This window comes from Phodopus roborovskii, unplaced genomic scaffold (genome assembly GCF_943737965.1).
Source record: "Phodopus roborovskii unplaced genomic scaffold, PHOROB, whole genome shotgun sequence".
In the NCBI taxonomy this organism is placed as follows: Eukaryota; Metazoa; Chordata; class Mammalia; order Rodentia; family Cricetidae; genus Phodopus; species Phodopus roborovskii.
In genome coordinates, this window is record NW_026126482.1 from 7292110 (window position 1) to 7580467 (window position 288358).

The 288358-nt window shown below is 47.6% G+C and overlaps 8 protein-coding genes and 1 pseudogene across 8 annotated transcripts in view; 2 read left to right on the plus strand and 7 right to left on the minus strand.

The window, feature by feature from the left end:
- The first annotated feature begins 59485 nt into the window (after positions 1-59485).
- Pitx1 (paired like homeodomain 1) lies at positions 59486-64573 on the plus strand. Its single transcript, XM_051194195.1, has 3 exons — positions 59486-59815; positions 61922-62154; positions 63978-64573. Exons 1-3 carry the CDS (start codon positions 59647-59649, stop codon positions 64518-64520), a joined length of 945 nt encoding a protein of 314 aa, XP_051050152.1. The 5' UTR covers positions 59486-59646; the 3' UTR covers positions 64521-64573.
- A 220-nt stretch (positions 64574-64793) lies between these two features.
- Positions 64794-111530, minus strand: Catsper3 (cation channel sperm associated 3). The gene is made up of 10 exons (XM_051194545.1): positions 111414-111530; positions 105705-105858; positions 95770-96009; positions 85856-86038; positions 85017-85157; positions 84495-84614; positions 83612-83766; positions 82659-82754; positions 65302-65395; positions 64794-65195 (listed from the first exon to the last, which is right to left on the minus strand). The coding sequence occupies exons 1-10, from the start codon at positions 111509-111511 to the stop codon at positions 64794-64796; spliced, it is 1683 nt and encodes a 560-aa protein (XP_051050502.1). The 5' UTR covers positions 111512-111530.
- A 6307-nt stretch (positions 111531-117837) lies between these two features.
- On the minus strand, positions 117838-167574 carry Pcbd2 (pterin-4 alpha-carbinolamine dehydratase 2). The gene is made up of 4 exons (XM_051194084.1): positions 167488-167574; positions 163143-163274; positions 119191-119271; positions 117838-118013 (listed from the first exon to the last, which is right to left on the minus strand). The coding sequence occupies exons 1-4, from the start codon at positions 167566-167568 to the stop codon at positions 117918-117920; spliced, it is 390 nt and encodes a 129-aa protein (XP_051050041.1). The 5' UTR covers positions 167569-167574; the 3' UTR covers positions 117838-117917.
- On the plus strand, positions 167567-172661 carry LOC127229417 (40S ribosomal protein S19-like; annotated as a pseudogene).
- Positions 172662-175211: 2550 nt separating this feature from the next.
- On the minus strand, positions 175212-186727 carry Txndc15 (thioredoxin domain containing 15). The gene is made up of 5 exons (XM_051194202.1): positions 186617-186727; positions 182986-183464; positions 179950-180113; positions 176656-176786; positions 175212-175566 (listed from the first exon to the last, which is right to left on the minus strand). The coding sequence occupies exons 1-5, from the start codon at positions 186681-186683 to the stop codon at positions 175370-175372; spliced, it is 1038 nt and encodes a 345-aa protein (XP_051050159.1). The 5' UTR covers positions 186684-186727; the 3' UTR covers positions 175212-175369.
- Positions 186728-196508: 9781 nt separating this feature from the next.
- On the minus strand, positions 196509-200825 carry CUNH5orf24 (chromosome unknown C5orf24 homolog). Its single transcript, XM_051194207.1, has one exon. It carries the CDS (start codon positions 200790-200792, stop codon positions 200226-200228), a length of 567 nt encoding a protein of 188 aa, XP_051050164.1. The 5' UTR covers positions 200793-200825; the 3' UTR covers positions 196509-200225.
- A 15201-nt stretch (positions 200826-216026) lies between these two features.
- On the minus strand, positions 216027-261886 carry Ddx46 (DEAD-box helicase 46). Its single transcript, XM_051194196.1, has 23 exons — positions 261737-261886; positions 259616-259804; positions 257853-257996; positions 251513-251609; positions 250295-250460; positions 247060-247211; positions 246485-246598; positions 245720-245885; positions 245037-245157; positions 243844-244019; positions 242905-243026; positions 240829-240907; positions 239167-239249; positions 234958-235122; positions 234094-234256; positions 232683-232876; positions 227152-227289; positions 226654-226803; positions 222898-223071; positions 220912-221130; positions 220007-220151; positions 219436-219509; positions 216027-218476 (listed from the first exon to the last, which is right to left on the minus strand). The coding sequence occupies exons 1-23, from the start codon at positions 261751-261753 to the stop codon at positions 218429-218431; spliced, it is 3096 nt and encodes a 1031-aa protein (XP_051050153.1). The 5' UTR covers positions 261754-261886; the 3' UTR covers positions 216027-218428.
- Positions 261887-270118: 8232 nt separating this feature from the next.
- Camlg (calcium modulating ligand) lies at positions 270119-278053 on the minus strand. Its single transcript, XM_051194205.1, has 4 exons — positions 277866-278053; positions 275890-276350; positions 273697-273762; positions 270119-270669 (listed from the first exon to the last, which is right to left on the minus strand). Exons 1-4 carry the CDS (start codon positions 278029-278031, stop codon positions 270478-270480), a joined length of 885 nt encoding a protein of 294 aa, XP_051050162.1. The 5' UTR covers positions 278032-278053; the 3' UTR covers positions 270119-270477.
- A 9632-nt stretch (positions 278054-287685) lies between these two features.
- Positions 287686-288358, minus strand: part of B4galt7 (beta-1,4-galactosyltransferase 7) — an 8367-nt gene continuing 7694 nt past the window's right edge. The window contains exon 6 of the mRNA XM_051194203.1: positions 287686-288358. This exon is cut by the window's right edge and continues 104 nt beyond it. Coding sequence (XP_051050160.1) covers positions 288307-288358 — 52 coding nt within the window. The 3' untranslated portion in view covers positions 287686-288306.

Consider the following 288358-nt stretch of genomic DNA (forward strand, 5'->3'; position numbering starts at 1 on the left):
TGCCTGGTGTCCAGCACCCAGGGCCCAGTGAAGGAACAGCAGGCATGCCCTGGGCACACTGCACCCATGTCTCCCTCCCTCCATGCGGCCCTCCCCAACAGTCCTGGGCTCAGTTTGCTATTAAGGGCAGAGTAAACTGATAGCAAGATTCTGAACCCACATCTTGTTGGCCTCAACACCCATGCTTTTCCCTCAAGCCTTGAGGAGTCTCCCTGGACACTTGGGGCCTAGTCGTCCTGACAGGTAAAGGAGACAGGGAGGGTCCAAACAGAGAACTCAGCACGAGTGTGCCTACATAAGGCCAGCAGTGAGCACAGGAAATGCAAATGCTCAGTGGACTGGCAGGAGGTTCTGAGAATAGAGACCAAGAATTCAGAGCCCCCTTTGGAGCCACGGCATCACTGCGTGCCAGCCTCGGCGCCTACACGTTATCCTGGATGACAGTGAGCCATGAACTTAAGCCTGCCCTCCATGCCAGAGACAGTCACCAGCTGCTTAGTCACTGGAGCAGCTGTGGCCTGTTTGGACCTTTCAGCAGATCCTCACATATCACCAGCCAGCCCAGAATGAACAAACACGCAGCAAATGCAGGGCACGCCCAGGACACTTCTCTGGAAAACGGGGTTAGCATTAGCAAGTCCAGTCTCTTTAGGACCTATGGGGGGAATAACATCTGGCTTCTGGCACAGTCAACCCTACCAGGGAGATGAGGGTCCTAAAGGGACCTCACCCACTACTTTGTCCCAGGTCCTCGGCTTTCCTCCAGGAAGCCTTCCAGAGTTTAAGATAGCAGTGGAGCCCCCTGCCGTCTAGCCTAAATGTACCCTCCCTCACCTTCTCCTCTCACCCACTGCCCATGCACCCACGTCACAGCAGAAGAGAAACCGCCAGATGTTGACAACAGCTCCAACCAGATGCTGACAGCAGTTCCAAGCCACCCTGTTTGTTAATCGCCACCCTCAGCATTTCCCACTGGCCATGGACACTGCAGCTTTTCCGGGATTATAACCTCCTAAGAGGGCTGGAACAGGCCCACTTCACCCCTTGGAGTGGCAGCCAGCATGCACAGGCAAAGTACCTAATGCCCACTGAGGCCTGAAAACCTTTCAGATTCTGATGAAGTATTGGCTAATTCCAAAACAACCAGCAGCCAACATTGCCTTGGGGGGAACATGATGGTGGGAATGGAGTTTGTCCCCTAATTGGGCCAACCAGACTTCAGCTCATAAAGGGACCAAGGCAATGTAAACAGCATTTCATAGCAAGATGAAGGCTGGGAGAAGGGTATCGGGAGACAGCAGGAGCCTGGGCATCACTTGAACAATGGAGAGGAAAGCTCTGAGCCTCCAGGAGAGGGAAGAGGCAGGCTGGGTATGAGGCTGGGAGAGGAGACTTCACAGAGCCAGAAAACCAGCCAGATGATGATGTGTGGAGAAAGGGAGTAACGAAACAGCTGGCCAGAAGAGCTATGGCTAACACAGGAGAAAAGACCATGGTGAAGGAAGGTTAGCGCCAGAAACTGCACCACAGACAGGTGCATCTGTGATTGGTCCAGACATCACTGCATACCCCAAAGATTCACACAGCCCGTGTGTGTGTGTGTGTGTGTGTGTGTGTGTGTGTGTGTGTGTGTGTGTGCACATACATAAGCAACATATACATGCTATGTTCTGTATATGTTCTGTACCACTGGCCAAAGGGATTATGTAACTCTGAGACTTGGCCTTTTCTCCCATGGGAACTAGCTAGCAGGCAGCACTTGAGACTCAAAGGACAACTAGGAGGTGCCAATCTCAACAGTGATGCTTATCTTGTTCTTGGCAAATGCCCATGGTGTCAGCCACCAAGGCTATAGGAACATGAAGGTCCAGACGAGGAGCTCCATCACGTCATGGTACCAACACCTTCCTAGCATGGTTTAGCAAGGCCCGTGCTCAGAGCCATGCCATGTTCCAGGAGATTAGGCTATGGCTCTACCCAACACCTGCAACCTTCTGCCGCTGACAGCCGGGAGCTGGTCCAATACAGTGCTTACTCAACAGTCTCATTACAAGCTGTGGACCTTAGAGCATGCCCAAGCTCCCCACAGCACTGGGGAAGGTTGCCACTGCTCCCTCAGAACAGGGGATTTGGGGGGACTTTCTTTCCCCTCTCTGGGAGTCAGCCTGATCATCTAAACATGGCAGGTTTGGATTCTGTGATCTTTAGAACCAACGTTGTCTACAACCCCGAGGTCCAAGGGAACCATAGCATTCCTATAGGGCCAGAATGTGCTTGCTTCTATGAGGAAGGCTGGCCAGCCAGCTGTGTCTGCAGAGAGACTTGCCTGTGGTAACCGTTCATCATACATAGTCCCATCCCCTTGCCAACAGGTGGGCTCTGTTTGGAAACTGATTTAAGAAGCAAGGTCAAATGGCCACATCCCAGACTCAGACCTCCTCTAGCCATGCCTGTGGACTAGAGAAAGTCTCTGCCCCACAACTTAAGAGTTCAATTGTGTGGCGTGAGTGCCAGCTAACATTCTGCTGATGTCTCTAAGCCCCCTCACTTCCATTGCCCCAGACAGCAGAGGCTCAGAGCCTGGCAAAGGACATAAGCATGCCATTCATAAAGAGAAATACAAAATGGCTACTAGTAATCAAATTAATGTAAACAGGCTCAATAGTCTATGGCCTTCTACTTCAGTAGACTTCCTAATCCACAGTCTCCATAGTTTCAGTGACTCGGTCAACCAAAGTCTGGAAATATTAGATGGAAGATTACAGAAATAAACAGATGTTTTAAATTGTGTGCCACTTTGCTCTAGGTGGCATGAAGAGATCCCATGCCATCCCACACTCTCTCACCTGGCACATGACTCACTTTGTCCATTGCATCCACAAAGCATACACTACTCACCCACAGTCACTATCATTGCATAGCATGAGACCAGCTGTCATGGTGTCCTACCCAAGCCAAGAAGTAATGACACCGGCAGTCACATTTCCCAAAGAGAAGGCATGGAAAAGGTAAAAGTATTGAAAGTTATTCTGAAAGTGCGGAAGACCACATTCCATAAGCTTTATTATGGTGTAATTCTTCTATTTTATTATTAGCCACTGTTGCTAATCTCTTACCATGCCTAACTGATAAATTAAATTTTGAGCTGGAGAAATGGTTCAGCATGTTAAGAGCAACCATTGCTCTTGCAGAGGACCCTAGTTTAAGTCCCAGAATGAATGTTGGGCAGCTCACAGCCACCTGCCACCCCAGCTCTGGAGGATGGGACTCCATCTTCTGGCCTCCATGAGCACCTTCACTCACATGCACAAACTCACACATAGACACGTAATTAAAAATAATAAAGTAATTTAAGGTTTATCAAAGCTTACATGTATAGTCTGTTGTTATCCATAGTTTTAGGTATCCAGTAGATAGCTCAGAATCTCTATTTCCTCGTGGCAAGAGAACTATCATCCCAGATTGGTGAAGATAAGAAGATTAACAAAGCCAGGTTGGTCAGGATTATGGAGAGAGAGGATTCTCCTTCAGTGCCAGTGTCCTATGTTGGGGGCAATTTGGTATTATTTTCAAAATGACAACTATGCAAAGCCTTGCAAAGAGATGTGTCAACAAATATGCTTGCTGAGGCTTGCTGACACAAACAGGTTACAGACAGAAACCTAAATGCACACGATGAGAAGGTTGCCCAGAGCCACTCTGGTAGTCACAGAGCACCATAACCCTGTCAAGCATCGTGGAATTTCTGAGGCTGAGGCAACAGGGTTACTCACGGGCTCTCACGGCAAGTTCATGGCTGAACATTTAGTGGAGGGTTTCTACTTCTGCCAGCAGAAAAGATTCTTGTGGTATAAAATGTCTTAAAACTGTGATCTTGATGGATATGGGGAATTCATCATATAGGGTGTTTGTAAAGGAAGCAAGTTATAAACAACAGGATACAAGTCCCTTAAGGTATGCATTCATAAAATAGTTATCAAAATGGAAGCATGCCTATGCCAAGTTTCCATTTTTGCTTAAGTTTTTGTGTTACAGTTCTGCCAGCTGAAGCTAAAAATGTCTGAGTTACCCATGTATGCTCAGACAGCAGCCTCTCCCTTGCATAGGCCCCTGCAATGGCCCCTTCTGGACTTTCACAGACCCTACCATCTTGCACTGATACTGCATTGTATCATACTGGACATCTTCACCATCTGCTTGGACCAAAGAAGAGGCCGTCCAGCAAAAGGCATTAAAAGGGAGGTAGAATGGGGCTCAGGGTCCAGCATCTCAGTCATCGTCCTGGGCGCCCATCACTGAGCGCTGAGGCTCACAACATTTTCCCCTCACAGCATGTCAGTTATTACTGAATGGATGAGGAAACAGGATGTAAGGAGACAGTGCTGCCCAAAGCCACCAACTAGCAAGCTGAGATTCAAATTCACGCTTCACAATTCCCAAGTCCATGTTCTCGAGCATCGCTGTCTCGGGAAGGGCAGAGAGTTGGAAGTCATGGCTCCATCAGCAAATGCAGCAAATGCAGAAGCAAGATGGAATCTGGGAGATAAGGATGTGTTTGAGCACAACACTCAGACAAAAATGAAAATATTCTGTTCTGCTCATTGGTCAGGGTATGTGGGGGTGACAGAAAGTGGCATCTTCTGGACCCTGGAGACCCATCCAGAAAACAGGCTGCATATGTCCAAAAAGGACAGCCTCTAGCTCTAGAATGGAAGGAGGGAGAGCTTACAGATCCCACCATGATTACCCATCTGCCCCAGCGGTGAGGAGCCAAGGGGTGGGTGCTCTCTCTCCATCTTAGTCCAGGAGACTACCCGTCCAAGCCAGGTCAAATGTAGGAAACAGTCACAGTCGATTCAAGAATTAGGAGAAGCAGCCACAGGACAAGCCTTAGATGAGGTCCTTGCCCAGAAGGAGCAGAGTCCATCATGGTACCACAGAAATAGGTAGAACCATGTGAACATGTGAGGGACGGCAGGTAGGACGTGAACAGCCACTGGGACAGAAGGTACGGGGACTGCTCACTGATTCTGCCCCCAGATGGAAAAAACCAAGGGGTGGAGCATGCAAACATGCCCCCAGTGAAATCAGTGCCCGCAGATTCGGTGCCTGGGGACACAACAATAGGACAGGCAGAGGACAGGCCCTCAGCGGGTCCCAATGCCTGGCTTCAAAAGACTTTGTAAGTCTGTAGAGGAGAACCAGGCACAGAACTCCGTCACACAGAGGGCAGCCAGGTACCTCTGAGGAGTTCGCACAGTCCTGGACTTACTGTGGCCAGCTAAGGGGACACGAGTAAAAGGGGGAAGTCAGTGTGGCAGAGAGTCCAGTGGGGCCAGAGAAGCATGTCAGCCATCAAGAGCCACGTGGGGGAAGTGAGGTGGCTCAAAGGACAAAGGTGCCTGCCATCGGCCAACTACTGTGTTTGGTTCCCAGGTCCCTCCTGGTAAAAGAGAGAACCCATTATCCTTTAATCTACACACACACACACACATAGATATACACACATAAACATACATATACATATATACATACATATACATATATACAAACACATACATACACACACACATACACACATACACATACATACACATACACACACATTCATATACACACACATACATACACATACATACATATATACAAACATATACATACACACACATACACAAACATACACATACACACACATTCATATACACACACATACATACACATACATACATATATACATACACATACATACACATATGCATATACACACATATGCATACACACACTTACACATACATATATACACATGCACACATACAATCATAGACATACATATATACACACATGTACACACACATACATATACACACAAACACACACATACAATCATAGACATACATATATACACACATACACACATGTACACACACATACATATACACACAACCACATACATACACACACATATACATACACACATACATACACACACATACATACACACACATATACATACACACACATACATACACACATACACATATACACACAAATAACAACATTAATCAATAAGTAAATAAGTGAGAAGAAAGAATCACACGGAAGCAGTGTACGTACCCCATCTTCCTTAAGCTAGTAACCAGGCTCTTTTTGTCTCACCCAAGCCCTTAGTCTACCTGGCCCCAAGAAACTCTCGTTGGAGGACAGCAGGCTCAAGGCATACCCACACAGGGGCAGGGCACGCACTGCTATGTTGTGCACACATTGTATGTACACTTTAACCACCTGAGCCATGACACTTCAATGTCATGTTTCCAAGCTGAGTGATATGCACAACTGTCCAGCCAGAGAACCTAGAGTTAGTGGTAAAGATAACAGAGGGCCACACTTTCCAGGTCTGAGGAACTTCTGGATACCAATCTGGAGGTAAATTAACACAGTCATCCCACATACCCTGAAATAACCTGTTATCATCCTGGTTTATGAGAGAGGAAACTGAGTTACAAAGAGGTTAGGTCATTTGCCTGGGGCCACACAGTTAGAGCATGGTAGAGGCAGTACTGGGTCCCAGCAGGCGGCCGCTTTCAACTACAAAGCTATAGAAATTAAAGCCAGGAGAAAGGAAAGCACCAAGGACAGAGACCAGGGCACAGGAGAAAGCTGGGAGCCTTTGAGACCAACCCACACAGCAGAAAAGGGGATCAGGAATGGGGAGTCTGCACTGCATACAGTAAGTGCTCACTGTGTGCACAGGTCAGTGAACCCAGGAGTAGGTGATGGCAACACCACACAGCTAACTCGCAGAAGGTGGGCGTGCTCAACTAGACCTCACATTTCCAACTGTTTAGACGCTGCTGGGCCCAGCCTGTCCCAGAACACTGGACCCAGAGCTCAATCCTGGATCGGCCTGCCAGGAAAGAGAGGCCTCATCGCACTCCGCTAGGCTTCAAAACAGACGCTTTCTCTCCATCCTCTGGCCGCTGGCTCTCCCTTCCTTTCTGCCAAGTTCTCTGGGGTGCGAAGGGGATTTGCTTCCCAAACAGCTTTCAGCTATGCCTAAAGTGCACACTATAAGATGATGCCTATTTATAACTGCAAATTCCCCCAAAATCAAACAGGACAAAGAAAAGTGGACACTCTATATTGCCTTTGATTTTTGTTTTAAATAAGAGCTCAGAATCGCATCCTTGACTGCATCCAAGTTACTCCTTTTCCCCATATATGGCCAGATTCACTGTTTGCCAGGACAGGCCATGTTTTCCTTATTAAGCAATACACAAAGTTAGCAAACAGAGTCTGCTCATTGTTCCATAGCCCAAGCCCAGTGGTCACAGCTGGGACAGGGGCCTGACCAGGCTGTAGGCATTGCAGTGAGGTACAGACCAGAGGATTGGGTGAGGACCCAGTCACAATGTGCTTACCCAATGGGGACCCTGGGTATCAATAACACACAACCCGCTGGTCCAGGCTCTGGGGACATTGGTGTGCAATCCTAAAACAGCAATGAGATATAGCTGCCTTGAGGAGAAACAGAACAGGCACAGAGGTCACACTGGGTCAAGGTCATCTGTCTAGGAGGGTGGAAGTGGACAGGTCCATTTCTGTCTGGCCTCCCAATCCATCTGCACTTTCCGTGAGTCCTCTGCCCTTTCTGGGCTTAGTTTCCTCATCTGTGAGCTGAGTCTCCAGCCCCTCTGGATCTCACAGAGTATTCACTCTGCTGTAGGACAGCAGGCCCTGGGGCCCTTTGGTCAAGGTGTGAAATGGATAAAGAGTCACAGGTATATGAAAGCAGACACCCACCTCAGCCTAGGGCAGACTGCCACCACCTGTCTAGCTCTGGGACCAGTGCTTCACGGTTCACAGAGCATCCTTGATCTCTCTAAGCCTACCTCCCTCCACAGCCCACACCGTGCCCATGGCCTACTGCCTGAGCCTGACTCTGATTGCCAAGCCTCTCATATTCGACACCAAGGACATTTGGAGCTCAGGGAAAACTTCCCTCTCAAGTGCCTGGACCTAGTGGCCCCAGAAATGGCAGAATCCATGCTCTATCTGGCATCTATGGCAAACGTGAAAATAACCTGACTGCTCCCGGGAACCCGCTTCGCCTGAGGACTACCCAGGAGATGCAGACCGAGTCTCTGAGATGGGTAGTGACCTTACTTACATGCTTAGCCAGTGCAGGATTTCATGATGACATTAATGAGACCCACCCCTCAGGACAACACCCACCGGCTCCTCCCCACCTCTCAGCTCACACCTGTATACTTCCTATCTCTTCCCTTCTACACACACAGACCCAAAGCTATGGCCTAGGGATGTTCCACAGACCCATGGCTTGCCCTTGTAAGCTGAACTCTCTAATGTGCTAACCATTAATTGAACAATATCGAACACCATCAACCTGCACTTTAAGGTACTTTTTGTACCACAGAGAACTACAGTGTCTTACTCTACATGGGTCTAGAGCATGTAGAGCAGCTATCAACCTGTGGGTTGCAACCTCACAGGGAACGCATATCAGATATTGTGAATATCAGATATTTACGGTACGAGTCAACAGTAGCAGAATTACAGTTATGAGGTAACAATTGTTGGGGGTCAGCACAACATGAGACACCGTATTATTGGGTCACAGGGTTAGGGAGGTTGAGAACCACTGGTCTAGAAAGCAGATTCTAGCCCTCTTCTGCTCATTAGAGGTGTTATGATGTTAGGTCAGTAAAGACAGGGATGAAGAAACAACCTTTAATAGAGCCAGCATCCAGCAGGTGATTTCACACTGGTGAGATTTTAAAATACTAGTAAATGTTCCAGGCCACGGCTGTAACACTTGGATCAAACAAGGCTTTTAATCCATTGTGAATGGGCACTGAAGCTGTCATCTCAGACTGCAACCAGACACCCCTGACCCACTCCACTTGGAAAGGCTCCTCGGGGCTCCGCCCCCTGCATTTGATTGATACCTAAGTGCTTTCCAACATCCTGTCTTCTTTAGTGTGCATAATTAAAACTAAATGCCGATCACATCAATTAGTGGTGTGGTTCCTTATAAAGACGCTGGGTGATATGGGAGTGAGTCTGGGCTAGCATGCACTCTGAGGGGCTAAGTGGCAGCATCCCTTCTCAAGCCCCAGCATTCTGACAGCCCTTTGGAAGTCACTGAATGGCTGGCACAATCCAGTTCTACCTGCAATTGCTGAGGAGCCAAGGGCCACCAGGTGCTGGATGGCCCACGACACTGCTGTCCTTGACACAGTCACCTCTTCCCTTGTTATTAGTTTACTTTTGATGCCTGATGACCTGTCAAAAATAGCCGCTGACCTCGCTGCTTCTAGCTGTTTATTCCCCATCACAGAGAGAGTTCTATCCTCCCAGGCTCCGGCCGCTCTCCTATTGCAGACAGTAGTCTCCTCTTTGGCCCCTGAGCATCCTCAAAACCTCCTGCTGGCTTTCCTAGGAGCCCTTAGTTTCCTATCTTCCTAAAGCTGCACAAGCTGTCCCCACTGGAAGTCCTCTCTACCTTTACTTCCCAGGACCCAGTCCCTTCTCACATGACAAGACACCCCAAGGCCACCTCCCCCATAGAGTCCTCCCTGAGGATTCCTGAAGAAAGCAAGAGCTGACTGCTGCAATGTACCATGAGGAGTCACCTACCCCATGCCCAACCCATTGGGTGGACATGAGCTCCTTGAGGCAGAGACTAAACCTCATATACTTGATGTTTCCATAAACCCTACTATGTGAAAAATATGTAGCAAGTATACAAACCATTCAATAACAGTGTGTGGATAAATGGAGCATGAAGTCATGTGAACTGCAAAAGATACACACTTGAGGACCATTTTAAAAGATGCAAAATGCCAAAAGTCAGGATTTGATGAAAAGGGATGAGCTCAGGCTTGCAAGGCACATCCCCTGAGAGGCAGCATCCCCAGCATGGTGAGACTTGGAGGGAAGAAGTAATGGAAATTAGCCTGGGGACCAGGCCGGCTCTGCTCGGAGGAGTTTGAAACTATTGACTTCTCAGCCAGACAAAACTGGATCTTGACCTCATCTCACTGCAGCACAAGACTTTCTGCCTGAGGTGAACTCTATTACTTGTTCTCTGCAGGAGCCACTGTTCCTGTCCTCCAAGGTTCATGCAAAAAGCCACCTTCTCAGTGAAGCCAGTGATGGGCAAGTAAGACGTGTGAACTCAGAAAGTTAAAAACAAAGCAAACAAGTTAACTGGCAAGAGGATTGCAACAGAGTTGCGCTTTGTTTTCTCTTGGTTCCGCAGGTCATTATTTCCTGACACGGATGGTCACCCCCAACATCGGAAGACACAAAGTCTTGTCACATGAGCACACACTGACAACTGGCAGCAGAACCAGAGTGCAGTGTAAAATGGGAAAACAGTTGCTTGTCTGAGATCTGCATGAAGCCCTACTGTGTGCCGAGCACTGAGTGCTTAGACATTGGCCAGCTGGTAAGAGAATGTCTTAGAGGCATTTAATTTGGGGTTCACAGTTCTGGAGGGTTGGGGTCCATGACCATCACAGGGGGGCCATAGCAGCAGGCAAACAAGCACGGGAACAGAGCAATGGCTGGGGGCTTCCATCTGATCCGTAAGGACAGGCAGAGCCAGGGAGAGCCAACTGGGAATGGTACGGGCTTTTGAAACTCAAAGGCCACCCAGTGACACTCTACCTTCACTAAGGCCACACCCCCAATCCTTCCCAAGTGGTTCCGCCAACTGCAGACCAAGCATTCAAATGCATGAACCTATGGGGGTCGTTCTCATTCAAACCCCACAACATTCTAAGTTTTAAGAAGCAGAAAACAAGAATCTGTACAAAGGGCAAAGATGAGTCCCAGGACCTGGCTGGCTGCCCCACGTGCCAGGAGGCCACATGGGACCGAGCCACACACGATAAACAAGCAGTGGCCACGGTTCGTGTGCAGGGAAACGGACTTCCCGTGGGAACAAGCATGGGCAGGCTCCACAGGGCTGACTGGTACAGAGAGTGAGGCAGGACATCCTAAGCACACGCGGCCCTGGGGTGAGGCTTGTCAGTTGGCATCCCTCTACCCATCCCCTGCCACACCAAAAGGCAGCACCAGTACCTCAGCCTAGCTGTCTAAGACCCCTGACCCTTCTGCAGCAGTCAGAGTGGACGCTCCCTCCCAGCCACACACTCCTGGGGGTGGGGCACAAAATACATCTAAAATCTTAACCAGACACCCATGGCAGGGCATCACACGCCTTAACATGGCCATGTATTGAGTGTTGGTCTAGTCACAGACTGGGCACAGGCTGGCAGCAAGAAGACACTGTGAGGTCCTGGCACACTCAACTCTTTAAACCAGACTCATCATGGACTGAGTCAGGCTCTCCCATGGAGCACTGCTGTAAGCACCCCATAGCTAGGGCTCAGCATTAATACCAAGGAGAAATTAGAAGGCAGAGTTTGGGGCTGGGACAGCCCTCCCCTGGCCAGCGGCAGCTGCTTTTCTTCAAATGAACCTAACTTGACACAATAAATTCACTTTCTGGAGTGGGTCTCATCTTTACATGATGGCATTCTCTACTTCCAACCCTCTTTAGCCTAACTTTGAGCCAAAAAAAATGCAAAATCTCATACTACACAGATACATGCATGTACATGTCTGCGCACACACACACTCACATGTACACACACGTACACACACATACAAACACATACACACACATACACACATACACACACACACATACACACATACACACATACACACACACATACACACACATACACACACACTCACATGTACACACACATACACACAAACACACACACAGGTGTACGTGTAGGCAAGCTGTGGTACCTCCTGGTCAGCACCACCCCCTTCCTAGGCTGGGCAGGCCCAGGGTAACTTGGAAACAACCCTGGGGAAAAGAGCTAGAGAAAGATAAACACATAAGGGTCCTACCTACACCTCAGTCCAGACCTGTCTACTGGTCTACCTCGTACCTCCCACTATGTGGCCCTCGGCACCTCCAGCCTGCTCATAAAACAAAGCTCACCCATTCCCCCACTGGATCTGATTCTCTCTCAGCCTCCCCCAGCTCCAGGATGGTGAGCCAGTACCTGGGCTCCCTGCACTGGTCCCTCAGCATCCATCAGGAAGCTCTACCAATCCTGGTCCCTCAGCATCTATCAGGAAGCTCTACCAATCCTGGTCCCTCAGCATCCATCAGGAAGCTCTACCAATCCTGGTCCCTCAGCATCCGTCAGGAAGCTCTACCGTTCCTGTCCCCCAGCATCTGTCAGGAAGCTCTACCAATCCTGGTCCCTCAGCATCCATCAGGAAGCTCTACCAATCCTGGTCCCCCAGCATCTGTCAGGAAGCTCTACCAATCCTGGTCCCTCAGCATCCATCAGGAAGCTCTACCAATCCTGGTCCCCCAGCATCCGTCAGGAAGCTCTACCAATCCTGGTCCCTCAGCATCCATCAGGAAGCTCTACCAATCCTGGTCCCCCAGCATCCGTCAGGAAGCTCTACCAATCCTGGTCCCTCAGCATCCATCAGGAAGCTCTACCAATCCTGGTCCCTCAGCATCTGTCAGGAAACTCTACCAATCCTGGTCCCTCAGCATCCGTCAGGAAGCTCTACCGTTCCTGTCCCCCAGCCAGGACTCTCTGTTCCTTTTCTTCCAGGTAGAATGCCTTACAGTGCCTGATCGGCATGCCCTGCCCACAGTCACTGTCCCTGACAGGCAATGCCCTCTAACATACGCCCAGACTGCCATGGCTCCCCACACCGATTGCCCCTCCATGCCCCTCCCCTCATCACAAACCCCTGGGCACGCTCTGCTTCTGCCATTCTTCCTGGTACCTCGGCTGGGCCCACAATCTGCTGACTGCTTTTGTAGTCAGCCTCCCTGGCCACCCACTCCCATGGCTGCCTGGCTCCGTGTGACCCCCACCTGCAACTCCCTCCCTGTCCTGCCCAATACCAGACAGAGCACTCTGCTGTGGCATGCCATTAGCTCACAAGCCACCCAGTCTGTCCTGTTACTCACTGCCACTCCTTGTCTGGCAGACCAAAGCTGAACACAGAAAGGGCAGCTGGGAGGGCAGGGGGTGGGAGCAGGCCAATAACATGGGGACCGAGGCCTGTCCCCTGTAGTAGAGCCTGCCATTCAGTGGGCTGGGATTCCAGTCGGGGTGTAGGCTGGTGAGCAAAGGAAGTGAGCAACAGAGACAAGTGTGTCTAGGACAAGAGCGCACACCTCCACCTTCTCCTGGCAGCTCATGTCCTTGCCAGTCTATGAGGGGACAGTCCTCCTCCAAGAGGGAGGGAGAAGGAAGCCACACCTACACACCTACACACCTTGTCGGACCAGGGCAGGAGGACCATGCTCGGCCTTGTGGTCAACCTCCAACTCTGAGCCAGCCACTCCTGGAGCTCCAGACACATCGGAGCTTCACACCGGATTTCTGGGTCTTTTCTGCTCCCTTGGGCCCAAATTCCTTAGGTCAGATGGTTCTTGGGGCAGCAGAGACCCAGGTCAGGGAAATAGAACCAGCAGGCAAAACACACCACCTACTCAAGCCTCCCACACAAGACTCCTCCCCTGGAAGGCATTCCTGAGTGCGGCAGCCTCCACCAGGGATGCTCTCCCAGCCTAGCGACCTGGGGTGAGCTGCAGGGAGACACAGCCCCACAGTCAAGGGGCAAAGTGCCAGCTCTCTTGCCACAGTATTACTAAGTCAACCGTCTCCTAGCACGGTGGTTACAGTGTTTGCTCTCTAGTAATTTGTTAAACTGAACGTTTTCTATACATGTGATATTTCACAATTTTAAAAGGGTTGCAGAAAAAGGCAACTGCCTTTGTGGAATGTAAACCCTAGCAGATGCCAGAGCCATCAACCAGGACTCCGATGCCGTGTGCAGAGCCACCCTGGCTGTGAGGGACCACTCACTGGAGCAGGCTTGCACTCATGGGGGAGAAGGGTGTGCTCACTCCTGTTGAGAAGGCTTTGTACCGGGGACCTGAGAGACCGGGGCAGGTACCAGCGGCTCTTTCACAGCCCTGATAGCCTGCACAGCTTTTGGGACTCAGGGGCTCATGGCACACAGACAGCAAAGCTAGGGGTGAACCAGAGTCTGGGGGCTCTCTTCTAAAAGTGAGAGACAGCAGAGTACGGCACCACATGCCTATAACCCTAGCACTTAAGAGTTAGAGGCAGGAAGGAATTCAAGGCCTGCCTCAGCTACATAAGGAGTTTGGGGCCAGCCTGGGCTATGTGAAACTCTGTCTCAAACAAGGTAAGGCAAACAAAAAGTGAGTAAAAAAATCACAAAGCAAACTGTGCACAGTGGAGTTACATAGTTATAGACGTACACAAAAGCCCAGGGAGGAGGGGGGTGAGGGAGGGGAGAAAGGAGGGGGAAGGGAGGGAGGGGGAGGGAAGGAGGGGAAGGAGGGGAAGGGAGGGAGGAGGGGGAGGGAGGGAGGGAGGAGGGAGGGAGGAAAACGCTGCTGCTGACTCAGGAACAAGCAAAAGCAGCAGCATCTGGGTGGCAACAGCTAAGAGTGACAAGGATGAAGAAGGCAACAAAGTCCTTGTCACGAATAGGGGCAGAATAGTGCCTCTGTGGGGCAGCCTGGCGCTGCCCACCGACACCATAGGCCTCCGTCATTTGCCGGCCTAACCCCAGGAAAACTAAGGTCAAGTAGGCAAAAATATTCAGCAAGTGCCCTTTTCAGAAATGGGAAAACATGGAGACATTTTAAATGCATAAATAAGGGATGGGCAGACACGCTGTGGCATAATAGACAGGACAGAGCTTCTCGGACAGACAGCAAAGGGCAGGGTATCCCAGTGGCACAATGTTTGCCTAGCATGCACAAAGCTGCAACTGAGCAGCAACAGCAGTGATGAATCAACCCGACCCGCCTCACAAATTCACACTACATTTCCAGGCTTGTCTCTTTCTTCAGCATTCAGGTGCATGGAATTTACAAGGACAAAGTCATCCAGAGGACAAATACTCACAAACTGGTATGGAGAGGGTAGATATGAGAAACGTTCCCTTGATTTTTAATTTACCTCCATGCGCGTGTGTGTGTGTGTGTGTGTGTGTGTGTGTGTGTGTGTGAATGCATGCGTATGAACATGTGTGTGGGTCCCACAGAGGTCAGAAGAGAGCATCAGGTCCTGTGGGGCTGGAGTTATAGGAGGCTGTGAGTCACCTGACCTGTGCTGGTCCCGAAGGTCAGATCCTCTGGAAGAGCGGTGTCTTAGTGATGGCTTCTGTTGCTGTGAAGAGACTCCATGATCATGGTAACTCTTAGAAAGGAAAACCTTTCATTGAGGTGGCAGCTTGGTCTCTGAGGTTTAGTCCATTTTCATGGTGTCAGGGAGCGTGGTGAACAGGCAGACCTGGCGCTGGAGAAGGACTGGAACATACTGTCAGGCAGATAGCAGGAAGTAGCCTGTCTCAATGGGTCTGGCTGGAGCCTGGAACTCACAGGGATCTGCCTGTCTCTGCCTCCCCAGTATTAAGTTTGAGTGAGGGCGCACACCATCTCACCATGTTCAGCCCTGTTAATTTTTAAATAATGATCACATACTAGGAAATGAGTAATGCCTGTTAAAATACAATGTAAGAGATGATTGTCTGTAAGCCCACCAGGACAGGGAGGTTGCAGGAGCAAACAACAACCACATCTGGGGTATAGGAAGAAAGAGAGAGAGGAATTACTTAGTGGAGTTAAGTAAACTAAATCCTAAAACAGCAGTGCAGAATGCCAAAAGTCATCCATGTTCTCATAGCTCAGGGTGTCTGCAAGCAGATGGGCTGCGGGCAGGGCAGCTGGCAGGGCGGCCCTCTGCCCCCTGCCACCAAGCGACTGTCCCTCTGCTCACTGAGAGGAGGCCGCAGGATGGAATCTGGCTTTGAGGACATGGGTATCACATGGGAAAGGGAGAATTGAGTGAAAGTTTAAGATCTGAGTACACACACACACACACACACACACACACACACATCCAACTGGCTTTTAGTGAGTGTGAAATGAGTACCCATCACTAGAGGAAAGTGCATGCCCACACACATGCAAATAACCAAATGCAGTGTAAATGTATAAGACCAAAAAAAAAAAAAGCTCTGGGGAGAAAGAGATAATGCAAATAGAGGAAAGTGTTGAATAGCAATAGTTAACACAATGGGGTATTGTATTGGAAGAGAGAGAGCTGGGGTGGCCCCAAGTTCAATATTCATAACAAAAGAAAAGACAGCAAAGGCATTGCTTCCCAGAAATGAGAAAAGGACACTACAGAGTAACGACAACATGCAGAAAGCCAAATTCTCAGAAATTCAAAACAGGATCAAACAAATGCCGCAGAGGAATGGAGAAGGTAGGAGAGACAACCCCAGACCCAACAGTCAAGGGAAAACTCGGGACTACGTACACTTAGAGACCCAGCACCCAAATATGGGCACTGGTGACTAACTTGACGGTTCCTGGTGGCAAGCAAAATCCACAACACACAACAGCAGGCCCTTCCTGCCACGCCGCCAGCAGCTGCGGAGCTGGGGTCTCACATCCCCTGCCCGCAGAACTGGCCTCCCCAACTGGGCATGTTCTTCTCACAATGATGGTGGCAAAAAAAAAAAAAGACCTCAGCTGTGCATGTGGCCTACTGTCCTCTACCTGTGCTTATACATATAATTAGCAGCACAGGGTTGGCCCAAAGGAAGAGCATCGTTGACATGGGTGACCCCGGTGTCAGAGGAGGGAGGAGAGCTACATGGCAAAGGGCGCCGAAGCAATGGAGATCAGCTCTTTCTGTGATTCACTACATACGACTTTAGAAAGACAGGAAACAGAGTCACTCTAGTCACGATGCTTAGCACCTACAACTGTATGTAACCCCATGCCCAGGAGAGAGGATAATGCAGGAGGGTTACCTGTTTGAGGCCAACCTGAGCTATATAATTATAGCAAGACCCTGCCTCGAAATTAAGCAGGGAGATGGCTCTTCCTGAGTGTTTCCTCCTACACCAGACCCGAGGTTAGCACCAGCACCACGTTAGGTCGCCTGTAGCTCCAGCTCCAGAGAACCAAACACCCTCATCTGGCCTGACACATACTTGTAGATAAAATTAAAAATAAATCTTTTTTATAAAAATAAACAATTCTAGTGGAATTCCTAAAACTAAAGGATGTAAGTTCTCAGAGTGGAATATCCACGGAGTCCCTAGTAAATAAAACTAAGTTTAATCATACCAAAGATCACCGTCAGAATGCCAAGAAAACAAGGAAGAAGCAATAGATTTTACACAATGGCAGAAAATCTAACTTCAGAATTTTTCATAACCACACCCGAACCCAGAAGGCAATAGGTGAGACCCTAAAATTGTTGAAGGGAAATTATTTCTGAATTGGAATTCGATATTCAACTAAACTACCAAATTAAGTGTAATAGGAAATAGTTCCTCGTATGCCACGTGGAAATGTGCTGCATCCACTGTACCTCCTCTCAGGGTCTCCAGAGACCGAGTGCTCTGACAAATGTGGGAAGAAACCAAGAAGGCAGAAGCCAAATGAAACTAATTCCCAGGCAATCCAGGGATATAAGTGCTGGAGAGAAAGTTCAGCACCAAAGAGCACTGGCTGCTCTGGTGGAGGCTCAGCTCCCAGCACCCACATAGTGGCATGCCCATCTGTGACCCCACGTCCAGGAGGTCCAACGCCTTCTGGCCTTTGTAGACACTGCATGAGCATGGTACACATACATACATGCAGGCAAGCACCATGTGTGAAATAAAAATAAACCTTAAAACACAAAACACTCTCCATAGAGGGAAAACAGTCTGAACCTGGACAAGTCAGAATGTTCCAGAAGAGACTTTCCAGGAATACGAACCTGGTAAATATTCTATGAGTCTGAAGAGAAAGAGAGAGACTTACACAATAGAGGACAGTGTGGAAACAGATAGAGAAGACACACAGAACACTAAGCAAATAAAAATTACTAAAATTTGTGGGGGGAGACAAAAAGTATGCAGCCAAAATCAAATGCTTGCAGTTTAATACCACACTGCCCAAATGATACAAACGCCAAGGCTTACACAGGTATTGATGCAGAACGTAGAGGGCATATGTGAGCCTTGGGTTTGGACCCTGAATACTGACTTGTCAGTATCCCACATTATAACTCTCTTGCGTGTGGAAGACAAGAGGGGCCTCTGAAGATTAAGTGTTCCATCATTTTCACTGGGGATGAATGTGTTCCAGAACCTTCCAGTCCATCTCAAGGAGGCTTTTCAAAACAATATGCTGTTTGCTACATTATTGGGGGGGAGGTGTGTGAAATATTGGAAACATCCCAAATGTTTATCTACAGAAGACTCACTAAGCAAGTGGTGAAGTATCCATAGTAAAACTCAAATCCAGTGACGAGCTGTGTGCCGATAACACAAAGAGATACCCAAAACACTTGAGTCAAAATTGCATACATAAAATTGAGATTCACTGGAAAATAGTAGAAGTTTACTCTGCCAATTATTATATTATTAAATAGTTGTTTCATCTTTTCTACAATTATTTATATTTTTTAAATTGTGTGTGTATATGTGTGGTGTGTATGTGTGTGTGTGTGTATTTATGTGTATGTGTGGTGTGTGTGTGTGTGGTGGTGTGTGTGTGTGTATGTGGGGGTGGTGTGGGAGTGTATGTGGTGTGTGTGTGTGTGTGTATGTGTGTGTGTGTGCACGTGCACACGCATCTGCATGGGCATACATGAATGCAAGTGGCTACAGAAGTCAGAAAAGGGCGTCAGATTCCCTGGAGCTGGAGTTACAGACAGTTGCAAGCTTCCTGCTGTGGATGCTGGGTACCTGTTTTTAACCACTGAGTCATCTCTCCAGCCCAAACAATGCTTGTTTCTGAGAGTGTAACGAAAGAATTTTATAGTTCCTATATTATGTTCACTTGTTCTTCAAATATTTACCCAGCACTTAAATACATTATACACACACTGTTGTTTGGAATTTTCACTGTGAATATTGGGGGGGGGGAGAGAGAAGAATTACAAAGCAGAAAATGGTCTATGCTACCATAACTAGTTCAAATACATTTTCATTTTAAAAAATGATAATAATAAGATGTACCAGATACAGCATCACACACCTTTAATCACAGCACTCCAGAGGCAGAAGCAGGTGGATCTCTGTGATTCAAGGCCAGCCTGATCTACAAAATGAGTAGGTGCATAGAGTCAAAAAGCATGGGGTACATAAGGGCATCAAGTCAAAGGGAAGACCCTGAATGCAACAGGAACACCAAAGCAGGTGAGAGGGCTCTCATGGAACAGTATTCCAGAAACAGAAAGCCACAGGTGTCCACACAGAAACAGGACACTTCCTTCAACTGCACAAGGTTAACTTCCCGCAGATGAGGCCAGTTTGGAAGCCTCCGACAGAGAGACCTGTGATGCCAGCTGGAAGCATTGCCCCCAAGAACCGAAGTGCAAATTAATGTCTAAGTACTAAACTCCTTCTTTTACCTGATAAATGGGCTTTTATTCATAAGTTTATAATCCACAGTACTAATGGAAGATGGTGTGAAGCTGACATTCTCAAGGCCTGCCGGCAATGGTGCAGATAGCACCCTTTTGTAAAATAACTGCCTGATACACATGACAACCTAAAACACACACATCTGTTTAGCGATGCCTACTGATAGGAGTGGAGAGATGGCTCAGCAGGTAAGAGCACTCCCTGCTCTCGCAGAGGGCCTGGGTTCAATTCCCAGCACTCACACAACAGCTCACCACCATCTGTAACTCCAGTTCCAGCAGATCTGATGCCCTCTTCTGGCCTCCTCCGGCATTGCGTGCATGTGGTGCACAGTCACACACACAGACCCATGCATAGAAAATAAAAATAAACGTTTTTAGGAAAGATGAAAGTTTATTGATAAGAGACTAGTACAAGCATACTAAGGTGCTGTTATGCAGTGTGATAAATTGCCCAGGTTACATTAATATAAAATTGCTGTTCAGGTTAAGAGAGTTGGGTCTGTTTGTATTAAAACAGTGCATGCCTTCACATACAAATAATAAAAACTGTGCATACCTTCACACACAAATAATAACAACTCTGTAGGGATACCTTCCTAAAGCCACAGTTCAGGGAATGGCGTGTGGTTCAGAGATGAAGACTCGCCTAACGCACACGGGGCCCTGAGTTTGATTCACACGCTCACACTCAGCTCAGCTCAGAAATTCGGTGCGGAGGAATTTACCCTGTGGAAACATGCCCACTCAATATTATCTGTGAAATAAAAAAGTGAGCAGAGATCTGGCTCTGAGGAAGCTCGCTACAGTGTCAAGAAAAGGCAAAGTCTAAAATCAGCCTGTGTTTCCATTCACAAAGGACAGTTCCAACCATGACAAGTCTTTACACTCCAGACACACCATGGAAAAATAGTCTGTAACTGTCACAGGTGGTCACAGTGAAATCAGATGACATCAAATAACATCAGCCCATTTTGTTTCTTTTTTTGTTTGTTTGTTTGTTTTTTTGAGACAGGATTGGATTTGTCTGTGGTTTTGGAGGCTGTCCTGGAACTAGCTCTTGTACACCAGGCTGGCCTTGAGCTCACAGAGATCCCCCTGCCTCTGCCTCCTGAGTGCTGGGAGTAAAGGTGTGCACCACCACACCCAGATCCATTTTGTTTCATATATTAAAATGGCAAAAAAAAAACTTAATAGAAATAAAATGATTTTCTTAGTGTGTATTTTCTGACTTCCTATAACATTTCTTTTTTAATAAGGAAAACCTCATTACTCACAATTCTAAAGACTTAAAACGGGAGGTTTGCCTCTATTGAATGAATGGCCATACTAGGTGTGGTGGCTTTTGCCTGAAACCCCTGCACTCAAGAGGCAGAGGCAGGAAAATTACAGCTATGAGTTCATTGCATAAATAATTCCCAGCCAGCCAGTGCCGCCCTTAATTTTCTCTCTGTTGCTGTGATAAACACCAAGATCAGAAGCAATTTGGGGAGGAAAAGGTTCGTTTCAACTTATAGCTTGTTATCCATTGTGAAGGGGAGTCAGGGCAGGAACTCAAAGCAGGAAGCTGGAGACAGGAACTGAAACAGCCCGTTGGAGAAATGCTGCTTACAGGCTTTCTCCCCATGGCTCACTTAGCTCGCTTTCTCGCAGCATCAAGACCAACTGCCCAGCAGGCATTGCCCATGGGGGGCTCAGCTCTCCCATATCATTAATGAAGAAAATGCCCCCATGGACTTGTCTACAGGCCAGTCTGGTGGAGGTGTTTGTTTCCTCCTTGGAGATTCTCTCTTCCGCGGCCGGGGGCGGGGGGCAGGGAGGATGGCCTGATCAGGCCGGGGGTGGGGTGGGGGGGCAGGGAGGATGGCCTGATCAGGCTGGGGGGGGGGGGAGGATGGCCTGATCAGTGAAAAGAGTAAGTTGTGGAATGCACTCAAATCTGGCTCACCGCCAGCCTGTCCATCAGCCCCCAAGGAGTGAGTGACTGTGCCCCAGCTTTGACAGTGGGGTGTGGTCACACCTGGATGTGGTCTCCAAATATTGACACCAAATCTCAGAAGTCCCTGTGTGCCTGCCACTTGAGCCTCCAAGAGGATGGGGGCCAGGCATGAGAGTGTAAAAGACAGGGACAGTAGAGCCTCAGATGGAGGACTCAGACAGTCGAGCCTCACATGGAGGACTCAGACAGCCCCTCTCTGACCTGCTGAGACCCTGAAAGAGCCACAGCTCTCTGACACTCCTCTATCTGTTCACCTGACGCTCAGCAGCTGCTGCCTAAAAGAACCGTGCTGACGGAAGGAGTGTGTGAAATGTCTGCAGTGCACCAGACACCGATAAAGCGCCGTGTGAATGTGAGGCCATTTCCTGGTCCATTCCACGGAAGACTCACAAGGCCCAAGCAAACATCCGAAGATGGCCAGGAATGTGCTGGGGGCGTTTTCAGCCACCTGCTCCCTTACCCTAGCACCATACCCTCCCCGCTCCCACCACCTCTCAGAGCACCCATCTACACACCTGCAGCCCCCTCCTGTCACATCTTTCAAGGAAGTCAGAGTCCCAAAGAAAAGCAAACACCCTGGGCAGCTGCTGGGAGCAACAGTAGCCCTACTGTCCCAGTTATGAGAATCCCTCTGCAAAGAAAGGTTCACAAAGAGAAAGGGGGTTACGACAACACAAAGGCAGAGCAAACCATTTCAAGTCCTGACACAGGCAAACTGGTTCTGAAAGTCACCTGTTTCTGAGCAGGAACGCAAAGCTCTGTCCTGTCATGCCACACAGCTGGGCCACTGTGCATTGCCAACTGACTTATGTAAGCTTGTGAAAAAAAAAACCCATTCGTTTGCGTTCCCCGTTTGTGCAAATAAGTGTCAGGGGCACATCCGAGCACCCTGGCCATCCATCATCACGGGTGCGCTTCCCGTGGTGACTCACCTTGGGCCGAACCTACACTGTGCACTCAACAGGCAGCTCCTGTCCCTGAAGGCCTTGCAACCTGTGAACGCCTCTTATCCATTTATCCAGTCCACAATGGCTGCATGAACAGCGATGCTGAGCAGGCAGGAGGCGATGACTGAGACGTGAGTGGTCTGTTTTCATCTCCCGGGTCACGCACAGCATCTCCTCCGACAGCACACCTGCCCTGGAGAGGAGAAAACCAGTCTTCCTGCAGGAAGCAATCATGCCAACCCAGAGCAACCCAGAGGGGAAGGGCCTGAGGACCTTAATCTCCACCCACAAAGTGTATGTGGTAACGGGACCCAAGATCACCAGCTCAACGCTTGTAAATGCAGGGCTTCAAAAGGGTCTGCCTCAGTCTGTAGACTCCCAAGGTCAACCAGTCACAGAAGACCCAGTCTGCTTGGACCAGGGTTATGCCAATTATTTAACCTCAATGGGAATTCTTTTCTAGAAGTCAACTTCAAAAGGAAAACGGGTGGGGGGACACTGGCAGTGCACCCATCCAGCCCTGGCATCACTCAGCATGGACCAAGAGGCTTCAGAGGCACACACCACATCCTGCTCCATTCTGTGCTCTGGGTGTGGCTTACCCTGCTTCACATTCCCTCATTCCATTGGCTTAGCGTACCAAGGAACCAGACAAGTTCCATTGGCAACCCTGAAAATGATTTACATGTATTGGTTACAGAAATTGTCTCAGGGGAGCCAAGAGGGTAGCATGCCCCACCATGGGATAGTTAAAGTTATGCTCTAAATGACTGGCACATACTTCTCTTTGCTATTTATGTACATAAACAAATATAGACATTTAGACATCCATAACCAAGGAAAGACACTCCAGCTGGTATTAACCTGAGCCCATTGATGCTAACATCACCCAAAAAAGCCCAGGGATTTTTTTTTTTTTTAAATATCCTCTGTGAGATGGAGACTATCATGACTAGTCACAAATGCAGAGAGCGCATGACTGACTGGGCTGCAACCCCAGGATCATCGTGGAAGAGGAGGGCATAAAGACTCAGAGCTCCAGGGTACCTGCTGCTAAATAGTGTCCTTCTAGACATGGGCAGAACACGGTACCCACGAAATCTCAATAATACAGCTGCCTAAGCAAGGCCTGCATGATGACATCACCAGTTCACATGGCAACAAAGGGCGAATTTCACAGTGCCCCACCCCTGGATGAAGACCCATAGGCACTCAATAGCTGCACAGAGAAAGAGAGAGAACCAGTGTTTTCTCGGGGGAGGGGGAGGACAGGCTTCTTGATAGGCTTTCCAGCTCCAAGTGGTCAGCCCGAAATACATGTACCTACAGCAACGCTGAATGGACTCTGTAAACTGTGTGTGTTACAACAGCGGTAATCAAATTATTGATTTGAGGTCATGAATTTGAGAGGGGTTGGGGGCATGGGAGGAGTTTGAGGAGGAGAAGGAGAGGCAGAAATAACATAAATAAATTATACATGACGTTCACTGCAGCACCTTAAAGGCCAGCAAGATTGCTTCTCCGAGTCCCCAGGGAACAACACTGGGGGCTACTTAGTGAGAATGGATTTCTTTCCTCTCCTCCCCGAGAGGCAGGGTTTCCAGGAAGGGTTTCCCGTTCTGACAGGACAGACCTGAAAGGACCTCCGGGTTTTCTTGGGGAAACATTTTTCTCTTTGGTGAGAATGTCTCTGACCCACAAATCGTTCCAGGGGCTGGAAAGCAGGTAGGAGCAGAACAAGGCACAGCTGCTCGCAGGGAGTCTGGAGCCTACTGAGGGGGTTTACTCGTGTGGATGAGCATCACCTTCAGCAGCAAAGCTTTGGGCCCCGCTTCGCTGTGGTGGCGAATCTCCCTTCTTTGCTGTACTTGAGCCTCGGTGGCTACAAATGGCCACTGAAAAAGCCACTACTAATGGCCACTGAAAAGCCACCACTAATAGCCACTGAAAAAAGCCACATGGTCTGAAGTTTGGGTCCACGCTGAGAAAAGAGAACCATGGATTATATATTTTCTTTTCCTGAGTTGCCTCAGACAGGCCAGAAGCCAACATATCTGAGAGCTATCCCTCTGGCTTCTGGAAGCCCTGAGCATTAGATCGCCTCCCCAGAATCCGGAGCCATCTGGAAACATCCAGTAAGCTATGGGGTGTTTCTAAAAATGTCTCAAGAAAGTGGTTCACAGAATTAAAACTGTTTCTTACCAAAACATCCCACCAGGGGCTGAGACAATAGCCCAGTAGGTCAAGTACCTCCCACACAATCATGAAGACCTGAGTTCAGACTCCAAGAACCTATGTAAAAAGTTGGGTATAAGTGCTCATCTTCTGTAACCCTGCATCTGAGGGCAGAGGCAGAAAAGCAACCCCTCAGAGATCACTGGCCAGCCAATCAGTGTGCTCCAGAGTCAGTGAGAGACCCTGCCTCAGAGAAATAAGGGGGAGACCAATAGGGGACACCTGATGTCAACATCTGCCCCTACATTCATGAGCACACACGTTTCTGCTGTTTTTTGTTTTGTTTTGTCTCTCTGAGTGTTTTAACTCAAATGTGCATGTACCACATGAATGCAGTACTCATAGAGGCCTGAAGGGGGCGTCATATCTCCTGGAATGGGAGTCGTGAGCCATCATGTGGGTGCTAGGAACTCAACCCGGATGCTATGCAAGGGCAGTAAGTGCTCCTATTGCTGAGACATCACTCTAGCCCCATGTTTGATTGTTTGGTAGAGCTAACAAATATTTTGTTAGGACCAAAAAGTGCTGTGCCCTTCAGGGCACAGAGCACAGAGGAGATGGCTGGCAAAGGCAGAGGGATGCCTCTTACAGGAGACAGCGCTGCACAGCTCAGAACAGAACCCAGGGGCCAGGGAGGCGGCTCAGCAGATATAGTGCTGGTGTGCAAGCATGAAAACCAGAGTTTGAAGCCTCATAAAAGTCAGGTGTGGGCATGCCTCAGTCTACAACCCAATACTGGGGTGAGGAACAGAGACAAGAGAATTTCTGGGGCTAGCTGACTAGCTAGCCTGGCCAAATCACTGAGCTCCAGGTTCAGTGAGAGACCCTACCTCAAAAAATACAGTGGAGAGCAACTGAAGAAGACACCTGATGCTGACTACTAGCTTTCTACCATATGCACATGTACACACACACACACATAAACTATACATGCACATACACATGCACATACACAAACTACACATGTGCACACTCACACACACATACACTCATACACACACACATGCACATACACACACACAAACTACAATGCACACACTCACACACTCACACACATACACATGCACATACACAAACTACACACACACATACACTCATACACACACACATACACACATAAACTACACATGTACACATACATGCACATACACATGCACATACACAAACTACACATGTGCACACTCACACACGCTCACACACACACATACATACACACACATATACAAACTACACATGTGTACACTCACACATACACACACTACACATGCACACATTCACACACACAGGCTCACACACTCATGCACACACACACATATACACAAACTACACACACGCACATCACATCACATCCAAAGGAAAGAGTCCGTCCAGCTCAGTGGGATGGGGAACATGACATACCTTTATCCTATTAGATGCAAATCACAGAGGGTGCGGCTAGGGAGACCCAGCCAGTAGAGTGCTGGCCTTGCAACCATGAGGGCCTGGGTTCAATCTCCAAAGGACACACACACACACACACACACACACACACAATGTGAGGCACACGCTTAAAATGCCACCCCTGGGGAAGCGGAAACAGGACAGCGAACCAGCCTAGGTTACTTGGAGATCCACAACCCCACCCCCTGTCAATAAGAGGTCACATCTCAAAAGAAAAAGTGGATAGTGCTTGAGGGATGCTACCTAAGGTTGTCCTCTGGTCCAATATGCATGCATACATGTCTACATACACACATAACATGTGCACACACATATACACATGCACACCAAAAGCAGAGGAGGAGGAAAAGAGAAACAGGGGTAAGAGGAAGAGGAGGAGGAAAGGGGGGATGGGGAGAGGAGGAGGAAAGGGGAGGGGGAGGGGGAAGAGGGGGAGAAGGGGGAGGGGGAGGGGAAAGAGGGGGAGGAGAGGGGAGGGGAGGGGAAGAGGGGGAGAAGGGGGAGGGGGAGGGGGAAGAGGGGGAGGGAGGGGAGGGGAAGAGGGGGAAGAGGAGAAAGAAAGGGGGATGGGGGGAGGAGGAGGAAGAAAGGGGAGGGGGAGGGGGAGGAGGAAGGGGAGGAGGGAGATGGAGAATGGCAACCACTCTTTACTGGCTTTGGGCTCAAATCCTCCAACCTGAGCCCCTTGGTTGCCTGGCTTTCGGGGGAGGGATGAATGCCCCTGTTCACAGGAGGGCAGGCCAGCCTCAGGGGCTCTCTCAGCAAATCAGGAGGGTTGGCGTTTTCATTCATTCCCCTATTCGGCTCCCATGAGCCTTGAGTCTAGGGGGGTTGGGGGGGTCCCACAGAGCATGCTCAGAACAGGGATAATGTATTTTCTAACTAAGAAAACCATCTCATTCGTCTGTCCAGAGTTTATAATTATAGTATTTATTTCATAATTGCTGACTGTTTGCAAATATAAAATCCCTGAATCTTAAAATAAATTATAGTTCCCTTTCTACTTAGAAGCCCTCGTCCTGCTGGGACACCAGGAAGAGAAGCCCGCAGTTGTGATTTTAATAACAGGGAAGCAATGTTTGGTTTTTCAGGTGATGTGGCCTATTGGCATGGAAGAGAAGTGTTGGGAATTGTTGTTGGATAGCTTAATTATGGATTCTTCATTCTGGGCTCAAGGACCAATGACAGCAGTCTTTGACCTGTCCTTTCTCTGGCTCACTGTTGACCTTAGCACGTGAGCACATGAGCACATGACTAGCATCCCTTGCAGATCTTCTGGTACCATTTGCTGACTTTGGTTACTTCAGTAGGCCACTGAGAGTACTCTGGAGATCAGTGTGCAACACGGGGTGGCATGCTATAACACAGGATAGTATGTTATAACACGGGATGGCATGCTATAACTCTGGGTAGCATGCTATAACACGGGGTGGCATGCTATAACACAGGATGGCATGCTATAACACGGGGTGGCATGCTATAACACAGGATGGCATGCTATAACATGGGGTGGCATGCTATAACATGGGGTAGCATGCTATAACATGGGGTGGCATGCTATAACATGGGGTGGCATGCTATAACACAGGATGGCATGCTATAACATGGGGTGGCATGCTATAACACAGGATGGCATGCTATAACATGGGGTGGCATGCTATAACACAGGATGGCATGCTATAACATGGGGTAGCATGCTATAACACAGGATGGTATGCTATAACACGGGGTGGCATGCCATAACACAGTATAGTATGCTATAACATGGGATAGCAGGCTATAACATGGCATAGCATGCTACGTGGGAGGTTCCAGACACCTGTGGCCCCTGCCTGGGTGGTTGGCACCAGGCAGGCAGAGGGCAGATGTGCAGCTGCGGTGGGGGCTGCCAGTCAGCAGCCGGCAGTCAAGCAGCATCAACCTCACCTGTGACAGGCCGTTCGCCTCTGAGTGAGGCCTGCAGCTGACAGAGACTGTTCAGAACAGCTCAGAGCTGTTCTATGGAGAGGAAGAATTGACAGTCACTCCCAGCCCTGAGATGTTTGAGCCAGGTGTGTCTAACAAAAGGCCGCAGCACCACACCACCACCTCCAGAGCCCATGTTTGTTCAGCAAGGCAGGCAGGAGGCCCCCAGGCCATGCTCAGTGCTTTCTGTGAGCTACAGGGAAACCAAGGCTTCCTTTTGGAGACAATGGCTGCATGGAAGTCTCCAGTGCTGCACCCTTCTCTCTGATGAAGTCTGAATCCTGTCAAAGACCAAGTTACCACCTCCCTGAAGTCTCCACGGGCCAACAGAGGAGCTCAGGCGCAAGAAATTTCCATCTCTCCTCTGCTTTAGCTGCTTGCCTACCAAGGCTTCATCCACAGTCACCAACTTAAGCATGGCCACATCTCAGTGCTGGGTTTAGGGTTACCACTGAGAGGCAACAGGGACTCACGGGCTATCGTTCACCAATGACGACCGTTCATGCTCCAGACTCCAAGCCAAGAACAGGTAGTGAGACAACAGGCAGAGTTGTGACTGACAGCCCCCCACCACATACTCTGTTCATGCATGACATTATCCAAGCCCCCTCACCCTGCAGCATTAGCCCTCACCTGAAAAGGCAGGCAAAAACACTTGTGGATTACTGGGTGCTGGTCAAGTGTTCCCAAAGGGCACCATGAGAGGTGGCCTGACTAATGGTTAACATCACTCCTATGGCATACTGTCCACACAGGTTCTAGCATCTTCTTTCCCTCACTAGCTCTTGCAAATAGCCAGAGACAAGCTGGACCTGGGCAGAGCTTGGGTGTGAGCTTAATGGGAAAGCGTTCTTCCGGCATGTGTGAGGCTCTGGGGTCCAGACCCAAGTACCACAGAGAAAAAGAAAAGAGTCGCTATTTCTCAGGCCCGTGTGGAAAGAACATAAGCAAACCATTCTCAAATGCTGGGGACAGCTCCTGGCACAAGCCGGTGTTGATTAGATTCTTGTCTTTAATCGTTGTTGCCCTATAGTCACTCTCTATTATTACCGTATGACATGACAGTCCTGTGACTTAGAGACAAAAGCTGATATTCTATTAATCTGCACAAGACGGCCATTGGTTCCTTGAGAGCCCAGGGAGGGGCCCTTCCCCAGCCGTGGTGATTTTCAGAGTGAGACGCTGGAGGAGGAACAAGCAAGCCTGTGAAAAGCTGAAGGCCAGGTGGGTGGCCTGTATACCCAAGTCCATGCCCACCAAGGCTACAGAGTAAGACCCTGTCTCAATTCCCCCAGCCCAGAAAAAGCCTCTACAGGTTCCAGGGTACCCCAGGCTGGGTACCTCAGGGCAGACACCCAGATGGTTCCTCTACAGCTTCCAGGGTACCCCAGGCTGGGTACCTCAGGGCAGATGTCCAGATGGTTCCAATCAGAGCCCAGAGCTCAAGCGGAGCCTGCCCACTTCAGCCACAGAATTCATGACTCCAAGACCCAGGACTCGTAGGTCACTGTCTGGGGTGCTTCTCTTGAGGCAGGCACAGTGTCCCATGATGTATCTGGAAGGCTCACAGGGCACCCCACATTGGCATCCGTGCCATCTGGCATCTGCTTTGTAAACGGAAACACCTTGTTCCACGTTAGAAGCGGCCAGCTGCAGGGGGCCTGAGAGGTGGGCAGACTATAGGACAGAGGTGGAGACAGGGGTTTGGTGTGCTTCTTCTGTGAGGCCCCCGACACCAACGCTGGCAAACGTGGCCCAAATCTCACCCCTAGTCAATCACTGTATGGCTCTGGCAACCGAGATAGATCCAGTGGAGATGCTGGCTGGCCCCTTCTGCAGAGATGGGAGAAGACTGCATGGTTGAGGGCAGCTCACTCCTTTTCAGCCACGAACCATCACCCCTTGTATGATATCTAAGGTATGGTATCTAAGGGTATGATATCTAAGGTATGTCACTTAGCCACTCTGCATCTCCATTTCAGCACCGCATAGAAGGGTTTCAGCAGCCCTTGCCTCAAAGGGACTAAATAATGATGTACATCTAGGCATTGGGAGAGGCTGGCACCATCTGGCTTACGGAGCTGTTAGCTATTTACTCAGATTCTTTTCTCAACAGGAAATGGTAAAAGGAAAACTGTTGTTAGCATCCCCGGATACTGCCCAGCCTCCACTCTAGACAAACAGAAATGACTCTGAGTGTCTCCTGTTCACAGGGGACAACTCTGAGAAAAATAAGGAAAAAAAATAATTCATGCTTTTGTGGGTACTTTTAAAAGAGACTTAAACCAAGCTACCTAAAGCAGGCTAAGTAGTAGCAACGTACAACGTGATAGTTATGCCAACTCTCTGCCTCTGGGGACAAAACCTGGGCCCCAGCAGAGTGCTTCCTAGAGCTCTGCACACACTCACGGCACAGGGGTCCCCCAGGTAATGAGTGTGGATGGCACCCACACCCAGCCATGAAGCCGGGCTCCGTGTCACACCGCTTTAACTCACTGTGGCAGTGGCTGGCCTCAGTCTCTCTGGTACATGATGAAAGTGAGTTTGTGTCGTACCATCTCTATCTACATCTGCCCCCAGAAATGGGGGAGTGGATTCAAGGGGAGGAAACCTGGGCCACGAAGGCCCAAACAGACAGCTCTCTGGGTGTATCTCAACAGGTTCCCAGCAGGGCGGGCGGGCGGGCAGCCACGTGGTACTCGGCACCTAGAATCCACACCCCCAGCATGTTCGTGCGCCAGAGCTAGGCAGGAGTGCTGGTTCTCACACCACCTTTCTTTCCACAAAGTCGTTGTGGGGGCAAGCCCAACCTGATGGTATCTCTAAGAATTCAAACATTCTTCCAATGATAACCCCACGCCCCGCCCTATGCTCCCAAGCTGTCACTCCAGAGCAAACCCCAGGGGACCTCTAGTTTGCCCTACAACAGCAGAGCTACCGGTGAGGCTGCTACGCCCAGCAAGCAAGTTACATTCCCTCCCAATATAGCCCAGATAGAACCCAGAAGCAGACAGCACTCAGCAGGACTAGCTGGGCCCCCAAACTACAGCAAAGCCCTACACCTTATAATTAGTCCATAGCCCGGGCAAAGGACAATGGCCTGGAAAAGCCAGCAAATGGGATACGTGCATGATAACCTGGTCTCCGCGCCAAGTGTATAACTTAATTACAGATCCCAGGTACTTGCTTTGCTCCTGAACTCTCACCCCAGCCGGTGAGGACACAAAGGAGGGATTAGAGAGCCCGTGAGGCCAAGCGTGCACAAAGTAGAAAATCTGCTGTAAGCAACTCTGGGACTGAGCGGAGCAAGCCTCCCGTGGCCCCACAGAAACAGAGCAGGCGGGTGGGTATTCAGCAGCCAGGACTTTCGGGTCTACTGCTGTGACACCCCACAATGACAGCTGTCCCCCAGGACGTGGTGGCCGTGGCTCCAGAAGGCAGTCGCCATGACTTCACTACCATACTTTCTGCAGCCAAGGCCATGCTACCTGGCCAGAATTGACTGCCACTCTGATCTGCAGCCTGCACCCTGCAGGGTCATAGCCTTACCCCAGCATCCTCCAGGGTGAGCATGAAAACCCTTGTGCTGGAGGTATGCCACAGGGAATTGAATTATTCAAGAAGAAAGGACGATCACTACCTCCACTGGAGAAGGGAATCTTGCCAAAAGGCTGAGGTGCTTTCCAACCTGCCAAGACCCAGTGTGGTTGTGACAACTCCTCCCTCCAGACCAAGGTGAGGCAGAGCTATTGACCTCTGATGGCTACCTGAACCCCATTACCTGCCCCAGGTGAACCATGGGCCTCCTGCATTACATCTGGAAAAGCCAGTGACCTACTCCTAAAAATGCCAGGCCTTGAGCCTCAGGAAGACCCAGAGTGCCCTTTCACCAGGCCCTCAAGTGAGCTGTGCTGGCCCCTGCGTGGAGGTGATGGGCAAAGGCTATTGTTACTGTGGCCTGAGTCTTCCACTGAGGCTCTACTGGCCATCCATAACAATGCAAGACAATTTCTCCATCCCAGGCAGCTAGCTGCAATGGAAAGAGATAGCCAAGCAGTAAGAGTCTGCCAGTTTTACCTCACCCTAATATGAGAGACAATTTGGCCGAGGTTAAAAATATGGGTAGGTCAGTCATATATCACCCCACAGACCACAAACATGGTAGGAGGCACTCTGTCACCTCAGAGAGGGACAGCAGCAGGGCTGGACCACAAATCTAAGCAAAAGACCTCAATCAGAGGGTCCCCAGAGAATCGAGGACCTCAAGTAAGGGACACTATGCTCATCAGACCCCACACCCAGGCCTCCACCAAAGCCAACTTTGGGTTGTCCGTCAACCCCACCCCATGAGACCCTCTGCATCCCTAGGCCTGCTGAGTCCCAGAACTACTGCAGTAGTGGTGAGACCTCATAGGGACCTTAGTCAGAGTCTCCAGACTGATTCCAGCTAAAACTAAATTCCAAGATTGAATGAAGCCTTCTTTAACCACTTCTGTAGAGTTAGACATTCCGGGAAGCTGGGGTTCCCGTTTCATGAATGACCAGTTTGCTTTCCTTAGGGTCAGGGAACAGGCAGAATACACAAAGTAGCAGCTCCACTCCTGAGGAAGATGGCGTCCGGACGCAGGGCAGCCTCCACCTCACAGAGGCAGGCAGAGCATGAGGGACCCACCTAATCCACGCTTAGGCCACCTCTGCCTTCTGATTCCTGTCCTAGGGCTTTGGGGTAATCGCCTCTAAAACAAGGCCCACAGATAGCACCTGCCTCCCGTGGGAAAGCCCATATAGCACAGAGCCCTGTGTGAGTGTCTCCGCTAACACAGTGTGACAGCAGCCCCGTGACAGGCGATTTACAGAGAAGAATCCCAGCACGAAGGACACACAGCTAAGTGTCAGTAGTATCATTGGTGGCCAGGCAGTGTGACCCCAGAGCCCTTCCTCCAGTAACCATTTCTTTTCCTCTTTCCTCCCCGCAACCCCACGCCACACCACTGCCACACCTAACCCTTCCCAGCAAGCCCAGAAGGTGCCAGGTCAGCTCTCATCTTCCTCTCCCTCCCTCCCACGGTCCCCAGCCTCCCACACCCAACTGGGGATGCAGGCCTTGCTCCAGACATTCTCACCGCTGCTGCCAGGAGAGCTGACAGGCGCAGCCTGGGAGGAGCAATCCCACTCAGGGGCTGATGAAATGGCGGCCATGCCCCCTGCCATGACCAGGGAGCAACCACCGCACTGCCCTGCTGCTGGCCAGCAAGCTCAAAGCAATGCCACACAGGACTCAGCAGCGGGCAGGGCAGGGTGAAATCCCTCTTTATAGAGTTATTTTTGCTGTGGAATTTTCACTGGCCTGTAAAATATTTTTATATTTATTACACGTTTAACGGGAGCTCCTAGAACCAACAGGGTGTAAATAATGAAAACTCGACCAGTAAAGGCCCCAATAAACCTCGCACCAGCCCTTTGATGCTCCCTGTGAGCCCCGGCTTCTCCTTCCTCCCCAGATCCCATCCTTTTGCCCCAGAGGAAGCCCAGAGGCCAGGCACCCTCAGGAAGCCCAACACTGCTTCTTGAAAATGACAGTCACCCAACTGCCAACTGTCTGTGCCATCCACAGAGCCCACCGGATGTGCTGACTAAGGCCTATTCTGTGTTCGGCCAACACTGGAAGTCATATGAGCTGGGCCAGAAGACCTCCATGAAAGCTCCCATGTCCAAGCTCAGATGGCTCTCGCATCCCTATGTGCCAGCACCAGTCCCCAACTCGACAGACATACCACATAGTCATACAGGGTTCCATTCAGGGAACCAATCTTAGAAAGTGTTGCTCCGTGAACATGGAACCTCTATGGGCTGCTATGGAGCCCTGCTCTAAGTGTCTACATCCTGTACCCACAAATGCTCTAGAGCTCCTCCAAATATACTCCACAACCCAGGCTTTCTTTACACCATCTACAAAACTCCAAGAAAAGCAGGACCGCGGGTCTTACTCCAGGAAGAAACCCAGACTCACAAAAAAAAAAAAGAGAGAGAGAGAGAGGAGACACATCCAGAGGGTGTGTCCGGAAGGTCTGTGCACAGGGGGAAAAGTCTAGCCTGAGCTACTCCCCTGACTGGAATCATGTCCCCATGTGTCAATAGCAATTGCCTAGAGCCCCAAATGACCAAGGTACCAGCCCCAACCCCAGCTCTCTCCATCCCAGATCATACAGTAGGAGCTGAGACCTAACCCTCTCCCAGAGTTAAGTTTAGTCATCAGCTACTTGTTTCCCATACCTGCCTTAGATCCCAGAGCACCACACACACACACACACACACCAGCTTCTCATAGCTCTAGGCCTAATCCCAGAACACTCTGACTTCATGTCATCTAGATTTAAGCATGTATCTGGAGGTCTCCATGAGTGTGTTTACTAAGCAACACAGCATCTGGCTAGCGGACCCAGTTTTGTAAGTAAATCTTTGCTGTTGAGTCCACATACAAGGCTTGTCACACATACAAGGAAGTTGACTTCCTGAATCTACATGCATGACTTCACACTTGCCTTGAGTAAAGGCCGGCGCCAGCCATGGCCACCACTGCCGCACATACCGGCCACCCAGCACCCATGCAGTCAGGGCTACAAGTCCACAGGACCCCACAAAGTGCCTGTCCATCCTCTCAAACCCTCAAGTAATGGGGCCACATCCCTACCAGTGACAGCAGAGGTCGGAAGCCAGCACCCAGGCGGCTGCAGTCAGGCAAATGCAAGGATAAAAAGCCTGAAGCCCAAGCTCCTCAGGTGCAGAGCTGACTAGAGCAGCTCCTCTCTGGGGATAGATCAGCCGGCAGACCCTGCCTGCAGCTGCTGCCTGCAGCGCCAGGAGACTCTTGTCTCTCAACCCCTATAATTATAGTCCCTGGTGCTCACTTAACACCCGTGTCATTGCAGGGTGCTGGAGCAGGCAGAGAGTAAGCGTGGAAAATTAAACAATAGCATTTGACAAGTGGCCCATCCCCTGTGGCACCATACTGAGCCAGGCCATAGGGGACAGTGTCTAGGCTTCCTGGCCCACCCGGGAGGTGCAGCCATCTCAAGGCAGTCGGGAAACCCATGGTAAGAAATGACAAGACTCCTCTTGGAGAATCCAGGAATGGGGAGAGGGAGAGACCAAGGCATGAAGGAGGATGCCAGAAACGTCTCCTCCTGGGTGTGGGGGGGGGGGCTGGCCTGTGGCTTGCACACAAGAGGAGGCATCTCTTTCCCAAGAATCACTCATCCTCAGAGGGAGCCCTACTTCACCGGCTGAGAACCCGGTCTCTCTGGGAAGGGGGTTCCCATTCTCTCAGCTTCCCATGCTGGAGCTCCAGCTCCTCCCCACCCTCCTGAGAGATGGAAATCATGAGGGACTGTGCCAGGGATCTCCCCAGGCCCCCTGCTGCCTCTGCCTCCTCTGCAACTGCAACCCAAAGCAAGCGTAAGCCCTGGCATACCGGTACAGTGCTGAGGGGGTTACCCCCATGCCACCGAGTCCCTGGGGGGCTTCAGCACCGAGCACTAAACCTCCAATCCTCACTCTGCATGAGTTGCGCAGTCCCGTGACAATCAGCACTCTGTGGTAGGTGACTGTAGCATTTCTCAGCCAGTAGCAGACCCAGGTTCTGTGGATTCCTTCTCTGGACCTGGCACCTGTGCCAGCGTCTTACCATCATGCTCCTCACGGTCTTTCTCCACAACACCAAATGTGGGCACACCCCTGAGGCCCAATGGCGACAGAGCCTGAATGACCAATGTGCCCACTCCACAGTGGCTGTGTCCTCTCATTTCATAAGTATGGAAAGCTGAAGTGGCTCATCTGAAATCACAGCACGAACCCAGGCCTGACAATCTCCAAGTTTCAGGACATCTAAGGACAACCTGGGCTTGTCACAAAGGGCAGGTCAGGGACCCTCGTCAACTCTCCTGAGATCCTGCTCCCAGCACAGGCCCTGCACCCTGCTGGCTTTCCTACTCCAAGTTGCAGATGTTGGGGAGGGGCCTCTGGCTTCCCCCAAATCCATCTGAAGAGATGCTGAGCAGACATCAGCTTCCCAGTACCCGCTGTGAGATGAAACACATGTTTTCTGTGTTGCCTTTCCCCTTGGGCTCCCCAAACATGCTGGAGATATTATTATTATTTATTATTTGCTGAGTGCTGACAGCACACCGAGCATCAGGCCCAGGAGTCTAGGTCCTGCCAACATGGCTTGCAGTCAGCCAACACGACATGGCTCCCTGGTGACTCGGATACAAACCCAGCTGCTGGAACTGGCTGCTGGGGACCCTGGCTTCCAAGACCTTCCTTCCTACCCTCAGCCTCAGCAGCCCGTGGCTCTTGGCCTCTTCCTGGCCTGGAAGGCTGTCCTCGGCCCAGGCAGATTTGGTGCAGGGCCACTGATTGTGGGAAGAGCGGGACTCTCTCAGGGCCGGTTTGGGCTGCTGTGGGAGGGTCCCTCTCAGCTCACACTTTCAGGCGGCTGGGCAGGTCTCAGGAATACTGGCACTCTTTTCCAAGGAAGCCAACTTTCACTGGCTTTTTCCCCAAGAGGAAGCGCCCAGGCATGGAGAGCTCTCTGGGTCTTGCCTGGAAAGTAGAGTGAGGCCTGAAAATGAAGGACAGCCAAAATCCCCATCATCACAGAAACACTATTTCCGTGCAAGGTTTAATTAAAGTCTAAGTAAGTTACAGCAAAAGTCCGTGTTTAAAAAAAAATAAGAAAACGTTAAAGATGGAATCGGTATTGCTGATTTGTTATCTCTCAGGCTGCATGTGACTCAGCATGGCATTTCAGAGAAGGCCACTTGAGCCAGATCCCCCTGGTCTAGTCCTCTGTGCTGGAAGAGTGTGCCCCCATATCAATACCACAGGTCAACGCCCCCAGCCCCCTGCATGAGGACCTCTAGAGGAAGCCCCTGGCTGCCCTGAAGGGTCCTCAGGATACCCATGCTGCCCTTTCCTCATGAAGAAATGGCTCTGTAGCCCAGTAACTTACAGCGCTGTCCAGTACTGCAGACACTTGTAATCACGTTATCATCTTGGCTCTCTATCCCTAACCACGTGTTCCCTAGAGCCCCGAAGCCACTGGGGACTTGGGAGACATCCTGAGGGTCAAGTGCCAGGGTATCTGTAGCACCCCAGCCATCTGCTGCCTTCAGCCAAGAGGACAGGCCAACACAGGGGTCCCCAGCCAGGCAGAAAGCGCGACTTCCCTGCACAGCGGGCTTCTCCTCATACCAGGTACACTCCTAGCACCAAGTTTGATGATGTGGTTGTCAGAGCCACCTCTGTGACCACGGATGTGCTCCATGAAGGCAGGGCAAGGTTGGGTTTCTCCCCACCTTAGAGCCCCAGGAGCAAGCACTGAACTTTGGAATGAGTCACTGGCTGAGAGACCAAACAGCTGAATGGGTTAACATCGGCGTTTATCTGCCTGCACACAGACATGCACACAAGTGTGGTCCTAAGACACCCCCCCCTCCAGGGCCCTCGGCGGGCTGCCTGCAAGACATGCCCCATCGGAGATTGGGGTTGAGACTCTGGATGGTTGGATTCCACACTAGAAAGGAATGGAGCAAAGAGGGTTCCATTCGCCTCCAGTCTCCTTCAGACGCCCAGCTCAGAGCTCGACCTGTCCCAAGTGCTGGCCATGTCCCCAGGAGTCTAAGCCCTGGCTTCCTCTGCTTGCCGTCCTGTGAGTCTTCACACAGCCCACAAGTGCAGCCAAAGGAGGGCGTCGAAGTTATTTGTACAAGTTTGGGGACCTTGGTGTTTACATTCAAAGATGGTAAGTGACATTGCCAGGCTTCACAGGTAACAGCATTGCTGCTAAGCCTAAGGACCTGAGTCCTCGGACTCACATGGAGGAAGGAGAGATTCAACTCCAAGTTTTCCTCAGACCTCCATACATGCACTGTACATGCAAATATGTAAATTTTAAACCAAGTGTAGTGGCGCACACCTTTAATCCCGGCACTCGGGAGGCAGAGGCAGGTGAGTCTCTATGAGTTTAAGGCCAGCCTGGTCTACAGAGTGAGTTCCGGGACAGCCAGACCTGCATAGTGAGACCTTGTCTCTGAGCGCCAGGCAGGGAGGGGCAGGATTTTTTAAAAGGGCAAGTCTACCCTGAGAACATGTACCCTGACAGCCACAGAACCCCCCTCTTAACTGCTGGGGACCGCCTCATGGGAGGCTAAGAACAATGTTGGGGGAAAGGAGCTCCCAAGTTCTCATGCCCCTACACAACTATGCGATCACACACCTACCAGGCACTGTCAGCCCGGCTGATGGTGTGCACAGTAGGTGCCCATTGCAGCCACAGACTGCAGCCACTGCTCCCAAGGAGGATTCCCCCAGATCAGGGTGCTGTAGATAGCTGACAACTGGCTCGCTCAAGCCTACTCACACACACACCACACACACAGCGCACACACATGCATGCGTGCACGCATGCACCATACATACACATGTACAGCTCCACCTCTGTGTGCCAGCAAAAGACTCCGAGGGCCCAGGAGCTGCCATGGGGAGACACTCCAGTCTGTGATTCACAGCCCAAGACATCCTTCCCCAGGCTACTGTGGATTTATCAGCTCTACCATCTTCAATTACGAGGCTTGTCACTCATCTCCAGCCATCAGAAGGAAGTGAGTGAAGAGATTAATGTCTTTTTAAAAACTGCTTTCATCCTTTGAAAGGATCCCTCCCCAGATTCCATTTGCATCTCTAAGAGGAAGAAGGGCAGAAAGGAAGGAACCCAGGGACTGGCCTCCCCTGGGGGGGGGGTAGCCCCTCAGCCAGCCTCCTGCCTCCCTCTCACCAAGCCAGGCTGGGAATCCCTCCAGCTGAGACCATGGTAAGTTCAGGCCCAGAGCTTTGCTAAATTAAGGGCAATGGTGACTCAAGGCCAGTGATTGCACAAAGCCCCTCCCAGGCATTAGCAATGGCCAGCCTGTCCCATGATAAAATGTGTCCCTCGAGAGAAATACTGAAGTCCTAATGCACTGGGATACAGCTCATTTAGAGGAGGTGGGCCCTTCAACCAAGAGAGCTGGTGTCCTTATGAGAAAAGGGACATGTGGACACAGACCCAGAGAACGAAGATAAACTGGTGTGGTGGGTCTATAAGCCAATAGATGCCAGGAGCCGTCAATCATGGCTGGAAGCCAGGGGAGAACTGTGGCCCCTGGCCCTCCAAGCCTGAAGGAAGGAGATGATGGCTCATCCTCTGGTTTTACACTTACCTTCCAGAACTAAGAGTGGCCAGATCTCCACTGCTTTAAGAGCCCATCTGTAGTACTTGACTGCAGTGGTCCGAGCCAAGGAGCATCTAGTCGTGACCACCCCAACCTCACCTCTAGTTCAGTGGTTCTCAATCTTCCTAATGCCGAGACCCTTTAATACAGTTCCTTGTGTTGTGGTGACCCTCCCAACCATACAATTATTTCCATTGCTGCTTCATAACTGCAATTTTGCTACTGATATGAATCATAATCTAAGTATAGGAGACAGAAGTTTGCCAAAGGGATCGCGACCCCCAGGTTGAGAACCACTGGTCTAAGGCCTCTCTTCTCTGACCCAAGTAGGAGAGTGGATGCTACGGCAAAGCCCAGAAGACCTCACCACACATCTACTTTCCCTTCGTCATCTCACTCCCTCTGTTGATGTGTTAAATGTATATGTCACCTCTGTTGATGTGTTAAGCATATGTGTCACCGAACCGAGCCCAGCTGTCACCTCCACAGTAATATCCAGCTCCGTCCTCCCTAAACTCAATGTTGCCGGTGTCACTAAGTCGAAGGACAAGCTTCCTGGTCCACCTGTCCAGATATCAGACAATAAGTGCTGGCAGAAGGAAGGTGGGAAATGTATGAGACCCAGAAATGGCCCCGTGCCCCGTGCCACCTCTGAGCCCAAGGTAAATGTAAGCAGAGGGAGATAACGCCTGGGACCTGGGCCAGACTTACCTGAACCACGTTCCACTTGAGCAGGGTCCTCTGTACCTACAGAGCCACCAAGTGACATTGCTCCATACACATGTTCAAATGGTTGCACCACACTGGAGGAGAGGCAAGAGGCGCCTTTGCCTAGGAAAGCCATGTGTGCTCTGCCAACAGCCGTAGTGGCCAGGGTTCCCTAGGAGCAAGCCTACCCTTCACACATCCCCTTCTCCTAGCAGATGCCGCTGCACACGGCAAGAAGGAACCTAGAGTCTGGCTGCATGGGACTTACCCATTCCTGTGCCTCTGGACTGGGAGGCAGGTGAGGGGGCTGTCAATAAGTTAATACATGGAAAGCATGGCGCCTGGCACGTGATGCATACTTATTAAGTGTAAGTTGACATTGTTTGTCATTATTTTCCTGCATCCTTACTACTCAAGGGTATGGGCCCCTCCCATCTGCTTTGCGGGTGTTCACTAATGGCTCTCTTCTGAATGTGATACCCACGTCTGTTTATGGAGAATTATGCCTTGAGCCAGGAACACAGAGAAAACTTACAAAGGCCCAGTGGGAAAAGCAGATATAACACTTGGAAAGCATGAGACATAAGACTTCATTGTCAGAGGAGAAGTCTCTGAGATCATGCATGCTGAAGGCATGTCAAATAAGTCGCTTAGCTTTTGAGGGATGAATAGCAGTTTACCAGGAGAATATTGCCCAGGCTGTAGCAGATATTCAAAAAAGGGGGGGTGGGAATAAGGCAGAAAAGCAACATTGAAGCCTAAGGGGACAGAACATATAATCAAGCGGGAAGTATATGAGCAGAAAGGCTGAAGCCAAATGCAGGAAGGTCCTGAACACCATACTCAGATGGGTTGGGGGCAGCAGTGGGGTCATGGTTAGTAAGAGCTGGCTGCAGGAGACCTGTCTTCCTTTACCACCTGAACCCTGCTTGCCATCTGGCCTTGAAGTCTCTTCCCAGTAGAGACGTACTCAGGTTCTCACCCCTGGAGATCCCATGTTTGTGCCTGTTCTGGTTATGGCCATGGTGCCCACAGCTGTGTGCTATCAGAAGAGGCTCTCGGCCAAGACCTTGGGGGGAAGTTTCCATGTCTCCATCAAGTCCCAGCTGACAGATGAGTCTGGGCCGAGAGACAAGCTCAAGCCCTAAACTGGAACCCCTGTTGACACGCTGGCATTCCAGAGTCGGCCTGTGACCTTTCCTCTCCCTTCTCTAATAGCAAGCCCCTTCACCTCGGATGAGCCCAGGTATCTGGGCTAGCCCATTCCTTTCTGAATGCCTGTTGTGATGTTCTGCGTGGTGGACACTTGAGACTCCCCTCTCTCAAGTGTCTCAGGCCTCTGTGACTTAGCCAGCCAGGTCCCAAGCTGTGCTCTGACTTCACCAACGGGCAGAGATGCTGTCAACACTGCCGGTATCACCCCCAACTGTTTTCCCAGCAGCTGGGGCCACACTTCAGCAGCTGCCCAAGCAGGCACTAAAATTAGGTGACCCATTAGACCCAGGACATGGAGATCATGGGCAGGATGCCGACGTTGCCCCAAGGGCTATTTCCTCCCAGCCTAGAACTCAAGACCAAGGGGAGAAAATATCTCTCCCCTTTTCCCCAGGGAAACAGGGGGAAACTCTGTCTTTTGTTTGTTTCATTGAAAGTTATTCCTGGAGACAAAAAGTTGTACATATCTGCAGCAGAACTTCCAAGTATATTCTGCAAGTTCTTCTGCTTTTTGTGGATTATTTTGAATGGGAGAACACACATTGAAGGAGGCAGAAGAGACAGCTGAGATCTGTCACCAGATGGAAGAGGAGAACTGACTCCCACAAACTGTCCCCCAACGCCCACGAACATCCTTCGGCTCCAGTGTGTGCACACTCCTACACAAAAATAAATATTTTTCAAAAAGGAGAAAGCACACTGCACAGGCAATTTATGAAGTGTTCCTTCCCTGCTTGGCGCCACGTGGGTAAGCATTTAAAGACGGTGTACATCAACTGGAAACAACAGATACAGAATATTCCATTTTACTGCTGTGTCACAGTTATTGAGCCCACGAGCTGCACCCCTCTCTTGTATTACTTAAGCAGAGACCCTGTGGGTTCCCTATGCGTAGGTTCCAGGCACTGCAGGCATGGCCCACACCTTGATACAGACTACTCACCCTCTCCAAAGAGCCACACCAGAGGTTAGACTTTGAAGTCACCCTTTGGAGTCATCTCTACCAGCTCTGGCCATGACTCCTTACAATCAGTTTGCTCATCCAACCCTGGACAATCTCCCGTGAGGATCTAGTGTCTACAGGACTTGCCTGCCAAGCCCAGCAGGCCCACAGCTCTCTGCAGGACAAGACTGAGCCATGGTTCCTTCTCCCTAAACCAGCCACAGCATATAGGAAACACAAGCCCTGCTCAAGCCTCAGGACCCCAGGACTCAGTCAGGACCCCCAGGACTCAGTCAGGACACCCTGGGCTCAGTCAGGACCCCGGGGCTCAGTCAGGACCCCGGGACTCAGTCAGGACCCCCAGGACTCAGTCAGGACCCCGGGACTCAGTCAGAACACCCTGGGCTCAGTCAGGACCCTGGGGCTCAGTCAGGACCCCGGGACTCAGTCAGGACCCCGGGACTCAGTCAGGACCCCGGGACTCAGTCAGGACCCCGGGGCTCAGTCAGGACCCCGGGGCTCAGTCAGGACCCCGGGGCTCAGTCAGGACCCCGGGGCTCAGTCAGGACCCCGGGACTCAGTCAGGACCCCGGGACTCAGTCAGGACACCCTGGACTCAGTCAGGACACCCTGGGCTCAGTCAGGACCCCGGGGCTCAGTCAGGACCCCAGGGCTCAGTCAGGACCCCAGAACTCAGTCAGGACCCCAGGACTCAGTCAGGACACCCTGGACTCAGTCAGGACACCCTGGGCTCAGTCAGGACCCTGGGGCTCAGTCAGGACCCTGGGACTCAGTCAGGACCCCGGGGCTCAGTCAGGACCCCAGGACTCAGTCAGGACCCCAGGACTCAGAGTGGTGCTCACTCCAGGGAATGTGGACCTTAACTGAGAGTCAAAGTGAAATACACTGATCAGCACTTGCAAACCTGACCCCTCCCTTCTCTCTCTCTCTCTCTCTCCCTCTCTCCCCTGCTCCTGCCTCCCCTCCCCCTCCTCCAGCTCACTCTATTGCATACATACCCAGGAAGCAGTCCCCCTTCCAAGGTACTAGCCATCCCCAGCAAGGTTAACTGATGACCCAGATTATGACACCAGCCCTAAGCTAGCATCCCATAAAGCAGCTTGCCTCGAATGGAATTGCCTCTGATTTCCCAGCAGAGAAGCTCAACTCACAGCTCAGTGTAAATAGGCTGTCTCTGGGCCCACTACGTCACCGCACTTGCTGGCAAGTTATGGATGGCACTATGGAATCGCTGTCATAAATACAGCCCCTCTGTTAAACAAAGCCGACAGCTTTGTGCCAATAACCTTTGAACCACTCAAGCCCAGTGTCAATTGTATTTGTCTTTGAGCTGAGGTTTACTCTAGACTGTTTGCTAAATCAGGGCTCATCTGTGGAGATAATTCAAATATATTACAGGCACCAGGCAGACACCAGGCCCTCCCCCACACGGCTTCGGCATGGGTCTCTGCCACAGCAGCCTGCACATCCCCTAACCATTCAGCAAGATGGGAAAGAGTGAACAGGGCAAGGGGGGACGCCGAGGCCTGGGTGAGAACGGGCTCTGCTGCCGCCCTATCATCCCCACACAGAGCCTATGTCTCCTGAGGGATCCAGTGCTATCTTCCTGGGATGCGGGGAACTTACTCAATCAGAGCCTAGAGTGGACTCAGCTTTGCAAATGGAGGCCTGGGGAGTACAGAAATAGACTCAGCCCCTACCCTCCGAGTCCTGCTGCGGCTAGTAAGAGGGACGGGGCAAACAAACATACTGAACAAAAGCCAGACAGCAAAGAACACTCTGGTCAAGCCAGCTGCAGTTACCACTGCCCAGGAAGGCTGGCCAGTTTGTGCCCTGTGCCCGCTGCAGAACTGGCCCTGGACCGGGGCCAAGAACACAGAACTCAGACAAGACTCCTCCCTGGGCCATTCCCTCAGCTTTTCCCTCAGCCTTCCAAAGCTGGGGCCCTGGCAGTCACCACCTGGACTCCCTATTCCTCTCACCATTTGGGGGCTCTGTCTAACACAGCCACAAACTGCCCACCTGGCAGGAACCCAACCCCTCCCTCCCACCACCGGAAGTGGAACTGAGGCCAGGGAAGTACCTCGCTCTGCTTTGTCTCATCGTTATGGAGCTGCAGGCTTGACAGGTCAGGGGGTGAGGGCGGGGGTCAGGGTTTTGAGGGTTGTGTTTAGATTATGTCCAGGACCCTCTTTGAAACTCAACAAGGAACACCCTGTGAAGGATGGGAAGGGCAAGGAGTGGATACAGCTGTGTCATGGTCAACAGAGGCACAGAGGCAGACCAGCTGTGTGCCCTCGGACAGTCACCGGCACCTACCCCTCCTATCTGAAACAGGCCTAGAGAAGATGCAGTCAGACCCTGAAGTGTGCTTGCCAGCAGAAGGGACTGTGGCCCTTGAGATTAGGGGCTGGCTTTTATCCAGTAAGGAAGAGAGAGCCAAGAATGGTCCAGCTTCACGCCTGACCCACTGTGGGTCCCTGCTGACCGGCATCATTGGAGTGGAGTGAGGCCTTATAAAAGTCAATACAATGCCACTGTAGCCCACTGCACTCTGGTACCTGGGGCTTGAGTTAACCACTGAGGCCAGCCCCGCCCTCTACCTCCATCGGTACCACAGGAGTTGGGTGAGACCAGAGACAGGACCAGAGTCAAAGAGATTGCTGCCACTCACCTTGAGGAGCCTCACCTCTACTTGGGATGTGGGAGACCGCTAGCTTCCACTTTTCATCTCTGCTAGCACCTGGGAGAGGGGAGACAGAGGTCGCTGGGTTCGGTGCCTGGAGCATCTCTCTGACATTTCTACACCTCAAGGAAGCCTCGGAGTGAAGCGGCAGCGCCTTGCCTGCACAGGAGACGGCAGACGTTTATAAATGACCCTCTTAGCTGTTTACAAGACACCTTCTGAAAGAAAGCAGAGGAGGAGAAATAAACTTGAAGTAGGGAGCCCTGGCGGGAGTCTGCGATGCGCTTTGATAAGCCAGCTGCGCCAGCATCTCTTCCCCTTTTTATGGCCAGCTTTATAGCCCTGTGTTTGGGATGCTTTATCAGGGGCCGGAAGGGGAGAGTGAGCAAGATCCGAGGCAAGAAGCCTTCCCCAACAACTCCTCCAACAGATACCGCCTCATCTGGAGATCAAGATAACCTGTGTCCCTTCCAGTCCAGGCAGCTGTCCCCCAGACATCCAGATCTGGGGCGGACAAGACATTCCTCATCATGGCAGTAAACGTGCAAATCCAGGCCCTCCTGGAAACCTTCACGGTACTGAAGCCACAGGAAATCAGAAGCAGGACTGGGGTTAGAACAGGTTCTCCCAAGAGCAGACAACAGCCCATCTCATCAGGACATGGACACTTTGTCCCAGAGCCCACTAAAGTCAGGCTGGGTGCCTCAGGGGCCCCCACCCCTACCCCAGTCTAGCTTAGAGCTTAGCTGGGCCTGAGCTAGAACTCAACTTGAGCCTGAGGCTCTGCCATCATCCCAGTCAGCTCACCAGGATTGTAGCTCTGTTAAGGTCCCCTCACACCAGGCAACCCAAGTCTCAACTGCAGCCTCTCCCTCTCGCTATTGGCCAGTAACCCTCTGGCTACACAGAGAACTCCACCAACAGGAGCAATCTTCATACTGGATGATGCCAGGATTCACAGCTCATCTTCCCAGACCACCGTGAAGCCTTAAGCTGTGCCAGCCTCGCCTGAGTGATGGTTGCCCTAAACCCTGTCCTTAGGGCATGGCTTCTCAGGCAGATCACTGCTTGGGGATGAGGAGCTAAGAACTGGAGAAAGGTATAATCCTGATCCCCAAGAAGCCCAATCTGAGGCCATAACCAAGCATACAGGCTACACTCGGGTAAACCTGGCAATCGGCTCAGAGAACAGGAGAGCGGACAGCCTGCAATCGGCTCAGAGAACAGGAGAGCGGACAGCCAGGGTCAGGGAAGGGAGGTTGGAGAAGGGACCTCAGCAGGCAGCCTGTGCTGGGCGGTGGTAAAGCTCTTCTCTTCTCTCTGGTACCAGGGGAACAGGGACAGGGGAGGGAGGCAGAGAAGCCGGGGGCGGGGGACAAGGATGAGGATTCGCCTATTAGTAATGCCCTGTGGGCAGCCTGGCCTACCAGTGGAGGCCCAGAGGGAAGCAAAGAAGACAGGGACACTGTTTTAGTTTGCTTTAGGGGAACTCCTGTTGGATGTCAAGACACAGCCCTAAAGCCAAGGGAGGCCCCAGTCAGGGTATTTTCTCAGTTTCCATGGCCAGGATCCCTTCTTCTGAGGTGAACTCCTACCAGAACACCACATGGCTGGACCATGACAAACTATATACTGTCCTTATAAACTACCCACAGGGATGCTTCTGAGGGGTCAACCAAGAGGTCAGAGCCAGACAAGCCGGCAACTCCACAGGCTGCCCTGGGTCTATCTCTGAGCGATGCTGGCATGGCCTCTCCAGGGGAATGGAGCTCAGGGCTAGCTTTCCTTCTCATGATTCCTGAGCCTCCTCTGTTTCCTTAGCTTCTTGGGTCTTGGGGGCTCCCCTCCTCCTTCCGGGAGACAATTGTGAATTTAGAGGAAATGGCTATGCAACGCCCCACAAATGCACATTTATGAAATGCCCCCTGGAATCAAAAAGGTAAATTACCCATCGGCATCTGCATCCCCTTCCCGTCACCCTGCCTCTCTTGTGCCTCCCCCATTCAATGGCTAATGGTGACTACTACTCAAGTCCCATGCTGGGGATTCTGCCATTTCCCTAAAGATGGCAGAATGTTTGAGGCCCTACGTTCAATCCCCAGAACTGAGGAAGAAAAAATGTCTTTATCATTTTGGGGATTTTACATAAATAAGATCACACAGTCGGTGACCTTTCCAGATTGGCTTTCTACATTCCTTGGAATTCCAAAGGACTCAACGTTCATCCCTTTTGGATGCTGGTATAACATGGCATGGTGTGTCCAGCTAACCATTTGTTAATTCAGTTTGCAGTCACTAAAAGGACCTTCGCTACCAAAATGTGCGCAGATGTCTAGGCATCAAGTACTCCCACAATGTTTAAGCTGTTCAAAAGCATTTTTTTAAAAAAAAAAAATACCACCAGTTTTTGCGAGGGAATCTTATGTAGCCCTAGCTGCTCTCAAACTCACTAAGTAATTGAATCTGACCTTGATTTTGGCCTTCTGAGTGCTAGGTTACAGGTATGCCCAGGTACACCCCGCCATGCCTGACTCATTTGGTGCTAGAGATCAAACTTAGGACCTTGTTGCAATGCTGGCAAGAATTCTATGTCTTCAGGCCCCTGGCAATACTGCTTTTTTAAAAAAGACTTATTTATTTGCCTGTTTATCTGTATGTGTGCATGTGTGAGCCTACATGCCTTTATATGTAGCATGCGCATACGGTACCTGAGGAGTCCAGAAGATGGCGTTAGATATCCCGGAACTGGAATTACAGGTGGCTGTGAGCTCTCCTGTGGACATTATGAACCAAACTCAGGTCCTCTGCAAGATGTTAAATGATTAGCCACCTCTCCAGCCCCCAAAAATACCACTTTTAAAGGTAGTTTGTAATATAGTTCATTGTGCTTATGATGTAATCATGTGTGTATATACTCACTTCCTCCCCAAAAGCCTTTTTTTAAAAGTCTATACAGGACTGTAGAGATGGTTTGACCTCTAAGAGCATTGACTGCTCTTCCAGAGGACCCAGGTTCAATCCCAGGCAACTGCACCATGGCTCACAACCATCCAGTTCCAGGAGACCTGATGCCCTTGTCTAGCCTCCACGGACACCAGCCATGTGCATGGCCCCCAGACATACAGCAGGGCAAACACCCATGCACAATAACGAAAAGATTGAAAGGACATACAATAATTTTTTTTTAAACCTTAAAAGGGCAGAGACTGAACTCAGGAATATACTGAACAGACCTGAGCCATGACTTGTGGTGGGGTGGGCACACTGCCATCCTCCTGCCATTCCTCAACTTCCAGACTCAGCACAAGGCCCCACCCCAGAGAGTGAAGGAAGGAATGTGCAGGGAACAGTCTGGCAGGAGAGAGAGCAAGTCACCAAGGCTTCCGTGAAACACTCACAACCCAGCGTCCCACCAAAAGCCCCTTATTCCCTTTATAGGCTAGGGTGTGGACAGCACAGCAAACCTCTGCATTGCCACACCACGGGACCAGATAGACCCCCGAGTCAGAGGGGCCCACAAGCCATACGACCCTGGATCTGTCTTTGCCTTCATAGTCAGTGAGGTTCCCCAATGCATCTCTAAGTGAGGTGCACAGAGGGTAGCTTGGACATCTGGCTATTGATCAGAAAGTAAGTGTGGTGCCTCCTGGCTTCCCCTCTCCTTCTTGCATACTGGCTGAAGAGGTTCCTTAAGCATACTGGGCACAGGGAACAGTAGCGCTGAGCAAGCATGAAGAGGTAGACACCAAGCCCTAGCAGCTCAGAACAGGCTATGCAAGCCAGGGACCCTATAGCCTAGCTTCTGGCAAGCCTCTACCCAGAAGACGGGAACCAGCTCTTCTATGTAAAATGGCTGTGTAGTTAGGGATTTGGCCTTGCCCAGCCTAGAGGAAAAAGCCAAGAGCCCTCTTGGGTTCTCCACTGACTCTGCCTCCTGACCCCTCCCCACTTCCCCAACCAGTCTCTATTTGTACGTAGTAAGAGCACAAAGAAGAGCCCATCACTAGGGAGCTGGTAAGGCTCCCTAGAAGGTGGGCAGTAAGAGCCTGGAAACCCAGCCTGTTCTGTCACCTCCAATGTCTCAACATCTCAGCCTGAGACAGCAGAGCAGTTCCTGTCATCCTTGTCTTCTGTGAAAGCTCAAGGAGCCCCTGCCCAGGACGACACTAGCGGAGGCCTGGCCCACATCTGGGTGCTTAATCCAGGGCTGTGCTATTACTATTAGTTGGAATCTTGGGCCAGTAGCTGAGCCTCTCCCAGCTCGAGTTCCTCCTCTGAAAACCTGCTGACAATTGGCTGTGTTGAGGAAATAGCCAGAGAGAAAGAATCCAGCACAGAACGAGCACAACCAGTGCTCCAAAAATGTTAGCCCCTCTGCACTAAGTTCAGCCAGCAGGCAGCCAATAGGTACAGGCTCACTTGGATCCCAAATGACTAAGAGGAAATTAAGACAGGACAAGGAACAAGAGGCTCTTGTTGCTCTGATCCGACGCCACATCAGGCAGCCAGGAGGGGCTTCCCAATGGTTCCTTGCCCCTAGCCAGAACCCACTTACAAGCCAAGTACTGGGCTAGGCATGAGGGTTCCTCACCAAATTCCCAGGGCACCTCACCCATCAGAGGGGCTAGCTAGGCCAGCACGCACCATCCCAACATGAGTATTTATTTAGATTTAGAAAGAATGGGAAACACAGACCACTTCAAAGAACTCCATAGAGGGGAAAGGGCCATAATACGCTGGGGAGCTGGTGGTGGCTCCCAGAGCCAGCCCCTGCGGTAACCCCAGGACCTTCCAATGTCTGCTCTGATAAACAAGAAAGCCGGTGGCTCAGCACCAATTCCTCCACATATGGTCATCCGCGTGCCTCACAGCCGGGCAAGGCAAGAACACACACACACACACACACACACACACACACGCACGCACAGAACGGCTAAGAAGACAAGGCTCATGTGGTAAGAAGGCAGAGAGCTAAGATCCACACCCAGCCTGCCTCACCGTGTGCCTTCAGCACCAGGCAGGCCCTGCCCCAGACGCATCTACCCAACCATGTCCGCCCTCAGGAGCCGCCCTGCTTGGGTCTGCTGTGCTGATGTGTACAGCAACAGCAGGGAACGTGTCCCCAAATAAAAGCAATCACTGAGAAGCCGCCGGCCCTGCGCGCCCAGGGTTCCCGCGATGAAGGAGAACAGCCCCCATGACGCTGAGGAAACATAAATATTTCATGGGCAGCTCCCTCTGGTAGGTCTCCAAACACTTTTCAATTGTCATGAAACAATTCAGAATTTCCAGCCAGCTCGAGCAGGAGCAATTATGTTAAAAGCCTCTGACAGGACTGTTCACCATGCTGGTGCCCAGATTGCCTGGCTGTGGCAGTGGTTATGCCAATCCAGGTCCCTACTTCCTTGCCTCCTCACACGGCAAGCAGACATGTGTCAGGCAGCTGAGGCATCATCGAGGATGACAGCCACAGGGAGGTGAACTAAGGCTCCCCAAAGAGGCAACTCTATCAAGCTGTGGGCCTACAGCCTGTCTTTGTATTTCCCACACCACACTGCGGCCTCTAGTGCTCGTGGAAGAGTGGACAGGAAGAGAAACAGGGACACAAACAGACGGAATGGTTGTGTAGATGAGGTTGCGCAGCCTGCTCCCCGCTCACCTCGTGAAGTCCACTGTAGGTACAGTGGGTTCTTTGCTTTCCTTTCCTTGTCTTGGCGCCTGGGGTCAACCCCAGAACCTCACACATGCTAAGCACACACTCTACCATTGAGCTACATACATCCCTATTTCTGGCAGAGTAATCTTCCTAAAATACAAATGTGAAAAGTGTCTTCCCACTCCAATCCTCCCTCTGTTTCTCTTTGCTTTCAGGATAACATCCCACACAGGGTTAGAAGCCGTGTGGCATCTGGTTCCAATTTCATCTTGACGTCCCCCATGTGTTCTTTCCCATCTCACCTGTCCCCAGGCACCTACTGTACACAGCCACCCTGCTTTTCCTTTAGGAACTTCAGTTTCTCCTTCTTGGGAACCTTTACATCTCCAGGGAAAGATGCCCAGTGGAAAACTGTCCCTGGTAACTCCTTAGGCTGTCACTCAAGGTCCTATTCTCTCCAGTGTGGTAATTAATAGTGTGTGGCAACTTCCTTGGCCCAACCCAAATAAGCAGAAGCTGTCTTCGTCTGAGGGCCTGAGCACAAAGTGGGTTCTCTCAAGGTTTGCTGAGCTGAAGGGGTCAGCCCAGAAGGGTTCCAGGTCAGAAATCGTCCCATTCCATGTAGATACCCAGTAGACTGCAGTGAAATGAAATATTTGAGGTACCCAAATGGTTTGCTCAAGCTTCTAGGAATCTCAGAATGCAGTAGGCTGGTGTTCAAACACAGCAGTGCCTTTCCAGATGCAAGAGAGGCCTCCAATCCTTCTCCAAACCTTCTCGTAGATGACCTTATAGCCTCTGCTCAGCACAGAGCCATAGAGCATCCATTCAGACAGCCAATGCCTCCTGCTCATGTTGGGGAAACACACACACACACACCAGCAGCAGCAGCAGCAGATCCTGAAGCCCCCAAGGACAGCGGTTTCTTTGGAAAGCACTTTTATTTAACTGCCATTATCATCACCACCATTAATATTACTAATTATTATGAATGGGCTTTTAGAGAAGTGTGGTCACTATTCCTGCCCACAGCAGGCTACCTTCTGGGGTAGACTAACCACAGCCCTGAAGGGCTCTTCCTCACCAAGTGATTGACTCAGGAAGCTGTACCCCACCAATCAGCACACAGATCCCCTTGCCAACCCTAGGACAGGGCGGGGCTAGCAGGAGAAACTGGGCTCTGATGTCAGGGAGCTATACCAGGTTTTACTCAGTCATTACACAAACATTCATTTCAAAAGCATAGCAATGAGAGTTATGAAAGAAAAATGCATTCTCCCTACATTCTCTACATGTTGAGGTAAGAGATGCTGCCTGAAGAAGCTCTATGGCTTTCCCAGTGTAACTGTGGCCAAAGACTTTGCCTGTTGTGTTTGCTGTGAAATCATGTGACAGATTCTCCTCGGGATCTTGTACTAAAAGGAAAACTTCTACTAAGGAGTATGCCAAAGTCAATGTGTCAGACCATCCTGCTATCCTTCCCATGATGCACCTGAAGGTCACAAAATATATGCACCCCATGATGCCAAGACCCAAAGAGAAACTGGGAAACATTCTTTTTGGAAAGTGAGAAAACAAGGTCAGGAAAAAAATGTTTTGGCCCATCCAGGTTCACCACGGACTTCTGAGCTTTCTGTCACCCTTACCTCACCGGCCTGCCCAGCTGTCCTGGGTAGGAACTTCATAGTAGCTAAGCAAAGCCTGGAAGGAGAGTTACCAAGTAAGGAAAGGGGTCCATCCCATGACCACCTGAGAAAAGGAACTATAGCAAAGTGGTCCACTGGGTGTCACCGCTGGCATTTGCTCACAGGTCTCAAGGACACACCCTTCATCATCGTCATCCTACCTAACAATTTCTTAAGAATTAAGAGCTCTCATTCCCCCCATTTCACAGATGGGGAAACTGAGGCTGGATGTTCCATTACTTCCCTAAAGCCACACAGCTAGAAAAGATTCAGTAAAGATTCCAACTCTGGCCAACTTCCTTCAAAGAGGAAGGTTTGTGGAGGGGCGCCCCAGGCAATGCCTGGGAACAAGGGTAACAAAGCCCAGGAAATCACTAGGGCTCGGGCGATAGAAGGATGTGATTTCCCCCTGCAGACACCAGAAGGAATACCACCCCAACCAGGCGCCTATGTGCCCTTCAGTAAGGGGCCAGTGCTTTGCTCTTACGCTCAAAGATGCCAGTATACTGGGCAGTTTTTAATAAGGTGGAAGGCCATTTTACCACAAAGCAGCCAGGAGGATACAAGAGACATTGGAGAATGGGGACCAGAGGCTCCAAGCTGAGAATGCCTTTTCTGCCAGGCAGTCCTGGGTCCTGATCTGAAAGTACTGGGCTACCAGGATTCTTAACCCTTTCCACCCAGCAAGCATGGAGCTCCGCGCACACCGGCTTAAGGTAGAATGGAGCCTGGGGTTTCTCTACCTCATCTTAGCTCAGGGTCTAACTTCCCAGACCTCAGCTAGCCTGGACCTGCAGATTGGTGCCAGGGTCTTGAGCCTCCTGGTTCCCAGGCCAGGTGGCCCTAAGGGTACCAACGAGTAGTAGATTACCGAGTACCGAGGCAGACACAGAGTCGGGACATCCACCTCAGCAGCTGTCAGCTAGAACTAGGCAGGGAGGCGCCGCCTTTGACTGCACCTCATGAAACATTAATGTCGGTCCGCTGCGCAGCCATCTCCTGGCACCTTACACCAGATCAGCCGCCCCGGATCTGATGCTCCAGGAAGCTGGAGGCCAGCCTGGGTCGCTCTCAGTCCAGGAATCCCAGGCCCAGCCTGGATCGCCTCGAACCTCTCAGCCTGGTCAGTCGAAGGCAAAGGCTCGGTCTGGGAGCTGGAGGAAACAGAGGCAGGTTCCGCTGATTTGTTTTTTTTTTTTTTTTTTTTTTCCCTCCCCAATGGAAGGCTCTTCCTGCAGCGATATTTGGCCCCAGAGTATCCACTGGGGTATCCAGTGGGCTGTGAGTGTGTGTCTGGCTACCTAAATTCTAGACATCTCCCAAAGGCCACTAGTCGGGACCAGGCCTACAGATCCACAGGGCTCCACTCCTCTCTGTTCCCCATCCCAGATCAGGATGACCGCTAGAGAGGGTTCGGGTGGAAGAGCAGGGCAAAGGGCAACAGGCCCTGTTCGATCTGTTCGTCAATCCTTACCTCAGCAGCCAGCGCTTGAGGAGGAAGGAACCCCCCGCGCAGGCGCGCACACAGCAGGTATAGAGGGTGCTCTCTAGCACATCCCACCCCCGCACACAGAGACCCCCGAGTGTGTACAAACAAGTCCTCTGCGGATAACAAGGTCTGTGCAGCAAATACTTCTAACCCGCAGAACCAGATCCCATCCTCAAGCCGGGCAAAAAAGTAGGAAATCATAGAGCGGGCTTGACCTTCACCTGACAGGAGTGGAAAAACTCTGGCCAGACCTCCGCTAAACCAAAACCAGACAAGCCCCTCGAGCGCTGGGTGGGAAACTGAGACCCGGGAGAACGTGTGCTGGGCCAGGCTGGGACCCGTGACTCGGTCGGCCCAAGGCTGAGCCCCTCCCTGAGCACGCAGTCCTGGGCAACCTCCCCGGACCCGGCCGCGGCCGCGAGGGGCACCGACGTCGCCTGAGCGAGCAGAAAAGCCCCAACCCCACGCCCGTGGGGCTCCGCGCCGCCCCCTCCCCTCGGGTCCTAGCGATCGCCTAGTTTCTCCCCACCCCACCCCCCCATTCCCGCCTCCCCGGACGGTGTCCCCGCCTTCCCCGCGGGCGTCGGGCGACGGGCGGCGGCAAGAGGAGCGGGTTGAACCGAGGCAGCCTCGACTTTGCTGGGATGTAACGAACGGCGGGGACCCACACTGCGCGCAGAGCAGAGCCGGCGGCAACCTGAGCCGGAGTCCGCGGCGGGCGAACCCGAAGCCAACCAGCCGCAGACACAGCGAGGCCCCGGTACGGTAAGAGACGCCGGGCTACGGCGAGGGGTCTCGGAGGCGCAGGGGGAGGCCGAGTCCAGCGCTGTTGGTTCCGGCGTGCCTGGGGTCCCACCCGCAGCGCACGACCGTGTGCCATCGAGGCAGCGTGAGGAACTGGTTCCCGCGCCCAGATGGATCGTGCCATCATCACCTGATGCTAACTTATCTACCCCGTGGGCTCACTCGACTCGCACCCCCAGAGGGCAACCGGCATCGGGGACGCAGGCTCAGGCACCGCAAAGGCGCCACCCTGAAAGCCCCTGGCAGTGCAGAACGCAAGGGCCTGGGGGAGACAGGGGCCGGCTAGCAGCCGGCAGCCTCCAGGTCCAGGGATGGGGCCCGCGAATAGAAAAGCTGGCCCCTGGGAACGGCTAGGGACTTGGGGCACAGCTTCGCGTCAAGAGGGTATTTTCCCCAAACGAAACTGCTTCGTTCGTTGGCTGGTTCGTTGGAGCGGCAATGCAGCTGAAAAGCAGTAGATACCAGCCTGAGACTTTTCCACCCTGGACCACGATGTCCCGCCGCTACCCTCGGAGGTGCCCCAACCCATGGTAGCCTGCTCTCACTGGCATGCATCCGGCTTTTCCTTCCCCTAAAAGAAAACTCAAATACTCTTCGTCCATTCAGATGCAATAGTTCCTGAGACTATCTCCGGGTTGGTTGTTGACACAGAATCCCTAAGCACACACCATTTCTCTAGAACGGGGTCTCCAAATAATGTAATTGTCCAGTCTCCTACACTGAGGCGGATTAAGGCTGAAGCAAAGACAGGTCTCCCGAGGCTCACCTCTGAGCGCAGTAAAGGGCATCTCGGGACCCAAGATTTTCCTATTTAGGAATTCACCGAAATCTAAGAAAACATTGAACCCAATGTTAGGAGAAACAAAGGCTTAGATATTCTTTTAGCATCTCCTTGACCTCTGAAAACCACGGGGACCAGCTAGAGAGCCCCTCAGGTTGTTGTCCACTGAGGAATGATAAGGACTAGGCAAACTGCCTGGCCCAGGGTAAAGGCAGAAACTAGCAGCAGCAGGGGAGGCCTGGAGTAGACACCCTGGCCCCTCTGGTTCCCCTGCGGCTTTGGGCCTTGATGCCTCCACCAGAGAGAAAGGGGAGGTTAGGCTTGCAGGTGAGGCTGCTTGCTTCCATCAGAGGCAATCGATTACGTGTGAGACAGGCTTCCATCACCCGTGGGAGAGTGAAAAACAAAGCCGACTCCACAGGGAGTGACAACTGCCACCACTTTCTTAGTCGTCCTATCCCTTAGCTAAACCGCTCTCCATAACCAGTAAGCACGGGAACAGCATAGGTGAGCGCAGTCCTGGAGAGCCATGGGTGGACCCAGCCCCGGAGAGCTCCAAACCCTACACTTGCTTTGTACCTGGTGGCTAGCTGTCCTGCCCGGTCAGCGTGCCCACACATCCTGCCCGTCTAAGAAACTTCATTAGGCAGAAATTTTCTGAGAACCTGACAGAATCCAACAAGGTTCATCAGATTTATACCTGGGCACTATGTGTCTGTCTGTAATTGCTTGTATACAAAAACAAACAACAACAAAAAAAACACACGAGCTTTTTATTGGGGAGGTGGTATTAGATGGGGCAAAAAGAGGTAGGTGGTCCCTGATGCACTCCAAAAACTGGGTTTTCTAGTTTGAACTTCTCCACAGCCTAAGAGGCTTAGGGCTGGAATGTCCCAGAGAGTCACGGATGGCCCTGGGGGCAAGCCATGGCACATTCCTTCCTTTTTCCTAAAATCTCTTTATTCTAGGAGCACAGATTTTAGGGCAGCATACCCACATAGGGACATAAGGGTGCCCCCCTGAGAGTCCTTCACTCGGCCTTCACAAGAATTAAATCTCTAAGCCGGATTCTATTTCAAATAAGCCAAGCTTTAGCAAAAGTCCTGTATTGCCTACTTCAACCTTCCATAACAGCCCAGGCTCCTCGGGATCAGTCTCTAAGTGTCTTGAAAGTCATAGAAAGATTTCAGGCTCTGTGCAGGGGAGGAGAGTGGGCTAGAGCTCAGGACCGGCTTCAGTAAGCTCCCTCCTCTCCTCTCCTCTCCTGTCCCATCTCTAAGCCACCTGGAGGTTGAAACAGCAGTCAGACTCTCATGTTGAGCATGGGAACTGAGACTCAGTGAGAGATCAAACCATGACCAAGTCACACATCAAACCGAAGGAGACTACGCATGCAGCCCTGCTTTCCCACCGTGTGTACTCACAAGCGCACACGGGAAGCTCCTGCTTACACTACACAGTGGGTGAGGCAGGCAGCGGGTAACCGGGGCAGTGAGTATTCAGGCCCCATGCTCCCACAAGCTCAGGGTCAGGGCATAGCCTCTTGATGGCCCTTCCCCTACCCATGATCGTCCAGTGCTATTGAAAAAGACTGCCCTACAGTCTCAGCGCCCCTTTTGGGCTCAGGGTCTACGAGGAAAGTGGGAGGGTTATCTGAAAGGGTCTAAGACCTTTCCACCCATATGGCAAGCCTGGAGATCTGCAAATAAGAGCAGAGCTAGAGGCTCGGGCCCAGAGGGGCACACAGATGGAGCTTAATAATTGTATTAATGGGTCCTCAGTGAAAGACGAAGGAGGGAAGTCACAAAACAGTCGGCATCCTGTAGGCCCTGGCTCACGGCGCCCATGGGCACCATTTCTGTGTCCCCATGAAGAGGTGCACGGTGCTTCCCACCTCGGCCTGACTTTGGTGGGCTCAGAACATCCTCCCCTAACCCCTGCTATCCAGTTTCGCACCAAACAGCACATATGTGTGTCCACGGGACACAGCATGCGGGGTACAGATGTTCCCTGTCACCCTGTGAACTCGGGGCTGCTCTCTGAAGGAGTGCAGCCTCATGCAGGACTCTGTGGGACAACTGTATCTCCTGGATATCTCCTGGAAAGGAGGCATTTGCTGCTGCACAACATTCGGCCAAGAGGTGGGGTAAAAGATGGAGCTGCTGGGCAATCCTGCTTTGCCCCCAGGCAGCTCTTCAAGCTCCTGGGATGAGCTCCACTTGCAAGGAGAAATCCAGAGTCCTGGGCCTAATTCAGCTCCCTGGGGAGCATACTCCTCCATCTTTGCCTAGATTCTGCCTCCTGCAGTCCAACTGTGAAAATGGGCCAGGCCCTAAGGAGCTGGGCACCTTGGAGTAAAACCAAGGGAGTAGGGTAATCTTGGTCCCACCCTGCATATCTGCCCTTGCCCCCACAATTCTCACCAAGGAACCCAGCCCCGTTCCCTCTGGTAGTGAAGACAGGAAGGTCAAAAGCAGAGCACAGGACACCTGTGCGACCAGTCCAAGTAATGACTGCAGAGATGAAGATGCCCTGGGCTCTGGGCCCTGAGCCTAGAGAACAGGGAAGTGCTTCTCCCGGAGGCCTCGGACCCACGTACCCATCCCACCCCACCGGGGTGGCTACTTCAGGGAAGATGAGGCCCAGGGCAGCCTGGGGGGGGGGGCTCCCTGCTGCCAGAGAAGCAGGTCAGGACCACCTCAGTTGTGACCTGTTTACTCAAGACTCTGAGGTCCCTGGGCCAGTTAACAATTGTTGGATAAAATCCTTGGACAAACTTCACTGAGGTTTGAGGACTTGAGGAGGGGAACACTCTTGGGAGCCCAGAGGGAGCCTGGGGAAGGGCAGCTCTAGAGCTACAGCTTCTTAGTAATGTGTAGAGGACTCTAGAAAGCAAAGGCTTCCTGGGCTCTCAGCCCATGGTCGTGAGACAGCAGTCACCTGGTCTACCAGGCCTATGCTTGAAGCTCTGGGAAGTCAGAAAACAGGCCCCACGCCCCGCCTGGGCAAGGTTACCCTAAAGGAGGGCAGAGGCTGGCAAGGCCTACCCCTTGGCTGCCAAAAACCTGATCATTGGAGGTGCAAAACAAAGGTGGAGGGGTTGGAAAAAGTAATGGGCCTTCCTGGGCTCTTGGGGTCTTCAGTCCCACTCACCAGGCCTAGAGCCAACAGAAACGTTTCGTCTGATTAGAAGCCATCATTTCTATCCCAATCCCGGAAAATTGACTGCGGTGCAGAGGAAGGCCTGAGAAGCAGCCTTAGGGGAGAGTGTCCAAGCTAATTAGAAGACAGCATCCGGGGGCCCATTAGAGCTCACAGGCTGCTGTCACTCAACCGGCCCGGGTTCCGGGGAGAAGACACTGGGGAAGGAGGGGCCGGCGGCCCCTCGAGGACTCGGCTGGGAGCTTCGGGAACCGGGAGCCGGCCCTTGGCTAGGCCCCCGCCTGGCGCTGGCTGGGAGGTGCGGGCTCAGAGCGATCCTGCTCGGCGAACCTTCACTCATCCTAGGTTGTTCTCGCCAGCGGCTGGGGACATCGAAGCGGCCCAGACAGGAGTTGACTCTCAGCGAAACAAGTGATTTGGGGCCCCAAGGTGGGCACCAGCCGCGCGGGACTTGCAGGCCAGATGCGTTTCTTTTGTGCGGCCGAGGCAGAAGTCGGTGTGTCACCGGGGAAGGAGGGAGGGAGAGGCGCGGGGAGGCCGCGGGGAGGGGGGGAGTGAGGCGGCGGGAAGGTGGCTGCGAGGGGGAGGGCGCGGGCGAGGCCGGGAGGGAGGGAGGGAGGGAGGGCGGCGGAGAGGGCGCGGCGCGGGCGGCTCGGGGCTGGATTCCGCCCGCGCTCGCTCGCTCGCGCCCTCCCTCCTTCTCTCCCAGCCCCCTCCCACCGAGGCCCACCCCACCCACCACCCCTGGCGCAGGGACTGCTGGAACCTGGCGGCGCGCGCTGTCGTTTTCAGACAGACTCAGCGGGCTCCGTCCCGAGGCTCAGGAGCCGGCCTCGAATCCGGATCGGGGCCCGGGCCGGCCGGGCGGCTGAGGCCGGAGCGCGTGGCGGAGCTCGGAGCCCCACGCCCGGCCCCGCAGCCCCGGGCGGTCGATGGAGCGCGGGCGGCGGCGCTGCGGGCGCGGGCAGCCCTGGGGGGCAGCCGCTTAGGCGCCGCGCTCTTGTCCCCAACAGGTCGCAGCCGGGGCGGCCGGGCGCGCCCAGCCCCGGCCCCTGGAGCGCCCGCTGCGGTCCCCAGCTCCATGGACGCCTTCAAGGGAGGCATGAGCCTGGAGAGGCTGCCGGAGGGGCTGCGGCCACCGCCGCCGCCGCCGCACGACATGGGACCCAGCTTCCACCTGGCCCGCGCCGCTGACCCCCGGGAGCCGCTGGAGAACTCCGCCAGCGAGTCCTCCGACACGGATCTGCCAGGTAAGCGCGGCTCCCCGCGGCGGGCACCCAGCCTAGGCGCGCACCCAGCACCCAGCGGCTTGGCGCTCGGCCGGGTCCCCTCTGCGCCTCGGCATGCAGGAGCTTTCTTTTTCCCGGTCTCGACCTGACGGTGAACGCGGAAATTTACACACGCTCTCGCACGCACACGCGAAGCCACTTCCAAGCAGTCCCCACACGCCAAGCCCAGGGCGGGACTGACAGCCCCTGTGGAACAGGCGCAAATAGCATGCGCAAGAAAAAAAAGAAAAGAAAAGTTGAGTTTTCCCTAACTGATCGCGGAGGAGCGGCTGGGGCGCAGGGCAAGCTGCAGATGGAGAATGGAGGGGAAGGCGAGACAAAGTGCCCAGAGAGACGCAGGCGGGTGGACACCTTGACAGACCAGGAGGTGCAGATGGAGGAGAGGATCCTAGAGGAGGGTTAGGTGCACAGAACAGGCTAGAAGACAGGAGTCGGTAAAACGGAGCTCCGGGGGACAGCGAGAGGGAGCGGCCAGGAGGCGCGGCCTGACTCGCGGAGGAACCCTGCTGGAGGGTCCCGGCCCACGTGGAGCCCTAGCTCAGAGCCACCGGGGGCCCAGCCAGAGCGGGTTCTAGACTGACTGCACAAACTTCACGATCTTTTTTTTTTTTTTTTTTTTTTTTTCCCAACCCAAGAGCTGAGCCCTCGATCGGGCGGCTTCGGCTGTGGCCGTTTCCAGGCCTGTCCGGTCTCATAGTGACTGCGAATCCTCCGGATCCCAACCCCGAGTGGCCGCCGAGCGCCCGGCTGCCCGCTGTCCCGCTGTCCTGGCCCAGGGAGCCCCTTCCACAGTGATTTAATCTGTTTGTTTCTGTTTTGCATCTCTAAGTGACTTTCCCCAGCCGGTCTGTTTGCTTGGTTAGAAAACAAAGCTTTGACTGTACTTTTGTTTTCACAAGTTTTAAGCGTGGGGTTTGTTTAAAAAAAAAAAGAACTATAGTTATAGATTTGTTTTTAAATGGGGGGGGGGGTAACTATTTTAACCGTATGTTTCCTTTGAGACAATTCACTAAGTCTATTTCTCTGGAATTTAAAATACGTTCATGCCGCATGATTCTTGGATAAAATTTTAAAAGTCAATCCAAAATGGCGCATTTCTCTGAGATTTTTTTTCCCCAAAACCCGTTTGTAGCAGTTTTATTTTGTGAATTTAAATAGTATGGCTATAACGTATTTCTTTGGGGTTCAAAAATCTGTACCAGGGTGTTATTGAGAAGGAGTCTAAAATTTATCTGTGTTGATACATGGATTTTTTTTTCCCCGAGAAATGCCTATGTGGTTATACACACTGGCTGTGCGTTAGTTTAGGACTGTGTTTGCACGGTTTAGGGGTGTGTTTGCATGCATGGTTTTGACTTCTTGGTTTACATTTGCCCTGGCTCTGCCTGCCCAGCTTTGAGGATTTGTGGACCTTTGTGTTTTTAGGTGGGGAATCTCTGAACTATTCTTGGCTTCTGTTTTGTTTTTTAATTCCGTTTCTTTGTATTTAAATGTTATTGACTGTGCGCATCTCCTGTAGCTCTAAAGAGACAGGGAGGCCCGGTCACTTACACAGAATCTGTCTATCTAGGCTGCAATTGGCGGGTTTTCTAGACCTTGCGACCCGAGGCTTGCCGCCGCCGTTGTGGCTCTGACACAGCCCTGGCAACAAGGTTTCAGGCTGCCACCAGGCTCTTACTGCTAGCTTCCGCTGGAAAGTTCTGGTACTAGTTCAGAAAAACGGAGGTGCTCCGGGCAGATTTACACCCGCAGGAGTCTCCAACCCCAGTGTGTTCTGCTGGTGACTGGAGCAGCAGGGCCGCAGCCAGCGCAGGCTGCAGGAAGCAGGCCCCGCCTAGCCCGGACCCCAGGCCCGGATGGGGCGTCTGGGCTCTTCTCGGTGGCACACCAGACCCTGAGGCGCCTACTAAGGACCGGCACGCGGCCCGCTCTATTCCAGTGGGGAACAGTTCCTAGGGCCCCTGGCCGGAGGGAGGGCAGCCCCCACTCCGCAGGCGCTTCGGTGGAGCCGGGACCGGGTGCAATAGTGTTAGCCCGAGGTGACTCGCGCCCTTCTACCTGCTGCAGACAAGGAGCGCGGCGGGGAAGCCAAGGGACCCGAGGACGGTGGCGCGGGCAGCGCAGGCTGCGGCGGAGCCGAGGACCCAGCCAAGAAGAAGAAACAGAGGCGGCAACGCACTCACTTCACAAGCCAGCAGTTGCAAGAGCTGGAGGCCACGTTCCAAAGAAACCGCTACCCGGACATGAGCATGAGGGAGGAGATCGCGGTGTGGACCAACCTCACTGAGCCGCGAGTCCGGGTGAGCGTGGGGCGCGTGCAGGGCGACCCTACCCGCGCGACAGCTCTGGCACTGGCCCTCAGTAGCTCAGACTTAACTCTGACCTCGCAGACCTCCCCCTCTCTCATCGGAGACCCCAGCCACCCGCTAGGCCCCTAGGCTGCTTCTTTCTGAGCCCTTTACCTAACTCGCAAGAGCTGCTGTCCCTACCCCAGAGAACTGTGTCAGGTCCCGGAGTTACTCAGGGTCTGAGACCGGGCACAGGATTCTCTGCCGCTTAGGACCTCGGGAGCTTTGAGCCTTTGCCCCCTGGAAAACGAAAGGGAAAGGCAGGGCGCGCCTGATTGCCCTCAAAAGGCCTCAAAGGTGCTTGGGTAAGGGGGGGGGGGTTCTCGAGCTTCCTGGGGTTGTGTTCTCATTCTGAGTTTACCTCCTTCGGACTGTTTTTGGAACATTTTCCAACCAGTCATCCAGGCACGAGCTGGGCCTTTGCCTGATGCCCTTTCCCACTGTAGGTCTGGGGTCATGTGGGGTGGGACTCTGGTGGCTAGTGGCTCTCCTACTTACTACCCCTTTCCATTTGTAAGGTCCCAGACCCAAGGCTACACTATAGTCTGGCACCTCCCACGGTTCTCCACAAATGTCAGAGGTTCTTAAAAGAGAAGTAAGGGAATCGTTCCTTCCCTGGGTGGCAAATATTTAATCAGACCCTGGAAGCACTTCTCAAGCCAGTCCAAAGTCCCACATGGCCCACGGAACCATAAGCCCTGCCTTCAGCCCTCCCCAGTGGGACCCTGGATGCAGACTGGGCACCCTGTAATTCCGAGCTCACTAATCCTGCCCAGGTTTATGGCAGTAGAGGCGGGGTGGGGTTAGGTAGATGGAAACAGGGCCTGGGAAAAGCTGGGGTGTAGAGGTTCTGGGCTGGAAGAAGAGCTAGGAGGTGAGAGGTGAGGGTAGGGAGGACATGGCCAGGCAGAGGAAAATACTTCCTACCAAATTTCGTAGGAGAAAATGGAGGAGGAGATTAGAGAGAAACTAGTAAACTTACAGAAATTAAATATTTGCAGAGAAACGTATTTGGAATATATATAGGCAACAGGAAAGAAATTAAATATTTAAGGGAGAAGCAAAGAGTTTGAGCATTTAGGAAAAAAAAAGAATCAACTATTTAAGAAAAACAGTGGAGGCCAGATACCTGGAAAAAAGGATAAACTAAATATTTAGAAAAGAATAAAAATAAGGACAAGAAATAAAGAAATGAAGTTGTTTAGATAGTCAAGAAGTGAACAAAAATTTACATTTTGGGCAGGAGGAAAATTATTAAATACTGTAAATACAGATGACAACAAACTATTTGAACAATGAAACTCGATTTTCCAGACATTTTTGGGAAAGAAAAAATTTTTGTGTGTTTGAGGGAGAAAAAAAAAAGATTGACTTATTTGTATTTTTGGTTGCGAGACTAGCCTTTAACGGCTGAGCCATCTCTCCAGCCCAGGATTGATTTATTTATAAGAAAGATGGTGGCCCACTTGGAGGAAGATGGTAAGGGGACAGATTGAGAGAGGAAGAAGAAAAACGAATATTTGTTCAAACAAAAGAAAATCCGAGTTGGGAAACGAAAATCAATTTAACTGGGGGAAGATTATGTTTTAAGAAGCGGAAAAAAGAGGGGAGGGCTCTTATTTTCTGAAGACAGGAAAGAAACCATTACAGAAACCTCGGCTGGGGCAGAAGAAAAGAAGGGATGTTGGGAGGAGGCAGCGAAGGCTCAGGTCGGGGGTGAGGGCCTTCCAGGCCACCGCGGCCCTGACGCTTTTGCCGCTCGCTCGCTTCCCCAGGTCTGGTTCAAGAACCGGCGAGCCAAGTGGCGCAAGCGGGAGCGGAACCAGCAGTTGGACCTGTGCAAGGGCGGCTACGTGCCGCAGTTCAGCGGCCTGGTGCAGCCCTACGAGGACGTGTACGCCGCCGGCTACTCCTACAACAACTGGGCCGCCAAGAGCTTGGCACCGGCGCCGCTGTCCACCAAGAGCTTCACCTTCTTCAACTCCATGAGCCCGCTGTCCTCTCAGTCCATGTTCTCGGCCCCCAGCTCCATCTCTTCCATGACCATGCCGTCCAGCATGGGCCCGGGCGCTGTGCCCGGCATGCCCAACTCGGGCCTCAACAACATCAACAACCTCACCGGCTCCTCGCTCAACTCAGCCATGTCGCCGGGCGCCTGCCCCTACGGCACCCCTGCCTCGCCCTACAGCGTCTACCGGGACACGTGCAACTCGAGCCTGGCCAGCCTGCGGCTCAAGTCCAAGCAGCACTCGTCGTTTGGCTACGGCGGCCTGCAGGGCCCGGCCTCGGGCCTCAACGCTTGCCAGTACAACAGCTGACCGGCCCGCCGGGTCCCCGGGCCACCGGCCGGCAAGGCGCCGCCAGCGGGAGCGAGCGCGCGGAGCTTGCGGGGCGCTCGCGGCACCGCGGACCTCGCCTCTGCGCAGCCCCCTCCTCCCCACCCCGCCTCCAGGTTGGTTTTGTATTTGCTTTTCCGGACCCCACTCTGCCCCCAAAGAATAAAAAGGAAAGAAAGAAAGCCGAGGGAGGGGGGAGGGAAACACAAAGACGTCGGAGAAAAATGCCGGGTGGGGGGGTGAGTTGCAATTTCCCTAGCGGCGGCGCAGGTGGTATATTCGGCCCCACGGGTCCCAGCTGCCCACTCCACCGAGGGGACGCGGCCGGGGAAGCCAGCGCCGAGGCCGCAGGGAGAAGACGCCTGGTCGCCTGCGTCCGGGCTGGAGCGCCTGAGCCGGTGAACTGGACGTAGGGAGCCTGGAGAGCCTGGGATTGCCACCCGGTCCAGAAGCCAGGGGCTCTCTCCGAGTGTGGCCCGGCGGGCGGGCGGCAAGGATCGCTGCTGGAGCGTGCGCCTGGCTGGGGATGACCGCGTCTGCCCGGGATCCGGCACCCGCGCTGGAGTAGCCAAGGCCCCGGGGAGAGCCCAGCAGCCCTGCGCTGGGGGCCACAAGCTTCAGGCCGCAGAGCCGCAGCTGGCGGTGGCCAGTCGGCAGCTGGAGGGGAAGGGCTCAGCCCAAAGCTTAGCCGTCAGCCAGGCCCTCTGCTTCACTCTGGGTCCAGGAGGTGGCCCTGTGTCCCAGCCAACAGCCCCCTCCTCACTGTCGAGCCAGGAGAGCGCGGGGCCGAAGCCCCAGGGCCCCCGCCCACTTTGCACACCCGCTCTCCGGCCCGCGCCCGCCCGTTTACAGCGTCCCTGTGTATGTCGGACTGACTGTATAGAATTATAAATCTGTCTATATCGACTTGTCCATGTACGTCTATTAAAACAATAGTCCGAGCGTGCTAAGCGCCAATGAGCCCCGGCTGCTTCATTCACTGAAGAGGGGGGCCAACTGTACCACCCCGACACTGTGGGTAGGAGGGAAGATGGGGCAGTTCCCACAGGGGCTCCCCACCCCTGTTCCTGCGTTCCCTGGCCACTCAGCATGTCAGGCTTCCTAGCAGAGACCCCCTCTCCTTCCAAGGCAAGGGCTCTGCAAGGCCCCAAGCTGGGCCTGGGTGACCCTCGGACTCCCGGGGTTGTAAGACCCTTTGTCCTACATCATAGGGGTGCACAGAAAGCCTCTTTAGGGCTGGAGCTGTCTGCTCTCCCGAGACCCCTCCTCTCGTCCCCATGGAGTCCAGATCCAGGTGTTCTGGGAGGACTACTGCGGGAGCACCGGATGTTCCAGAGTCTAGCCAGATTCTGCCTCTGCCTGCTCTAATGCCCCATTACTTACTAGCTTCCACCCAGAGCATGAGACTCCGCGGAGAAAGTGTCCCTTACCCTGGGCTCACTTCTCACTTTGCTTCTATCTCGACTCGTGGAGGCTGCTGGCCGCCTCTGCCCCCCACCCCCGGCTTTTGGAAACTACTGAACAAGACCAGCCTGTAAACTGCCTGTAAAATTCTGCTTCCCTTAAGTAAGTCACTTCTAATGGCAAAACAAAATGTTTGCAGCTGCTGCGGGGGAGGGAGGGAGGAGGGGCCCCTGCTTCGCTTCGGTATCACCTTGTGGTGGAGATTGGCACTGCCCTGGAGCTGGACTCCGGCAAGCCCTGGCTGGGATGGGCAGAGCCACAGCATTAGTCACGGAGAGAGAGCAGTCTCAAACCAGGTCATCAGCAACCTTATGGTTGGCTCGAGCAGTCTGTAACTGGGCCAAGGTCACACTAAGCAAATAGGGCCTTGAGACTCCAAAGCCAGGCAGGCATCTTTTCCTCCGGTCCTCTCACCTGGAGATGAGGACAGGTCCGCCTCAGGCTGGGGCTTGCAGTATAGGCTTCTGCTATATAGCCAGGGCCAGATACACCAGCTGGGGGAGGATGGGGGACGGAAGTTTGGGGCAGGGGGCTGCAGCCCTACCACCCCTCCCCCAGCCCAGTTCCCTCTCTCTGGAAACATAAACAAAATCACGTCTGGATTCACAGAGAGCCTCCCCGGCCCCACACGCCTGCCATGCAGGGAAAAGCAGAAAGCCAGGCACAGGTGAGAGGGAGGAGCCACTGCAGGGCGGAGGGGACACTGCCCATGGGACCAGGGGCAGACAGCTGCAGATGGCGATGGGGAGAGGTGTCCTATAGACCCCTTCATCCTTTGAGCCCTGGCCACATAGGTGAGTACAGGGTTAGCAACACCACAGCTGTTCTAGCTGACACAAAGTAGCAGCTTCCCTACAGCAGTAACACACTGGGGCTCCGAAAGTCATACCCTCTTTTTAAAAAGTGGCTTGTTCTGTCTGAGGGACATTGAGGGGGGCATTCAACAATGACCGTGTCCTTCTTGTTGGTGCTAGAGACTGGGCAGTGGAGAAGAAGTGGCCCCTACTGTCCCAGACAAGTAAACACATGTACAGTGTAATTACAAAGCGTGTTCAAGAAACACCAGTGCTGTTCACAGGAAAATGTGAGTCCTGCCTTCAGCAGGCTGGTCAGGCAAGGCTGTTGGGGTGGGCAGGGCTCCTTGGCTATCCTTAACTAACATTTACTGAACCTGAGTAGGTCCAGTGCTCTCTGCTGTATACACATCACATTGTTGAAACCATTTGCCTGCACAGAGCCCCACCTCCCCGTAAGGAAGGAGGGTCCTCACCATGCCCTTTCCTTGATGAGGCCCTGCCCCGTGGAAAGACTGCCTCACACCGGGTCAATTCAAAGTCACTGCCTACCTTTTACCCCTTACACTGCGCTGTCCCTGCCATCCACCAAAAGCAACAACAAAGGGCGATATACAACTGGCCTCCTTCGAGCAACAGTTGAAGAGCTTTGCTCTTCCTCACAGAGTGAACACCAAACTTCCGCTATAGCTTGGAAAATCGGGGCAGGCGGGGAGGCTGAGACCAATAAGATTGCTGAGTGTCTGCAGCCCCTGGAGTGCCTGCTCAGGGAGCTGAAGAGCCTGCTCGCTGAGGGGAGGAGCCTGTTCACTAGGGGAGGAGCCAAGCTACCTCTCCAGCTTTATGCTGCACCTTAGACAGCAGTGTCCCTTGGGATGACAGGTTTTTGAGCCTGGCCACCAGAGTTGCCTGGATGGGTAGAGGAGCCACAGCTGAAGAGATGTACCAGATGAGTCATTCAGGAGTTCAGGCCCTGAAGGAGGCCCTGGGCTGTCCTTGTCCCTGTCCTCGTCCCAGACGACAAGTGGGGAACAGGAGTTGATGCCCCTAGCCTTCTGCATTTGGAGGACGGTTATCGGCCCCAGCATCCACAGGAACTTGTACGTTTGTCTTTGAAATTAAGAATGTAGGTTCTGGCGCCACATCTGAGGTGCCTTGGGGAAGACATTAACTCCCTGAGCCTCTCTTGCCTCTTCCATAAAAGGAAAAATCACTGTCCCCTGTTGTTTACAGAACTCCTAGAGATAATACACACCGGGTCCCGGTGATGGCGCTGCTGCCATATACAACACATGCAATAAATGGGCATTATTGATGAGGTCAGCTAGTGTGGTTATCAGTTAATATCAGACCTAACAGTCCAGAAGCCGCTGCCTGGCCACACTATCTCCTTTGGCACGAAGCACAGCTTTTCTGCCAGAGTTCCTTCCTGAACGGGATGTGGGTTTATTTGTTTTTTTGGGGGAAGGGGTGTTGTTTTGCTTCGCTTTTATTTGTGGAAGGATGGCTGCCTTATTTTGGGGAAAGGGGCCCACACAGCCTAGGCTGGCCTTAAACATAACATGCTGAGGATAACTTTGAACCTCTGCTCCTTCTGTCTCCTGAGCACTGGGATTACAGCCGTGAGCTGCCATGCCTGGTTCATGACATGCTAGGGACCAATCCTAGGGCTTCGTGCATTCCAAGCAAGCATTCTACCAACCAAGCCACATCCCCACTCTGTATTAAGTTTTTCTTTCTCTTTTTATTTTATTTTCATTCCATGTGCACTGGCATTTTGCCTGCATGTGTGTCTATGAGGGTGTCGGGTCCCTTGGAACTGGAGTTACAGGTGAGCTGCCATGCGGGTGCTGGGTCCTCTGGAAGAGCAAACAGTGCTCTTAACCACGGAGCCATCTCTCCACCCCCTAAATGTTTTTTACAGGGTTCCCCGGGGTCACTGGATATCATGTGTCATCACAGATAATCTCGTTGACCATGTGCCCCCCTTCTCCCCTCCCCAGAAGCCCTCCTAGTCTTAGACCCTAGGTAACCCAAACCTAGGCCTGGGGTTCCAGCTTCCCCAACACCTTCCACAGGCCTAATCCTGGTCCTGAGATACCCAGAGGAATTGCATCCAATCCTTGCCATCCACTAATCTGGGGAGACAAGGGCACAGAAAGTCTCCTTGGGGAGCTCAAAGCAGCCTGGGTTGACATTTCCTAAATATTCTGTTGGTGAATCACCTCACGCACTCACTATCTGACTATCAAGCCTCATTGCAGACATGTTACGAGAATCACAACACCCGCCATCCTTATTTTCCACCAGAAGAATCAGAGGGAATCAGTAACTTCCCCAAGACAGGCCAAAGAATAAGGGGTAGAGTCAGACTTGAACGGAGGTCCCTTGGTCAGGTTCTGCCCGTCCATACTGTGCTCTGCGCTGCCATGATGTGACCGGCGTTTGTGCTCAGGTGGGAAAAGAAATTAAAATGTGAACTTACTTCAAGAGGTTCTATTCAGCTGGGCTCCGGGACAAAAAGAAAAGGCCCTGAGCCTGGGGTTTGCTCTCAAGCACAGGGCTATGCCAGAATAGTGCACAGCATAAGCACTGGAAGCCAGAGAACGCAGGACCCTGGAATACCAGCCCTAAAACTAACCCCCCCGTCAGTCTTGCAGCCTTCTTAAACAGGGCTCTGCCCCACAGAAGCCCTCCCATGCCCCAACCCCTTGCAGAACTATCCCCAGTCCCCTTCACCCAACCTCCAAGCCTCCCACTTTTGTGCTGTCTTGCAAGATCCTAGATTTTGTCTACCTGGTGATGACACAGAATGGTTGCAAAGCCATGGGAGGACCCTCCAGTTCTGCAGGTGAAGGTAGAGGCGGGGTGGCCTTCAGGGGGGACAGAGGCATGACCTGTGCTGCTCCCTCCCTCCCCCACTCCATGCACTTAACACTCCTCTGTGTGGGGGGGGCGAGGGGCTCTCTAGGTGCACACATTACAGCAGGACTCAAATATTCAGCTGGCTGACTACAGAGGGTCTGGCCTAAATTGTTCTCATCACTGACTCCTACAGACTGGCACTGGCAGCTGGGTAAGTCACTGGCAGTCCCAGAGAACAGCATAGGGACTTGAGTCACCCGGGCACAAACAGCAGCATGGAAGAGAAGTGTCCTTACTCACAGTAAGTGATCAATAGGTAATGCTGTATATGAAAAAAAAATGAGGGGCTAAAGCCGGGCAGTGGTGGTACACACATTCAACCCCGGCACCTAGGAGGCAGAGGCAGGTGGATCTCTGTGAGTTCAAAGCCAGCCTGGTCTACAGATCAAGTTTCAGGACAGCCAGAGCTACACAAAGAAACCCCATCTTTAAAATCAAAACATCCAGGGGCTGCCTTCACTTTTCCCCACACTCTACAACACATCTCACATTTCCTCCTCCTCCTCCTTCCCTCTTCCCCATTCATTCATTCATCACACACACTCACATACACACACACACACCACACACACACAGATACACACACACACACACACACACAGACACACACACACAGATACACACACACACCACACACAGACACACACACACAGATACACACACACAGACACACACACACACAGACACACACACAATACACACACACATAGACACACACACACACCACACACAGACACACACACAGAAACACACACACACATAGACACACAGACACACACACACAGAAACACACACACACATAGACACACACACACACCACACACAGACACACACACACAGAAACACACACACACATAGACACACACACACACATAGACACACAGACACACACAGACACACACACCACACACAGACACATAGACACACACACCACACATACACCACACACAAACACACACACAGACACAGATACACACACATATAGACACACAGACACACACACAGACATATATACACACAGAGAGAGAGACACACACACATACATACACTCACACAGACACACACACACACACAGAAACACACACACACATAGACACACACACACACACAGACACACACACACACACAGATACACACACATATAGACACACAGACACACACAAACACAGACATATACACAGGCACACACACACACACAGAGAGACACATACACACACACAACACACACACATACAGACATATACACAGACACACACACATACAGCTTGGAAAAAGCATAGCTGAACAATTTTTAAAAAGAAAGAAAGAAACCTATTAAAAATATAGGCAGGAGGTTTCAGTAGATAATTCTCCAAAGAATGTGATACAAATGGCCAATAAAGGATAAATGACCATCAGAGACGTGTGCATTAAAACCACCCTCATGGGGCTGGAGAGATGGTTCAGCTGTTAAAAGCACTGGCTGCCCTTCCAGAGGACCTGGGTTCAATTCCCAGCACCCACATGGCAGCTCATAACTGTCTGTAACTCCAGTTCCAGGGAATCTGACACCTTCACACCAGTGCACATAAAATAAATTATTTTTTAAATGGTATCTCCTCACATCCATGAGGATGGCTGGTACAGAAACCCAAACCAGAACACAAACCTTGAACTTGAGAACGAGGAGAAGCTGGGATCGTGTGCACTGCTGCTAAAAATATAAAATCAGCCACTGCCTGGAAGAGCATTGAATGGCCAGAGGCCCCAACAACATTAAAACTTCAGGTCTGGGGAGACAGCTCAGTGGGGAAGAGTGGGAGGGGCCTGAAATCAATTTCCAGAACCCAGGGGGAAAGCAGGGTGTGGTGGCAAAGATGGCATCTGGGCCAGCCAGCCCCACCCCCCTGTGGTACCAGGGCAGTGAGACCCTCTCTCAGAAAAAGAACGCCTGCGGTTGACCTCTGACCTCCACACCTATGTACACACACATGCACCTGCACACATACACACATAAACACAGAATTAACATGTGATCCAACAACTCCACTTCTGAGTTTGGACTTCTGAGATTTGAAAGCAGGGATTCCGAGAACTGTGTGTTCACCCCTCCTGACAGCAGTGGCTAAAACATGTTCACAATAGCCAAAGCAAGGAGGAGGAAACAGCCTGTGTCCAGCAGCAAGTGAGTGGCTAAACAAAACAGCTACAATACAATGGCATATTATTCAGCCTTTAAAAAGAAGTTAATTCTAACATGTGATAAATAGAATTATCCAAAACAAGAGAGTGAATGTAATTCCACCTACTGCGGTACCTAGAAAATAGACATGTTCATAAGGCAATGGCTTTTAGAGGCTGAAGAGAGAGGAAGGGGAAGTCACAAGGTGTGATCTTCAGGAGACAGGTCATGGAGACGCTTGGTTGCCCGGCAGTGTAAATGTACTTATTGCCTGAACTGATAAACTGATCTGAGCTCGCCTGACCCCACTGAAAAGATCAGCTGCTTATGTTATGTATACCTCACCAGCATTTTGTTTTCAAAATGGTCAACTAATCTGTCTGTATTTATACCCTGCCTTTTCCAGAGAGGCATCCAGATGCCTGTTCCACTTGCAGAATTGGTCCTCTGCAAGTTAGCCAGCCCCTTTCAGCTGGCAGCCCTGGTGGGCCCCTGCAATAGGCTGTCAACTAGGAGCCAGGAGACTGGATGGAGGCTAAGACTGGCATAGAACTAAGTGATACATTTGCTGTTGTGTTTTCAAATGTGCTTCCTTGTCAAGCAAGCGAGCAAAGTGAAGAAACAAAACAAGGTTAGAGGCATCCTCGTCTGCAACACAGAACCAGTTAGAGGCATCCTCAGCTACAACACAGAGCCATTTCTGTTGTTGTAAGTACAGACACATCTCAGGAAAGTGATTCGCAAGCTACTTTTGGAAACTGAGACATTTTAAAGCTTTGTTTTCAATTGTTCTGTTTTATTTCTCACACATGTAATACTTTTATAACACTGAAATAAAGCAATACTTTAACAATAGAAAAACCTGTACTTTGTGGGCTAAAGTGGTGGCTCACATATTTAACCCAGCACTCGGGAGGCAGAGGCAGGTGGATCTCTGTGAGTACAAGTCCAGCCTGGGCTACACAGGGTTCTGGGCTACAAAGAGAGACTTTGGGAGTATTTCTCGTTTTGGGCAGAGCAGTGTAGAGCAACAGTTGTCAGTATATCTATAGACGTCATTGCAGAAAGGGCATTTTTGTTTTCTATACAGCCTCCTCTAAACAAAAAATTAGTAGATGCCAGTAAGAGCATTGAGAATCATTTGTATGGACCCAGTTGCTGAGATGGAGCCATCTCTACCCCTCTCTTTGTTGCTCAGAGGCACCTCTATCCTCCCAACTCAGCCACCTAGGTAGCCCTACCTGCCTACACACACGCACACGCACATGCCTGCCTGCCAGCATGATCATGGAATTCTTGAGAGAGGTCCAAATTACCCAGGTTTTACAACACTACTAAAAATAGCCACACTTCCTCAGCTTAATAAGTCCACCTTTCCTAATTTTCCTGCCCAAGTAACCTGAATTGAAATACTCCAGAAATACATCTTTACTGAACTGAGAAAGCTTGCTTCCCCCCTTCATGCTCCACACCCCACAATCCCCCTGCTGCCTTTCCTCTCCACCGCCCCGGGGTCCCCTTCTGTCCCTGTCTCTACTCCCTTTACATCTCAAACACAGGGGGGAGTAACAATCATTTGAACTTGGCATCCATGCAAAATGGGCCAATTTTTTTAAAGTGTTGGTAATTTGTCCTGAAAATGGATACAGGGAGTTGGATTGGAATCGCTTTGAAGAATGGGGTTTACGAGTGGAAAATGGGGCCTGAGTAGGGGTGCGCATGCTGTATTTCCCCTCTGTGCCTGGGACAGTGCAGCACGCTTGTCCGTCACAGCTAACAGCACCATTATTGCTGTTATCACATTATAATATTATTAGCCATCATAATCAGACAAAGCTTATTAGCCCATTTAATTGAAGCAAGCATTTAACATCCCAGTGGCCTCATGGAAAGCTCTTGGCAAACTCACCACTGCAGCCTCAGAGCGTCTGGCCACCCTCTGCCTGCCAGGTTCTGACAGGTCTGCCAGGGTTTCCTCAGACTGCCTGCCTGTGGCCTCTCTGGGAACTTTCCAGAACATAATAGAAATGTTCATCCCACTGCAGCCTGTTCATGCACACACACACACAGGGGCACACACGCTCATAGAGGTACACACACACACACACACACACACACACTCATAGAGGCACACACAGTAAAGGGTATTTTATATGAAAGTCCCCAGCCCTCTGCAGTATGGCCAAGGGTCCCCCCACCTCAAGCTGGCAGTTCTGTAGCACCTCTAGGGCTGCTGAGAAGACAGCCATCATATCCACGGTAAACGCCAGACTACTTCTGAGCTTCTTGGCTCCCCCACAGGCTAGAGCCCACCCCCCAGGTTCCCAAGATTCCCCAGTTCCTCAAGGCAGGGTTACCCACTCAGTCAGGACTCATGAGGAACCCGGGAAGCCCTGGGGGTGGGAACAGACACTCAGATTCCAGCCACTCAGCAGCTGTCATTTCTTGGAGAGCTTGCCAAGTTCTTTCTGTTAGGTTCTCTCACAGCGCCTGAATTTCCCACTGTGAGCAGGCACTGAACCTGCCTGCTGCTTCCAGCAGCTTCCTACCAGGGGATGCATGCGGAGCCCTGGGTGGGACCCGTATGCATGGCTTTTAAGGGGGCTGTCCAATCAAATGTGCAAAATTCCTCATCTCCATCACCTCCTACCTCTGGAGAATGAGGAATCCTTCCCTAGCTCCCCTTCCTGCCCTCCATGGTGCTAGGATCAAACCCAAGGTCTGAACATGCTGGGCAGTCAATCATCCTCCCATGGAACTATAGCTTGAGCCCATATGAGGCATCCAGCTTCCCTCCCTCCCGCCCAGACGACAGCACACTGTTTCCCCCTATCATCTGAGGATGCTACAGAGATGCTGCCCTGCCCTGGACTCTCCTGAGGCCCCGAGTTCCCGCTGGGTGACTTGGAATCCCCTCCCTTCTCCGAGATCACCTGAGTACTGGATAGTGTGCAGGAAGGTACTGAGAGCAGGCACTTGGAGTCATGCCGAACCTGAGCAGAACTCAGCCCTGCGGCCTTAGTATTCACTGCCCTGTAACCTATGGAATCATGTGTATGACGCAGTAAGGCTCAAAATAAGCATGGGGCCTGTTTTCTGTCCGAGTTCTTCCTTCCGACATATACCATGGCCCAACCTCTTGAACCACTTCTGCCCCAGCTAAAGCCAGGAGAAAAGTCTACATGGAGAAGCATTAAGGAAGAACAGGAAAAGTCGGGGGTGGGGGGAGAGTAAACGGGCAAGGAGGAAGAAGTCCGAGGATAACAGGAGAAATCTGGGAAGGCTTCCTGTAAGAGGGGGCATGGCAACTGAGTAATTATGTTCGATGAATATTTGAGAAGTTCTTCAGGACGTATGAGCGGGAGCCTGGTGACGTGGACTTGGAGTGTTTTCTGTTGAACTCACACAGTAGAGCACCGGGAGCCCACAGGTGTGCTCACAGCAAGGAAGTGAGTGGTTTTCTGGGTCTCTGCCCGTCAGCATGGTGGCCACCTAGCAGCAGGCTGGCTGACATGCAAGGGAAAAGGTCACTTTTACAGCTGGCTCCTGAACGCAGTGGCCCAGCCAGGCAAGCCTTTCCCATGACCCATGTGGTGGCGGCTAGAGCGTCTTCTTCCAACTTGCCGAGGAGTTGGCTATGGTCTGTGATAAATGCCATATTTTAAGAGGTGCTCCTGGAAAACTGGGTGCAGTTTCAGATTCGCCTGCAGCAAACCACTTTGGCAAGGCCCCCACCAAAGCCAGCTCGATAAAGATGAGCAAAACATGAATTATTTTATAAGTTGAAATGTACCATTCTCTCTCTTTCTCACTCGCTCGCTCTGTGATAAATCGGAGTTGTCAGTTTTAGGAATTTACTTAAAGTATACCAAGAAACTCTTTCAAAGTCCCTCTATGGAATAAAAAGATGGACGTCTGCAAAAAAAAAAAAAAAAAGGGGGGGGGAGCATGGTACAGAGCCTTAAGGACAGGCTGGTGTAGGAACAAGTGTGCAGCCTACGTTAAGTCTGAGCCAGGCAAGGAATCCCTAAATGATACAGAGGACAGGACTGGAGAGCCTAAAATGCCGGGTGCCAACCTTCAATACAGCTACGTCCAGGTCACTGCCCTGACTACAGACACTCAAGGCCGGAGGGGGGGTCCCATATGCAATCCTCCCCCTCCTACAGCCCCACATCCTGAGCTGCGTGTGGCCTCACCAACGACACCTCACACACCTCCCAGCCCTCTGCACACTCCTGCCCTCTCTGCTTTCTGCCTGAAATACCTATCACCCATTACAGGTGTGCAATACAGAAGTGAGCACACGCAAGCACACACGCACAGGTGACTTAACACTTTTTCAGAGTAAAGACTGTTATTTTTTTTCCTGATTATGAAATACTATTAACACTCAAAAAGTTTTAGAATGGAATGAGGGTAAAAATAGCAATTGCCCTCTAACTAGGGCTTCCATGACGGCACATCCGAGGTTCTCAGCATGGACACCTGTGTTATGGAGAGTGGCTCTGGGAGCCACTTGTTGCCATTCCATTAAAGACCAAGATGATCTTTAATCAACAAACTCTCCTAATGGCCACGTGAATGGATGTACAGTAACCCGGTCCATGACCATGAGGTGAGTCCTCATTTCCCTCTGTTTCAGTCCCAGCGAGCATCCCCACTCAGGCATCTCCCTGTCTCCGTCACTGGGCTCTGAAGAAAATGCATGTATAAAAGCCAGTGTGCATGGCCCTGTTTTGCTAAATGTAGACAGAGGGGCCCCACTGTCCACACCCAGCCAACATCAGATGGAGTCTATCATTTCTGTTCCCTAAAAAGGGGTGGAACACTCACCAGCTTTGTGTGGGGGTGTAGCTTAACACAGGTTGTTGTAGCACAAATTCTAACTGGTTTTAATAAAAACTCAGAGTCACTATCACTATCACAGGGTGAAAGCTGAAGTAAAGCAGCCAGCCACTAGCTCTTACCTCTACCTCAGACCAAAGCGGGCAATCCTATACTGAGACTTGAACTAACAGAGATGTGTCTGCCTGTCTCCTGAGTGCTGGGATTAGAGGTGTGCGCCACCACTGCCTGGCCTCGAGGGCTAACTAGTGTGGCTAGCTTTGCACTATGATCTTCAGGCAAGCTTTATTTGTTAGATCATAAACAAAATATCACTACAGGTTGTGTTATTTCCACAACTGGCTTTTCACACCTGACAAATATTTCCCTCCTTTTTTGGCAATAGTTGAGAGGAAAAGAAAACACCTCGACCAAACTTCAGCAGCTTTTGAAGGTGCCTCCTCCAGGTGCCCCAGCTCCCATCCACCAGCAAGCTGAACTATCATCAGTATACTCGTGCACGCGCATGCACACACGCACGCGCGCACGCGCACACGCACACACACACACACACACACACACTGGCCTGGCCCTGTCGCTGAGCCACATGTGCCTGCTCAACACACCCACTTGGACAAAGCCAAGCCTCCCTGTGGCTAGGCTGTACTGAAGTCCAGGGAAGGCAGCACCTAGGCCAAAGCCTGGGCTGTAATTTCCTGATTAGGCACCACCCTCTCCACATACACTGACTGCCTCGGCAGCCTCGCACTCTCCAGGGCTCCTGGGGCTCCAGGAGCAACCAGACTTCAGAGGGCCTCAGGAGCCACTGGGAAGGGGACAAGGAACTGGCTAGACCAATACTGCATAAGCCCCTTCCGCCCAGCCAGGCAAGCCTACTCAGAAGGGAGCATGGCTTGATTTTTAAAAGTTCACAAAATAGTTTTAACGAGCAAGAAAAAGGTCAGTGTGCTCCGACAGAACAAAGGGTACGTGTGTGGCCCGTGTTCAGATACTGGCTGAATGCTGATCTTGGCTCCTCGGGTCTTACTTAGTGCCAGCTTGCCCACCTATAAAACAGGACAAAGGGTTCCTGTGGAGGCAGGGCGCTGAGGAGCCCGGCGTGTGGGGTTGAAGTCCTCTTCTTCCCCCTCACTTGGTAACCTTGGATACATTACATCATCTCTTAGCGCCTCAGTTTGGCCGCTGGCTTACAGGGAGCCAGTGTTCCGCGTTTACATCTGTACCTGCTTAGGTGACAGGAAATGGCAGTGCCACAAGCAAAAGGCAGGGTTTCCTCAGACAATACACACACAGCTGTACCTTCGGCCCTGGCCTGGGGCCCTGGCCTGACCTCCTCCCGCCCGCTCGGCATCATGTTTTGAAGAGGGTCTTTTTGTTTTGTTTTGTGTTGTTTTTTACCTCAGGCCTCAGTCCCAAGGTACATCACCCTGGGGAAGGTCAGAGGGCAGTAGGGGAGTCTGCCCTGAGCCGCCTCTCCCTCTCCCAAGGCTGGTATGCATAGGCTTCAACCAATCCTGTTTCTTGGAGTAAAAAACAAACTTCCTGTTCCCCTGCGGTCTCTTCCACTCTCCTCTTTTGAGTTATTTCATTTTGCAAAACCCAGTCATGCTTGGTGCTGCCACTTCTGAGACACTAGAAGCTTCCAGTTCCAGCTGGAGGGTCAGTCCACATTTTATAAAGCACCCACCCTTTTTTGGCTTTTGTTTTTTTGTTTTTTGAGACAGGGTTTCTTTGTGTAGTCCTGGCTATCTAGCTCTGTAGCTAGCCTCAAACTCATAGAGATCTACCTACCTCTGCCTCCTGAGTGGTGGGACCCAGGGTCTCTCTACATAACCCTGATTGGCCTGGAAGTCCCTATGTAGACTAGCTCGGCTGGCCTCGAACTCACAGAGATCTGCTCACCTCTGCCTCCAGAGTGCTGGGATTAAAGGTGTACACCACACCCAGCCTCTTCACAGTTGCCAGTTTAAAGGGAGTCTTGTCTTCTCTATCTATATCTCTGTTTATCTAGCTCATCGTGGAAGCCAGCATCTCTCACACACACTAGGCAACTCTTCACCACTGAAACTCTAAAGGATCTTTAATATAATTTAAATAAAATCCAGGCTCCACATGTCTAATCTATTACTTCCCTGGGCTCCACTTTTAAAAGGTACAGTAAAGCAATTTTAGGCTGGGCGGTGGTGGTGCACACCTTTAATTCCAGCACTCAGGAGGCAGAGGCAGGTGGATCTCTGTGAATTCAAGGCCAGCCTGGTCTACAGATGAGTTCCAGGACAGCCAGGGCAGCACAGAGAAACCCTGTCTCAAACAAAACAACAACAGGATGTGTGCCTTTCCCAGGGAACAGCAGGGATCCAATCCCCAGTTCCCCTGTCCCCTTCCCCACAGTCTCCACAGCCTCAACGTTGCCCCCTTTCTCCTGTCCAGTCCCCCGGCTGCTGTCAGGCAGATGCACTCAACACCCTCGCTTTGCCCTGGCCCTCCACCATGGAGGAGAATCAGGGACTAAGAGTGTTCTCCTAGCCCTGGCCCTGCACAATAAATACAACTCCGGACTCAACCCCGGAGATGGCATATCAGAGATTTACATCACAATCCGCAACAGTAACACAATTACAGTTAGGAAGTAGCAAGAAAATGATGTTAAGATTGGGTGGCCACAACATGAGGAACTGTACTAAGGGCTGCAGTGTTAGGAGAGTTGAGAACCACTGCTCTCAAGAAACTGAAGACCACACTCAGGAAAGGGTAGCGGGGCTGACCAGGCACAGACATTCTCTCCAGGGAGGCGTGATCTAAAGGAGGTGTGTCAATCACACTGGAAGCCCTCCTCTTTTCTGCCCACATCTCCTTTCTGGGATGACTGGGTAGGAAGTCAGTAGCCTTTGCAAACACTTGCAGAACAATGGACCAGGCCAGCATAGGGCCCAGACAGAGTGAGAAACCAGCCATGATCTGATGCCCGAGAGAGAACCCGGCCTGTCAAAGGCTACTTTGGTTTAGAGACACCCTGTGTCTTTTGTTCAAGGACATCAAGGTGTGCTGTCCCTGGTGTCTAGTTACTAAATTTCAGAAGGCTGATGGAATAAATAAAACTCCACACCACTGGCCTGCTGCAGAGCTCAACAGTGGTCCGGGATTAAAAACAACAGAACAAAACAAACAGAGACAGAGAGGCCACCTTCAGCGTAGATTCTACATCTCCCTGCAAGAGCCAGGGGAGGGTCTGGTGTGCCCAGAAGTCTCAGGACAGCCCTGCTGGATCCCAGGGTTAGGGCAGGGAAGAGACTCTTGTTTTCCACAGCTAGGCCTGGGCAAGCAGAACTTCTTCTGTCCCAAGCAAATCAATCCAAGACTTGGCCAAGCCTGTTTGAGTTGGTGGGAACCCAAGCGGGCCTTGCAAGCTGCCAGTGTTTGCTCTGTAGACTGAGAGAGCCAAACTGAAATGCTGCTTTGAGACTCTGCACCAAATAGCCATCGGTTTACTCTGCCAGTGGGGCTGGGCCAACTCCGACCACGTCGCCTCCCAGTTCTCGGCTCACCAAACCCTTCTTGTCCCTAAAGGTGGCTTGCTAGTGCACCCCACATCCAGTGACCTGTGCACCTGGGCCCCCTTCTGGACCTGGATCTCCAGATTTGGCCTTCTGCTTTGACATTCGGAACCAGTTCTATCTGGGCCCCGCATAGGCTTCGGCCCTCTGTGCTCTGCTCGGCTTCCTCCCATCCACCAAACCCAGGGCAGAGGGGGCCAGGCACCAGGAAGCACCAAAGGCTGGGCTGGCAACATCTCTTACTCTCTTACACATGTTCAATTTGGTCCTTATAACCAGGCAGTTTCATCACACTGTGGAGGACGAACCTGGGACTTCAAAGGAGCACACACTCTCCCTAGTCCCGACTCCACAGCCAGCGGGTGAGTTTCCCCATCTCTTACCTCACTGGGAAATTCCCAAGGTTCCTAACCCGAGCAGGTAGATGATTTGCGTGTTCCTTGTGCGAGGGGGCCAGCAATATAGGGCCAGCAATTAACAGTTGCCTGCTTTGCCCTAGGCCTGAACTACCCTGCTAGGGACCTGCCTACCCTGCTAAATGGGCTGCTCTGGGCACAGCTGTTTCGAGTCTCTCACTGGCACTAAAAGCCCACGCTTCTCCTCCCACCACAGGGACATAGACACCCACCCAACTTACCTCAGGCCCATGTCTAAGCACGGAGTCCCTCCACCCGGAAGACGAATGGATGGCACCCTCCACCCCACAGACCCTCCACAGCAGCGCAAAATGTCACACCCTCGCTAGCAATTTCTTCCCCATTGCAGGCACTGTTCCTACCACGGCTTGGAAGATGAGTGTTCGCACATGGAAAGGGTCGAGATCCTCACTTTGCATTTGAATGTGAAACTGGCTAGATTAGGGACTGCCAGCAGGGACTCAGCTTCCATCACCGAATCCTGCAAGCAGCATGGCTCACTGAGCACTGTGCATGTACAAATGAACCCACGAGGAAAGGTTCCTTCTCCTGTCCTAGGGCCCTGGCCTCAGGGCACCACAACTCAACCCAAAGCCCGTTAGCCAACTGTAATGAGATATCCACCCTGCTCACACTGTTGCACTGACCACACCCATTAGGGGTGGGGACAGGTGTGGGCGTGACCTGGGGGGGACTAGGTCTGGGGTCCAGGACCACAGCTCTCTCTTGCTTCCTGATTGGAGACAGAGGCATCCTTGGGATGGGAACCTGCTGGTGATCATCTGTTTCTTCTGTGATTTTTTTTTTCCCTGAATAAACATCCATCAGCCTATTTGCTTTCCCATGACAGCCAACCATGGAACCCTTTGTAGCAGTGGTTCTCAACCTTCCTAAAGCTGTGAACCTTTAACACAGTTCCTCATGCTGTGGAGGCCCCAAACCATAAGTTATTTTCACTGCTACTTCATAACTGTAATTTTGCTACTGTTACGAATCGTAGTTTAAGTATCTGATATACAGGATATCTCAGAGGACCACCGTGAAAGGGTTATCCCACCCGCTCAAAGGGGTAGGGACTAGGTTGAGAACCACTTCCTAGACAGTCTACCTGCTCTATGTCTCTGTCTGGGCCTTAGTTTATGGTTGGGCCTTTGGTACCCAGCGGTGGGTACCAGTCCCCCTCCACAGCTTTCCTCAGAACCTACTTTCCTCTCTGGCCTAGGTGACAGGCCTCTAGCATAGACTACAACAATGAGAAGAAAGTGGAAGCCACCAGCCTAGAGCAAGAGGCGCTGCTGCCCTGGGGATCTGCAGATGGGCCTCTTGTGACTGTGCAGGGTGATACTAGCACTTTCTCACCTCCAAGAGACGTCTGGCCAGTAGCGAGACAGAAAGTGCCACCATCTAAATAGAGAGTCTTAACCAACCACGGGAGGGAAGACGTCTGAAGAGCCAGACTCCAGGAGCTCTAACACGTAGCATGGCCAGTAGGCGGCTCCCCTAGGCAGAACAGCATGATGTAATCTTCACACACATGCCCTGGCATGAACCCCGGGGGAAATTAATGTGGACTTCCAAAGAGACTCTCTGTCAGACTGGGGCACCTGCACAGGTCAGCCTCCGGGGTCATGAGGAGGGGCCCATGAGTGGCAGAGCTGGTGACACTCTTGTTGGCTGTGGTCTTCCGGCAGCTTCCTCAGGAGCTCAGTGGGCTCTTGCCGTTGGCTCTAGAGAAGCTTCAGGATGTAGGCATAAGCCAGGGTGATCTTGAACCCCCATCTTTCCACTCCCAAGGTCCTGGGGGGATCAACTTTCATGAGCACTTATCCAGACCTATCCCCCAAAGATGGATGCTACCAACATCAACCCTGTAACAAGTTGGAGAAGCGGTCTATGAAAGCCTGAGTTTAATGGACCTGCCACGGCCTTTGAGGCCACACGTGCCCAAATACCTCTACATCATGATTTCCGAGCTATGGGACGACTTCTCCTGGGGCAAGTCTTCAAGCATCAGACACAACACGTTCACAATCTCATAGTACAGTTCCTGAAGCCTAGAGAGAGCAGCAAGATGGGGACCACAGCCTAGGACCTGTGAAGTCACCATACCCACCAGGTGTGTGTGGGCCAGAAGAGAACAAAGACTTCAGATATGCTGGGGTCCTGTCTGTCACTCTGCTGAAGGCCCTGACGTAAGTTAATTTATCTCCTGGGTCATGTCCATAACAAAACCCTGGACTCTGCAAGCAGGAATGGTGTGGTGGTACCTAAACAATACCTGGTCTGATTTTGGACCCAATGAGGATGCTCCCAAGATCCCTCCCTTCCAGTCCCCCTAGTCTCTGAGGCCTCCAGAGGGATTTCATAGAGAAGTCAGGCTTCCGATGCCTGCTCTGCTGGGAACTCCACACTAGCTCCCTGTTCTCCACGGCTCTTCAGCTGCCCACCAAAACCCCAGCTAGCGTGCACTGAGAATAAGACCTGGGTCAGATCCCATTTAACTGGCCCAGTGGCTCTCCTTGTGTGACAGGCAGGAAAAGGGCAGACACTTGTTCAAAGAGACATGGGAAGATGTTGGCAGAACCAAGCTAGGACCCTCTTCTGCACTTGACTTGCCGTTCCCACACACATTCCCTGCTCCATGGACAGTGTTAGTGAGCAGGAGCCTGAAGAGATGAGGGAGGCTAACACCTGGGTACAAATGAAAGAGTTGGGAAGGCCCACAGGGCAGAGTCCCTTCCACCACAGACCCATGCACACCACAGCCCAGCGCCCAGGCACACATGGGCTCTGTACTCCCGGGGAAGGGGCTCTGTGTACCCATCCACCCTGCACCTTGGGCCCAACTCTTCAGTCCCCTGGATCTGCAGGCTGCCCTGGCCTTGAAGAACCGCGGGGACCAGTGACTCACTTGTTGATAGTAGTGTCCTGGTTGTCCAGGGTAGACAAGTAGACGTCAATGAAGGGGAGGCTAGTGCCAAATTCATCCAGGACCATGGGGTCCGTGTGCCGTAGGGTCTTCTTGAATTCCTCCACCAGCTCAGTGAAGTTCTTGCCACCGCTTTTCTAGAGAGAGAAGAAATGGAAGATCAGTGACATGAGCAGCCAAGCTACAGAGACCTGAGAACCCCGTGGGTCCCAAGATCATCCTGACCACTGAGCCCAGACCCTGTCAGAACAAAACAGTCTCATGGACCACCATCCCTGGTGTGAGGCCAAGCGTATAAAGAGAATGTCTGAGCGTGATTCTGTGTGGTCTCCTCCAACACTGAACAAACATGGGACTTAGCTAGACTGGCAGGCATCTCCATCTTGGGAGAAACACTAACAGACAAGGGACCTAGCAGGGTCCCTAAGTCTGGCACCAGACTTCACAGACTTCCAGCCCATTGCACTTATTCTTGCCCTGGTTTTAGGAGTGGGGGATATGAGGTTGAGTGACACCCCAACAGTGGCCTGGAGTCAAGCTGCCTGGTACTAGAGAGACTCAGAAAGACACTCTAGCCCGAAAGTACCCCATAGTGGAAAGCCATTCCCCAAGAAGGAAGCGTTAGACCTAACCACACTACTCAGCAGTCCAAATTGCTCAGGGAGACACTCAGACACAGAAAGGCAAGCATGGCTCTCGTGGCTGCAAGGGAAGAGGTCTGTCTTACCTGAAGCCACATGTGCCTGAGCCCACCCAACCTCTACTTGAGTCCAAAGTTCTTCCTCCTGGCCATTCTGCTGCCTGTCTGTCTGTCCGTCTGTCTGTCTATCCGCCTGTCTGTCACTTCTCCAGTGGGGCCACCTGCCTGTGTGTTGATCAGTCTGTTGACCTCCTCTTGCTGGCGCCTGAGAATCATCTGCTTCTCCTCTATAAGCGTCAGGTGTCTCTCCACCATCAGCTCCCGCTGAAACTTCTTGATGGAGTCCTAGCAAGGCAGAGTGTACAAGTCAAGATCGTGGTCCCTCTTCGGCACCCTTTCCATCCCCAGCCTTCCTCCTTGCCTAGCTTTCCCTTAAGCTCAGGCCTTGGCAGAAGGGCCCACCACACACAGGGCCAGCCCCCAGCCCAAGCTGCCACCTGCAGATGCAATGGCTTCCTAAGCCCACCCCACTGGCCTGCTGATCCCGTCATGATGTGATGAACTTTGCGATAAGAGTCACCTGACACATGAGAGGGGTCATCTGGCTACTCCACATCACTTCATAAGAAAGACACAAGACCAGCTTGTCTAAGAAACCTGCCTCTACCTGCCACACCCAACCTGAACAGCACACGTGTGCACACGCACAGGCACACACTCATGCGTGCACTACAAGCACAGCCTCACCTCCGTGTGCATGATCATCACACCCACGAACATGTTGAGGAAGATGAAGGAAGCAAGCAAGATAAAGATGATGGTGAATGCCCGGCTCACAGTAAACTTGCGTTTGTCCAGCTGTTCCTGCAGGTTCGTCCAGCCATCAACCTGGTCAGGCGAGACAGGGTATACTGAGCGCAGAGACCCAGCAGAGTAGGATCCCATGTCACCTCTGCTATAGGAGTGGCAAACCCTCTGAGGCGGTTGCCAATTCAGTCTCCACATCAGCCCTTAGGCACCTCCCCAACCGCCAGCTGAAATGTAAGGTACCACTAGTTGCAAGCCTACGTGCCTAAGCGAGTCTCTTCTCTCAAGACCTCCCATTTTCTCCTAAAATGCACAGGGCTATTTCCAGGCCCTTCTTTATAAAAAATAAAAGCAAAACAATCTCTTTAAATGCCAATATTTATATAATTCAAAAGTCTAGACTTTAAGAGTTGGGCTTTGCTTATTCTGGGTGGATCTGTGACAGTTTATTTTTTTTTTTTTAAAAAAAAGCAGTATGCTGTGGGCTTCACGTATAACTTAAGGTTAATCCAAATTAAGTATCATTTGAGAATTCTAGCAAGTTTTATTACCCTGGGCAACACATGGAATGATTTATAAAATCACAGGGCTAGAGACAGAAATGGAACCCACTGGCCTCTGACTAGCCCCAGCATGCCAACCCCAGCTCCCTGTGCCCACTAATAAGCACCTGAATGTGGGGCAGGCCCCGAAAGAGGCCCAGCATCCGCATGCTCCCCCTTCCTAGACAGTCCCTCTCCAGTTCTGCCCTCGCCACAGTTCCCAAATGCAGTACCTACCGTAGCCAGACTGAAGAGAGTGAAGAAGGCGGCAGCCAGGTTCCCCCAGTTATTCAGGTCACCCTTCTCTGGGATTCCAAACAGGCAGAATCCCAGGATGGCGAAGATGAACATGAGGACGAAGAGGAGAGTCAGCACAGAGGCCACCGTGTAGACCGTCTGCCCCACGGCAGTGATGAGCGTCTGCAACGAGGGTACCGCAGCTAGGCAAGAGCTCCTGGCCGAGCCACAGCGTGCTGTCCAGCCTACCCAGTTCACAGCTGCCCTCGGGATCTCCAGCCATGCCCGACGCATGGTGGTGTCAGCTGAACGACCGATCAGAATTGTGCCACAGAGGGCTACATCAGTTCCAGAGTGGTGCCCACCCCATGTCACGGGTGAACTGTACACACGGTCTCCGGTCTGAGTCACCTTTGCATCTGCCCCAGTGACCTCTCTGAGTCTGTGGTCATCCCTAGATATTGCATTTATGCTTCTCTGCTGAGAGCCAGCCCCAAATGTTCTTTCCACCGGGCCCAGGAGGGACAGGGACACCATCATGTACCTGAGGGCAGAGAGAGAGGGCCAAGAGGACAATGGCTCCCCACTCTTTCTGGGCCTCACCTCACAGGTGGCTCCCACCTTACGACCTTCATCTCCCTCCTGTAAAATGGGTAACTCCCCTGTCTGCCCTTCCCTTGGCTGTCCCTGGAGCGCTCCAGGCATTCATTGCTCAGTTACCATGCTGAGACGTGCACTGAGTGTGCGCCTCACCAACGCTGACCTTCGGAGGATGCTTTCTTTCGCTGTAGTGCTTTGAATAAAAAAAGGCCCCCATAAACTCATATACTTGGTGCTCAGTCGCCAGGGGATTAGAAGGCTTAGGAGGCGTGGCCTTGTTGGAAGAGGTGTGTCACTAAGTGGGCTTTGAGGTTTCAGAAGCCCACAGCAGCTGCAGACTGTCTTTCTGCCCGCTGCCCCTGTTACCATGCCCTCTCCTGCTGTGGACTAACCCTTCTGCACGCTGTGAATACACATTACTGTCATTGGTTCATGCAGGCTGACAGGAAGTTAGCTGGGGCAGTCACACTGAGAGTGACCAGAGGGAGGAGGGCGGGGCCGACGGTTGCCAGCAGATGCAGAAAGAAGAAAGGCATGACATCCTGAGAAAAGGTCCCAAACCACATCGAAAAGTACTCACAAGGGATATGGGTTAATCTGGGCAGTGGCGGCGCACGCCTTTAATCCCAGCACCGAGGAGGCAGAGGCAGGTGGATCTCTGTAGATTCAAGGCTAGCCTGGTCTACAGAGCTACACAGAGAAACCCTGTCTCAAGAAACCAAAAACCAAAGGGGGGAAAAAAAAAGAAGAAGAAGAAAGAAATATGGGTTAATTTAAGTGTAAGAGTTAGCCAGTAACAAGCTTGAGCTATTGGATGAGCATTTATAATTAATATAAGCCTCTGCACGGTAATTTGGAAGCAGCTGCTGAGATAGGAAAACTTCGCCTACACTAACCCTCTGAAACTATAAGCAAGCCCCTAATTAAATGCTTACTTTTATAAGAGTTTCCACAGGGAGCCCATTCTATATGGAGAGATACCTTGCCCAGCCTAGACACAGGGGTGTGGGGGGTGGAGAGGTGCCTTGGTCCTGCCTTAATGAGATGATGGGGCAGACTTAGTAGACTTCCTAGGGGAGGCCTTACCCTCTCCAAGGAGCAGACGGGAGGAGGAGGGGGGAGGAGGAAAGGAGATGGGGGAACTAGGATTGGAATGCAAAAAATAAATTAATAAAAAAAAGATAATCTCATACAAGTTTAGGGAAGAGTGGCGATTCCCAGGCGCTAGTGAGGGAAAGTAGAGAAAACACTAACCAATGAGTGTTAAGTTGCCATTACATAATAAGTAATTTGGGGATGGTGTTATTCTGTAGAATTACTATTGAGACTGTAGTACTGTATTATGTCTCTCTAAAAGCTAAAAGGAAGAAGACTGAATATGATAACAATTAAGGAGATATATAACTGTGTCTTGGTTTGAACATCTTACATATATATTAACAGATCACATATTATCCCAGTATTATATGTACTCATTTATGTCCTGTGTCAGTTAAAATGAAATATAATAAATGTATAAGTAACAAAAAAAGAGTTGCCTTGGTCATGGTGTCTCTTCATGGTATTGACTGGGACAGAAGTTGATGCCGGGTGCTGATGGTACAGTGAGAGGCAGAAGCAGGCAGATCTCTGAGTTTGAGGCCAGTGTGGTCTACAGAGAAAGACATCCAGGACTGCACAGAGAAAGCCTGTCCTGAAAACCCAGAAAAAAGAAAATAAAAAAGACAGGAGTTGGTACCAGGGTCTGGGGCATTGCTGTGACAGGCCTGACCATGCTGGTTTTTGGAGGCACGTGGGAAACTTTGAGAGTTTGAACTAGGAAGTGGTTGGACACTAAGTAGACCTTGATGGGCCACCCTAGTAGGATCATGGAAGACGACAGTGTTGAGAGCCATTTGAACCATGAGGGCCTAGCTCACGAAGTTCTGGAGGGAAAGAATATTAGCAAGTGGCCCAGAGACCATTATTTTAATATTTTGGCAAAGAATGTTTGCCTTTGTCCTAAAAATTTGCCTGAGGTTAAAGGGGGGGGAGCAAGGGGTAGAGGATGGGGCGGTTAGATCAATGGTGTTGGAAGGGAGATTTCAAGACAGCCTATTATTGACTGTGTCACACGGTTACCAATGGTGACTTATGCCAAACGGAGCAAGCGGGGAAAGGGCAGATACAAAACGTACAGTGTGCCGGGGAAAAGGGTTACCGAGGAGCGATGGCACCAACGCCAGCGCCCAAGGAGATTAAAGTTTGCCTGATGCTAAAGGAATAAAGGGGGTGAAGACCTCTGCTGGCTAAGTTTCCGACCTGTGAAAACGAGTCAAAGAAAAGTTTAAGCAGAGAATGAAACCATCAAAAACAGAAAGCTGGTGAATATGTAATTAAAAGATTTCTAAGTTCAAGACCAGACTGGTCTACAAAGCAAGTTCCAGGACAGCCGAGGTTAGGCAGTGAAGGAAACCACGGAAAACAGAAAGCCGGTGAAGATATAGTTGAACAAGGGAGGACTATGTTCTAGACCCAGCAAGCAGGAACAAGTTGGCAGCTCTGGCCATGTGGCTCTGGATTTAGAGTCAAGGATACAAGGTAGAAGCTATAGAGTCTGTGTCTGAGGAAAGCTGCTGAGGCCAGGCATGTGTCAGGGATATGCCTGCATGAAGACCCAGGAAGGGCTGTAAAGGTAAAGCCCGGGTTGCTCTGGAGACGCCAAGATGTTGGAGATGCCAGAGTTGCGGGCTGCCTGCTGAGGAGAGCTGCTCACAGGGAGTGAACCCAGGCCAAGAGAGGGGAGTGTGTTGCAGTCAACAAAGCTGAAAGGGGCTGACCGTTTGAAGAGCCCTTTGGCATCTGATTGCAGTTGCAGAATTTGGAGTTTGCGCTGCTGATTTTAGGTCTTGCTTTGGTCCAGGATTCCCTCACTATGTTCTCTTTCCCCCCTTTTGAAATAGTGATGTATATTCTGTGCCAAAGTATATTGGCAGTCTGTGATCTGCTTTTTTGATTTCATAGGGGGTTACAGTTAAGAGAATGCCAGCAGTCTCAAGCTAGACTTTGAACTTTTAAACGGTGTTGACACTGTGATAGACTCTGGGGACTTTTGGAGTTGTACTGAATACATTTTTGTATTATGTTATAGCTACAAGCCTATGGAAGCCAGGAAGTGTGGAATGTGGTAGTTTAAATAAGAAAGGCCCCCATAAACTCATATACTCCGTATTCACCAGAGAGTGGCACTATTTGAAAGACTTAGAAGGATTAGAGGTGTGGTCCTGTTGGAAGAGGTATGTCCACTTGGAGATGGGCTTTGAGGTTTCAAAAGCACAAGCCAGGCCTAGTCTCTATTTTTGCCTGAAGATTAGGCTGTAATTCTCAACTACTTCTCCACAGCCATGCCTACTGGGCCTGTGCCATGCTCCCCACCATGAAGATAATGGACTAAACCTCTGGAACCGTGAGCGAGCCCCCAATGAAATGCTTTCTTTTGTAAGAGTTGCCCTGGTCATGGCGTCTCTTCACAGCGATAGGACGTTGACTAAGACACAGACAATTTCAAACAGGTGGCTAGTACCCGGGGTGAAGGGTCAGCAGCTTAGAGGACCATTTGTCCTGGTCACAATACAAGGGCAGAGTGAGGAGTGGCTGCTACACCCTTTCCCCCATGCCACTACCTCTAATCACCAGCGACCCTGAGCACAGTGGCCCCTAAGACTGGTTTAGCACTAGGAAGACAGCTTGGAGGTGGCAAGGTCACCTCAGGGAAGTACACTGCCCTAAATGCCCCTGGGGAATGAGAGCAGTGTTTTCAAATTCATTTGGAAGAACGGAGGTTTGACAAGCCTGTCCCCCTGGCTAAGGAGAGATAGATGGACCCTTCTCAAAGCTATTATGAACCGCTCCCACAGCCCTCATGTACTTGGGCTCCACAAAGAGTTGATGGGTTTCTTCGGAGGGGATGGTCTCTGGCATAATCGAGAGTCACAGTATGACAGTATTTGGGGCGGGGGACGGGAAAAGAAGCATGTTTGAGGGCAGCAGAGCACCGAAGGCACATGCTTGGGGATGCTGCCCCAGCCCCTCCCGAACTCCTCCCTCTGCTTCCGGTCTGCCTCACCACACACTGGGCAGCCGAGGAGAGAGGACCCTCCTGCCGTGATAGCTATGTTCTAATAAAACAGCTGGAGATGGAAGTTAGCCATAGCCATAGAGCCAGGCAGTGGTGGAGCACACCTTTAATCCCAGGACTTGGGAGACAGAGGCAGACGGATCTCTGGGAGTTCAAGGCCACACTGAGCTATACAAAATTGATCCAGTCTAAAAGACAGACAGGTCTCTTCTCTGCAGAGACGCTTAGCAGTCACCATGTGAGCTGCCAAAGGAGTCAGAGGTCCAGACCCTTCTCTGAGGTTTTGCTTGGGTTTCCACAGAAAATGAAAAGCTGTGGATTCCTTCCAGACTATTATGGTTGATCAAGTAAGACCCCCTGAAGCAACGGCCCAGGTGATCCAACATCTAAAACAGCTGAGACAATACAGCCTTACACATTAGTACAGTCAGGATCTGGCCAGGTTTCTGGGTTTTTTTTTTTTCAGGATCCCCATGGTATTAATAGCACCCCCAAAGAGCAGGAAGCAGTTTGGAGATAATGATGCTCAAATTCCCGAATATTGTTTATAAATAACTGTTTTCACTTAAATGGCCAATGATCACAGTCAATCTCTTTCTTAAGAGGAAAAAAAGGGGGAATATGATCTAGAAATGAATACTTTGCATTGGTCAACTTTGTGATTGTATATTTCTCCCCTTGTTTAGCTCATTAAAAAATGTAATGTGTAATGTGTAATGTGTAATTACAGATTATTGTCACCTATAATAGCCAAAACTTACAGTTATGCTAGTTAGGTTTTCTAGATATATAGAGATATATTTGAGATGGATAGATAGTCTTCAAACCTTTCAAAGACCTACAGAATATGGCATTTAAAATGGTTTAGGGTTTTTCATGACAATGAGACACAACTGCTCCTGGCATCACCAATTATTTCAGAGAGGAAGGTGGGCACTGAAGAAACTTGTTATGGAGTTTGCTTTCAATATGGCAAGACTACCCATTTGGGCAAGAAACTGCTCTTGCCTGGACTGTTTGACTTTATGTCCAAACTGGACATGCAGGACCCACAGGAAAGTGACTGCTGAAACAAGATGGACATTGCTGTAGAGTTCCTGCTTCATGGAAGAGTCTGGCAGACATTCTTCAGGACTCAGAGAGAAGTGACTGACAAACTGCCAATACAGGCGGACAGTTTAAAGTTTCCTGCTTCACTGAGAGAAGTCTGTCAGACACACAGTGACCTATGGGCTGATGATGGAACATTACAGAGGAACTCTGAATGACTGTCCAGGCCGCAAGATGTCTCTGTCATTTCTAGAGTTTATATACTATCCTTCTCAGGTCTTTGATGGAGTTGAAGACAGATAGTTATGGTTATAGTTTTCCTTAGTTAAGATTAAAGATAAGTTACAGATACGACTTGAGACTCACAAAGATAGGATAGATGATAGAATATTTTCTTTAAATTTTGCTAAATGTTAATGGACTAAATATTGCTAACTATAGTTCTTATTTGATAACTTTTGTTATATATTTTGCTATGTTAAAGTTAAAACCCTTTTTATTTAGACAGAGAAGAGGGGTGATGGGAATGTCCTTCTGTATATATGTTTCTCTTATTGGTTAATGAATAAAACACTGATTGGCTGATTGTCCAGACAGGGAAAAAAGAGAGAGACAGAGCTCACACAAAGGTGATCCCAGCATTGGGATCCCACGCCTTTACTCCCACTAGGGAGATGGAGACAGGAGAGACATGGCTGGGTGGAGAAGGAAGGTAAGGCCAAAGGAGACAGAAACTGAGGAGATTGCAGTCTGAGGTTTGGTGGAGACAGGATCACCCACTTCAGTCGGAGACAGAGGTGAGAGCTACTGGCCTGGCTGCTTTGCTTTTCTGATCTTCAGCTTGTTTCATTAGATCATAAACAATATTTCGCCCACACCCTCCTCCACACACAGGACTGAGGTCAGTACCCTCTACCATATGCTGGACACTTCAGGTGAGTACCCCTGCCACATGCCAGCTAACAGAACGAAGGACATTAAAATCGTGAACCAAAACTACAGAGAGCAAGAGCAGAGGAAGCCCTGGGTGGAATAGTGGGAAAATGTGTGCTATTGACTGGGCACAACCACACCTCAGACTAGTGGAGGAATGATAACACCTCCCCCTGGCGTGAGCGTTCCTCTGGTCCGAGTGTGGATGTTGACAGTGTGCAGAAAATGTCCACCATAGCTTTCTGTCCATTCCTGGGATGTTCACAGATGAAAGCTGCTTGCCCATATTGCTCCTACTGGGATTAGCAAGACCTGCGCCCTTGATCAGCTGAGCAACCTGCTTCCTTGTTTATCTGTACACAGTAATTTCACGTTCCTGTCTGGCTGTGTGCAATAACGCCGCCACTCTGTTCACCTCTATATTATCCATACTCGGAGCTGAGTTTCTGTCTCCATCTGAGCCTGCACTACACTGACCCTGCTTATCTGTCTGTGTGTCTGTCTGTGTCCATCTGAGCTCACAGTACACCGACTCCTGCTTATCTGTCTGTGTGTCTGTCTGTGTCCATCTGAGCTCACACTACACTGACTCCTGCTTGACTGTCTGTGTGTCTGTCTGTGTCCATCTGAGCCTGCACTACACTGACTCCTGCTTATCTGTCTGTGTGTCTGTCTGTGTCCATCTGAGCCTGCACTACACTGACTCCTGCTTGTCTGTGTGTCTGTCTGTGTCCATCTGAGCCTGCACTACACTGACTCCTGCTTGTCTGTCTGTCTGTGTGTCTCCATCTGGGCCTGCAGTACTCTGACCCTTGCTCATCTGTCTGTGTGTCTGTCTGTGTCATGTATTCTTCGCTCCCTCACTGCCTGAATCAGATCCATCCCTGGAGCCTTGCATGGATGTGGCACATAATAAGTTCTCTCCTTTAAGTTGTCCTCTCAATGAATTCTGGTGACAGTTACAGAAAGCTAACTAACACAAAGCCTAAGACAGTGGGAGACACGGAGCGCCACGGCCATGGCACACCTGTGACATCAGTGGAAGCCGGAAGCCAGTGTGCTCAGCGGTAGAACCTACACAGGGCTCAGGAAGTGGCTCTTAGCTCTGAGCCAGCTGTGGACCAGTGGCACCTGAGGTCACAACTGAGCCAGAGGAAAAGAGGTCACGCTCTCTGCAAGGACCCTGCCACCCACTTAAGGCCACGTTCTTCGAGCACAAGCCCACCGGGTTCCAGCATCGAGCGCTGATACAGAAACTCAGTCTGGAGGGTGGGGCCTCGTCTCTGAAGCCCTGGCCTTTTGACTTCTGTGGTCTAGCGGGAAAGCGGCCTCGCCTTTGGACTTCCCAGTTGCTAGGAGAATCAGTTCTTAGTACCAGTTAGCTCTGACTCCATTGTTGTCCTCTTAGCCCTGGGGACTTCTGGGTGCCTTGGAGCAGAACAGGTGGCCAGGCCCAGGACACGGAGGAAGCATCCTCCAGAGCACCTTGGATGTGGGGAAAGGACTAGGCTCAGGCATCAGGAGCGGGAGGTGGCGGCTCCAGGCTGGAATGCGGTGAGCAGAGGCAATGGTGCCCCGATAGCTGGGTGCTTGTCTGTCAGGGCTCTGTGTGAAAAGCCAAGGAACCGGCCTCGTGTAACAGACGAGCAACCATGACGTGGCGGAATTGACATTTCAATGATTAGGGGTCAGGAACTAAGAACTAGCTTTGAGGACCGAGGTTGCTCATCTGTTAGGGGATCCTGTAGACTTCAGTTGACAATCTGGGCAGCTCATGCCTTTAATACCAGCACTCGGGAGGCAGAGGCAGGCAGATCTCTGAGTTCGAGGCCAGCCTGGTCCACAGAGTGAGTTCCAGGACAGCCAGGGCAGTTACACAGAAAAACCCTGCCTCAGAAAAACAAAACAAAAGAAATAATGTTACCTCCTGCTAATTTGTCTGACCATAAGGCGGGTTGGTCTTTACCAATATGAACTTGGTCTTGAAACCAGTAAGAAAGCATGATTAGCTTCACTCTACAGATGAATAAATTGAGGTACAAGGCTGCTTGCCATTAAATGCCAAGGCTCTCCTGCCCAGAGAAATGGTGTAGCAGTCGAGCACAGGCTGCTCTTACAGGGGACACAGGTTCAGGTCCCAGAACCCACATGCTGTAACTCCAGGTCTAGATGATCTGATTTCCACAGGCACCAGGCACAGATATACAAATGTACAGGCAAAGAAAAAATGAATGAACCGCCAAGGCCAAGCTCTGAAAGCTGTGTCTGGCTGCACAGGCCACCCTGAGCCGTCCTCCCTCTCCATGCCCTGCCCGCTGCCTTTCATATGGTGCAGCTGGCTGTGAGCTGTGGGCCAGGGTTAACCAGTGCCGGGCAGCTCTGACCTCTGGCTGCCATGCTCTTTTGATGGGGAAGGTCCCCTCATGTTGATGTTGGTAAGGCCACTCCGGAGGCACCATTCCCACCGTCTTCCTGAACATTCTCCAGAACATTTCGGAACAGGTCTCAAGGCTGACTCATACTCAACCCACCCTACAGCTAGGCCCCCTGAGCCCACGCTTGCCCAGGTGTCTGCTCTCCAGGAAGAGGCTTGTCTGGGTCTGCTGTGTATCTGTCCAGTCAGGGTGTGCCTGGGCCCTAAATGCGAGCTGTCCCCCGGCACACACCCACAGCCTCATCCCTAGTGTAGTCACACACCTGTGTATGCACATGTGTGTGCTCAGGCCTCCTCTCCGATTCCAAGCCAGGCTTCCGGGGAATGGTATCTGTACTTCCTGCCCCACTTCCTGAACTGCTCTCTCCCCTTCTCTTGAGTGACCAGCCTCTCTGATGTTGCTAACAACCTCTTGTTACTTGTCTGACAGGCATTTCTCCAGGTTGCCTCCTCAGGGCAGGTTCTCCTGGCCTGGCCATTGCTTGGTTTTCTCAGGGCTGCATTTGTCTCTCTCTCTGTCTCTCACTCTCTGAGTGAGGTTTTGGTTTTTTTATTTGTTTATTTTATTTTGTTGTTGAGGCAGAGTTTCTCAGGGCAGCCCTGGCTATCCTGGAACTCACTCTGTAGACCAGGTTGGCCTTGAACTCACAGAGATCCTTCTGCCTCTCCCTCTCAAGTACTGGGATTAAATGCATGCACTACCATGTCTGAGTAGTCATTCTAACACACACACACACACACACACACACACACACACACACACACACACACGGTACTCACCCTGATGCCTCTGCTGTAGGAGATAAGCTTGAGAATTCGCAGAGACTGTATGCCATCAGCAATGTGGAGGTATCTGTAGCGTCTTCCCTTGATCTTGCGGAGGGTATAGGGTATCAAGATAATAAGGATAATGGCCACATCCAGTAGGTTATAGCCATCCCTCCAGTATTTAGTGGGGTCCACATAGACCTTCATGAAGAACTCACAGGTATAAATGGAGACAAAGAGAATCTCTGAGACCTGCAGGGGTCACAGGGATTAAGAGATCAAAACAAGTGTAGAGCCCCATAGTCCTGGCCCCTCCCTGCTGAGACCACCCAGTCAGTGTGGAACCCAGACAGACCCCACCCAGTCAGTGTGGGACCCAGACAGACCCCACCCAGTCAGTGTGGGACCCAGACAGACCCCACCCAGTCAGGTGTGGGGCCTAGGCAGACCCCCAGCTCTATTACCAAGCCTGGGTCCTGTCCCCTTCTGAGGCTTCCTTGCCTGTGGCGCTAAGGCTAGGATTAGGTTTCCCCTAGATGTAAGGCATGACTGACCGACTGCACTGTAGCTGGCAGATGGCTATAAATGGCTATACTTACAAGCCTGATCAATATTTAACATAGCAGGCTACCTGACGACTATTCCCCAAAAGAAAGTCACAAGTTTTCTGGCCATCATGAATATATATACTTTTAAAGAAAAATATACAAATATATAGTTATACTTAATCTATTACCTTCGTCATACAGAAAGACCAGTCAACTAAAGTCATCTGTTTTTGAAGGACATATGTTTGTTTTTTTCCCCCGATTTGAACTGATCTCCTCCAAATACTCCCATGCCTACAACTCTGATGGCTCTATGATTGCCAAGGGGTCCTCCTAAAGACATCTAAGAGTTTCCTCTTCATCAAAGTCCATTTGTCATCTAATATTCATTCACCCACGACTGAAAAGCCCTGTTTTAGGCAGTGGGAAATAAATGGTCAAGACAGATGCCAGTGTTGGGGAACTTTGAGCTGGGGAGCGATAGGATCTCAGCCCCTGTACAGTAGAAGAGACGTCAGGAGAGCTGGCAGGAGCAAGGTAGGGGGCAGGGAGGGACAGTCACCCAGGCAAGGAATGTGAGAAGGGCTCTGCATAGCGGGTGGGTTATACGTTGACCCAGAATGAACGGGGAGAGACATCCAAGCAGCCCCTGGTTTCAAACACTGCACCTGGCGAGATGCAGGTCTTTGGATGAGCTTGCGGTGAGGTAAAGGAGTGCGGTTTCGGAAAAGTGGAGCTTGGACATGGCCATTCTCTTTTTCGGGTGTTTGCATCGTTTCCTGGCTCTCTGAGAGTTTGTGACAGGTTTCATGGCCCTGGATGTCGCTTTTCTCCTTCACACAGCCCCTGTCTACCGTTGGGCATGAATTAGCTCCATGAGGTCGTGGGTGGGGCTGGGATGCCCATGTATGGAGTAAATGGAGGCGTTTATGTCTAGAATTAGACAATCCTCCCAAGTGTGTAAAACCTTCAGTCCAGATTAGCCTGGTTTTCAGCGGGTGGGGGCGTCGGACTTCAATGTGAGACTTTCTAGTTGGAAGGTCATGTGATGGCTGTTCAGAGTTTGAAGGTTTTTATTTTCTTACAGAGAGCAGGTTTGTAAATGCTTTTCTAGAAAACTGTTCCAGCTGGGTTTTCAAATGTACCGGCATTAGTTATCAGATTTTCTTTTTAAAGTTACAATTTCTTTTATCCCATTCTATTTATTTAGCTTTGCACATGTGTGTACAAGGACACTGACAGGTGTCACAGCGCTGTGTGTGGAGGTCAAAGGACAACTTGCAAGAGTCGGTCCTGTCCCTGTTCATGTGGGTTCTGGAGATCAAACTCAGGTGGTCAGGCTGGGCAGCAGGGCAGGCGCCTGTACCCACTGAGCCACCCTGTGCCAAATTATCAGATTTTGAAAGTGTCTTCTTTTTTATTGTCACGTGAAGAAAGTTACTTTACCTGGGCTTTGTGCTTGCTTTCCCGGGACTGAATCTGTTTTCTATTTCATTAACTTCCGCTTTTACTTTTACTGTTTCCTTCTCCTGTTTTTGCTTTCATTTACCATGCTGCGCCTTCCTCCTACACTGCAGCTCTTTACTTTCTTTCTTCTCTCCCTCTGTCCCCTCCTGTCCCCTCTGTCCCCTCTGTCCCCTGCCGTCCCTCCTGTCCCCTCCAGTCCCCTGCCGTCCCTCTGTCCCTTCCTGTCCCCTGCCGTCCCTCCTGTCCCCTCTGTCCCCTGCCGTCCCCTCCTGTCCCCTGCCGTCCCTCCCGTCCCCTGCCGTCCCTCCTGTCCCCTCCTGTCCCCTGCCGTCCCTCCTGTCCCCTGCCGTCCCTCCTGTCCCCTCCTGTCCCCTGCCGTCCCTCCTGTCCCCTGCCGTCCCTCCTGTCCCCCTGTCCCCTCCTGTCCTCTCCTGTCCCCTGCCGTCCCTCCTGTCCCCTCTGTCCCCTCTGTCCCCTGCCGTCCCTCCTGTCCCCTGCCGTCCCTCCCGTCCCCTGCTGTCCCTCCTGTCCCCTCCTGTCCCCTGCCGTCCCTCTGTCCCTTCCTGTCCCCTGCCGTCCCTCCTGTCCCCTCCTGTCCCCTGCCGTCCCTCCCGTCCCCTGCTGCCCCTCCTGTCCTATTCCTTTTCTCCCTTTCCTTTCTAGATGTTGGGGATCAAGCCCAGGGCTTGTGTACACTAGGGATGACCTCTACTCTTGAGGTACAGTGCCAGTCCCCTATTAGCTTATTATTAGACTGTGTCTGGATGGTGTGTGTGTGTGTGTGTGTATGTGTTGTGTGTTTGTATGTGTATGTGTGTGTATGTTGTGTGTATTTGTATGTGTATGTGTGTGTATGTGTGTATATGTGTATGTATGTGTGGTGTGTGTCTCTGTATGTGTGCATGTATGTGGTGTGTGTGTGTATGTGTATGTATGTGGTATGTGTGTCTCTATGTGTATTGTGTGGTGTGTGTGTATGTGTATGTATGTGGTGTGTGTTTGTGTGTGTATGTGTATGTATGCGGTGTATGTGTATGTGTATATATGTGGTGTGTGTGTGTATGTATGTGTGGTGTGTGTTTGTGTGTGTCTGTGTGTTTGTGTGTGTCTGTGTGTCTCTGTGTGTGTGTGTATGTATGTGGTGTGTATGTGTATGTATGCGGTGTGTGTGTATGTGGTGTGTGTGTGTTTGTGTATGTGTATGTATGTGGTGTGTTTGTGTGTGTATGTGTGTGTATGTGTGTGTATGTGTATGTATGTGTGTGTGTGTGTGTAGGCACAGTGAGCATGTGGTTGTCAGAGGACAATTTGTTGGATGGAGCCTGTCCTCTCTTCCACAAGGAAGCCTGAACTTGGGTCACGTTTTGGTGGGAGTAGAGGAACTTGGTCTGGTTTGGTTTGGTTTGATGTAACTATGATCCATTGTAATGGCCCCTTTTTTCCTCCATATTTTATTACTTTGGGCCTCCTTTGTCTGCTTTGACCCTACAGGTTTTCTAATCTTATCTGTCTTTTCAAGGAAGCAATTCTTTGATTCTTTATCTTGTTTTATTCATTTTTATTTCACTAATTTCTGTCATGATGGCAATTATTTCTCCCATTTGCTAATTTTAGGTTTTATTCATGGTTTTCCCAGTGCCCTGAGTTGTGTCTATACATAATCTGGAACCTAATTTCTCTTATCATTTTGAAAGGATTTGTGTTGGGGGGGTCACAGCAACAGCATCCAGGGGAGTCAAGGCACTGGTCCACTCCACCCACCTTTCTGTGGGTTCCAGGGATTGAACTCCATCCAGGCTTGTGGGACAAGCACCTTTATCCAGTGATCCATCTTCTAGCCCATCCAATTGTGCAATACAGACACTTAGGGCTGTAACTTTCCCTTTTAGGATTCTTTCATTGACACCATGGGTTTGATGTGTTGTGTTTTCATTTTCACTAGTACTCAGGGAATGCGCTTAAATCCTCCTTGATTTCTTCAAGGACCCATTCACTGTGCAATAGTGGGCTCTTTGGTCTCCATGAGCTTCTCTTGCTGTTGCTTTGTAGTTTTATTTCCCACTGAGATCAGATAAAATGCAGGCAATTATTTCACCTTTCTTATATTCATTAAGATTTAGTGCTTTATAATAGAAACCTATGGCTATAGTCCCCAGATAACTTGGTATTTACCACTAAATTTTTTATAAATCCCCCATTATTTTTTTAACTCCTTGCAGACTATCTGGTAAGGACTCCAAGTGCTGTGAGATGGATCAGTGGTTAAGAGCACGTGCACAGGATGCGAGTTCATTCCCCAGCACCCTCATCAGGTGGCTCAGGACCGCTTGTCACTCGGGATCCAGGAGATCTGACGTCCCCTTCTGGCCACTGGGCATCAGCATTCACCTACATACAGAGATACACATAAATAATATTTTAATCCAAGTAGTGTGACTGAAGAACATTCTAGTCTCCTGGCAGTAGGCAGATGGCTCCAAAAGCTAGAACGCACTCAGGTCCATCACAAGCAAGGCTGCAGATGCTTCCTTTCATAGCAGGCACATAGCATCTGCTGGGTTCCTGTTGATGCTCAATGCCCAGGTCCATGGCTTCCCCACAGTCAAGGTGGGTGGTGGCATGCTGTCGTTTCTTTTTAATGTGTCAGCTGGAATACTTTATAGAAATTCCACGCACAGTGGTACACCTGAAGTTCCAATACTTGGGAGGCTGAGGCAGAAGGTTCATGAGTTTGGAGCCAACCTGGGCGGCAGAGCAAGAACTTGTCTCAAACAGTTAGGAACTGTGAATGAGCAGTTGCACAATAGAGGATTCATTAAGGTTAGGGTTTATCAGAAATACCAGCAAAGCTGGACTCTTTCCTGTGACTTCCGTTTCAAGAGGACAGCTTAGTCCCTTACCTCCTCGGCCTTGGTTCAATCTTTGAGGATTTTCTAACCATAGTACTTATTATCATCTCATCTTCAGCCAACAGAAGTAACCCCAAATTATCTCCTGCATTGTTCTTCTATGAGCACAAACAACTCTGACAGCTTCCTTACAAGGTAGATGACAAGATCCAGCATAGTTCCCAGGATCAGCTGTTTCTCGAAGCCTCAGTTTCTGGGTCACATCGTAGGCACCAAGAATGTGTCACAGCTGAATGGGTTGGTGTTCTAGTCATTGGTGAAGATAGCAAAACACCCCTGCTGTTTATGTCGGCATTTCCAAAGCAAACACAGAACCACGGACTTTGAATCCAATGGCATCTACTTATCTCCATCTCCCTTCCACCAGCATCCTCATTTTCAGTAGCACAGGATGGTCCCAGCATTCAGGATGCTAAAGCAAAAGGAACACAAGCTCGGGTGTGCTTACACACAAGAGCTTGCTATAAACAGATCAATGCCACAAACAAACAACACAGAAGATGGAAGAATGCAAACAAAATGTAAGCTGTCCTGGGTGAAAGATGTTACGTTGGTGGTCCAGTGCTTGCCCACTATGTGTGAGCACACCCTCTACCCTGGAGAAATAAGTAGAAGAGAAAAAAGCACGATTACCCTTGTGCTTTATCACACATTTCACAGTGTCTCGGGATAACACTAGCGTGTGCATCACCACTGAAGCGATCGTTAACAGGGGTCCACATGGTAGAACCCTATTGATGAAGACAACACATACTTTCAGCAGAGGGAAGGATGCAGAGAAGGCACAGGACATTGAGAAATCATCTCAAACCAACCAGGAAGCACCCTCTCTGCTGGCCAGCTCTCCAAGGGCCAGAACGTGCTGCAGGCACTTATGGGCAATTACACACTGATTGGACTTAGTGGGTCATCAAAAATTTTTCAAAGATATAAATTTTTGGTTAAGGCATATTGGGAGGGATATGGAGGGAATTGGAGGGGAAAGGGAACAAGTATATGATCATATTTTATTATATATGTATGAAATTATCAGAGATTAAAGAAAATATTAAAATAAAAAACACAGTTTTGCCAGGCAGTGGTGGTGCATACCTTTAATACCAGCACTCAGGAAGCAAAGTCAGGTGGATCTCTGTGAGTTTGAGGCCAGCCTGGTCTACAGAGCAAGTTCCAGGACAGTCAGGAATACACAGAGAAACCATGTCTCAAAAAAAAAAAAAGTTTTAAAAGACTTTTGTAGTGACATTTTGTTTGTAATCTGACAAATAAAGAAGATCCAAGGGCAGAGCTAAGCCACTAGTTAGCCATAGAGGACAGACAGTGGTGACCACACCTTTCATCCCAGCACTCTGGAGACTGAGGCAGATGGATCTCTGTGAGTTCAAGGCCACCCCGGGCTACACGAGACTGAATCTGTCTAAAGATAAACAGAGCTCACACAAAGGTGATCCCAGCCCTTGGGTTCCCATGACTTTAATCCCAGCACTAGGGAGGTGGAGACAGGAGAGACATGGCTGAGTGGAGAGAGGAGTATAAGGCGGGAGGTGACAGGAGCTCAGGGATTATAAAGCTGAAGGTTCATAGAGACAGGTGCAGTCTGAGGAGGCAGACTGAGCTTTGGAGGAGGTGAGGACTCTAGCGGCTGGTCACTCTGCCCATCTGTCCTTCAGCTCTCACCCCTGATATCTGACTCTGAGTTTTGATTAACGAGACCTTAGAGAACTCATGCTACGACTTTCTGAAATGGCTCTACCAGTCATGCTACAGCCTTAGAATCAAAGAACATACTCACTAAGTGCTACGCTTCTCCTGTGAAATGACAGTTTTATTCTACAAACAACTGCACCCACCATGTTCACCACCAAAAGCTTCTGCCATCCGGGCTGCGCTGCGACTGTCTTAAGTGAGGAAGAGCAGGGAAGGAGACTCGCCGTGTTTCTGAACATCTGTGGGTTTGCCTTTCATCAACCCTGAGTCCCTTCCGTCACCTGACGTTCTTGATTCACATTTTCTTTCCTGAGGAAGCTGAGCATGCCACTCTTCTATCTTTGGGCAGAGAGCACAGCCATGGAGAAGTGTGATGGCGAATTCACTAGCTGGGCTTCCCTGACCCAACGAAGCCCAACCATTTGGCTCCAGCGCCCTGGTGTTGGCTGGGTTGAGTCTGTATTCTTGGATGTGCAGTGTGAACTATTTCGATACAGATTGGGGTGATTTTTCTTGGGTTTAGACATTTAGCATTCTGATCCCTGGATATTTGAAACACAAGAGTTCCTATCATCCTTATCCAGGGTCTTTTCCTCAACACCAATCCTCAGCATTTTCCATCACTTTCATTCTTAATGAAGTGTTTTTAATTCCTCAGTCCAATTCAAGCTACTGCCTATTGTATTTGACTGTTTTTAGCTACTTTAGTCTTTGTTTTGGAATGGTTTTATTTGGTTTCCAGTTGTTTCCTGAGTTTTGCCACTTTGTTTCCTTCCCACACCTACAATGTCTTGATGACATTGCTTTGCTCCAGGGTTAGATGTTATCGTGCTTATCTGATTTTGTAGGCTTATCTTTACAGTGGGTTTAATTACCTCTAGATCAGATTCCTTGCTCTGTTTTCTTACACTAATGTGTGGTGTTTTACCTTTCCTAGTGCGCTTTTCATCCCACATTCATTTCCTAACATTTAAGAATTTATGTTCTAATTCCACTGAGTTTCTGTCCTGAAACTCGGGACCTTCATTTGGGGGACTGTTTGAATTCTATTTCCTCCTGATTTATGTCTCCAGCTTGCTAAATCTTACTTCCATCCTCCTAAGTGCCTGACCGTCCTTTGGAGAGAACCCTGCCAGGCCAGTTCTCCTCAGCCCCGGATCACCCCAGCCCCTTTGGAGGTAACTGGGAACTTCTGTACTAACTACTGGTGTGAGCAGCACAGTTCTTGCTCTGGATAGCTAGCCTCACCTCAGCAATGGCCGGCCTCACCTCAGCAATGGCCTCACCTCAGCAATGGCCTCACCTCAGCAATGGCCGGCCTCACCTCAGCAATGGCCGGCCTCACCTCAGCAATGGCCGGCCTCACCTCAGCAATGGCCTCACCTCAGCAATGGCCTCACCTCAGCAATGGCCTCACCTCAGCAATGGCCGGCCTCACCTCAGCACTGGCCTCACCTCAGCGATGGCCTCACCTCAGCAATGGCCGGCCTCACCTCAGCGATGGCCTCACCTCAGCAATGGCTGGCCTCACCTCAGCAATGGCCTCACCTCAGCAATGGCCGGCCTCACCTCAGCACTGGCCTCACCTCAGCGATGGCCTCACCTCAGCAATGGCTGGCCTCACCTCAGCAATGGCCTCACCTCAGCGATGGCCTCACCTCAGCAATGGCCTCACCTCAGCAATGGCCTCACCTCAGCAATGGCCTCACCTCAGCAATGGCCTCACCTCAGCAATGGCCGGCCTCACCTCAGCACTGGCCTCACCTCAGCGATGGCCTCACCTCAGCAATGGCCGGCCTCACCTCAGCGATGGCCTCACCTCAGCAATGGCTGGCCTCACCTCAGCAATGGCCTCACCTCAGCAATGGCCGGCCTCACCTCAGCACTGGCCTCACCTCAGCGATGGCCTCACCTCAGCAATGGCTGGCCTCACCTCAGCAATGGCCTCACCTCAGCGATGGCCTCACCTCAGCAATGGCCTCACCTCAGCGATGGCCTCACCTCAGCACTGGCCTCACCTCAGCAATGGCCTCACCTCAGCAATGGCCTCACCTCAGCAATGGCCGGCCTCACCTCAGCAATGGCCGGCCTCACCTCAGCAATGGCCGGCCTCACCTCAGCAATGGCCTCACCTCAGCAATGGCCTCACCTCAGCAATGGCCTCACCTCAGCAATGGCCGGCCTCACCTCAGCACTGGCCTCACCTCAGCGATGGCCTCACCTCAGCAATGGCCGGCCTCACCTCAGCGATGGCCTCACCTCAGCAATGGCTGGCCTCACCTCAGCAATGGCCTCACCTCAGCAATGGCCGGCCTCACCTCAGCACTGGCCTCACCTCAGCGATGGCCTCACCTCAGCAATGGCTGGCCTCACCTCAGCAATGGCCTCACCTCAGCGATGGCCTCACCTCAGCAATGGCCTCACCTCAGCGATGGCCTCACCTCAGCAATGGCCTCACCTCAGCAATGGCCTCACCTCAGCAATGGCCTCACCTCAGCAATGGCCAGCCTCACCTCAGCGATGGCCTCACCTCAGCAATGGCCTCACCTCAGCAATGGCCTCACCTCAGCAATGGCCTCACCTCAGCAATGGCCTCACCTCAGCGATGGCCAGCCTCACCTCAGCACTGGCCTCACCTCAGCAATGGCCGGCCTCACCTCAGCAATGGCCTCACCTCAGCAATGGCCTCACCTCAGCAATGGCCTCACCTCAGCGATGGCCTCACCTCAGCACTGGCCTCACCTCAGCAATGGCCTCACCTCAGCGATGGCCAGCCTCACCTCAGCACTGGCCTCACCTCAGCAATGGCCGGCCTCACCTCAGCAATGGCCTCACCTCAGCGATGGCCTCACCTCAGCAATGGCCTCACCTCAGCAATGGCCAGCCTCACCTCAGCGATGGCCTCACCTCAGCAATGGCCTCACCTCAGCAATGGCCTCACCTCAGCAATGGCCTCACCTCAGCAATGGCCTCACCTCAGCAATGGCCGGCCTCACCTCAGCGCTGGCCTCACCTGGGCCCAGCTCACCTTTCCCCTAGTGCCCTCTGAGTCCTCCACACGGGACTGACATTAGTTGACCAGGAGGCGCTGCCCATGAGCCTTGCATATGATACCTACTTTCTCTGTGTATAAAGAGAGGGTTCGCCAGTCACATCATACCCCTGCCCCTGCCACTACCTGATGCTTCCCTGGAGGTCAAAGGTCTTTTAAATTTTTTTCTACAGAAAATTTCTTGTAGCAAAATGCCTGTGGAATATTTTTAGCATTTTCAGAAACAAAACAGGCAAAGTAGAAGAAAAGCATCCGTGAGCTCACCTCAAAGAGTCGGAACAGTTTGTACCTTATGTTGTAATCAGTCCCCAAGACCATGAAAAAGGCGTTAGAGGTGATGATGCTGATCATGAGGAGCTGGAACAAAGGGCTCTTTAAGACTTTCCTGAAGAACTCCCGGCATTCAACATCCTTCCTCCTGTCAAAAGAGGCGCAGTTACCACAGAACAGCTCGGTTCCCTCTCAACTGCACCCCCGATGATGAGCGGCCCCCAGACGGAGTGGTGGTCAGAGCAGCCTGCCCCCCCATACTCCCTGGACTCCTGAAGAAGAGTGGCCACCACTTCTCAGGCCAAGGAAACACCATCTCCATTTCCTTCTTTAATAAATCATCCCCAAGTGACTACTGTCAGTAAACACCAGGGACCCAGGGGGACATATGTCATAGGAAAAACTGGTGTACACACACACACATACACACACTAAATGACATACATCATTGGCTCGTAAGCACACATGCACACACATTAAATGATACATATCACTGACTTGCAAACACACACACGCACATCTATGACAAAGTTAAACACCTGAAGAAAAAAGGGACACATATCCAATAATGACAGTTCAAATGGTATCAGGGAGATACAAAGTAATACCTTTATTTATGTCTTTTGCTTATAAAGTCAGTCAGAACATCCATGTGATAATACTTCATGACTACAAAAGTAGAATGTGATGGGATATTCTTCTTAAGAAACAGGAACACTTATACTGATGAGCTTTTATTTAAAAACAAACAAAACAGAACAGCACTATTCATGTCCTCTTCCCCAGACTCTAGCCCAAAATAATACAACCTAAAATGTACACAGTGAGTTAGTTCAACCCATCCATTTCAGGATTACTTACAATGATGAGAACATGAAAACAATGTTAAGATCTAACAGAAAGAACTGGTTACAGGCTGGTGAAATGGTTCAGGAGACAAACACACTTACTGCCATAGTGTGGGCATCAGCTGCCTTGAGCTGGGGTGGTTGAATGAAGCTCCCAGTTAAACACAGCTCTCAGCCAGGCTTAAGGGGCATAAAACTCAGCTCTCATGAATCTGAGTGGAACAGAGCCAGCTGCCAGCACAATGCCTCCTCAAAGTTTAAGGTTTGGCTCATGTGGTCAGAAAAAGCTAGACACACAATAAAGGCAGGTCTAGTTGATGTGTATTGTTTAAATCTGGTTTTGTCACCAACCCCACATCTGACAAGAGGGCTGATTTCCAAAATACATAAAGAACTCAAGAAGCTAGTCACCAAAACACCAAATAATCCAAATAAAAAGTAGGGTACAGAACTAAATAAAGAATTATCAACGGAGGAATCTAAAATGGCTGAAAGACACTTAAGAAAGTGCTCAACATTCTTAGCCATCAGGGAAATGCAAATCAAAACAACTCTGAGATACCATCTTACTCCTGTCAGAACTGCTAAAACCAAAAACACCAAAGACAGTTTATGCTGGAGAGGATATGGAGAAAGGGGAACACTCCTCCACTGCTGGTGGGAGTGCAAACTTGTACAGCCATTTTGGAGATCAGTATGGCGGTTCCTCGGGAAAATGGGGATCAGTCTACCAAAGGACCCCGCAATCCCACTCTTAGGCATATAACCAAATGATCCACATCCATGAAACAAAGACATGTGTTCAAATATGTTTGTAGTAGCATTATTTGTAATAGCAAGAACTTGGAAGCAACCTAGATACCCCGCAACTGAAGAATGGATAAAGAAGATGTGGCACATTTACACAATGGAATAATACTCTATGGAAAAAAACAATGGAATCTGAAGTTCGCAGGGAAATGAATGGAACTAGAAGAAACCATCCTGAGTGAGGTAACCCAGTCACAAAAAAGCAAACACAGTATGTACTCACTCATAAATGGATTTTAGACCTAGAGCAAAGGATTACCGGTCTACAATTCACACCACCAGAAAAGCTAGGAAACAAGGAGGACACTAAGAGGGACATACATGGTCCTCTGGAGAAGGGGAAAGGGACAAGATCTCCTGAGCACATTAGGAGCATGGGAGGAAGGGAGAGGGAGTTAGGAGAAAGAGAAGGGGAGAAGAGGAGGGGAGAGGTGGGCATGAGGAAACAGGAAGCTTGAGTCAGGGAAAGAACAGAGGAGAACAAGAAAGATACCGTAGTAGAGGGAGCCATTTAGGTTTAAAGAGAAATCTGGCACTAGGGAAATGTCCAGAGAGCTACAAGGATGAACCCAACTAACACTCTAAGGAATAGTGGAGAGGCTACCTTAAATGCCCTTCCCTGATAATGAGGTTGATGACTACCTTATTTGTCATCCTAGAGCCTTCATCTAGTAGCTGATGGAAGCAGAAGCAGACAGACAGCTAGACACTAGCCAAACTCAGGGAATCCAATTACAGAGAGGGAGGCGTGATGAGCAAAGGGGTCAAGACCAGGCTGGAGAAACCCACAGAATCAGTTGACCTGAACAAGGAGGAAGCTCATGGACCCCAGTCTGACAGCTGGGAAACCAGCATAGGACCAACCTAGACCCCCTGAAGATGGGTGTTAATTAGGAGGACTGGGCAGTTTATGGAGTCTCTAGTAATGGATCAGTATTTATCCCTAGTATACGAATTGACTATGGGAACTCAGCCCACATAGAGGGATACTTTCTCAGCCTAGACACATGCGGGGTGGGGGAGACTAGGCCCTGCTCTTAATGATAGGATATACTTTGAAGACTCCCCATGGAAGGCACATCCTCCCTGGGGAGCAGAAAGGAGATGGGCTGGGGTTGGGTGGGGGTGAAATGGGAGAATGGGAGGGTGAGGGAACCGGGATTACATGTAAAATAACCTTGTTTCAAATTTAAATAAAAAGGGGGAGGATACAGGTCTAGATGAAAAGAAAAAGAAAAAAAAAAAGAAAAAATAGGGTACAATGTGTTTAAAAATGTGCATAGGCTTAAGAAAGAAAATGGTTTAAAATAGTTTAGCCATGGAAAAAATAGTTTAAAAATAATAAGGTCTTTAACAAGAGAGTACAACAATATAAAGGAAAAAAGCCACATAAATATGGGAGATGCTCAGGGTCTGGACCCTGTGTGGTGCTGTGTTGACTTGGAATTTTTTGAATGCTGGTGAGACAATGACAGCTGCTGAGAGACACGGATCGTAACAGGGAGTGCTGAGTTAACCCAGCCCGAACACTTTAGGGATGCCTTAACTTTAAAACGGAAGTCAGAAAATGTATTGCACTGGGGAAGAGGTTATGCTTCTGTTTTCATGGTAAATAAAGGCTATGGATTCCTTCCAGATTAATAGAGATCAGATTTGATCGGGGGAGACCTAAAAATCTTGGCTACAAAGAAATGAATAACATATATATTGACATATATACTGACAGGTGACATATATACTGATCCCTCTGCATGGGAATAGCTCTGAGATGGACAACAAATGTTGTAGTTATTTTTCCCAGGACCTGACCACTATCTCCATTTTCCCACAGGATTCCCTATAGACACTGTTACCCTAGACAACAGGAAGCAGTCTAGCTAACACATTCCCAAGAGGAGGGTGAGTGGTTCGGGATCATCCTGTGTGTTGTGGATGCTGGTCATTGTTTAGGGGGTAGAATATAGGAATATGGGATAAAGAGACAACTATAAACCTCAAATGTTTTACATTGGTATGGATTAGGTATATTGATAAAAATTAAAAGTTATTTTTGTTATACTGTATGTATACTTCTACTCTTGTTTGGGATATTGTGTTTATGCAGCTCATTTAAAATGCAATATATAATTAAGAAATGCAGGCTAGTAGTCATCTACAATAATCAAACTTCTAGTCATGTTATATTTGTTTTCAATGTTAAACAGATAGATTTTAGAGATAGATGCTTTTCAAATGCTTCAGAGTCCTACAGAATATGGCATTTTCATGACAGTGAGACACGTCTGCTCCTGGAAGCACAAACCTACTTTTTTTGTTTAGTTTTGTTTAGTTTTATTTTGTTTTGTTTTGTTTTTCAAGACAGGGTTTCTCTGTATTGCTTTGGAGCCTGTCCTGGAACTAGCTCTGTAGACCAGGATGGCCTTAAACTCACAGAGATCCTCTGCCTCTGCCTCCCAAGTGCTGGGATTAAAGGCATGCACCACCAACGCCCGGCTAACCAATCTACTTCTTAAAAGGATGAAAGGCATCAAGGAACCTTCATATGAGGTTTGCTTCCATTATGGCAAAGCTAGCCATTTGCCATGCATTGACTGATTACAGTATTCCATCCAAACTGGACAAGCAGGGCACAAAGGAAAAAGACTGCAGAACTTTGCCAAATCAAGACAAGACAGTCCTTCAAAATTCCTACTTCATAGAAAAGTATGCCAGATATTCTAGGCTTGTAGCTTGAAGATGGATGCCCCCCAATGTTGCAAAGGAACCATGAGTGACTGTCCAGGAAGCCAGGTGTCTCTGTCATTTTTATAGTCTTGGAAGTGGTCTGCACTGAACTTCCTGTTTACTCAGGTAACATTGTATCTTTCTGGGGTCTTTGATGGAGTTGAAGACTAGATAGTTGCAGTATTCCTTGATTATGATAGAAAGTATAAACTATGTACAAAACTTTGGACTCATCAAGATAGGATAAATAATGAAGTATTTCTCTGAATTTGCCAAATACAAATGGACTAGATATTGTAAATGTAATTTTTGCTCGACAATTGTTTTTATTGTATATAATCTTACTATGTTGAAGCTAAATCCTCCTTTTTATTTAGACAAAAAGGGGGAAATGTTGTGGAATACTACTTTTTTGTTTGTTTGTTCTGGGGTATTTTTATGCTTGTTTGTTTTTCCAGACAAGGTTTCTCTGTGTAGCTTTGGAGGCTGTCCTGAAACTCGCTCTGTAGACCAGGCTGGCCTCAAACTCACAGAGATCCTCCTGCCTCTGCTTCCTGAGTGCTGGGATTAGAGGCGTGTACCACCACCGCCTGGTCAGAATACTACTTTAAATGATGTAAAGATGTGTTGCATTTGTTTATACTGAATTTGTTTAACGATGTAAAGATAAATTGCTTTACCTGTCTAAGGCACCTGATTGGTCTTCAGCCAACAGCTAAGCAGTAGAGGGATAGGCAGGGCTGGCAGGTTGAGAGAATACGTAGGAGGGGAGAAGGGGAGAGAGACAAGGGAGAAGGAGAAAGGCTGGGGGCCAGCCAGCCACCAACCAGCCACCAGCCAGCCAGCCACCAGCCAGCCAGACACCAGCCAGCCAGACACAGAGTTGGGCATACAGAATGAAAGATAGGTAAAAATCCCTGAGGCAAAACACAGATGAACAGAAACAGGTTCATATGACTTATAAGCACTGGTAAGACAAGCATAAGCTAAGGCTGAGCATTCATAATAATAAGTGTCTGTGTCATGATTTGAGGGCTGGCAGTCTAAGAGAGCCTGTTACGGACCATATACCTTATGATATGTAGCAAAATATGTAATTTTTCATTCTATGATTTGAAATAAGTCCTGTAGCAAAATAAAGGGTGAAAGCCTTCACACTTTAATAGATGAACATGAGTCGAATTCAGACTCCAGGTGATCAGCAAATGTGCCAGCCTCCCTCCCCCTGACAAGTGCCTGTAGAAGAGGCTGGGGGAGCTCGGGACCTGTCCCCATGCTATTCTTCACACCTTTTTTAACCGTGGAAGGAAAAGGTACTTACTTAATTTTCTTGAACCTTGCATGCAGTGCCTCTGACGCAGTGCCAAACAGGGAACTGGACACAACTTTGACGGGGTTGTGGTGAAAGTATTGGGACATTTCCCAAGTTTTCTGTTTTTATCCCTTGTTTTTAATCAACTACCCAAAACCTCTGCCTAAGGATTTCCTTGGCACCTGGATTCTAAGAAGCAGCAGAGGGACCCTGGAAGGGTTCTCTGCTTTATGAGGTCGCCCCTCTGCATTCCAGCAGTTACAGCCTGAGAGGGAGGCCTGAGTGTGGGCTCGTCCACTCGCAAGTCCCTCTTCTTGAGGTGGGGAATGCCTCAGAGAAGATGAGTCCCTAGCAATAGCGGTAAAGCAGAGTGACATCAGAGATGTAGACTTCCCTTAGGGTGTGCCCACTCTGGAAAAGGCCTTTTATAAGATGGCAAGACAAGTTGAGGGGCATGTAGGAGGAAAAATTAAGTCTTCTGAGCTTCTAAGGGACAGAACACACCCAGAGTCAGCACCAGAGACTCCTAAACAGAAAAGAAGATTGCAATGGGCAAGGCAGTGAGCTCAAAAACCCAGGGAAAGCAGAGAAGGCGTCCCAGGTCTTGCTATTTGGAGGTTTGGGATGTGGCTACCAAAACTCCTTTCTGAGGAAAATATAAACAATGTCTAAGGTCCCAAGGACAAATCTAGAGAGGATTGCACCAAAGTTCACTCCCGGGGAATCAATGAGTTTATTGGGCTTACTTACAAAGCACAGATAAGGGTTACATACAGGAGCATGGACGTTCACTCCCAACGGCCACACTGGAAGTCTACCCAGCAGGACGCATTGCTTTCCCATAGACGCATAAATGGGGCACCCTCTCCTAACCCTCACCAGGCTGTATGCTCCAGCCATGCTCTGAGGCCACAAGCAATCGGGGCAGAACTGCATGCAACATGTGGAAAGGAATGGCTGGGTAGGTCCTATAAGCCTCCATCCTTCCTTCTGTCAGGACATCAGCAGTCAGCCAGCCCAGCTGGGAGGCTTGCAAGCCAGGAGGAATGAGCCCAAGACCTAGAGATGTTAGAGTACAAAAGCTATAGGGATTTAGTTCTGTTCAACCTTCAAAAGTTATCTTCCTCCTTGGCCCCCACCCCCAGCTCCCCTCTGGCTTGATTCTCACAAGGCAAGACACAGAGATCTGGATTGCTGTGTAATATTGAATGTTTAGTCACTGAGTTGGACAATTTCCTGAAAACATAAGTTCCTGAGCTATAAGGAAATGGGGTTGCCACCTCACCATCTCTACTGCCCCTAATATTCTTTCTCTTCTATTGCTTGCAATGTTAGGTGAGGCAAGAACCCACAAGACTATGACAACCAATTTATTAAGAGGTGCAATGAAAAGACAAACTCACAGACACAGAGCAAAGCAGATGCTGCCACTGATCTTGAGCCACCTCTGCAAGCATGCTAAGAGCCAGAGCAAGACTGCGCTTCCCTCTAGCTTATCAGTTGTCAAGTATCAGACAAGACCAGATCCTAGAGCTTGCTACCCTGAGGCTATTGGTGTAATGAGTTTCCATAATACTTTCCTCTTTTTTCTAAGCAGAGGTTTCTTAACCTAATACAAAGCTGTATCCGATAAGAACAATTATCAAGTATTGTCCAGCAGAGAGACAATCCAAACAGTTATGGAGAGAAAGAAGGTGTAATCAGGGAGACACCATGTAGCTGCCAAAGATGCCAGAACATTACCAGTAAGCCATGGCCATGTGGTGATACATAGATTATTAAAAATTGGTTAATTTATAAGAGAGAGTTAGTCAGTAATAAGCCTGAGCCATTGGCCAAACAATTATATTTAATATTAGGCTGTGAGTGATTATTTCATAAGCAGCTACAAGAACCCATGAGTGGGAGAGAAACCAGTCCAGGGGGACCATCGAGACAGAGAAAAACATTCAACCCACAACCTCTTGTTTTGGGCAAGCACTCTACCCAAACTAGTCCTTAGTATTTTAAACATGTCCGTGTCTATTGCTGGTAAGAAAATACTGACATAAGCAACTAAAACACTGGATTGAGAAATAATAGCATCTATATCCTGCCCAATAGGAGAAATAGGTCCTGGTAATTATAATCAAAATATTATGTCATGTAATAGAAACAGAGGAGAGGCCTTCTGATCCCAAATGATAGATGTTTGGGATGGAGATAAGTGCCCTGAGTTTGTCAGTGTGAAATATATACATGCACTATAACATCACACGGTGTCTCATAAAGATACACAATTTTTAAAATTGGTTTTCTGACACCCGATATAGCCCAGGCTGGTCCCAAACTCCATATGCAGCAGAGAATGACACTGACCTTCTATCCCAACAGCCCTCCCCTCCTCAGAGCGGTGTGCTGGGATGATCGGTGTGTACCACCATGCCTAGCTCCATCCAATTATCTGTAAATTATTGCGGTTTAATAAGGATCAGGATAAACAAATAGGCCAAATAGATGTTTGTTCAGGGAGAAATAACTTACAACCTAGGCAGATGAACACCAGCAAGTTCCACCAGATGCTCTCCTGTCCGAGTCATGCCAGCTAGAGAGCATTCCTAGCTCCTCCTCAGACCTCCTTCCACCTGTCACTTCCGCCCCTGGCTCCACCCCCCAATGGGCGTGGTCAGTGCTACAGAAGGAGACATGGTGAATATCCCACTACAATTCCCCTTTTAGTCTAAAGAAAAGATTTAGGCTTGATAAAAAAAAAAAAAAATGTACAAAACAGTGAATAACAAGTGTGCTCTAAGAAAAGGAAAATCAAGAACAAAATGACCTACATATATCTAGTCCTAGGGTGAAGGCATAATGGAGATTTCAATAGAGTTGTCCTAAGCTGGAAAACTTAAGTCTGGTACCTAATATATCTAACTAGGAAGAGAGAATAATAGTTGTGATAGTTTAATCTTCAACCTCATTAAGACCTGAGAAGGAAAATAATGCGGATGGACAACTTCCAAATGGTGCAGCAAGGACAGAAACATCAAGCTACCTGGACAGTCACCCAAGGTCTCACAGCAACGTTGGTACACCCAGTTTTGGCTAAGGCCAAGAGAACTTGACAGACCAGAACAACAGCAGGGAGGTAGAAAGGCTGCCTTACCCTGACTTGGCAAGGTTCAGCAGTCTTCTATATTTGTCTCCTGCAAGCACATAGGACTGCATGTCCAAATCAGTGGTCAGGGTGGGGGCAATTCTTTGCCCAACAGGCCATTAGCTGAGGCGAGAATGAACTCCAGCAGAAGCAACAACAGTGTCCAACATATTTTCGGGTAGTAAGGAGGAGTCAACCCAGAGAGACTAGGGAGACCAGACGCCGGCCTCACTCCCTGGTAAGATGAGACCACGTGGAAATACTAGATTAATAGAAATGGGTTAATAATTAAGACAGCTAGCAGATAAGAAACAAGTACCTGGCCAACAGCATCATATCTAATACAGAGTCTCTGTGTGTTAATTGGGGCTGGCACGGCGCAGTACAAGACCAGTGGCGGGTGGAAAAACCTTACTCCTTACAGTAAATTTTTTTTAAAAAAAAAAGCATTTGGTAACCCAAGTGAAGTGATGTCCTACATCACTAGATCTGGAGGACCGAAGGGCCCTGTGGAGTGTGGGAGTCCCGGGGAACCAGCAGGAAAGAACTTCATCCTCGCTGCACCACACACCACAAACCCAGGAACGCTAAAGCTTTGGTGAGACTGTGGCTCCCACTCTCCCCTCACCCACACAGTATCATGTGGAACCGTCTAGAACAGTGGTTCTCAACCTGTGGGTAGAGCGCCCTTTGGGGTCACCAAAGGCTGCCCTGCATATTAGATAGTTATGGTTCATAACAGTGGCAAAGTTACAGTTAGGAAGTAGCAACTAAAATCCCCGCATGGCTGGGTCACACGAGGAGCTGCGGCCCTGGGAAGGTTGAGAAGGTTGAGAAGCGCCGAGACAGAGCCGGCAGGGTCTGAGAGCTTCGCCTTTAGCCCCTCACAGCTGTGTCAGCCACTCGCCCATCTGTATTCTTTTTCTCTCGGTTCCTGACATTCAATTTCTGGTTTTGCATGTATGTCCCGCGATGGTCTCTGTGCCTCGGGTTAGGCTTTCGGACCCTGATTATGCTTCTTGCCCTCAGCATGCCATCAGGCCCTTCTTGACTATACCCTCCAGCCATGAGTCCCACGGGCTCCTCCTCGTCGTCAGTCCTCCGTCTGCTTCCTCCAGTCCTTTTCTTCTCTTCTTTTTACTCCTTAATTATAACCTTTGTCAATGCAAAAACAAACAAACATGGATCTCGCCTTAAAAAGGAAAGAAGAGGTAGCTTATTATGGAGCCACTTTGCATGACCACAACCCAGGAACACAGGCTTAGGTTACCCAAAACCCCATGTTCCCATCAAGTGTAACATGTATGAAGAGGCCATGAGAAAACCATCCCTTTGGGGACTGGACAGATGGCTCGGGGTCTAAGAGGACTTAACATTCTTGCACAGCACCTAGGTTTGGTTCCCAGAATCCATGTTTGGTGGCTCACAGCCACCTGTAACTCCAGTTTCAGAGGATCCAATGCCCTCTCGCCTCTTTGGGTACCTGAATACATGTGGCACACATAAACTCATACAGGCACACACACACAAATTTAAAATAAGTTTTTAAATGAGAGAAGGAGGTGAACCTGAGATGCAGGATATCCTGTCTTGAAAATACAAACAAAAGCCAGCAAACACTAAGCACTACATTGTAAACAAATCTAAAATTGATTTAAAATAAAATGAGGAGGTGGTACGCTTGGTGTCAGGTTGCCTAGGAGACACACCTCAACTGAGATGAGGAGGCGCACCTAGCCCATCCCATAGGCTCCTGACTACAGATGCAGTGTGGCCAGGTGACACCTGCGGCCACCTCCCCTGCCTTGACGGACTGTCTCCTCTAAGCAGACATTTGTTGAAAATGAGAAAGTGACTGAGGCAGTAGATAACTGAACCATCCAGGAATCAGCTTTGGGGAGCTTGGCCCTTCATCACACAACCACACAGACACCTCATGTTGCAGGCAGCAGTGGCTTGGGTGGCAATGAGGGCTTTTGTCCTAACAGGACTGCTCTTCAGGCCTGTGGAGAGAGGTCTCTACAGAGATGGTCTTCATTGGAGACTAAGTCTGTGCACTCAGTTCACTGGCCACGACACACAAACTAGGTTCTTCCTCAACTCATTAAAACCCAGGTGGTCCATCTCGACGACAGGTTGTCCATGGATCGCCACATCGCACAGGAGCCCTGAACAAGACATCTGTTTTCTCCTTCAACCCCTTGTCCAAAAAGTAAAGCATAACCAAGATAGGTCATTCAATATTTGTGACTTTTGTAATAAAATTAACTGTTCAAGTAGTAAAGCAGTAAAACCCTAAACAACTCTGGCTTCTTGAGAATTACTCGAAGAACACATCTTCAGAATGGGGAATCCCTTCCGACCATTCTCTGACACTTTTTACAAAGTCCTGCTCTGCAGTTTCTGGGTGACAAAATGTTAATATCCTCCTATCCTGATTCTGGCCTTTAAGAATGCCATTTGGGGCTGGAGAGATAGCTCAGAAGACCCAGGTTCAATTCTCAGCACCCACATGATAGCTCACAGATGTCCATAACTTCAGCTACAGGGGATTAGATGCCCTTTTCCGACCTCCACAGGCACCAGGGATGCATATGGCGCACAGACATACATGCAAGAAAAACATCACATAGAGCCAGGCGGTGGTGGCACACGCCTTTGATCCCAGCACTGGGGAAGCAGAGGCAGGCGGATCTCTGAGTTCAAGGCCAGCCTGGCCTATACAGAGAGTTCCAGGACAGCCAAGGATACAGAGAAACCCTGTCTCAAAAAAACAAAAACAAAAACAAAAAAACCATATACATAGAATAAATAAATCTAAAACCAAAATTCCAGTTGTTTTCTAGGCCAGTCTGGACTACATAGAAGATCCAAATTCATCCTGGCTACATAGTGAAATCCTGTTTAGAAAAAAAAAATTTTTTAAGTTGTATTACTTTGAAAATACTATTCATATAACAAGCCAGGTGGGGAGGATGGGGGGGCCCAGTAGTCAAGAGCTTCCCCTGCTCTTCCAGACGCTCTGAGGGGGCTCCAGCACCAGGGCAGACGGCTTACAACTAACTACCTGTGAGTCTGGCTCCAGGGGCCCTGCATCTCTGGCCTTCATAGGCAGCTGTATATACACACACACACATTCACACAAAGACACATACACACACATTCACACAAAGACACACACACACACATACACTTGATTTTTAAATAATAACTCATCAGGTTGTTTATTGTATGTCTGACTCAGGCTCCAGGTTCAAATCACTCTGTATCTAAGCATCAACTATACAAAAATGTATATATGTGAAAGCAAACTGATTTATGACTTCATTTATTCTCATAAATGGCTTCAGAAACATTGCAGGCATGTGTCTGAAAGGTCACAGAGAAGCAGCAGCTTTTTCAATGAACTGGGCCAGCTTCACATCACGCTTGGTCACGCCTCCACAGTCATGCGAGGTGAGAGTTATCTGGACCTACAAAGGGAAAAGCAGCTTTTCAGACCTGAGCAGAGACCTGTGTATGTGTGTGTGGGACTTCTCCCTGGGTGGGTCAGGATTCATCTACCTCTCACCATTCAGATTTGAGAATAGATGATTTAGGAAATGCTACATTATGAAAAAACACTGCATTTCCCAAACCCAGCGAGGTTGGGTACAGGCTGCAGCTGGCTGGATGTGACAGCCACACTGGAGGGGAGGCTCCCAGAAGATGATGGGAGTCTGCCGCCAGCATGGAAATCTTTGCTTCCTGGGAAACATCAACAGAAACAGAAATTCCATTTTAACGTTACACCAGCTCTGCTGAGGCCACCAAGAAAGGGCCAGCCACTATCGGGCAGTACCTGAGTGAGGTAAGGCAGGCTAGCAATCAAGGAAAGATGATTGGGGACACACTCGACAAGATTAAAAACAAGAGCCCAGGAAAGAGAAGTTCATTCTGGAACTGACAATTAGGAGCTGCTTCTTTTCAAGTAACAACAGTGAAGTTTTCTTTGTCTCAAAGAGGATTTACAAATCCTCAAAGAAATCTAGATAGACATCCCGGTGGTGAGACACTCTTGGGGGTGTGGCTGTACTCGATGCGCCCCTTAAAACTTTTTAGTGTGCCCTCTGGAGATCATCTTTAATAAACACTTACTACAAAGACAGTTTCTGAGGTTTATTTCAGAGACAGGTCAAGCCATGCTACCTGATTTGCTACCATTCCTTTTAATACATTATTTCCAAATTAAAACTCTGAGGTCTCAGACAACTGAGTTGGCCATGGTGGCACATCCCACAAAATGGGAGGCAGAGGCAGGAGGCTCTCCCACCAGCCTGCTATTCACTGTGAGCTCCAGGACAAATGGGGTACATGGGGAGACCCTGACTTAAATAATATAACCCTCCACAAAAATGCGCGTAAACCTTTCTCTTCGTGGCTGGTATCTAAGATTATTAACTCGGGATGGTCCAAACTTCTGGAATAAATGCTGGAAGACAAACCCAAGGACAGAGAACCCTCGGTCTGCTCTCAGGACTGTGTCCATTAAGAACAGGGAGTTTCTGGGAGAGAATAAGAGGGTACGTTCTCAGCACAACCAAGTTCATAGGTAAATAAGCGTCTTCAGTCCCCAGACTAACCTGACCCCGGGATAGAGAGGGCGGTTACCTTGTTGTACACGTTCAGCCACTCTGGGTGATGATTCATCTTTTCTGCTTGTAGAGCAACCCTGGACATAAAGCCAAAAGCCTGCAAGACACCAAGTCCATAGTTACCGGCCCCACCCTGCACTCTGTAGCTAGGAGACCCCAGAGCCACCCAACCAGATAGAGGTTCACGGGGACTCGGGGAAGTCTCAGAAGTCACCGGGGAAGGGCTGCTCTCTGCAGGCCAGGCAGCAGGGCAGCAGACTGCTAGGTGGGAGATAATCTGGCTCAAATAAACAAACCAGGAAATGAGTGTCACCTAGTGACCTGTCTGGACTGCTTAATTGTCCTAGGACTCCCGACTGCACAGGAATAATTTCCCTTCAGCTCAGTGCCCTGGGTCTGCCTGCCCCAAAGCCAGGGAACCAATTTGCTCCTTAACCGCTCCCTTTGTTTTTAGTGAAGGAACTGCTTGGGCCATCAGCTGCAAGCCCACGGAGAAAGGCCCACAGCTGTCACAGCCCTCACTGCAAGGGACAGAGGTGAAGGCCTCCCTTCGCCGAGGCCACCTTGCAGCCTGAGAGAGAGAGGCCCTGGCTGCCCGCTGGGGAGCCTCTGGCTACAGCCCCACCAAACTGAGGTGCCAACGTGCTTCGGCAGAAATCAAGCCTGGCAACAAGCCAAGGACCCCACCCAACAACATGGCCAGCTGGGCTCACACCACAGGGACAGCAGAGCCATCGAGCAGAAGAAGGCCTTTGTTCCGATGAAAACATTTTCCTTTTTTGCTTCCTTTCACGTTTCTAGGATGGCAAGTGCAAGTAATAGTCCTACTTTACACAGCATCTCTGAGGCTCCGGGAACACCGTGGAGGGAGGGAAAGCATGGAGTATAGAAGACGCAGCAGAGAGGCCGAAGGGCTGTGGGTACTGTCGTCAGCCAGTGCAAGCGTGAGCACATGGCCATGCTAATTGCCTGCACCAGGCACACACAAGGCTGGGCCTGTGAACTGTCGATCACAGATAATACATTTTTAAAGGGAGGGGAGGGAAGACTCCATCTAGCTATATACAGATTTATCCCTGCTGATTCCCAATCTGATTCCCCGGCTCCCATGGAGGGTCCAAGTAGCACGGGGAAGTCTGCTTTAATTAACCAAACATGGAGTTAACAACGCTGTATGGGAATTTCTACGGTCAACACGCCTTGTCTTCATCCAGCATTAGCTGAAGTAGAAGGCTGACTGTCCTTAGTGACAGATGGTGATATAACTAAGGGCCTCCTGGCCTTTTGAACCTGGGAACTCTGGATGCAAATTTTGACGCTACCACTTAACTGTCATATGATCCTAGGCTCCGTTTTCCTTTATCTTTCTCTCCCCAACTGGCCCCTGGGTTTTGGAGACAGGATCTGGTGTAGCCCAGGCTGACCTCAAATTTACTGCTAAGTGCTAGACGTACAGATATGTGCTCCCATAAATGGTTTCCAGGCTCAGCTCGCTCTCTCGAGCACACGCGCTCTCTGGCCCTTTCCTCGCTCGGTTCCTTTTTAAGATTTGGTTTTTAACTGTGTATAGTTGTGTGCTTTAAAGTGTGGATGCACACCCTGGAGGGAAGCGCGATGCCCACATGGGGACAGAAGTCTGGTCCTCTGAAAGGCAGTGCACCCTGTCCACGCTGCTGTCCATCTAGCCCTTAGTTTTCTCTTCTTTTAATGAATTTAATTTGTTCTTAGACATTCTCACTCGTGCACAAAATGCATACTGAATAGTCTCATCCCCACCTGCCGATTACATCTGTGCCACACCCTTCACAAGTCTCTCACACATTCATGTCTACTCCCTTTGTTGTGTGACCCACTGAGATTAGCCAGGGCCATCTGTGTGACCATGAGTTTGGTGCTATCCCTGGAGCTTGCTGGGCTCAGTAGTGGGAACATAGCTAAAGACAGTGATTCCCTCCATCCCCCAGGAAGGACCAGGACTTCGGAGGTAACCGGGTATGGCCTTATGAGCCCCTCCCCTCTCCTTGATGAGCTGTTAATAGGTCCAGTGTCACACGAGCCTGCTGCAGGTAACTACTGTTGTGAGCTCACAACTGCAGTGGCTGCGTGGACCGCACAGAGTGGCATTCGTAACCCTTCAGATGGCTCTTGGCCCTTACAACCTTCCTGCCCCCCTCCCACAATGTTCCTGCTTGGGCTCAGTTTTCTCATCAGTTAAACAGAAATAATAAAAAGCTCTTATGATCTCATGCAGTCTAGTGAAAATGGAGGTGAGGTGTCTAAACGCACTTAGCATGCAGCCCCAGCCCAGAACGGAGATCAGCAACAGCAGAGCCGCCTCCACTGGCCGCCGCCACTGCTCAAGGTGAGCAGACAAAGGCCCAGTAGTTTAAGATTTAGTTGCTGTCTCTCAGAAAAAAATGTCCCTTTCCTTCTGCCATATGTCAGGCCCAGACACTCAGACATATACCAAGCGAACAGCCACAAGTCAGGCACACACAGTCAGTCACTGCCTAATTCATCAGCCCTATAGCTGCAGCTTCTGCAAACTACATCTTCCTAAAAGGTCCAAAGTGCTATCCAGCATCCCTTGCCATTTTAGAAAAGCAAACTGACCAAGTGGATTCCTCACATCCTCAGCCTACAGAACTCTGCCAGCTCACCAGTAAAACCTTCTACCCTGGACATGCAGACTGTACAGGAACTTGCACAGCTTAAGGGGTATACTGATCAAATGAACAGCCTCTGCCATAACTAAGTCAGTTTTTAAAAGCACACATCCAAAAACCATCCCAGCTTGTATTTGCCTCAACTTCACCTATTTCTTTCAGCTGTCACGTAATATTCACACTGGTTTGTTATTATATTTTCTCACATGTATTTAGTGTGTGCGCACATGTGTGAATGCTACAGGCTGTTTGGAGACATCAGAGGACAACTTGTAGAAGTCATTCCCTCCTCCCATCATGAGCTTCCCAAGGACTGAACTCAGGTCATCAGTCTTGCGGACATGCACCTTTACCCACTGAGTCATCTTGCCAGGCCATAATATTCAGGCTTAATAATTAAGAAAATATTACTGGAGGCAGAGGCAGGCAGATTTCTGTAAGTTGGGGCCACCCTGGTCAATACAAGAGTTCCAGGCCAAACAGGGCTATAGAGTGAGACCCTGTCTCAAAAAAAAAAAAAAAAAAAAAAAGAAAGAAAGAAAGAAAGAAAGAAAGAAAGAAAGAAAGGAAGAAAGAAAAGATTATAGGGCCAGGGAGATAACACAGGAGAAAAAAGCACTCGCCACATAAGCCTGACACCTGAGCTTGACCCTCAGAACCCACTATAGAAAGAACCAACTCCCAAAAGCTGCCCTTTGACCTCCACAAGGGCCATGGTATACACACCTGCAACACACATACAATAATAATAACAATAATAAATTTAATTTAGAAAAGAAAACATCACAAAATATAACAAGCCATACCAGATTTACTTATAATTTCTCCATAGAAAAAAGCATGTACATAATTGGCTCAGCAGGCCAAGAGACGATCTCCTCCTTTCACTTAACAGACTCAGATCTATTACCTACCGGGGACAAAGCTTACACATTTAAAATGTCCGTAACAACACACCCACATTACCAGACTGACTGCTACGGGAGTCTAGATGAGTGGACAGCAGGGAAAGAAGGGGCCCTTGTGGTTCAGTGGAGCACAGTGGAGGGACTCGCCCAGAGGGCCACATCTGCAGGCCAGCGCAGGCAATGGCCCTTCCCTCAGTGGCGCCTTCACGGCCCTAGCTGTTGCTTACCAAGGCTCCAGCTGGAACCTAGTGACCCAGAGTTACTGAGAGTGTAGGCCTTCTCAAATCAGCTCATCCAATAATACTGGGAAAGCTCAAGGCACAACAGACTCACTAGTAGCCCAGTATGTATGACTAAGGAAATGGGCAGTGAAATAAAAACAAGCTGGAGTGGTAGCTCAGTGATTAGACCACTGCTGCTCTCGCAGAGGACCTGGGTTCAAGTCCCAGCACTTACATGGCCACTCCAGTTCCAGGGGATCCAGCATCCTCCTGAGAGATTGATCCTTGGGCACCAGGCATGCCCATGGTACACAGACACATATGCAGGCAAAATCACTCACAAACATAAAATAAATAAAATTAAAAAGAAACCACATGAGCTTAAAGGAGTTAGAAAATAAATATATGAGACAAATAAAGGAGACTAACTTAAATTTAATTGTCATAGTCAAAAAAAAAAAAGTTGTAAACAGGGCCAGGGCCAGGGCCAGTGTAGTTGGGATAGAACAATTGTCCTTGGTGTGTACTGACCACCTGGGTTTGAGCTCTAGAACTGAAAAGAAAACTATTGTAAAAGAAACATTTTAGAGAGAGGCTGGTGAGATGGCTCTCGCCTCCCAAGCCTGGGAGTTCTATCCCCAGATTCCATGCAGAGGTGGAAAGGGAAATCCATCTCACAAAGTTACTCTCTATTCTACACACACACACACACACACACACACACTCACTCACATACACTCACACACTCTCCCACACACTCACACACACTCTCACACACTCACACAAACACTCTCACACACTCACACTCTCACACACTCACACACTCACACACACTCACACAGACACACACTCTCTCACTCACACACACACATACACACACACACTCTCACTCACACACACACATACACACACACTAATATAAGCATGCAGCTATGTCACCTGGGCAGTGGTGGCACACACCTTTAATCTCAGCACTCAGGAGGCAGAAGCAGATGATCTCTGAATCCAAGGCCAGCCTGATTTACAGATCCAATTCCAGGACAACCAGGGCTACACAGAGAAACCTGTCTCAAAAAACAAACAAACAAACAAACAAACAAAAAAGAATGCAACCATATCCCCACATTAGCAAAGTTAATAAACTTTTTATCATTTAGTAAGAAAATTCCATGTATAAGGATTTTTTAAAAATCCATTTACTTCAAATTTCTATATATTGGTCTCAACATTGGGAGTCAGAGGAACAATATCTACAAAGACTGTAGGAAATGGAAGTGGAAACAAAGATTGAAAAAAACTACAGAAACGTGGGGTGGTGTTGTTGTTGTTTTTCCAGACAGGGTTTCTCTGTGTAGCCCTGGCTGTCCTGGAACTGGATCTATAGACAGGCTGGCCTTGAACTCAGAGATCCACCTGCCTCTGCTTCCTGAGTGCTGGGATTAAAGGCTTGCGCCACCATGTCCAGTAAGATTATTACACCCAGCTAAACTATTTTTTCAAAAAATAAAAGCAATAGCTTAATGTGGCACATGCCTCTAATCCCAGTGCTCAGGAAAACAGAGGCAAGCATATCTCCATGAGTTCCAGAACAGCTAGGGGTAACATAGTGAGACCCAGTCTCAAAACAAACAAATGAGTCGATAAATAAATAAAAGAGAGGAAGTGGACAGTAACAGGTCAGTGAGGTGGTTCAGGGGGTAAAAGTCCCTCTCGCGCAAGCCACATAAAAACAGGAGAGAATGGACTCCTGAAAGTTGTCCTGTGAAGTTCACACTCATGCTGTGTCATGCATACACACAGGCAGATACGAACATGCACACACGCATTCATGCACATTTAAATTTGTTTAGGTAATAAGAAATGTAACAACTCACTGAACAACTCCCATTCACCCCTCTGAGAAACTATTAAAGAAGGAGTTATAGCTGGGAGCCTAGAAACTATTAAAGAAGGAGCTATGCTGAGAGCCTCGTGGAAGGCCGTGTCAAGGGCGCTGGGGATGAGAATAAGTTCGTTGAGTTCTAGGACTCCATTTAGCACAACTGTAGCAACTGAGGGACAAAAATCAAATGCCAGCTATTAAATTATCAACCAGAAGAGGGAAGAGAAGCACAGGCAGGTCGAAAGCTGGAAGACCAGTGTGGAGGTCTCTGAAGGTAGAAAAGAGGACACTGGAACCAGGGAACAGTGCCAAGCGGTGCTGAGTGTGGAAAAGAATAGAACATAGATGATGAGCGTGGGGACACGCTAGGGAGAGAGGGGCTACGTTTGTCATGAAAATCGTATGTTTAATTCTACCCTCAAAATTAAAAAGAAGACGTAAACATTCCCAACTAAGGAAAACACAACTAAAATAAAACTTGAAAACACACCAAAATGCCATATTTAAACAGCATCACCCATACGTACTTTAAGCTAAACGGACACCGCTTTTGTCATGTTTTACAAAACCAAACAATCAATAAATGTGTACAGCCTAAATCCAAGCAATGAAAATCAAAATAAGCTCATCAGCAATGAAGACTAACTGAGTTACTGGAACTACACAAACAGAGAGTACAGAAAGTATAAGGCAAATCAAACATCTATGTTTGAGTTGGTGGGTTATCTTACCATAAGTGTACCCTCTTTTTCTTTCTTTCTTTTCTATTTTTTTGTGCCAGGGTTTCTCTGTGTATCCCTGGCTGGCCTTGAACTCAAAGATCCACCTGCCTCTGCCTCCCGAGTGCGGGGTTTAATGCGTGCGCCACTGCCACCCGGCTCTCTTTGAAAGGTTGGGGAGGTGGTACAGAGATGGCTCAGCGGTTAAGAGCACTTGCTGCTCTTGCAGAGGACCTGGGTTGGGTTCCCACATGGGTGTCTACAACTACCCATAACTCCCACTTCTGACCTGCACAGGCCCTGCATGTCAAGGATACACATACATCCATGCTGACAAACACTTATACATAAGGAATAAAGATGAAAATCTTTTTTTTTTTAAATTTTGGTTTTTTGAGACAGGGTTTCTCTGTGTAACTGCCCTGGCTACCCTGGAACTCTCAAAGAGATCTGCTTGCCTCAGCCTCCCCTCCCCAGTGCTAGGATTAAAGGTGTGTACCACCACCACCCAGCCATGAACAAATTTTTAATTTGTGGGAGTTAGATGGAATTGAGGGTGAGTTCTGATGTTGTTTACAACAAATAATTCTCCTTAAAAAAAAAAAAAAACTTTATGGTTAGATGGGACTGCAGAGAGATGGCTTGGAGGTTAAGAGTACAGTTGTTCTTCCAGAAGGCCCTGTTTAATTCCTAACACCCCTATCATGCCTCACAATCACATGTAACGCCAAGTCCTGGGGATCCGATGTCCCCTTATGGTACCTCCTCAGGCACCAGGCACACACTTTGTGCATAGACATACCTGCAGACAAAACACCACACATGATAGATAGATAGATAGATAGATAGATAGATAGATAGATAGACAGACAGATGATAGATGGATGATAGATGATAGATAGATGATGGATGATAGATAGATAGATAGATAGATAGATAGATGGATGGATGGATGATGGATGTTAGATAGATAGATAGATAGATAGATAGATGGATGGATGATAGACAGACAGACAGATGATAGATAGATGATAGATAGATGGATGGATGATAGATTATAAGATTATAAATATATATAAAGGGAGAGGACAGAGTGTAGATTATAAGATTATAAATATATATAAAGGGAGAGGACAGAGTGTAGATTATAAGATTATAAATATATATAAAGGGAGAGGACAGAGTGTAGATTATAAGATTATAAATATATATAAAGGGAGAGGATAGAGTGGGGTGATGGAGGTGAAATGCTAATGCCAGGCATGGCAGCACACACCTACAATCAGACACTGAGGAAGCTGAACCAGGAGGCTCCCAAGCCAGCTTGTGACACATGGCAACTTCTCTCAGAAGGGAAACCAGGGGCTGGAAAGAAGGCTCAGCACTTGAGAGCCTGTTGTTCTTCCAGAACCTGTGTCAGGCATCTCACAACCACCTGTAACTCCAGCTTCAGGGGACACCTACACAGATATGCACATACACACAAAATTAAAAATAAAATTATTTGAAACACACACACACACACACACACACACACACACACGCAAGCTAGGCTTGGTGGCAACTGCCTTTAATCCCAGAGCTTGGGAGCAGAGGCAGGTGGGTCTCTGTGAGTTGAGTTCCAAGTCAGCCAGGGCTACCTAGTGAGACCCTGTCTTTAGAAGGAGGGCGGGACCAGGGAACAAGGTGGCCATACCTAAAAGTGTTGCCGCAAAGTCTGACTACCAAGTCCAAGGCTTGGCACCCACAATGAGAACCAGAACATCCTCTGACCTCCACACATGCAACTACAGCACACATGTGCCCATGCTCTCACAGACACACATGCACGCGAGCCCATGACTTTAGAATAAACAGTTCCACTGGTCGGCACTTGTGCCTGCAGACCCTCAAACAGTAGGTCCAGCAACCGTCTGCATACTCTCAGACCTTGTTGCAGCATCAACTAGAAGAGACAGCATGTAGATTACAATGATGCATGTACACACAGAGCGTGTAGATTACAATGCATGTACACACAGAACATGTAGAGTATGGTACACATACACATAGAGCATGTAGATTATGATGCACGTACACACAGAGCGTGTAGATTATGGTGCATGTACACTCAGAGCGTGTATAATATGATGCATGTACACTCAGAGCATGTAGGTTATGATGCATGTACACTCAGAGCATGTAGGTTATGATGCACGTACACTCAGAGCGTGTAGATTATGATGCACATACACTCAGAGCGTGTAGATTATGATGCACATACACTCAGAGCGTGTAGATTATGATGCACATACACTCAGAGCGTGTAGATTATGATGCACATACACTCAGAGCATGTAGGTTATGATGCATGTGCACTCAGAGCGTGTATAATATGATGCATGTACACTCAGAGCGTGTAGATTATGATGCACGTACACTCAGAGCATGTAGATTATGATGCACATACACTCAGAGTGTGTAGATTATGATGCACGTACACTCAGAGCGTGTATAATATGATGCATGTGCACTCAGAGCGTGTATAATATGATGCATGTGCACTCAGAGCGTGTAGATTATGATGCACATACACTCAGAGCGTGTAGATTATGATGCATGTGCACTCAGAGCGTGTATAATATGATGCATGTGCACTCAGAGCGTGTAGATTATGATGCACATACACTCAGAGCGTGTAGATTATGATGCATGTGCACTCAGAGCGTGTAGATTATGATGCACATACACTCAGAGCATGTAGATTATGATGCACATACACTCAGAGCATGTAGATTATGATGCATGTGCACTCAGAGCATGTAGATTATGATGCACATACACTCAGAGCATGTAGGTTATGATGCATGTACACTCAGAGCATGTAGATTATGATGTATGTACACTCAGAGCGTGTAGGTTATGATGCATGTACACTCAGAGCGTGTAGATTACGATGCATGCACACACAGGAACATGATGCAGTCATCAGAAAGGATGAGCAAACCATCCCCTGAAATGGCAGCACTGCCAAGATCTATTGCAAGTGAAACGTGCACAAGAGTCTATGAGCTGCGCGAGAGGACGGGCGATGCACAATGCCCAGCTCATCTGAGCACTCACATCTTAGAGCAAGGGACTACAGGAGCAATGTGAGTGGCGGGAGGCAGAGGCTGGGAGTCAGGTGACTAGAGCCAGAGACAGGAAGAACTCACCGCATTCTTAGTACCTTTTGAATTTGCACAGTGAATATATCTGATCTAGTTTTAAAAATTAGTTTGGGGGGGAAATGGAGTCATGCAAATGAAGTTATCACTGTAGGGAACCAGGGCCCTGCAATGTATGTAATGTGGTTCATATTAAAATACTCTGGCTCATGTTAACTTCTTAACATATGCCTACCTGTTGAGGTGGGTTTTTAGTGCCAATTTACAGCATAGTTTGTCCATGAGCCGTGTTCTGTTGAGCTACGGCCATTTCAAACAAACATATGGTCAACAAATAACATATAATGGCTGATAATAGTTTCAGTCTTTCCTGTATTGCAAATTACAAACATTTCGTGAACAAGCCCTGAGTGCATGATGAAGTATGACTCCTTAAGTCACTCTGCCATTTCAAGGAATGTGAGCATTACAATCACGGCAAATTGGGCCGATGAAGTTTGTCATTTGGAAATCTCCAAATCATCGGCAAGTAAAGTTTTTTTTTCCATGAACCCCGAATCAAGTCCTCTTTGGAAACTTGAATTTACCTCAAAGTTACTTTTGTTTCATTTCGCTCCGTGGAACCATGAACGCTATCAGATGCACAAAACCAAAACAGGAATCCCGTATCAATCTGTGAAACACGTAACAGCACCCTGAACTTAAAGCACAGCCTCGGCCCTAATACATGTATGACTTACTGAAGCTCACAGGCTTAACTCTGGGCGCGTTTACAATATGAACCCTCCAGTCCTCAGCACAACTCCCTTTGATATATGTCCTTCAAATCAGCTGCCTTCATATTTTGATTATAGACTATTTTAATTACGTACTAAAAGAGAACATATCTCCCACTAGGAAAATGAGCGCCAGGTACTCCCAAGTCATTCCGCTGGTACAATCTCCATTAAGCCGTTAAATACTTCCCTCACTAATTCAATGAATTAGAACTCTCTATTGTTTACCAATCACCTTCATGTTTGTAGGCCTATAACCCTTCTTTTAAAAAACACAATTGCTGTGGAAGGAAATGATATTTATGTCTGATTAGAAATGAAAACACTATTACATAAATCAGTTTGGGCATTTCTTCACGTCTTGAAACTTGATCGGCAATTTCCTCTAATTGGTGATCAAGGAAACTATCTTGTGATCAATTAAAGTAATTACCAGATTCCGGCAACACAGCCTACCTTAATTTCAGCTAGAGTCTGCACTTCTTCAACTTTAATTAAAAATAATGAAAATTATTAAGCAAAATACAAGGCAAGATCATTGCCAAGCATGCACATGTCACAGGACAGGACCTTCCGTCAGTGCTGGTGACATCCATCACATAAACATCGCTTGGTGCACGGAGGAAGACATTCTCTGCCCCCAAGTATGATTACGCATCTCCCTGTAACTTTCGCATTGGAAACACTATTCCAGTCAGTGCAAAGGAAACATCAGATCTTAATTTGTGGGTCAACACAATAATCCTGACCAGAATTGTGAGGGGCAGGCCCAGCCAAAGATGTAGTCCACTCATGCTTTTCCCTCTGTACGTGAGCCCAGGGGTCAACTACGGAGTCAGGGATCAGAGACCCGGGTTCAGTTCCACACTGCAGTAGTCACTGGCTACATGGCATCAGCAAAACTCCTTAGCAGGCTCCCTCCTGTGCAGACTGAGGCCCCCTGTGCCACCCTCCCCATGCCTGGCTCTCTGCTGAGCTCTCATTGCTTCTGGGTATTGTCATCCGTGCTCTACCACTACAGCACCTACGGCTGCAAGGGAAAGTTCCTCCGGGTCTGTGAGCTGACAAGCACAGGGTGTGTGTGTGTGTGTGTGTGTGTGTGTGTGTGAGTGTGTGTGTGAGAGTGTGTGAGTGTGTGTGTGTGTTGTGAGTGTGAGTGGTGTGAGTGGGTGTGAGTGTGTTGTGAGTGTGTGTGTGTGAGTGTGTTGTGAGTGTGAGTGTGTGTGTGAGTGTGTGAGTGTGTTGTGTGTGTGAGTCTGTTGTGTGTGTGTGAGTGTGTTGTGAGTGTGAGTGTGTGTGTGAGTGTGTGAGTGTGTTGTGTGTGTGAGTCTGTTGTGTGTGTGTGTGAGTGTGTGTGTGAGTGTGTGTGTGTGAGTGTGTGTGTGTGAGTGTGTTGTGAGTATGTGTGTGTGAGTGTGTGTGTGTGTGTCCTGAGGGCATTTCCTTGAGCTTCCATCTGTCTAGAGGCAGATACAGCCCCACCAGTCCTGCGCAGCCATCTACACCCTCTAATCTGCTATAGAACTTACCATTTCCAGTAACTCAGGACAAGAAAACCCAACTCTAAAAGTGAACCGGCTTTCTGCTGCCAGTTTTCCCATGCTTTTGGGTAGAGCCAGCCACTCCACCCTGCCCCAGGTGAATTATCTTATCACCCTCTTAGTAATGCAATAAAAATGCCACCTAGGAAACAGCATGCTCATTTCTAAACACACACACACATGCACACACACAATGATTGTAATAATGGGAATTTTTTTCTCATTCCAACATCACCATTTCCGGTAACCTTCACAGTACCCTAGACAGCCCACTGGAAAAAGAAAACAGTACTTTGGCTAAGGCATGGCACCACCTTCAAAACACATCAACAGAAAATGCAAGGTTGCAGAACAGGGGCCTGTCATGTTGAGTGCATGCCTCCTGGGTCCTACACTGGTGAAGCCTCCCCCCAGCAGGGATCTACCCAACGGAGAAGCCCTTGTTTCTCAAGGCAGCACATGTGATCTACCTAAGTAAGGGCACTAAGTAAGGCACTAATAAAGGGCACTTCCCTTCTATTCTACTCCTAATGACAGGTCTTCAAACAGATCTCAGAAACTGACTGGCACAAAAAAAAAAAAAAAAAAAAAAAAAAAAAAGACATTCTAGTCACGGTGCTCTTCCCCCCAAAAAGGCCCAACCTTTCTGACTTCCTGCACACTCACCCCTGTGTCTCCCATGGTTACTCTCGCGAGGACCGACTGCCCAGTCTAATTACCCATTTCTTGGATTTCTCACAACCCTAAATCTTGCACTCTTCAAATCAGCTTGTGCCACCAATTCCTGACCATTCTCTTCCATGAATGCAGATCAAAACACTGACTTCAAAACCAGCCAGAGAAGCACTTCCTGGAGATGCCTAGAGTCCCAGCATCGCCTGGCACCTACTACTCACTCTCACCAAGCAGCTGCCTCGGGACTGTCTACAGAGCTTTCCTGACCTGACCCCGATGTTAGCTGACCCCTGAGAGCTCATGAAGTGAGAAGTATTACAGAAATTACCAAAGACCGGCATGCGTGAAACTGAAGGTCACGATGCTATAACTGGGATTAGAGAGTGAGAACAAGGTCTCAGCAGACAAAATACCCACTCCCCATTACCGTCTACGGGAAGGTGAGGCACAACAAATACTTGAAAGGAAAGTAATGCCACTGTGTCCGTCCGGTACATATCTGCTGCGGGTTTGCACACATTAGACGTTATATTCCCATTTGTACCCTCCGTTTCACATCTCACGGCACAAACAGCCACAAGTTCATGGCCATGCTTCCTCTTACTTTGTTTTAAAGCAGAAGTGCATTTCCTTTCAGATTTTTAAAAGTACTTTCTACCACAGTTGCCGGTTATTTTCTGTAAGAACACAGAACCCAATTGTTGGGTATTTAACTCCACAGAGGGCCTGGAGTGACAACACAGTACCAGAAGAAAAACAGCCACCAGAACCAAGTTCCAGGGTGCTGTGCCAAGCAGGCGGCAACCAGGAAAGAGGCTGTCTCAGGTGCTGGGGAGACAGGGGGGTCGAGTGTGTGTGTGTGTGTGTGTGTGTGTGTGTGTGTGTGTGTGTGTGTGTAAGAGCACGCCACAGTGTTGAGTATGGGATGTTCCTTACACCTCTCTCCAGACGCTGAGCTGAAGGAAACCACAGTATGTTGGGGATTTGTCACCACCTGTTATGATGAAGCTTAAGATGAGCCAAAGTCTCACCCTAGCAGACTGAAAGAAGGCACTAGTTTTTGTGTTTTAAGCAGCATTACTAAACAACCAAAGGAAAACCTCGGGGCTCACGGCCACAGAGGTGAGCGTTCACTTTACCTTTGTATCAAAGGCTCCGTGCTCAGATGGGCAACGCCATCGCATCCTGAAAACTCTGAATTCTGGGTACTGAGCAGACTCCAAACCTCTACCGATCACTGTACACTGAAGCTGTCCGGTCTCTTAATGTCACTGTGGGATGTGAGAGTTCTCATACAGTCAGGACTGCCATGCACAGACAACATGCCACCATGGGGCATTGTATATGGAGCCCGACCACAGGCTCAGGAAAACGCGACTGCAGAGTGCACACCAAAGTCCCGGGCTCAGGACAGAGCGGACAGGGCAGGCATTCAGGACACACTTCATCTGCCTCCTTCACCAGTCACATAAATTACTTTAACTTCAGATACCGAGTTAGGAGGGCTTTCTCCAGCGTGGGTTTTATTTTCTATTCACAATATATTTGAGGAGAGTGTTTTCCTTACTGTTGGAACAAGAATACTCTCCCTTCGGATCATCCGGGCAGGTGAGGCCACAGGCAGCAAACACAGCTCAGCCCAGCAAGGGAGAAGCAGGTACAAGTGTGTGTGTGTGTGTGTGTGTGTGTGTGTGTGTGAGAGGGGGGGGAAGAGGGAGGGAGAGAGAGGAGAGAGGGAGGGAGAGAGAGGGAATGACAAAGGGAGGAAGAGAGGAAGACCGAAAGGAGGGAGAGAGGGAGGGAGGGAGGGGAGAGGGGGAGAGGGCACTGCCGTTTGATGCAAGTACTACAGGGGGAAATTCCTCCCTTTTGTTTTGAAAAGTTTATTATTTCATATCTTATGCAAATCATACTTTATATATTAGGCAATAATATTTGAGAAATACCGGAGTCAAATTAAAGGCTTCAATAGTCCTGGCTGAAAGCACTGTGATTTTCCTATAAAAAAATTATTCCAATTTGTTGATCTTACATAGGATGAAACATACTGTAACAATCTTCATAATTTATGTCCTGTTGGGACACAATGATTTAAAGTAACATAATACAGAGCCGCATCACAGTTAATCTAAACCACCTGACCAGATAAACACCAGCTTTCCTTCCCCCCTCAGCAAAGGCATTTCTGTTTATTGTCATACCGTTTCCTCATTCTCGAACACGCAGAATAAACGCAGCCAATCTGCCCTTCAGTGGGAGGCTGCGCTGGCCTTTCCCATGTCCGGGGTTTGGCTTGTGAGCACACAGGTACCGTACAATGTCAAGGACTTACAAGACAGAAAGCAACCCGAGAATTCCACCCTCAAAGGCATTTACAGTGAAGCAAATCTGGATTCTTCTAGCACAGTGTGGACCCACAGCATCTCAGCTGGCTTTTGTTTGTAATGTCAGTGAAAAAGTAATCCCTTTTTAAAAATTGTGAGGCTTACTGTGAGCCAAATTTTTACAAATGTTTCAATCATGACACTTGTCATGCTTACAGAGACCCAAGATTTGATTCACGCCCAAGGTAAGCGTGTCTTCTGCCGTGAAGAATGCCGGCAGAAGAAAAGACCCGCAGAAGAACGTGGCTGGGCCGTGTTCACTTCCAGTCCACAAATGCAGCCGCGCACTTCAAATGTCAAGGCTTCCCTAAGGCCTGCATCCCTTCACCCTCCACACCCACCCACCCCACCCCATCCCACCCCCGCACTCCCCTCACTAGGCACAGGGAGGCTTCTGGGAGAACTTGAGGAAAGGGTTTAGGGTTTCAAGAGTGGAAGAAAATGTACAGGGGTGCACATGCACTGGACAGATAACAAGTCGCTGAGAGCATTTTAAATCAAAACGAAATGCCTGTCTGACCAAATTTTTATAAACGCGGTTGGAGAAGAGGAAAACAAACAATTGTTCAAGGGTGGTTTCAGATATTGCTTTCTGCTGCTCTGAGGTTTTTCAAAGTTTCTCATGCTCCATTGGAAACAGCTCTGCCTCACGGGCTGATCTGGTCGGCCCAGCCAAGGAAACGGTCTGATACACTTTATTACAAGTTTATCAATGTGCTTACCCAGGCAAGTATGCATCATAATCCCCGCCCAAAAAGACCAGTGTGAAACAGGACTCCCACTCGGGAGAGTGTGAGGCAGGGGGCGTGACACAGGCTGGTGGTGCCCGGCGTGTCTCCCCCATCCCAGCTCCACTGTGATCCGAACTACCACACCCAACCCACCCAGTTCAGCCTGTCAAGTGCACAGAGCTCATCCATCCTCCCCACACCGAGGTCTGGACTCTCGCAGGTATCTGTACAAGAATGAAGGCTACAAGTAGTGATATTTTTCACAACCTAGAGAACACAATTTCAGAATGCCTTTTCACAAGTAACAAGTGCCCGATGGCTTGAGCCTGGACTCGACGTCGTGAACACTCGTAAAAGTTTAAGGTAGCATTTTCAAATCTGCAGTACTGATGGCACTTCTTACTTATGCTTATCAACAGCGTGCATAGTGGTACACACCTATAATCCTGACACTCAGGAAGTTGAGGCAGAGCTGGGCAGTGGTGCACGCCTTTAATCCCAGCACTCAGGAGGCAGAGGCAGAAGGATCTCTGTGAGTTCAAGACCAGCCTGGTCTACAGAGTGAGTTCCAGGACAGCCAGGGCCACACAGAGAAACCCTGTCTTGAAAAATAAGGGAGGAGAGGAGACTCTGTGTTTAAAAGCATTTGTTGCTCTTATGGAGTAGCCAGGTTCAGGTCTTAGCACCTACATGCCAGCTCCCACCCTTTTTTAACCAAAAAAGGAGGAGGAGGAACAGCTGAGTCAGGGGAAGGGCAGGAGGTGAATCTTGAGTTCAAAACTAACCTGGGCTACACAGTCCCAAGCCACTTCTGCTACAATAGCAAAATGCTGTCTCCCAGCAACAAAAGCTATAACTTCCTAACATAAGCCTTCGGGGCAGAGGGGAGGGCTCAGTCAGGAAAGTACTTGCCACATAAGTGTGAGGACCCAGGTTCAATCCCCACCGTGTGAAGTGTAGATGCCTGCGATCCCGGCACTGGGGAGGGAAGGACAGAATGGCCCCTAGTGCTTGCTAGACCAAACAGGCAAGCTCCAGGCTAGTGAGACACCTGTCTAGAAAAGGGGGAAATGAGCTGACGGACGTTGACCTCTGCCCTCCACATGCACATATGCTCACACATGTGTGCATATACCATGCACACGGAGTGGGATTTCCCCCCTAGTGTGCTCATAATCTTGACTAAGATACCACATTTGTTAGTTGCTTCCACAATATTTTCCCTGCAACTGTACCTGCTTAGTATAAGTTCAAACCAGCTAACATTGTTCTGACATGACAAGGGCTCAGGTCCCCATGGGTTACTGTGGTCTCACCTACTGGTAAAGTCTCTGATAAACAGACTATTCCTGGGCTACAGTGTGACCTCCGCAGAATCCTAAACTTCCATTTCTATTAATCTGTGTACCAGAAGGCTACCCCCACAAGTCTGGGGTTCACTATAGAAAGCCATGCCTGTACACAAGGAGACACAATGGCTCCTGTCATAGGGCTACATCAATGTCCTGGAAAGAAATTAAACGCTCATCACATCATTTGTGAAATTGCCGTTAATTTCGCTAAAGGTCTAATTTGTGGCGATGAGACTTGTTTTAAACACAGATAATACACAGAAGCAGAGGGAATCGGATGGGAAGGGCATCAAATGTGCAACCCAAACCTGGTCCCAACAACGCAGCTGCAAGCGAGCTGCATGACTCTGCCTGCTGACTGCCTGCATAGGAAAACGAAAGGAAAGCATCAGCCAGTGTCTGTACTCTGAGCACTCAGAATTGGCCCTGAACTACTTTACTTTTGTCATATACACCCAATGCCCAAGGGGACTCTTTTCTGATCAAGCAGCCCCTCCTTCCTCTGGACAGGCCTGCTGCTTGATGGTTGTTAAGTTCTAACTAGCGCACCCTAGGCCATCGTTCCCACCACAATTCCATTGTTCAGTTCTTGGAAAGAAGCAAAAGGAGAGATACAGCTCCAGGGCTGGGGTACAGCTCAATGGCAAAGTACCGGTCTAGCAAGCACAATGGCCCGAGTTTGTCCGGTGTGTGTGCAGTGTGTGCGTGTGCGTGTGTGTGTGCACGCACGCACAAGTCCCTAACAACATCAGAGCACACTTTTCCCATTTTTCATATACCTAAAGTACATTTTAGCATAAATTTTTAAATTTCAATGACAAGCCAGGAGTAATGGCACACACCTCTAATCCCAGGACCTTGGAGGCAGAGGCAGGAGGATCTCTGTGAATTCATGAGCTCAAGGCCAGCCTGGTCTACAAAGTGAGCTCTAGGACAGCCAGAGCCAAATAGTGAGAACCTGCCTCAAAAAAAATAAAATAAAAGCAATAATAACAACAACAGCACTATAGAAGTTTTTAAAAAAGGGAAGGTGCTATTGTAGATCTCTGCCTGTTCCTTTCCCATAACCGGAATAGCTTCCATTTACCTGCGTTGCCTGAGCAAACCACTCCATAAGGAAATACCTTTCTCATGGTCCATGAAAGAACATACTTTTCTTTCCTTACATTAGCAGCTGAATAATCTCACACCTGGTGGGAAACTGTTCCAGAAACTGAAGTAGAGAGATAGCATGTATAAAAGATACATATTTTATTTGTTTTCCCTTTTTAAATTTTTTATGTACACGGGTATTTTCCTGCACGTTTGTCTATACACCACGTATGTGCAGTGCCTGCAGAAGCCAGAAGAGGGCATCAAATCCCCTGGACGGAAGTTGCAGGCAGTTGTAAGTCACCATGTGGTAGCTGGGAACTGAACCCTGATCCTCTGCAAGATGCAAGAGCAACCAGTGCTCTTAACCACAGAGTCAACTCTCCAGCCTTAAGGCCAGGCTTTCTGAGCATAAAGACTGAACTCTCTGCCAATACATGTTGCAGTGTTTCAGGGACAGAGTTAGAAGCATAATGGATCACTGGGGTTGTAAGGCATAAATGAGAAGCTATTGTAAATCTACTTTTCTCAAGTCCCTGTGAAAACAGACGAGAACCATCTCTATGGGAGCATTAAGAGAACTAATCATTTCAGGTATTAGTCGTCACCTGTGCTAAAATGACAACAATTATTTCTTGGCTTCTAATACTCTTTGAGCAAACAGCCCACCAATTTGAACTAGAAAAAGCGCCACTGCCACACCCTCTGGGGACAGGCAGCACAGCTGTGGACACAGTGCCCCTCCTTCTTGGAGCAGACATCTCAGGGCCAAGTTCTCGCGCTCACAGTACATCCAAATACATGCATGATTATGAACACGCCACACACCACCACACTCTGCTCCTGCACTGGCCTACGAGAAAGCTCAAAGGGCAATGGTGCACGCCTTTAATCCCAGCACCTGAGGGGCACAGGCAGGCGATCTCTGAGTTTGAGGCCAGCCTGGTCTACATGGGGAGTTCAGGACAGCCAAGGCTACATAGAGAAACTCTGTCTGGGAAGAAGAAAAAAAAAAAAGCAAGTAGAGACAGTTCACAGAGGATGCCGTGAAATGTGACAGTGGAGGAGACAGGGGCAAACGTGCTTTGTGTCTTGTGTCCTTGTGCTCAGCTAACGCAGTGCTACCCTGATACGACCCATCTCTTTCAAGAGGCCAAAGCCTGCTCTACCACCAACACCCTGTGTTTGATGCTGAGATGAGCCTCTCTTGAAACCTCAGGGCCAAGACCAGCTGCAAACCTAAGATTAGAATAAAGGATACACTTTTCTGAGTGTGGGGAGTAGGCATGAGTCAGAAATAACTGGGGGGGGTGAGGGGGACTGACAGAAATGCTGGGGACATATCTGGCTTGGTTAGTAGAGTGCTTGTCTAGCAGGCATTGGCCCTGAGTTCAATCTCCAGGTCAAATAAAGCCGGGCATGGTAGTTCAAGCCTATAATTCTGGCACTGGGTAAATGGAAGGATCATAAATTCAAACTCATCCTTAGCTACTAGGATAAATGAGACCCTGTCAACGAGGAAGGACAGGGAAAGGAATAATGGACCAATGGCAGGTGGTCTGTGACCAACAGAAAGACAAGCCATAAGTGCTGTGTTCCCTGGTGAGTTCTCAAGGGACAGGAAGGGGGGCCTCCTGAACTCAGCACACACTATTCAGGGAATAAAGGTCTGCTCCCAGGTAGCTGGGAGAGAATCCCCAGTCCTCTGTCGAGTACACAGGACTTACTGGGACCTCAGGAGTGTTTTTACAAGCACTAATAAAACTTGAAGGTAGTCAAGTGTGCACATTTCCTCAGCTTTCAAGGTCTATGAGGCAGACCCCAGCCACCATCGGCAGTCCGGTCCCTCCAGAGAGAACACCTCTGACGTTCGTTCGTCAGCTTTCATGTGGGGCTGAGCCTTCTGTGGCTGCACTTAGCGGGCAGGCGCCTCAGGCCTGGGGACTGTGCACACATGACAGGTCTCAGGCCTGGGGACTGTGCACACATGACAGGTCTCAGGCCTGGGGACTGTGCACACATGACAGGTCTCAGGCCTGGGGACTGTGCACACATGACAGTTGCCACCTTTTCCTCCTGGTGGCATTTTTCCTTTTGTTTTGTAGACTGGGTTATTCCGAACCATTCTTTCGCCTCATGGCCTCAGGTTTCACACAGACAGACAGACAGACACACACACACACACCAAACTCCCCAGTGTCTTCCTATGATCCTGCAGATACCCATACGCCATACCAACATAGGCACGGCCAGTGATAAACCTAAACTAAAAATCTCATGATCTCAGAATGAATTTAAGAATCAGCAAAACCCTGACATTAAGAAAAGGGCCATATCAATATAGCATCTAATGAAGGCACTGACCCAGCCTGACAATGCTAAATGATAACAAGTTAGAAGAGACATAGGGGGTGGAGAGACGGCTCAGTAAGGTAAGGGGCTTGCCACCAAGACTGACGACCTGAGATCCCCAGGGCCCAGGGTGGAAAGGGGGGACTAGCTCCCACAAACTGTCCTCTGACCCCCACACGTGTTCCATGGCGTGTGTGTGGGAATGCAAATATACGATGATTGCACACACCTTTGTACATACAAACAATAAATGAAATGTAATAAAAAGTTAGGTATGCTTGTTGATAACTAAGGTCTCAAGTTGGAGTTTTCTCTCAAAATGTAATACTGTTCAGCATTTCTTTAAACAATAAATATGGTCAAAAATGTGGTATTTTTTTTTCATTATACTAATGAGTTTAAGAAAAATCTGCTCAGAGATCTGTCGACAAGGAAACTAAAGGCTAGAGTAATGCAGTCAGCAGTTGCATTATTTCATTCCAGTAAAGTCTTCGCATTTTAGATGTGCAACTAGGCCTTACTTTATTAAAAAGCTTAAAAAATTAAAGTTAAATAGTTTTTTTTTTTTTGGTGCAATGCCTTTCTTTTGCCACTTGTGATTTTATGAGTTAGTAATAAATGAGCCCAGCTATGTCAAAACAAATAGGAAATGGTTGAGGTTTTAATGCAGTATTTTAAAACCTGGCAATAAATTCCTTTAATGATATTTTAAATATATACATATATTTAAAGTAATTAAAATTTCTCAAGCTCTCAGAAACATTCAGACATTTCAAACTTCATCACTTTCCAGCTATATTCTGTCAAAAGCCAAACTCAGCTCCCAAGGGACCCCAGGCAGGACACAAAACTGCCAAAAAAAAGAGACCAAAACCAGGGGGATGATGAGCAATCAGTTGGGAGATATGAACAGGTCCACTGTACCCATATTACCAGGCAGACAAGAAACGGTGAGTTAGCAGAAAAATCTCCTTTTGTGTCTCTGCTGCCATTTTGTAGCAAGAAAAGAATTTTTTAAAATAAAGAGCCAGGAGAGGTGAGTGAGCAAACTGATAATGTCCTCACTTCTGGCACCAAAGCCAATGGCCACAGAGAGACCTGAAAACACACAGTCCATGGCTACTGCAAGAGACCTAGAAACCCAGCCCATGGCCACAGAGAGACCTAGAAACCCAGCCCATGGCCACAGAGAGACCTGGAAACACAGCCCACAGCCACAGAGAGACCTGGAAACACAGTCCACGGCCACAGAGAGACCTGGAAACCCAGCCCACGGCCATAGAGAGACCTGGAAACACAGCACACGGCCACAGAGAGACCTGGAAACACAGCCCACGGCCACAGAGAGACCTGGAAACACAGCCCACAGCCCACGGCCACAGAGAGACCTGGAAACCCAGCCCACGGCCATAGAGAGACCTGGAAACACAGCACACGGCCACAGAGAGACCTGGAAACACAGCCCACGGCCACAGAGAGACCTGGAAACACAGTCCACGGCCACAGAGAGACCTGGAAACCCAGCCCACGGCCACAGAGAGACCTGGAAACCCAGCCCACGGCCACAGAGAGACCTGGAAACACAGCCCACAGCCACAGAGAGACCTGGAAACACAGCCCATGGCCACAGAGAGACCTGGAAACACAGCCCATGGCCACAGAGAGACCTGGAAACACAGCCCATGGCCACAGAGAGACCTGGAAACACAGTCCACGGCCACAGAGAGACCTGGAAACACAGCACATGGCCCACGGTCACAGAGAGACCTGGAAACACAGCACACAGCCACAGAGAGACCTGGAAACACAGCCCACGGCCACAGAGAGACCTGGAAACACAGCCCATGGCCACAGAGAGACCTGGAAACACAGCCCACAGCCCACGGCCACAGAGAGACCTGGAAACACAGCCCACGGCCACAGAGAAACACACTCCCATGCAAGCATGGAGAAGACGGGACTGCAGGCCAAGACCCAAACCCTCAAGCCCCACACCCACAAAGCTAAAACAGTTCCTCATGTAGAGACAGAATCACCACTGATAATTTTTGGAAACAGTAATTGAGTCCAGGGTCCCAGCTGGGTAATTTTGTTCTACACCAAAAATAAGTCCATTCACATTCCCCAAATCTTCAGACTGCTTCGTACCAGTCAGGAGACAGCTTCCTTCCAACCCCAGTGAAATGAAAGGCAGAGAGCAGCAGAAGAAAAAAGATTAAATGACACACATACGATGGCTTGCCGTCTTATGAAAAACAAATGAGTTACACTCACATCCCACTGATAAATAGGGAGGCTGCCAGTGGCTCTCAGGACAGATGTAACATCTTAACAAATGTGATTGTTTGTGAACGAAATAATTCTGATCAAAAACTTAATTGCAGTCAAAGTGAGCTCTGGGCTGCGTCACAGTAATCCATTCTGACAGGAGGCAATGAGTGGACATTCCTACTGTGAGCAGGGCACACGTGAAAGGTCAGCATTGGCCTGGAACTTCAAAACCGTTAGCGTGTAAAACAGTGTGCATTAGAGCCCAGAATGACTGCCCACTGGGTTAGCGGATGTCCGCTGTGTGGGTCTCATGTGCTTTTTGGCAGGTAATAGTTAATCGGTAAGTAGGCACTGTATTGTAATTTTCTTCTTTCCCTGTTACTTCATCTACAATAGAAATCATTGGTTACAGCTCTGAAATACTACAGTACTCCATTTGCAACACGGTCTCAGTGAACAAAGTAATGTCTCTCAAGTAAAACTCATCTATAATGACTTACCAAACACTACTTATATATAACAAATAAAATGTCTGTGGACAGAATGAATGAAAAAAATTCTTAGGTAACATGGATATATAAATATGTATATATAAGTATGTGTGTACATATATTTGTTCAGCCAAATACAACAGCCAAATTTCTCTAAGTAAAGGTTTCATTAGAGAAAACATATACTTTGCTCCTACAAGAGTAATCTGAAAAGCCAGTTATATTACAGAATTTTGCATGGCTTAAAACAAAATTCTAAATAAAAATACAGTTAATACCACAGTTTTCATTTCCAACATGGAATGTTCTTTATGAAAGAACCAAGTTAAATATTACCTTATAAGTCAATGCATGCAAAAGTGTGTTGTGCCTATTTAGCCACTATTTGGCTTTAAATTATAGTCATTTTCCAACATCTAAACTACTTAAGATAATAAATACCGCATTAATTTGTGGTAAAGGCAGGCACTGGGCATTGCAATGATTATTTTAAAATTTAACTCATTTCTGGGCTGTGTAGAAATATAGGTCCACTTTAAAAAATAATCAATTCTTCTAATGTTTTGTTTTTGTTCTCAAAGCCAGCCTTCGAAAGGTATATCTCAGGCCACTGGACAGACACGGTTCCTGGGCACTCTGTAGACTAAATCATGGGCTACGCAGCTGGAGAGGTGCATCTTCAGTACGTCTGTAGTTTCTGCCCCGTGCAGACATCAAATGACATCTTAGAGACACAATCACATATTTGCTACCAACTGCAATAGACAAAAGGTGAAAATAAGAACTGGCCAGCGAGACAAGCCACGGGTCTCTGATGTCTCTGCTTTCAGTATGAACTGTGAAAACGTTAATATCTTTGAATATGCCAGGTTCTACCCCCACCCCATCTGTTCCTGCAAGTCTGTGAGGCCCACTGCTCTGGGGTCTCTTGAGTATCTCCCAGACTCCTAGCTGGGAGCGAGAGGCTGCCCCTCAAGAACTTACAGTGCGGTGAGAGTGGGTAGACAGGCCAGTCATGAAGTGTGCACAAGGAAATAGAGGGAACAGACTGGAAGGACGAACGAGGCGGTCTCATGTTAACCACTTTCCCCTCAATGCCCATGTGGAAACAACAGCCTACACTACCCAAGGAAATCACCTGACCCTGGGGACAAAAACTGCCATAAATCCCTAAAATGTCTTCCAAGGTTCCAATTGACCATTACTCATATTTTCTGTTAAGTGACTATTTCTGCCTGATAATACACTAAATTATCATTTTACCTCACTAATCATTTCTTCTGTAATAATTCACTATAGTAATTTAGTTATTATTATATTCACTTAGTGTAAATGCATTTGTGTGTGCTTGCATGTGTGTGTGTTTGTGTGTAATCATTCGTGTATGTGTGTGTGCATGCATTCATGTGTATATGTGCGCATGCATCGTGTGTGTACTTGCATGTGTGTGTGCATGCATTCATGTGTATATGTGCGCATGTATCATGTGTGTACTTGCATGTGTGTGTGTATACTCATGTGGCGATCACAGGAGAAGCGGTGGGAGTTGCTTCTCGCCTCCCACTGCGTGGGTCACAGAGATCAAACTCAGATCCTCAGGGTTGGCAGCAAGCACCTTTGCCCACTAAGCCATCTTGCCAGCCCTCAGCATAGTAATTTTGAATGCTGTTTCACTTGTTTGGTAAAACTAAGGTTCAAAAATTCTAGAACTTCCTTCTAGGGGTTAGGGATGTAGCTCAATGGTAGAGCACATACATGTCATACGCAAGGCCCTGAGCTCAGTGGCACAAAAAACTAACAGAAGCCTTAAAACCTGGGGTGCACTCCCTGCCCTCGCAGAGGACCTGAATTCAGTTCCCAGTACCCAGATACAGTGATTCACCGGCCCATAACTCCAGCTCCAGGGAGCTCCTCAGTGCCCTCCTCTGCACCCAAGGGCACCTGCACCAAGGGGCACATACTCGCATAGACACATACACATAAATATGTTTAAAGTAATAAAATAAATCCTAGAGGGAAGAAAACCTTCCCTCTAGAGAACTTATTACCTGAGCTGGGTATGGATGCACATACCTCTAACCCTGCATTTGGAAGGCTGAGGCAGGGTGATCATGAGGTCTAGGCCAACCTCTGGTACACAGTGAGTTTGAGGCTAGCTACCATCTATAGTGAGGGGAAAGGAAGGGTTTGGAATGGACCAACAGATGGGCAGTGGTGGTGACCATGTAACCATCAGCACTCAGAGGCTGACACAGGAGGTCCCAGGCCAGCCAGGAATGTAGGGTCATCGCACTGTATCCACCTATACCAGTGTGTGCTTTTAAGGACATCTCAGGAAACTGGTGTCTGCCCTCTCTCCATTCCTTCATAAACTGCTAAGACACAGAAAACCCCTGTTTCAAAAATAAGTAAAATAATGGGCTGGAACCCAGGGTTGATTCCCAGCACCCACATGGCAGCTGTAACTCCAGTCCCAGGGGATCCACTGCCCTCTTCTGGCCTGCTCGGGCACTAGGCATACACATTGTGCACAGACAGACATGCAGACAAAACACCCACACACACAAATAAATTTTACACATAAGATAAACATAAGTTAATAAACAAATGTTTTTTAAAAGATCAGCTAGGCAGGAAGTACCTCTATACACACTGCAAGTGTGTGCACTCAGGGTCATGGCTGTACTAAGGGACGCCATGCGCCCCTAAAGTCAGTGCCAACACCAACATCAATGCCATCTCATTCGGGGGAGCAAGAAAAGCACGATTATTGCCAAGGAAACTGCAACTCCTAATCAAGATACAGATTTCTGCTTATTTCTTAATTGCTTTACACTTTACTCACACGTTTCAAACTAGAAGACATTCAAAAGGCTGACTTCAATGTTTCGTTCAGATTCGGTTTGTACTATGACTAACTTTTGCAGACACAAACATGCACGTTTCGCGCGGTTTCATGTTAAGGAATCACTGGAAATAGGAAGAAAACAAAGAAATTCATCATTCAATTCTAATTTGCAGGAACAGGTTTTCTGTAAGTTGTAAATTATTTTGATTTATGGAGAATCATTACTGTATTCATAAATGCTGGAAAGAGGAACATCCTGATACAATAGCACCCCAAATAATTTTATAACTGCAGGTGTGTAGACCGGGACATGTGGAAGATGACTCAAAGGACAATGGGAAATAGAGCAGTTTAGGAAGGGACAAGGTGAGGGCAGACGCCCAGTTTTCTGAGATGCCTCTGAAACCTTACGCTGGTGTAGGCGGATGCAGTGGAGTGGTCCAGTTACATTTAAATAAGCCAACAGAGTGCTCCATGATTTACAACAACCCAATCACACTGCCCATTCTTTTGAGGTTAAACGCTACCGACATAAGCTACACCTGAATCCAATCAGTGCAGAGACATGGGGAAGATTCACACGAAAGGACTAAATTTGTCACAAATGGGTTGGTTTCCGATCTTAATGTAGCCAGGTTGCTTTACCCTAACCTCCGTTGAGCAAATCAACTTAATGGGCACTGGGGGTGCCATAAAACTTAACAATGAACTGATTTTTAACTTTTAAAATATAGTTATGAAGCAAAACATTGCATAGCTTCTACGATACTGGAAATCAAATTAAATCTAGATGCTTTTTAACAGTCCTGACAGATATAATCCTAGTTACCATGTAAATTTATGGTAAGCCGCTCTGATATTAGCCACAGGTGCTACTTCTAATATATGAGCCGCATCTGGCTGGGAATAGAATTTCTCAGAGGATTGCAAATGACCTCACTATCAGACAATGGAGGGGGAAACAAGACCACTGTGGCATATAAAAAGCTGAAGATGTGGTCCACAGCTAAATATTTCACATAAAATCCACTTTACCTCTGTAGTTTACGTTAAAGGATATTAGGCTTTCAGTACTTAGGAGGCATAGATATATTTCAACAAAATGGCCAAAAGATTCAGAATGCAAGACAGCTCTGAGGACTACATATAATTCTAGTTTTCCAACCTTTGATCAGTGTCGGAAAAAATGATGTACTGAGACTTGAAAAGAAAATTCTTTCATGATTCCCAAGCACACAACGTGATTAGGCACCGCTGAGCATACCAAAGCAAGATGTCACAATTACCATGTCTACAGGCCCTTCACTGCAGCCTATGCCCGGGCGGTGGTTCTGATGCACTTTGTAAAGGTCACTGATGTCATCATCACACCCAAGGAGACCATCTGACCCAGCAAAATCATTTCTTAAAAATCTCTACAAGGAATCATCATTCCAAGTTTAAGGACTCATAACATCACCCGGAGCCTAACACAACGGGAAAGATCTGGGTCCCGCCACTTACTTGACTCAAAACTAAAAACACAGCTAAGTAGAAAAATACAGGCCTGTCTGCTTTTAAGAAATCCTTCCCCAGCCACTCCAAAGTCATCATTTGCCAGAGAACTGACAAGTGTGGAAATGTGACAGAGGATTTACAAATATTTAATTTCCCACGAAATAACTCTTCCCAAATTAAACAAGCACTCTTTATCGGGGGGAAAATCTCAGAAAGAGAACGCTTTGTGAATTATTCCATGGACCCTTGCAGCACTCAACTGAGCGAGCAGTAGCCACAGAGCCCCCCCCCCATCAGCATAACATGTCCCTTCTGGGCTTCTCAAGTAACTGAAGGATGTGATATTTGTTTTAAATTTTATTTATTATTATTATTATTATATATTTTTAGCTTCAACAGATCAATCCTATCTAGGTGATGGTTTCTATTTACTTTTTCTTCTGAAGGCAGGGTCTTGCTATGTAACCCACACTGGCCTTGCACTTAGAACCCTGCCTCAGCCTCTTGAGTACTGGGACTACAGGCATGTGCCACCAACCGGCTTGATTTGCTTTTTTAACAAGTGGCTGGACCTGTACCATCTGATGGGCAGCAAGATCCCAAGCTCCATTAACAAGAACATGGTCTGACCTCTGTGCTGGACTGACCACATATGACTGACTGAGTCATTTGGAAAGCTGAGCTCAGAAAGCCTCCACTGTGAAGATGGCTACTATATGGAAGCCCTGGCTAAGCTAACTGTGACCTTTTGGTGTCATGAGATACTATGTATCCCACCATTAAAAATCCCCAAGTGGTTCCTGGAGAGATGGCTTGGTGGTTAGGAGCATTTGCCAACCTTTAAGAAGACCCAGGTTCAGTTCCCAGCACTTACATGGCAGCTTACCATCTATAACTCTAGTCCAGATGAATCAACACCCTCCAGTGGCTTCTATGGCTACTAGGCAGACACATGGTGGAATACATACATGCAGCTAAAACATTTATACACAAAAAAAGTTGAAAAAAATCATTAGGTAATGTTGGGGTGGTGACTCGGTCCTGTGAACCCATCACTTGAGAGGCTGAAGACTGAGTTCAAGGCCAGCTTTGCTGGGCCACACAGTGACCCCATCTCAACTGAAACATGACAAAAATCATGGAAAATGTAGAAGATACTCAGTACACAAGGCAAATTAAACAACTACAACATTTCTACAGCATGGCCCCAAAGCACATGCACAGGCACGTTAAAAGTGGGCAGAAGGGCCACTTTTATTTGACTCTTTTTGCTTTCCAAATTATAAGATGCATTATGCAGTAGAGAAAAAAAAAAAGCATACTTATCGGCTGGTCTAAACAAATGTGCCTGGATGGCCTTATTCCAGTAAGAATCCTAGCTGTTCCCTGTCGGGCAAGCATAACCCACAAAGGCTGATTCAGCTCACAGTTCGAAACAAATAGAAATATGGAAGAGATACAAAGTTGCAAACTGACACCCTTGAGCACAGATTAAGACATTCAAAACACAATGACAGCTTCTCTTCTCTACCTCTGTAACCACAGCCATAGGGTCAGAGGCTTAGGAAGCCAGAGTGTCAGCCAGGCAAGCCTGTACTCTCAGCACTGGAGATGGAAGAAGGAGGATCAGGAGTTCAAGGTCATCCTCGTCCAATACTCGGTGAGTGCCCAGCCAGGTTAGATAATAAGACTCTGCTGCCCTCTCGCCTCCCCACCAAACGTGAATTAGAGTTCTCGATGCACAAAGTGCATGTTTGCTCCACAGCCTTCTACCTCTTCAAATAAAGCTGCTTGTTGCTGTTCTTTCCCTGCAGACAAACTGAGCTCAAATGTGTCTAACATTTAGGATTGAGGACCGATACCAAGCATTGTATGTTAATGCTTTCTGGACATGGCATAGGGAACTAGGTACCAAACTTCAGGCCAAATTCCTACCAGAAGCTGACCAATAGGAAACCTGCCTACCTTTTTCTTCAAAATATGCAAACAACACCAGAAATACTCAATTGTTAAGGGCAAAGTTGTCAGTTCTAAGATAAGACATTCCTAAACAAAAGTGTCACCTACTTCTGAGTTACACTGTAGTTCCTCAAAATGTAGATTAAAAGCTGTGTTTTTTGGCTAGAGTTTCTGGGCTTGGAGTTGTGAGCCTGTATTTCACTTCCTCTAGAAATAAGCCAATCCTTAAATCCTCTAATTTCCCCATAACTAGCAAGGCGGGGATTCCAACAATCAGCCTTCAGGACTGTTGGGTTGCTGCAAATCACCTCACAAAGGAGTTACTAACTAACCCCAAGGGGCCACAAATACTTGGAGTACTGTGACCCTCAGACTAGGGCCATATCCATAGATAAAGTGCCACCTTGCAAACATGAGGGCCAAGCATGGTACCCAGAACCCGCATTTTAAAAAGCTAGGTGTGGTGGTGTGAGTGTGTGATCTCAGGGCTAAGGAGGCTGAAACAGGCAGATACTTGGAACATGCTGCCCAGACCAGCCCAACTGGGAAATTCCAGGCCAGAGAGAGCCCCTGTCTCAAAAAACAATGGGGATGATTTCCTAAGGAATGACACCTGAGGCTGACCTCTGGCTCCCACTGGCACGTATGTGGACACATGCACACACACACACACACACACACACACACACACACACACACACACACCTGTGACTGTAAACTATCCTCACAAATATCAGATCTGGCTGTTTGGGTTAAATAATGCAACATGAAGAGTCTCTGGCAATAAGGTTCAACAGTAGCATCTGTAGCCCAAGCACTGGGGGGTTGAGATGTGAAGACAGTTTGAGCCCAGCGGTTTACAACCAGCTTGGGCAATATGAGACTCCTGCCACAAAAATCAAACAAAAACCTAAAAATAATTCCTAAATAGAAGCACACACATTCTTTTACTTTTATGGAATAAACCCAGAGCCACTAAGCAACATGTGTAGCACTTTCAAATTCTTCTTCTGAGATAGGGTTTTGCTAAGTTGCTCAGGCGGGCCTCGAACCGGGGCTATAATTGTGGGTGGCTGAGGTTGCGGAGCCAACACAGTGAGTGAGAAGAGGTGTGGTAAGAGGCTGCCTCAGAACTGCACTGCAACAGGCAGGAGTCCTGTTGGGTTCCCCATGGCCCTACTGATCACCCCATCACACACAGCCACTGAGCAAGCAGATAAATGAGTTCATCCCCTCAGAACGCCTCTGTCGCTGGGGGAAGATGAGGGAAAGAGAGCGTCCCTACTGAGAGAGAGTTTTAAGAGACACAAGGAAGGAAAGGGTTAGGCTCTCCGCGGATGAAGAGCGCTGACCTTCATGAAGCAAACCTGGGGAGCAGTGGCAGTGACTGACTTCTGCGTGGCCTACCCTGTTCTTGCTGTCACCCTCCTGGCCCCAAGCCATTGTCACCCTGGCAGAGCATGTCACGCTCAGGGCCGCCTGCACCCCAGAAAACCGAGTCCTCCTCCCTTCTTTCTTTTTATTTGGTGGGGGTTGGTGGGTAAGTATGTGTCACGGTGCATGAATAGCGGTCAGATGACAACTTTGTGGAGACTGGCTCTTTATTTCCGTGTTCCTATGCTGTGGAGGTCTGAATGAGGAGTGTGCTCAAGGATATGGGATGCTTGATCCTCACTTGGTGTGGATGCTGCTGCTCGGGAAGGTGGGGACCGCCTTGCTGGAGAAGAGGAAGCTGGAGCGGCCCCAGAGGACAAAGCCTCACATGCGTTCACTCACTCTCTGCTCCAGATGTGCACGGTAGGCTTCCTGCCACACCTTCCCAGCCGTTATGGACTCTCCTCTGGAACCAAAGCCAAAACATGGTGTTTTATCACAGTGACAGAAGAGTAACTAACACACATGGGGCCCAGGGACCAAACGCAGATCTCAGGCTTCGTCAAACACTTTGCCTTGAACTCACAAAATATCCCAAGCTGACTTCAAATCTGCAGCGACTCGGCTGAACCTGAATTCAGTCACCATACGGTGTAAGGACGGAAGCAGATCCAGAAGCTTCTCCATCACACGTGTGCTGCGACATACCCAGGCCCACACAGACACAAATCGATAAAACAAAACAAAATAAAAACGTTTTAATTCTCAGCCACCCTTTTGCCTCAGTCCCCCCAACTGCTAGGATTGTAAGTGTGCACCACCACATCTGGTGGCTTCCTCCCTTCTTCTGGATCACTGCCTTCCTCTGGATTAAAAGCCCCTCTGCATCTCCTGCAGGCTCCTCTTCTATCCAGCCAGTAAGTGAACGGAGTCCCAAGCTCTCCCCTCACACTGCAGTTTCTCCTGGGGTAGTTCCACTTTCCCCTTGGCCTTTCCCCCACACATGCTCATGACTTTCCTGTTAACTATGACCCAGGACTCATCTGAGTTCCGCTCTCAGACGCGAGGCCACGTTTGCACAGCCTGGGTGTCTTACAGCAGTTCCTACCTCACAGTGTTCACTGTGCCCAGCTGTATCCAGTTTTCCCAGCTCAGAAAATGTATCTGCAACTGCCGGGTTCCTCCAGGTGCAAACATCCCAACACCTCCTGCTCCTCCCCCTTTCCTCTCCAGTCAGAGGGACTTGGGTATTCTCCTTATTTTGCTTTACTTGTGTGTGTATGTATGTATGTATATATATATGTATGTACCTGGTTTGGGGGGCACAAGCTCTTGCGTAACGCAGGCTGGCTCCGAACTCTGCTCATGTCATTTCTAAATATATGCAAGCCTGGCACCTCCCTGCTTTTCCCATCCCTGCCCCATCCTCTGCCCTGCGCTGTGTCCAGCCCAGCAGCAACCTCTCTAGATGAATCCAGCAGCTCCCTTGCTGTTCGCCCCGCTTACTCTTCCTCCATACTTGACAGCCTGAGTGTCCTCTTCAAACAACGCAGCCACGGCTCACCCCCTCCCCCTCCCCTCACTGCTCCCCACGTACTTTTTCCTGTGGCAGGTGGAGGACCGTGGCCAAGCCACTCAGCCTAAGCTTCAGCTTCCCCTTCCACGACATAAGGGAAAGAACATTTACTTCGCAGTTCTGTGCAGGCTACAGGAAGGAGTCCTCGAGTCTCTTTTGTATTAGCTGTTAGCGTTTTCCTTCCTCTGTAGCCTTCACCTCAGTTTAGGATTATGTATTCTTCCTTTCTAGGCTGTGTCCCACTGCACTGTAAGCTCAGTAATGACAGGAAACCATCTGCCGTGTTCGTCACTGCACTGCAGCGTCTGTTACGTCTAAGGTAAATGACTTGGTAACTGTTTACTATTGAGTATGTAAGAAAACTCTACAGGTGGGAGGGTGCGGGCAGATGTGGACAGATGCGTGGTCAGGGATCAGAAGAAGGACAGCTTGAACACAACTGACAAGGACGGCTGGGATGACAGGATCGGGAACCAGCTCCAGCACACCATTAACTTCCGGTGGCCTCTAAGGGCCATATGACCATGAGCAGAGAGGACCTCCCAGATTACAATCCTAATCTCTAAACGAAGAAGCTTCTCACAGGGGTCATTGGAGGAAGGGTCAGAGCAGGATGTGGGCAGCTCTGGACCCCTGGGAAGAGGAAACACAGGCAGGAAGAAACAATGGGGAGGCCCTGGGGTTTTCTGAGGAGACATGAGCATGGTCACAACATCATGGCATCCAGGCCAAGTGAGTATGTGAGGAGGCTACAGGGGACAGGCAATCGGGAAGCTTCTATGTAACTCCACGGGATGGTGGGGCACCACGCTAACAGCACAGTCTGAGGGTGGCTGGGCAGATCCTAAGGACTGGTCACAATGGCAGCCTGCAGCCCCATCTGGGGTTTGAAAAGAGACTGCTGCTGAGGGGAATGGCAAGCAGAATGAACTGACAAAAGTTAGCTCTCAGACACCCCAAGCTCAAGGCGGCGGGGACAGCGCCCACGAGGCCTCCCTGCCATCTGCAGCCCAGCTCGCTGAGCTGGTGACAGGGCCCCACACCCTCCCTGCCCTTGCCCTGTCAACCCGTGAACTCATCCTTCCTGACCTTCCCTTGAAGGACCGACTCCAACCCCTGTCTGCAGGCACACCCTGAAGCAGGTCTCCCTGGCTTACCAGAGCCCCACGTTAGCCTCACTAACCAGGAAAATGTTTAAAAATTCACTGTTTTTACAATTTGGATGTGCCATCTCCCCAACCAGCCCCCTTGGGGATGGAGATGAAAGCATGATTCTGAGCTTCTGCTATGGCTCCTCCCTTCCTCGTCCTGGCCAAGCTAGCCCCTCAGTGGTTGGCATACAGTGCCTTATGGCACTCGCTGAGCCAGGCAGCCCATGTGGCTCTTGTCCCACCTGTCACTGGATGCTGTTCCAGGCACCTGGGCACTGCCACACCCAGGGCTGTGACGGTGGAAGACAAGTTTGATTACTGGCTTGGTAGAAGACCTTGGTCCTGCCCTGCTGTCCAGGAGCAGCAAAGCAAACAGACTCAATCATAGCGTTTGCTGTTATGATAGGACTGATTGATACAATTGAATGACCTTTTATTGTTCAATAGTGAAGCATGGGCTACTCCCAGATTAGTGTGGCTTTGTTTGAGTCACCTGGTGAGTAACCCTTTCTCAGGAAGGTATGATGAAACCAGCTTATGGAAAGTCATCCAACAGGTCATCCTTGGAAAACAAGATCCCTGCTAGAAAATGACCACGGGGGGTGGGGAGGAGGCTCTGAAAACATTGTAGCTGGAGCCAGAGATATAAGTCTGGCACCTACTGTGACATGACCCAGTGTGACAAACCATCCTAGAACCTCATTGGGCTCAGTGTCATCCTGTAAGATTCCAAGAACGAGTTAGCTAGCCAGTCCTATTCTACTCCACATCAGCAGGACAGTAGTGCTGTTTACACAAAGGGCTGCGTGGAGAGGTGCTCAGTGGTTAAGAGCACTGGCTGCTCTTGCAAGAGGACCTGGGTTCAATTCCCAGCACTCACATGGTGGTTCACAGCTCACAGCCATCTGTAACTACAGTTCCAGGAGATCTAAGGACCTCTCCAGAGGTCTGCAGGCACCAGGCATACACGATCCAAAATTATATACATATGTAGGCAAAACACATGTACACATACAATTTTTAAAGTAAACAAATCTGAAAGCACATAGCAAAAGGAATAGAACCCAGAATAGTCAAAGCCAGGGAAGAGCCTCGCCTACCTGTCCACACCAGTGGATCCAGTCAGCCACCAGCCACAACGCAAGCGACTGGAACTCGGGCACAGCTCTGTGCTGCCAATGCAAAGAGCACACTTGCGCAGCCCCTCCACCAGCCATGTTCTGAAACATGTGAATCCACGTTTCTGCCCCAGTTCTAATGGACCAGAACCCCAGGGTCAAAGCTCACAGTCACCCAAACACTACTGCAGCATAAAGGAAAACAAGACCCAAATACTACAGAGGCAGCAAGTAAAGCCTCCTTCCACTACTGTCTGCAATTACCGAACACCACTGCTCCTAACTCACTTCCAACACATTTAAGCAGTTCCAGTAACGTCGGCGGGAAACAAATGCCTCCAGAATTCCCTAATTCTTGAGTATTATTTTCTTGTCGGGTAAGCACTAAGCTACCCACTTGTACCCACTTTATCCTGCTAACCTCAAGTACCTCACAAACTCTAAATGCTACACTTAGCCATACTACTTTCACGTATACTAATGAAAGCAATTTACAGAAATGAAATGTATGTCAATGAATTTCATGGCAATTTTTATTTGATAATAATTAGGGCATTTATAGGTGAACATCTGCTGACAGTAACAGTCTAGACCTGGCAGAGTTTAAACGCACAGCATTTTCCAGGCAATGTGGACACTATCTGTGAAAAGCAATAAAAAAAAAAAAAAGCAGCGACTACATTAATCACAGCAGTATCTGCAGAGCATAAATCTGGAAAGCCCTTCTCGTCAGCTCAGATTGCTTTCTTATTTTTCACACACCTGATTTTATGCCATCTGTAAGACAAACACTGTTAAGGAAATTATATTTCTTGGCTATTTGACTTTTATAAAATGCTCAGGCTAATTTCTGTAAACATAAGATTTACTGCATGACTAAGGAAAGCTGACACAGTCAAAAGTCCATTTTTATTAAAGGGACACGTGGTGACCACAGTGTTGGTTACACTGCGTGGCATCAGTTACCTTGCTGACACCTGTTTTACGTTTGCCCTCGTCTAGCCTGCGTGCTTTTACTACCATACATGAGCCCAAACCTGTTTATGACACAAACAGCAGAATGGAGAGCCCTAGAGGCTCTGAGTCCCCTTTCTTGGTGGAGTCACCAGGGACTGAAGCTGAAGGATCCACAACATGAATGCCAACAGGCAGCGCAGACACCTCTATCAGCCTCCAGAGTCTTAAGTAATGTTGGCTGAAGTATGGCCATCTCTAGTCTCCAAGGCAAACTAACAATGTCTTTATTCTTCACTTTTAGATAAAGTGACGTGTGGGTGTCTATGTGGATATGTACATGTGAGTGCCGGAGCTTGTGGCAGCCAGAAGAGGGCGCCAGATCCCTTGGAGCTATGTGGGTGTAGGGACTAAACTCAGGTCCTCCATGAGGACAGGTGTACTCCTAACCACTGAGCCAGTCCCAAAGGACACTTGCTGGTTTCTAGTCTACTATGGTCACAAAAGTCATCACTGGGCACATTAAATGTAAGTACTGTCTGTGACAGAAACATAAACGCCAGCCCATGCTTTCAAACAAAATGACACTTTCTACCTACATAGGCACTTCATCTTGGTGGCTGGGGGCAGGAGACGGGATGCAGAGTGGCTACTATCACTCAACATGAGACTCCTCCCTCAAGGAAAATAACTGACTCCTAACCTTGATGTGCACAGCAAAGAACGAAGACCTAACGTGATCACATGCTAGCAGCCGAGGCCACCGCTAAAACTGCGGAGGGCTGTTAAGACTGCCATTGGCAGCAGGCAGGCAGGGTGGCACACGCCTTTAACCTCAGCACTTGGGAGGCAGAGGCAAGCAAATCTCTGAGTTCGAGGCCAGCCTAGTCTACAGAGCGAGTTCCAGGACAGCCACGGCAGCACAGAAAAACTCTGTCTCGAAAAACAGAAAAAAGATTAAAAAAAAAAGACCCCCACTGATGGCTGCCTTTTCTGGTGTCCTCAAGCCTCTGAGGTCACCAATTATTTCAAATGCTCACCCTGAGCCTCCAGCCTACGCTTCCATGCACAACTTTAGTTATCATCTTATTGTATGTGTGTGAGTATTTTGCCTACATATATGTCTATGCAGTACATGTGGGCCTGGTGCCTGTAGTTTAATCCCAGCACTCTGGGGGCAGAGGCAGGTGGAGCTCTGTGAGTTCAAGGCCAGCCTGGTATACAGAGCAAATTCCAGGATAGTCTCCAAAGCTACGGAGAAACCCTGTCTGGTTTAAAAAAAAAAAAAAAAAAAAAAAAAAAAGAGTAAGTAAGCCATAGTAGCTTTCTGCTGCACCTGTGGCCATCTCTTTGGCCCACCAAGGCACACTTTAAAACCTCCAAACCACTGCTCCGAGACTGAAAACACCATCACCACAGAGACCGTGCCTACCTCGAGCTAGGCATTCGCTGGACACCCTCGTTCCCTCCCCAGCTCCAGTGATCTTTCAAAGGCCACAGCTACAAAGACAAATGATGCGGCTCTGGGACCAGGCTGGTGGGAAAGTACTCCTAACACCCCCTGCCTTACAAAAATCGTCCTGACTGCTGGATTAGACCACACCAAAGTGCCCCCTTTAAAGGGACAGCTAGGACAAGCCAGTTCATGTGATTCAATCTTAGAAAAGCAACGCTCTGGACAGCTGGCAGGCTACTAAGAAAGCAGGGAAGAGGAGACATAGGGCTTCCGGTAGGAATGCAGGGAACTCAGCTGCTCACAGAGCTTGGGCCCCACCTCGAGCGACAGGAAACCCCACGTGACCTCCACCTAGAAGCCCTCACGTGCCCCACGGCAACCAGGCAGGTGCAGTGCCGCTGCTACTTACCCACTCCTGACCCTGAGTGTTCAGACCCACAGGGGTGGCCCCAGACGCCCCCGAGTGAGGGAACAGGGCAGCCTTCCCAGGGCCAGCCTGGGCTCCTTCCCAGGGAAACCACTTGCTGGCCCTGGGGAAGCTGCTTCCTGGGTTCTAAAACCGCAGGGGCTGCACAGCTAAAGCCTAAAATGTGCTCATTCCGAAAGCTTCCCCGTCCCGTCTAACCCATTCATTCATAACACAGTTTCTCATTACGGAACACACACCTACATTTCTAAGTGACATTTTTATTCTTTCAAGACAGGTAACAAATGCCCAACGATAAGTCTACGTCAGTCACAGCCTCTCCCTGATTGTGTTTACATGAGCAAAAAAAAAAAAAAAAAAAAAAAAAAATCAAAACTCCTTTGTCAATGCCAGCCCTGCCCTGTCTCAGTCTGAGTGCTCTGAGCACGGAAGTCCCCATCTTGAGACCACAGTGCCTCAAAGTGTCACTTTCTAGTGCCGTCACACTGCCCACCCACATACTACAGAGCTGATTTACCACTGCTAAGGGTAGAGGCCACAATGAGGGACACCTGCAGCTGCTTTACCAACCTGGAGAATCCAGGGGTTTTCACATGCACAATTAGCAAGTACTTGTACCCATTTAAAATATCAAATGAATGTATATTATGTGGAAGTAACCACATTTTAGAATAAAATCCCTTTGAGGAAATAAGATCGAATGTACTCTGCTGGCCACCTGCTACTGTCGGGGGCCTGAAAGGGCCATGAGCTTAGCCAGCAGGGTTTCACCGGAGGCCAAACCTCTGGGGTCACTGAAAACGCACAGCTCATTTTCCACAGCGGAAAGTGAGACAAGAATGAAGCTTGTGATGCCATCTGACCCACACTAATGAGCCAGCCCCCTAAAAGCTAATACTCAACCACATGAACCCCAACTGCCGGGATTACAGACTACACCACTGTGCCTGCTAAAGACGTCACGTGGAGCTCCAGAGATGATTCGACAGTTGAGACCACTGGCTGTTCCTGCAGAGGGCGTGGGTTCGATTCTCAGCACCCACATGGCAGCTCACAACCATCTGTGACTCCAGTTCCAGGGCCTCCATCGCCCTCTTCTGGCCTCTGTGTGCACCGACTGCATACACATTCGGTGCACAGACACACAGGCAGCCAGAACACTCACACACGCAAGATAAAAATAAACATTTTAAAAGAACTTGCATAATAAAAAGTGAAGAGATTATTTAAAGAGTCAAAAAAAATGGCTGGGCATAAGTGCCATCCACTGTAAAAGCCTAGAAATTGGGCATCAGGCATGGAAGATAGAAGCATTAAAAGTTTGAGGCTAGCCTAAGCTACCTGTTGAGATCCTGCCTAAAAATATAATAATGAACACAATGTTTGTTAAAAATCTACAGTTTGGAAAAAGGAGGCTAGGGAGTGTTGGGCACTGCTTTTGTCTTCTGACTTTTTGAGGGGCTCACCACCCAACTCCCAAGTAAATCACACACAGAGCCTTATTCTCACTTATGAGTGCCTGGCCTCAGCCTGGCTGGTTTCTAGCCAGCTTTCCTTATCATCCCTCCCACCTTTTGCCTCTGGTCTCTCTGCTTTCCTTGCTTACGCCTCTCACTGTCGCTCTGTGGCAGGCTGGGTGGCTGCTGGCCCGATGTCCTCCTCCCCATCTCTCTTGTTCTTTCTCTTCCTTTTCTCCTGCTCTCTGCCTGCCAGCCCTGCCTACCCTTGCTCCCGCCTCCCTATTGGCCATTCATCTCTTTATTAGACCAGCGGGTGTTTAAGACAAGCAAAGAATCACAGCTTCACAGAGTTTAAAAAAAAATGCAGCATCAACAAAAATCACACACCTTAAAATAATGCCACAAGGGTAAGAGCGCTTCTTATGCAAGCATCAGATCCTGAGGGGTACTGTGCATGCATGAGTGTGTGTGTGTGTGTGTGTGTGTGTGTGTGTGTGTGTGTGTGTGTGTGTGATGTGGATATATCCATGAACACACATGCAAAGTTAAAGCAAGGATTCCAATACCTCTCTACACCTCACTTACTGAGACAGGGTCTCTCACTGAACTAAGAAGCAGAGCATGGCTGCTTATGCCTGTAAACTCCACTGTGTGACACGAGAAACAAGCAGATCCCAAGAGCTCTCTGGATGCAATCAGCCTAGGGCAAACGCCAGAGTCCAGTTCAGTGAGAGATCCTGTTTCAGACAATAAGACAGAGAAAAAGAGAAAGACATCACTTCCTGGCTTGCCTTTTGCCTGTGCCATGCAAGGGTGAGCTCACACCTTCACTTTCACATACATGCAACACATATCATACACACACATGCCTGAGAACAGCAAAAACAAGTTCAGGCCCACTGAGTTTTGAAGGAAAGTTCTGCAAACCCAACTTGCACACAAGGAGGGCTGTGTCTAGCAGATAAACTTCTAGGTTAGGACCATGAGAACCCAGATTTTATGTTCACAGGCCTTGTTGACTGGGTGTAGAGAGCAATGGGTAGCATGTTGAGGACCCCGATTTTAATTCCCAGCATGTCAGTCTAAAAAAAAAGAAAAGAAGTCACGACTTAAGGCACACAACTTTAATCCCAGCAATCAGGAGACAGAGGCAGACAAATATCTGAGAGTTCAAAGCCAGCCTGGTCTACAAAGTTAGTTCCAGGCCGACCAGGGCTATATAGTGAGACTGTCTTGAAAACTAGTAAACAAATAAACAAATAAAAAGAGGGCTGTCCTAGTTAGGGTTTTAATTGCTGAGGAGAGACACCAGGACCACGACAACTCTTACAAAGAAAACACTTAATTGGGATGGCTTGTTTACAGTTTCAGGGTTCCGTCTGTTATCGTGATGATGGAGCACCGCAGAAAGCGGGCAGACGTGCTGCTGGAGCTGACACTGATGCATCTTGCAGACAACAGGAAGATGACTGAGTGTCAGTCACCCTGAGAAACGACTGAGCAAAAGACCCCAGAGTGACACACCATACTCACTCCAGCAAAGCCACGCCTCCTAATAGCGCCACTTCCTGAGAGTATGGGAACCGGTTACATTCAAACCACCACAGGGCAAAGGTCAATGAGAGCCCCACAAGCGCCTTCTGTGTTACCTGCTCTCTAATGTTGTTACCAAATGCCTGGCCAGAAGCAACCTAAGGAAGCAGGAGCCCAGTTCAGTTTCTATTTCCAGAGGGCACAGCCCATCGCGGAAAGGAAGGCCCAGCAGCAGGAAGATTTGCATCAGCATCGGGAAATGAAAGCTCAACTCACTTTCTCCTTCTGTTAGTTCAGAGCCACAGGCCTTGGGGTGATGCTGCCCACATTCAGGCTGTGTCTTCCCTCCTTGGCTAAAACTTTTCTGGGCCAGGCAGTGGTGGCCCATGCCTTCAATCCCAACATTCTGGAGGCAGAGGCAGGTGGATCTCTGTGAGTTTGAGGCCAGTCTGGTCTACAGAGTGAGTTCCAGGACAGCCAGGGCTACACAGAAAAACCCTGTCTCAGAAAAACAAAACAAAACTTTTCTGGAAATACTCTCATTGGAACCCACAAAGTTATGTTTCCGTGGTGATTCTAAATTTAGACAATGGGTGAGAGAGATGGCTGAACTGGTAAACACACTTGCTGCCAAGCCTGATGACCTGAATTCAGTCCCTAGGTCCCACATGATGAACAGAAAGGGCTGAGTCCACAAGTCATCCTCTGACCTACACATATGTCCTCTGACCTTCACACATGTCCTCTGACCTTCACACATGTCCACAGCATATGCATGCCCATACACATGCATGCCCCCCCACACACACACGTCCACAGCATATACAGGCACACACACACACAAACACAAACACACACATGTCCACAGCATATGCAGGCACACACACACACATCCACAGCATATGCATGCACCTACACACACATACATGTCCACAGCATATGTATGCACCCGAATACACAGACACATGTCCACAGCATATGCATACACACACACACACACACACGTCCACAGCATATGCATGCCCACCCTGCATATACACCAAACAGAATATAATAAAAACAAGGTTATCCAGTACATGGTCCACAAAGATGACCCCCAGGGCATCCTCATCGTCACTACGGCATCTCTCAACAGCCTGGGCTCCAAGGGCCAACGGTTTAGCCCCTCCCTTGTACCCACCTTTATCTCTCTTACCCCTCTATGACTCCATGGCACTTGCTTGCCCATATTTCAGCTGTCTTTTTTTTTTCAGCCCAACCCAGTATCTGCTCCAAGCCTGCGCCCATGCAGCTGAACACAGCTGTATTTATTTTTTAGGGTGTGTGTGCGCGCGCGTGCGTGTGTGCGTGTGCGCGTGTGTGCGCGCGTGTGTGCTATGGTGCAAGTGTGTATAGGCCAGGGGTCAACTTTAGGGAGTCAGTTCTCCCCTCCTACGTGGGTCCTGGGGACTGAACTGGGGTCATCGGGTTTAGAAGCGCATGCCTTTACCTGGAGCCATCTCACCAGCCTGTGTTTTGGTTTATCTTTTGTGTCAGAGACCCTCTTCCTGGCCCAAGCTGACCACACCGTGGCCTTTCTAGGTGCTAGGACTACAGTGTGGCACCACTCCAGCTGGCACTCTCCTCCTGTACATAAATAACATCAACAGCAGCAAAGTCATTCCGCAACCATTGGGAATTAGGAAGAGAAGCATAGTCTATGACAGACAGGCATGAATAATCACAGGCCTACCCTGCTCTGGCAATACCCAAGAGAGGGCAAAGTTGGTTCCTCGGAACATTCCAAATCTGCTAGTGCAACCTAAATGCCACCACCAGGCCTTTAGCACTGTCTTCCCGAGATGCTGCGCACAGTGTGTCCCCTCCCTCTTCTCCCACAGTGAGCAATGGGCCCAACGGGAGTGTTCTGGTTGTGGGTGGGCAGTGATAGCTACCTAGGCAGAAGCCACACGGCCTGCTAGAAGTGAGTCAGGATGTGATGTTGATGCTGGTTCCCTTCCTAAAAACGTCACGGTGAGTAATGGCACAGTTAATCCAAGATGCCCTGCGAAGCTTCCCCCCACCCAGGGTGCGGTGGTGCTGGAGGACCGACGCAGGGCAGAGCCGGAGACACCACTCTAGTACTTTAAGCCACATGTTCAAGCCCAATAAATTAGCCCAGGCTTAAAGAAGTCAAGCTGTACACATGTAAGAATTTTAATAAGCTTGGAAAAGGCTACCTGGAGCTATGTACAGCTTACTGTACCAGTGAGATGCCCTGCCACCAGCCACAGAGTGCTGAGCCCCTGACAGGAGCTGGGGGCACTGGAGGCAACAGGAACAGGGAGTCAGTTTGCAGGTTTTCTCAGGACTCGGGGACTTACAGCAAATGGCTGGCAGCCAGGAGACAGACAAACAGAACAGGGCAGGCAACGCAGCAGAGCCAGTGGCATTTACCAGGAAAACGTGCCAAGCGTTTCTTCAGTGGGAATCTGGTGCTTGCACACCCTTGTAGAAACTAGCAAACACTGTAATCAATGCCTACACTGTAATCAATGCCTGTTTGTACTCAGAACCGTGTTAGGGACAATGGAGAGCTAAGCAAACACGGTTTCTGACTTCTAGATGCCAACACCTAACATAAATAAAAACAATAAATCTGTCCAAAGGATTACCAAAGTAACTAAGCAAACACAAGCGAGTCAAAAGCATTTGCCTTACACAAATGCAGTGGAGTAATCATGAAGGCTAAGTCATGGGAGATGACTCTCTGAACAGGGTGGGGCCCAATGGAACAGTTACATGGGAAGGTTGAGTCTCCAAGGTGTGAGGGGGGGCAGATTTTGAGAAAATGTTCAAGGGCTGGATATCAGGCCAGGAATGGGCCAAGAGGCATAGCACAGGAGAGGCTTAGAGTCAAAAATACAACCATGAGTTTTTTCCTGAGTGAGTAGAGAAAGCGAGTAGGTTATGTTTCTCGACTGCCTTCTCCATGCAGCCCTTTAATATACAGAGAACACCCATGCCCTCATCTAGTGACATTTAAAATTCAGAAAAAGACTAAACCGTACCCAAATCAAAGCTCTAGCGGCTTTAGAATCTAATATTCATCCATTCTCATTCTCTCTCTCTTCACTGAAATTTGGGTCAGGCTAACGGTGAAGTCACAATCCTGTCAGGTTTCTGAAACGCTAGGATTACAGGTGTATCCCACCGCGCTCGGGGCGCTGACTTTGAAGTAGCCAACGCCAACCCCAGCGTTAGAACCGCCGGGGCAGCAGGGACAGTCTCTGCCACTGAACTCAGAGGAAAGAGAGGGTGTGGGTCTTAGTGCACGTGGGGCCAGACCAGCAGTTGTCACAGAAACATAACAGGGCAGTAGACAAAAACGGAACCTCGGCACATCAGTGATTAATTCACAGAGATTACCTGGTTAAAACTCTTGAAGGTGAACTCCTTGCAGATGGCATCTCTGTCACTCAATTCCGACCATCCGGCTGCTTTCAGGCCGCGGAGAAGTTGGCTCCTCTCCTCCGCTGTCAGCCACGGTGCATCCGAAGACTAGGAAGGGAACACATTTCTTGTCTGAAAGGGTGGCGTTTATCTAAACTCTTTCCATAAACGTATACCTCTTTAGGGAGTGATGGGGAAAAGAGTCTCAAGGGTAACAAATTCTAGCCATGGCTCATTCCTTTACTCTCAACAGATAGGCAAAGTCTGTGTGGGCTGCCCAAAAGAAGATGGCTGGTAGCCTGGGTCTACTCCAGACTCCGAGATTCAGCGACTCTGGTTTATTACAGCTACAAGTAAGACTGCCACTGCCACCGGCCTTCTTAGACGCTACAGAATCCCCAAACAAGCAACCCAGGCAACACCAACTCTCCAGGGAAGCTCCCGGAAGGACCAGGACCAGAACCCACGGCCCTAACCCTGGCCTGCCACTCTTTGGATGCCTGTCCTGCGCCTCCTGTCCCTGCAGCTCACTCAAGTGGGTTGGACTATTTAGGGTGTCTATTCCCTGTCATATATTATGAAAACTCCACTACAGTGGGGAACCAGATGTATATTTCCATGGAGTTTCACATAACCAGGTCTGGGGGGTCCACAGCCCCTCCAGCACAGGCAAAAAGTCTTTGCCTTGATAACAAGAGCACCAGTACAACAAGCTGCCTGCCTGTGTCGCTGGACCACCCAGAGCATCCCTGGCGCCTGCCTGCACCCTGCTCTCCAGTGACACTCAGGACTCACTCATCACAATTCACCATGGACACCTTCTCAGCAAGACTCTCCCCCAAAGACAGAGCCAACGCTGAAGGCTGCAGACTCTGTACTGGAAGCTGCAACTCACTCCTACTTCTGGAACCCTCAAACTTTTTACCACAGACATTACAATTAAGAAGGCTCAAACGCCAGGCTGCGATGGCATGCGCCTTAAACCCAGCACTCAGAAGGCAGAGGCAGGGGGATCTCTTTGAGTTCCTGGTCTACAGGGTGAGTTCCAGGACAGCCAGGGGCTACACAATAAAACCCTGTCAGGGAAAAAAAATAGTTCTGAAACCTCTCTCTCTTTCCCTCCCTCTCTCTCTCTCCCCTCCCCCACCCCCCTCTGGGGAGGGGAGGTAACATAAGTTCTCACTATGAACTCATGGCAACTGTCCTGTCTCAGCCTCTCCTCAGTGCTGGATTTCCAGGCATATACTACCAAACCCACTGAGTTCTGAAATTTCTCACACAGAGGTCTGCTATAGGAAATAAGCTAAACTCTGCCAAACACCTGAATACTTTAAGTCAACTCAGAATTTCAGGAAAGAAGCAACTGCTCATTTCTCACAGGGACTTGACGACAAGGAAGACTATGACACACACTGGACTAAGCCTGAAATACACTGACTGTGTCATAGTCATCCAGAGGCTGTGGAAGGTGCTGAGCTAGCCACAGTCCTATGGAGTCCAAAAGCGCATAGGCTGGCTCAGAAAAGATGTCCACCCAGCAGCAGGGACTGTGGTGAGCACTGTGAAATGGAGCCCACATAACACCAATGGCCCCGAAGAGACGTGCCCTCAGCAGAACACTTTGCTTGGAGGTTTTCTAATTGTGATTTATTTACCTTTTATTTACTTGTCTGTTTGTTTTAGTTTTTCAAGACAGGGTTTCTCTGTGTAACAGAGTTCTGTACTAGAACTCACTTTGTAGAACAGGCTGGCCTCAAACGCATCCATCTGCCTTCCTCTACCTCCCAAGTCCTGGGACTTAAGGCATGGATTTATTCACTTTCATCGTTAAGTAGGTGCTAGCATGTATATGTGCGCCTTGTGCATATATGTTACTAACCGAGGACAGGAGAGGGCATCAGACTCCCTGATACTGAAGTTTCAGATGGTTGTGAGCCTCCATATTGGGTGCTGGGGCAGACTCTCTGCCAGAGCAGCATGTGATCCTAACTGCTTAGTTATCTGTCCAGCCCCCAGCACAGTCCTTTGAAGTAGCCAGGGAATGTTTCTCATAAGAACTGGGGGAGATGTGAACAAGTACAGGACGTAGGAGTATACACAGTTATCTTTTTAACTTTTAACTGCTGGATTCTGGACTTGGCCTTTCTAGGTTTCAGGACCCTTGGGTCTATAGTAGGGATGGCACAGTGTCAAAATGTCAAGACTTTTTTTTTTAAAGATTTAAAAGAGATCGTTCCGGGTACACCTTAATCCCAGGATTTAGGAGGCAGAAGCGGGCGGATCTGTGTGTTTAAGGCCAGCCTGGTCTACATCCCCTCTGCAAGATTCAAAGAAAGAGGGAGAGGGATGGAGGAAGAAGGGCTGAAAGAAGGGCTGAAAGGAGAAAGGGAAAGCAGAGACCTTGCGCGATGGCGGCCAACAGAGACTGTGGCTCAGGACAGCCATTCAAATCAAAGTCTTTCCTCACTCCTTCCCAGACGCCATGATTTTATAAGATCAGAGCACTTTGGGTAGGAGTATGCCTTGAGACACACCTAGGTGACAGCAATCACGCTGTACAGAATTTTGGGCTATTTCACATGTTACATATTAAAGAAATTTCACAACCAGGGTGGTGGTGCATGTCTGTGTTCTCAGCACGTGGAAGGTGAACGCAGAAATGTGCAGCAGGCTTTCTTTTGAGCCGCCCACCAGCTCCCAAATCACGGCATGGGGATTTACTATTCGTTATGAATGCCCGGCCCTAGTTCATGCTTGTCCCCTAGCTCTTATAACTTATTCTACCTGTTTCTCTTCATCTACCCTTTGCCCCGGGCTCCTACCTGTCTTTCATTCTGTGTGTCCGGCTTACACTGCCTGCTCTGTCAGCTGGCAGCTGTGGCTCCCAGTGGCTCCCTCTCGTTCTCCCTCATCCCTTCTTTCTTTTCTTCCCTCTTCTCTTCCCCTATTAATTTTCTCTGTCTTCCAGACTCACCTGTCCCTCTACTGCATAGCTATTGGCCATTTGGCTTTTTATTAGGCCCTCAGATACCTTAGGTAGACAAGGTAAAACAGCAACACATTTTTGCATAACTACACACAAATGCAGCATAAACAAATGCAACACACCTTTATGCAGTTAAAGTAATATTCTGCAACAAGGACAAATGTGACACATTTTTACATAGTTAAGTATTCCACAACACTAATATATCAAGTTCGAGGCCAGCCTCAGCTACATGAGACCTATCTCACTGAAAACAGACAAAAGGAAATCTCACTCCTTCTTCTATTGGAAGAAAAGAAACAAGTGGGAAGGACGCATAGGAGAATGTGTTTAGTGTACTTGAACTTCACACACATATGCACCTGTATGAAAAACTGTCCTAACTAGATTAATTTTTAAAAACATGTTAACCAAATGTAATGACTGGTCCCGGATTACACCACAAAAAAAAAAAAAAAAAAAAAAAAAAAAAAATTCTAGAGTAATTAGTCAAAAACAATGGACATTATCAGCAATAATTTTCTGACTTCAACAATTCTATGTAATAAAAGGAAAATTATTTGCTTTAGGAAATTCATTATAGAACTTTTACATGACTATAAACGATGTCTGTTGACTTATTCATACAAAAAATTTCCTAACGGGCTCTAATGAGCGGCTGGAAATGAAAACTGCGCTTCATGCTACATTTCCACTAGATGGAGCCACGTGCTAAAACTTCCCCTCGATTTACCCTCGCTCCAACTCGCCCTCCAAACCCCTCCCAGGCAGCATCGCGGCGCTCCTGTCTGGCTTCGCAGTAATCCTCCTGCCTCAGCCTCTCTAGGCGCAGGAATTACACGACACAACGCACAGCCAAAACACTAATGTCTGAAGTAGGAAAACTTAAAATGTCCTCTCTAGAAGTGGTGAGAAATCGATGTGCCGTTCAAAAACGTGGAAGGAAAGGTAATTTGCTAATTCTTCCTAAAGCTCACGACCAAGCCTGGCCCGCTAAGTGGCCTCCCCGGGGCCGCCCCAGCACACACATGGCCACGGCCCATCAGCTCACCACGTCTTCACTTTTAGATTTTGGGGTATTTTTGTTGTTTGATTTGGACGAGATTGTTTGCGGAGAGCGAGCTCATACGCCTGGACGGAAGCTGCTCGGGGTGTGTTGTTTTGTGGCAGGTGCCGCCGCGTAGCCGTGGCTGGCCTCGAACTCACTCGCGCCCTCCAGCCGCCGCCTGCCCGCTGCCGGGGCGAAGGCGCGCGCACGGCGCTCCGCCGGGTCTGCGCGCGCAGCCGCCCGACCCAGCCCCGGCCCGGTCTCCCGCCCCGGGCGCTCGCACTCACCATGGCCGCCCGGCTCGCACCCCGGCCGCGCAGCGCCGCCAACACGCGCAGGGCGCCGCGCGCCCCCGCCGCCGCCGCCATGGCCCGGGCTGCCCGGCGCGGTGCCTGACGCGCGGCCCAGGCCCCGAAGGCCCCCGGCGTGCCCGCCCCAGACCGCCCTGCCTCGGCCGGGCGAGCAGCCCCGGGCTGGCGGGGACACCGCTCCGTGCGCGGCTGAGCGCGCTCCTGCTGCGTGGCCTGCACAGGTGCATCACTCCAGGGAGACCCGAGGACCTGCTGAGACACTTCCACGTGCCGTGTGCGCGTGTGCGTGTGTGAGAGAGAGAGACTTCCACGTGCCGTGTGCGTGCGTGCGTGTGTGCGTGTGTGAGAGACACTTCCACATGCCGTGTGCGTGCGTGCGTGTGTGCGTGTGTGAGAGACACTTCCACATGCCGTGTGCGTGCGTGCGTGTGTGTGTGTGAGAGAGACACTTCCACATGCCGTGTGCGTGTGCGTGCGTGTGTGCGTGTGTGCGTGTGAGACACTTCCACATGCCGTGTGCGCGTGTGTGTGAGACACTTCCACATGCCGTGTGCGCGTGTGCGTGTGTGAGAGAGAGAGACTTCCACATGCCGTGTGCGTGTGCGTGCGTGTGTGCGTGTGAGACACTTCCACATGCCGTGTGCGTGCGTGTGCGTGTGTGAGAGAGAGAGACTTCCACATGCCGTGTGCGTGTGCGTGCGTGTGTGCGTGTGAGACACTTCCACATGCCGTGTGCGTGTGCGTGCGTGTGTGAGAGAGAGACTTCCACATGCCGTGTGCGTGCGTGCGTGTGTGCGTGAGACACTTCCACATGCCGTGTGCGTGCGTGCGTGTGTGCGTGTGTGCGTGTGAGACACTTCCACATGCCGTGTGCGTGTGCGTGCGTGTGTGAGAGAGAGACTTCCACATGCCGTGTGCGTGTGTGCGTGTGTGCGTGAGACACTTCCACATGCCGTGTGCGTGTGTGAGAGAGACTTCCACATGCCGTGTGCGTGCGTGTGCGTGTGAGACTTCCACATGCCGTGTGCGTGCGTGTGTGCGTGTGAGAGAGAGACTTCCACATGCCATGTGCGTGCGTGTGCGTGTGTGAGAGAGACACTTCCACATGCCGTGTGCGTGTGTGCGTGTGAGAGAGAGAGACTTCCACATGCCGTGTGTGTGTGTGTGTGTGTGTGTGTGTGTGACTTCCACATGCCGTGTGTGTGTGTGTGTGTGACTTCCACATGCCGTGTGTGTGTGTGTGCCTGTGTCTGTGTGTATATCTGTGTGTGTGTGTAAATCTTTATTATTCTTTTGCAGTTTTTTTTCCATGAGACGTAATTGACAATAAAATTAACGCTGTTCTAAGTTTTGGTTAAAATGTTTCAGCCTTTAGTTCCGCTTGTATCCTTTTTGTTTTGTTTTGTTTTGTTGTTGACTTGGTTTTAGTTTTTTGAGACAGGGTTGTGTGTGTAGACCAGGCTGGCCTCGAACTCAGATCCACCTGCCTCTGCCTCCTGAGTGTGCCACCACAGCCTGGCCATCCTTTTGGGTTTTTTGCTATGTAACTATTTTGTATTCCTTTCTAGAAACGGTTTCATGTAGCCTCAGCACAACATTGCAGAGGCTCACCTTGAATACCCGCCTCCACCTTCCAGGAGCTGGAGATCATGGACTCATGCCACCAAGCCCAGCTCCGTTATTTTTTCTAAATTAGCACATAAATATTACCAGTTTTCCAGACATGGTAGTGCACATCTTTAATCCCAGAACTCAGGGTGTGAGGCAGGTGGATCGCTGAGAGTTAGAGGCCAGCCTGGGATACATAGTTGTAGCAGAGCCAGAGCTGCATAATAAGATCTTGTCTTTAAAATGTACATTTTCTTATTTTTATCAGCTTTATGGAGAATTTGGCTAAGGGTATAGGTACTAAAGAGTTCATTTATGACTGATTTCACAATTGTTAGCAGTCTTATATCCCAAGTAGACTTAGAAAAAAAATAAAGCTTCAAAAGAGCCTAAAATGTAGACTTCAGTCTAGACCTGATTGGCAAGATGTAACAATCTGGAAAAGAAAAACTCTGGCTACTCTGAGGCAGCGCTGACTTGAAGTAACTTGGGTTTCTTTAGGCTCATGCCTAAGGATGAGGTGCCAAGGGTAGAATTAAAAGAAAAGTCTTACTTCTGAGCAGTGGTGTCACACGCTCAGCACTCGGAGGCAGAGGCAGAGGCAGGCAGATCTCTAGGAGTTTGAGACCAGCCTGGTTTACAAAGTGAGTTCCAGGACAGCCAGGGCTACACAGAGAAACCCTGTGTAGATACTCAAAAAAGGAAGAAAGAAAACTAAGTCTTGATTCTAGTATTTTCCCTGAGTGTTGATGATCATGGAAATAGTCTTGACATTTGCATACTGAAGTGAGGATCCTCCAGGGCGTGTGTTACTCACCTGGAGTCTCTGCACCGGGAAGGACAGGCAGAAGGGATTGGTTGGACACCAGCCTGGGCTACAGACTGGGAGAGGGAAAGAGAGAGAAAAGCTGAGAACTGAATGAATTGGTGGGTGTTAACAAAGTAGCAATGCATCATTCTCCCTTAACACCCATCTGAAACCACGGCATCTCAAGTCTAGCTACAAAGCAGCAAGAGAAAGAAGTCAGAGCCTAGGAAAGTGACATCATCATCCAACAGCCACTCTGTGAGTGTCTCACTCACCAGAGAAGCCACCAGATGGGCCATGAAGCTGGCTCAGCAGATGAAGTTTCTTTTCAAGCCGAGCCTGCTGACCTATTTGTTCCCCAGGACCCACTGGTGGGTGGAGAGAGCTCTGCACACACACTCACACACAAACACATTTTTAATTGTAATTAAAAAAAAAAAAAAAAAAAAAAAAAAAAGGCTTTCGGGTCTGGAGAGATGGCTCAGAGGTTAGGAGCACTTTGCTGCCCTTACAGAGGACCTGGGTTCTATTCCCAGCACCCATGGCAGCTCACAACCATCTGTGACTCCAGTTCCACGAAATCCGACATCTTCTTCTAGCCTTCAGAAGGCCAGGCACACACAATGCACATACATACAGGCAAAACATCCACACACATACAAAAGTAAAGTTCAAAAAATAATTTTAACAGTGTGTCTCTGTAGTAGACGCTGTGCTTGGCTTGCGATGCTGGAACTAAGCTTGAGCTGTCTCCTCCACCTCAACCCCCTCACCTCTTCTGACTAATTAATATCCCTCCTCTCCAGGCAATAACCTCCTTCTGAATTCACTCCTGGGGAACCCCATATGGGTAGTTTTAGTTAAGCATTAGAAGCAAGGCCACTGGTCTGCTAGAAATCGTGGTCACTCTCTCACTCCCTAGACTTTAGAATAGAGCCTCATCGGGTAATAAAAAGCATTTTTTAAAAATCCTTCTGTGATGGTTTGAATAATGGCCCCATAGGCTCATGGATTTGAATGTTTGGTCTCCAGGGAGGCACAATATTAGAACATGGGGTCTTGTAGCAGGTGTGACCTTGTTGGAGGAAGTGTGTTGAGGGGTATTTGTACACTGTGAGAAAATGTATTGCTGTGATTGGTGTAATAAAATCTCAACAGCCAATAGCTAGAAAGAGGTTAGGCAGAACTTCCAGGGACAGAGAGGAGTTGGAGAAGAAAGTCGCCAGCCAAACATGGAGAGGAAACAGGAAATGCAAGATGGAAGAGAGGTAATAGCACATGGCAGAACATAGATTTAAAAACATGGGTTAATTTAAGTTATAAGAGCTAGCTGAGACAAGCCTAAGCTAAAGGCCAAGCTTTCACAATTAATACGTCCTCTCGTTGGCCACCCAAAGTTAAGCCCAACTACAGGGTGTGCCACTTTGACTTTGGGGTTTGGAATGGAGCCACCTCTCCTCTAACATGTCCCTTACTCCATATCTGCCTTTGTGCCAACACGCTTCCCACTGATGATAATGGACTACCCCTGAATTGTAAGCCAGCCCCAATGAAATGTTTTCCTTTATAAGAGCTGCCATGGTCATGATGTCTCCCCACGGCAACAGAACAGTGACTAAGACACCTCTCTTTGGGGCTGGAGAGATAGCAGTTAAGAACATCTCACTGGCTGCTCTTCTAGAGGCACTGGCTTCAAAACCAAAAAACCAAACGTGTGAGTGTGTGTGTGTGTGTGTGTGCGTGCGTGCGTGCATGCATGCATGTGTGTGGGTGTGTGTATGTGCCTCTTTTTGGTTTTTTGTTTGGTTTGGTTTTTGTTTTTTGAGACAGTGTTTCTCCGTGTAGCCTTGATTATCCTGGAACTAGCTCTCTAGACCATGCCTGCCTCTGCCTCCCGAGTACTAGGATTAAAGGTGTTTACTACTACTGACTGGCCTGAAATCCCACTTTTGAAAGAGTAATCCTCACTCCAGAAGATACTCCAAAGGAAATGAGAATACTATAATATCCAGATTAAAAAGGCAAGTGTGGCCGGGGGAGGAAGGGTGCACACCTTTAATCCCAGCACTAGGGAGGCAGAGGCAGGCAGATCTCTGAGTTCAAGACCAGCCTGGTCTACAAGAGCTAGTTCCAGGCCAGCCTCCAAAGCCACAGAGAAACCCTGTCTCGAAAAAACAAACAAGCAAACAAACAAAAAGGCAAGTGTGTTAAACTTACTTAAAAGCCTAAGGTTAAGAAAGCTACCAGGAGCTTTTCCCCTGGCTGGTAGCACGGAGTTACTGTAAAGACTTTAACCAGCAGGAGTTCGCCAGAGCTCGGGCAGCCTTCCTCAAAAAGTTGGGAAGCTGAAAGTCCCTGGATGGGTGGACACAGTCAAGCTGGCCAAACACAAAGAGCTTGCCGCCTATGATGACTGCTTCTACACACGAGCTGCTTCCACAGCATGGCACCCACACTTCCACGGTGGTGCCGGAGTTGGCTCCATGACCAAGATCTATGGAAAATGGCAGGGAAACGGTGTCAGACCCAGCCACTTCAGCAGAGGCTCCAAGAGCGTGGCCCGCTGCCTCCTCCGAGCCCTGGCGGGGGGGGGGGGGGGCTGAAAATGGGGGAAAAGGACCAAGATGGGGGCCGAAAGCTAACACCTCGGGGACAGAGAGATCTGGACAGGATTGCTGGACAGGTGGCAGCTGCCAACAAGAAGCATTAGAACAAAGGATGTTGGGTTAATAAACTGCCTCATTCATTTAAAAAAAAAAAAAAAAAAAAAAAAAAAGCCACCAGGATCCAGAAAGATGTAGCAGGAAAAAGCACTTGACTCAGGTTCAATCCCTCGGACCCACATCATGGAAGGTGAGAAGTGACCCCACAAGTTGTCCCCTGACCGCATATGCGCCTGGACACTTACGCACTAAATAAAAAGGAAAATGCCTTAACCCATTAGCAACAGTGAAATAGTAATCATTTGATAAAATAAAGGCGTCCTGCCAGATAAGTGTGGTAGCACACACCTCTATCACTACAGAGGCACTCGGGGCTGAGGTAGCTGGGGAGTTTGAGCCAGTCTAGCTTACACAGAAGGCCCTGTCTCAAAAACTAACAAAGATTAAAGGTGCCTGTGGTGTCCGATCGAGGGGCATGCCCCACTGTGAGGGCGTTTGAGCTTGGTCCCCAGCTGGCAGTGCTGCTTGCAGAGGTCATGGACTTTGCAGAGGGAGGAGCCTTGCTGGAGCGTGTCACCACAGGGCTAGAGCCTTGCCCCCACTCCCAGCCCACTCTCTGCCTCCTGTCTGCAGCTAAAAATGTGATCTCTCACCTCCCTTCCCTCCCTCCCCAACACTTCCAACTCTCCTGACCCGTGAGCCAAAGTAAACTTTCTTCCATAACCCCCTTTTGGTGGCTTCATCCCAACAAAGAGTACCTGATACAAAGCTGAATTCTGTTATCATCACAACACCCTGGAGAAAGAGCAGAGGTAAACAGTCAAAGGTCACCTGGGCTGTGGCATAGAAAAATGCAGAGCCTGTCCTCTAGGCTTGGAGCCAAGTGCGGTGGCACACATCCGGGATCTCACAGGAAGAGCCACAGGCAGGAAGAGCCAGTGTCCAGGGCCAGCCTGAGCTACACCTCAAGACTCCAATTCAAAGAAGAAAACAACACAAACCCTACAACAAAGGTCCGAAAGCCGCACAGCCAACACTGAGTTATTCCGAGCTTCAGCTAGCATACTGACATGAAGACATTTGGTAGCAGCAGACTGAGTTGTGTGTGTAACTGAATCAGTATGGCAAAGAAGTTTAGAAAGTAGCTGGCCTTCAGAGTGATGATTCAAATGTTACTGTGAGAGTCAGAATCACTAAGGTTTGCTTGTTTTTCTCTCTTAGTTTTGTAAATACAGGCCAGGGCTCTCAACTTACTGTCTTAGTAAGCTGGGCAAGTTATTAGCTATTTCTCAGCCTTAGTTTGCTCATTTGTAGACAGAAGTAATGGTCTCTTTCTGAGTCACAGTCCCCTTCTCCAGGGGACACCCAACAAGGGCTGTCATGACACTACACACACCATAAAGTTGTAAACTCTCAATACAACGCTATGTTTGTTTCTACGGAATGAGGAGTATTTTATACACACCGAAATAATGTCTAAAACTCTGGAAGCAATTAGTATGAGAGTAATTTATCAAGCCAGGCGCAGTGTGCATGCCTTTAATTCTAGCACTTGGGAGGCAGAGACAGGAGAAACTCCATGAATTCAAGGCCAGCTTTGTCTACATAACAAACTTCGGGCTAGCCAAGGCTGTATGAAATCCTGTCTCAAAAAACACTAAGCATAGAGGCAAGAGGATCCTGGAGTTCCAGGCCAGCCTGATCTACACAGCAAGTTCCAGGACAGCCAGGGCTACACAGAGACGCCCTGTCTCTAAAGACCAACAATGATAATTATTATTATTGATGTATATATAAATTATATGTTGCCTCTATAGAAATTTATGATTTTTCAAGTGTATGAAGAGCACATGTTGTGAACATGTAGAGGTCAAAACAAGGGTACTGAACTCAGGTCTTCACACTTGGTGGCAAGCATCTTTATATGCTAAGCCATCTCAGCAGCCTAGGCTGTCACTCTCCTAAATGTGTCCTCAACTAGACTCAACTTTCAGGCAAGAACAGTGTTTTGCGTTTTGGGGGTTTTTTGGTTTTTTGGTTTTGGTTTTTGTTGTTGTTGTTGTTTGTTTTGTTTTTTTGGTTTTGAGACAGGGTTTCTCAGTGGCTTTGAAGAATAGTGTTTTATACTTCCTTTGGATCTCAACCCAGCTCAGTGTTCAGAGGTATGCTTGTCTGGGTTTTCAAAACATGGTTTCTCTATAGCCCTGATCATTATGGAACTCACTCTGAAGACCAGGCTAGCCTTGAACTCAGAGATCCACCTGCCTCTCCCTCCCAAAGCTGCCTAGCTCAATGTTCAGAGTTTTAAAGTTCAAATCATGCACACTGGATACACAACTGACTAAAGTTCATACTCTAACACAGAATTAATATGTTTTAATTAGAACTTTTTTTTCGTACCATCTGCAAGTAAAACCTCTTTGAATTCAGAAACAGCAAAGATCACAAAACAAGGGGCATGTGACCTTTTCTTTCCCACACCAGGTGCTGCTCAGATGTCCACACCCATCCTGGTTACTTTCCTGGTAGCACACTTTCCTGCTAGAAGAGAAATCCATTGTGTTCAAGTACTAAAATCGAGAACAGTCAATTCTAGTGAATACTTTTGCATCTGCAAGCTGTCACAGTAAAAACACATTTATATGTAATTCTTTAGCCTCAGTAGTTCACCAAGAACATGATTCTTGAATCTGACTTCCCTTGTAAATCAGTATTACAATCCCGGGCATTGTCTCCCCTGAAGCCAAAGCCTGGCTAGGGTTCCTCCTCTCCCCTTTCTCTATTCAGCATGCTCCTGCTCTTGTCCTGGAATCAGCCACCGAATGCTCTCAGTCCGGATGGTAGCATACATGATAAAACTAATTAAAAAGAATAAGGAAAATACAAGCAGCCAATCCACGGTCTTTATCAATGTGCTGGGGAGAGGGCCCATTTGGTCAGCTTGTGTTACCACCACATTTTTCCTGGCTTCTATACCTGAAAGACAAATCAATTGTTTCAAATTAGACAGAAATCACATCCAAGGCTTGTCTGAAGTATGATGCGTGGCATGCAAAATGACAAGCAAGCCTAAAGTAAACACCCCGGCGTGCCAGTGTCATCTGTCACTAGCCCTTTCTCCCCACCACATCAAAGGACTGGGAATCCTTCCAGCAGCTGAAAGCTGAAACTCCACAATTCCGTGAGTCCTCGGAGCTTTTCTACTCAACGTCCTGTTAGAGCTGCCTTTTGTTCTCTTAGGACCAAAGCTCAACAAGCAAGACCACTTGCAAATGTTTCCACATGTCGACTTATATTTAAATAAGTTACTGAAAGAATTGTTGGATTGATGGCCCACCACTGGGCCAGTGACCTCTAATGATGCCGGGCACCTCGAATCCATCTCCGAGCACTAAACACAATGGCTCTCTCTCCCTGTCAGGGGTCAGGGTCCCCAGTGCTTCACTCTCACCTCTGAGCTAACCAGGGTCCCTGCTGTGTCACATTAGAGGGAACCTGAGCACAATGTGCACTGAGGTGTGCTCTAGACCGCACTCACTTCCGGGAAGGGCACTCAGGGAGAAGAGGGTGCTCACCACTGGGGCTGGACGTCTCTGAGGAGGGGAATTTCCTTCAGCTCACCACCAACTTTTACAAGAAATAAACCATGGGGTCACACGCTTCAGCAAACATGATGGAATTGAAACAACATAATGGGACACACGATGGTGGCATGCACCTTAAATCTCAGCACTTGGGACGCAGAGGCAGGTGGATCTCTGTGAGTTTCAGGTCAGCCTGGTCTACAGGGTCAGTTTTAGGACAGCCAAGGCTCCACCCCAGCACCCAAAAACTAAATAAATAAATGGAACACAACACAATTAAAACAAACAAAACCTAACCACACCCAACAATACAGCTAAATCTCAGTCACAACAGTTAGCAGCCACAACCCAGACAGAAGATACAACCACACTGTGTGTGTTTGAGGCCAGACTGATCTACACAGAGAGACCATGTCTTCAAACACACACACACACACACACACACACACACACACACACACACACACACACCCCTACCTACCTGTCTGGTTGAAAATGAAGGTTTTCAGGGTCTCCAGAGTTCGATCTGTATGATTAAATCTTGCCATCGGTTTAGCTCCTTGAAATAACAAAATGTTAGGGACAGCTACAGTGCCGAATCTGGTAGAAAGGCTGAAAGAGAAAGAAGGCAGTTAAGTCAGAAAGCCCAAAAGCATGCTTTGTCACGTGACTAGTCTGTCCAACTTTTGACTTTTGGCCTGCTCCTCGGCACTTCCTGACAGGTCAGGGTTAGGGCACCCTACTTTGCAACCCAACTCAACTGATGCTAGCACATGGTTCCAGCCACGACCTAATGATTCCACTATTTAACTCCAAATGTCAAAATGACTCAGACCAGAAAATTCTAATTCGTGGATAAAACATGGTGTGTCAATTTTTTTGACAGGAAAAAAAAAAAAAAATCAAACTTCAGAATGGCCATCCCTCCCTCAAAGAGGTACAGTACACAGTAAGAAATTCCTCGGCAAATTGGTGCAAAGGAATGCAGGACTCAACCCACACACCAGGAGGCTCACAGCCAGGAAGGGGGACTTGGAGAAAGCAGCCTGCTGGCCTGGTTCTGGCAGTGGTATGACCTTTGGGAAAGGTCATCATTTAACCTCACTAAGCCTCAGCTTCTCCTGTCGCTAAACTATCAATGTTGAGTGAGCAATGTCACTTTTGTCATTCAGACATTGGCATATGAATCAAATGCATGTTCAAACCCTGTAATGAAAACAAGCATCCTCCAAAATCAGCATATGGCACCCAACCGAGGCAAAAGAAGGGAGCAAGGCAGAGACTAGCAGCCTTTGGGGCAGAGCACAGGGAGAGTGCCAGGCCTAAGGCTCTGAGTCCAGTGTATGCTTTTGAGCCTGACCGGCGCGGCTATGCTTAGGCCAGACCTACAGCCCGGTATCCCGAGCAGACAAAGTGTCACTAAGTTAGAGCTGAAGAGATGGTTAAGAGTACACACTGCTCTCCTAGAGGGACAACCCATGCGGGGCAGCTCACAACTGCCATAACTTCAGCTCCGGGCATCACAGTCTCTGGCCTCCACACACAAGCAGACACTCACATACCACATGTGATGGCTAATCATGGTTGTCAACTTGACCACATCTGGAATCAACTAAAACCCAAGCAGCTGGACACACCTGTGAGGGATTTTTCCTGAAGTAAGAAGACTCACCCTAAATACACATAATTTGAGAAGAAGACACACCCTAAATCTGGGCCAAACCTTCTAGTGGCAGCCTACATAAAAGGATGACGAAGTAGGAAGTTTTAGCTTTTTGCCTGCTTGCCCTCGTTCTGGCTGGCAAGTTCATCCATCCTGCTGTGGAGGCATTCCTTCACTGATATTAGAACCTACTTCTTTGGGATTCCAATGTAGACTGGAAACCTGCTGAGACATCCGACCTCAAGGACAAAACAACTACTAGATTCTTGGCCTTCCACTGGAAGACAGCAATTGGACTTGCTGGACCACAGCCTGTAAGCCACTCCTAATAAATCCCTGTTTAATATATACAGAGTCATTCTATAAGTTCTGTTCCTGTAATGAACCCTAACTAACACACCGTAAACTTAAAAACAAAATAAATCAGGCTGGAGAGATGGCTCAGAGGTTAAGAGCACTGGCTGCTCTTCCAGAGGTCCTGAGTTCAATTCCCAGTAACCACATGGTGTCTCACAACCATCTATAATGAGATCTGGTGCCCTCTTCTGACCTGCAGGAATACATGTGGGCAGAACACGGTGTACATAATAAATAAATAAATCTTAAAAATAAATAAATCCTTAAAAAATGATAATTACTAATTTGAGGTACAATTTATTTCTTCATAAACAGTAAATATGCACACAATAAATAGGTAAATAAATAAATGTAAAAAAATAAAACTGAAAGACAAGCCAGGCATGGTGATGAGCAGCACCTTTCACTGCTGCTTGGCTAAGAGTGCAAAGCCATTGCTGTGCGTAAGAAAGGAGACTAAGGAGCCCTGTGAATATAAAATAAACACAGACAAGGGCAGTGTCACTGTAAGTGTATTCATTTGTTCATATATTAAATACATAATTATTATAACGCGTTACAGCATTATTATAATATGCATGCAGTGTAAGTATGGTGAGTCGCACCTGTAATCGCAGACTACTGAGAAGTCAGGGCCAGTCTGGGATACACAGTGAGCCTCTATCTCAAAAAAGGGGCAAACGCTAAAGTAAACAGGAAGAGAGAAGGAAATGACAGGAAAAGAAAAAGAGAAAGCAAAGGGGCTGGAGGGTTGGTTCCGTGAGTGTGCATACTGCTCTTGAAGAGAGCCAGAGCTTGGTTCCCAGGACCCACGGCCAGTGATCACCACCTCCTCCCTCTCTCCCTCTCTCTCTCTCTCTGGGGACCCAACACCCCCACGTCCAGTGCTCACCACTTCCTGTAACTGTCTCTCTCTCTTTGGGGAACCCGACACCCCTTACTAGCTCCTTCAAGCACCCACACACATGGGTACATGCACAAAGATAGATACTTGTTTTTTTTTTTTTTTTAAGATTAAAAAAGCGGGCATAGAGATGGTTAAGAGCGCAGGCTGCTCTTTCAGAGGGACCTGAGTTTGATTCTCTGTATCCTCACAGTGGCTCACATAACTCCGGTTCCAGGGTACCCAGCAGCCTCTTCTGGCCTCCATTGGCAAGTACACAGCCACAGATGCAGCCAAAACACCCATATACATGTTAAAAATACATAAATAAATAAACAAAAAGCACTTTAAAAAGAAGATGACAATTCAAACAAACAAACAAACCCAGCATGCACAGACACAGCACAGGGCTGGGAAGCAATACTGTAAGCTACTGTCACAGAGGAAAGTCCTACTGTGACACCACGTGTGCTAATTTAGTCTCCTCAGGACCATCCAAGGGCCGCTAGCCACGGCCAGGCCATCAAATGCCATTACCTGCCACACTCGCACCCACACAGAGCAGGGCTATTTCATTAGAGAGCCTAGAGAGCACCGGCACTCAGAAGGGCCTGACAGGCAGCAGCGCCCACACCGGCCTTTCTCCTCACCCTTCAAAGCCCTGCTCACCTCCCTGCCTGGAGCTTTTGTTTGGTTTTGAGACAGCCCTGGCTGTCCTGGAACTCAGAGATCCTCCTGCCTCTGCCTCCTGCGTGCTGGGGGTAAAGGCCTGTGCCACCACCGCCTGGCTCTCTATTTGTAGCTTAAACCAACAAGGGCCTCAAGTGACTTCGGCCATCAGCTGGAAGGAGGCGCACCCACATCAAAGATACCTGCTGTGCTGAGAGGCATCCAATGCCAAAAAGCCAAGACTTGGAAATGCCCGAGGCAGAGAGTTAAAATGGGGGGCCAGGCTGGCAGAAAACCGGCACCACGGGGTGTAGAAGAGGACCAATGTGCAGTCACTACCATTTGGGTTCAGAAAATCCATAAGGTCCTGTAGGGAGAGACAACAGTTAAAAGTCAGCATTAAATGTACATGTGTGACCTAGGCAAGGAAGGAGGGGAGGAGCTCTTTAGGTTAAAGGACAGCCTAGATACACAGCAAGTCCTAGGGCAGTCAGGGGTAGAGGGAGACCCTGTAGCAGAACAAAGCCAAACAAACAAGTATGCATGTTGCCGGGCATCAGTGCCTCACACCCTTAATCCAAGCACTCAGGAGGCAGAGGCAGGTGGATCTCTGTGAGTTCAGGGCCAGCCTGCTCTACAGAGCGACTTCCAGGACAGCTAGGACTGTTACACAGAAAAACCTTGTCTCAATATATATATATATATATAATTTTTACTTATGTGTTTGTGCGTGTAATGTATGCATATGTGCATGCAGAAGCCATGGAAACCAGAAGAAGGCATCAGACTCCCTGAGCTGAAATTACAGGCTGTTGAGATGCCCAACATGGGTGTCTGGAACCGAACTCTGGAAAAGTCCTCTGGAAAAGCAGCAAGCACTCTTGTTAGAGGCTTACTCCTCCGCCTGTGAGTATTGGAAGATAGTTGCAACATCAGAAGGTGAACTCCAGTGGGAGGTCATAGGTCACTGGAGCATGCCTTTGTTGTTTCTGTGCACGTGTGTGCCTGGTGCCTGTGGAGGTCAGGAGAGGACGTCAGATCCTCTGGAACCCGAGGTACAGAAAGAAGGTTGTGACTGCCATGTGGGTGCAGGGAATGGAACCCAGGTCCTGAGAAGAGCAGCCAGTGCTCCTGACCTCAGAGCACCTCTCCACCCCTGGAGAATGCCTTTGAAAGGGATTGTCGCTCCTTCATCTTGTTTTCTTTCATTCACAGGATGGATAACCAGGCTGCCTCTTCCTCTCCAGGGCTGGGACTAAACGTGTGCAACGCCTCGAACCTTGACATCTTCATTCTCTTATTACCGGCCAGTCCCCAGGAGGGGAGGTATTTCCCACCATGTGCTCCCACCATGGTGCTCCTTACCTCAGGCCCCAAAACAACAGCCAAGTGATGGCTCCAAAACTGTGAGCACAAACAAGCTCTCTTTCTTTTTCAGTTGATGGCCTCAGGCATTTTGTTTCAGTAAGAAAAAGATAACACATAAACAATTTCCAACTGTCATCTTGGCAGAGCTAAAGTCAATGTGTACGGCCAAAGGTTAGTGCAGTTCACGGGGGCACTGTCCCTGTCACCAGGCTGGCAGGTCGTGTGTGACATCGCATGGCCTAACAACAGTGCTTAGAAGACACTCTGGAGGGAATGGGGAAGCTTCATGAATTAAATACACCATGTCCTCTATGACACTGAGCCACCACTGCATCTTAGCCATCTACAGTAACTGTCTACCATTATTCCAGAATACCCTTGTTTATCCAAGTAACAGGAAACATGGGGTTTGAGACAATGGTCCCACTCACTGCAGACCTAACACTAGACTCACACTCTTTAGAGGATGAGAACTTCATCACTGGCACATTTCCCAGCATAAACACTCAACTGCCGCTTTAGTCATCGCTTTTCTTTTCTTATAAAAAGATTTATTTTTATTATGTTTTACTCGTGTGGGTATCTGAGTGTAGGTGTATGCACCTGCATGCAGGTGCTCGAGGAGGCCACAAGGGGGCACTGGATCCCCTGGAGCTGAGTTCTGTGTGCATGTGAACCATGCAGTGTGTGTGCTGGCAACTTGAACCCTTGGGAAGAGCAGATGAATGCTTTCTTCACTACTGAGCCATCTCTCTAGCCCCTCACTCAGACTTTTTAAGATTTTTTTTTTTTTGGTAGTACTTGGGATTGGAAGGAAGCTAGGGCCTTCTACATGCTAGGCAGATGTCTATCCCTGAGCTAGTCTCAGCAATAAAAAAGAAAAGTATTGTGCCTCTGACCCCAAGCACCCACCTGCCACCAGGATGCTTTTCGTGAGACTTGGTGGTAAAGATTATCACAAGAATGACTAGCCTCTGGTCACCTAAAAAACATCTTTTGGGGGCTGGAGAGATGGCTCAATGCTTAAGAGCACCAGCTGCTCTTCTAGAGCACCCAAGTTCAATTCCCAGCACCCACATGATAGCTCACAACTGTCTGTAACTCCAGTTCCAGGGGATCCAACACCCTATACAGTGTATACACAGGCAAAACACCAATGCACATTTAATTAACTGATTGATTGATTGATTTAATTTTTTTGTTTTGTTTTTCGAGATAGGGTTTCTCTGTGTAGCTTTGCAGCCTGTCCTGGAACTCGCTCTAAAGACCAGGCTGCTCTCGAACTCACAGAGATCCACACCACCACCACCTGGCTGAAGTCTTTTCTTTTTAAGATAGCAGCTTAGTTGAGAGAATGCTTACATGGGCAAAGCCCTGTGTTCAATCCCCAGCACCTCATATAACTAAGTGTGGTGGTTCAGGCCTGTTACCCCAGCACTCCAGACCTGGGGGCAGGAAAACCAAAGTTTAAGGTCATAGGTCATCCTCTGCTATATAGCAAATTCAAGGCCAACCTGGGATACCTGTCAAACCCCTGTCTTTTCTGAGACCGTCACTAAAGAGCTGCGGCTGGCCGTGTGAACTGGGTTACAGGCCTGTACCACCACATCCAGTTTCACATAAGGGACTGTAGTAATATTTCATCTTCCCATACACTTGCACTGGGGCCGCCACCCAACACTACCCTCACTTACGGTGGACGGAGATGAGGCTGAGGGTGGCAACACCCTCTAGTCACACCCAACCTGAGCCCAGGTGTTGGAGACCAGCCAGGGGGGCAATGTCCATCTGAAAGTTGATTGGTACTAGAGTATTACATCGTAAGGGTTAAATTTGGAGAGACAGAGACATTATTAATGCAGGCTTCCTACCTGGGACATGTTTAAAATCTTCAGGGTGAAATTTTCCAGCCCGGTCACATTCCTCTCCTCACAGTTCACCTTGGGGGACTTGAGGCTGTCGGTGCTGTTGGCATCCTCCGTGGCTACTGGCTCAGTCTCAGCTGCTCCAGACTCGGCGTAGTCTTCCTCCTCCCGCTCTGGGAAGCCACCCACACCGTGCATCGCGAAGAGGCTCTCTTGGCTGCAGCTCGGGTCCTCTCCCAGTGTACTGCAGGTGCCATCTCGGGCCTCGGCGCTCCGTGGGTCATCGGCTGCACCCGGAATCACCGACAGCACCACCACGGGGTCTCCACGGGGCCCCGGCCCCAGAGAGGCACTGGCAGGCTCCGCCACCCTCTCCTGTCCTCGATGGCCCTTCGCAGCCTCCTCTTCATCCAAGTACAGGGCCCCAACCTGGAGCGCTGGGTCAGGCTGCTCCTCCCGCCACACGTGGCCACTCTCCTCAGCAACTAAAGCAGGGCAGCACATTGTCACATCTGACTCGAAAGCAAATGAACCCCAAGACTTACAGTTACCTTCCAAAATGAGGCCTACCCCGACGGAGGAAAAGGTTTCCATTTTCCTAGCAGCCATGGAGACCATAGTCAGGGCTGCTGAACTGACAGGTGCCAAGTAAAAAGATAAACACAGAGCACACCAGAAACCTTTCAATTGTCACACGAACTACAACAGATAAAAAGCCTCGGGTGAAGACCCAGTTAGGAAAAGGTAACAGAGACCCTAAGAAATAATAATGGATGATGGCCCATAGCTCTAAACCCAGTACTTGGGAGACAGAGGCAAGCAGATCTCTGTGAGTTCCAGGCCAGGCAGGGCTGTCTCACTAGACCCTGTCAAAAGAGGGGAATTTCTTATTTAACCTGACAGACTGCTGCTTGAGGCATGCATACGATCACAACTGCTGTATCACTAGTTTCAAGTAAATTGCTGGGGAAATAAAGTGAAGATGGGAGGGGAGCACTGGGCCTGCTCTTCAGGGAGCACTAGACCTGCTCTGCCAGGGAGCACTAGACCTGCTCTGCCAGGGAGCACTGGGCCTGCTCTTCAGGGAGCACTGGGCCTGCTCTTCAGGGAGCACTGGGCCTGCTCTTCAGGGAGCACTGGACCTGCTCTTCCAGGGAGCACAGCACCACCCAGAGTCAGTACCTTCCCACCTTTCAGCCTCTCTCATGAGGCGCTCTGCCTTCCATGCAAGGATGCCTAATGAGGAAGCGCAGAACAGGCTGTGGCAAACCTGAACTTCCCCAAGGCAATCCTCACTGCGGTCCAAGCGGAACCAGAGGTTGCGCAAACCTGTTCTTACTTCTCCCCAACATAAAACACTGCTCTGTGTGATTTATACTCCATACCGTCTGGCTCCTGATCACTTTCACCATCCCTGACTGGCCTTGGACCATTCCTCAGGATGGTTTCTCTGCTAAGAAAGCCCTCTACAAGGGGCTAGAGAGATGGCTCAGCAGTTAAGAACACTGACTGTTCCCAGCACCCACAGGGCAGGCAGCTCACAACTATCTACAACTCAAGTTCCAGGAGACCTGACACGGTCACATCAATGCACATAAAATATAAAATTAAATGAATTATTTTTTAAAAAAGTCTATTACCATTCCTCTTCACCTCCAGGCAAATTCAATATCCTTCAGATGGACACACTACACTTCCACAGGAACATCTATCTATCCTAACTTCTAGACCAGGGTAAGCAGTCCCCACATGGCACCCAATGATGTCCTGGGACTTTCCTTGATGTACTTTGCACCCTTATAATTCACTTAATAATTTGTATTCGTTTGATGCCTGTCTTGCCCCCCAAATAGCAAGGCAGGCTCTCTACTTTGGCTAACCCTTCCCTGCACACTGGTGCCCAACAGTACAAGGCATATGATCCGTGAGAAGGCTCTGACAGTGGGCCGGATGCGTGATTCATAGCTGTAACCCGGATAATAGGGAATCTGAGGTGGGGGATTTCTAGGGTGACAGCCCTCAAAAAAAAAAAAAAAAACAAGTGACAAAATAACAATCTGATATTTTACTGCCTAGTAAAGATTAGCATAGGATCTTGGATCTCAAGAGCAGGTGTTCACCCCCATTCCTAGGCACCTGGGCAGCACCCCTAGCCCCAGATGCTAACCCATCAGTAGTATCTGCTAGGAGGGAAGGCAACTGCATGAATGCATGAATGAATCTTGCATTTTGCAATGAGCTCATGATGACTTCCAACCCTGGAAAATCTGAGAATGTATTGAGGGACATTTAATGTGTTCGTTGAATGTAGAGAAACGACAAGAAATATTGTTTTGTTCCTCCTGCTTGTTTGTTACAGGGTCTTGTATAGCAGAGGCTGCCTTTGAACCCTTGACCCTGCCTCCACCTGTGCAGGGTTGGGATCACAGGCCTGAGCTGTCACACTGGTCTTCAAAGCGGTATTAAAGAACTCCAAGATCAGGATGGGAGAGGGAAAGCTAGGTACTCACATTATCTCATGGCTGCCGCAACAGAAACGGTCTAGAACCTCAAGACAGCGAGCACAGGCCAAAGAGAGCAAAGCAGCGTTGCTGCTTTCTGGGTAGGACAGAGCAGGCCTGTAACAAGTCCTGGGAAGTGAGCCTGGGGAGCCAACATGCTCACCTCCTTGGCCCTTGCTCCCGTGTCTTCCAAAGTCAAGAGAGCCCATTAGCCCACACCCCTTCCTCACTCTCAAGGCCAATGATTAAATGGGATGGAAATACACAATTCTGCCTGTGAGATCTGGCAGACACCAGCTTACACATTGACCCTCAACTCTGGCTGTATAATGTTGCCACGAGGTTTAGTGGTTGTGAATCAAGTGGGAACGATGAGGTCTGTAATCCCAGCACTGGACAGGCAGAAGAGTCACCAATCTGGCTGTCTCAAAACAACAACAGCAATCAAAAATGCATGGTATGGTGTCATAACCACAATACTTGGGAAGTGAAGGGGGCAGGATTGGGGATCCAAAGCCAGCCAGGCTTATATGAAACCCTGTCTCAAAAACACCAAATAATAATTATTTATGTTACTATGCATCACCCTTCTCTGAGCTCAGCATTGTCTCCTTGCAGGGCATCCCGGGGGAAGGAAAAACTTTTTTTCTGTCAAGAAAGGGGCTTTAATAGGGGTGGATCAAGCTAAGGCCTCTTCTCACAGCGGCTTCCCTTCCTCACTGAGGGGGTCCTATGTGCACGGTCCCCAGGATCTGCTGTCAAGTTTGCCGGTCTTTGCTTCATACTGCGCAAGAGTGGCCATCTTCAAAGAGTGCTCCAGCAGGATAGACTCCCGCACGGGAAGTCGGAGAGACTTCAGGATCTGGCGTTTGCCACCAAGTGCGAGCTGACAAACTGTTTATCCCTCCCCTCCCCGAGACGACGGTATTAGTAGGGGCCGCCTCTGGGGTGGAGAAGGACTGGCTGGCAGGCATCGCGACGAGAGCGATCTGGTCACTCTCAATAACGAGGCGCTCATCACTAACGGGAACGGACGCCTCGGCGGGCGCCCCGCACGCCCTCCGCCCCGGCCGCCCCGCCCCGGCCCGGCCCGGCCGCCCCGCGCAGCCGCTTCTCCCGGCCGCGGCCGCACTCACCCTCCAGGCCGCGGGCCGGAAGGCCCAGCACCCACAGCAGTGCCTGCCACCAGCAGAGGAGCCGCATGGCGCGCGACGCGGAGCCGCCGCGGCGGGGACAACCGGCGCACGGCAACGGGAGTCGCGCCCCCGGCGCCAGCGAGGCTGGGGGGCGGGGGCGGGGCGGGGGCGGAGACCTGAGGGCGCAGGCGTGGCTGCGCGCCGCCATCTTGACTCCTGGCGGCAGCTGCAGACGCCATCTTGGAGTTGGGCGGCCGGCTTCCGGCCAGCCGTGTGCGACCTGTATTGGGTGTTTTTTTCGAGGTCAAAGCAGACGTTATCCCCTCCCGTATCATCTCCCGGCTGCTTGCAGCGCATACTGCATCTGCCTGCAGAGCCAATGCCCTTCATTTCCAGAGACAAACAGGCTCAGAAGCTTGTGGGCGCACAATGGAAGAGGGGCAGAACGTTGGGAGATCTGTTACTTCATGCTACACTAGCCTATGTTGCCAGACAGGATAAATCCAGTTAAGTCTGAGTTTGATGCTGCTAAGTTTTTATATATGTGCTTCATGTATCTGAGCATCCTGTCATTTACTACACCTGGCAAGTAAGGTTAGTTGGCTTTAACGATGGGGTCAGAAGATAATACAGGCTGAGAACTTTAAAGGACAGTGGAAGGCCTGCCTCTTCAGAAGCAACTTCAGAACCAAGGCCTACCCAGGTGTGGGGGTTCATGCCTAAAATCCCAGCACTAGGAAACCTGGGAGGCAGGAGAATTACTGTGGGTTCCAGTCAGTCGAGGCTACATCTTAAATTCCAGATCATTCTAGGCTACAGACTGAGACCTGGTCTCAAAAGTGAGAGGGAGGGAGAGGAGGAGAAGGAAGGGGAGAGGAGAGGCTGCCATGTGGGGCTGAGAATTAAGCCTTGAGCCTCTGCAAGAGCAGCAAGTGCTCTTAAACTCTGAGCCACCTCTGCGGCCCCAATATAACATTCCTTTTTTAAAAATTTTCGTGTGTGTGTGTGTGTGTGCGCGCGTGCGTGCGTGCGTGCCTGCCTGCCTGCCTGCCTGCCTGTCTGTGCAGTGTATGAGCCTGTTTGTGCATATAGGCCAGAGGAAGATGTCAGGTATCACTCTCCATCACTCTCCACCTTGTTTCCTTGAGACAGAACCTCCAGATGAACCAGAAGCATGCTAGGCTAGCAAGCCAGTGAGCTTCCCAGAATTCATCTGTCTCCAGCCACCAACACCAGGGTTACAAGCATTCACAACATGCCCAGCTCTTGACGTGGGTGCTGGGGACACAAGCTAGGGTTCTCATGCTTTTTCCTACTGAGTCATATCTGTAGCAACGTTTTCTTAACATTTATTTCATTTGTAAAATGGGGGTGAAATACATAGTATCATGTGGCTGATGAGCTCAGGGCCTGAGCACAGAAAGCATCTCAAAGCAGTGGCCGTTACTAAGTGGATCATGCAATTCCAGTACAGCTAAAGTTTCCTTTTGCCCATCAGACAGAATGTTAGAGGAGACAAATGCATCGCTGATCTGACCCCGGGGATGAGTCTGATAGCTCAAGTGTGTTCAGGGGAATCTGCAGCACAGGACAGATGACCCAAGAGGCTGAAGTTCTGGAGTTTATCTACAATCATTTACCACACTGTCTCCTCCCACGCTTCCCCTATCTCATTTGAAGTGTGTGGAAAGCAAACAGGATGGAGCACTGGAGGGGTGTGAATTCAGGAGGTGGGGACGATTTCCCTCATCTGCACCTCAGCCTGTGCCCACCCACCAGTGTCACTGTGGCCCCCTCTTCAGCTGTGTGCTCTGCATCACAGATGCTGTAAACGTTCTTCAACAGCTATGTTGTGCTGGCTAGTTTGTGTCAACACGACACAAGTTATAGTCATCTGGGAGGAGGGAACCTCAGTTGAGAAAATACTTCCATAAGATCGGGCTACAGGCAAGCCTCTAGAACAGAGTTTCTCAATATATGGGTCGAGACCCCTCTGGAGTTGAACAGCCCTTTCATAGGGGACACCTAAGACTATCGGAAAACACAGATATTTACATTATGATTCATAAAAGTAGCAATGTGTGTGTGTGTGGTGGGGGTCAGCCCATTGTGGATGGGGCCATCCCTGGGCTGTTGATACTGGGTTCTATAAGAAAGACTAAGCAAGGCATGGAGAGCAAGCCTGTAAGCAGCATCCTCCATGGCCTCTGCATCAGCTCCTGCCTCCAGGCTCCTGCCCTGTGTGAGTTCCTGTCCTGACTCCCTGAGTTCCTGCCTTATTTTCCTTCACTGACGGACTACGATATGAAAGTGCGAGGCAAACAAACCCTTGTCTTTGGTCAGGGTGTTTATCACAGCTACATACACCCTAAGACACGGTGTGCTATCGCAGTTAAATAAGGACCAGGGTAAACAAATACAGCTACATACACCCTAAGATATGGTATGCTATTGTGGTTAAATAATGATCAGGATAAACAAATAGGCCGAATAGATGTTTATTCAGGGAGAAATAACTTACAACCTAGACAGATGAACACCAGCAGGTTCTACCGGATGTATATTACCCTTCTGTGGTCTTTGAAGGAATTGAAGACAGATAGTTATGGTTATACTTTTCCTTAGTTAGGCTTAAAGATAAGTTACATACAGTACTTCAGACTCACAAAGATAGGGTAGATGTTGGAATATTGTCTTTAAATCTTGCTAAATGTTAATGGACTAAATGTTAACTGTGATTCTTATTTGATAACTGTTATGTGATATATTTTGCTATACTAAGGTTAAAACCCTTCTTTTTGTTTTAGACAGAAAAGAGGAGATGATGGGAGATGTCATTCTGTATGTTTATTATACTGGTTAATGAATAAAGCACTGTTGGCCAATAGGAAAGGAAGATAGGAAGGACTAGGAGACAAGGAGGAAAGAGGAAGTAGTAAGGAGGAGTCAAGATGGAGAGTCTGGAGAAGGAAGAACCACCAGCCACCTCTCGCTGGTAAAACCACATGGAAATACATAGAAATGGGCTAATAATTAAGACAGAGCTAGCGGATAAGAAACAAGTAACTGGGCCAACAGCACTGTATCAAATACAGAGTCTCTGTGTATTATTTGGGGCTGGCACGGCGGCGGGACAAGACTAGGCGGTGGACAGAAAAACCTTACTCCTTACAGTATGCACACAGTCTCTAATGCCAATTCAGTAAAGCAAGGCAACAGGATAAAAACCAATTACACTATCTTGTCACCAGCAGGTGGGGTCCCTGCCCAACTCCAGTGACATGGCTAGAAACCTTCAGGTCTGTCCTGGTTTTTGCTGGAGTTGAATCTATGTCAAGACATGTAGCCTAGGATTGTTCATATAAAATGTTGATATGAATTGCAATTGTTCCATACAGCCACAGACATGTACCTGTTAGGATCCAACCTTGTCCTTGATGAATCTGCTTAGGCTTTCTCCTTCCTTCCTTCCATTTTCCTGTCTTCCTTCCTTCCATTTTCCTGTCTTCCTTCCTTCCTTCCTTTCTTCCTTCCTTCCTTCCTTCCTTCTTTTTCCCCCAAAGATACTGTTCCTCTTTAAACCCTCTTAGATATCTCAGTCTGAGGAGTTGTAAGAGCACAGTTCTTTAAGATCACTGTAGCAAACTATTTCCTGTAGTCACAACTCACCATCCCAGTGCTGTTTAATGGTGTAAATTTGCTACAACCTGGTCACAGGTATAATCAAGCTCTTCCCTGGGGATCTCTGTGGACTTCTGGTCCATGCACCCTCCACAGAGAGTCTTACATGCCCTAGGACTCATAATAGTCTAGAATACACAGCTTCATCCTCCTTTGCTGTAGAATTTGCACAGGAGCCCATGCCACCAGCCATGCATTCAGACTATCCCGAGTCTGCCATACCCTGAAGGAACTCAAACTGGCTTGCACAGAGAAAGCCTGAGATAGCAGGGCAGGGCAGGGCGTGGAAGAAACCAGTCAGCAGTGAGGGAGCCTGGACACCACTCCTCAAGTATGGGTAGAACAGTGTATGCCACACAGATGACCTATGAGGTGGTCTGAATGTGATTGGCCCTCATAATCTCACAGGGAATGGCACTATCAGGAGGTGTGGCTTTACGGGAGTGGATATGGCCTTGTTGGAGGAAGTGTGTCATTGGGGGTTGAGGAGGCTTTGAGGTTTCCTATGGTCAGGATACTGCCCAGTGTCTCAGTCTATTTCCTGTTGTCTTCTTGTCAAGATGTAGCCGGCACCATGCCTGCCTGGGTGCCATCATGCTCCCTGCCATGATGGCAATGGGCTGAAACTCTGAAACTGTAAGCCACCCCAATTAAATGTCTTTCTTTATGAGAGTTGCTGTGGTCACGGTAAAGAAATAGAAACCCTAAGATAACCCAATCTTCTAGGCATGGGGTGCCATTGAGACTTCTAGCCCTTCTCCAACTTCTGGTTCACTTCCTCCATTGGAAGTGCATTCTTCCTTAATAAACTGTCTTCACTAATTAGGAAAAAAATCTTATTCTGAGCACTGCGGAGGCAGAGGCAGGAGAATCATTGTGTTGCAGGCCAGCCTGGTCTACAGAGCAATTATAATAATAATAATAATAGTAATAATAATAATAGAAAATAAAGATGCTCCCCAGCCCTGCCAGCCTGTCCCAGCCCCAGCGAGAGACCTTGCAAGAGGCACTTTGATGAGCTCTTCCCAAATGCCTGATGCACACAGAGGATTCACTTTAGGTTTATTTTTGCGTGGACTTACCATGCCTTCATGAGTGTAAGTGCACCAAATGCATACAGGTGCCTGGGGAGGCCAGGTGATACTGGACCCTCTGGAAGTGAAGTCATAGATAGGCAGGTGTGAGCTACTCAGTGTGGGTGTCAGGAACTGAACCTATGAGGGCTGCTACAGCATAGTACAGACTCAAGTGCGGAACAATCTCTCCAGCCCCATGGCTTTCCTAAGGTAAGTTCTCTGTGTGGCCAATGGGCTTTGAACCATTGATCCTCTTTGCCTTGGCTTCCCATGTGTTATGGTTATGGGTGTGAGCAACACAACCAGCAGAAACAGACACTGCCAAGAAGTAGTTACTGTCAGGCTGGGTTTCTCATTCAAATGGCAGAGCACTTAGCCAGCATGGTCATAGCAAAACCAAACAACAAGCATGTGATGTTACTACCTTTCGTTTTATAGATAGCCAGGTCACTTCATTTTGCAATGGAAGACCCTTAAAGACAATGTGAATTCATTTAATAAATGTTGTGGAGTGCATTCAGTAAATTTTTCCAATTTTAACACTTTTTGTTTGATAAAACGAACTGAATGTACTCATTTTGGTTTCTAGTTTACTTATGTGCATCGATGCGTGCCTTCATGAATTTATGTGTACTAGATGTATGTATTTAACGGTGGAGGGCAGAGAGCACCGGATCCCCTGGAACTGGAGTTACGGGCAGCTGTGAATCCCTTGACGTTGCCCCCGCAGTTACAACAAAGACTAAAATGAACTCCTTCAGTAATTTATTACTATATGACACTACACAGTGAGCTCCAGACTGACAAGCTAAAGCTACTTAACGAGACATACTCCCACACAAAGATGCTACTCCCATTTGACATAGAGAAAACCAAACTTCAGGTTTAGGTCACACAGGATTTCAACAAAGCTAAGACTAGAATTCTAACCTGAACTCAAACACTCTGGTACCATGCTGTTATCGCCAACCCTCATCAAGTGCTATGCCACATTTTGAACCTGGACTGTCCCCCAAGATCTTGGTCCCCTGTTGGGCACTGCTGAGATGGAAGAATGCAGAGAGGTCTCCTTCAAGGTCTTTAGTTAGTGAAGATGTGCCCTTAGTGGATACTACAGGGCCCCGTCTCTTCCCTCTATCCCTTCCTGGCCACATGTGAGCAACTTGGCTCCACCAAATCATCCCTGCTAGAGACGCCGCCTCAGCACTGGCCAAAAGCAGTGGAGCCAACAATCATGGACTGAAGCCTCCAAATCTGTCAGCCAAAGGGATCTCTCCACTTTATAAACTTGTCATCTGGCGTGGCTGTCACAGTGACGGAAAGTAACCATGTATTAAGAATTGGAAATAATCACTTTTATAATCAGCACATTTAAATAAGCTAATTTCAGACTTGGACACAGTGGTACAGACCTATCAAGCCATCCTTAAAAGGATCACTTAAACTGAGTGGTGGCGGCACACACCTTTAATCCCAGCACTCAGGAGGCACAGGCAGGTGGATCTCTGAGTTCGAGACCAGCCTGGTCTACAGAGTGAGTCCTAGGACAGCCAGGGCTGTCACACTGAGAAAACTGTCTCAAAACAAACAAACAAACAAACAAAAAGTATCACTTAAGCCTAGGAATGACACCGGTGAAATAAGAATCTCTCACAAAATAAATTGGCTTAATTTATACACTAATGAGCAGCCTACAGGGAGTGGTTTAAGATTACAGAGAAGATAATCTCTAAGAAGATTAAGTCTAGGGAAGGGTAACTGTGAGAAGGGAAGTGAGCACCTCCTCCCATTATCAGAAGTGAGGGCAGGAGAAATGTTTTCTCTGCAGAGAAGGTGGCCATGCCGGTACTGGTCCTCACGCCTGTAAATGCCAGCCCAGAGGCAGGGTAAGTTCCAGTTCAAGGTGGTGCCACAGTGAGCTTGTCTCAACAAATGAAAACTAAAACTTCTTAAAGTGTGTACCGGTTACTCTTTATAGCATACCAAAACACAAGGAAGCTATCAAAACTCAAAATGACCAAGGAATGGCAGACATCGGGTAAAATACTCATCATACAAAAATGATTACCCGAGCTTAATCTTCAAAATCCATATAAAGACAGTAGAGAAGTAATTCCACAAAGATGTTCTCTGACTGCCATACTTACGCCCTGGAATGAATCAAACACATACAATGATTAACATTTTTAAATGGCTAAGGAGCCTAAATGGCTCGCTCCTATAGTGCAAAACCAAAGCATTTTGAACCTAATAATGAACAATCTTAATAGAATGACATCTAGTGCCCATTGTGGAATATAAAGATGTGTTGCATTTATTTATGCTGTGGAATATTTAATGATACAAAGATGTGTTGCATTCTTTTACATTGCATTTCACTTTGTAAAGCTGTGTGAGTGTGCCTGCACAGCTGGTCTAATAAAGAGCTGAACAGCCAATAGCTAGATAGGAAAGGGAGAGGCGAGGCTGCAGGGGTCAGCCACCCAGCCAGTCATGGAGTAAGAAGGAAAGAAAGATGTATAGAATAGAAAAAGGAAAAAAGCCCAGAGACAAAATGTAGTTAAAACATTTAAATGGGATAATCTAGCTTATAAAAGCTGGCTAGAAACAAGCCAACCTAAAGCTAGGCATTTATAAATAAATCTCTGTGTATTTATTTGGAAGCTGGGTGGTGGGCCCCCAAAGAGTAAAAATCAGCAAACCAACTATAAGTGCTTGTATTAGGATGTTTAGCTCATGGGGCTGGTGTGATGGCTCTGTAAAGGCTTTTTTGTCCTGCCCAGCCCCACAGCCACTTTCAAATCATCACTCTGAGGCTCAATCACTTGCAGCTTCGAGGTGTTACCTGCTCTCTTGTCCCACCCACACCCTGGCGGGCATCTCCCAGACTCCGCCCTTCTTCTCCTGTATCTCAGCTTGGATTTCCTGTCTGGCTCTATCCTGTCTTGCTGTAGGTCAAAGCAGCTTCTTTATCAACCAATGGTAATAAAAATATGTTCACAGCATACAGAAGGGTTATCCCACAGCATGGCTCAGTGGGTGAAGTTGCTTAACAAGCTTGACAACCTGTCTTCAATTACAGGGCTCACATAGTGAAGAGAACCAACTACTGTGTGTTGTCCTCTGACCTCCAAGTATGCAGTATGATGGCTGGCTACACAGACTAAGCAAGGAAATGTGATTTCACTAGACCCAAGATAAAAAAAGATAAAAAAGCCACACCTCAAGCTTTCCTCTTTCTGCTTCCTTCTGCCTGAAGCAACGCCCAAAGTGGGTGTGGCCATCGTTACAGGTCCACAGGCAAGACTGCTACATGTTAATTTTTAAATTAAAAATTGTGAGTTCACAGATATTAAAAACATTTTCAAATACATTCTATTTCCATAACCTTTGGAAGATACTGGAAAACTCATTCTGAAAACCAATAGGATGGAGCTGAGGGATGACTCAGCAGTTAAAAGCACTTGATGCTTTTCCAGAGGACTTGGGTTCAGTTCCCAAAACCCACATGGCAACTCACAACTTCCTGTTAACTCCAGCTCCAGGGGGCTGGGTCCACTCTCCTGGCCTCCTCAGGCACCACACAGGCAATCGTGTGTATACACAAGTGAAACATTCACTAACTTATTGTGGAATAAAGATGTGGTACATTCTTTTGTGTTATATTTAACTCTGTAAAGCTGTGTTACTGTCTAAAACATCTGATTGGTCTAATGAAGAGCTGAATGGCCAATAGCCAGGCAGAAAAGGAGAAAAGAGAAAAGATAGGGCATCAGTGACCAGCCACCCAGCCAACAATGGAGTAAGAGGAAGATATAGAGAAGGTAAAAGCCCCAGAGGCAAAAGGTAGACAGAATAATTTAAGTTAAAAAAAAAAAATTTTTTTTTTTTTTTTTGACTAAAAGCCAAAGGCCAGGCATTCATAATCTCCATGTATTTATTTGGGAGGTAGGTGGCAGGCCCCCAAAGAGCATTGCTAGCATAGATTAAAAAGAAAATTCAGCTACACATATAATTAAAACTAAGTAAATCTTTTTTAAAAAAATAAATAAAACTAGAACTAGCTGAAAAGACCCTATTGCACGAGACCACGAGTTCTGGTGGCAGTACACCGGGGAATCAGGCTGGCACTGACCTGCACGTTGGTCCCCTGTAGACTGGCTCTCAGTGTTGAAGGAGCCACGAACCCTGCTTAGAGAGAGCTGTCTATCAACAGGCTCCCTCAGCTGTGGGCCTGTGCCCTATACTAGTAACGAACCAGGAAAGGTGGCCCCAAGGCTGCAACGGTGCCAAGTCTGTTGTGAGGGTGACCAGCTGCTTTCCGGTTAGATCTGCGACCTGCCCCACTGGAGGGAATTCACACCCCGTACTATAAACATGTTCAGAAGCGTGTGGCAGGGGAGGTCATAGCACCTAGTGGCAAAGCTATTGCTGTTTTGCTAAATGGACACGTACCTATCAAATTTCCTTTTAAAAAAATTATGTTTACACCCTCCATGTGTGCACCCTGGGTCCCTAGCTGATGGCAGATTCATAGGTTATGGGACTTTTAGGAGGCAGGTTGTGAGGTGGTATAGCCTGGTCCCACTTCCTGCTCACTCTCCTTCCCAACTGCCAGGCTGGCCTCACATTCCTGCTGCTATGCTGTTCCTACCATGATCTCTACTCTGAACTTTAAGTCAAAACAAACCCTTTCTTCCCTGGCTTGATTGTCAGGACATTTTATCACAGCAACGGAATGGTCAGATGCTCAGCCACAAATCCAACTGTCCTGGCTAGTTTTCATGTCCACTCACTGCAATTCAGAAACCCAATGAATTACAAATACATATTAAGTATTTCAGTAAAGAGAGGCAGTATTTAGAATGCAAAATCCCAAGAAAAATATACTAGCAGGAAATCATAAGGTTTTAGCATGCACAGCTTCGCTACTGTGCTAACAAAACAGAGGAAGGGAAGGCTCAGGGAGTGAGGGACCAGAGCCTGCCCAGCACCCAGAGTGCAGAGAGACAACCAACTCCCTCCCAAAGGTTGTCTTCTGACATCCACACGCACGCTGTGGCATGCATGCCATCTCCCACCACCACACACAAAATAAATACTAAATAAATAGGAAAAGCACAGCAGTAAATGGCTGGTTTTAAAGTGATGCCTTTATTAATAAATATACATCCATATGATGAAGTGGACACATCATGAACACTACTCCATTCCCATACACATAATTGCACATGAGTAGCTCAAGTCCATGGACATTAATTAAAACATACACAGTATCTATCCAGACTTTACAGCAGAGGACAACGTGCTTATTATCAGTTAAGTGGGAATTATTTGCTTCATAATTGTCTGTGGAAAAAGCAAATTGTAATCAAAGAATCAGAATGGCCTGATTAAATCACACAACTGGCTTGCTGCAGCACTAATTCTCAAAAACTTAAATACACTGAATGTGAGAGCACAGATTTGTCTACTTGGGGGAAAAGTGAGAAAAGCAAAGGAAAAATTCAGATACACCTTAGAGTTTGAGGGAAGCCAATGATGTTATAACAGAACAAAAGAGCATAAAACTCTTTATGCTCAAGACTGTTGTGAGCTATGATCTTACTGTACTGGACCACAAAAGCACATACCCAAGGGACTGATGGAGAGGTTATCAACATCCCCTGAACTGTTCTTTCAAAGCTTCTTAAAGTATAAAGAAGTTCATTGTCTAAACTCACACCGTGGTCATTCTTACACTGGATGAAGTACCCTTAACCTCAAATTAAATGAATCCAGATTTCACCTCATAGAAACTCAGTACTCTTATTTCATGAAAACACATATGTATGTAAGTTCACACAAACAGCAGTTTGCAATGAATAAATACCATATTGACAGATGTTTCTTTTTAAAAAGTAAATTAAAAATACAAAGAATTATTAGTCTTAAACACTGATTTTAAAAAATGTTCCCAAATATTAAAAATTAAACCAAGTACTATTTAATTTTTCAATATATTGTGCCAATATATTTTTTTTAATAACCAGTGCAAAACTCCAAAGATAGTATCAAAATCACCCCATACTAAAGATTAGTTAGGCAAAGTGATACCTGTGGAAAACAAAATTTCATCTGTATTGATTCCTTATTTGTTATAACAATAATAAATACGGCATGTTAAAATATTCTTTTAAGAAAAAAGTAAAACAACTTACTGGAATAGTAGATCATTTTCTGACAAACAGTTTTAATATAGAATAGTGAAACCTGTTTTATGAAGAATAGAATCACGCAGTATAAAATTAGCAATTTACCTTTTACGGAACAATTATACAGTGGGGGGAAGGGCAGTTTCCCCCCAACTGTTTAACATGCTATTTCAGTGTCTGCCACGTTACAACAGATGCAGAATGCAGTCTTTTAGCTCATGTAGAAGTAAAAACAGTTTATGTGAAGACCTCACTCTGCCATCACTTCTGTCTCTCTAGCGTGGTACTGGTAAACTGTCCACAAGGAGAGAATTAAGTAGAATCAGATGCTCACCAGTGCACACACTTAATATTCCAGGCATTAATTTCCAGGTAACTGCTCACTGCGACAGTGACGGTATCTATCCACAACTGTAGACACTCATCCCCTCTCCCGGGATAAGAGCTCCCGATAGTAACACTGTTATGAACACCTCTCAAACTGATGTCCCATTCATGAACACGTATACAAAACTCACTGTACAATTCACCCACTCTGTCTTCTGACACAGAGCACAGCACCACTGAGTAGATGTGCCGGGAGCTGGGGGAAGGGAAGGAAGAACCAGAAGGGCACAAAACCAGGAATGAAATCAAACTGAAAGGATAAGTAGACTTACTCTGAAATGCAACATGCACCCAAATCCTTGACCATGGCACTCACTATTCTACAGGAGAGTATATCAACTGTCTCCAGGAATTGCCGTGCAAAGATTTCAAAGCAGCAACTGCTGAACATCTTCAGAAACGGCTAAGTGACAGGTACTCAAGTGAGTAGATGAACAAATGAATGAAGATGCAAGCATTTGTGTGTGTCAGAAGCTATACTGTTCTGAGTAATTATTAAAAGCTTTATATTCTAAGCTTCTGCAAGAAGAAATTCTTGAAGCAATTTAGCTGCCCGAATGATACAGCTGGTTGTGTAGTCACCCAGCATTATTCGCTGTTCCCTACAGTTTGCACAAAGCTAGTACTGTTGAGGTCACTGTCCCCGCAGGCAGTGCAACACCTCTTTTATCAGAGCAGAAGCCCAGCTCTTGTGTCAGCCATCCCTGGGGCACCTGAGGTTTGCTGCTTGTCTCCTAATAAAGGTCTAAGACATGGCATTTACGTGCAGCCCGTTTACATGTACCGAGAGCAAGCCTAACCAATAGGTATGTGTCCTTTTTAAATTTGATTATATCTAAAGTTCTGGGTCCTGTAAATCTATATTTTAATATTAAAGGTATTTTGAAATGCAAGTAAAAAACATAGATTTTTAAGTTCAGTGAAAGCTTTTCATCTCCTTTTGCTCTGTTTTGTTAAGAGAGGGTTTCTACCTAGTGCTGGCTGTCTTAGAAATCATTATGTATACCTCTCAAACTCATATCCACCTGCCTCTGCTTCCCAAGTGCTGGGATTAAAGGTGTACCCCACCACTGCCCACTGAAGCTTTTCAATTCTAAAGTTCATAGTATTTTATTTAGAACAAACTCAGAATAAATAAAATGTGTATTAACAAGAAATATTTCAGAAAGATATTCCTCTGTAACGATACCCATGTGCCCATATTTTTTCTCTTTTCTATATTGCTCTTAAAGCAAGCCTCACTAGGGAGAAGAGATTTCTTTTGGGAGCCACAGCCATTTTTAAGCTAACCAGCACTCATTTTACAGGTTCACAAATACTGAGTTCCTTCGTGTCTTGGTATCTAGGTCTTGACAGCCAGGAAACTACTTTCTGCTTAGACCAGTTTTGCAGTCTACCACTCAAATTGTGTCCTTTGGTAGATATAAACCTGAAAATGTAGTGAAGTACTAATGCAATATAATAACAAGTACTCAGAAAACTAAAAACATTCTAAATAAATGAGCAATAATAATAAATGTTTTAAATATAATACTTTGAAACTCACCAAGTATTTGAAAGACAAAGCAGAATGATTATAGTTACATGCAGACCTAAAGGTTTCTTTTTTGCATATTAAATATAATGTGCAGGTTTATGAAATATTTAAGGGTTTTGCTGAAGTATGAATTATTTGTAGTGTTGGGTGTATATGCTCTTAAGCAACTGGAAAACATAACCTGTAACTATAACCTTTGCAAGACGAGTATTAAACAATCTTTAGGAATGATGATCAACTAATGTAATGTGACTCAATAAATAAGTTGTGTTTTACATTCCAAAGCATCCAAACAGCTGTGTCTTATTTCATGAAGTTCTAACTCATACAGCCGCACCCTTTGGTCTGTTCACTAGTTGCTGTTTTGCCCGTTAGTTAGAATGCCACAGGTCAGGCAAACCTTACTGCACTGGTTTACTCTCAACTGAAAGTCAACTGTGGCAGCTGGTTAGCCTGTGAAGGAAGGAGGCATCCACTAAGAATAGCCCAAAGGGAAAGCAAAAGTGGCTTCTCTGAGTGTTGTCTGAACCTTCAACAATGTAGATCCAATGCGCTACTCCTGCCCTACGTGCATCTGTCAACACGTGGCAGCGTTTGAGCAAAGAAGGAAGAAAGAAGTGGGGAGTAAGGGAGATCAACAGAAAACAACACGGGGAGTCCAGTGGCAAAGTCAAATGAAACCAAACAGCTTTGGACGCCTCAGTCTGCTCCTAACGCGCGCTCTCCTGCCTCGCTCATTCATTGGGCGGCTTGACTTCACCGCTGGTTTCCTGAACCCCGTGAACCGCTCTGCTATGCATCATAGGGTAAGGAAAGGCAGCAGTACCACAGCCGTAACCAAGATCTGCAAGCCTGGACAGAGCTTTAATGCTACCTGGAGGTCTCCCTGGGCTGACCTTGTACCCTGCAGCTTTGGTTGTACCCAAAGGCCTGCCTGGACTCGTCTTAAATCCAGCTGCTTTGGTAGTTCCCAGAGGTCTGCCTGTGCTGGTCCGGTATCCCGCTGACTTGGTGGTTCCTGAAGGCCGGCCACGCTTACCAGATCGATTGAGGTTTTTCTTTTTCTTTAGTTCATCTTTTATCTCTATGTTTCTGCCACTGGTAGGCTGCAAGTGCGTTTCATTTAATGGGTCTTGCCTCTGACAAACCATTGGTTTGTGGCTGACTGTGTGGCTGTATTTGCTTTGCTGGGAGGAATATATATCAAACTGGTCAGCAGCTCTCATGGCATCTTCATTGAGGCAGGAAGGCTTGCCAGGCCCACAGAATGCTGGATTACTGCCCGCAACAGGATGCATCATTTTCTATCAAAAATAAAGACAAATATGTATAAATACCTAGCATCCGGTGGGAAAACCACGTTTTAACAACTATATAGGGCAATAGGGTAGACTCCAAACATCTCTCTCTCTCTCTCTCTCTCTCTCTCTCTCTCTCTCTCTCACACACACACACACACACACACACACACACACACACACACACACACACACACACGGTGTTCCATGACAGTCTTACCACCCTCACCCAATTGAATCAATCCTTTCCTGGGGACAGAGACCCAGAAAACTCATTAAGTACATGAAATATAAAAGGCTCAGAAAGTTAGGAGATTCACTCTCCCTTCCCCTGCAAGCTTATAAAAGCAGGAAGGAGCTGAGAGAGAAAGACTCTCCAGTGGACGGGGAGTTAGCTCTAGGGATGTGACCTTTATGAGATGTGACCTTGCTGGGAAGTATGCCTCACTCGCTCACCACGCTAGCCCTGCTTGGAACTCCTTATTGGTGCCAGTTCCAGGGGACTGACACCCTTTTCAGACCTCCTTGGACACCAGGCATGTGCATGGTAAACATACATACATGCAGGCAAAATAGTCACACACATATTTTGTTTGTTTTATTTTTCTAGCTAGGGTTTGTCTGTGTAGCTCTGGTTGCCCTGGAACTCACAGAGATCCACCTGTGTCTGCCTCTGCTCCCAAGTGATGTGACTAAAGGAATGCACCATCACCCAGACACATAAAATGCCTTAAAAATCAAATTTTTAAAAAAGCTAACTTGAAACACTAACTTAATAACTATAATACTCTGATTAAAGCTGAACTAGAAAAATTAGTATTTTGTAGGCATTTTTCCCTTTTAAGTTATTAAAACCCTAGAAAGATAATAGTAAAAGCCAGAACAAGCCTCAAAGAGATGGCTCAGCAGGGAAAGGCACTTGCCACCAAGTCTAACATACTAAGTTCAATGCTGATGACCCAAAAGGTAGGAGAGTTAACTTCCACAAGCTGTCCTGACACCCACATACACACTGGCGTGCACACACACACACAAATAAATGTTAAAAAAAAAAAAAAAAAAAAAACCCAGAACCCTTATTAAAATGCTTTCCCATGCCTAACCTTAGAATGCCTTCGTTGGGTCTTGGCACATTCTCAAATGTATAATCTTAACCTCATCAGTTCCCACAAGATGGATACTCAGTCATTCTGTTAATTTATTATTGATGCAGAACCTTGAGTGTGTGTTACACTTTTCAAAAGCCAGACAGTGTCAAGCAAGAACACAATGTCTTGGTCCAGCACACAGAATCCCTTCCAATGACCTCTATCCAAACAAAAGGCAATATCAACACAAAGGATAAACAAATGTTTCTCTTAACTAAAACAGATGAGCACATACACAAACAGTGGGGACTGACTTACAAAAACATAGGCAAAAATCAAATACCGTCTACTCCAAACACAAACACTGACAATCAAACTGATCCTATACAGGGTATGCCGTCTTCTTGGTTCACAGGAGCCCTGAACAAGTCAAAAGTCAGTTTTGTTCTAGGCCCTTACTACAATTTTCACCTTGAGCACTACCGAGTTTTCAGACTGCAGCACTGTAACACAAGAAAGGCAAAGCCATGCCCTCGAATTCAGATTAAGGTCCCTTCTGAAATGTCGTCCTTCATATATAAAACTGCAACTCCCCAGAGAGCACAAATAAGGAACTTACTAAGTTCATAAAAGCACAAGGAACTAGGACTCGTGCCATCAAAGAAGGATTTGCTGTGACTCAATCAAGAGAGCGGATGCCCAGGCAGTTTAAGGTCTCAATTATGAAATAAAATATACACCAAGAAGAGAAAAAGCTGCTTGTTTATGGTCAGAGCAACCAACACAGACTTGAAATTATAAAACAAGTCAAAGCAAAACAAAATATTAAAAGGAATAATTTTACTCATTTCCCAAAGATATGAGTTAACTCTTAATACTTCACTAGCTACAATTTAATTTCAGATCAGAAATAGAGAGACGTTCCAGTTAAGTTTTAAACTTTAGACTCAAGCAGTGTCTGAGCATTTCCTATGTGCTGGATAGGCCTTTGCACATAATCCTCAGCACATGGTGCTGTTAAAGGGGAATGGGACTGGAGATGGCTCAGCAGCTAACAGCCCTTCTGCACAAATGAAAGGATTAGAGTCTGGCTATCAGCACCCACGTACAGACCAGTCCTGCCTACAATCTCAGCCTGCTGAAAAACAGAAGCCCCAGGTTCAGTGAGATGCCCTACCTCAAAAAACAGGTAGCAACAGAGGACACTTAACATGCCCTGGCCTCTGCATCAACACAAATAGTCACAAAAATACTCATGTATGTGCATGAGCATGCATGCACAAACACACACACCTTCTTTCTTTTCTTTGGTTTTCCGACACAAGGTTTCTCTGTAGCTTTGGAGCCTGTTCTGGAACTGGCTCTGTAGACCAGGCTGTCCTCAAACTCACAGGGATCCTCCTGTCTCTGCCTCCCAGAGTGTTAGGATTAAAGGTGTGCCAACACCCAGCTTCTTCTTTTCTTTGTCTCTTTAAAAAAAAAAAAAAAAAAAAAAATGGGAACTGACTTTAAGAGATCAGGAGACTCTTTGGGAGACTGCAAAGACAAACAGGAATTTAGACAGTCTGAATAGAGCCAACAATTCATGGCACAGCACACAGCCATTCCAGGACCTGCCCTCTCTACACTCAGGCTGCTCAGGCCACAGCACACAGCCATTCCAGGACCTGCCCTCTCTACACTCAGGCTGCTCAGCAGCATCCCACTAGATGTCAGCAATACAGCTTTTCCCCCAATTTATGACAACCAACATTTCCTAATGTGCAAAATCCTTTCCTACCAAGGACTCACTCTACCAGGGACACAGCACATGTGCAGAACCCTGGGTTCAACCCCCTCATCACACAAAACAAAAAGAAGAAATATCTTTTTAGCCCGTCACTTTATAAACATCCACAAAATCTGTCTGTTGGAAACATAGTAAAATAATATTGTCCAAAACGAAGAAAATCTAGTACTGTGCTTTGAGAAACAATCACATTTTCTCTTTAAGACATCTTATATAGCGCGCACACACACACACACACACACACACACACACACACACACACACACACACACGTTAAATGTTTAGGTACCCACGAAACCCTACTATGCCCAGATTCATCAGGAAATTTGGGAAGGAACAGAGCCGATGGCCTTCCCTGTTCATAAAAATCAATAGTGTTAATAAAGCTGGGACAGACTCCAGTCCTGCTCATGAACCTCTTTAAGCAACTCCAGAATTCACTTGATGAACCTGTCACTGTAAATGTAAGCAAACTGTATAGACGAGAACATGGAACATATTCACATATATGTATATGTGTGTGAATTATGTAGGAATCTAAAGACTGTTTATAGCCAATGAATTTGGACTAGAGACTATATGCCAACTCAAGGAGAAACACACTTATCTGTAAAACTAAACCTTCTTCAGTAATGATTCAGTAACGATTATTCAGAAAGCTCTCACAAAAAGAAACTGGAGCCAGGTGTGTGGCACATGCCTTTCATTTGAGATACAGGCTCAAGGACAGTCTGATCTCATGCAAATTCCAGGACACCCAAGGCTACATAATAAAAGATCCTTCCAGGAAGAAGGGAAGGAGGAAGGGACAGACCAACCAACCCACCCCTGTGCTGGCTCAGTTGCTGGTAAGGTGCCTCTTGCTGTTCCAAGCACAAGAAGGGTCTGGGTTTGGATCCCTAGCACACAAGAAGGTGACTACACCATCCTGTGTGTATAACACCCATGGTGGTGGTGGGGTAGTAGAGACTGCCCCAGGTCCCTACAACCCACTGGTCTGCCAAAAGTCTAGCCAAATCTGAAAGCTCTAGGTTCAAGTTCAGTGGGAGACCTTGTCTCAATAGTAAGAGCACATCCCTGAAGAAAGACACTTGTCATGGACTTCTAGACATACTAACGCACACACATGCAAACATGCAGATGCACATACATGCCTGTAATTCCTATCACTGGGAAGGCTGAAGTCAGAGAATCCTAGATTCAAGGCTAGCCCCGAGCTTCATAGAAAGCAAGAGATAAAGGTACTAAGTTGAGAGTTCTTTTCTCTCACACAGGACTGTCAGATAAAGGAAAAAACATTCAGCACTATGAAACCCTTTGTGTGTGTTGTGTGTGTATGCATGTTTACACTTACACACACACACACACACACACACACACACACGATAAAGTTCAGCATTTGGGCAACACATTAACATTAACCCTGTTCTTAAAAATGCCTCCCTCTTTCAGGTCCAAAACTTACCTGCTAATGATTCTTTGTTTTTTTGAGAACTGGTCTCATTGTCTAGGCTGACCTCAAACTCACAGCAATCCTCCAGCCTCACCAAGAAAGTGCTGGTCAGCTATTGTTTTTGTGTGCATGAAAACACATGGGGCCACAGTTGGTTTCCAGTTGTGCAGAGTGCTGGGAACCAACCTCCAGTTCTCAAGACCAGCACACTTTTGTTTTGTTTTTTTTTGCCTTTCGTTCTCTGTAGCTTTGGAGGCTGTCCTGGCCTCAAACTCACAGAGGTCCACCTGCCTCTGCCTCCCAAGTGTTGGGACACCACCGCCCAGCTCTAGAGGAGCACATTCTTAACTGCTGACTTCCATCTAACTATCTTGAACTCTTTCCATACAAAGTTCACTAAAATGACGTAGGTTACAATTAAGAAAATCCTAAGAATTTCTCTAAGATGTGGGTGGAATGCAGCTAGAAGTTAAGGACGCCAACAAGAAGTTGGGGACTGTGAATAAATTAATGGTTCTGAGGGTGTGCTGAGATTTTTCCCTCCCTGGAGGTTTACTGTGGAGTTTTAAATCTTGCTGTCCTTCGATGAAACAATCGCATCTTGAATAAGGCAGACATCACGGCCAACAAAACTATTTTTAGTAACTTCACAAAGCACCTAGGAAGCATTGTAAATACAGCAAAGCTTTAAAAGCCCACATTCTGTCCTTCTCCAAAAACCAAGTGTCACATAACCTTCGGGTTTTTGTCATTGCATACGATGTTTATAATTTTCAGCAAGTGTGTGGGGAGCCGTGACAATAGCCGGGGTTGCTGCTGCGCTCCTGGCCTCGCCAAGGCGAGTTTGGGGCACCAGCACCCAGCCTGGATAACGGTCTCCTTTGTCTCCTGCGCACTCCGCAACTGTGCCCCGCGGCAGTTCCCACGCCAGCACCCTCGCTGGAGCCGGGGCGGACGCCGCGTGGCCGGGAGGCGCCGGGCAGCCGCGACCACCGCAGCGCCACCGCACGTTCCCCGCCCGCCCGCCCGCCCGCCCTGCAGCCCGGCCGGGCCGTGACTTCCGCCTCCCGCGGGGCCGGCGGGCTCCCGGGCGGAAGTGCGCGGGACGGCCGCTCCGGGGGAAGGAGAGCCCGCGCCCGCCGCCGCCGCCCCGCATCGCGCGCCTCGGCCGCCGGGCCCCGCGCCTCGGCCGCCGCCGCCGCCCCGCGCCCTACCTCGGCCGCTCGGAGCCCGGCCCTCAGCGCGCCCAGGGGCCGACCATAGGCGGGAAAGCTCCCGGCCGCTCCGCTCACTCCGGCCGGCCCGCTCCCGTCCACCGCAGAGGGCCGGCGGCGGCGGGGAGGCCCACGCCAGCGCCCGACTCCCGGGAGCCCTCACCGCGCGCGGGCCGGGACGCCGGAGGAGGAGGCCGCCACAGCCCGGGACGTGAGCGACGCGCACGCGCACGCACGCGCAGCTATCGCGAGACCGGTCGCCCGGCCAGAGTGCGCGTGCGCGGAGGGGGCGGCGGCGGCGCTGGCCCAGAGCCCCGCCCAGGGAGGGCCGTTAGCCCCGGAGACTTTCTCACGCCAGCCCAGCGCCGCGGTCAGGGCGGGGTCGCGCTGCCCACCGGTGTGAGCACAGGGGTCTGAGCACGTGTGCTAGGGACCTCTCCACTCATTGTCGGGCGGCGGGGAGCACGACCAATCCCAGCGCTGGGGACGCAGAGGCAGGCGGATCTCTGGGAGTTCGAGGCCAGCCTGGTCTACGGAGTGAGCTCCAGGACAGCCAGGGCTGCACAGAGAAGCCCTGTCTCGGGAAAACTAAAAAGAAAAAAAAAAATAAAAACGAAGACTCATTGTCTGTTCTGTCCTTCAGTTTGTTACGGATGGTTAGGGTGAGATTCCCGACCTCCAAACAACGTGGGACTATTCAGAGCACAGTGGTGTTGGGGCCTCCTGACATCGTGAGATACGTAACTATTAAGCGTTTTGTGAGACACCCCATCGTATTTAGTTTTTTTTTTTTTTTTTTTCTTAAATCCCTGACATATCTAAAATATGCTACAGCTTTTATTCTGGAAGAGGCTGTGCCACTAGCCTAATTCCATTTTGGCCACAACTGTTTCTGTTGTAAGGTAATCTTCTTGTATATTGTAAAGATGTGTCTTTGCTTGAGGCAACTTCTGGCTGGTTTAATAAAGAGCTGAATGGCTAATAGTTAGACGGGAGAAGATAGGCAGGGTTTTGGGCGAGAGGTAACCATGCCATGTGACAGAATATAGATTAATAAAACCAGGCTAATTTAAGTTACAGGAGCCAGTTAAGGCCAAGCATTTACCATTAGTCTCTGTGTTATTTGTGAGCTCGTGGCCCCAAAAGGGGTCAACTACAGTTTCCTTCTGAGCCACTTTGGTGTATTATTACCTTGGATTCTGACAGTTCATACCACAAATATATAGCATGAAGTTAACAGTCTTTCCATACCCCAAACCCACATACACTTCCAAGGAAAAAACAAAACCTGTCCAGCAGGCGAGTGGCCGGCAGCCCACCTCAGGCAACAATCCCATCTTCCTCTGGGAACCTGAGGGCCTGTCCCACAGAGAGAACCCCTGAAGTGGTGTCTGGTGTCGCAGCTGCTCCAAAGGGCCTTGCTTTGGCCACAACTCAAGATGTCCCTTGGATTTGGAGGCCTACAGCCACCCCAGATGACCCTGCTCACAGACACTGGGTCTTATTGCAGCAGTCTTCGATCTGGTCAGACAGGAACACCTCACTAACCCATGACAGCTAATGCTAGTCACTTGGCTACACAAACAGCACGCCCTTCATGTTTCTGAAAGCAGTTGGGAAAACTTCCTTCCTGGCAAGGATTCTGCACTAGACTGTAAAGATGAGGATCAGAGGGCTGAGAAGTGAGACTGTGGAGGGGCCATCTGCCCTGCCCTGCCCTGCCCCGCCCCGCCCCAGTGCATCAAAGAGGAATGCACTGAATCTCGCAGCTCTGGTTATGGAGGAGCTGTACTTAGAGGCTGGAAAGCAGGCCATGGGTACTTGAAGGCCACACTTCCAAGGAAGGCTCTGGCACTGCACTTGGACTTGCTGTGAGTGAGTTTCCATTTGTAGAGCAAAAACACCTTCAGCTGATGATGAAGTGTCGGTGTTCCGAGTTATGCTAGGCCATCAAGAAAGAGGATCACTCCAGAATGAAATCAGGTTCTGAGACAGCAGAGAGAAACAATCTCTGAGGGACTGCACCCCGAAAACCCACGCAGAAGCGTATTTGTTGATTGTCACACCAACATTTTTAAAGTAAGACAAGTTCCTCATACTAAAGCACAAATGTTTCTGGAAGGAGCACCTCACCCTTGCAATGTTTGCCCTTTTCTACACTGTTTGCAGTACTCCATAGTGCAGGACATTCCAGGTGCGGGACTATCTTGGGACTAAAGTTGTGCAAAGGCTACAAAGCTCTTACAGAAAAAGAACTCTATAAATCACAGAAAACAATCACTGATTCCTACAACAATTCCTTCAAGGTCTAAATACTTCTGGAAAGCAGCCACTTCATTCTGATGTTTACCCTAGAAACAGTGACTTTCCTAGACTTTCTACTACAATAAAACTTGGAGGTGACCGCTGAGTCCTGCTTCGCGGTGTTTGTATTGGCCTGGGACTTTGGGTCATGTGTGTCTATCAAAGTGATTCAGCACAGGGCTGCAGAGTTGCATGGCTATCAGTGCTACTGCCAAAGCAGCTGGAGACAGGTAATGCTTCTCAAGCTTCCTAATGCCACAACCCTTTGATACAGTTCCTCACGTTGAGGAGACCCCTAGCCATAAAATCATTTTCATTGCTACCTCATAACGTTAATTATACTACTGTTATGAATCATAATGTAAATATCTCTGGAGACAGAAGTTTGTCAAGGGAGTCACCCACAGATTGAGAACCGTTATGTATACACACACACACACACACACACACACACACACACACACAGAGAGAGAGAGAGAGAACCAATAAGAAGGCTACGCCATCAGCCAAGCAGTCTAAAATTAATATAAGCCTCTGTGTGTTTATTTGGGATTTGGGACTGAAGGGCTCAGAACCAGGTGGGGCAGAAACTGCCTGCAATTGTGTTCCATATTTTTTCACATGGTGTCATCCTGTTCTATTGCTATGAAGAGACCCTGTGACCATAGAAAGTTTCTTCTTAAAAGAGGTATGTATGTATGTATTTAATGTATGAGTGCTCTGTCTGCATGTACACCTGTAGGCCAGAAGAGGGCATCAGATCTCATTACAGATGGTTGTGAGCCATCATGTGGCTGCTGGGAATTGAACTCAAGACCTCAGGAAGAGTAAGTGCTCCTAATCCCTGAGCCATCTCTCTAGACCCCAACCACGGCAACTCTTATAAAGGAAATTGGGACTGTCTTACATTCAGAGGTTTCGTCCATCCTTGTGGTAGGAAGCATGGTAGCAGACAGGCAGACATGGCGCTGGAGAGGGAGAGCCACAGGCATCAGTACGAGAGGGAGCCACTGGGCCTGTGTTGGTCACTTGAAACCCCCAAACAAACCCCCAGTGACACACTTCCTCCAATAAGATCATACCTCCTAATGCCATCAAGCATTCAAATATTAGTCTATAGGAGGTCAGTACTTAAACCTCAACAGATGGGGTCTGGGGAGGACAGAACTCCTGTCTTCATGCTTGCAAGACAAGCACTTTATCAACAGAGCCATCACCTGCCCATTCTCAAACCACTTATAAGGTCCTTTCCGGAAAGTCTACAGTAATGAAAAAGCTTCTGACTCCATCACATCGCACTACAGAAAGGAGTAGGGTAGGACCATACTAATGTAGTGGCTGATGACTTGGTTGGCATTTTCTAAAGGAACATAAATGACAAAGGTACATGTGTGTCAATACGTGCATGTGCATGCATGCAATCTACTAGATTGGTTTACACAACATTGGATGAGATACGCAATATCTGTCTACATGGTGGAAGACTAAGAACCCAGCAGTTGTTCACTCCATTTGTATTTGGCAAATTCATAGAAAATACAATCTATCCTATCTTGATGAGTCCAACATTTTATACCTAAAACCACTATCAAAACTTGCATTCTAGATCTTAAAACATTTTCGTAAACAACGTAAACTTTTATGTCTCTTAGTGCATGGGAATCAAGATTACAGTGAAGTTTATTCAGGGAGAAGTCACTAAGATGATCTCCACATGTCCCGCTCTGAGCATCCACACCAGGCTGCCGTCCATGACCTGACCGGAAGCAAGAGAGCATGCTCGGGACAGGGGACCCCAGACCTAACCTAACCTAACCCTCCCCTCCATCAAAAGGGCATGGTCAGTGCTGCAGGTGTGGGCAGGGTAGATATCTCAGTACAAACCCCTTTTAGTCTAAAGAAAAGATTTAGGCTTAATACAAGACTATATACAAAGATAGCAAATATCAAGTGTGCTTTAGGGGAAGGAAATGTCAGAACACACACACTAAAGACCTATTGCCAGTGAAGCAACAAGAGCAAATGGCAAGAACTACATATCCAGTCCCAGGTGAAGGAATAACAGAGATCACTATAGAGTTGTCCTAAGCCAGAAAGTTTAAGTCTTGTATCTAAAATTTCTACCTAAAAAGAGAGAACAATAATTTGACATTCTAATCTTCAATCTCATCAAAGACCTGAGAAGGAAGATAACAATACTAGGGTAGCCAGGAAGTACAGGCGAGCAGCTTCCTAAAGGTACAGCGAAGACAGAAACAGCAGGCTACCTGGACAGTCACCCAGAGACTCACAGCAGCAGGGGCAGCCAGCTTTGGCTAAGGCCTAGAGTATCTGACAGACCAACACAGAAGCAGGGAGGTAGAAAGGCTGTCTTACCCTGACTTGGCAGGTTCAGCAGTCTTCTATGTTTGTCTCCTGCAAGCACAGTAGGACAGCATGTCCAAAGTCAGTGGTCAGGGTGGGGGCAGTTCTTTGCCCAAGAGGCCATAGCCAAGGAGAGAATGGACTCCAGAAGGAGTGACATCAGTGCCCAACATTTTCTCTGAAATAGCTCGGTGCTGTCAGGAGCGATTGTGTCTCATGTCAACAGAGTACTAATATTAAAACATTTAAATGTCATATTCTGCAGGTCTATGAAGTGTTTGAAGATCAAAATTTATGTCTGACTAATCTCATAGGTATAAAAAATGTGGGTGAAAATATCTGTAATTCTCGGGAACATAATTGTACAATGGCTGAAGCTTCCAAAAATATTTAGCACGGACAAAGACAACAGAAAATGTAACCATACGTGTGTGTGTGTGATGGGAGATGTCATTTTGTATGTTTCTCATACTGGTTAATAATAAAGCACTGTTGGCCAATAGGAAAGAAAGATAGGAGGGACTAGGAGACAAGGAGGAAATAGGAAGTAGTAAGGAGGAGTCAAAATGGAGAGTCTAAAGAAAGCAGTATGCCGCCGGCTCCCTGGTAAGAGAAATACATAGATCAGCAGAAATGGGTTAATAATTAAAGACAGAGCTAGCCGATAAGAAACAAGTAACCGGGCCAACAGTATTGTATCAAATACAGAGTCTCTGTGTATTATTTGGGGCTGGTGCGGCAATGGGACAAGACTAGGCGGTGGACGGAAAAACCTTACTCCTTACAGTATGCACACACTCTCTAATGCCAATTCAGTAAAGCAAGGCAACAGGATAAAAACCAATTACACTATCTCGTCACCAGCAGTATGTTTCTCATACTGGTTAATAATAAAGCACTGTTGGCCAATAGGAGAGGAAGATAGGAGGGACTAGGAGACAAGGAGGAAATAGGAAGTAGTAAGGAGGAGCCAAGATGGAGAGTCAGGAGAAAGCAGTATACGGCAGCTGGCTCTGGGTAAGAAGACCATGTGGAAATACATAGATTAACACAAATGGGTTAATACTTAAGATAGAGCTAGCCAATAAGAAAATAATAACCCGGCCAACAGATTATATCGAATACAGAGTCTCTGTGTGTTATTTGGGGCTGGCGCAGCTGCCGGACAAGAGCGGCGACGGGTGGAAAAACCGAACTCCTTACATGTGTGTACATTTTTCACAGAGATAGAACTGAAATGTCATGACTACAGGTAGAACTGTAAAGTGCCATGTGATAAAATATTCTAAGTTGTATCAATATATAAAATGTATACACATCTAGATAGTTATATTTGTGCGCAAAATATCGTAAACAGAAAGAAGACCCTAAACAGTCAACATATAAGAATCTAACAATTTGTAACCAAGGATCTAGCAATTTAAGTTATCTATAGCTTATAGTTGCTAAAGTTAGTGCACTAGAAATTATGTACATCTACCTATATCCCATTCTAACCATATCCTTCCCAACCATACCCTAAACGTATCAAAAAGAGATACCCGAGTCTGAACATCACCTTCCATACCCAACCCTAAGCAACTAAAAACCAACCCCATGCAGGTGTATATCATCCCTTAAGGCCAACAGTAGGGAAAAGGGGTTTTGTTTTCTTCCATGGGATCCTGTAGGAAAAAAAATTAAGGTGACAAATTTTTCGAGGGGAGTAGCTATAACATTTGTAGCTAGTCTCTATGAGGCTGGAAATGCTTGACTAAAGTTCTGAAACTCTGGCCAGGGTGTAATAAGAAGGTGCACTATTTCAGCTAGCTAGTCTGGAACTGTCTTGAACATTACAGTCCCAAACCGGATTTATGGTGATGTTTGTAGTCCAGGTTGCATCAGGTTGAATTAAGTGGAAATGATGATGTGGGGCCCCATCTTCATTCCGGAGAGTTCAAAGATTACTGTTAGGAATTGTTACTGTTCCTTGTGGAAAACTTAAACATAAATATCAACACAGAAACTTCAACTTCAAACGACAATCCCTAGATTTTGTTTACTTCTGTCTTACACCAATTGGCTTCTTGATGTAAGACAGAAACTCTGAATTTTATTTTTGAATTTAGAGGAGGAAAGCCAAATCCAACTCCAAAGCCAGCATTGGTTTACATGAATTGGGACTAAAAGAGTACTGGGAAGTAAAAGGAAATAGATTTTTGTATAGAAATAGTTTGCCAGAATTAGATATTGGTACCACACATCAGATTCCTCTTTGTTTGACGGTTCTTTCTAGAGAGCTATCTTAAGGTGCGGACGGGGTGGGTATCTCACTACAGTCTCTCAACCTTATAAGCATTACATCTCTCTTATAAGTTTCTTCTCCAAATTTGCTAACAAAGAAAACGGTATGTCTAGTCTTCAACCCCCATCAGAGACCCAAGAAGGATAAAATATTACCCAAGTAAACAGGGAGTGCAGAGTAAGCAACTTCCAAAACTGTAGAAATCACAGACACCTGACTGCCTGGACAGTCACCCAAGGTTCCTCTACAACACTGGGGGAATCTATTTCAGCCTACAAACCTATGATAGACTTCCCTGTGAAGCAGGAATTTTGAAGGACTGGCGTACCTTGTCTTAGCAAAGTTGACTAAGTCCTTTATGTCCTTCTTGTCCAATTTGGACAACATACTGTCAGCAGTTGAGGCAAGGAAACTGTCAACTTTGCCACACTGAAAGCAAACTCCATATGGAGGCTCTTTGATGCCCGTCATCTTCTCTGAAGTATTTGTGGGGCCAGGAGCAGACAGACATATCTCACTGACATGAAAAGCCTTATTTTATCAAAACATTCTAATTGCCACATTCTGTAGATCTCTGGAGTGTTTTAACAGACTATCCATCTGTCTAAAGTATATCTAACTTGAAAGCATACCTAGCATGATGACAAGTTTGACTGTTATAGATGACAAACTATAAGCCTGCATTTCTTTCTCTTTTCCATGGTTAACACTTTAATAAAACCCAACAAGTAGGTGAGGATGAGCACTCAAGTTCTTTTCCCACAGGAGGAGAGAATAAGGCACCTTTTGTGCCCACTTCCCCGGTCAGCAGCGGAGGAAGGACAGGCTAGGCAGGCACTGAGACCCATGTTCAGGGGGCCTGAGTCGGTCCAATGCTGGATTCCCAGCTATCAGTCCCATCAGGGCCCATTAGCCCCTCCTTGTTCAGGTCAGCTGTCTCTGTGGTTTCTGAGCCTGGTCTTGTCCTCCCTCTCTGCATCTGGATTCCAGTTCCGCTCAGTGTTTAGCTGGGGGTGTCTGCTTCTGTTTCCATCAGCTACTAGATGAGGGCTCATCGAGAGTTTGATTTCTAATTTCTAATATTCTCATGACGTTGCTGTGGGGCAGATGAGATGGTTTAGCACATAAAACAAATTATAGCTAATGCTGATCACCTGAGTTCAATCCCTGGTAGAAGGAAAGCACCAACTCCTAAGATTTGTTCCTCAGCCTCCACACCTGAACCGTGGCATGCACACTCAAGAAAAGAACACATACACACACACACAAAAGTTTATATAAAATGAAATTTTTAAAAAATCATAGAGATGTGTGAAGGCCTTATAGATGGCTGGGTGCACTTATGAACACCACAATTTAAGGGCAAGTTTTCCTTTTAGAACAGACAGATGTCAACTCTAGTTAATGGCATTGATTTCTAAAATTGCTGCTCCAAAAGAAGATTCAGACGTCAGAGAAGCATACGGTGACCAATCAAAGACCGTGTGCCCAGAAGGTGTCACATGGGGAATAATTGGGAATAATGAGGTGAACTGCAGGGACTCTCGCTGAGTAATGTCATACCCATGTCTCCTCTTTCTCCTTTCCTCTTCTGTAAACATACACACACACACACACACACACACACACACACACACACACACACACACACACACACAGAGTTTTTTTGTTTGTTTGTTTTTTAAAGAATGTGTAGCAAAGTGGAGGTAGTGAACTCCTTTCATCCCAGCACTCAGGAGGCAGAGGCAGGAGGATCTGAGCTCTGGGCTAGTCTGGTCTATGGAGTTAGTTCAAGGACAGCCAGGGCTACACAGGGTAACTCTGTCTCAATGAAAGAAACAGAAACAAATGAAAAAACAAAGAAACAAACAGAAAGAATAAATTTTTAAAAAACAATGTAGAGGACTGGCAAGATGGCAAACTCAGGGACTGAACAGCCTCTGCCTTCTGAAGGCTGGGGTTACATATGCACACCATCTCACCTGGTTAAAATCAAGAATGCTTAAAGAACTTTCCTGGGGAGCTAGAGAGATGGCTCAGAGGTTAGGAGCACTAGGTGCTCTTGCAGAGGACCTGGATTCAATTCCCGGCAAACACATGGTGACTCACAACCATCTGTAATGAGATCTGGTGCCTGCTTCTAGTGTGCAGGCATATATGCATGAAGAATACTGTATACTTAATAAATAAATATAATCTTAAAAAAAAACTTTTTCTGTCTCTTAAGAAACACTTATTTAATACTGATACTTTTTCTGGTGACAATATTAAATTTTCATGTGTCAGGGAAACCAATGGCCTTTTCTGGCCTCTGCAGGCACATATGTGACACACAGATAAACATGCAGACAAAAACAAACAAACAAACAAAACCTCCCCCAAAAGCACATAAAATAAAGTACATAAAAGTCATTCTTAGAAAAGAATGTATTTGATAACAAATTAGAAACAAATTGTTTGATTGTTTGTTTTAAGGTGCACACTATTTTTTAAGGTATGCCCTCCTCCCCAGCTCTTGGTAAGCAAAGATAGGAAGATCTCTCTCTGAGTTCATGGCCAACCTGGTCTACAAAACAAGTTCCAGGACAGACAGCCTTGGTTGCAGTGAGATTCTGTCTTTAAAAAAAAAAAAAAAAAGATACACCAACAGTAACATTTCTTAGATGTCTACAAATACAAAAAAGAGTGAAGAAAAAAAACAAAGCAGGAAGTATTCAAGGAAAGATAATCTGAGACAAATGAAGAGCGAATTAACTTTATTCTGTAAGGAATCTAGAGAGGTTGAGCAAATATTGATATTGTATTAAAAAAACAAAATCTGTACATCAGCCAAACTTTAAAAATCAGTGTTGACACTAAAAAAATGTACTGAGCAGTATTTCATTTTAGAAAAACACACTACCAATGTTTCTTCACAACTTGACCCACGAACAGGAACTTTGAAAGGATGTTAACTTCTGGGTCTCAAAGGGACCCAGTGAGCAGGGAGCACCATTGAACCAGTGTGACTCAATACTCAGTCAAGTGACACCGCCTGTGGTGGAGAAGCAAGCAAGCTAAGGCCGGGAGAAGCGCGATGGAGAGAACCCCAGTGAAAAGTTGTTTCATTTTATTGCTGCAGGTATTTCCTCTATTTCTTCCTTCAAGAGAAGTAACTGGGTATGTGGAGGTCTAAAAATAATTTCCAATTACATTTTACCTTCCCAGTACAAGTACACTTACACTTAACAAACAGAATACACATCTGTCAAGATGGCTACTACTACACTAAAATTTTTTGATTGTTCTTTAGATGTATTCATTACAATTACAGACAACTATGAGCTGCCATGTGGGTGTGGAAAGCTAAGCCTGGGTCCTCTGCAGGAGTGCCAGGCGCTCTGAGTCAGTGATCATCTTTCTAGCCTTAAAAGCATTTAACAACTCTAGTATCTCCTGACTTAAAAACGTCTAAATCAAGAATATACACAGACATATTTGTTTGTTCTCTCTGGACAGCACTGGCTGGCCTGAAACTCACTATGTTGAACAGGTTGGCCTTGAACCCAGGGACCATCCTGCTTCTACCTCCCGAAGGCCAGGATTAGAGGCGTGAGCCACCACACCTGGTATAAGTCAAAAATGCTTTAAAAACTTTTCCATCTCTAAATTTAAGAAATATTTATTTGACACCCAATAAAGCATTTCTTTTTGTTCTGATGACAATATGAAGTTTTCATGAGTCTTGAAAGTAGTTTTAGGTAATCCAATTATTAGCATTCAGAATCAGACCGCAAAGGCTCTAAAGTACAATTCTTGGGATTTTGTGCACTAAACTTTATTGAGAGGCTGTAGTCTGAAACTTAAATACCAGTATTTAATGTAATTCGTTGTCTTTACTAGATTTGTGTGCGTGCGGATGAGCATGTGGTCTCAGGTGGCCAGACCTGCTCACCTTACCCATTAGGTCATTTAATCTGACTAAGTACCAGTACTTAACAACACGTTTTCTTGAGGTTAGGCAAGTGCATTACCACTGACCTATATCCCCAGCCTTGTTTGTTTTGCTTGGATTTTTTGTTTGTTTGTTTTTCTTTTTCCAAGACAGGGTTTCTTTCTTTGTGTGCCTGTGAACCAGGCTGGCCTCAAACTCCCAGAAATCTGCCTGCCTCTGCCCCCTGTAAGACTTCACTATGAAAGCCCAGGATGACCTCAAATTCATCATCTTCTGCCCCTGCCTCCTGCATGCTGGGATTACAGGCATTCACCACCTGCCTTGTTTTAAATGGGAAAAAAAATCACTTCCTATTCAATCATCCTGGAGGAAAATTAGGTTAACAGTAATAAAGTGTTTGTATATATCATATACAGATGTCTAAAGAAACATATTTAGTGAGTACTGGCCACAATCACTTTCTCTAAAAGTAGGCAAGAAACAAATTAGCTAGCTAGCCTTAGGCAGAATCAAAGGCTGAGCAGGAACCTGAAGTAGTAGCACTAATGCAGTAGAAAGAAGTGGAAAGCTGAGCACAGTAATCTCAAACACCAGAAAGGTAAAAATGCAGGACGATCACAAGTTCAAGGCCAGCCTGAGCTACACAGGGACTCTCTCGGAAGGAGGAAAAAAAAAGAAAAGCAAAAGTCCCATTATGCTACTTATGTTTAATTTTACAAAAACAAAGGCAAACCAACTACTACTCATCTCTGATGACAAAATTAAAAACTCTGAACCTATTTTGTAAACATCTATTATAACATTCTTGGATCCAGTTCATATGTTCCATTCAGTCAAATAAGATGTAAGCTTAAGAGGGGGCAACAAAATATGACATGGACTTTTACCTTTTCTTAGAAGATGGATCACATCACAACTTCAGCGAAAGAGGAGAGGTCAGTGGCCCCTTAGTGACCGACACACTTTATTACTATCTTCAACACAGAACCCCATGTTTCCAGACTTTTACGAGTATTGGTATCTAAGGTTTACATGAAGGAACATCGCACTCTGAAATGTGCAGGGTAGCACTGACTGACAACCAACTTCTGTAACAAACACTGGTTTCTTGTTTTTAAAAAATAAGCAAGACAGAATTTTCAAAGTCTTACTTTACAATACATTGTAAACTTCACAGACCAGCACAGGTACAAAGTGGCTCCCAGATGTTTATAATACTTTGTATCGTCCTTTATTTGTTGGTTGGTACGAATTTTGCTAGGATAGAAAATAAAAGACAGAAGGTTAGAAAGAACACACACACAAACTCAATGTTTGAGACCATTTTCTTTTAACATTTTGTAAAACTATCAGATAGCCAAATAAAAAGGCTATGATACTGTGTGGAGGCAGAAGGCAGGGCTCAATAAAGAATTCATTCTTTCTGCTCACTGTGCCTCCATAAAATTAACAAATAAATAAGAAAACGATTGCCCATAAAAGAATTCTATGTGTTATAAATGGAAATTGAGATCCCCCTCCCCATTTACTCTTAGATAACAAACCAGACTTCCTTCCAAAGGGACTGCTACACAATGGTACTAAGGGTCACCTTAGGAAGGTTATCCTTAGCAGGCTGTTGTTTTTCTAAAATTAACTCACTGCATAAATTTTGAAACAGTGACCACACTATGGGTTGGTCAACATGCAGAATAATTGGCATTTTCAGATGCTCCAATGAGTGGAAACGGATAAATGCTTTTTGCAAAACTATGTGGTAACACCCACTAAAAAGCTAAGCATTATAGAATTTATAAATAGAAATCCTATTCCAAAGTGTATATTCAATAAAGAAATGCATTAATGTATAGAAAAAGTCAAGGAAGAAAATTCACAGCAGTGTTATTCATAAAAGTCCAAAGCAGAATATCCTTCATTCCAATATGTAAGTTATCTGTTACGTTTTAAACAACTAACCAGCACAGGTATGAAAAGGTATGCGATGTTGCTAACCGCAACAACAGCCTGGCCGCCTCGATATGATGCTGAGACACAAAAAGACCAGACAGTATATAATCACACCACACATAAAACTCACCTCCAGATTTATAATCACAATATGTCTATATCTGAAGGTGATACAGTGACATGGAAGTCAGGGATAGATTGATGTGTGGGACAGATCCAAGTCTGTCCGTCACTGAAATGAGTGAGGCCTGAAGGTTGGTTTCACTTACCAGTCGGATCAGCTCTTCCTTTATGAGCCTGGTGATTTCTGCCTTTGCTTTCTGCACAGCCAGTTCGTTGGCACCTGATGATAGAGCAGAAAGCGCACGGTTCATACTACTGAGCTTCCCTGGCTGCTTCTCCACGTTAGGGAGGTCCAGGAGACAACACCTCAAGTAATGTCAGGGAGTGGACTGCCTGCCAGCCAAGACAGTCGTCTAGTACAGCTGGGTTATTTTCTGACTCGAACCCTGATCAGAGTACTCGACACAATGAAGAGTGTCGGTCCTGTGCGCACTTGCACTTGGGCAGCATGTGCACTGCAGTGAGAAAGGCACAGATGATGAGCATGGCTTCTGCACAAGGGCGACACACAAAACCACGGACTGTTCAATCTCTTAAATACACCTTTCGGCTTTATGTATGGTTACTGAACTTCCAAGACCTCAAGCAACACATGGTCATCTATTTCTCAGAGGTCTCTATTTCAGTCTTTCCTACTATCAGCTTCACACTGACCCCATACTACAGCTACACCAACCCTGATCTAACTCAAGCTTCATACAGAAGAACGGTACATACTTTCAATCGCCAAGTAAATCTTCCGCTCCCCCTCTTTGGGTTCCTTGCCAGGAGGGAAGTAGGTGCCTCTGATTGTGATCGCGGCTTCAGAGTACTCGCTGATTCTCTGCAGGGCTTCCTTAGAGGTGACTTTCCACCTCGCCGTCTACGAGAAAGGTGTGGGGAACTACATCACAACACAGGAATCTGAGCTGAGGCAGTAGACAGGGCTCGGTGGATAAAGGCTCCCACTGCCCAGACTGACCGCCTGAGTTCAAACCCTGGAAACTGCCACGAAGAAGAAAACCAGCTCCTGTAAGATGTCCCGACTGACACACCCCTCCTGACACCTGTGCCCCACCACACCTCCAATATACCCCCAGAATCACAATTAGTCTAAAATTCTGGGTTGTTAACGAATAGATTCACTGGGCAGTGAATGCCTTTAATTCCAGCATTTGGGAGGCAGAGGCAGGTGGATCTCTGAGTTCAAGGCCAGTATGGTCTATAGAGATCCAGGACAGTCAGGGCTATCTTATCACTGGAGGTTCAGACCAATACTGAAGTGCTTGCCTTTGCCTTGCCCGGCATGTATCAAATCCTAGGTTCTCTAGTGCTGAAAAGAATAAACAAATAGGACAGGAGTGGCAGGTGCCCATCTGTCACTCAGGCACCTGAGAAGGAGGAGGGCAAGTTCATCCCTAGCTACACATCGAGTGTGAGGGCCGGCGTCCTCTGAGGCCCACCCTCAAAACTAAAATCAAACAAGCAAACCGAATGATAATGGCTGATGTGTTAAGGAAGGGATTCTTTCCCCAAAACAAGCAAACACAGAATGATAATGGCTGATGTCTTTTAAGGAAGGGATTCTTTCCCGAAAACCACTTCTACCTGACAATATAAAACCCTTTCCATCTGTTACCTACCTGCGGGAAGTCATTAATTTCTAACTCTTCCTCGTATCTCTTGAAAGACTCGCTCTGCCCACCCTCCTGCCTCTCCTCCTCCTGCTTCTCCAAAGGGACGTAATTGAGCTTGGCGTTGATCTTCTCGGCAAGCTGCTCTGCAATGGTTTTCGCAGACACGGTGGGAGCCAGAATGGTACCCCCTCTGAGGATGGCATTGGTGGCTTGCTGCATCACATCCTGCAGTTTAAAAAGACCCCCAGTTAAACTGCAGCTGTAGGCACATAGGGACAAGGACTGCACCATAAATGATTCCCCCACAGCCACTAACTGAGCTTAGTAAACAGGAGTATCTTTCTAATGCAATCCCTCACACATGTGGTTGAACAGTGTCAGTCCACAACTGACAATGTCATCTTCCTCTCATCCTGAGGAGAAAACCGTGGGATATTCAATGGCCTACTATGCATCACTGTACCACAGACATGGATCATTGGCTAACTCTCAGTACATAATACAATTCTTCTAAAACCACATACCTTGTGACTACGAAGCATTTCTACTTCATTACAATGGTATGTTGCCATCATCATTGAGCCTTCCCACACCCACAATGAACCATCCAAATACTCAATAAATTACAGCAAATGACTCACTCAAAAATCCTCCAAATACTATCACAATTAATTAAACCATCCTTTGGACATGCTATAAAAATTCTGTTTGACTGAGAAGTAAACAGTATCTGGCATGATGGCACACTTCAGTAATCCCAACACTCAGGAGGCAGAGGAAGGGGACTGACTGCCAGCTCTAGGTTGGCCACAGAACACTGAGTTTAAAAACCCAAAACCTCAGCTCAGTGGTGGCACATGCCTTTAATCCCAGCACTCAGGAGGCAGAGGCAGTGGATCTCTGAGAGTTGGAGACCAGCCTGGTCTACAGAGTGAGTTACCAAACAGCCAGGACTCCATACAGAAAACCTATCTCAAAAAAACAAAAAGAGAAAAAAAACCTCAAAATGCAAATCATGTGGAATGTTTAGAGAAAACACTGCCAGACTATCTAAGCACACTATTTTGAAAGAGAACCAGGTATTCATATATTCAGGGACTATTTCTGTTCCCAATAAACCCACTCCATGAAACAATTAGAGAAGAAGAGAATTAAATTCTTTCAACTCTGGTAAGACAAAAATACAGTACAAGCTGGGGTCTTTTATCCAGAATGCTGAGGACAGAAAGAAGCATTTCGGAGCTTAAGCTTTTAAATTTCACAATATTTGCACAAATGTTAGCACTTGACTATACATAGCTGAACAGAAAAAGATTCAAAACATATTGGGCAATGATGGACAACATCTTTAAACCCAGCACTCAGGAGGCAGAGGAAGGTGGATCTCAAGGGTTCTAGATGTAGTTTATAGAGTGAGTTCCAGGACAGGCAGGGCTACATACGCAGAAAAACCCTGTCCTGAAAAACAAAACAAAACAAAACAAAGAAACAAACAAAATCAGTATCAAAGAAAACAGTCTCTGGATGTGGAGTATCTGCTTGGGGATGCTCATCTGATCTACAGGAACAATCCAGACTCACATCCTAACAGGTTTCTATATGAGGAACAAGGAGACATCCTCCCAACGCAAGTATCAAAGAAGCCTGTATTGAGTGTGGTACATTCTTGAAAACTCATTTTAATAAAACTTGTTCAGCATGTTCCTAGAAAGGATCTGCATTCAAAGTAGTGTCTGAGGCCCAGAGTGTGTGGGGGTTGGTGGAGGCACACTTGCTCAAGCCCAGTGTGGGGTCACACTTGCTGAGGCAGTGACAGAAGGAGCAGGAGAGGGTTATCCTTGGCTACACAGAGGGTTCAAGGCCAGCCTAGGCTATAAGAAACCTACTTTTTTTAAAAAGACATTTTTTTTTTCATTTTTGAGTGTCACACTAGGAGTCTCACAACACAGCAACCGGAACAATGACTAAGACTAGGAACAAATTACTTAATACCTGAGACTCGATGCCCAGGTTCTTCTGAGCATTGATTCGAAGAGCCAGCCTCTTGGCGATTTCTAGCTTCTCGGCATTGCCCGCAGTTGGGGCAGGCACACTGGATGTGCCCGGTGCAGCCATGTCTTTCACTCTCTTCTTTGAATTAAACATGCTCTCAATCTGTTCATCGATCTAGTCCAGGGGAAAATCAAGGATTAGTAAACACCAGGTTAGAAATAGTAATTTAATTGTATCTACACAAAGAAGAAATGTTTCATGAAACAACAGAAAAGCAAACAGCTCTTCCCTAACTTCTCTTTCAAATATCTACTGTCTGTGTTGGAAAACAAAAGTGATGGGAACCGCAGACAGCTGGCCTGAGTTACTGGGAGCTCACAGACTCTGGACTGGCAGCTGGGAAGCCTGCATGGGACTGACCGAGGCCCTCTGCATGTGGGTGACAGCTGTGTAGCTTGGTCTGTTTGTGGGGCCTCTGGCAGCGGGATCAGGACCTGTCCCCGAATCATGAGCTGCCTTTTTGAAACTATTCCCCATGCAAGGTCACCTCGCCCAGCCTTGACGCAGGCTGAGGGGCCTGGTCTTGCCTCAAGCTGATATGACCTGCCCTTTTCTGAATGGTAGAGGGGTGGATGGGGAGGGCAGGGGCAGGGGAGGATAGACAGGAGGTAGGGGGAGAGAACAGGGAAACAGGAGGGAGGGGAAACTTGTTGGTATGTAAAATAAATGAAAATTTTAATAAAAAAAAGAACCATGCTAATGGTTCATGCAGCCAGACTTCTGGAGGCACTGAAAATCCACCCCAGTCTCGTCAACGAGGGACACAGCTCGGTGCACCAAGCTGTGCCAGGGTTCAGGCAGAAGCCCAAACTGCTCTTCAGTGACCGAGCTAGAGGCTGTAACCCAAGGCCCGTGATTCTCAGGAATGACGCTGTGAGCTCCTAAGCCAGGCCTCACACCCCAATGCCTAAAATGAGGGTTCCTCTTCTTCTTTGTGACAGTGCCGTGTAGCTCAAACTTACTGCATAGCCGAGGATCATCCAGAATTATTTTGTTTTTTTTTTTTAATTCATTTTACTTTAGGTGCCTGCTTATATGTATGTGTACCATGTATATGCTTGGTGCCTAGGGAGGTCAGAAGGGGACTTTGGTTCCCTTGGAACTGCAGTTAGGGATGGTTGTGAGTCACCATGTAATGTGGGTGCTAGGAACTAAACCTGAATCCTACAGCAGAGCAAGTGCTTCAACTATGGAGTCATCTCTTCCGCCCTGTTCTTGAACCCTGATGCTCCTGCTCCCTCTTCTCCGGGCTGGGACCACAGCTTGCAGGTCTACACTCAGTTCATGCATTGCTGGAGATCACACCAGGGCTCCATGCCAGCAAGCACTGTACTGAGCCACATCCCCATCCCTTTCTATTGAATAAAGGAAAACGGGTTAGCATAGTGGCAGTGCTACAGAGACTAGGACAGGAGGGTCAACAGCTGGAGGTCAACAGCTGGAGGTCAGGGGAGGCTATGTAACAACAGCTGTCAACCAAACCAACAACAAGAAAGAGGAGGAGGAAAGGATGAAGGTGAACTTCCCTATGAGGCAAGAGCAATGATGGAGCTTCCAAGCCCCCAGTGCAGTTAGCTCTGCATCACTGAAAAACACCTGCTATTAACTGTGTGCGTCCTAAAGCACAAGTGTGAAAGGCACAGTGGAGTCAGTTCCTTCTTCCCATCTTACTGGATTCTGGGGCAGAACCACAGCCAGGTTTATATGGCAGCTCCCATCTGTTGTTTTAAATGATGTCTCGGAACGGGGCTTGGTGACACACATCAAAATACTGTCTCAAAAACGTAACAGAAATAAAACAATAGCTGGTGAGACCCTCAGGGGGTAAAGGCCATTGCCATGTAAACCTGGTGAGCTGAGTTTAAGCTCCAGGGTCTACAAGGGAGAGAACGGAGTCACCAACATTATCCTCAGACCCCCTCATACATGCCATGACACATGCACCACACACACACCCCAACATTATCCTCAGAGCCCCTCATACATGCCATGACAAATGCACCATACACACAAAATTAATTAATAGAACAGAATGGCTGGTGGGGGGGGGGGGCAGACCAAAAAAAAAAAAAAAAAAAAAAAAAAAAAGGATAGCTTTGCCCACAAAATGACTCATGGCATGATGGAAGTCGCACAGCTTCCTCTGGAAAACCAGATCAGATGTAATGAATGGGCTCTTATCTTCTCAGTCTCAAATGCAGAGGAAGCTTGGTAACATACAGCTATCAAACAGTTATTATGGTGAAGGTGTTTGGACTGTACATTTAACTGAGTGAAGTTGTTTTAAATTAAAACCCACATGCTTTTAACAATCTTAATAAACAGGCTGGGTGGCAGCAGCACACATCTTTAATCCCAACTCTCAGGTGGCAGAGGTCTGTGAGTTCGAGGCCAGCCTGGTCTACAGAGCAAGTTCCAGGACAGCCAGAGCTACACAAAGAAACCCTGTCTCGAAAAAGCAAAAGGGGGTGCGGGTGGGGGATGGGGACGGGACACAAGGGACTATTTTGATTTTGTTACTTTTTGTAATGGCTATGTGCATGGGGGATGGGTAGTGCAGTACGGGCTCCAGGGGCTGGGGTTGCCTGGTGTGGGTGCTAGGAACTGAGCTCTGGCCATCTGCAAGAACATTTTCTTTACCATGCTGAACCAGCTCTCTAGTCCCTGGCTTAAGCTTTCTTCTTTGTTCTTTCTTGCTTTTAAAAACCACATCTATAAACTGAGTAGTGGTAGCACTCGTCTTTAATCCCAGCACTCAGGAGGCAGAGGCAGAGGAATCTCTGTGAGTTTGAGGCCAGCCTGGTCTACGGAGTGAGTTCCAGGACAGTCAGTGCTGCAAAGAGAAACCCTGCCTCAAAATAAACAAAAAACTCCCATTTGTATTTATTTTGTGTGCATGCATCACAGATGGTCTTTAAGATATGTTTAAAATTATGAGCCACTACTTTCCCCTTGAGAGTAGGGTGGATCTTCATCTTTTGTTTTTTTCTTTTTGAGACAGAGTCTCACTATGCAGCCCAGACTAGCCTGCAACTTACTATGTATATCACAGTACAATGAAACTACCAAGTCAGGCGGTGGTGGCGCACACCTTTAATCCCAGCACTCGGGAGGCAGAGGCAGGCAGGTCCACAGAGAGTTCCAGGATAGGTACCAAAAAAAGCAAAAAAAAAAAAAAAAAAAAAAAAAAAGGTATGCTTCATGCCCAGCTCTAACCTGTTTTGAGTTGACTCACTACAAGATAAACACATAACCAAACAGCAACTTTACTGCGTTCTAAACTAGTATGGTACACCAGAAAGGAATGTCCTGCAGCTGACAGGAGACATGCGGTCTGTGTTCAGTGTGGTCCTGGACCACTACTCACTGGTTTCAGTATCCCCAACAGCATGGCCAGGCTGAGCACACTCACAAGACTGTGTTCTCAGCAGAGGGCATCTGTGGCCACATGACAAAGTTTACTATGTTGCCCAGGCTGACCTTGTACTTGGGGATCACTCCTGCCATACTGCTCAGAGTAGGAAAGTCACAGACCACCACATCTAGCTTGGGATAGTTCACTATGAGGTGTAAAGAATGTCCTAAGAACAAGTGCGCTAAAAAATTCCTGGATTAAACAGTTAAACTGGCTGCCTGGATGACCTTTCAACTTCCATAGGCTGCTTCATGCACATGTGCAGAGACTCCAATACTCACATCAACCGCAGCATCCTCATCATCAGAGTCCTGCAGGCCAAGAGCAGCTTTCTGTAACTTCTTCCTCTCGTTGGCCAAAGCCTGTTCTGTTTCATCAAACTTGAATCCCTTGCCAGAGAAACCACTACTCTTTTTAATTATTTTTCCTTCCTTTTAAGAAAAAAGGTAACAAAGTTAATTTTTAGAGTACACACTATTAAATATTTTCAAAGTAAAGTATACAGACTTAATAAAACACAACGAAGTGTAACCAAAAGAGAAGATTCTATTTCCACTATTTTTCCTTTTAAAAACTGTAAGGGGTTGGATGTGTACCCTTCATATGAGCACTCAGGAGGCAGAAACTGACAAATCTGAGCGTTTGGTCTATATACCAAGTTCCAGGACAGCCAGAGCTACGTAGAAATACCCTGTCCGAACAACATAAAATACACACAAGGTATAAGTGAGCACAGTCACCACAAAGCCAGAGTGTCCCCAGTCCTGTCGGTGACTCACCGCCTTCTGCTGATCTTTGAAGTCACTCCAGAGTTTTTCCAGGTCAGGAGGCACTGCCGTGCCTGACAATTCAAGAGCTTTAATTATGTCACCAGCATAGCGAGCCTGATCTTCTGTGATGAAAGTATAGGCATAGCCCTAGAAAAGGAGGAAGCAGAATTAGACAACTCAAAATCAACATACAAACCCCAGGACATTGGTACAAACCAGTCACAAACTCACGACAAGAAAATGAGGAATACCGCATTCACAGACTCTTAACAACAGTCTAGAAATAAGCCTAAGCAAGGAGGCAGACTTCTGCAGTAAGTGTTAAGAAGCGTTCCATTGGCAGGGTCCTTAGCCAGCATGCACCAAGCCCTGGGTTCTATCCCACCACACAGTTGGGGGCAGCTATACAATGGGTTCTAGGCCCACCTAAGGTATGAGACCCTGTCTCCAAAGAAAAGAAACTGAAGAAGATACAAGATGGAAAGACCTGTAACTACTCACAAGAAGGATTAATAATGTGACATTGCTATATAACTAAAAAGTAATCCACAGAGTCAATATAACACCCAGAAAATTCCAATGACATTCATTATGGAACTACGAAGAAGAATCCTGGAATTCACAGAAGCACAGAAGATGGCAAGTATCCAAAACAACACTAAAAAGAAAAATTATTTCAAAATGATAATTCTTTCTTGAGTTCAGTGTAGATTTTTCTACATCTCTTTGAAGAATGAGATGGTTTTCTTTCTCGACCTTGTATTTTCTGTCTTGTCTGCATGTCTATTCTTGTGTGAATACTATGCTGTGTTCCTCACGATGGCTCTCTTGTATAATCTGAGGTCAGGAATTATAGAGGAGGCGAAGGGAGAGAACAAACTAACAGTAACACTATCAAGCAAGACACTGAACGGGGAGGCTGCCATGAGTCCACAGGGGAGCAGAGCATCCCTCCAACAAGGTTCTCAAATAAAAGAACAAATAGCAGCAGGCAGACCACACTGTTAAATTGAGCCCTTACAAACACCCAGCAGACCACGGGGAGAAGCTGAGGCAGGTGGCTGCAATTCAGAGCCCTCTGCCACTCCACCGAGGAGCTTCTGCTCCTCCTACACTTTTTAGGGCTAAGCAATGTAACCTCTGTTGCAGGAGATTCATTCACTCTCAGCTGTTTTACTTTTCTGCTGTCACCAACAGTTAGAGGCCAGTCTATCCCTGGACAGGAGGCTCTGGGGGACAGTCTGGGAGGCAGGAAACAACTCTGTTCTAAGACAGCTCCTTGGTGAGCTCCTCACAAGACACACTAGCAATCGAATGTCTACACAGGCAAACACGTAAGCTTTCTCCAACAGCAAGGAAAGAGCCCAAGAGCTGGCAAATGGGATCACAGGAGAGTAAAAGCTGTGGTGTACAATAAAAGCTGTAGGGAACAATAACCAGAGTTAAAAGGCACCACACAGAATGGGAAGAAAAGCATGATCAAACCCACTGTATGAAAACAATTCTAAACGAATAAATGTGAATGTAAAGGGAAAAAAATGGAAGGAAAACTTTTGCCAATTATACTTCATACAGAGGTAGACTCTAAGACAGACAAAAAACTGCCAACACTAACAAACCCAGACATACCAATCAATAAACAGATAATGAACTGAGTAAATAGTTCTACAAAACATGAAGCACAAATGACCAACATGTATTTTATTCACTTTTTATGTGTACTCGTATGTTAGGAGAAGACACGCACACATGTTGATCGAATCAAGGTGATAACCTTGGGCATCTATCCTCAGATGCTTTCCACCCTATTTTAACACAGGGTCCCAGGCTGGAGAGATGGCTCAGAGGTTAAGAGCACTGGCTGCTCTTCCAGAAGAAGAGCATTTAATTCCCAGCAACAAATGGTCGTTAAGAACCATATGCAATGAGATCTGGTGCCTTCTTCTAGCCTCTAGGAATACATGTAGCTAGAACACTAAACAAAATAAATATCTAACAAAAGAAGTCGCCAACTGGCCTGGAGTTTGCCAGGAAAGCTTGGCTGATTGGCTAGCCAGCAAGTCACAGGGACCTGAGTGTGTGCCTCACCTCCTCAGCATTGGGAACACAAATGAACGCCTGCACACAACATTCTGAGCTCTGGTCACTGAACACGGCGCGCGCACACATTTGTGGTGTGAGTACATATTTGTACAGGGTGTGAAGGTGTACTGCTACAATTTGGTATAATAAAACTGAACAGCCAATGGGTAGGCAGGAGGTAAAGGCAGGACTTCCGGGCAGAGAGAAGAGGTAGGAAGAGGAACCTAGACAAATCCTACATGAGGAAGACACCAGGAGACAGAGAGGAAACAGGAGAAACAGCTAGATCAGAGCTAACACCACATGACAGGATATACATTAATAAAAAAAAAAAGGTCTAATTTAAGTTACAGAAACTAGTTAGGATAAGCTTAAGCATGGGCCTGATTTCTTTCTTTCTCTTTTTAAGATTTCTTTATTCATTGCGTATATAGTATTCTGTCTGTATGTATGCCTGCATGCCAGCAGAGGGTACCAGAGCTCATTACAGATGGTTGTGAGCCACCACGTGGGTGCTGGGAATTGAACTCAGGACCGCTGGAAGAACAGACAGTGCTCTTAACCTCTAAGCCATCTCTCCAGCCCCATAGGGCTGATTTCATAATTAATAATAAGGCTCTCTGTCAATTGCAGGATGGTGGCTGGAGAGGCACTGTCTACACATACATGAAAGTAAAACATTCATAAACATAAAAAATTTTTAAAGTTTTTTTGGAGATGAATGTTTGCCTGCATGCATGTCTGTGTACCACATATATGGAGGCCATAAGAGGGTGCTGGATCCCTTAGACTGGAGTTAACAGACAGTTGTCACCAAGGGTCCTCCATAAGAGCAGCCAGTGCTCCTATATCTAATGTTGGCCTTCAACTGATAGCAAGCCTCCTGCCTCAGCTTTCCAAGTGCTGGGATTGCGTGCATGAATCACCACGCTGAGCTTTAACATGTAAGTTTTAGGATATTTATATACATAGCTTTCCATTTTTTGGTTTGTTTCCTGAGTCAGAGTCTAGCTCTGTAGCTCAAGGTGAACTTAATGCTGTCTCTGCTTCCCAAGTGCTGGTATTAGAGAGACACACCTTTATGCTCTGCTGTGTTTTTAAGATGCAAAGTGTGTGTTTGTATTAGATTAAGAACACAAACACGTTCTTTACCTACGTACTTCTGAAACTATTTTGCAAAAATGAAATAGGTTGTATCATCTTCCTGGGAGTCTCGAAAGCGAGCAGTGTTCAGTCCATGCAAGAGAAGGCTGGGGCAGGAGAGAGAGCAAACCATGAGGCTGTCACCCTCACAGACACTCTAACCTAATTTCAGGACACCTGAAGTTGCTACCTGCTGCCACTCTTCCAATGAGCTACAAACCCCGCTTTGTACGTTACAGACACGTATGTGCAAAGAGAAATAGGGTGTGATGAAAACACATGTGGCCCCTAAAATGTAGCTGGTACTCTTTAACCTTTAAAAAAAAAAAAACTACGCCAGGCGGTGACGGCACATGCCTTTGATCCCAGCACTTGGAAAGCAGAGATAGGTGGATCTCAGTGAGTTCAAGGTCAGCCTGGTCTTCAAACTGAGTTCCAGGACTCTTACAGAGAGAAACCCTGTCTTTGAAACAACAACAATTTTATTCATTTCTTTATTTTATGTGTATATGTGTTTGAGGTATGCCTGTATTCCACATGCATACAGGAACCCATGGAGGCCAGAGTACCCAGGGTCCCCTCGAAGTGGGTCACAGTTGTGAGCTACCATTTGGGTGCTAGCCTTTGTATAAGAGGAGCGAGTGTTCTTAACCAGTATCCACCTCTCCAGTCCCACCCCTTAGCCTTTTACAGGGCAAATTTCCAGATCCCTCACAATTCCTCAGATGAGGAGGTACTATTGCCACAGTTTTTGTCAATGATAAAATGAACTCCTATCTATTTCATTGGGAGACTGATGATGAAATGATGTATGTAAAGACCTTAGAACGTTGCCTAGCATACAGTTAGTTTGGCAGAAATATAAGCTATTCTTGGTGCTACTCTTCACCATGATGCAACATTTAAGGATGAAAAAAAAAATCAAGTATATCATTATTACTAATCCTAACAATGAAACACTCTCATGGCTCAGTGGCTAAGAGCACCATTTGCTCTTCCAGAGGACCTGGTTAGATTTCCAGTACCAACACAGCAGCTCACAATTGTCTTAACTCCAGGTCCAAGGGACCCAACATCCCTTTCTGGCCTCCGACACTGCATGCATCTTGTGAACAGACAGGCAGGGAAAACATTCACACACATAAAACTTAATTAGTTAGCTGGGAGGCGGTGGCAGATACCTTTAATCCTGGCACTTGGGAGGCAGAAGCAGGTAAATCTTTGTGAGTTCAAGACCAGCCTGGTCTACAGAGAGAGTTCCAAAGCTATAAAGAGATATACTGTCTCAAAAAACAAAACAAAACAAAATTAACTAATTAATTAAAAAAAAAAAAATGACTGGCCTTGCTATATTTCCTGGCATTGCAAAATAGAAAATAAGAATTGCTTTTGTTGTATGTGGTGGTGCATATACATCTGTTAACAGCTTTGGCAAAGTTACGATATCATCCTCCAAATATAACAGCAGAAAGACACCTTAGACCAATGGTTCTCAACCAGTGGGTCATGACCCCATTGGGAGTCCCATATCAGACATTTACAATATGATTCTTATCAGTAGCAAAATTACAGTTATGAAGTAGCAACAGAATAATTTTATGGGGAGGGTCACAATAGTATTAGGAAGGTTGAGAACCAATGCCTTAGACTATATGTCAAGCCAAGAAAGCAGGTAACAAAAAGCAATGAAACATCGAATTACATACAAGTATCTCTACATCTGAGAGATACAAACTATTACTGCTACCTGCAATAAACTACCAAGGTACCTGTTCATCTTAGTTTTGTTTTGGTTTTGGTTTTTCAAGAGAGGATTTTTCTTTGTGTAGCTCTGGCTGGCCTGGAACTCACTCTGTAGACCAGGCTGGCCTCAAACACACAAAGATCCGCATCCCTCTGCCTCCCAAGTGCTGGAATTAAAGACGCACACCAACACTCCCTGGCTTAGTTTTGATTTTGAAATGTGTGTGGGTATTCTGCCTGTGTGTCTGTGCACCACATAAACACCTGGTACCCACTAAGACCAGAAGAGGCCATCAGGACCCTCAGAACTGGAGTCACAGACGGTGGTGAACTGTAAACAGAACACAGGTCCTCTGCAAAAAAAAAAAAAAAAAGCCGTGTTCTTAACTGCAGCATCGCCTTTCCAGCCTCATAACTAGTAAGTGTAACAACACGGAGGCACACACGTATGTGATTAACAGGACCCAATCACTTTCTGCTTTTTAAAGATTTTCAAAATATCATCACTCTGCTGTCTACTCCTGAAAGTAAACACCTGTGCTTTAATGAAGACATGACTGTAAAATGTTTACTTTGTTGCCTGCTCTTCCAGTCCGTCCAGCTCTGTGCACATAATCTTCATAATGGTTGGGGCAGCTGTAATTTACTACAAGAATTAGATGTTTCACATCTAGACCTCGAGCAGCAACAGATGTGGCCACGAGAAGTTTGCAGGTTCCATTCTTGAAGTCATTTATGATGCTATCCCTGTCATATTGATCAATACCTGCAAGTAAATTAAAGAAACAAACAGAAAAACATGTTGAAATTTTCCATTTCCACTGAGAAAGTTCCAAATGCAGAAATAAAAAACAAAATCTTGAGTTCAATTCCCAGCAACCATAGTGGCTCACAATCATCTATAATGAGCTCTGGTTCTGTCTTCTGTCGTGCAGACATACACGCAGGCAGAACAAACATGGCATACATAATAAATAAATAAATAAATAAATCTTTTAAAGAAAGAAATCAATTTGAAGATTTCTCAAAAAGGTCCGAGTCTATGATTCTAGCAACTCCACTACTCAAAAGAACTGAAAGCTGTTAAGATATCCACATATCATATTCATATCATACAAAACAGTCAAATAATAAAATTCCAGTTCTCTATCAACAAGCGAATCAAGAGAAGACAGTAAACATACACAAAACGATGTATTTTCCAACTCTTAGAAGAAAACCTAACATGTTAAAACAAAACATGAATCACAAAATCATGACTGAGTGAACCAAATCAAACAAAAAAGGATATAAAATGTATTATTTCACAATATACAGTACAAAGGATAAGAAATTCATAAGGACATAGGATACTATGGCACAAAAGGATATAAATGTATTATTTCACAATACACAGTACAAAGGATAAGAAATTCATAAGGACATAGGATAGTATGGCAGTATCAAAGTTATAATGGACAGGTGGAAGAAAGAGAATAATTGCTTAACAATACAGTTTCCTGCCAGGCATTGGTGGCACATTGCCTTAAATCCCAACACTCAGGAGGCAGAGGCAGGGGGATCTCTGTGAATTCGAGGCTAGCCTGGTCTACAGAGCTAGTTCAGGACAGGCTCCAAAGCTATAGAGAAAGCCTGTCTCAAAAAAACAAGCAAGCAAGCAAACAAACAAACAAAAAACAAGTACAGTTTCCACTTGGGATAATGGAAACGTTCTAGGTACAAGGAGGCAGGGAGAAGATTCAGTGGCTGTCCTTGGAAACAGTGCTTGCTGTATAAAAATGAAGGCATGAGGTAAGTCTCTAATGCCCGTGCTCAGTCAGGCTGTATAAAAATGAAAACTCGAGGCTGGAATTCTGTCAAATGTCTGTCACATTTCTTCCACCTCCGTTATAGGTAACAAAACAAGTATTATTCACAGCACAAGACAGTTCCTGGCAAGTTAAATACTCAAGACATGCTTGTGGGGAAGTTAGCAAACGTTACCTCCGTGAAGAGACATGCAAGGGTAAGATGCCCTCATCAGGTCCTTCAGAAGACCGTCAGCGTGCTCCTGCTTATCCACAAATATAATGACAGACCCCGACTCCTGATAATGACCTAAAAGCTCCAGCAATTTCAAGAATTTCTTTTCCTCTTCAATCACAATCTGAAAATACCACATCGTAGCAAGTTAATGTAACAAACACATATGTGTGCTAAAACAAAAACTTTTGTTTAATCTGTAGTGAATTGAGTAGAAAATAATAGCTTCCTGCAAACATGGACTTTTAACTGGTAGATCTGTAACTATGGCAACTGGTCACTGGGCTCTCTCTGTCCCATAACCTCAAATCCTATCAATCAAAGACAAGAAGGATCTATAACATTCCTGTGAGCCCTCAATTCTGGTGGGAAGAACTAAAAAGAGCTTTGTTAAGTCAGTTCCATGCACCTGAACAGAATGAAGATTATAACTGATACGTAATATTTAACTTTACAGGGTATTTACCTTCCCACAAGTAAGATACAGAAAGGACTGCTCACACCCTGCCCACACACCAGACACCGACACCCCTGAAGGTGGCACCCACACACCAGACACCGACACCCCTGAAGGTGGCACCCACACACCAGACGCCGACACCCCTGAAGGTGGCGCCCACACACCCCCCTGAAGGTGGCACCCACACACCAGACACCGACTCCCCTGAAGGTGGCGCCCACACACCAGACGCCGACACCCCTGAAGGTGGCACCCACACACCAGACACCGACACCCCTGAAGGAGGCACCCACACACCAGACGCCGACACCCCTGAAGGTGGCACCCACACACCAGACACCGACACCCCTGAAGGAGGCACCCACCACTTGTTGTTCCACATCTGAGCAAACCACACTCCTGCCTCCAACCTGAACTTCAATGGGCTTGCTCAGGATCCTGCGGGCCAAAGCCTCCATAGCTCTAGGGAAAGTAGCTGAAAACATAACTGTCTGTCGGTCAGGACGGACATTATCCACAATGCGCATGACCTGAGAAAACAATATATAAATACAATGAGTCTCCGAAGACTTGCACCATGCTCAAGTCATGCAGAAGGAGCTTTGGAGAACTATTTCAGTTACTTCACACTCATTATCTTTAAAAAGTCCGAGTTTACTTTATACCTTATACGCAGCAGCTTTCAGTTTCACTTTGTCAAGAAAGGGCAGGCTGAGCTGGGGCATCAAGGGTATGTGCTGGGACAAGCATGAGGCCCTGAGTCCCAAGCCTAGCGCTTGGGTGGGAAACACGCACGTGTACCCAGCCAGGGGCTTCCCTGCCTGCCAGGACAGCCTAACCAGCAGCCCTAGGTCCCATGACAAGCTTTGTTCTGCTCCTCAAGAAAAACCAACACCATCCTGATTTCCAGACACATCTGCACACACATGCATGCATGTGTACCACAGCCACATGGGAGGGAGGGAAGGAGAGGGGGGGGGAAGGTCAGGAGGGGGGAGAGGGAGGGGGAAGATGGGAGGGGGAAAGAGGGAGGGAGGGAGAGGGAAGGGGAGGAGGGAGAGGGAAGGGGAGGAGGGAGGGGGAAGAAGAGAGGGAGAAGGAAGGAGGGAGGGTGGGCATGAACCTTGGCACTTGCATGCCCCCACACTAATACAGTTAATAAATATGTAAATCAATGCACTTCAAAATGAAAGAAAAAGAACAGCCAGAGCTACACAGAGAAACCCTGTATTGAAAACACACACACACACACACACACACACACACACACACACACACACACACACACACACACACACAGTTGAGTGGTGGCAGCACACTCAGGAGGCAGAGGCAGGTGGATCTCAGTGAGTTCAAGGCCAGCCTGGTCTACAGAGTGAGTTCCAGGACAGGCTTCAAAGCTACAGAGAAACCCTGTCTCGAAAACAAACAACAAAGAAAACCAGGGTGCACATGAGAACCTTCATCTCATCCCGCACTGTCAAACCCCAGCCAAACTGATCTCCACGGGGAAATGAGTCGTTAAGGAGGGCTGAATCCTCATCAGGCCTCGTTTCCTCACACTCCACTAACTTCTCTCGAGTCTTCGCCCTCTCTGCCCCTCAAGTTTGGTAATGGCTGCTGTCCCTATCACCCTCAAGTCTGCTGATTCATCCCACATAATCAACTCTCTCCCAGTAGTGAGGAATATCTGTTAATAACATTTTTTTTTCTTTAGTAAAATTAAAAGCAGTTAAGGTTTATGACAGAAGCAAGGTAAGCAAGCAGCCATCTATGAGTTTGTTCCTTTAAAACTTATTTTGTCCTCCACAGTAAAAATTCATTGTGTGTGGGGGGAGGGGGGGAAGATGTGCCTGTGTGTGAGAGAAAGTGTGGATATGAGAGAGAGAGAATGCACAAGTGTTCATATCAGAGAATGCATGCATGGAAGTCAGAGGTCACTGTTACCCTAGCTACATTCACCTTTCTCTTCCCCTTGAGACAGGGTCTCTCACTGGTCTGGACTGTACTGAGATATTCATTCCCTCCGCACCTGTTGCCATGACCACCTATTGCCATGACCATTGGTGGTGGGGACAGGTGCAGACTTGACCAGGGAGAACTAGGTCTGGGGTCAGGGACCCCAGAGGCCCTCTCTTGCTTCCTGGTTGGAGACAGATAGTATCCAGTGGCATCCTTGGGACAGGAACCTGCTGGCGGTCATCTGCTCTGTCAGATAGTATCCAGTGGCATCCTTGGGACAGGAACCTGCTGGCGGTCATCTGCTCTGTTGTAAGTGATTCTGCCCTGAATAAACATCCATCAGCCTATCTGTTTCCCCTGATCCTTATTTATCCCACAATACTGGACCTCACCGAGTATGCACGGCAGGTTTGACAGTGAGTCCCAGGGACCGACCTGCTGTCTCCACTGCTGAGTACCAGGGTTCTGAGTGCATCACCAGAGCTGCCTTTGTGTTCCGTGTACACTCTGGGAACCAAGGCCAGGCCCCTGCCAGCATTTTGCTGACCACACACTCTCCACATCCCTAAAAGCTAACTTTTTGCCCTTGAAGTTTAAAATTTAAGTCTATTTATTTGCAATAATATATGGGAAAGCAGAGTCCGGCACCTAAGGCCTGTGTCACTGCACAGCTTAGTTTAGTGAAAGATACGCATTCAATGACGTGATTTAATTCTCAATTTTCATTCTCTTCCTCAATATAGACGTCTACCTAGAATCATCCTACTGCCTTCCTACTCTATCCAAACAGAGCCATCACAGAGGCCAAAACATGATCTCTCTCTTCCTAAAGTTTTATTAGTCACAGTGATTTATCAATATCCAAATAGTTTCCTGTGACACAAGCCCTACCCTGTGCTTTTAACCAATAAAGCTCAAATAAATCACCACTCTCTCTAATTTTCCTCTCCACAGGTTTTGGTAGTAATAATTCTCTAAAAAGGAAAAGAAAAACCAACACTGGCTTCATAGCTTATGGAGCCTGTCACCAAGTCTGACTGCAGAGCTCAATCCCTGGGTGCAACATGATGGAAGGAAGGAAAACACCAACTCTTTTAAGTTGTCATCTGACTCTCGCATCTGTGCTGTGGGTCAACCCTCCGGCCCCCACACATACACTCATGCAAAATAAATACATAAACATGGGGGGGGCATTCAGTTCTGCCCCCACTGACAAAGCAACTAGTTTTTCAGTTTTTCCCCGGAACAAAGCTTGATCAGTCCTTCCATGTGTTAAATTCAGTTCAGTTCCCTTTAGCCTCCCCATTTGGTTTCAGTCCCATTCACAAGCCCACAGACTATGATAAACTTGTAAAGAGCTGAACAGGACAGTACATCCTCTGCTCCAAGTCACCTAGTCTAACTGCCCGTCAAATGATTCAAGTGTTCCACAACCCTGCGGTTTTTAGGACCACCTTCTCACATCTCACTGAAAGTTCAGTTTCTAGTCATGTATGGAGGGCATGTGCCTTTAATCCTAGCACTGGGAAGGCAGAGGCAGAGGCAGGAGAATCTCTGTGAGTTCCAGGACAGCCTGGGCTGCACAGTAAAGCCACCTCAAAAAAAAAAAAAAAAAAAAAAAAAAATAATAATAATAATAATAATAATTCAGTTTCTAAATCTAAACATAATGTGGCAGGCAATGTCTGTTACTGAAAGGCTAACCACTATGTCTCTGCGATCCCTTCCCATGGCCACTCTAGCCCTTCCCTAAGACAGGGTTTCACTGTGCACCCAGAAGTGCACGCTCACAGCTTACACTGCTCTCTTGGCTTTCTTTTGAGACAGGGTGTCTGCACAGTCCTGGCTGACTGCAACTCACAGATTAAATTGGCCGCAAACTCAGGAGTCCCCCTGCCTCTGCCTTACAAGTGCTGGGAGTACAGGCATGCAAAACCATGTCCAAACAAAATATCAAAGGAGGTTTTTGTTTGTTTGGTGGGGTTTTTTTTTTTTTTTTTTTTTTTTTCTTTTCTTTTCTTGGTTTATTGAGACAGGGTTTCTCTGTGTAGCTTTGGAACCTGTCCTAGAACTCGCCCTGTAGACCAGGCTAGCCTCAAACTCAGAGATCCACCTGTCTCTGCCTCCTGAGTGCTGGGATTAAAGGCGTGTGCCACCACCACCCAGCAATTTCAACCTTTTTAGTACTCTTACTATTAGTACTCTAAATCCAGCCTGACCCATGATATTCCAGATTGCTGAGGATTGCCAGAACAAAAACCATCAAGTTTTAAGAATTTAATCTGCAATGTAAATATTTACTTCAGTTCCCCACGGTGCCGACACACTGTAATACCAGGAGAAACGGAAGGGGTGAGAATTTCAAGACCACACAAACATTTCATTCTCACAACAGTTACAGAATCCCCTTTATAATTCAAAATCTTAAGAACCTCAATGAGGAGCTGAAGAGGTGGCTCTTACAGGGCACCCAAGTCCAGTTCCAGGCAGCCACCCAGCACCCACCGAGAACAGCTCACACTAGACTCTGCAGGCACCAGCATTCATGTGCACACACCACAAAGACACACACCACACACACAATTAAAATTATAGAGAAACTTAATCATTACCTGTGGTTCAAAACCCATGTCAAACATTCTGTCTGCTTCATCTAAAACAACATACGTCACTCTCCGAAGATTTGTGACCCGACCTAAGGTAAGAAAAAAGAAAAACAAAAAGAAAACTAACTATCAGCCACAAATCATTATGACAATAAAGAACTTTAAAAAACCATAAAGGGAACTAAAATGCCTGACTTAAGCAGAGGGGTAGGTTAGGTTTCTTTAAACAGTGAAAAGAAACTTTGGTCTAAAAGACTTAATCTAGTGGCAAGTACTTTCTGACAGTGGGTACATGAGGCCCTTTATTTTGTCAAACTCGTCTCTTGCATACCATCATAGGGCCTGAAGAACCTGTAAAATTCAGAAAACAGCCCTCTCCAAAACACATCATAAAACTAAGACTGAGATGAAGCATCGAGCCACATCAGCCATTATCTGACAGCATCACCTAGAAAAAAACATATTAGAGATTACAGCGTATGTGTGGAAAGCAGGTTCCAGTGCTAACTACTTAGGAGGCAGAAAACCTCTATTTCTTTACAGCCTACTGCCATACGGTTAGAAGTGCCTTAACTGGGCATGTCAAACCATTAGTAAACGGCTCAAAATCACCGGGTAACAATGATAAACGCATTACATACAAATATACTTTTCTATGCAAAGATACACATTAAATTATTAATTGGGGCCACTGGTTTAAATAAGTAATCCTGGCTTCTTAACCAGCTAAAAACTAAAAATGCAGAAAACCCTCTCATAAAATAATAAAAAGCATTGCTATCAACTGCAGAACCAACCACCTGGCAAAAATAGTCATTAAAAGATAAATGAAAAAGACAAATAAAGGAAAAGGTAAAATTAATCCAGATGAGTTTCAGGAGGTTTAATTAATACAACAGTGGGAAAAAGCAAGGGATTACACAGTCAGTATTCATCCCCAACCTTCATCTGCTACATAAGCGCAAGACCTCAAACCTCACGGAGAATTAAGTTTACCCCAAGCTCAGGCGGGACACTAGTACAAACATGCACTTCAGCTCCCAGCACTCAGTTATAAACAGACCAAACACTTCGATGGAAACCTCTAAAGAGCAGTTTCTTCCAAAACTAAACAGGTGGTGCTCAAACTAACATCTCCAGCCGACAGAGTCTCTCTCGAAAGGTTGGAAACAGTGTTAAGTCACCTACCTTGGGCGGTTACCGTCTCGGAAGCCCAGGTCTATACATCCTCAAGGGCCTTTCTCCACAGAAGTTAAACAATGTCAACAGTTTAGTATCAGTTTTGATAGGGAGTATTTTAACAAAGCATAACATTTGAGCTAAAAACATGCAGTATTTGCAACAGACACATTTCTTGAAGCTGCAATATCTTAATGTGTCTATTAGTATAAAATACTAGCTCCCTCGGAGCATTTTGTAATAAAAGGACTATAATGCAAAATCAAATGCTAATAAGGTCCTACAGATTTAGTTGCGGGGGAAAAAAAAAATTAAACTGCCAAAAACTTAAAAATTCTTTCAATAATAAATGTGTCACAATTCACACTTTAAGATATTACAGCTTTAAGAAGAAACATAGAAACCCTCTGTTGGTTTCTCATATCTGCTTTAACAAAAATGTGTCAAGTTCAAAAAGGAAAAGAAAACAAAAAAATACCTGTGACTTACCACTGTTAGCCGCTAACATGTCAATCATTCGACCAGGTGTGCAAACAATAATCTCAGCACCTCTTTTCAGCTCAGCGATCTAATGAAACAGGATGAAATTTTACAGGAGTCATCACTGCTTCTTGAGCAGATGTGAGGACAGCATCTGGCCCATCCATGGCTCTACCCAGTGAGACAGAGTCTGAGTAGGAGACTGGAGGCTGGTATGTGACCCTTGGGCTGCTACAGTTCTGAGGACAGAGAGCAGCAGAGACAACCAGGCCAACATTTGAAACTAATGAACCTAATGAATTCCACCAATTTTAATTTGCAACTATTGCTCAAAAACCAAGAAAGGAAGATCAGAATAGGTAATAAAATATATACTCTTATATTTAATGAGATGGATGCTTTCCAAATTTAGGAACCCATGACATCAGTCTTGTAAGCCTCCGCCAATTTTAAAAATACAAGTGACAATGAAGGCACCTGGACATGGTGACCCCTGCCTGAGCTCTACACAAACACACAGGCACGTACCAGGTTACACCGTATGCACGCACTAGCTCATCCTCTTTCCTTCCGCCCTTCAGGGTGTGTATGGGTGTTTTGCCTGCATGTATGTCTATGCACCACACAATACAATGCCTGCAGAGGCCAGAGGAGGGCACTGCTCTCCCGGGGACTGGAGTCACCCTGCAGGCACTGGGAATTAATCCCAAGACCTCTAGAGGCGCAGACAGTGCTCTAACCACTGAACCACTCTCCAGCCCTAAAGCAATTGCAAATTCTGCAATGTTGGCCTACCTCCTACAGTTACAGGTACCAGCAAGAGTGACTTCTTCTGTGGCAAATATTCCAGAAGACATACTGTTTGCTATATGTGTTTTATGTATTTAACAAAATATATTATAAAAAAAATAGTGGTGTGTGCTGTGGTAAAGGTGCCTGCTGCCAGCCTTACAAGGTAAGTTCAGCGCCCAGATCCCACATGATAAGAGGAGAGAACGGACTTCTACACACCATCTTCTGACTGCATCAGATGTGCACACACACACAATAATGTAATTTCAAGACATAAACTAAAAAAAAAGTATAATAGTTCCTTTCCAGTAGAACTAAGTTCTACTAACAGAGACCAGTCACACATAAACTTGTGATTAATGCTTTAATTTTCTTTCTGTTTCTTCTAGGAAAGACCGAAGATGCTTCTCTGAACTCTAAGCTTAGGTGAGCCTGGCAGCATCACCCTCACCTGCTGTCTGGAAGGAACTTAAAGTCCCTGCAGCAAAAGCACATCCCATTCTCACTGCGAAGGCTTCAAGACGTATTTTTGTTGTTTTGCTTTCACAATTTTGTTTTTTGGGTTTTTTTTTTTTTTTTTTTTTTTTTTTTTTTTTTTTGCTTTGGTTTCTCGAGACAGGGATTCTCTGTGTAACAGTCCCAGCCCCAGCTGTCCTAGAACTCACTTTGTAGACCAGGCTGGCCTCGAACTCACTGAGATCCACCTGCCTCTCCCTCCCAAGTGCTGGGATTAAAGGTGTGTATCACTACCAACCGGGTCCGAAGTTTATTTTCTTGCCAGATGCAGTGGCATAGGTATATAAGCCCAGCACTTGGAAGATGGGAAAAGTAAGATCAGGAAATCAAGGTCACCCTTGGCTACACAGCAAGTTCAGAGCCATCCTGGGCTGAGATCCTGTCACAAACAAATACACACAACTTGTTTTATAGACAGGCAGTGGTGGTGCACACCTTTAAAACCAGCACTTGGGATGTATATCCTATCTACACACTACACACACACACACACACACACACACACACACACACACACACACACACACTCTTACTTTTAAAGACAGGGTCTTTCAGTGTAGTTCTAAGGCCTCAAACTAGCAAACCTCCTTCCCCAGTCTTCTCAGTGCTGGGATTATGGGCACAGAACAGGCATATAACTCATTCTTATAATCATTTCACACCAAATCCCTTTAAGATTTAAAGAGCAATCACACTAACAGGAAAGAATTACTTTTTAACTCACTGGAACATTCAATCTGGAAAAGACAGAAGGGCTAAATGCTTTATTCTAACTACCTGCTCGCTGATTCCTGTCCCTCCATACACACAGACCACTCTGAGTCCCAAGGTCTTCGAAAACTTCTTACATTCTTTAGTGATCTGTAAAGCCAGTTCTCGAGTTGGAGTCATGATGACAGCTGAAAAGATAAATACGTCAAAGCCTAACCCAAACATTTAGAAGACATTCAGAAAAGCTAACGTTGACCTCTGCAGGCCCGGGCTCAGTCAAATTTGTTTTGTCTTTATGGAAATCTGGAAATTCATGTTTCAAAAGCTTAGTAACAGCAGGAACTGAGGTAAAGGGCAAATAGATTCTTAAGAATATGCCACAAGAAAATTAAGAGTTAAACACCATACTTAAACCTCAGAAAAGCACTTGAACAGAACGAAAAGTTTTCAACAGCAAATCACAGAACAAAGGCAACCAGGTGACCCACTGTGCTACAGAAGCCACACAGCTGCTCCCCAAAAGCACATGGCTCTGAGAGGCACACAGAGAATACACGGTGCCTGGATTTGCACAGAAGGAGCGCAACAACTTTCTCTAATCAAATATGCAAAGAGTAACTTTGAAAAACGAGAAGAAATCTGAATCTGAAGACCTAATCCTACATGAAACACTGGAACTATCACCTTTGAGGCCAAAGGACTATCTCGTAATTCTACCCCGACTTTATAATGCACTCTGGGCTGAGAACACACCTCAACATAAACACAGATAGATGCATGAGGGGTCTACCTGCTGGGTCAGAATTCTTAGATGTCACTCCAAAGCTCTGAAGATTCTCAGCCCACCTGCTGGTAAGGGGAAATCAGCCCCAAACTGCCATGTTGATAAAGAATATGCTCATCAAGAGAGCTTCATTATCACAATTAATAACTCAAAGGGTTAGATCTTTCTGATGTTATATGTAACAGGCACATCCAAGCATCATGAGATGAGAAGACTTATACCTATTGGCCCCTCTCCTTCTTCTAATGATCTCTGATCCATGATGTGTCTAAACATGGGCAAAAGAAAGGCAATGGTTTTTCCACTTCCTGTCTTGGCAATGCCAATCAAATCTCGTCCAGACATTACAGCAGGAATTGCTTGAGTTTGGATTGGTGTGGGCTTTTCATAGCCATGCCTTAAAAGAGAAAGAACACAAAGTAAGAGCCATGAGCATTAAGCCCCTCAGGGGAGCACAAACATCTCCTTTTCTAAATGTGACATATCCACCTGATAAAATATTCTTTGGTGGAAAGCAGAAAAGGCCAAGCAAGGGCTGGGCAAGCAAATGGCTTACTTGCATACAGGCCAGATAACCTGCATACATACCTGCAACCCACAAGGTAGCAAGAAAGACTAGATTCCCCCAAGTTAGCGTCTAACCTCCATCCACACACATGCCATGGTGCATGTGCTTAAGCAAGCATGCATACATGCACAAACTAAAATACATGGGATAAACAAATGAAAAGAAATATTTAAAAGCCTAGCATGGTGACACACTCCTTTAATCCCAGCACTGAGGAGGCAGAGGCAAGAGCATCTGTGAGTTCAAGGCCAGCCCAGTCTACATAGTGAGTTCCAGCCAAGGCTAGACAGAGTACATGGAGAGTCTTTTGGGGTGGGGGGGGGCGGAGCATAAATACTTTTTAAAATAAATAAATGGCTTTTAATTGACAAGGAAAGGAATGAAGACAACATGGAAAGAAATTCCACAACATGGAACCCTGAAAACAGTGATTTTACCAAATGACAAAAACTGTCAGAAAAGATGACATGCTGTATAATTCTACCTGTATCATGGGAGAAGATTGGTAAAGGCTGGGGATTCTATGGAGTGATGAAAATGTTCTACAACCGGATAGCTGCACAAACCCATAAGCATATCGCTGGGTTGTGTTCTCCAAAGTGTCACCTCCACCTTCACAGTACAGCTCAATAGACACACTTACAATCTGTTAAAACTGGCCTGGGGCTGAGATACAGCTCAGGGTAGAATACCTCCCTAGCACGCTCAATTACCTGGAACGGGTCCCTTCATCAAAGAAAAACATTTCCAGTTATGAATAGACTTGAAACCCAGAGATATTTGCATGAAAGAGCTACTGTGAGCAGCAGGACCCGAAAGAAAAGTGCATGACCATCAGCCACTTACTTCTTGAGGGAATTTAGTATCTTCATGGAAATTCCACACTGGACCCATGATTTAATTGGTTTGGGACAACCTTTCCCTTTAACTGTAATGCCCTCCATTTCCAATCGGAACACATTCACCTCTGGAAAACAAAACCACTGTTAGAAGCTCCTCTACTGGTACCATTTTCTTCCAGTCACTGGGTGGTCAAAAGTCAAACATGCTACCTGGTAAAACCCCATAGCTGAGCTACATACAACAGAAACACTAAAGCTCAGAGAGACAGAGTAATTACTGCTGCAGTAAATCAAGAATAGCGGGAAATACCCAATTTCAACACTTTGGTTTTCATATTTTCCTCAACTGCAAGCGTAACGAATGACTGACTGGCAGAACCACCTCTTCTAGCATGAGCTGCTCAGATGGCCTTTGGCTAACCAACAGCAGACTGATGGCTGTTAGCCATACCAACTGTCTCACACCAACAGGACCAACAGAAACAATTTGTTTGAATCTCACATGAACAACACTTTCAACCCTAAGAACATCAGCTATGTGACTAAATCCATTTTGCTCTTTTTAAAAATACTTCCAGAAACATCTTCCAACTTCCAGACCTATGCACACTCAAACACTCCCAGTGAGGAGTGGAGCACCCTCCCAGAGGCCACCATAAAATAACCAAGCAAACAGAAACATCTCACCCTCCTGAGTCATTTTCGCTAGTTCTGGAACTTCAACATAAAAATTTTTCCTGAATGGTTCATATTCAATTTTTCCATGATCAACTGGTTCTAGAAGTTTTCTCTGTTTTGTCTGGTAGCCTGTGAGAGCCGTCTGAAGATCAACTTCCTCCTCCTCTGAAGAATACTTGAATTTTCAGGGACAAAAAGGAAAGTTCATTATTCATCCCCTTCCAGGAGCCAGAAGTCCTAATTGTCAAAGCCTTTGTCTCTCTCAGGACACCCTCTGCGGCCGCTTCAGATGCTATCTGAAGTCCACAAGGCTTCCCTACCATTCCAAGAAAATGAAGATTGCATATCCTAAAACTCTCAAGTAAGAATGTCCATGACTTTCCACATAAGTAAATCAACTCCTTAAAAAGTTTTCAACTTAATTTAATGTTTTCTTTATTCAAAGTTTTAATAGTAATACAAGCCTCACATAATTCTCAGCAATGTCATTAAAGTTTTGCTACTGTTTTCACTACATAGAACCTTGCAGTATAGATTAAGGGAAGAAATGCCATTCATTTCACTTCTTCACTTTTCTGCTGTAGGTCTGAGATGAGCAATAAAGCAGAGGGAATGAAAAGTAGGACACAGCAAAGTTAGATGACCACGCTACTGCCTAGAGTCTGTCTGACAGGGTGGCTTCTGTAACTAGCCGCTAAGCACATCGACATCAAGCTTTGCGATAACTGCTCCTAGGACACAATCAATCATAAACCAAGTCAAATGAAGACTCACCTCCATAGCATCCTGGTCATTCTCCATCAGCTCCCCTTTCTTCTTATCGGAATCTACTACTGCTTTTTTGGTTGTTACCACAGTAACAACTTTTGTGACTGTCGGCCCAGACTTCTAAAATAAAAAAGAGGTATTAAAATATTGTGCAAAAAGTAAAACAAAGAATAGGTTTTAAAATACGTGGACACCAGATGCAAGACAATACTAAACCCTACAAAATGTAAATGGAACTAACACGATTCAAGTTTCAAGACCAAGAAAGCTTCATTTTGTTTTGTGTGAACTTTCCAATGTCAGATACATTCACACACTCAGAACTTAAGGCAGAACATCTAAATCTGAATAGATTTTTGTTTGTCTTTGCTCATCTGTTTTTCAGAGACAGGGTTCCTCTGTTGCCCTGGCTGTCCTGGAACTCACTCTGTAGACCAGGCTGGCCTCAAACTCAGAGATCCGCCTGACTCTGCCTCCTGAGGGCAGGAATTAAAGACACGTGGCACCGCCTAACTTCTCACCCTGCAGATCAACGGAGCAATCACAGTGACGAGTCGGCCCTCCCGCAGCCAGCCACGTACCTTCTCATTCCCAGCACCACCTTTCACACTCCTCATGTTAAACTTCTTTACTTCCTCCTTCACTTCCTCCATGTAGGCATCTAAAGGGTCTAACTCCTCACCCTCCATTTCATTTCCTTCCTTCTCTGCTTCTGCAGGATCATCTTCATCGTCTAAAACAGCAGAATGCATTTTCTTTGTACACACACTTCAAAAGGAAACACACAGGCCAGTGACATGCTTGGGGGAGGGCGGTGAAAGGTCTTTGCTGCACAAGCCTGACAACCTGAGGCCAAGGAGGAAACAACCCTGGAAGCTGACCTCTGACCTCTGCAGGTGTGTAAGGGCCTGACTGCAGCCACCCACAAATACGTTTACATTTGTTTTTAAAGAGGAGAGATGCCACATCTGTTCCAATACTTCCATCACCTTCCCCTGTGCAAACACCCTCTTAGGGCTACATATAGTTCACTCCTAGGTGCAGTTCAAGTGCTCACACTGGGACGGTCTTACATTCCTAATAACGTATGTATTACTGTTAAATAACAGTGAGCAAAAACATATTAATAAATCATTTAACTAAAGGAGGGGGCAAAAGAAAACCAAAAAATAAGTAAGCAAATAGGCAAACAAGCAAGGGAACAAATAAATAAATAGGCCAGGAAGCGGTGGTACATGTACTTGGGAGGCAGAGGCAGGTGGATCTCTGTGAGTTCAAGGCCAGCCTGGTCTCCAGAACGAGTTCCAGGACAGTTACACAGAGAAACCCTGCCTCAAAAACAACAAAACAAGAGGGGTAAAAGGGCAATTGTGCTGAAATGTATTTCCAGCGCTGGGGACACACGGCTGAGCAGAAGAGTGACTTCCAGCATGCATTACGCCCTGTGCTGGATTTTCCAACAACCAAACAGCTAAAATGCTACAGTTCTAACTTACACTGAACACTTCCTCTGCTAAAAATGACATCTGTCCCTCTTACTTCTCAGTCTTTCACTCCTCACCCTGCTGTGTGCACATGTGTACAGCGCCACCATTTTCCAGGTGCTACCTACTCCAGTGTTTTGAGACAAAGTATCTTTCACTTGGCCTGGAACTCATCATCAGAAACTCAGCTCCCGTCTTCATGCTCACACAGGAAAGAACAACAGTTATCCCCAGATTTTTAACTATTCTTCCTTCAAGTATCTTTGAGTGACAAAAAGAAAGACACTGATCACTCTTAGCTCAAGAAAATCTACTCTTCCCATCAAGACCACTGATAAAGAGAAACTGTTTCCAGCTGTGGTCATTTCAACGGATCCCATAAACTCATTCCGAGTGGCATAATTTGGAGATGTGGCTTTGTTGGAGTAGGTGTGGCCTTGAAGAAGTGTCACTGTTGGGGTGGGCTTTGAGGTCTCACATATGCTCAAGCCACGCCCAATGAGATAACCCGCTTCCGGTTGCCTAAACAACTCTTGGTGCCTTCTCCAGCACTGTGTCTGCCTGAACACTACCACCTCACACGATGATAAAGGACTAAGCCTCTGAAAATGAAAGACGCCCAATTAAATGTTCCTTCATAAGAGTTTCCATGGTCATAGTGTCTCTTCATAGCAAAAGAAACCCCTACCTAAGACAGGAACTTTCACAGAAAATGAATCAGAATTCTATTTTCCTGTAAGATATACCATAATCTTCTATTTTACTAAAATTTCAAGAGTCAAAATCAGAAATGGAAAATGGGCTACAGTGTAATGCAGTGGTGCAGCGTGTCCACAGCACCTGCTGAGCCCTGGGTGTGACCCCGCGTGTCCACAGCACCTGCTGAGCCCTGGGTGTGACCCCGCGTGTCCACAGCACCTGCTGAGCCCTGGGTGTGACCCCGCGTGTCCACAGCACCTGCTGAGCCCTGGGTGTGACTCAGCGTGTCCACAGCACCTGCTGAGCCCTGGGTGTGACCCAGTGCTGCCGTGTGTTGACTGCCCGGGCTAACCCTTGGGCTCAAGCCTCAGAAGCACAAAACAAGAGGAAAATGTTTCTCTCCTAAATCATAAAAGGTTAGAGGTGTGTTTACCTTTTTAAGATAAACATGAATGTCCACATTTGTGTGTCTCGGTGCTCGAAGGTCAGAAGAGGGGCGGGAGCCCTGCAGCTGGGGCTCTGGATGATGGAGAACCATCAGGGGAGCTCACTCTCATTACCAGTTACCCAGACAGCAAACACGCTAGCGCCATCTACTATCTGTGCAGTGTACACCTGTGTGCTCTGGGTTCTCACTGGATGCTCCTCGACAACTGGAATCTTAGCATCCACTGAAGGAGGCCCTTAAAAATCTCCATATGGCCAGACACAGTGGCTCACACCTACAGTCCCAGCTACTCAGGGAGTAAGGGAACAATCTCTTAGGTGCAGGAGCTTCAGGACAGCTTAGACAACACAATGAGATCCTCTATCTAAAACTGTAAGAATCTCAGTATGAATTCAGCAAACCTATTTCAAGGTACATAGATTTACAAAAGGAAAAAAAAGTTATGAACAGAAACTCAAATATTTCTTTGCATACCAATGCTAAAAACAGAAGGCAGAAACAGCTCAAGTGTCTGAAGCAAGTGAGCATATGAATAAAGCATGGTAGCACAAGCCATAATCCCAATGTTTGGGAGACTGAAGTAGGCGAACCACAAACTCAAGGCCTGCGTAGATTAGAAAAAGAAACCCTGTCTTAAACAGGAAAACAAAGTATTGCCAGGCCTAGTGGCATATGCCTTAAAGCCCTGTAGTTACAAGGCAGAGTCCAAGGCCAGCCTGGTCTACATAGGAAATTCTAGGCCATCTGGTGCTAATATAGTGAGACCCTATCACGTACACTTACTAGGTTACTACTCAGCCATTAAAGAAAGTAGAGCATGCTATAAGATGAATGGATCTCAGACAGTATGCTCAAGTAGAAAGCCAGACACAAAAGACACCAATCGCATGGCTGCACTGAGGAGCATGGCGGGACCTTCAGCGGGAGCCGGTGAAGTTTCCTCTGGGATGACGAAAGCTCTGGAAACCAGCAGTGAGGAGGGCTACACAGCTCTGAACACACCATGAGCAACTACACTCAACATTCTACGTTTGCAACGATGACAGCGGAGCTAGGGACGTGGCTTGCTGCTAGAGCATTTGATGAGCACGCCCAAAGCCCTGAAGAATGTTAAAACGTGAATACAGCACAGTGCACATTTTCCACGATTTTAGAAAAGAGGCATCGCCCACACCCCAAATATACCATCATCATCTTCTAGACTCCATTTTTTCCCTTGCTTCATTTCTTCAATTTCCTTTTTCAGTTCCCCTATGTTTTCCATGGCCTTTTTACGCTGTTCTTCTCGCCATTTCTCAACTCTTTCTTTTCGTTTTCTCATTTCTTCCTCCAGCTTATTCTGGTCAAAGTTCTTTGGGGAGGGAAAGAGAAAAAGAAAGAAAAAGAGAGAAAATGAAAATCAGATTAGCAATTCTAAATAAGTTCTCCAAAATACTTAAAAAAAAAAATGGATGTGTGTATACATTCCTAAATGGACACCAGATTTAGTAATCACTCATCCTTATAATGATGCTTCTTTCATATAGAAACAAGGCCAGCAGGATTGCTCAGGAGATAAGGGCACTTGATGCCAAGAATGACCATCTGAGTCCAATCCCTATAACTCACATGCTGGAAGTAGAGAATTAATGCTTGAAGGTAAACATGACTGCTACACTTGTGTCAAGGCATGCCATGTGTGTAACACACATAAAACAATGCAACGTATTTTGGAATCAAAGGCAGACCTGGTCATTAGCACCTATAAATGAAAGAGGCTAGGGTAGTTCTAGGCCAGTCTGAGCTATACATAACAAGACCATGAGAAAGAAATGCAGTGAAGGAGCTGGAGAGACGCCTCAGAGGTTAAGAGACGTGGCTGCTCTTCCAGAGCTCCTGAGTCCAAGTCCCAGCACCCACATGGTGGCTCACAGCCATGTGTATTGAGACCTGGCGCCCTCTGCTGGCACACATGCAGGTAGAACCCTGTATATGCAATAAATGAATGGATCTTAATTAAAGAAGAAATGCAGTGAGGGAGGAGGGGTAGAAACAAAGAATCAGGCAAGAGTTGTGACAGGAAGCACTTTCCATAAAGGAAGTCAAAGCTGGGGCTGGAGAGACGGCTCAGCACTTCAGAGGACCGCCTGCTCTTCCCAGCTCCCACATGACAGCTCATAACCATCTCTTTTTCCAGTTCCCACAGATCTGCAGCTGTATCCTGGCCTCTGCTGGCACCAGGCACACAAGTGGTACGCAGACATACACACAAAACACCCATGCACATAAACTAATAATACAAATTTTTAAAGAATCGCTCGTATATTGTGGGATAATCTTTTTGTATAGCGTAAAGAAGTGTCTCTTCGTAAGGGGCCTTCTGATTGGTTTACCAGAGAGCTGAATGTCTCGCGCTGAACGTACCCCAGCATCCTTCTCCTTCTCATCTTCCTTATCATCTTTGTCTTTTTTCTTCTCTTTAGAACTGTCCCCACCTTCCGCTTTCTCTTTGGACCTAGACCTACCAAAGAACAAAAGAGAGCAAGATACCATCATTTGGAAATCATTTCTTCTTGCAGAGAGAGAGAGAGAGAGAGAGAGAGAGAGAGAGAGAGAGAGAGAGAGAGAGAGAGCACGCGTGTGTGAGAACACCTGTGGAGGTCAGGTACAACTGGCAGAAGTCAGGTCTAACCTACACTGAGAACCAGGGATCAAGGTCAGCTTGAGCCTTAGGAGCAAGCACTTCTGAGCCATTTGAAGGTCCTGCCATACTCATTTCAAACTATTTAACAGATTTAGACCTCATTTTTTTTATTTCTCCAATAATTAGTACATTATCAATATTCCAAAAATAAATACCTGAAATATGAGAAAAGTAAACCTTTTAACGCTAATAGAAAACACTACTAAACATTTGGAAATTTGTCTAAAAATATTACAAATTTACACAGGATTGTACAATTTTAGTAATTCATATATGTAATAATATTTAAAATCAGAATGGGCTTACAATTTGACTTATGTCTCTAATAACAAAATGGCTTAATGTTTTTTGTTTGTTTTCGAGACAGGACTTCTCTGTGTAGCTTTGGAGCCTGTCCTGGAACTTGATCTGTAGACCAGGATGGCCCTGAACTCATAGAGATCCACCTGTCTCTGCTTCCCAAGTGCTGGAACTAAAGGCGTGCACCACTGCCCGGTTCAAAGTGGCTTAATTTTAATGATATAAAATTAATGTTCGGAGCACTGCTGCTCTTAAAGAAGACCCAAGTTCAGTTCCCAGCACCCACATGTAGTATGCAACCATTGGTGACAGTTTCCAGGTATCTTTTCTGGCCTCTGCACGTCCTGTATGCATGAGGAATCTAGACACACATGCAGGCAAACAGTCATATACCTAAAATTTAAAAATCCCATCTCTCCTCTTCTGTTCATGACTGGTGTTTCTGAGTGATCCTGTCTAGACATCCTGGCAGGTTTGACAAACATACTCAGAGGTTAAAAAGATATTCTTCAATATAAACTCTATAAAACTTATTAGCTAATTGTTTTATCTTGCCATCTAATTTGTTCTTTATTCCGCCCAGCACTGCTTTCTGTAAACACAGTGAAGGCGGTCCTATTTTATTAGAGTAGCAAATGTCCACAGCATTTCTCACTCCCTGAATGTCACCTGTCATTTACGAGACGGCTGGCACAGGCTCTGTACGTTCTTTCACTCATCTATTAATTCATCTCTAAACGCACAATCTGACACCATCCATGATTTCTGGAGCAACTTTCAGAGCCTGCAACTTTTTGGCATGTCTTTATGGGCGTGGCACAAGGAGTCCTCCAATCTTGTTTTTGACTATGTCCTTTGTATTTCTAATGTGTGTGTTTATGAGTGTGGGGGGGGGGGGCATGTATGTGTGTAGTAGAGCCCAAAGGACAAACTGGGGTAGCATTCCTCAGGAGCTGTCACTTGTCAGAGCTGGATGGCCAGCAAGACCTACTGATTAGCCTGGACCGTCCCCAGCACTGGGATTACAAGTGCATACCAGGCCTTAGCTTTACTTACTGGGATACTTGGGACTGGGCTAAGTCCTCAAGTACTCTAGCCCTGGGCCATCACTCCCAGCCCTATTTCTAATCTTATGATCAGGTTGTAAAATATCCTGCTAAGATGTTCAAAAATAAGCTGGGTGTTGGTGGCACACGCCTTTAATCCCAGAACTCAGGAGGCAGAGGCAGGCAGATCTCTGTGAGTTCGAGGCCAGCCTGATGTACAGAGCCAGTTCCAGGACAGGCTCCAAAACAATACAGAGAAACCCTGTCTTGAGGGGAAAAAAAGTTCAAAAATAAAGATATGTTAAATTTAGTCAAATGGGGTGGGAGACAGCTTAGTGGGTAAACGGATTGCCACAAAAGCCTTAGAACCTGAATAAGGAAGGACCCACAGCCCCCAGGTGAAAGCTCACTGGAAACCTCCATGCCACATTCAGGAAGACACTCTCTTTAAAAATGAGCTGTAGGGATGGCTCAGAAGTTAAGAGTACTGATCTTCCAGAGGTCCTGAGTACAATTTCCAACAACCACATGGGGGCTCCCAACCATCTGTAATGAGATCTGGTGCCCTCTGCTGGCCTTCAGGCACACATGCAGTTAGAACACTGTATACATATAAACACATCTTTAAAAGTAAATAAATAAGTTGGAGAACATCTGAGGAAGACACTTTAGAACTTGTCTTTACACACATATAACACACACACACACACACACACAGAGAGAGAGATAGAGATAGATAGATAGAGAGAGAGAGAGAGAGAGAGAGAGAAGCTGGAGCTAGGCATTGGTGACGCATACCTTTAATCCCAGGACTCAGGAGGCAGAGGCAGGCAGGTCTCTGTGAGTTCGAGGCCAGCCTGGTCTACAAAGCTATACAGAGCAACCCTGTCTCAAAAAAAAAAAAAAAAAAAATTAAAAAACAAAAACAAAAATGAAGCCTTTAATCCCAGCACTAAGGAGGCAGAGGAAGGAAGTTCTCTTCCAATTTTCGGCCAGCCTGGTCTACACAAAAAAGTTCCAGGATAGCCAAGATTCACAGAAAAACCCTGCCTCAGAGGAAAGAAAAAGAGTAAAACTTTATTCTGGATTAAATAATGACTTCAGAAATAATAATAACTTCTCAGAAAAAGAAAAAAATACTGACTTTCCTCCATTAATCTTACTTGCCACACTGATTTTCTAATGTTAATTTTCCTTTCTTGAAATAAAATCAATGTGTTCGTTATGCTGCATTTAGTATGTTAGTCTTTGTTTAGATAAAATATGTTCTTTGCCTATGCTACCTTTGTTAGGTTTTTGTTTGGTTTTTGATTTTTCAGGACAGGGTTTCTCTGTGTTGCCATGGCTGTCCTTGAACTTGCTCTGTAGACCAGGCTGGACCCTAACTCACAAAGACTGTCTCACCTACACCTCCTGCGTGCTGGGATCAAAAGTGTGTGCCACCACACACAGCTTCAGGCTTAAACTCAATCACTGTTTATCTAAAGTCTGAAGTTTTGTGTGTTCTTGACATCTCTAGAAGGAAATTTCCTATCTAACTGCACACCCCAGGTTATAGCCATGCATACACACTAAAAATATCATCTAAAACTAACTTCAAAGAGATGGGTGTCGCTGGGAAGTTGGGGGAAGGGAGGTACATGCTTAGCCTGTACATGGTACTGGATCAATCCCCAGTAGCAGCATAAAATCAAACAACAAAAACCCCACTTCCAGGCTGTGTATAAGACGTTCATAAAAAGTAAGCTCTTGGTTAGACATGGACATCATTCTTAAGATAGCTCTCATTATATGTATATAAATAACAAAATAAGGAAGTCCCAGACTGAAAACACTTCTGGCCCCAAGCCTTTTGGGCAAGAATTATTTAACCAGCAAAATGAAATTTGAAAGACTAAATAAATTATTAAAAAAAAAAAAAGAAAGAAACAAGACTGAAAAGAAAAAAGAAATATTCAACTAGTATCATTATGAGGAAAATATAAAAAAAATCCTATAAATGAAATTTTAGAAATTATCCAAAAGGAAAATGAGGGGAAAAAAAAGAAATATGGACTGGAGAGAAGGTTCAGGAATCAGGAGTACTTGTTGCTCTTACAGAGAACCTGGGTTTGGTTCCTAGCACCCACATAATGTATAACTCCAGTTCCGGAGAATCCAATACCTTCTTCTGACCTCAGCACAAGACACATATGTGGTGCATATACATACATGCAGGCAAATACTTGTATACATAAAAATAAAAATTAAAGGATTCTGGGGGGTGGTGGTGGTGCATACTTTTAGTCCCAGCACTCCAGAGGAAAAGGCAAGAAGATGGATCTCTGTGAGTTCAAGGCCAGCCTGGTGTACTGAGTTAGTTACAGGATAGCCAGGGCTACACTAAGAAAATTTGTCTTGAAAGAAAAAAAAAAAAAAAAAATTAAAGTAATGATAAAAAAAAGATATGAACATGTACTTAACCCAAATGGACAATAAAAATTCATTCAAAACATATCCAGCCAGAACAGCAACCAGAAAAAGGCACAGTTAAGCCACAATAAGGCATCTCACTCTTGAACTCTTGAGAAGCCAACAATCAGCTTTTTTTTTCGTGGGGGGGGGGGTGTTTGTTTGGCTTTTTGAGACAGGGTTTCTCTGTGTAGCGCTAGCTGTCCTGGAACTCACTCTGTAAACTAAACTGGCCTCAAACTCAAGAGATCACCTGCCTCTGCCTCCTGAGTGCTGGGACTAAAAGTGTGCACCACCGCCACCACCTGGCCCATGCCTTCTCCCAGTAACGAACTTCTTTCCAATTCTTAGAAGCAAAAAAAAAAAAAAAAAAAAAAAGCAACAAAAAACCCCAAAATATTATTGCATATTTATCTGCTCAGATAACCTAAAACTGGCAATTTTAGACACTGGGAAAGGTGTGAAGTAGATCTCTCATACTCTAGTGCTGGGGTAGAAATACACTCTCTGGAGTTTGCTGCAAACAGAGCTGTGTCTGTCTCACTTCGGGATATACTTCCTAAGAAAGCACACGTGCAGGTGTGCCAGGGCAGCAGTACTCGAGGGTGTGTACACAGGGGTACCCACCAGCATTCAGGAGGCTGCAGGAGGTCAGGAATTCAGGGCCAGTCTGAGGCACACATGCCAAGACCCTGTCTAAAAAGCCATCAGCCATGGTTAAAGCACAAGTTTTTAGGTTTGATGCCAAATGAAAAAAATGAGGGAAAAAAAAGCTGAAGGCCCTCAGCACCAAGCCACACATCCACGTCAGTAGACCCTAAGCTGTGATTCAGTGACCTCACAGAACAGTACTCAGCGACAAAACAACTACAGACTGAGACAACACAGGTGCATCTCAAACAATGCGGAAAAACAAAGGAAGGACCATGCACGTGAAATTAAAAACCAAGTAGTCTGAGGTGCACACAGGTGGTAAAACGATAAAGAAAAGGTCAGTGGCTTCATCCAGGGAGATGGAATGCCAAGAAAGTGCAATGACAATAATCCTTGTGAGACAGAGGCCAACCATGAGGACATAGCAAGACACTGTCTCAATAAACAAAAAGTTTGGACAGGGAACAAAAGATTGTTTGAAAACAGATATCTGCATTCCTATAACCAAGGTCAAGCGATAAAACAGGCTAGAGAGATGGCTCTCATTGAAAAACACCAATCGCCCAGGACTCTGGTTTGAGTCTTAACACCCATATGTTGGCTCATAACCATGTCTGGCTCCCTTTTTAGGGATTCCACACCTTCTTCTGATATCCACAGGCATCGGACATGCACACGCTGCACAGACATACACGCAGACAAAACACCCATACACATAAAGAGATAAAATTCAGTATTCCATAAGCCCTCCATTTCACTTTCCCTTTCCTTCATTCTTTTTACAGAGCCCTAGTTGTCCTTGAACTTTATGTAGACCAGACTGATCTCAAACTCAGAGATCCGCCAGCCTCTACCTCACAAAATCCCAACAGCATTAAACTAGCCTTGGAAAAATAAAAGTACAATTTATGAACAAAAACAAACAATATGGGGGAGGTAGCAACAAGGGAATAGAACAGGAAACAAGCGAGAGTCGCGTGCCCACTCTCGTGGCGGCGGTGAGGGTGTTGGGAGACTGTGAAGAGGTGGCGTTTCAACCGTTATCAGCATCATGAGAGACACACAGGCAAAGGCCACCGCACTTTAATTCAACAAAGTACGCCATGAGCTGACTCAGTGCTTAAGTCCACTTACTGCTCTTGAAAAGGAGCTCTGTTCCCAGCACCCACAATGGGTAACTCCAGCTCCCAGAGGAGCTGAGGCCTTCCTCCACTGGCCCCTACACTCATTTACACATACCTACACAGGTAGACATACGTTATTAAGAAATCTTTAAAAAGTTGTCAAAAGTACCTTAACTTCTGAGAACTGATGCCAAGGATGTAGCTGAATACATGGCAACCAGCAGGCAACTACAACACTCATCCCTGCCAAAAGACACTCAAGTCCCACAAAGATGTTTACAAACGTTCCAACCACTAATAATACACACTAAATAAGGGTACGATGTACAGCTTAAAACCAGTAGAATCTGCTGTTCTCCAACTGAATTATAAGCCCCATAACCTCATAAATAAAAGTTCTGCCATCAATTCATAGCAAGAGTCAAAGTCTGTTATGACTGATTAGGAAGGAACTGTACAGCAGATTCGGTCAATGACAGCTTTACCTATTCTCGGCCTTCTTGCTTTTGCTGCCAGGACTGGAGGACCGGGATCGCCGGCCCCGGCTTCTGCTCCTTGAGCGCCTCCTATCTCGGCTCCGAGATCTTCTTCTCTCTCGGCTTCTGTCTCGCTCTCTACTTCTGGAACGCCTGGAAGGGAGAGTTTTCAATTATTTTGTGGCCAAAGGGAGTTACTATTTCAGATTATGACTGTCCCGAACTGAAAGCAGTTTAAGGTTAGGATCGGGATTACAGGTAGCATTCCCAATCAGCTAGCAGACAGGACACAAGTGAAGCCAGTTCATTCACACAAAGATCAATGGAAACGTTGTAACAATCCTTTAAGTCTACCACCTATAGGATCAAAGCCAGTTTTCACAGACAGCCCAGGACTGGGGCTGCAGCATAACACTGGAGCACTGCTGAGCTGTACAGGATCCTAACCCCAGCATCGGGGGAAGCCTAAAGGGGGGGGGGGGGAAGCATACGCTAAGGAAGGAGCTGGGCAGAACCTGGGCTAAAAAAAACATCATCTGAAGATTAGGAGGCAATAGGCTGCAATACCTCTTCCCGAGAGCTACTAGTGCCCCCACAAAACTCCATGCATTCTAGAAAAATGGAGAATTCACTATATACTCTCTCAATTTTTTTTGTGTGTGTATCTCACTGGCTCAGAACACAAGAGATCCACCCACCTCTGACACTCTAGTGCTTGGATAAATGGTGTATGCAACCACTCCCAGCCTCAAAATCCCTAATATAAAATCTTACAATTTTACTTTCACATAAAAACTCAGAGATCAAAAAATTAAGCTATCAATTCATATACCATAACATGTGCATGATTGAACTGTGGGAACTGTCCATGGACAGAGAATCCAAAACTGAATTGGCCCACACGATCCACCTCTCTGCAATACCAGGTATAAATACCACAATATTCTCATCTTCCAACCTACCTTGTCATATCAACATGCAAGAAAGTTATCAAATGTCAGAATGACCAAGGGACCTAACTGCTCCTACTACACAAAGATGCAATAATTTAAACAGAAAAAAAGAATAATCATGCAGTGTGGTGTCATGTGCCCTTAATCCCAGCATTGGGGAGGCAGAAGCATGCAGATTTCTTTGAGTTCCAGGCCAGCCTGGTCTAAAGAGCTAGTCATAGTCTAACTATGTATTATTTCCTATTTTAGTACAAAAAAAATTGAGTAGATGAGGAAAACTGTTTTTAAAGACATTTTACTCCAAGAAAGTTGCAACTATTGATACTAGTGACAATAAATACAATAGCTATCTTTGATCCCAGCACTTGGGAGTCAGAGGCAGGTGGATTTCTGTGAGTTCAAGGCCAGCCTGGTCTACAAAGCAAATTCCAGGACAGCCAGGACTGTTACACAGAGAAACCCTGTCTCGAAAAATCAAACAAACAAAACCAAAATAATTAAATAAATAAATGTAAAATAGGAAAGTTGAGAATGTTCCATCTCAGGCAGAATCAAATAAAATCTCCATAAACAAAACTTATTATCTTACTTCAAGGGTTCTTTTTGAATTACAGAAAACACAGTCTAAATTTCTAAGCTTAAAAATATTGCTTAAGAAAACTTTAATAGACAAAGCCGGTGTCTAATCAAACAGTGGGAAAAGCAGGTCCACAAATGGACCATTAAATTGCAAGCCAGGACACACTTTTCATGAGGCTCAATTTATCCGGTAAGGGCCACAATGGCTGGTTCTTCCGGAATGATGGATGAATGGCTTACCTCAGACGCTTCCTGTCCCTTGACCGTGATCTTCTTTTGTCCCTACTCCGAGACCTCTCTCTCCTTCTGTCTCTGTCCCTACTCCTAGAACGCCTGTCATCTCCACGTTTACTTCTTTTGTCAGAGGGTGAGCGACTCCTAGACCGACTTCCAGAGCGTCCTCGTGATGCTGACCGTTTTCGGTAATGGCTGGAATAGTAGCAAATAAAGATTATGCTTAGCAAGCAGCTTGAATTTAATTTCTATGTGTTTAAAAAAAAAAAAAACAGCAAACTAAACCCATGTGTAATTGGAAGGAGAAAATGAACTGTTGCTGCAGTACATGCACAGGAGAGGCTGAAGAGAAACAAGGGTGCGGACTCATGCACAGCACTCAGGAGACTGAGGCAGGAGGAACACAGCGGGTGTGAGGTCAGGGGTTAGGGTCAGGGGTTAGGGTCAGGGTCTGAGGTCAGGGTGACAAAATAAAACTCTGTCAAAAGGGCTGGAGTGAGCAGGGTGGTGATGGTGCACGGCTCTAATCCCAGCACTCGGAAGGCAAAGACAGGCAGATCTCTGTGAGTTCGAGGCCAGCCTGGTCTACAGAGCGAGTTCCATGACAGTCTCCTAAGCCACAGAAAAAACCCTGTCTCGAAAAACCAAGAAAAAGAAAAAGAAATGGAAGCATTATTTTGTTTGTTGCTGAGCAAAGAACAAACCAAACAAAGGAGGCAACAGTAGGGAGGGAAGGCTCAGCAACTAAGAGCACAGCACAGGCTGCTCCTGCAGAGAACCCAGTTCAATTCCCAGCACCCACACGGCAACTCACGACAGTCCTTCACTCCGGTTCCAGGGGATCTGACATGCTCATACAGACATGCATCCAGGCAAAACACCAATGCAAGTAAGACCAAATAACTCAATAAAAAAATGTTTTAAAAGCCAAGTGGTGGTGGCTTTGATCCCAGCACTCGGGAGGCAAAGGCAGGCAAACCTCTGTGAGTTCAAGGTCAGTCTGATTTACAAAATGAGTTCCTGGACAGGCTCCAAAGCAACACAGAGAAACCCTGTCTCAAAAAAAGGTGGGTGGAGGGAGGGAGGAAAGGAGGTAAGGAGAGAGGGAGGGAGGGAAGGAGGAAAGGAGAGAGGGAGGGAGGGAAGGAGGAAGGGAGGGAAGACAGGAAGGAAGGATAATTCAGGGAGGAATCAATTTGAAGCAGTCTGGACAATGAATATTAAGGGCCTTAATAAAGTCAGAGATCAGGAATGAGGAAAATACTGCAGACTCTAACTAGAAATAAGCAGTGTGGGAGAGGAAGAATCAAATATTGCTTCCAGATCGCTGGTCTAGGTACCCAGATGAAGATCAACGCCTTTGGGAAACTTAGGTAGTCATATGAACTGACTACACTGCCTTTATCCGCAAAAGTTCCAGATGCACCACCACACTTTACTCATGTTCCTGAACCTGAGTTACAGCCCAGTAAAGTGCTGTTAGCATTAAAAGCAATGCAGAATTTTCATTCTCACTAGACACTGAACCGTAGTATCTTTCAGACCGACTGCATACGTATCAATCATCTTTCAATAGAATAATAATAACCTCAAGGTTACCAACATCCTAAAGTTTTGAAGACACCGTATAATTATAATTACAGTTACAATAAGGTGCGCACGTGGACGGTTTCAAAAAGACAAGAAGCAGGTAACAAAGTAATATGAAATCTAGCCGCGAAGTAAAACAACTGCTTATTGCAACCCAGTAAGAGTCGAACACATATTGTAGGTACGGGGAGGGGGATCTGCACACGCGACTCTTTTAAATGACTTAGGAAGACCACGCGCGCACAAAAGTCAACTAGAGGGGGTGTAAGCAACGTTGCAAGGGCGAAGCGGTAAGGGAGTGAGAGCCGGGCCGGGGCTGACGGAGGTGATGAGGCTGCGGGCTCGGTGAACGGGCGACCTGACTCGCGGAAGGCTGCTCCAGTTCAGGGCTCGCCCCGGCTGTTGCAAGTACGGGGGATCTGCACGCCAGCCTCGCATCCTCACAGCCAGGGTGACCGGCTGCTCAGCGGCCACACGCGGGGCCGCCCCAAGCCGCCGCGCCGCGCCGCCGCCTCCACCCGCTGCCCGCGGACTCACCGAGACTCCCGGCCCATGCTGCCGGCCACCACACGTTCTGCGCCCTGGAGGACGGTGCGCAGGCTTGTCAAGAGGAAAAAGGAGCGGGGCACCGAGGCCTCACGGCGTCCAGCGAGGACCGGCCCTACGAAGTGGACGCAGCTCCAGCGCGGACCGCCATCAGAGCGCGGCCAACGAAAACAGGATGTGCCGGCGCCGGGCGCGGAAGGAAGGAGCAGGCAGAAGGAAGTGGCGGCTTCCCCACAGCGCCTCCCAGAGGCTGGAGGCCGCGCGGCGCGGGCTGCGCCAGGAGGGGCCCTGGATGGTTTTCCCGGGCAATCTAAGGGGTTGGCTGGTTGGTCCAATGGAGTGGGACCCTAGCCAGGTCAATCCTGCCAGAAACCACTGAGTAGCCCTACGCCAGATCTTTACCCTTATGAACTCTCTACACTAATGTGGCAGGTGGTCATCAAGGAGCGGCAAGCCTCAGAAGCACATGGGTTGCTTGGATATAGACAGACACAGTAGTGTGACTAGAAAACAGACCATATATATATCATCCCGCAGTTTCAACTACTTGGGAGGCAGGGGCAGAAGGATCACTTGAGCCCAGAGATCAGAGGGCAGCTTGGAAAACAGAAATTAAACGTTTCTCAAAAAAGGGAGGGCGTAAAGTAGAGCCTATGACTAGTGTCTTAAAGACAAGAAGCAGAGAAGTGATCAGAATCGGTATTTACACAAAACATGAACTGATCAACTGCATAAAGCTGATGGGGAGGATAGAAGACCACTCCTAACTTGAAGGAGTGCTTTTAGATTTGTGGTAAGGGGTGAGGAGTTGTTATTTTAACTTTGGCAAAGTGGCTGTGCCTTAATCTACTGCTATTTCAGCCAGCAATTGCAACTCCTCAGTTACTGGCCTGCTTCCCTGGCAGCAGTCTGAGGCAGCCTGAGTTCCCACAGGCACCAGCCCTGTCAATGCAATGAAAGGTAGCTTTAACTAAATCTCTATCATTCTACTTAAAGATAAGACTCGAGATTCAAAGGCTGGGGTGAAAATCCTCAAGCTCAGACAGGCTGAGTAGCAACTAGCTAATGATGAGGGATGTCCTGTATGCTGTGAATATATGTTCCTCTTATTGTTTGATGAATAAAACACTGATTGGCCAGTAGCTGGGCAGGAAGTAAAGGCAGATGAGGAGGATTATGGGGAGAGGACCCAGAGAGAAGCTTCTGGGGAGACACCATGTAGCTGCCGAAGGAGTAACAGGCCCAGAGGCATTCTCCAGTAAGACAAAACCATGTAGAAATGCATAGATTAGTAGTTAGGGGTTAATAATTAAGAGAGAGACAGCCAGTAAGAAGCCTGAGCCATCAAGCAAACAGTTTATAATTAATATAAGTTTCAGTGTGTTTATTTGGGGGCTAAAGGGCAGCAGGACCGGGTGGGAAAGAGACTCTGTCTACAAGCCAACCCTCTCTCCTTGCTGGCATCTCCAAAAGACCTGTGCTTCGGGTCTGCCAAACCAGAAAAGGCTTTGCCACTCCAAACCTGTCCCTGCTACCATGTCCATGTCTCTCTATCTCTCCCAGATGCCCTCTGATGCTCCACAATTACTTTCTGTCAACGAGTTGCTAACTCAACCACCTGACTCAAGGTTAATTTTATTTAAGCAATGCATATGAAAACTTGGGGTTCACCGTGTGATCTAACATCCCCCCAATAAGGAGTACGTGGGAGCAGAAGACCTGAGGAGGAAGTAGTGGAATGCTTCAGAAACCCACTAGACCTCCAGAAAATAATAGCTATGAAACAACAGCTCAAAGAACAAATGTGGAAAAGGAATGGATTGCAAGCGTTGTACAGTACGGAAAATGCAAAGCATTTACAGTCATGAAACTGGACAAAGGAGCCTGTAGAAGGGGGTGAAAATGATGGTGTCACTCTTGAAATTCACACACATGGAGTATTGAGTAAAACTGCACTCAGTGTCACAGATGAAAGAACTTTTGTATTTATTTATTATGTATACAGTGTCCCGTCTGTATGTACCCCTGCATGGCAGCAGAGGACACAAGATCTCATTACAGATGGTTGTGAGCCACCATGTGGTTGCTGGGAATTGAATTCAGGATCTCTGGAAGAGCAGCCAGTGCTCTTAACCTCTGAGCCAACTCTATAGTCTTATGGAAGCACTTTTAATGAAAGAAATAGTCAGGAAAGACATTCACTCCCAGATTACTGTGGTAGTTTAAATGAAATGTCCCTCTGAAAGACTTAAACTAGCAAAGAAATGAAATGGAGCCCAAATAATTGAAATGAAGGGCAATCTGACCCAGAAAGCTGACCAAGGCCACTGTGACTTAGTTCCTGGAATTTGCTAACCACCTGCAACCTCTGCCTTGCAAGGCCCTAAGATAGCCAGATACCAAGAAGGTCACTCTCCCCCCACCCCCAGGGAACTCAAAGGGGAACAAACTGCCCCTCCGGTCAATGTGTCCACAGGGTCCTAGAGAAACAAAGAGATAGCTGCAAAACCCGTTTGCTTAGGTAAGACTGATTAGCACACCCTAAATAGTGAGACCATCTAAAACGATAAAGAGCATGCTAGAGCCCATGACTCTGGTCACGTACTCAATGGTCAGAGGGTCAGGGCCCCTCCTTAAGCTTGTGGGTTTTGCCTTTAAAAACGCCTGTGCCTGGAGATTGGACACTTCTCTCTAGCCTGCGTGCTGAGGGAGCCCTGTTTGCACAAACGTTTCCCGTTCATTAAAGCCTCTTGCATGTTGCATCAACTGGACTGGACATTGAGTTCTTGGGGGAACTGACCGAAACGGGGAGACTCCTCACTCTGAGGGTATTACACCTCCACAATCTCAGGCATTGAATACTTGATTCCCAGGTGGTGTTTGGGCAATATATGAATTTAGACTTGTTAGAGAAAGTATGTCATGAACCAAAGATTTGCATCATTCCTGTACTGGCTGGCTTTATGTCAACTTGACATAAACTAGAGTCATGAGAGAGGAAAGAACCACAATTGAGAAAATCCCTCCATAAGACCCAGCAGTAAGGCATTTTCTTAATTAGGGACCAATGGGTGTAAGGAGTCTTTCTCTGTCCTCCCAGCCAACTCCCAAATAATGACACAGAGACTTTTTTACAATTTCTTTCAAGACAGGTTTTCTCTGTATATCCCTGGCTGTCCTGTTCTAGCTGTTGAACAGGCTGGCCTTGAACTCACAAAGATCTGCCTGCCTCTACCTCCGGAATGCTGGGATTAAAGGCATGAACCACCACAGCCCAGCTGAGGCGTATTAGTTATGAAAGCTCAGCCTATACTTTAGGCTTGTTCCAAACTGGCTCTTTTAAGTTACATTATCTTTACTAATCTATGTTTGAACATGTGGCTTTTTACTTCCACCCCATTCTGCGTGTCTGACTTGGTCTGCATCTGCCTGGCTTGTCTGCCTCTCTTCTTTCCAGGTTCCTCTGGAAGTCTCGCCTAGACCTCCTGAATAGCTATGGGCCATTTAGCTCTTTATTAGAAATCAGTCGTCACAGTGTACAAGAAGAGTGGTCCACAAAAAACGGGGGAGGTCTCAGCCCATTGTGGGTGGTGTAATCCCTGGGCTGGTGGACCAGGATTCTATAAGAAAGCAGACTGATCAAGTCATGAGGAGCAAGCCAGTGAGCAGCACCCTCCATGGCCCCTGCATCAGCTCCTGCCTCCAAGTTCCTGCCCTGTTTATGCTCCTGTCCTGATTTTTTTTTTTTTGGAGGGGGGCAATGAACATCAATGAGGAAGTCTAAGCTGAATAAACCCTGTCCTCCCCCAACTTGCTTTTTGGTCATAGTGTTTCATTACAGCAAAAGAAACCCTAAGACAATTCCAAATTTGCTCTGCCTTGTGCTTATAGTTCAAGATGTTTGCCCTGGGGCTAGAAAGATGGCTCAACAGTTAAGAGCAAGGAGGATTCTGGGAGATATAGAAAGAGATTCAAGATGTACATACTTGAGAGAGCAGAGGTGCAGACCCTCTCTGCTGTAAGACTACGTGGAAACACTCAGATGAATAGAAATGGGTTAATATTTAAGACAGAGCTAGCCAATAAGGAACGCTAGTAACAGGCCAACCGCTTTATATCCAATACAGCGTCTCTGTGTGTTATTTGTGGCTGACACAGCTGTGGGACCAGGCTGGCGGGAAAACTGCTCATAATAAAATGGGGCCTGCAACATGAGAACCAAGAACTTTCACTTAAAACTTAACAAAAGCTTAAAAATGGGTTTTAGAAACAAAATAACAGACAAGCAAGGCTTCTTGGTAGCAGCATTTTTCTCAGTTGGGCTCTGTGATGCTAGAGACAAGCAGAGATTTGCGCGGCTCCTTTAAGGGAGATTCCCTGACTCAGCATAGCTGCAAAAAACTTTTTTTTTTTTTTTTTTAGGAAGCCCTGTTAACAACTGAACGGTATATATGAGAGCTGGCAATGGCAGTGACCACATCTCCAAGCTGGCAGCATGCTGCTGGATGGTAGCATAGACCAAGGCAGTGAGCACAGCTCTCAGTTCTGGCGGTAAAAGTGCTCCCCCCCCCCATCTTTGATAGACGACGGTTTATACAGCTGTGGCTTTCATTTGATCAATGTTGTTTAGCAGATAAAACTCGTGACCAAAAATAAAAATAAAAAAATAAAGATTTACAGTAAAGACAGACTTGGATAAAGAAAAACCTGCAAAGGTTTACAGTGTGTTTTAAAATATACATAGGCTTGGGAGAAAAAAAGAAACAGGATAAAGTGGTTTAAAAAAATAGAGAGTAGCTGGGTGTGGTGGCACATGCTTTTAATTCCAGCACTCAGGAGACAGAGGCCAGCAGATCTCTGTGTTTTCAAAATGAACCTGGTAGACAGAGTAAAGTCCAGGGCAGCCAAAGTTACACAGACAAATCCTGTCTCAATAAATAAAAAAATAGAAGTAAAAGAAATAGAATAATAAAAAGCCATGTGAAGATGGAAAGCCATGTGAAGATGGAAGAATCTGGATACTGTATGCTACTGTGTTGTGTTTGTATTGTTTAACTGCTGAAGAAATAGCAGCAACTGTTAAAAGAAATGCTGCTGGATTAATACAATTTATATATTTTAAAAATACTTTGACTTCCAAATTTAAGTCTAAGGACAGGTTACTGGGGGGAAAGAGTTTCTATTTTTGTTCCCACAGAAAATGAAAAGCTGTGGAATCCTTCCAGACCTAGCATGGTTTGATCAAGCAAGACCCCCTGAAGCAGTGTCCCAGGTGATTCAACATTCAAAACAGCTGGGAAAGGCAGCCTTGCAGACTACTACAGCCAGGATCTCTGCATCTTCTTAGGATCCCCATGACTGCGCCCCCTACCAGCAGGAAGCAGTTTGGAAAGAATGACACCAAATTCCCAAATATTGTTTATGTTTTCATTTATGTAGGATTGATTATAAATAGTTAATGATCACAACCAATTTCTTTAAAGGTAAAAGGGGGGTTATGGTATAGATATGAATACTTTGTTTTGGAATGGATTTCCATTTATTGATACAATTTAAGATCAATTTTGTGATGTGTATATTTCTCCTCTTGTTTAGGTATTGTGTTTATATAGCTCATTTAGAAATATAATGTATAATCTAGTACAGATTTTAGATAGTTACCTATAATAGTCAAAACTTATTTTAGTTAGTTTTTCTACATATACAGAGATATATTTGAGATGGATAGTCTTCAAACCTTTCAAAGACCTACAGAATATGGCACTTAAAATGGTTTAGGGTTTTTATTTTTTTATTTTTATTTTTTTAACAGTGAGGCACAACTGCTCCTGGCAACACCACCTGCATCAAAAAGGAAGATGGACGTCGAAGAAACTCTTTATGGGATTTGCTTCTGATATGGCAAGACAAGTCATTTGGGCAAGACACTGATCTTGTCTGGACTGTTTGATTTTGTGCTGTATAAACTGGACATGCAGGACCCACAGAAAAGTGACTGCTGATACAAGATGGACATTGGTGTATGGTTCCTGCTTCATGGAAGAGTCTGCCAGAAAGTCTGCAGGACACAAAGAAAAGTGACTGACAAACTGCCAATACAGGTGGACAGTTTATAAAGTTTCCTGCTTTGCTAAGGAGTCTGCCAGACACACTACGGCCAATAGGCTGAAGATGGAACATTACAGAAGAACTTCGGGTGACGAATCAGGTGAGTTGTCTCTGTCATTTCTAGAGTTTATATATTATCCTTCTGTGATCTTTGATGGAGTTGAAGACAGATAGGGTTATAGTTTTCCTTAGTTAGGATTAAAGATAAGTTACATATAGGACTTTAGACTCACAAAGATAGGATAGATGATAGAATATTTTCTTTAATTCTTAATAATGTTAATGAACTAAATATTGTTAACTATAGTTCTTATTTGATAACTGTTTTATTATGTATTTTACTATGTTAAAGTTAAATCCCTTCTTTTTATTTTAGACAGAAATGATGGGAGATGTCATTCTGTAAATATGTTTCTCCTATTGGTTAATGGATAAAGCACTGTTGGCAAATAGGAAACTAAGATAGGCAGGACTAGGAGACAAGGAGGATTCTGGGGGATGTAGAAGGAGATTCAAGATGTAGGGACTTGAGAGAGCAGAGGTCCAGACCCTTTCTCTGGTAAGATAAGAGCACGTGGAAACACTTAGATTGATAGAAATGGGTTAATATTTAAGACAGACCTAGCCAATAAGAAATGCTAGTAACAGGCCGACAGCTTTATATTTATACAGTGTCTCTGTGTGTCATTTGGGACTGACGTGGCTGAGGGACCAAGCTAGCGGGAAAGCTGCTCCTAACAGTTAAGAGCACTTGCTCTTGCAGAAGACTCAGTTCAATTCCCAACATCCATATGATAGTTTACAACCATCCACAACTCCAGTCTCAGGTAATCTACCACCAGCTTCTGATTTCCAAGGGCACCAGGCAGCATGTGGCGCACATGCATAAATGGAGGCAAAACACTCATATACATAGAGTAAAAAATAAGTTAAAAAAAAATGATGTGAGTCATCAGCTTCTGCTCCAGCCATCATGCCTGCCACCTGGACTCTGGAAGCATAAACCCAAATAAACTATGTCTTTATAAATTGCTGGCCAGGTGTTGGTGGTGCACCCCTTTAATCCCAGCACTCAGGAGGCAGAGGCAGAGGCAGGTAGATCTCTGTGAGTTCAAGGCCAGGCCAGCCTGGTCTACAGAGCTGGTTCCAGAACAGGCTCCAAAGCAATACATAGAAACCCTGTCTCGAAAAACAAACAAAACAAAATAAATTAATTAATTAAATTGCCTTGGTCATGTTGTTTATTACATCAATAGAAAAGCAACTAATATGATCACTAACGTCGTTAAAAGTATTTATACTATTGCACTGCTTGCCTGAATTACTGAGATCCCATTCTAGGTTGCCTTTTTTTTTCCTGGAACTCACTTTGTAAACCAGGCTACCCTTGCTTTAAAGGTGCTTCTGAGGAGCTGTAGAGATGCTTAGGGGTTGAGAGCACTTGCTGCTCTTGCAGAAAACCTGGGTACAATTCTCATCACTCACATGATGGCTCACAACCATTCACAACTCTATTTCCAGGGGATCCAAGGCCCTCTTACCTTCATAGGCACCAAGTACAGAGATGGTGCACATGCACACATATAAAAAACACACAAAATAAATTTAATAAAAACAATCTTTAAAAGTCCTTAGGCGTGTAGCTCAATGTCTGAGCACTAAGCTCGTGTGCACAGGCCTGAGACTGATTGTAGCACAGCAAGATGGGGCCAACAACAGCAGAGACAGCTGTGAAAACTTTCATGACTAGAGCTGGAGAGACAGCTAATCAGCTAAGAGCAATTGCCGTCTGTTCTTGCAAACAGTTCCCAGCATGCACAGGGCAGCTCACAACTGCCTAGCACTGCAGGGGATCAGTTTCCCTCTTCTGGCCTCTGCAGGTACCAGATATACACAAGATACACAGACAGATATGCAGGTAGCACAGGCATACACATACAATTAAATAACTCCAAACAAAAAAGAGATGAATACAGATGCATAGAATGTAAACTTTTTAAAAAGCACTGACTTGTGTTAACTCCCCATCACCACTTAGATGTCAGATCCGACACTAGGTGAGCATTCTGTCACTGAGCTACACTGTCACCACATGTATGAGCTTTAACTGTTTCTTTACTGTTTGTACACTAACTCAAGAACAGGTAAGGATGGCTACTTCCTTCAGGCCCTGTGTTATAAGTTTTTTAAAATAAAATATGCAGACTAAGCATCAGGCAATTCAATTCTATTCTCTTTATTTTTAGGATGTTTTCATTTCTCAGGGCAGAATGAAAGATAATACAAAGTGCAGTCCTTTAGGCAGGCTGAGACCATGGTTATCTATTCCCCTAAAAGTACTATCCCTGTCCCACAAGAGGGGTTACAAATCTCAGAACTTAGGTGAAAGGTGTAAGACTGGATTTCTAATTAAACAAGAAAAATCGGTAATGACATTGTCCCTCTATTTGGTTACGCATACCAGTATTGATACAAATTCAACCCTTTTAAATCAGGGAAGCTAATAAATTGGTTTTCTGTAAAGTAAAAGGAAAGGTATAAACCAAGTTGCCCCCTTTAGAGACACTGCATTGTAGAAGTGAAATTGTTTTCGCTTTGTAAACCTGTTCTTGAGTTCTTCGTGTTCAGGGTACTTCCGAACCCCAATAATCAAGGAGTTCATGACAAAAAATAAAGGTGAAAAAGTAGACACAGAGGTCGGTGAAGACTTCCCCCATTTTGCTATAGGTCTCCATGGACCGATTGATCACTTCAGCAGGTATTCCAGACAGCAACAGCGCAGCTGTCAGCACTGTGGTCTTTATCTTCTTCTCTCCCTGCACCAAGAAAACGACAAGTTAGCAGTATGCGCTCACCATGTGCTCCACACAAACACGATCGGTGCTGCTGTCTGTCCTCGCTGCTTTCAAAACTGCTGTGAGGTGCCAAAACAACACACCAACATACGCTGAGCATAAAATAGGTAAATCAGCAAATTACTAGGCAGGAGCAGACAACATGACCGCTCCAAGTTTTATAACTGTGCCATTTTGCCCAGACTTGGTGGTCTACACTTGGGAGGCAGAGGCAAGCAGATCCCAGAGCTTGGGATCAGTTTAGTATCATAGTGAGTTCTAGGACAGCTAAGGCTCTGTAGAGAAACCCTGTACCCCAAATAAACAAACAAATAAGTAAATAAAATAACTGTGTCTTTTTGGAAGCAATACATAAGTAACAACTTTAGATACACATAACAACACAAGATAAGAAACAAGAAAACTATTACTAGTCAGGATATAAATACCTGCCACACAAATGGCCTGATAATAGGGACTCACCTGGCTTAGCGACTGCTCTGGTGTCTGGTGTAAACACAACACAAGGAAGTTCTAATGCCCAGCACAACACCACAGACAACAAGGTCTAAGGAAGGATTTCAGAGTAGGGAGAAAACCAGCCTTTACGGATGGGCAGGATCATGTCAGGGGCAGAGCAGAAATCTATTGTAAGCTGAGTTCCATGACAACAAAAGCCAGAAGCAGAAGAATGGTAGGCGTGTCATTGCAAAACCACAGGGACATTCTACAGGACCCTGACTGCTGCGAGCAAGGGAAGCGGACACTGCCATCCACGTGATGGGTGTCATTAAACAGTTCAGAACACTTCTAGGGGAAGAGAACGTTTATTTCTTAACTTTCTTGTCTCGTTTTAAAATGGCTTTGAGGCAGGGTGTCATGCATGATCCCAGACTGGCCTCAAACTGGCGACACATACATCTAAGACTTACTGATCCTAACTCCCATTTCCTGATGGCAGGAAGCAGAGGCATGTGCGCCCATGCCCAGATCATGTGGTGGTGAGGCTCAAACCCGGTGTCCACAGAGGCTACAGGACACATCTAGTGTCACTAAGTATCCACTCACGACTCAGCAATTTTAAAGACATAAAAAGCTATATGGTAAACTAATAGAACTGAAAGCTTAAGTTCACAAAAAGACGCATGTAAGAATATTCTTAGCAGGGTTAATCATAATACACCACGTTTGGAGATAGCAAAAGATTCCCTAGCAACAGGAGATTATATAAATAAATAAATACAGTCATACAATAAAATATTGTGCAGACATGGTCCAGTGCTTAGAAGACTTTACTGCTCTTGCAGAGAATCTGAGCTCCATTACCAGCATGTCTACTGGGTGGCTCACACACACCTGTAATTCCAGCTAAAGAGGAACCTTCTTCTAATACAATCACTCACTTGTGTGTTTGAGCACACATAAAATACACACACGCACACACAATTTAAAGCAATAAAAATAAAACTTTGAAAGACAAAGGAGACTGAGCTACAGATATGCCATTTTTTGAAGAAAAAAAAAAAACTTGACTCAAACTTTGATCATATGTTGGATGTAGCATCTGTCTGTAATCCCAGGAAGCTGAGGCAGGAAAACAGAGTTCGAGGCTGGTCTTAAACTCATATCAAGAATCAGATGCATTCAATCACAAATAACATAATTTTTTACTTATGTATTTGAGACAGGGCTTCAGCGTGTAGCCCAGGCTAGCCTAAACCCATGCTCCTCTGACTTTACTTTCTGAGTGACAGGTTCACCTGCAAGCATCAGCCTGGCCTACAAGGACATTTGCCTGTGATGTCACGCCAGCCAAGCTCAGGGAGATGATGTGGACATCCGTGGTCAAGCAGACCAGGAGAACGTCAGCTCTCAACATTATTCTGCTCCACAGCTGTTGTCAAATATTTCTCACTTTCAATGTGAAAGTGAATTGCTATCATGTGTCCAAAAGGAGGCAAAGAAAAATAATCAAATTCACTACTTCCTTAGCAACAGAATGAATTATGAAATTTGCAGCAAATCTGAGGATCAGCCTTGGCAAGGGAGCCACTTTGAATGTTTTCATTACATTGATTGACTGATTGATTGACTGACTATGTATGGCTGTGAGGTCAGAGGGCATCTCGCATGGACAGGCAATTCTCTGCTCCTCCATGCCAGTCCTAGCAATCAAACTCAAGGCAGCTTGGTGGGAATCATCTTTACCTGCTAAGCCCTCTTGCTGGCCCTAACCCTGACTCATATTGAGTGTAACTGATGTTTCCCTTAAGTTCTATTTGTTCTTTTTCCAATAAAAAATTATTTTTATTTTTTATCATATACATGAGTCTGTGTCTGTGTGTAGGTTTGTACACGTGAATGCAGGTACCCACAGTGGCCAGCGAGTTGGATCCCACTGAAGCTGGAATTACTGGCAATTATAAACCACCTGATATGGACACTGGGCATCAAACCTGAGTCCTCGGGAGCAGTGAGTGTGAGTGTGTGTGTGTGTGTGTGTGTGTGTGTGTTAACCACAGAACCATCATCTTCCCAGTTAACCACCGAACCATCTTCCCAGAACTTAATTTTTTGTTTGTTTCTTTGTTTTGTTTTGTTTTTTTGAGACAGGGTTTCTCTGTGGCTTTGAGCCTGTCCTGGAACTCACTCTGTAGACCAGACTGGGCTCCAACTCACAGAGATCCACCTGCCTCTGTCTCCTGAGCACTGGGATTAAAGGTGTGCACTCACTACAAGTTTGACAACCTGAGTTTGATCTCTGGAAGCCAGGCCAGGAGAGAACCAACTCCTGAAATTTGTCCTGACTCCCACAAAAGTACATCCACACTCACATGTCATACACACGTATATGCATGCACACACAGATAAAGTATATTGTTAACAATTACACACTCATGTGTCATACATACGCATGTACATGCACACACAGATAAAGTAGATTGCTAACAATTACTTAGTCATGAGTCAACCTAAACATATCATAATTTAAAAAAGACTTAAATTTACCTTGGGAAAATATTTGTATAGTCCCATGTACGCAAGTTGCAAAGTAAGAAATGGAGCGAATATAGACTGTGAAGACAAAAAACAAAATTAAGTATTTCCAATGGAATCATTGGTATCAAAATAAGTAAAAAAAAAAAAAAAAAAAAAAAGCCATAAATTCCAAACAAAACATTACAGGAAAATATTCAATGCAGTGGCTAAAAGTATTCTTGTTTGTATAGAAGAGTAAGAGAAATAAAGTGTCACTCTCTAACCATAAAACACGTTCCTCCAGTCACATGATTCCTTCAGTGTTCCTCCTCCCCTAATGTCTTCTCTCGTACAAACCTGTGTTTTCTTTTTATGAGACAGCTTCACTATTAGAGATTTACTATGTAGAGGCTATCCTTGAACTCATGACCCTGCCACTTCAGACTTTAGAGTGCTAGCATAACAGCCTGCACAACCATACCAGTCCAGACCTAGGGAGTGAATGCGCAGCAACATCTCCCTCACCCAGAGGACGTTAAGAAGCAGCTAAAGGCAGCACAGGAAGTCCAGCACTGGGCAGGCATTCACTGACAGAGAGCAGGCTGGCCTCAAACTCACAGGGATCCACTTGCCTCCGCCTCCCAAGTGCAACATTACCCAGCGGACAGACTATTCTAAAAAGTCTGGCAGGATGACATCGCCAACAAAATGGAAAAGATCGGAAATGGCACTTAATTTGCATAACCATTTCTAAGATGTAGAAGGTTATGAAGGGGTGAAAGAACAAGAAACAACTGATCACGTGACAACCCAAACAACAAAAACCCTCACATACGAATGAGCAATGGGCTGGAAGAGCACTCGCTGCTCCTGTAGAGATTCCACTCCAGGGCCCGCGTGGTGGCTCCCAAACAGCTGTAACTCTGGTCCTAGGGGCTCAGTCACCCTCTTGTGACTCTGCAGGTACCAGGTATACTCATAACAGGCACCCACATAGCAGCTCACAACTGTCTGCAACTCCAAGATCTGACACCCTCACACATACATGCAGGCAAAACACCAATGTGCATAGAATAAAAATACATCAATTATTTTTAAATTTGCACAAAACCAGTTTGTGGTTTTTGTCGTTATTGGTGATTTTTTGTTTGTTTTTTCAAGATAGGGTTTCTGTGTAGCCCTGGCTGTTCTGAAACTCACTCTGTAGACCAGGCTGACGTAGAACTCAGGAGATCCACCTGCTTCTGCCTCTCTAGTACCAGGATTAAAGGCATGCTCCACCTTGCCTAGCTGCGTAAAAATAGATTTTAAAACCTGTTTCATCCAATGATGTAGATCTTAGTTGTCTGAAAATTTATGTATGCACCTGGCACATAGTATGTATTCCTAAACTGTCTTCTGAATGCACCTACTTCAAGTCAAGACACTGGGAGGCTGGGGCCAGTGGGTAAGAGCACACAGGTTCAGTTCCCAGCACCCACATGGTGGCTCACGACCGCCATGACTTCAGTTCCAGAGAATGTGGCTCCCTTTTCTGGCTTGTGCAGGCACCAAGCATGCACATGGTGTACACACACACACACACACACACACACACACACACACACACACACACACACACACGGAGGCAAGACTCAACAATAAATCCATAATAAACTTCCAAAAACAGTAATTGAAATCACAACACTGAACTATGGCCTGTGCCTTCTGCACTCTTCTATATCCCATAATGCACAGCTATTCCACAGTTTGTAATGTCAACACCACTTCCAAACTGTAGACAACTACCGACACGAAGGCCCACAGGAACTGTATTTTAATGTCTCAAGTTACCTGGAAAATTACCAACTAATAAACAGTACATACAGGCACCTGGACTTTTGGTATAGGATGGAACGGCCTGGATCTCACCCCACCTGTCAGTTGCTGTGTGACCTTGGGTAAAGTCCGAGTCTTCATTCATTCACGGGTTCAAACAACACGGAGTGCATAAGACGGAGCTTCACTGAATTAATGTAAGGGAAGCACTTAATATGGTGCCTGGTATGCGGACAGACTTTAGTAATTACTACTAATAGGCTCTCATTCTGTAACTCGGTTAAATAACAGGATTTATAATACACTTTCAATAGCCCCCAGAGGTCTGGTAAAGCTGGCAAGAAATCCCTGTTTTTATAATCCAACTTGCTTTTTGTAGTTAATAACTTGCAGCTCTTATCTTACCAAATATTTGCAGACAAAAGCTCTGACAGCAAGAGCAAGAAGAGCACACCCCACCAATCTGAACACTCGAAACGAGTCGAATTCTTCTGCTGCGCTTCCGTCCTCCTGGCCCGGCTTCTCGCTGATGAGCTGTTTGCGCAGTTTCATGGCTTCTTCAAATCTGGAAAGGTACTGTTCCAGGCCGTGGGGAGAAGCCCTCTGGGCGCCGCCTGCGGTCAGGTCAGCTCTGCTCCGCTGCCGGAGCTCCACACCTTCCTGACTACTGCACTCTGGTGGCTGAAGGAATGAGTCCAGGTTGTCGCCCAGCTGGGTACCCTTAACTTCTGCCACACCACTGGGCTGGTCAGCTGTCCCACTGCTGACTGAGTCACCGAGCACTACCCTCTTTGAAACTGAAGGAACACCGAGGGAGTTCAGTTTGTCACTGTCCTGGGGCTTTGATTTTGTTTGATTTTCTTCTTCTGAGGGGGGAAAAAAATGAAAGCCTTGTGTGTTACAATACTCACAGACATCTTAAACATTAATACTCAAAAATACACTGCTAGAAGCTGGCGTCTGAATCAAAACAAATACTGACGACTCTGCCTTCAGAAAACAAAACTAGCTTTCTTCTTACGGTTAAAACGTACCACCCTAAAAGGGAATTCTGGCAGAGGAAAGCATTCAACCTCTGTGGATAGGAAATACAACTGCGAAGCAAGCAATCAAAGTTTGTAAGAGATTGGGGCAAGGAAGAAAGGCCAACTCTTTCACAGATAAAATATCCCATAGATATGTGACTGAATTTCTTGCACCAGTTGATATGGATAAAACTACAAAATCGCTCAGGTTTCTATCTTACAGTTACATTTCTGAGTCCAGAGTGCTGTGTGCATAGGGTGTGGCATACCTACAGCCACTGTTGCCACCCTTGGGCAGCCATGAGCAGGCACTTTTAGGATGCTGTTCTGGGTTTTAAAAAGAGATCTCTAAAAAAAAAAGTGATAAAATTTGTAAAGCGAAGGAATAGTACAAGAAAGTACCTCCTGAAAGACAAACATCAATACTCTAAGAATATCTTCAGAGCGATCATTACAGAAAGTGTTTCTTGTACTGTTTTTAGATGATTTGGAAATGGTACCCATACCTCTCGATTGTATTGTCTAGAAGTTTCAGAACTACATCACTAACGCCTCATAGGAATGTCAAGAGTTCTACAGAGCTTGCAACAGAGCTAATTACTGCAGGAAATGCTCAAGTAGGAACTTAGAGAAGTCAAGTATAGTCACATTCAATTGTGTTCATAAGAAAACAACGTACTGGACCCAACTTTGCATGAACGATGAGAGGGGTAAATGCAGTTACTGAAATGAGTGATGTAATCTCAGCTAATGAAAGGAAACCGCAGTGGGTACATTACCTCTTCAGGGCAGGCCTATAAAGAACGTCCACTCACACATAATCACCTCTCCTAGAAGATCCATGAGTGCAGCCACCAAGGCATGACCATAGGGGCCCTGATCCACAGAGGATGCACCAGCCAATAGTTGAGTAATGACCAACTGGTGTGGGTGCACAAGAGTTACAGAGCAAAGGGCAAAATACGCAGGCGTCAGGGGAGGAACTGGGAAGAAAAGCATTTGGAGCAGCTGGGGAGCAGTGGGATGAGAAGTACGGGGATAAAATACGTAGCCGTCAAGAAGGGCGAGGAATAGGGGATAAAGGGGCTGTCACTGATAACTGGACACGGAGAATCAGGGACGCGGGCTTTGTGGCCAGGGTGGAGACAATCTCGGGGCGAGGATCCAGAAAATAGGAAGCAATAGGGAACGTCCTGGGGTGAAGTGACGATATCATACGGCTCGTCACCTAGGGGGCGGGGACCGAGTACTACCAGGGTGCATTTTTGGGTCAGAAGGTTTGCGGGCTGGAGGGGGCAGAAGCATCTTGAAGATTCAAAGGGGTGAGCGGGAGACGGGAAAGCGAGGCTCTCTCACCCGCGCCGCTCCCGGGCCTGTGAAAGCCCATGATGCGGTTGATGCGCTGCTCGGAGTTCATGAGCAGCTTTCTCCTCCGCAGCTCCGCTCGACGCTGGGAAGCCGACAGGCCCGAGGGGGCGGCGGGCCTGTCCCCGCCGTCGGTGGACACAGTCACCGGCTCCATGCTTCCCCCACAGGCTGGAGCGGGTGGCGCCCGGGCGAGGGTGACTTAAGGAAGGGCCCGGAGCTGCGTCCCACTCCCACCGTGGCCCCGCCCCGGGGCGGGGCCTGGGGAGTGAGCATGCGTCCACGGCCTCCGGGACGCCACGTTGAGTGAGGGCATCCCGGGTGCAAGGCGTCTCCCGACCTAGGTTGGCAGTTCCCTGGGTCCTCACCACCGGGTCACCTCTCAGGCGCTCCGAGGCTCTCGAAGAGACCGACGCCCTCCTGGTTGGTGGAATGCCAATGAGGCACAGGCCCGTTTTACCCTCTGCCAGGAAGCAAGATGGACGTTGCAGCGACAGGCGCTTGTTACCGGTCTTAAGCGTAATTGCGGGTGCGACGCTCTCCGGGAGCGTAGCCCTGGGATTGGGTGGTGGGTGGTGGCGGTCGTGGTTCTGCCGGGCTCTCCCGGTCGTTCCCTGCCTGTCCTTACGCTCCTCACTTGCAGTCATACCGCATGCTCACAAGTCCTCGTAGACTTTGTAGGGAGGAACCTGCAGCACGCACTGGCAGCTTGTTCTGATGCGTACACGTGTTACTAATAGCTGTTTGTTGATGCCGGAGTGCAAAGAGTTAAAACCGATCGCTATTAACCAGGCTTAGTATTTCGGGAAGTGTGAGCTTGTGCTCTTAACTTTAACCGTTTCGTTCCCTGTTAAACGTTTTTCCTGCCAGTTTGACATGGGGTGTTAGGTCGGCTTTTTAAAAAGATTCTCGCCCTCGATGCTCTCGGATCTTTGGCCGTTAGAATAAAGCACACCTCGCCACCAAGTGCCTTCTGTTCTCCCATAGGTGAAGAGAGCCGACACCCTGGTGAAATGCCGGGAAGCAGCAGGTTCGTTTTATACCGATGCTAGGAAGCACAATGGAACTTGCAAAGGCAGGCATTTGTTGCCAGAAACTTGTCCCCTTGGGGCGGGACGGCGGGGGGAGGGGGAAGGGGTAGAGACAAGGCTTCTCCCTGTAACAGCCCCGGCTGTCCTAGAACTCGCTCTGTAGACCAGGCTGGCCTTGAACTCAGAGATCCACCTGCTTCTACTTCCTGAGTACTGAGACTTGAGCCAACACCACCCAGCAACTCTCTCTCTCTCTCTCATATATATTTCCCTCTCTCCTCCCTCCTCTCTCCCTCTCTGAGCAGGTTGTACAATGGTACACTGTATATTGAGATATATTGTCTCAATATAAGATAAAAATAAAAGTTAAAAGACAGACACACACCCCAAAAATCAAAACAGAGCGTGCTGTTTATCTAAATTTTCTTGTCATACCATACTTGCAAATGTCAGAATGACCAAGGAACCTAACTGGCTCCTACTACCCAAAGGTAGAACAATTTAAACAGAAAAAATGAATTAATTCTGGGCAGTAGTGGCAAAGGGCTTTACCCCCAACACTCGGGAGGCAGAAGCAGGTGAATTTCTGTGAGTTCAAAGACAGCCTGGTCTACAGAGTGAGTTCCAGGACAGCCAGGGCTACACAGAGAAACCCTGCCTCAAAAAACTAAGAAGAGGAGAAGGGGGGAGGGAGGAAAGAGAGAGAGAGGGAGAGAGACGAAAAAGAAAGAAAAATGAAAATGGATACTGGAAATAGGCTGGGGGAGTTCACATCTGGGACTACAACCCTGGCAAATGCAGGTGGCTGGGCTGGAGAGATGTTGTGGTGCCAGAAGCCTTTTAAACCCAGCAACAGGAGTAAAAAAAAAAAAAAAGGCGGGTACATCTGTATGAATTGCTGCCTTGCTGCCAGCATGGTGCAGCTTGTGAATTCTGGGCCAGCTGGGGCTGCACACTGAGACCTGTTTCAAATGAGTCTGGAAAGGTGACCCAGCTACGAGTACTGGCTGCCCTTCCAGAGTATCTAAACAAGTTTCATTCCATGTCAGCTAACAACTGTCTGAACTCCATTCCCACAGGACCCATTGCCCTCTTCTGATCAATGTGGGTAATCATGCGCACAATGCATAGATATGCAGGCAAAACACCCTTACATGTAAATAAGAAATTTTTAAAAAATAAGCAATAGCAAAATAAACAAACGAAAACCCTGATAAGTGATAAATCTTAAGGTTATATCTTGATTATTTTTAAAACTATATTTAAAGTTATATCTGTGTATCCTTGTGACTTAATTATATCATTTACATAGAACCAAGTTGGCACAAGCATTCATGAATGAACTACAACAAGCTAATAGTATTTCTAGGGGATATCCAGACGATGCAAGCACATAGTAAGTATTAACTGGCCTTGCTTAGCTGAGTGTCATCTGTCACCCTGATGAACATGGGCTGACTGTGCGTGGGTACAGCAGATCCTTGGGAGGCAATGGAAATGTTTTAAAGTTGGATTGTGTGGCTTCAGTACAGACCTGGTCCCTCTTGTGAAGCAGCAGCTGAGGGAATTTCCTAGTGCTCACCATGGCCAGTGAAAAACCCAAGCCTGAGCACAACAACAAAAAGAATATAATTTACCCTTGGGAGGCAGAGGCAGGCAAATCTCTGAGTTTGAGATCAGCCTAGTCTTCAGACTGAATTCCAGGACAGTCAGGGCTAAGAAGAGAGAACCTGTTCCACCACCATCACCACCACCACCACCACCACCAACAACAACAACAACAGCAGCAGCAGCAGCTGAATGGGGACTGAAGAGATGGCTCAATGGTAAAGAGCATTTGTTGCTTTTTCAGGGAACGACAGTTCCCTGAACATCCACATCATGGCAGCTCAAAACCATTTATAAATTTGTAACTCCGGTTCCAGAGGCTCTGATGTTCTCTCCCAGACTCTGTATAAACTGCACGCACGTAATGAACATAAATACATCCAGGTAAAACACCCAACACACACACACACACACACACACACACACACACACTCAGCTGAATGGGCATGCTACTTAAGAAGGGTGATGTTTTCAAGACCCTATCCCCATACCATAACCCATCTGACATTAGCCAAAACAACTGTGGTGGTTTGAATAAGAATGTTCCCCACAGGCTCATATGTTATGCTTAGTCACCAGGGAGTGCCCTATTTGAAAAGGATTAGGAGGTGTTAAAGGGACTCTAGCCTACCCAAGCATGGCAAACATGGTTCTGGCGGGCCTTGCCCTTCTCCTCCATTCCCTCTGCTGTAGCTGGAATTTTCTCTAGGTCCTCCAAGCACCTCCCAAATAAAGACACAGAGGGCTGGAGAGAGATGGCTCAGTAGTTAAGAGCACTGGTTATCTCACAACCATCTATAATGGTATCTGGTGCCCTCTTCTGGCGAGAAGATATATATATGCAGGCAGAACACTGTATACATAATAAATAAGTCTTAAAAAACTGAAAAAGAAAAAAAGCTGGGCAATGTTGTTGCATACCATTAATCCCAGCACTTGGGAGGCAGAGGCAAGTGGGGTCTCTATGAGTTCAAGGCCAGCCTGGTCTACAAAGGGAGTTCCAGGACAGCCAGGGATACACAAAGAAACGCTGTCTTGAAAAACCATTAAAAAAGAGAAAAAGAAAAAAAAGTAGAGGCCTTTAGTAAACTAATGAAAGCCAGTTAGGAACAGCAATGTTTGTCACTGAGGCTGGTCCGATTCCCATTTGATAGGCATCAGGTCAATGAAAAGCATACAGTTGGAAATGGAGGCTCAAGATACAATTGATTTGTTCCATCAGTAAGTAGACTGGAGGTGTATACTAAAATGAAACTTGCTACTTTACTCCAGAATTTTGTTCTATGCCAATAGATTATGAGTTAGAAATCTGTAATTTGCCAGGCGGTGGTGGTGCAGCTGGGCATTGGTGACGCACGCCTCTGATCCCAGCACTGGGGGAGGCAAAGGCAGGCAGATCTCTGTGAGTTTGAGGCCAGTCTGGTCTACAGAGATAGTCCTAGGACAGCCAGGGCTGTTACACAGAGAAAAAAATGCATGTCTGTTTGCAACTTCACAGGAAAAATCATACACTTTCCTTTGATTTCATCTCAATATGCAGCACAAGCTGACTTTGAACTTGAAATCCTCCTGTTCCGTCCTCCAAGTGCTGGGGTTAAAGACGTGCACCATCATGTCAGGCTGTCTGTGGAATTATTTTTTTTGCAACCTATTGATAGTGATTAGAGGTAAGGCCATCTCTTTCTTAGGGTTGATAAGGAAGAGACAGAGCTGTTACAGCTGGCTGGGTTGGGTTCCCTGTGAACTCAGGACAGGCAGAGTGCTGACCTTATCTCAGAAAGGCGAGATCTGCAGGACAGGCTTCATGATGAGCACCATCAGTAAGCTGGACACAAACGCTGCAAACAAAGCTCAAACCCTGGGAGTTAACCCGGAGGGTGTGAATTCTAAAAGGAGCTGTCTTGCTAAGATAAAGGCAAGGTTGTGACAGTCAGCCCTGGCTTTCCTTACTTTTTTTTTTTTTTTTTTTTTTTTTTTGTCGTCTGACCTTGAAACTTGGCAAGTTTCTCTCCAGATAGACAGGGGGTCGTTCTTGAGCAGTGCTTGCCTATCTTATCTCTTACCCAGAGTTCCACACACCCACTCAACTCAGAGCATCTTAACTCAATCTCTACTTTACAATCAGGCTCAGGTATCAGATTCATAGTGGGGACAGATGGACCCAGCCAAGGAACCAGGGGCAGCTCACTTTCAAGTCCCCTCTCTTGAGCATCAGGGAGAAGACTCAACTTGTCCACTTACTGTCCTTGCTCATCATTCTTCACCATTGTGAGACAATGGATCCGGAAGCCACTGGCTCAGAATGATGTGGGTAGCTGTTGAGTTTCCTGAACTCTAGTTCTCTAGGCTAAGAGCATCTGAACCAAAAAACAGACTCCATTTCTCTCAGAGAACCCTCAAACACTATGCCAGATTTGAGAACAACACTATGGATGCATAATTTATACAGAATTGGGGGGCTAGAGTTGGCTCAGAAGTTAAGAGCATTTGCTGTTCTTACAGAGGTTCTGTCCCTAGCAAACACATGATGGCTCATAAATATCTTTAACTCCAGCTCCAGGGAGTTAACTGACACCTCTCTGGTTTCCATACACATCGGACATTCAGAGGCAGGGACAGAGGCAGACAGATCTCTGGGGAATCCAGTCTGGTACACAGTGAGTCCCAGGCCAGCCAGAGCTGCTGAATGAGACACTGTCTCAACCTCCCACAAAAGACCACACCCCCAATCCTAACACAACAAAATAAAATTCTCTGATTAAACAAGGTATTCAAGCAGGGTTGGTTTTTGTTATTGTTTTGATGAGTGCTGGACACTGCATGCCACAATACTGACCTGCCAGGTAAACTGTGGCCACTGGTACAATACTGCCATGACTGTTATGGAGTAACCAACCACTTTCTGGTTGGATTTGAGGCCTGATCCACAGGAGGGGATTTCTTGTCTGGTACTCTAACTACAGTTGAAACCCATACCTGGAGAAGCCCTAGGGTAGAACCTGCACTTGTTATTGTACTGAATAAATGCATTGTTAAATATTTACTCCTATACTCACAAACCTGGCCTACTCTCACCCTGCTTCAGACAAACTTCTTTCTACGGCATGCACCATTCAATGCGGACACAAATGCAGAGCTGGCCAGAGAACAGAGTGGGTGCTCAGCTTCAAATGGGACATCTTTAGAACCGCTAACCTTAGCCGGACATTGGTGGCACATGCCTTTAATCCCAGTACTCAGGAGGCAAAGGCAGGTGAATCTGTGAGTTCAAGGCCAGCCCAGTCTACAGAGCTAGTTCCAGGACAGGCCCCAAAGCAATACAGAGACCCTGTCTCGAAAAACCAAATAAATAAATAATTAAAAAAAAAAAAAAAAAAAACAAACCAAAAACCAAATCCGCCATCCCTCCCCACCTGCTAAGGCCATCTTTATACCCGCCATCCCTCCCCACCTGCTAAGGCTCAGGGACCTTTGGAACAGGCAGTGGAAAGATTGCAGAAGATGGAGAATGGGAAAGAGTGATATGAAATTCTCTCTTCTGGGCATGGCATGACCTTTGCTCTCCCCCGTGAACTCACCGCAGCTATAGTTACCCGAATAAGACCTACACGAGATCTAGGCAACTAACCCCACGTCGACAGGGTAGATGATCTCCAAGTCTTACCACGTAGGAGCGTTTGGTAATGGTGGTTGCTGAGGAAGAGAGAACTGTTCTTTGAGGGTATGGATTCCCACGCTCCAGTGGATGCCCCCTGGCCTGCATGCACATATGAGCAATACTGATCAGATTTAGTGAGTTATCAGGTTAAAGAAATGAGAAAGAATAAGCAAAAAGGGAAAATAAGTCATGAAGTTAGGAGGGGCAAGTGTTTGGGGGTACAGAGGGAGCTGGAGGGGGGAAGTAGGGAGACACATTTCATTATATGCAAGCATGAAATTTTCAAAGAATTAAAAACAAGAGATCATAGAGAAAAATAGATGTTTTTAAACAGAGGCATTTCTTTTTAGTTTTGTTTGTTTTTCAAGACAGGGTTTCTCTGTGTAGCCCTGGCTGTTCTGGAACTCACTCTGTAGACCTGGCTGGCTTCAAACACACAGAGATAGCCTTTCTCCTGAGTGCTGGATTAAAGGTGTGTGAGCCACCATGCCCAGCCCTTACCCTGGGATATTAAACTTCAAATAATCTTTCTAGAACACCAATCAAAATCTGCCCAGATTCTATGTGGAAACTGTGCACCCCTAGAATTACAAACAAAACAAAACAAAACAAAAAATAAACAGGTGGTGATGGTGCACACCTTTAACCCCAGCACTCAGGATGCAGAGGCAGGCGGAACTCTGTGAGTTCAAGGCCAGCCTGGTCTACAAAGCTATACTGAGAAACCCCGTCTTGAAAACAAATAAAAACATAAACAAATTACTTAGTGTGGTGTTCCCAGACCACAACTCATTCTAACCTCTCTGCACATCCCCCATGACAGTGGGGGCTGGGCCCTCCCCCGGCTCCTGACTTTGTGCATGTAGACTCTTCTGGAAGCTTTCCTCATTCTGACAAACCACCAGCAAGCCTTCCCCAGGCTTGTGTGGCCTGTCACTGTGCAATGCTCTGAGAGGCACACTGATGTCCCTTCAGTGTTCCTCAGTTCAAGGGACCTCCCCTGCAGTCAAACTCATCATCTTCCTTGAGTCAGAAGAGCTACGGGGCCCAGGACTTTGCATCTCCTGTGGCCAGCTTTCCTCCCAGAGGCCGGGGAGTAACTCACTGCGGCAGCCCTCCCTGTGGGCCTCTCCCTTTGAAAAGGTAGGAAGCCCTCAAGGAAGGAGGCTGGGGCATCTATCATGTAAGCTCTGGAAGTGGAGCACAGGGAGACTCCTCCCTAGTCCAGCATTTGTCATCTTTGAGTCAGGCTAGCTCTTTGAGTCTGCGTGTCTGTGTGTCCCTGCTTTGTCATCTAGACAGCACCTAGCTCTAGGTGGTATGATGGCTGCCCTTGGTTGTCAACTTTACATCTGGAATTAACTAGAATCCAAGCAACTGGGCACTCCTCTGGGGGCTTTTTTAAAAATCAGGTTATTTGAAGCAGGAAGGCACATCCTAACCCTTGGCCACACCTTCTGGCAGCCCACATAAAAGGACATGGAAGGAGGACATTTTGCTTCTTGCCTGCTTGCCCTCGCTCTGGCTGGCAAGTTCACCCATCCTGCTGTGGGGGCATTCCTGCACTCACATTAGAACCTACTTCTTTGGAATTCCAACATTGACTGAAGGCCAGCTGAGACATCCAGCCTTGTGTATGGAATAACTATTATAGAATAGATTAATTCTATCTGTTCTGTTCCTCTAGAGAACCCTAAGGCAGGTGGAGAAAGCGGTGATTGCTCTCCAAATGACGGTCATTATCCACACCCACACCAGCCAGGTATGCTTATGTCCTGGCACATTTTATCCACATCCCCAGTAGCAAGGTAGGAGGACTGTTAGCTGGATCCAGTGCACAAAGTGGGCAGAGGAAAACACCAAGACAGACTGTCATGTCCTTTACCCCTGGCTCACCAGGGTTCAGTACTCCTCATTCTCCAGGAATGGGAGAGAATCAGGAGCAAGGGAGGCTACAGATGTGGGGTGCACCAGCCCAATGACGATAATGACATCACACAATGGCGATGACAGCAGCCAAAGGGGAGTATGGAGCAGAGACAGCATCGTCTTGGCCCTTCTTTTGCTGGTTCTACAACCCCAGTGCAGGTAGACAGGCCCCTCACCCTCTCAGTTTCCTCTACATGCCAGGGAAATGCAGAGCTGAGGGCTTCGCTGTCACATCCCCAGGAGGCGTGAGTTACTGCCCTGGTGACATGTAAACCCTAGATGAGAAGAGCAGAGCGCAGCCTCCTCTCTATCTCCATGGCCCCGTACTGTAAGCCAGGCAGGCTTACCTCTCAGTGCTGTGGGTGAGGCTCAGTCCCTGGGCAGCCTCAGTTTAGAACTGCAGTGACCCCAAAGTACACTCTGGAACCTGAAGCTTCACCTCGTGTCAGCCTATACCTCTCAATTTGTACTCAGGTTTCACAGCACACAATCCTCCCAACTGCATGCAGAGGGCCTGAAATCTTTGAATTTGAAGCAAAGCTGTGGGTTCTACTCTCTCTCAACCCTCGAGTACGGGCCGCCCCCTCCACAGCACTTTGGGTGTCCCAGTGTTCAACCAACCACCTTAAGTGAATCAAATGCCCCTCTAGCTCCCGTGTGAGGCTGACCTTGATAGTGGACTGCACCCATGGACACTCATTTCCTGCTCTTCTTGGTGCTACATGTGCCAGCGAACATTATGTTTTAAGTCTAAATTACTGAGCTCAAGAGCTCTATAAAAAGAAATGCTTCTAACCTATAAGCCCCACTAGCCCAAGGATAGGTAGCTTCCTGGAGTGTTGTCATGTAAGATAAAATCCACATATTGTCACTTCAGTAAACAAGCGTGGTTGCCCAACTGTACAGGACCGGCTTGATGGCACACAGGCAGGGCCACCAGGACGTATGCTTGCTCCTGATTGGACAATGGTGGGAGTACACAGCCTTGTAGGTTTTGTATTTTTAAACAAAAAATGTAATTCTGTGACATACCCTACGAATCCCAGGCGTGAACCCAGCCAGTGTCCATTGTCCTGGCCAGCATTTAATAAAGCTTGCCCCAAATTTGGCTCAAAGCACTGTGGTGATCACATTCTTTCCCAGTGGGGTTAACACTAGGCTTCCTCCCAGATCACTTCCCAATCCCTCACTCTACCTCAGCACACGTCCTGCATCCCAGCTGGAAATCTCCCCTCAAGCCACGGGGACACTCATGGGACTCTGCCACTTCTCAGCTTTCCCACCTCAGGGACACAGCTTCCTCAGAGCTGTCCTGTCCACCCCGGGCAGGGACTGTGACTTACTACCCAGTTTCTGTACTCCCCAGGAAGGCAGCGGGGAGCAGCTCTGGACACAGCTCCGAGGCAGCTCATGAGCCGGAGGGTCGGCAGTGTAGGAACCTGTGTGTTTGGCTTTTCTGCCTACCTACGCCCACCACCGTCACACCTACCCCAATCCAAAGCCTTGCCAGTGTATAAGCCCCCTCCACCCAGTCAACCAAAGGTGACAAACCAGTGCTCCACAAAACATTTTGTTTGGCCTGCCATAGCTTTTTAAAGTTTTAGTTATCTGCTACCATTTACAATCAGAAAATTCTCCGTAAGAATCCAGCATTCTAGTTTCTTTTGAAAAGTGAGATCTGGTGACACAAGCACTCTACCCCACCCAGTTCCGTGGTGACAACCAGCTACAGCCACTATTAGCTGCTCCTCTGCCTAGGGCTCATGTGCTGCCTTCTGAAGTCCTAAGCCTCCTAACAGCAACTGCCACACACATGGGCCACTTGGCTTATAACTACATCTTTGCATGAGGCTGTTATTCCAAAGGAGCAAATGGCTGAGCTTTGCCCTGGGCCTCAGTGTGGGCGGGCAGGAAGAGCAGGGTGAGCAAGAAGGCAGGGTGGAGACCCCAGTACAAAGCCATGCCTCCAGCCTCTCTCTGAAGATTTTCCAGCAGCATCCCAGGAACTCCCAGTGTCCTGTCCTGAGCCTGGCCCAGGTTGCTGCAGATACGGAGCTGGCCCAGGTTGCTGCAGATACGGAGCTGGCCCCTGTCTATTCCTTCAGGCCACTCTGCGTCCTCTTGAGCTGGGCCTAAGGCCTGAGGTTTCCTGAGCTTGAGCAGCATCGAGGTCCAGAAGCATAGGCTTCCCTACTGTTTAGCCAACTCAGCCAAATACACACCACGGGGTGGCTGCCTTGTCACAGTCCAACATGATA

Excerpts from the sequence above, each read along its gene's own strand:
- Ddx46 (XM_051194196.1), bottom strand. Across the intron at positions 250,461-251,512 it reads AGAAGGAGAAGGATGCTGGG|AACTTTGACCAGAATAAGCT; the intron begins GTACGTTCAGCG and ends CCCTCCCCAAAG. Across the intron at positions 243,027-243,843 it reads AGAAGGAGAGGGGCCAATAG|CTGTCATCATGACTCCAACT; the intron begins GTATAAGTCTTC and ends TTATCTTTTCAG.
- CUNH5orf24 (XM_051194207.1), bottom strand. The coding sequence starts at position 200,792 with ATGATGCATCCTGTTGCGGGCAGTAATCCAGCATTCTGTGGGCCTGGC.
- Pcbd2 (XM_051194084.1), bottom strand. The coding sequence starts at position 167,568 with ATGGCGGCGGCGGCGGGGGCGCGCGGCGCCCTGCGCGTGTTGGCGGCG. Across the intron at positions 163,275-167,487 it reads GTGCGAGCCGGGCGGCCATG|TCTTCGGATGCACCGTGGCT; the intron begins GTGAGTGCGAGC and ends TTCCCTTCCTAG. Across the intron at positions 118,014-119,190 it reads GGCTGAACGTGTACAACAAG|GTCCAGATAACTCTCACCTC; the intron begins GTAACCGCCCTC and ends TTCCCTTTGTAG.
- Catsper3 (XM_051194545.1), bottom strand. The coding sequence starts at position 111,511 with ATGTCCCAATACTTTCACCACAACCCCGTCAAAGTTGTGTCCAGTTCC. Across the intron at positions 105,859-111,413 it reads GCAAGGTTCAAGAAAATTAA|GAGGAAGGATGTTGAATGCC; the intron begins GTAAGTACCTTT and ends CTCTTTTGACAG. Across the intron at positions 65,396-82,658 it reads CATAGCTCGGAAATCATGAT|GGACGCTGTAAACGGGCGGG; the intron begins GTAGAGGTATTT and ends CGACATACACAG.
- Camlg (XM_051194205.1), bottom strand. The coding sequence starts at position 278,031 with ATGGAGCCGGTGACTGTGTCCACCGACGGCGGGGACAGGCCCGCCGCC. Across the intron at positions 276,351-277,865 it reads CAGGCCCGGGAGCGGCGCGG|AAGAAGAAAATCAAACAAAA; the intron begins GTGAGAGAGCCT and ends TTCCCCCCTCAG. Across the intron at positions 273,763-275,889 it reads CTTTTGTCTGCAAATATTTG|TCTATATTCGCTCCATTTCT; the intron begins GTAAGATAAGAG and ends TTGTCTTCACAG.
- Txndc15 (XM_051194202.1), bottom strand. The coding sequence starts at position 186,683 with ATGCGGCTCCTCTGCTGGTGGCAGGCACTGCTGTGGGTGCTGGGCCTT. Across the intron at positions 176,787-179,949 it reads GATGCCTCTCAGCACAGCAG|CCTTTCTACCAGATTCGGCA; the intron begins GTATCTTTGATG and ends TTTCTCTTTCAG. Across the intron at positions 175,567-176,655 it reads CTTCATTTTCAACCAGACAG|GTATAGAAGCCAGGAAAAAT; the intron begins GTAGGTAGGGGT and ends TTTGTCTTTCAG.
- Pitx1 (XM_051194195.1), top strand. The coding sequence starts at position 59,647 with ATGGACGCCTTCAAGGGAGGCATGAGCCTGGAGAGGCTGCCGGAGGGG. Across the intron at positions 59,816-61,921 it reads CTCCGACACGGATCTGCCAG|ACAAGGAGCGCGGCGGGGAA; the intron begins GTAAGCGCGGCT and ends TACCTGCTGCAG. Across the intron at positions 62,155-63,977 it reads TCACTGAGCCGCGAGTCCGG|GTCTGGTTCAAGAACCGGCG; the intron begins GTGAGCGTGGGG and ends TCGCTTCCCCAG.